The sequence below is a fragment of the Balaenoptera ricei genome, chromosome 11 (genome assembly GCF_028023285.1).
Source record: "Balaenoptera ricei isolate mBalRic1 chromosome 11, mBalRic1.hap2, whole genome shotgun sequence".
Taxonomy (NCBI): Eukaryota; Metazoa; Chordata; class Mammalia; order Artiodactyla; family Balaenopteridae; genus Balaenoptera; species Balaenoptera ricei.
Window position 1 is genome coordinate 102,489,191 of NC_082649.1, and position 271,790 is coordinate 102,760,980.

The 271,790-nt window shown below is 39.8% G+C and overlaps 1 protein-coding gene and 1 pseudogene across 4 annotated transcripts; one reads left to right on the plus strand and one right to left on the minus strand.

Moving 5' to 3' along the window:
* Positions 1-4,773: 4,773 nt before the first annotated feature.
* TMCC1 (transmembrane and coiled-coil domain family 1) lies at positions 4,774-225,649 on the minus strand. 4 transcript variants are annotated; one of them, XM_059940439.1, is made up of 8 exons: positions 225,553-225,649; positions 170,329-170,427; positions 156,929-156,984; positions 152,352-152,623; positions 26,404-27,338; positions 18,712-18,729; positions 11,180-11,315; positions 4,774-8,775 (listed from the first exon to the last, which is right to left on the minus strand). In XM_059940439.1, the coding sequence occupies exons 4-8, from the start codon at positions 152,580-152,582 to the stop codon at positions 8,461-8,463; spliced, it is 1,635 nt and encodes a 544-aa protein (XP_059796422.1). In that variant the 5' UTR covers positions 152,583-152,623; positions 156,929-156,984; positions 170,329-170,427; positions 225,553-225,649; the 3' UTR covers positions 4,774-8,460. The 4 variants fall into 4 exon arrangements, with proteins under 4 accessions (XP_059796422.1, XP_059796421.1, XP_059796419.1 ...); XM_059940438.1 differs by lacking the exon at positions 170,329-170,427; XM_059940436.1 differs by lacking the exons at positions 156,929-156,984; positions 170,329-170,427; positions 225,553-225,649 and having other exon boundaries at positions 152,352-153,046.
* LOC132374208 (protein SET-like) lies at positions 172,740-173,659 on the plus strand (annotated as a pseudogene).
* Positions 225,650-271,790: the final 46,141 nt, after the last annotated feature.

The window sequence follows — 271,790 nt, forward strand, 5'->3', positions numbered from 1 at the left end:
GGGAAATGAAAGGCTTTTAGGTAAGGCAACCACAGTGGCAATAATGAAATGTGACAGCCACAGCCTGGGTTGGGAAGATATGGATAGGAAAGCTTATGAAAAGAGATATTAGCATAAAAACACATAAAATGCAAATCAAGACCATGAGATACCACTCCACACCCATGGGATGGGTATAATCAAGAAGTCAGATGATGACAAGTGCTGGTGAGGATGTGCAGACAGCTGGTAGGAATGTAAGATGCTTCAGCCACTTTGGAAACAGTCTGGTAGTTTCTCAAAAGGTTAAACATAGTTACTGTATGACCCAGCAATTCCACTCCCAGGTATATACCCAAGAGAAATGAGACAAAGGCCCATTCAAAAACCTCTACATGAATGTTCACAGCAACACTATTCATAATAGCTAAAAAAATGGAAACAACCCAAATATCCACCAACTGATGAATGGCTAAAAATGTGTATCCATACAATGCAATATTATTTAGCAGTAAAAAAGAATGAGGTACTGAAACATGCTACCACATAGATGAACCTTGATAACATCCTAAGTGAAAAAAGCCGGTCACAAAGGCCCACATATCATGTGATTCCATTTACATAAAACGTCCAGAATCAGCAAACCTATAGATAGAAAGTAGATTAGCGGTTTCTTAGGGCTGGGAGAATAGGCGGGTGACAGCTAATGGGTGGAGGGTTCCATTTTTAGGTGATGAAAATGGTCTGGAATTAGTGATGCTGGATGCACAACTGTCAAGAAACTAAAAACCACTGAATAGAACACTTTAAACGACCGAATTGAATGGTATCTCATTAAAGCTGGTATTTTCAAAAAAGAGTAAGTACAGTAGTCTGGGTTGTTTTAGTGCAGGGGCAAACAGCATAACATTCCAATTTTCCAAGTCAGTGTCTCTAGGCTGGCAACCTGGTCGTGACGATTAAATGAATTTCAGCAGGAAGTGTTTCATTTATGTTCTGGAAGATACCTAATGAAAACACGTAAGAGAGAAAAAAATGCTTCCAGAGCATAAAGAAGTGTGATTCAGGGTCTCTGAGTCCAAATCCTGACTTTGCCATTTACTAGTGAAACGACTTGCCCATAGGATAAAACCCAAAAACCTATCTGAGTTTGTTTTCATCTGCAACATGGAAATTACACCATCTCCTCTTCAGAGCAACTGTAAGAATTAGCAGTAAAACAAGTGGCACTGTGCCTGGCACAGACTAGGAATTCAATATGTAGCAATTTTAAAATTCCACTTTTCAAAGAGCACCCATCATGCACCAGGCACCATTCCAGGCACTGAGGACACAGCCATGAACACAACAACGTCCTTACCTGTGGTTAAGAAGTCACCAGTAAAATCTATTGTTAGCCCCTCAGCCCAGCGTATATGCATCCGTTAGCCAGCTTTTGTTCTCTATGGCTGGGATGCTCTCTTCTGTTGTTTCTATGGTCAGAGTATTCTTGACACATACTGATTACTTTTTGGTTTTCCAAACCAACTCAAGAGCCAGAGCTGGCTACAGACAGCCCAAACTCTGGCTACTGGGTCCTTCATCAGGTAAGAATGAGAGACATGATATAGTCTGAAGAGATTCAGATGAGCGAGACAGGTCCCTGTCCTCAAGGAATTCTCAGTCTATTAATAACAATAATTGAGACCATTTGTGGAGCTGGGTGAGGCACTGCACAATTATTTCATTTAATCCTCAGAACCGCTCTCTAAGGTATAGTGGTTATTATAATTTATTTTCATCATGGTTTGCTGTACATTTTAATAGAGTCTCAATAACTACTGAAATGAAGTCTTCTAAAAGAATATTCCTTTGGACAGTTTAAGCATTCATTAAGACAGAAGCCTGAATAAATTTGTAAGTACTCTCGTTGTAGAATTTAACAATTCTAATGCCAGAAGTGACATACGTTTATATATATGAAGTGAATTCTGAGCTTCCTATACCCTCACCTCCCAGATCAAACAAAAAGTTTAAGCTCCTTCCATTACAGGATCAAAAGGCAAAAGATCAAATACCTTGGACAGCATTTCTCAACCAGCCAAGTGACTTGGATGACATGAAAAGGAGGCTACTGGTTCCTTCCAAAAGGGCTATAATTTTCTTTAAACACAGGATGGGTCACTACACCACTCGACACCTTCTTGCAGCCACAGGGTAAACCTTCAGCATGGCGTTCAGAATTTTTCGCAACTATTTTTAACTTTGTCCCCGATTCACATGTTCTTCCAGGCACCCTCCCAGCCATCTGAGGCTCTGATCCATTGCTTGAACCACTCACCTCGGCCTTTGTCACCTCCGTGGTTTTGCCAATACTGTTCCTTCAACTTGGAAGGCCCTCCTCACTCATCTTCACTCACCATAAACCCATCATCTCTCAGCCCAGACACCCCCCACCTCCTCCATCCAGCTTTTCCCAACTGCCCGGTCAGAACTGCTCCCTCCTCTTCGCTCCCACACATGGCTTCCAGCTCTATTACAACACAGGTTCCTCTCCCCTTGACTGAGCACGTCTCCACAGCCTGGCTCTCAAATGCTGCAGGATGAATGAAGGGCTGAACTGAACAGGTGGTACCAGCTGCTGCAAGCCCACTGCCCCACGTCCTGTCTGGCACCGGGATGGCCATCTGACCACAACGCCTAGAAATCCAGGGCGGCAAGAAAGCCCACCGGGTGGTCCAAAGTTGGTCCAGAGCTCCTTCTAAGGCAATCCTAAAGCAAAAGATGTTCCATTACAGTCTGGCACGAGTAACACTGTCATCTCTTTTCCACCTCTCAAGGGACCTGTTATTTTCTTTTTAAAAAGTTTTGATTTTTTAAAGATACACAAATACATTTGTATTAAGAGATTCATACTTTATAGGAGTCAAGCATGAAAGTCCTATTTCACCACCATTCCTCCCACTCCCTTTCCCAGAAGTAATTACTAGGGACAGTTTAATGTGGTTTCATTTCTATATACTTACATACATATATTTATGCAAAAAAAACTATTCTGAACACAAATAGACAATATACTATTTCACCACTTTTTTTTTTTCCATTTAACGCACTGATTTACATATGAGGCCGAACATTTTCTACTGAATGCTTATTGGTGATTAATTTCTTTTTCTGTGAATCTTTTGCCTATTTTCTACTTAGTTGACGGTTTTCTCGGTTTGTATTAACTCTTTGTGGACACCCAATCCTTTGTTACGTACATTGCACAGACCTATTTTCCATCACATTCATTTACTACTTCCTAACAGTATAACTTTGGGCAAGCCACTTAAGTTTCATTTCCTCAGCTAGACAATAAGGATGACAAGGCCTGTGTAAGACCCTGGGGAGAATTAAGTGAGAATTGCATTACGAGTACCAAACATTAAGCCCAGCATTCAGTAAGTACTCAATAAATGTTAGCTACTCTTCATTACCTAGATTTGGGGTCACAAGTTGGCTAGTTTAGTTTAGCTCAAGGAGTTTTAAAACACTACAGTTGCACACTTCAGGTGAGGCCGACATTTTCTAGTTGGCCACACACCCATCCCCTGCCTCCCCAGTCTGTTGTCTACACCACAGCTTCTCAGATTTATGTTTCCAGCCTTCCACTCTCCAAAGTTTTTAATGGATGACAATAAATCAGGCTTTCAAATTATCAGCTGCGGTCAGGGCTGTTCTGGGTGCCCACTGTGCACTGTGAAACTCTAGGACGTGTCATTCACAGTGTAGTTTTCTTACGGCCCCTTGGGATTGGCTGGCGTACGACCTGCACATCTGTACGTGGCAGCCTGGTCCATATTTCAAGAAGTTTAGGGCATTCTCACAGCGAGTTTAAAAGTTTTCACAAGCGGCATCTCTTATTTTCACATCACCCACAAGGTAGGATCAAGATGGGTGTGGTATCTCTAGTTTATAGATGGGGTAGGAGGCACAGAACTAGTAAGCCAGAAGTGCGGCCTAAATAAACATCTCGACATTCAGATTGAGGGTGTGAAGGACCAAGCCATGAGGACCCTGTTTGGTACCCTGTCAAAGGCAAGATTAGGGACTTCCCTGGCGGTCCAGTGGTTGAGACTCTGCGCTTCCACTGCAGGGGCCGCGGGTTCAATCCCTGGTCAGGGAACTAAGATCTTGCGTGCCGCAGCGTGGCCAAAAAAAAAAAAAAAATTACAAAAAGGCAAGATTAGAGCTTCTCGATTTCCAGAGACCTCCCAGAGATCATCAAAGAAAAGCCGTAATAGAAACTACTACATCTATACCAAAACCATAGCTGGAGTTAGGCTAGAAGATAACCCCTTTCATGAATGTAGAACTTCAAACCTCAAATGTTTTTATAAAGTAAGTTTTTACTCCCATCATAACACTGGTTTATTAACAAAGCCTTGTAACAATGGACAGGGATTATTATACCCATTGCGGGCATCAGATGCTGAATTTGGGGGGTACTGCCTCTCAAGAACTCCCTCCCAAGAACTCCCTCCAAAGCACTAAAAGGCAGTCCTACCTACCAGCCTAAAGGAACTGTGGCAAAATGCCAGTCTGAAATGAAGTGTATACAATCCGGGGAGACGGTGACAGCTACCCAGCTATCAGCTATCGGTTACAGTTTTAAGATACTGGCTAAACACACACACACACACACACACACACACTCACAAAGTTTCTAATGCACAAGCTAGTGGAAAGTTTTCAGACTGACAAACTTGTCACCGGAACTGAATATGCAAAAATAAAGAGCAAAACAAACCCGAGTCCAACCACCTCGTTAATAGCTGAGGTCTTTATTTCAATTTGTATGTACAGTAAAAGTGCTGCTGAGAATCTGCAGCAACCAGACAAAACAAAAATGTAATTCTCTCTCAACAATTAGCAGCTTAAGATCTATCAACTACAGTGTTAATGTTCACACGTTCACAAGTGTCATTTCTGTACTTTTCAATTCGTGCAAGTGAGTTTTTATTCTTACATACTTTGATAAAACACACTTACAGTCTAGTAGTCAATCCTACTGAGGGCATCACCCAGCATACACGACACACAGACAGAAATGTTAACTCTTAGAGCCACGTTCAAAATCCCCAGCTTCACCTGGGGGTGGGAACCATAATTTTACCTCTGTCAGTTTTTTGATAATATTTGGTTTTGTTTTGGATGCACATTTTCCGAGGCTGAAAGGCAGCTCCTCACTGGAACTCACTTGGAATTCAGCATTTCATCTGACTGTACCTCAAAGGAATATGAAATCAGAAACAAAACCAAATACAGCGAAGACCACATGAAAATTATGCTCATTGTTACGACATGGCTAGCAAGGAAGGCTTGATCTGAGTTTTTCTTCGTATCAGATTTTTACCTCAGTTGGGTGGAGGGGGTACAGGGGAGAGGGAAAACCCCACCCGGTCAGGGAAGTGTAAAATTTAACCTACTTTTGCTTCTTAAGGAGCCAGTGGAATAGAAAGCCTTCCTTGCTAGGATGCACTGAATATCTTTCCAAAGAACTGAAATTGGAGCAGACAGAAGTGCCGTTCAACTATCATAAAAAAGGTAAATGTTAGTCACTCTACAACCTGAACAGAGTCACCCAGGCTACCACAGTCAGCCTCATACACCAGCACTAACCAGTAATCCAGGAATGCTTCATTTCAAATGGAATGCATGTAGTCTTTAAAAGAGAAGAAGCATTAGAGTGATAAGTTTCCATCCACAGAACTGTTAAAACCATTAGAGCGAGGTTATAGAAGAGCTTTGAATAGATAAGAGAACCCAAGAACAGCCACAATGCAAAGAAGCTCAAAGGCAACAGGTATAGGCAGCACAAAGTGGAAGGAAGGCAAGAAAATAGATGCATGGTTACAAACAGCATTAAAATGCAGACAACTGTTGGGCCTGGTGAATAATCAAGGGACAAGAGATCTAGAAAGCCATTACCGTGCCTGACCAAGCCTGGAGGTCCTTCCGGGGACATTTTGAGAATGGAGGATGGACAGTCAGCGCGGGCCTGTTTGGCTGGGAGCTCAGGGGGCTTTCCAGAGGTGAAAATCTTCCTTTGACAGAAACTGTCCCAAGGCAAATGGGAACAATTTCAATCCATCTAGCCAGTGACTTCCAGTGCCCACAATACTTCGTAGCCTCTACACAGTTCAGGGGACTCAGAAGTTCTGTCTTAGAAGAACTGGAGGATTGTGGCTAGAGCATCTTTCCAATAACTTTGTGGGACTGTCTTTCCCTCACTAAAGCAAAAAATTAGGAAAAACTGTGCTAGTTTGACAAGGTCATGGTGTCCTTTGGCACTTCTGCCTAAAGTCACTGCAATATCTTTAGGCAAAGTTAACATTGTAAATACATAGGCTTGCGAACAATTTGTTTTTGGCCTGAACATAAATTGGTTCCAATTATTTTTTTAAAAGAAAAATCACCCCTGTGGTGCCTGCTCTGGGCACTGATTTTGAGAGGTCAACAGAGCTAACAGGTGTACTACAATCATTGGGGGATGGAGTGAAGATTGGGGTACCTGAGTTAAAATATGAAAATGATTATGGAAACAACATGCTGTTTCTGAGAAGGCCAGCCTGCCAAGCCACATGAGGCTGGAGCTGTCATGTAAGCCATCCTCTCAGACAGACAGGCAGTGTTAACCTATTCCAGAAGAATTTCCTGGTATAGGGGAGATAGGCAGAGCATGCTTTGCTACTCTTTTCAGGGCAAAGTATGTGCCCCTTGCTCACCACCTGGTTGCACAGAACAGAGGCCAAGAGGGAACAGCATTTGTGATTCAATACTATGAATACGAAAAGGTTGGCCAAGCTTTCTAGATAGGCTCTAAAAGCCCAAAGTTCCACCAGGATGGTAGAACTGGTTATAGGATGGGGAAGAAGGCTCAGTCCATTTTTCTAAACTGTCTATAAAGGTCCACTAAGCATAGTTATGTTAATAAGTCAGTCTAGATGAAGAGGACGCTGACGACATTTTATACCCCAAACTTGAGTCCTTCTAACCTGACATTTCCTTTTCTGCTCTTTAGAGAGAAATCACCTTCAGTTGATTCTCTCGGGCAGACAGAATAAAGCTTTGAAATTAAAGATGCTGGGGCCAAAATGCAGACAGAAGATTCCACATCACTTTGGTTTCAGTTATTAGGGGGTGTAAAAAAATAAACTAAGAAAACACAAGGAATTATTTATGACTCTCATAGTACAGTCTCAATTTTTCCTACAGATAATCCCAGCCCAAAGTCACTGGGTAAACATACTGTTGGGGCAAAAAAAATCTCTACCCTATCATGCTGGTTTGTGGAAACAGCCTCCCCCTCTCCCTGCGTACCCCTTTCCTCTCCAACCAAGCCAAGCCCATAAAGTGGTGGTGTGGGGTGGCAGGACACCAAAAAGCAGTAGCAGCAGCCAGAGGATGGAGTTTAAGCTGGGTCTCAAAACAAGGGTGTCAGAGGGTGGCATTTACAGCAAGTGTTCCTTTACTCAAATTGTTTCAAGACAAGAGGGAGCAGCACACTTAAATATCCACACATTTCTTCATTTAAAAACATCACTTCTTTATTTCAAAGGAAAAAATAAAAGACCCTCCCAACCCTTTCCAAAAAAACCCAATAATAATAATAACAATAATAAAAAATCCTATTAGAAACCATAAGGAAGCACTGAGAGTTTGAGTATTACATTCTTCAAGTATGCTGTTCAGATTTTTTGTTTTTTAAATTGGTGACTATACACATATTTAAAAAAACCTTAAAAGTGCGGCCACGGGATTCGCTTAAAGTTAAGTATTTAGAGGGCTACTTCAAAATACTGTAGTAGGACTGTGCAGTGATCCTTTGGGGCATGATGCTCTCACTTGTGTATCCTAGCAAAGGTTAAGGGACCAGGTTCAAAAGTGATCATACTTCCAGGGTTACCATGAGTGGCCAACTTGGGTGAGAAAGCCAGGGAGATCCATGTGTTCTTCCACGGAGAAGGAAAATCCACCCTGAATCCAGAAATTCAGACATGGAATGTGGTAGGACTTCACAGTAAAGTTAGTCTGGGAGGGGGAGAGGTGGTGAGCCCAGACAAGGCAGGGTGTTAGGTTTAACTGGTTTCCCTAATCAGGTTTTCGCATCTTTTTAGCGGATTTTAGTGCAGTCCTTCAAGCCACAATTTAAAATGCCCTTCAGTGTGCTCCAGATTGTTGGTTCATGTTAAAGGACTGTTTAAGATCTGCATCCCAAGGAAAATCATGCTACATAAAAATGATCCAAGATTTTTGCCCAAAAAACTTCTTGGATAAAATCTAAAAAATACTATTGCAATTGCGTCTTTTGAAGAAAAAAACATTATTCTAAATGTAAACAGATTCACTCAACTCTTTTGTTGTTGTAGAAAACTTCAGAGTAGGTAAGTTGCTGTCTAATTCTTCGCCGCATGCACTCGCCAGAGGGTAGGGGAGCACTGCCTTCTTGTGCCAGCATCATCTGGAGGAGGAAAAGAACCGTTCCACGTAGCTGAAGAGGGCATCCCAGTGCTTCCAGAGAAAGGCAATGAAAACCACAAGGAATAAAGTGCTGAACGTCCTGTTGCGAGTCTTCATGAGGGGAACCACGCAGTTGGCTACCGTGGAGACAAAGACCAGAAGGACTGCCATGACCGCCAGGAGGATGTTGATGAGTTTGCCCAGAAGGTTCCGGGCGGTGGCATTCTCCAGCCCCTCCAGCTGTACCACCTGCTGCTGCTGCTGCTGCAACTCCATCTTGGAGATGCGGGTCTGGCACGCCTCCAGGGCCTCCTGTGGGCCAGACAGGGAAGAGTTAAGCTTTCTGCTCACAAGCACTGAGTAGCTGACATGCCCCTTGGGCGAGCCAGATGCATCTTGAGCCACGCCCATGATTTAAAATATGCTAGAGTCTTGAATGTGAGAGGCCAAATGCATAACTCACAATTCAAGTGACTATTATTCACCTAAACTGCCTTCCATTGCATTCCTGTGGGACAGCTCACAGGAAGCAGTTGCCACAATTAGATTTGGTCTGGAATATTTTAATAACAAGATCTCAAATATATGATTTTGTTTCTTTTTCCATTTAAAAATTATTAAGTTGCACAGGACACACGTAATTGTTCAACATAAAAACATTTCAAATAGGACACAAAGGCAGTCTCTCTTGGTATTTTCCTCAGTTCCAGTCCCTGCCCTTGACGTAACTCTGTCAATTTGGTGTGTGCTCGTCCTTTCACCCGTGTTTAAGTCTATACACATATGTCCCTAGGGATATGCATGGAATTATTTAAAAATTGTCTGCCTTAATGAAAATAGTATCATACCCTAGGACTGATCCACAGCTTGCTTTTTTCACTTGACAGCGGGTCCTGGAGATCTCTCCGTGTCAACGCGTAGAGGCCCACCTAGTTCTTTTTAACGGCTACCTAGCATTTATAGCTTGGATATGTCACAGTTTATTCAGCCAGTTCCCTACTGGAGAGACATAGGTTATTTCCAACTTTCCCACTACAACAATGGAGAGGTGAACATCCTTTGGACATCCCTGTACACGCTACCTGGTGTTTTTCAAGTTAAGTAACTCCCTGACATCAGGGGAAAGGGCTCCCTGCTCTGTCTTCTTAAGAAGAGCTATCTCTGTGAAGAGGACAGACACTATGCCCAAACACTTGACCAAACATTTCAAGTGATCTGCTCCTCTCAAGGCCATAATCTTCACCCATGAGTTTATACAGAATTTACCATAACACTCAGAGGACAGAACCTAGTTCCTTAGCAATGGTCAGATACCCTCCAAAGCTCAGCAGTGGTGGGAGCCCTGGGTTTTTCTGACCTTGGTTTCAGTGGGCCCTGGTTTCCTGGGATTTGAGGTGAAGGCTAGGCAGCTTCAGACTGAAGCTAAGCTAGAGAATGGACATACAACAGATACATACCAGCCCAGAATGACCTTGGGGAAAAAAACTAAAACGTAAGCAGAATTCCGGGGCATGGAGAAGATGGCATCTGGGCAAATGATCTAGACATTCCCTTGATTCTTTGTAATACAAGTTTCCCGGACCACTTCCCTTCTCTAAGACTAGTTTATTTCAAGATGCTTTCATATGAAACCACCAACTGTTTTCTTAGAAATATCATCCCAAATGGCATGAGAAAAAGTTAAATATTGTTTTTTCCCAGAGATTAAACTAGAGGAGTATTAGCCTTAAACATTATTGCCTCATGTGTTATTCTTGTAAACTGCCTGGCAATGCACCTGTAAAAGGTTTGGATTTGGCAGCTAGCACAAAAGCCCCCTTTACCATAGAAGAAGATAGGTAAGGTGGCCCTGAGACATGTCACAGCAGCTCCTGAAGCAGCAACGAACAGATGTAACACATGTGTTTTTCCATATACTGAGACAATTGTGATCCTAAGAAACATTTCCTAAGAACGCAAGCAAGCATACCACCTCCAAAAGGCATAGACTTTTGAGAAATGCACCTCATCTGAAGAGCAGGTGTATTACAGTTGGTATAAGCTTCTCAATATTCTACCCTCTCCATCCTTTTTTCCCCCTAAACATTTTTTTTTATTGTGGTAAAATACACATAACATAAAATTTACCACTTTAATCATCTTAAAGTGTTTAATTCAGAAGCATTTAGTAAATTCACAATGTTATGCAACCATCACTACTATTAAATTCCAGAACATTTTCATCATCCCCAAAATAAACCCCCTTTTACCTATCACTCCCTTCCCCCTTCCCTTAGTTTCTGGCAACCACTAATCTACTTTCTCTCTCCAGAGATTTGCTTATTCTAGACATTTCCTATAAATGGAATCATACACTATGTGGCCTTTTGTGACTGGCTTCTTTCACTGAGCATAATGTTTCAAGGTGTATCCATACTGTAGTATGTATCAGGACTTCATTCTTTTTTTTTCTTTTTTTATTGTGGTAAAATACATATAACATAAAATTTACCATCTTAACTATTTTTAAGTGTACAGTTCAGTGGTATTAAACATTCATAATGTTGTGCAACCATCACCACCATTTATCTCCATAGCTCTTTCATCTTATAAAATTGAAACTCTGGACCCATTAAACAATAACCCACCCCCCATCCCCCTAATCCCTTAGCCCCTGGAAACCACCATTCTACTTTCTGTTAGCCTTTTGCTTTTACACCTGATCCTTCATGCTAACCTGGATGTCCCGAGCCCGTTCATAGGACTGATATGCAATTTTCTCTTCCATGCTGGCCAATTCCTGCTTCAAGTTCAAGATTTCATTCTGGTGGAGCTCTGTTAGGTCATTTAGTTGTTCTTCTAATCGTTCACATCTAAGAAGGGGGAAAAGTTAAATTTTTTATGCATTCTGTATTTTTCTTGGTATTATTCACATCCAATCCCCAAAATCCATTCTGCAAAGGAAGAAAATAAAAGCACAAAGAAATTAAGTGAGTGGCCTGAGGTAACAGGGCATGCTAGTGGGTACAGCTCTTAGTCCCTGGAATGGACAGCTTGTCACAAGGCCATATCATAGCAGCAACATGGCTCTTCCACATCTCTCAACACACGGTATTTGTAGCGAGGCCAGCAGCCCTGATTAGTTTTGAGCATATCCATTATAAACGAGGCAGTTCTTATTCTGCTCTGAGCAGTATATGGGAGAGGCAAAAACTACAGCAACATTAAGCAGGTCTTATCAGAAGATAAACAGCACATAAATGGAAACTGACCTTCTGGCAATCACCAGTAGCTTATTCCAACACCGGGCAGGTCACTCACCTGGATGTTCATTATTCAGAGCCCATCATCACTACAGCCAAGCACAGTGTCTGTGACAGTGTCAACAGATATTTACTGAGAGCCTGCTGTGTGCCCGGTATGTTCAAAGTGCTGCGAACACTGCGGTAATAAGCAAGACAGAACGCCTGCCCTCAGTTTACGTTCTGCAATGGGGGTGGAAGGCAGGAAAACCAAGACGACCGCAGGCATGGATAAGTAAACCGGGAAAGATCAGTACGGGCATATGGCGCAGTGCCCAGCGGCTGATGAAGCTGGAATGGTCAGGGAAGGCCTCTCCCCCATTCAATGCTCTAAACAATGAGAGCTGAAACCTGAGTGATGACATGAATAAGCCCCGTGAAGTTGTGAGGGGAAGAGTATCTTAAAGCAGAAGGAATTGCAAGTATAAAGTTCTCAAGATGGGAATTAGCTTGGCAGGTTTCAGGGACAGGAAGTAGGGACAGTGTGGCTGCAGCTGAGTAAAAAACTGTGAGAATGCAGGGAGATAAGGTTCCTCAGGAGGAGGGATCATTTTGTTCATCTTGCACCTCTAGCATTTAGGACTACATATGAAAAGGTTTATTCTACATAAAGATGGGACCTGGGCAGGGCATCTCAGGACCAGTAGGACTGGAACAGTTTTAAAGAACGAGATCAGAGATTCCTGGTAGAAAAAGAACACAGGTAAAGGACAGGAGGTGGAAATGTATAGGCTAACTGGAATAGTAGACCTAAGTTGGAGAAAAAAAGGGAAATCTGCCCGTAAAAGGTAGGTAGGGGAGTGGGGATTCTGGAATAGACAGTACAAGGGCCCAAAGCACACTGCTGGCGGGGGTGGGGGGGCGGTGTGGTGACATGGTGAACACGGTGTTTTAAGGAAATGGGTTGTCTGCTAGCAGTGAAGCTTGGGGCAGGTTGTGGGTGGAGTTCAAGGAACCAAAAAAGGAGCTAAGTAGGTAGGAGAAAGGTTGACGACTACACATTAAGAAGCCTAGAAAGGGAAGAATAAACACAGGTCTAGCTTAGGGTGACTAGAATGCAAGAGTCTCAGTCAGACAGAGGGCTCATCCCAACAGGAGAATATATACAGTTGGGGTTCCACATCCTGCAGGTTCCACCAACCTCGGAATGAAAATATTTGGAAAAAAAAAAATTCCACCAAGTTCCAAAATGCAAAACTTGAGTTTGCTGTGTACCAGCAAATATTTACACAGCATTTCCACTGTATTAGGTATTATATGTGCTCTAGAGGTGATTTAAAGTATGTGGGAGGATGTGCATAGGTTATATAAGGGACTTGAGCATCTGCAGATTTTGGTATCCGTGGGGGTGGAGTAGGGGGAATGTGTGTCCGGGAACCAATGCCCCGCAGGTGCTACCGCTGAGCGCTGCTCAGGCAAGCACACACCTAACACTAGCGTGTGAGTCTCAGCAGACTTCGTATTAAAAAAATAAAAATGTCAGAACAAACTCAAACATTTAAAACTACCCTCCCTTTTCCTCTTGTTTTTAGCCACATGTATAGTACACAAACTTTTAAGGAATACATGGAAGTTCTCTGTTCAAGGTAATTTTTATGTGGCGGCATCACCAACATTCTCCCTTCTAATAATTGTATAATGAATAATTATATTCATTTATATCCTAAACTCCATTTCTCCTCTATGAAACAAGGATTAAAAAAAGGTGCAGCTGACCCTTTTTACTATGTTACTGAATCCTATTTAGTTCTCCTGTGTCCTCGATAAGAATCTTTGTGCTGCTTTCTTTCCCACTGAAACTGTCACTAAAGTGACTGAACAATTGATCAGAAAGGTTTCCACTTTTTGTCCGTAACTAGGGCGGATTCTCTGTGACTCTGCCTTTTCACTTTATCTGTGACCCTCGGCATGCTCAGAAACAGATGCCACCTCTGGAGTTGATTTTCCACCAGATTTTAAGTTCAACAAATGCCACAAGATTATGTTAATATATTGTCTTTTTATGATTGTCCTATTAAGCTCACTGTTTGTGGTGTTTTCAGTGTTTGATGATTTCATTATTCTTTCTCCTCACCACAGAGGGGCTAGAGACTTTTTAAAAGTGGTGTTCCATTGTGTCAGTCCCCTGGGATTTAAGGGAAGGGCTGAGCCTGGCAGCAAAGAACTATCCTAAGCTAAGGATTGATGTGGCGTGGCAGGGAGGGGAGCCTGGTGGTAGTGGCAACCAGCCTGCATGCTGAAGAAAGCAGACCCAGATGACATCTTTAGCATGTGTTCCACAGGCTACCACCTCAACCCCTTAGCCCACAAATTGTACAGTCTTTCAGGCCTTTCAGGAATGTTGGAGAATCTTATTTGATATTAAACATGGCTCACAAATACCATTAGAACAGATTAAAAAGTAATAGCAGCAGCTACCATTTATTCAGTGCCTACTATGTAAATTAACTTCCACAACCCCAAGAAGGTAGTAGGTATTATCTTCACTTTACAGATGAGGAAGCTGTAGCTCAGAGAGGTAAAGAGACTTGCTCAAGGGCACACAGAAATTAAGCAGGGGAGCAAAGATTTGAATCCAGGCTGGTTTGACCTTAAAGCTAAAGTTCTTAACCTCTGTGCTATGATGCCACTTTGAAACAATTCAAGAAGCCCAGATAAACTAATTCCCTTCATAAGTAAGAAATGTGAGTCAGGTCTAAAGCTGATCCAAATCACCTGGCCACAAAGGGGCCTGGACAGTACTACGCTGATGTGATGGTTTGAAGCTTTATGTCAAGGTGGAGTCAATGGGAGGAGGAGTGTAATAAAAAGATTATGGACCTAGAATAAGAAAAAAGATAATAACAAGTGTCGGTGAGGACGTGGAGATTTTCGAACCCTGGTATACTGCTGGTGCAACTGTTTTGGAAAACAAACTTGGTAGCTCCTCAAAGAGCTAAACACAGAGTTACCATATGCTTCAGAAATCCCACTCCAGGTATACACCAAAGAGAAACGAAGACTTATTTCCACTCAAAATTTGTACACAAATGTTCATAAGAGCATTATTTATAATGGCCCCAAAGTGGAAACAACTATCAACTGGTGAGTGGATACATAAAGTGTGGTCTATTCATACAATGCAGTATCATTTGGAAAGAAAAAGAAATGAAGTAATGACACATGCTACAATATGGATGAGCCTTGAAAATACTATGTTAAGTGAAGGATGCCAGTAAGAAAGGCCTGAAAATTGTATGATTCCATGTATATGAAAATATTCAAAATAGGCAAATCTACAGAGACAGAAAGATTAATGGTTGCCAGGGGCTGGGGCAGGACTGAGAAGACTGGAGACTGATGAAAATGTCCTAAATAGATTATGGTAATGGTTGCACATATCTATGAATATACTAAAACTACTGATTTGCATATCTCAATAAAGCTGTTAAGAAAGATTATGGATGCCTGTAGTTTACTTTGAAATGCATAAAAAAAATAAAACAGATAAAGGATGGATAGATGGAAAGATATACGATAAGACAATATTGTAAAATGTAGACTCTAAGAGGTGGGTGTATGGATGTTCACTGTACAATCTTTTTCAAGTCTGCAGTGTGTTTGAAAATTTCATAATAAACATTGGGAAAAAATGATTATAGGTGTCATAGCCAGGAGCACTTGGGTTTGATTCCTGGTTCTACCTCTCAAAGTTGCATAGCAAGTTCCTTCATCTATAAACTGAGGGTAATAATCTCTACCTTGTATATTCATTTGAGTATACAGGAGGTGTTAAAAAATGTCTCTCTCCTTTCCATCTTCACAGTCTACTAAGAACACACTGGCCCTTTCGAAAATGTTTCTACTTCATAATGAAGAAGGCATCGCGTGAGTACGTGCTCCCTGAAAGGAATTCATGGGCAATTTGAAAACCTTTTTAACTAACCAAATATTTCCTGTGGTGACTGACTCATGGCCTTAGTCTCATCTTAGGCTCATCGGCAGTCCACATCACTGTGCTAACTACAAAATAAATCCAGTATCTCACACCCTGTTTTACATGTCTCTAAGATGATCACTATTTCACGTACCTCCCTTCCCCTTTAGAGGTGTTAAAATCAGTAGGTTACAAAGAGAAATACACCACAAACAGTTAAAGTATTGTTTGAAAGATAAAAATAAGTTCCCTGACTATAAAGAATCTTAAATTCTAGGGATTAGAAAAAGCCTACTTAAATCTCTTTCCATCAAGGAACTATTTCTACAACATCCCTGACAAGCAATCTCTCTGTGAACACCTCTAGTGGCAGGGTATCGTTTTTCTTAAGGCAGTTGTTTTCACTGCTAGATAGATACAGCTATCCATCTAAAACTGAACTAAAACCTAGCGACTCATAACTCTCACCTCAAGCCCCCTCTCTCATCTACATTACCTGTGATACCTGCATTCAGCAATAGGAGATAGTTCCCTATGGATTTCCACAGAACTAATCCCTAAAGTCCTGACCGCACACGCATCTGTCAGTATCATTTTTGAACTCAGTCTGCTGACTGGTTTCTTTCAACTCTCTCTCTTGCCTCATGTTATTTGTAAAGATAAGCCTGCCTTCTATTCCACTGTCTTCATCCTGGGTGGAAGACACCGAAGGCAGGAGGTAAGGGCAAGGCCACTCAGAGCTTAGAGTCTGCTGCTAGAGAGTATCTCAGCCCCTAAGCCTGGTAACTGTCCTTGCTAGGGTGATATACATTTTATTGTATATCATAAAAGGTCAGGTGAGAAGAAGAAAGAATAAGTCAGCCTATTTTGTAATTTTTGCCTAGGGCTCAGGAGTTTCATACATAAACCTCTAACTGAAAAGCAAAATCGCATTTGCATTTGTGTTTTATTTATCCTAATGCTCTTGTGAGCATCCATCAATTTAAGGGGACAGGAATAAAGTGAACAGAAACTTGCCAGGTGGCAAGTGACAGGCAGATTAGGGTATAAGAAATGTTTTTTCTCCCAAACTTTTAACACTTCAACATTCCTTTGAAATGCAACCCTTGAATCCTATATTCTCTTCCAGAATTTTCCATCCAAATTGATGTAGACATTAAGAATTTTCAATATATATAATTTTAAGTCCCCACTTAATTAGATTTACCAACACGCTTTATTGATTTCTTTCACCAATGGTGTGAGTTCATGTTTTTTCTTCTCGAAATATATCCTGTAGTATTTCTTTCAGCAAGGTTTTATATGAGGTAATTTTTATCTACATAAGTCTGAAAGTGTCTTGATTTTATCCTCTTCCTTGAATAATATATCAGGTGGACAGAGCAGCCTACATGTAGTTATTCTTCCCTAGCATTTGGAAGGTATCATTCTGTTGTCCTCTGGCAGTATAATGTCTCATTTACTTCGTCTGTTTCACACTGGGTTTCTTTTATCAACTAGATTTCCTTGTGACATTTGCAGCTTTTGTTTGAGAGTATTTTATGGAGCTCCCTCCTGCATGTATCTCTTTCAGGTTCCTTTTTGGGCTGTTTCATGGCTTTGGGTTGTGACAAAACATGTTTTGGATACTTACACCTATGAACAGCTAAGATGATTTATTAAATAATACCTGAGGCTGCCCCTCAGATTCTTTAACCCATTTGTGAAAGGAGAAATTCTATAATTATTTAACACTATGCATGAGTATGTAATACTATATATAAATAATAGAGTACTTGCAAAAGTCCTCAGCACTTGTTTCTAACTCTTGAAGCTTATAAACCAATGTTTGTCATATAATGGTCATTAACATGTCACAGGTTCTGGAAACCATTTTAGGATCGAATTTTGTTCACTCCACATGATATCTAAAGGCTCTCCACCTTCACTGCTTCTGCTTTGCACCTTCTTTTGACTTAGAGATGTTTTTATGCTGTGTTATGCAGTTTGTGCCAGCCGATGTATCAGCTCATCCAGGTTTTGGACTCAAATCCTGGCTCTGCGACACACTGGTGTGAGTGACCCTGTTCATCTGTTAAGAAGAAATCTATCTACTCCAAAGGGCAACTGTGTGGATTACATAGGAGGTAGATGTCTGGCAGAAAAGGGTACAACCCCTAGGTGAGGTGGTTCAAAGGCACTGCTTGTCGACTGCCATGTGATCCCAAGTACTACTATATGGCTCCACCGTTCACGGCTTCCTACTTCTGATTTTTTCCTCTAATCCTTCATTTCTTCATCTATCTCTACATTCTCAATTTCATATATTCTGGAATTTTCATTGTTTCCAGTATATTCATGTTGTTTTTTCTATGACATCACACAAATGGGTTTACTGGGCACACATTCTGTCCTTCTCAACTCTGGGCACAAGCCTCTTCTTACTTCCTCACGAGGAGGGCCAGCACAAGCATACAAATGGCTCCTGCCATTATCTGGCTCAAGTCTGCCAGATAATTCAACTAGTTCCATTCACTGGCCTGTTCCAAGCTGTCCTTTAAATTGATAAAAACCTCCTATCTACCTTCCTTTCATGGCACGTGTTTTGTACATGTGTGAGGGAAAAGTCTCTTAAAATAAATTTTATCTGATCTTTGTAAATCTTCAGAAAGAGTTGAGTAGAAAGTGCTAATCCTTACCATGGATTACCATGCCCTTGTAGAAAATGAAGTCTTTCAGAAGCTGAACAATTTACTCACAGTTACATGGGAATTAACAGCAAGATCTCCTCAAGCTGAGTCTTCCTAAATGGGAAAAACATAACTATCGCTCCCCAAAATAGCACTTTATTAGCAAATAGTTAAATAGCAAAGTAGCATTTCGGTAAGTAAAATGAGCTCCATTTTCCCACAGATGAAACACAAACAAGTTAGGAGACTTGCTGAGGTGACACAAAGCTGCAGAACTCAGGGGTGAAGCAAAACCCACAAAGGGTCCAGATGAAACAGCCCCATTAATTCATCCACTAATGACTACCAGCATTTACTTCCCTCTTCAAGTCATAAGAATTACCTGGAGAGTGATGGCTTTCTGAAAGAACAGAAAAGTTGAAGCTGTTATTGTGTAGCTGAAACCCTATTACACTCACACAAACAGTTGTGTTTGGGTTACCATAGTAAGCACCTCCAATCTGCAGGAAACAACAGGGAGGAGACTGAGAAAGCCATAAAATTTGAGGCTTTTGCAAAACACGATGAACAAAGAGGTTGGCAAGATGCCCCTGGTGTCCTGCAATGCAGTCTTCTGGGTTGCCTCAGTACCCTGAAAAAACTGTACTGGCTTGTCATTATTAAAACACTTGCCCTAATTTTTTCACCTGGTTCACGGAAGTTTGTTCCTCAGCTCTTTTCACAACCTCACGACCTGCAAACTGAAAGCACAAACCTGACCATGCTTAGCAATTTCCAATCAAACATTTTTTCAGTGTTATCAGCCTGAGTGGCTTATATAATCCACGTGTGAAATTATGGTCCGCAAACAGGCTAACACAAAGAGCTCAGTGAAAATGACGTGGTGTTATTTGGGGTGGAGGGGTGTGTGTGGTGGACGAATTTAGGGTTCAATCTAACCTATTTAATCATTGTAAGCATCAAAACATCAGCACCAAAAATAACAAGAACAATGACAGCTACCCGGCCCACTACACCTTTTTATGTGAAGCGTCTGCCTCGGAGGAACTCAAGTTCACGAAGACGTTTCTCCATTAATCCTCACCTCCTTCCTCTCTGGGACGTACTTCAAATTATAATTAAGAAATGGGAGACTGAGAAAAATGCTGCAACTTTCCCCTGTTAGTGAGGTGTAGGGAGGGTCTGAACTGCTTGGTTCACACTACCTGTTTTTTAGATTTGTTTTATTGTTGTCTTTTAACACCCACCCCCCATGAGTCAAACGCAAAATCTGAACAACAAAAGGAAGAAAATACTTGCCACCAACTTCCTACTCCTCCCGTTTTTAATGTTATAAACTCCTTTGCTCACTTTACTTTCTAGTGTTTACTTCCTGTCTAAATTCTAAAATGGAGAAGCCAGATACCTAGGGAATTCATAGAAAGAACACCTCCATTCTCTCATTAAATATTAACACCAAACCAGCAAAGGGAAAAAAGGGAAAGTAAATTGTGTAACAGCCTTTCATATGTGATTTTTTAAAATCAAGAACTCCCTGTAAGGGATTTTAACCCCTTCATAAGACACTAATTAAAACTCTCTGGACATGAAGCAGGGGTGTTCTTGATCCTACTAGTATATGATTTTGACTGGCACATGCTTTTCATGTCATTCCATCTGGAACAAAAAGCATGAGATTAATAATCTCATTTTGAGACTTTTTACTTAAAGGTCCTTCCTCAATCATTACAACTCAAAGGGAACGAAGAGGGCTAAATATGATTTGAGCTTAACTATTAGTAAACAGAAAGCTTGAACACTGTGAGATGTTTTTAAAAGAAGTAGGTTATATTATATTTGGGCAGGTGAAATTCTTCCCCCAGAAGCAAAACCTGCTCTATCTACAAAGTATTAAAACACATCTAGATTTTGTTGTAGGTTTACCATTCATAAGTGAATATGGGTCTTGGAAAGTGAAAATTCCAAATGGTCTTAGAAATTGATCCAATTTCATCCACTGGATTAGTCAACACAGTAGTCACCTTCCTAGATCAAAGATAAGCCAGGGCTCTTTTGGGTCAAATTCCTGACAAATGAGAAATTTTGGTGAGTGCACAGGTTGGGAATGCTTCACTTAATGCACCACCTTTTGGGTGTGGCTCAAAAGTTTGCAGCCACCTCTGAGAGCCAGTGGTGCTTCCCTAGTTGGGCAACAGGTCACTAGGACAGGATGGCTGAAGAATCTTGTAGAACAGGTATTGAGAGAAACAGGAAGAACTAGGTCCCAGGGCTGACTGACACCAATAGGCAACTATGAAAGCAGTCCACTGTATTATTTCCCAAGTGCATACCGGAGACGTGAGGTAGTTTCTGCTAGTGTTTGACTAGAATGGACAGACATAACTGGGGCAGGAGATTATGACATGCAATGGGAGCTTGAATACACTCCTGGCTGAATTGGGGAAAGAAAGTGTATTTTCCCTCCTTACCTTTTGTTACCATATTTGTGCTTAAGCCCAAAAAGAGGCTAGGAAACACTGAACTAGCTAGCTTTCAGTTGAAAAGGAAAAAGCACAGAATCAGTCCCCAATTAACAATCAGTCCCCCAAACTTTCAGGAGAGGCAGGGCATTATCTTAAAGTCAAAAAGCAGCAGATGCCTAAAGCATATAGGAAATAAATGAAGGCTATAGGGGCTTTCTGGGCAATTTGGAGACTTGGTAATGACAGCTTTCTAATATTCTGCCACTTCTCAGACCATATCAGGTGCTTCCACAAACATTATCTCATTTAATAATCTCAACAACCCTGTACAATAGATACCGTTACCTTGTTTTTACAGAGGAAACTGAGACTCGGGTGAGTTACATAAGGTCTCACTGCTAATTAGTATCAGAACTGGCAAGAAAATTCAGGCTGTCCAACCTTAATTAATTAACGGAGTAATTAATTTATTTGCTCTCCTTCTCGTCCCCTGTTCCTCCTTCCTCCCTCCCATTCGCCCTCCATTACCTCTTCAGTGGCTAAAGTGGGAAGAGCCTATCTGTATGAAAGATCTCTCTTTTTTTTTTTTAATTTTATTTATTTATTTATTTATTTATTTTTGGCTGTGTTGGGTCTTCGTTTCTGTGCGAGGGCTTTCTCTAGTTGCGGCAAGTGGGGGCCACTCTTCATCGCGGTGCACGGGCCTTTCACTTTCGCGGCCTCTCCTGTTGCAGAGCACAGGCTCCAGACGCGCAGGCTCAGTACTTGTGGCTCACTGGCCCAGTTGCTCCGCGGCATGTGGGATCTTCCCAGACCAGGGCTCGAACCCATGTCCCCTGCATTAGCAGGCAGATTCTCAACCACTGCGCCACCAGGGAAGCCTGAAAGATCTCTTTGATGGAAGGTCTTACCCTTCTTATGAAGCATCTCTTATGAGCACCTCTCAACTGGGCTTTTTTTCCTCTTATAAATGAAGAACTAATTTGATCCAATATTTTCAGTTTCCATTTCAAACTTATGGCCAAACCTAGTCTACATATCCTCTGGAGAGTCTCAGATCAACTTACAGTTGACAAACAGGTCTAACACATGGAATACGGGGCTAACATAGCTATATCTGACCATGTCTCTGTCTTATGCCCAGTGACAGTAAAAGTTCATACTTAAACAACAATTTCTTTAGTTAGAACTCCAATGGCCTGTGCCTAACTGGGTGAGCCTAGTTACTGACTGTTCTACTGCATGTGATGACTGCTCATGGTGACTGCCTCCTTCTGTATTTTTGCTCTTATGACTCAGTGCAATTTAAAATATCCCTGGGCTTAATACAAACAGTCTCAGAAGCCGATTTCCAAAGAACAGTACTCCCCTTAAAACAGAAGCTTTCAAATGGCATTACTGTTCATCAACACTAGGAGTGTTTTCAGCCTGCGTGACATGACACTGCTCTCTATACAGGCAGTAGCTGAGTAAAATTCCGGGCCAGATTCCCTAAGGGAAAAACTACAAAAGGAACCTGTAAAACTATTGATGAATTGTTTTCCTAGTTCTCTCCTACTTTCAATGCATTTTGCCACAGCTGAACTTTTTCCTACTGTAGCTCAATACAGGATACCCATTTTGGGAACAGACTAATCCTCCAGCTCTTAGCAGCAAGTTAAATATATGTTAAACCATTTTACTGTGTGACCTGGCAAAAGTCACTTTATCTTTCTGGGGCTCAGTGTACTCATCTATAGAATGAGATTAAACTAGATATCTATCTCTGAAGTACTAAAGTGAACCCAGTTGCCACTAACAAATCTGTAATCATGCTCTAATGGGATGAATTTAGCTGGACAAGGAGAAACTGAAGTCAGCACAGATCCCATCACTAAAAAAAAATGTCTAATTCTTGTCTCCTACCTTCTCAAATTCGTGATCCCACTCATATCTAAGAGTCTAATACAAAGCTCAAAGACTAAGTACCTAGTTACTGCCCCAAGGTTGAGGTGGAGTTCAGATCCAAGCTCTGCTACAATGACTTCCTGGGCTAAATGCATGTGGGTGCTGAAGAAACACTCTTCCGTCATGGCGCAATCACGTGGGTGCTGAGAGGTTTCTGAATGCTTCTGACTATTCCAAAGTAGATGGTCTTGGGCAAAACTCTTTACCCTGGTGCTACTCACTGGGGTAGAGACCAATGGGAAGCACATTAAGTGAGTGACAGTGTTGAGAAGGGCCTCTGAAAAGGGGGAAATCAGGACAGGGGTGGAGGTTTACTTAAATAGGGGGTCCCCTGTTACTTACCTACACCTGAGAAAACTAGTGCAGATACTAGCTTGAGAAAACTTTCTAGAACTTGTGCATTCACAGAATTTTACAGAATATGTTAAAACAGGGACAACTTTTAGGAAAATATACACTGTGACCTGGAAAAGGCCCAATACCTCTTGCTATCAAAGTCAATGCTTCTTAGAGCTAGACTATAGATTAGTTTTTCAATCATACAGATGTCAGGTTTGAGTTTGGGAAAAAACTTGTCCTGGTATGAAAAGAACACAGGCTTTGGAGTCAGATAAAACTGGGTTTGATTCCTGGCTTTACCACTTACAGAGTAATCTTTGGCAAAACTTAAAAACCTCACTGGGCCTCAATTTCCTCATCTGTAAAATGGGGTAATACAATGCACCTGCAGGGACATTGTGAGGATTAGCAAATATACATGAAGCATCTAGCACTATGCACCATCATAGGAGTTTAATGAGAGAAGCTGCCAGAGGTAGAGTCCTCTATCCTCCTCATTTAATACTGTGCATGGCCTCCCTCCTGTCAACTCAGATATTAGTAAAATAAACTACAGCAGAGAAAATAAGCAGAAATGCATCTAGAGCAGCCATGTACACATTAACTGGTTTCTTGGTCACAGAAAAGTCCCTTAAGTCCATCCCTCCCTACTTCCTTCCTAGACAAAAAGCCAAGCCTGTAACAGAGTAGAAATAGAAATTAGCAAAGAGAGGCTGCTGCAGGCAGCTCACTAAGAGTGTGCAGAATATGTGGAAAGGAGAAAGAACAAACTAAAAAGGCAGACAGCAGAAGTTTAAAAAGCAAGCTGCCTAGGACCATTTATTGCAGAGGCATGTAAGCTGACACCCTCACTGAGCTGAGAGTATAGCTCTAAGCTAGAACACTACTGTTTTAAGCTATTTCCAATCATGTTAGGTTCAATGTAACTACTCTTTTAAAAGAAGGTAGAGAAATTCTGCAAAAATGCTTAAAATGTTAAAAGTTTTGGTGCTTAAAAGAATAAACTACAATCTGTGGGGAAAATCTCACTTATGTAGAACAGTTCAAAGACCAACACAATTAGATAAATATATTTACCGTGTAAAGACATATGGAACGGAGGAGAAATCCCTTACTGCTCTATACATGGAAATACTGGTGCGACGAAATAGTTGAGTAAAACAGTTGTGACTTTCCCACTGCTTTTCTTGGGAAAAAAAAGATTCAAGATTCTGTTTTAAGGAAAGACCATTCTCAAGCTGCAGTGATTTGACAGTCAGATTACACATTATATTATGTATTCCTCTTGCCCCCCTCTGTTTTTGAAAATTCACAAGTTTCCTTTATTCTCTCTTCATTCCATAAAACAAGTCATTCACTTACTACCAAGAGCCCAAAATGCAATGAAAGAAATGCACTTCTCCTTAATGTCATAAGTGGCTTGGACATGATTCTTTTAATGAGGTAATAATGAGGACCTAAAGTTCTGTCCTGTCTGTGAATTATTTTAAATGGATACAAAGGAGGCCTTGGGAGACTCGTTTTTCCTCCCTGATTTTCTCACGCTGGCCTACACCTGACTTGAAGACGTAACAAACTATATGAATTTTAAGCTCTGGAAGAATTTAAAAACTGGAATGTTTTGCTATCCTTTCACAATAAAGGGGTCAAAGCAACTGACCGTGGAACGCCCAGGTCTCCATGTTCAGAGGCGTGTATTTTAATAGCAGCAGTAGCAGCTGCTACCTAACATCAATCAAGCACTTATGGGGCCAGGCACTGAGCTATGTGCTTTACATAAATTATTTCATTTAAATGGCACAATAATCTTATGAAGGACTATTATTATTTCTATGTTAGAGATGAGGAAATCAAGACTTAGAGAAGTTAAGAATCTTGCCCAGTTTTCAAGATTAGTAAGTGGCAGAACTAGAATTTGAACCCGGGGGGTTAGGTTTAATGTGGTACAAAGGACCAGGTGTTTTATTTTTAGAGTCCATCTGAGTATTTGTTAGATTGCTCGCTGCTTTAGAAATTGTCTTCTGAGTATATTAAAGAATATATAAAACAATGAAATAAGAATAGTCATATACTTGCTTTTAGAACTTCATTTCTCTCCCCCACACTTCTCTTTTCTTCTCCCTTAAGTCTTAAGTCAGAATTGAAGGACAGAAGAGTGAAGATAAGAGGTAGGACTGAGTGATTGATTAGCATTTTCTCCACCTGAAAAGAGCCTGCTGCGGTAACTCCTTTCAGAGCTAGTTGATACACACGAACAATTTATTTCAGGCCCTGAAATTATCTCATAGAAGTAAACTTAAAAAAAAAAATCACTTTTATTATATTTTTTTTCACAAGAGGTAAAGGGACCTTAAGAGACTATCTGTTCAATCCTTGACATTATAGTAAAAGTACTGAGGATTCCCTGTAGATCGTGACTGGGACAAAAGCACAATCCAGGCCTTTCAGGGCCTAACCTGTGGCTGTTAACAGGCTGTGTGGCTCTTGTAATATTGGCCCTTAATCTGTATCAGTGAGGTGGCCTGGCTCTGGCTGGCAAAGTTTGGATCTGAATGAGTACTCCACGTGGATATTATTTCTATCTGCACATGATGGAAGCAAGGGGAAGGGACACACATTTGGAGAACAGCTAAGAGTGGTCTAATATGAATACAGTTTGTAATGTGAAACACAAAAAAGAGACCAGTTTCTACCTTTAGCAGATTATGACTCAAAGCACTTAGTCCTTCGCGAATTCTCTAACTATTGTAGAACGATTTCATGTTTAAGTCCACTCTCATTCAAACATTTGCCAATTCATAAAAGTAACAGACGGGCTTATCTGGATTTATTTCCAGTCTAATCTTTCTATACCAGTTGCCCAGATAAGTGTGTTTAAAGTCAAATATCTACAAGGTTCATTACATTTTGGCTGGGCTATATCTTTGATTTCTACAGAGTTCAGAGGGTTATAGATCTTTTAAATTCAATGTATTATAACTATAGGCTGCAATTGTTTGTGGTTCTGTGATTATAAATAAGTAGGTGGAATGCCTTAGAAAGCGTGGGCTTCATTTGAAATTTGAAGACTAGAGGGCTACAGTAATCATCACCTCCTGACTGAAACACTCCACTGGTGTGTGATCTTGGGAGTCATTTAACTCTGCTTGCCTCTCTTTTGCTCTCTATGATAAGAACTCATGCAAACATCACGTAACGTATCTAAAGTGCTGTGAATACTCCAGAGAAAGACACTGTACCAAGACCTTTTAAAGCTACTCCCCAGTATCCAAAGGGAGGGGAACCTAAACATAAATAATTTAGGATTTTAATTCCACGTAACTTACCTATATCGCTCCTCCTGTAAGGCCTGCATTATTAATGAATAGTCCCTCTGATAATGTTCCTTGAGGGTCTCAAAGGATTCCTCTAGTCTGGCCTGGGTTTCCCGGATCTCCTGGATCTCATGTAGTAGTGCATCAAATCCTGAGCTCTGCATGTCCAGGGTGTTTGTTTTGGAGCTGGATGCTCCTACAGCAATGCCTCCAGCGGTGCTGTTGGCTCCCACTGAGCCTGACGTGGCACTAGAACAATCTTCCTCACTACCATATTTGGGGCTGGACTGAAAGTTTGAAATTACTCCCAAAGCCTTTCCCCCATCATCCACTTGCCCTTCCTCTAAAGAGTCCTTCAGGTTAGGGATATTGTCTGCACTGCCAAACTTATTCCGAATTAGTGAAGCGATCTCTCTGGGCTTAGAGACCACGGCCCCTGCTGCTGAATGGGTTGCCTGGGAGAAGCTGGAGAGTCCACCTTTAACACTGTCCACTACACCTTCACTGAAGCCGGTCACCTTTGCTCCCACATCCTTCAGACCCTGGTGCATGTCCCTGAAGACGTCCTTTGGCTGCCGGGGGATCCCATTCTGCTCCACCTCTCGGAGCTTCCTATGGTAGTGCTCAAGCTTCTTTTGTAGTTGGAGGATGGTCTGGGCAGATTTCTGGTTCTTCTTCTCAAAGACCTGCTTGATACGGGCGGCCTGCTGCTTGTCCGCACTGTTGGCAAGCTTCAGGTACTCGGCAACGTTGTCGTCCCGGGCTGTTTGTGCAATCTTGATTTGTTCTGTGAGCTTCAGGATCTTCTGCTGCAAGTGAGCAATAGCAGCCTTTGTGCGCTGAGGGTCTGGTGTTCCATCCACAGCGTCTGTGTGGAGGCTGCCATCAGTGCTGGAGGCCACCGCACTGGAAGTCTGGGCGAGGCTGCTTACTTCCAACCGCTCGATCTAGCATAAAAGCAAGAGGCGGATGTTAGAAGGAGCCCAAAAGGAGTAGCTCTCCAGAATCAATGGGCCCAAATGTATTGAAAATTTACTTACTCAGCACAGATAGCTGACCTAATTCCTTCTGTCCTGTACAAGCCCCATCTCCCTCTTGGATACTGTCCTCGTATAAGTACACTTTGCTTTAAGCAAAACATATATATGAAAAAAGATTTGCACAAGATGTAAACTGGGGGTATTCTTCCTTTGCTAGAGGATTTATTACTGTATTTCTTTAAATAATAAACCTCTCCTAGTGGGTTTAAAGCATGAATTAATTCACAAACATTCTACACACATATTTTTGTTTAGAAGCATATCTATGTACAACAAAGTACATCTGTATTTCAATTTAATTATATGAATATCATCTTAGTATTCAGACATCACTGTATTCCAATTCATGCTTTCAGATTACGGTCATCTGAAAATGCTGGCGAGAAAAGGTAATTTAAGTGGCTAGATATAAAAATCCAATTGTTATCACAGTGTCTTTTTATCAAATCATGTCAAGGTTGATGCAATTATTCTCTCTGTTCTATCAGGGGCACTTAATGGGTAGCTCCAGACAGGTGAAGGAGGGAATGGGAGGGTACTGCTGAAAGGGCAAGGATGAACGTGGTATGCTCTTGAGAGTTAAAAACCCAAACCACAAGTAAATGTGATAAACTTAGGCAAGATAACATGGACAGTCAGGGACACAGACAGTAAGAGGTAAGTAATTAACAAGTCAATGACGAAGTTCAGGCCTTTTGAAGCTCAAATTTTGTGAGTGCTATCTAGCAAAAGGTTTTTATTAGGCAAGGGACTCCAAAACACATATAATGACTAGCCTCTGGTATGCATGAGTGATCATTCAAGGAAGTTGAAGAAAAAGACAAATTGTTCAGATTTGAAAACTTACACTATCATACTTCAAAGCCATTAGCCAAAGCTAAGGGGTGGTCATGTTTCTCTAACTCAGGAGAAAAAAGTCCTTCAAGAAGGCGCCCCTGGGTGTGGCTTGTGGTGGTAAATTAGGGAAGGGCCCATGGAAAAAGGCTTTAGAAACTTACTCTCTATTGAGTAGTAACCGAAATAAATAATAAAATAACAATCGCAGGGAAACAAAACTTCCCAGTAGGAGTGACAGTGTACAAGTTTACCATCCTGGAGACTAAGAGCACACTCTTTTCCTTGGTTCCCACCCCTAATCTGTCACCAGTAAACAATCTGCTAGGAAGGACTATACGTAGGTTACTCTCATATTTTAAAAAGTTGAATTAATTCTATAAGGACAATAATAAAACAAATCTGAAATATTCATGAAATGCTGATAATTAACTTGTCAGTCTAGAGATGCATTCTCTGTTTTTCATCTTGGCTGTATCTCCTCAGTTTTACTGTCTGAGCAGGGACTATGCCGATCTCTAAAACACATTTAGTTCATTACTGGATTCAATATATTACTACTAATGTGAACAGAAACAATATTATTTTCCTTCTAGATGAACAAACGTGAAATACTGTACATTCAAATAAAAGCAAAAAAATAATTTAAAACTGAAATGAATAACAAAAATGACATTATGCTCCACTAATACAAAGAATATGCAGAATAGTTAGGGACTAGCACAGTAACTGTTTTGTGTCACTTCTCCATCTGCCCTGTTCATCTTTAGGTGCGTGCTAATAAGCAGTGAAAGGGCCAGAGGGAAGGCAGCAGAAGAGAGGATGAGCCAGAGATCCAGATAAACCAAGTCGCCAAGACTTGCAAGAGAAGCTCCTGGAAACCCACTCTCTTCAGTTCCTTCGGTTCATTCTCTTAAGCTGTACAGAGTTCCCATTGTGTGATTTTCTTTCTGAACGGAATTTCAGACCCCATAACTACAGTACGTAATATGACCCTGATTGTGTACTTATGTTTAATAGCTCAAAATCTACCACGGTATAAAAGGAAAGCAATACGAAACGTCTCTAGATCTAAGACTACAAGCTTATGCATGGTCTAGTTTTCTTAGGTTCTTTCTTATTACTTGAATATCAACTTATATGCATTCTTGGTGTCTAAAGAATTGTAGACATAGAAATCAAGTTTAACTGTTACTCTGGGAGGACAAAAATTGATCATACTGCTCAAAAGATGGCTTTGGGACTAGAATCAAGGTTTGTTGTTGTTGTTTTTTAAATTATTATTTCTTTATGTGTTTATTGAAAAATAGTTGATTTACAATGTTGTGCTAATTTCTGCTGTATAGCAAAATGACTCAGTTACACATATATAATACATTCTTTTTTTTTATTATATTCTTTTCCATTATGGTTTATCACAGAATACTGAATGTGGTTCCCTGTGCCATACAGTAGGACCCTGTTGTTAGAATCAAGGTTTGATTACATCTCTAAAATTGAAAAAACCTGAATAAAGTTTCAATATAATTATTTACAAGTCATCAGTTTAGATGTGTCTTTATTTCCCTGCACAGTAACTAAAGAAATAAACCAGACTGTCTTTACTCTCACTTCTGTCCTACCTGGCTGTTCGGAGCCCCACTATGTCCTTCCAGTGTGTGACTCCCACTTAGAATCATCAATATGGCTGCAAGAGTACAGCTGACAGAATCCACTGTCCTCGGCCTTGAGAAAGAAAGCTAACCCACAGCTTCAGCAGGAGGGTAGTTTACACTTGAAACCATGAATCACTCCATTACTCAGTAACTCCTCCCAATCTTGGCAGGCACTGTTCTTAAAAAGGAAGGAGAGAGAGCAGGAAATCGGGAGAGGAGGGGAGGGGAGGGGAGAGAAAGAGGAGGAAAGAGAAAGATATACTGAACTACAGAATTATAGGACAGGGGTTGTGCCTATTCTCTCGGTATCTTTTGAACTATGAATCAAGTCCTTGGTGGCCTGAATACTTAGCACTGGAAGGGCCTGACTTAGCCTTGAGTTGTGAACGTACCAAGTGAAAAGTTCTCTTTTCCAATAGTCTTTGCTAGCATACTAGGCTATCCACATAAAACAACATAAATTTAGATTCCTACTTCACTCCAGACAAACAACTATTGCAAATTTGAAATGTGTAATTGCAAATGTGAAAAGCAAATTTAAAACCTTTTAGAAGGCAGTACTGGAAAACAGGAAAGGGTTTTCTTATACAGGAAAAGGCACAGATCAGAAAAACAAGACTATTAAGTCTGGCTACATTTAGTGTAGCAGTGAAGCATGGATTCTGGCATAAACTGCTTGGGTTCGAAACTGGCTTTGCTACTTACTAGCCATGTGACATTGGGCAAGTTATTTAACCTCTGTCTATATCCATTTCATCAACTGTAAAATATGGATAATACTAATGCCCATTTTCAGAAGACTGTTGTGAGGATGAAGTGAGTCAATTAACATAAAAGCTCTCAAAACAGTACCAGGCACAGTGTAAGCTGTTAGTACTAGCTATTATTTTTGTACCATGTAAGTGGTTCTTTTCAAAAAATTCAAATATTAAAAGATTCCAGAATATACTTCCTTCTAAGATCTTTCACATTTCAGGCATAAACTTGGGGATATGAAGAGCCTGAACCAAAGGAATAATGTAATTCAACATTACATAAAGTAACAATAGTCATCTTTCTTGACAGTTGGTCTTGTGGCTAGGCAGCTGGTTGCCTAATCTTCCAGTTCTTACAATAACCCTACAAAGTAGACAGTGTTATCACTAATTTACAAGTGAATTGACAGTGAGGTGCCTCCTACTACCTTATCACTTGGCAATCTGACAACAGCATCAGCAATATCACCTTCACAACAGGGTTTCCTATGACCATACCCTCTGAAGGGCTTTCAAATCTAATCATACCCACCAAATAGCAAGCAGCAGCCCACTTATTGCTGAGGTTAGAATTAATTGGTATAGAAAAAGCTAGGACCAAAAGTCAGTCAGTTAAATATATTTTGACTACTTATTATAAGTTAGGCAATATGCTACAAGGCTAGAGATATGGTCAGAAGCCACAATTAATATCTAACTGTTGCTATAACAAGCAGACTATACTGCTTTGTTTGTACTTTGTCTCTTACTATTAAGAATTCATTGTTGAAATTATCTATTCACTAATCTGAATTAACTGACCAGAAAACAGCCCAAGAGAAAATTTTCAACAGCTATACCTCAAAACACTGATTAATCAAGGACAGACTGGAGCCATCTGCGGCAGAGTTTTGATAAAGCTTTATAATGGCTTTCAATTTTCATTTGTAAATATATTAAAGATCTGTCGACTTTCTCTAAGTGGATTAAAGTGTTAGAACACAGCAGGACCCAGCTCTGAGAACAGTCATATATAAAGGCAACACGGTGGAAAGGGCACTTTCAAGAGTAAAAGGACCTGGGTTCAAACTTGACTCTGTCACCTCACAGCTGTGTGTCTCTGGGCCATCTACTAGTTCTCTTTGAGCCTAAGTTTTCTCTTCCATACAATGGGGCTATCATTTTCTCATGAGATTATTTGAAAAGATGTTAAATGTGTGTTATGCCTGCCAAGCAAGGTAAGCATTCAAGAAGTTACCTTTTTCTATTCCTTACCTGGTTCATTACTCAAAATCCAAGATATGTATATTTGTAGCTAAAAAAGATTCAGAAATCCCTGACTTGACACTGCTATCTTCAATAAAAGCCACAGTCCCATTCTGCTTACTTAGTATGATGAAGTCATCTTATCTATGCTTTATAGAGTATTGTCTCTCTCAGGCAATCTCACACTCCGCACATTAAATAATCCATATCTTTTCTGAGAAAATGAAGAAGGAATTTTACGATAAAAGAAGAAGGGGGTAGAGAGTGAGGAAGTCTTTGTAATTAATCTGAAAACAAATACAAGCTTGACTATTTTGGTTTTTTTGAAAGTGTATCTTTTCCAAAGCCAATTTCACAGAATGGGTTGTGCCATCGCCTGTGCAAGTTGATGCTGGGGCACCTGCAGACCACTGTTCTGCCAAATATTTTCTCAGAGATACAGTGGTCATGTTTCGAATCAAAATTGGAGTGTATGGTTCAATTCAAGTACACTTAGTGGGGGCAATAAGATAGAATATTTGATTTGGGGGAGACCACTCCCCAAATCCAATACAAATGGTAATCCCTAGAGATTCTTAATCTTGGCCCTAAGAACCACATAGGAATCTACCTTCTAATCGATAATAAACATGAAGAGGCTCTGGTTGGTTTTATAAGCTTTCCTTCTTCTGCCAGGCGGATTGTGTTGAGGATATAAAACACAAGAGAGAGTCCTGCCTTAGGTGTTACACAGCTCTGGATCTGAATTTTGCATCATCTCCTTCAGGCTTGCCTTTCCACCTCCCCCATGCCTCATCCCTAACGAAAAGAAAAGAAACCCCACAGTCTATCAGCACTCTGTGAAGAAAGTATATCTTAATCATGACAATGTTTTTTCACCTATCTCCACAGTCTCACTGTAGAAACAAATGCCCTTCCCTCCTCATAGTCAGCACAACTCTGTTGAGCAAATTTCTCCTGTGAGATTCTGACCGACGTTGAGTTTGCCATGCTGTGAAATGGAGAGGAGATCTCAAGTGGGTGTACTAGAAAATAAAAATAGACTAAATTCCACTAGCCCACAGCAAGCAAGCCTTTTCTCTAAGCATTCCATATTCTGCTTTGGACCTAAAACCAAAATTCAGGTCATAGTCTAAAAAACAGGCCTTTTCAGTTGTCATAAAACTTTTTCTTAATTTGATAAATAATTCTTATACAGACCGAAGCATTTCCTACAAGTTCTAGGAATCACCTTGGCACTTTTTTTACACAGAACTTTGGTACATGAAACAATCCTAGGTTCTGTGGAGATGTGTCTGGATCACCACAAAGGGGAATAGTGAAGCCAAGTGAGCAGGGCTCCTGGAACCCTGATTACCTCTTCTTTCATTTATTTTATATGGGTATCCTGGGAAATTTTTGCTTAGAAAAAGAAAAGGAAACAATGTTTTATCGCTTATTTTTAAAAAGTTTGACAGGGATGCAAGGATGGTTCAACATCTGCAAATTAATCAATGTGATAGACCACTCTAACAAAATGAAGGATAAAAATCATGTGATAATCTCAACAGATGCAGAAAAAGCATTTGACAAGATTCAACACTCATTTATGATAAAAACATTCTCAATAAAATGGGTATAAAAGGAGCATATGTCAATGTAATAAAGATCATATATGACAAACCCACAGCTAACAACATACTCGATGATGAAAAATAGAAAGCTATCTCTCTAAGATCAGGAACAACACAAAGATGCCTACTCTCACTATTCTTACTCAACATGACATTGGAAATCCTAGCCAGACAATTAGGTAAGAAAAAGAAATAGAAGGCATCCAAATTGGAAAGGAAAGAGTAAAACCATCACTATTTGCACATGATATGATTTTATACACAGAAAATCCTAAAGATTCCAAAAAACGACTAGAAATAATAAACGAATACAGTAAATTCGCAGGGTACAAAATCAGTATTCAAAGATCTGCTGCATTTCTATGCACTAATAAGGAACTAGCAGAAAGAGAAAATAAGAAAACAATCTTATTTTCAATCACAACAAAAAGAATAAAATACCTAGGAATAAATTTAACCAAGGAGGTTAAAGACCTGTACACTGAAAACTATAAGACGTTGTTTAAAGAAATTGAAGAAAACACAAAGAAATGGAAAGATATTCCACGCTCATGAACTGAAAGAATTAACATTGTTAAAATGTCCATACCACCTAAAGCAATCTACAGATTCAATGCAATCCCTACCAAAATCTCAATGACATTTTTCATAGAAATAGAACAAAAAATCCTAAAATTTGTACAGAACCACAAAACACCCTGGATAGCCAAAGCAATCCTGAGAAAAAAGAATAAAGCTGGACATATCACACTCCCTGATTGCAAATTATACTGCAAAGCTTTAACAATAAAAACAACATGGTACTGGCAGAAAAACAAACACACAGATCAACAGGACAGAATTGAGAGCCCAGAAACTCACCCACAATTAATTTATGACAAAGGAGCAAACAACATACACTGGAGAAAGGACAGTCTCTTCAATAAATGGTGTTGGAAAAACTGGACAGCCACATGCAAAAGAATGAAACTAGACCACTATCTTACACCATACACAAAAAATTAACTCAAAATGGTTTAAAGATTTGAAAGTAAGACCTGAAACCATAAAAATCCTAGAAGAAAACATAGGCCTTATAGTCTAACATGGGTCTTGCAATACCTTTCTGAGTATGTCTCCTCAGGGAAGGGAAACAAAAGCAAACATAAACAAATGGCACGGCATCAAACTAAAAAGCTTCTGCACACCAAAGGAAATCATCAACAAAACAAAAGACAACCTACTGAATGGGAGAAAACATTTGTAAATGATATGACCGATAAGGGGTTAATATCTAAAAGAACTCATACAACTCTACAATAACAACAACAAAATACAAACAACCTGATTAAAAAATGGGCAGAGTGGGATTTCCCAGGTGGCGCAGTGGTTAAGAATCCACCTGCCAATGCAGGTTCCATCCTTGTCTGGTTCGGGAAGATCCCACATGCCGCGGAGCATCTAAGCCCGTGTGCCACAATTACTGAGCCTGCACTCTAGAGCCCGCGAGCCACAACTACTGAGCTGCATGCTGCAACTACTGAAGCCTGCGTGCCTAGAGCCCAGGCTCCACAACAAGAGAAGCCACCGCAATGAGAAGCCTGCGCACCGCAACAAAGAGTAGCCCCCGCTTGATGCAACTAGAGAAAGCCCGCAGGCAGCAGTGAAGACCCAACGCAACCAAAAATAAATAAAAATAAAATAAAATAAAAATTTTAAAAAAAGTTAAAAAAAATGGGCAGAATATCTAAATAGACATTTTTCCAAAGAAGATATACAGATGGCCAATGGGCCCAGAAAAGATGTTCAACATCACTAATTATTAGGGGAATGCAAAACAAAACCACAATGAGATATCACTTCACACCCATTAGAATGGCTATCATCAAAAAGAAGAGAAATAACAAGTGTTGGTGAGTGGAGAAAAGGAAATCCTTGTACACTGTTGATGGGAATGTAGATTGGTGCCGCCACTATGGAAAACAGTGGAGATTCCTCAAAAAATCAAGAACAGAACTACCATATGATCCAACTATTCTACTTCTGGGTATTTACCAGAGTAATAGGAAACACTAATCTGAACACTAATTTGGAAAGATATATGCACCCCTATATTCATCACAGCATTATTTATAAGCCAAGATATGGAAACAACCTAAGTGCCCATTAACTGACGAATGGATAAAGAAGATGTGGGGTGTGTGGGGGGCGTGTGTGTGTGGTGTGTGTATACACACACATATACATACACACAATGGAATACATACACATACATATACATACACATATACACAATGGAATACCACTCAGCTATATAAAAAGATGAAATCTTAACATCTGTGACAACATGGATGGACCTTGAGGGTATTATGCTAAGTGAGTAAGTCAGATGGAGAAAATTTCACTCATATGTGGAATAAAAAACAAAATAAAACAAATAAATGAACAAACAGAACAAAAACAAAACACCTAGATATAGAGATTAGATTGGCGGTTACCAGAGAGGAAGGAGGGTTGGGGGAGGGCAAAATGGGTAAAGGGGGTCAACTGTATGGTGCCGGATGGAAACTAAACCTTTGGTGGTGCACATGAAGTAGTGTATACAGAAGTCGAAATACAATGTTGTACACATGAAACTTATGTCAAGTTACAGACCAATGTTACCGCAATTAAAAATACACACACACAAAATCACACTCAAAAAAAGTTTGAAAAATCATTGATATACAAGTAATACTCATGACAAGAATCCTGGTCACTTGTGAATTTGGCACTACAGTCTAGTTTGTCTCAAACTTCCCTTTTCTATTGAGAACCACTTAAGGCCCCACTCTCTTTTCTACCACCAGCACTTTTCAGGTCCATCTTCATCAAAAACAAAGTTTTAAAATCACTTCATGGGTGACGTGCACTGAAATGTGAATTCTGGTGAGGTTTGCTCTCTAGCTTTGTAGCTGAAGATCCTACCATGTGCCTCAGCAAAATTTTGACCAAAAAACTATATCATGGATCACTTGGGAATAATGGAAACTTTAAATTTAAATCTATATATGCTAAGGGTCACAACTATAATTTGGTTCTTCTGACATGGCACACTGTTTCACACCTCCAGGCTTCTGCCCACACGGCTCCCTCGGCCAGTCCAGGGTATATTCTCCTTTCCTTTTCTGGATGAAGGAAACCCAGTTCAGGCATAACCTCCTTCAGGAAATCTTTCCTGACAACCTCCCTCTCCCAGCTGGATTAATGGCTCCTCCTTTATAGTCTCATTTATCTATGTTTCTGTATCACGTGTCCCTATCACATTATGCCGAAATGACTGCTTGAGTGTGTTGCCTCCACTGACAGTTCCTGAGGGCAGGGGTCACATCACATTCATCTTTGTGCCCGAAGAAGGTACCACAATGCCTTGGACAAAGAAGATATCAAGTAAATGTTCAATATAAATGCTCGCCAGCATCTCCTTAAAATGATCCTTTTAGATCTCATATGCCATGCAGTGACTGAGCCTATGTTACTCTGAATGGAAAAAAGGTCAGAATTTTTGTAAGAAAAATAGCTTCCAACAGATTATATTCATCCCTCCAAGGCTGCTGAGGAAAAACTGCTGACTGAGCTGAATATGAGTTTAGATTATTAACATCCTAAATGGCCAACCTGTTCCAACCCCACTGCAAAATATCCATTATGGAATCTAGGGCTGTTGCTCAGAATTGCTTTGTCACAGGAGGACTGATTTCCTGGCTTACGTGAAATACATCATTGAGGATTTGCACTGCCAGATGTACTTCAGGCCCGATGTTTGGATTTAATAGGTTCATGTGAGCCTGGGAGGAAGGGAGGAAAAGGGAGGAAAAGGAAAGAAGGAAGGGAGGGAGGGAGAGAAGAGAAAGAAAGAGAGAAAGAAAGAAAGAGAGAAAGAAAGAAAGAGAGAAAGAGAGAAAGAAAGAAAGAGAGAAAGAGAGAAAGAAAGAATGAATGAAAGAAAGTTAGTCCATAAGGAGCCTACAAAATCACAGCATCAATGGTGTTAAGTATAAAATTCTGCTTTGTTATGGTTAGGAGTTTTTTTTATAAGCACAGATTCTTTGAGCTAGAAAGGAACCAAACAGGTCATCCAGTTAAGAAAATTTATTTTATAGATGAGTAGCAGATTTTAAGAGAAAAATCTCATCCTGATAACTAAAAGAATAAGTGACACATACTGAAAATAAGAAGAGGTACATTGTTCAACTTAACCAGGGGGTTTCAAATATCAGTTCACGTATGTCACTGGAAATGTCCAAGCAGAGACTTCATGCCTGCATGTTAAAAATGTCATATGAGGATATACTGATTGACAGTTGGAACAGATGATCCAAGTTTCCTTCTAATTTTAAGGTTTTAAATTTTGTTAAAAAGAAATACTGACTTGGGATATGGGTTATTCAAAAATCAATCTCACAAACCTCAGAATGAAGAATGATTAGTATGAAGCACACAGATCTGCTAATACTAAAATTAGTTTCTATTTTTTGAGCAGGTGCTAACTAGTAAAAGGAGAAAGGGACACAGAAAAATGTTTTCACTACTGAGGATTTAAAAATACATATAAAACCCATGTGTGGATAGCCAATTTGTAAAACTGCCACCAATGAGTTCCCCTTTACAAGTTAATTCCCTGCAAATACTTTTATGACACAGTCTAATTAAGACAAAAGATTTCTAAGCCTCAGCTTAATCCTATTTATTTCAAGCAATTCTGATAAAACAAAATTCTAAAAAGCAATGAAAGAATCTGGAAAGCTCCATGGGGTTTGTGATAATCTGGCTGTCTCTGAACTGGCTACTGTTAGGCTTGTTAGCTTGTGAAGAGTAAAGGCTCTAAGTCGGGGCTGTACAAACTGTATATCCCCAATTCCATTTTATGGCTTAATTACTCTTCTTTCTCTTAAAATGGTCTTAAATATCATTTATTTGCTAACGGCTTCCAAATGCATACCGCAGCCCATACTTCCCTTAACTCTAGACTCATATATCCAACTACCTACTCAATATCTCTACTTGGATGTCTAACCATCATTTCAAATTTACTACGTGCAAAACTGAGCTCCTGACATCCCGCAAACCTGCTTCCCCTGCAGTCTTTCCCATCTCAGATAACGGCTACTTCACCGATCCATGGGATCAGATCCAAAGCCTTAGTGTCACCTTCGACTCCTCTTTCTTTCTCATACCGTACCCAGTTAACATTAATAAAGATAGCTGCTAATACATACAGTGTAGTACTTACTGTGTGCCAGGCACTGTTCTAAGTTCTTTTTCAGTTTAGTAAATTGTTCAGTTCTCACAATGACACTACAAGATGAGTATTATTATTATCTCTACTTTACAGCTAAGAAAACCAAAGCGTAGAGAATTTAAGTTGTCCAAGATCACAAAGTAAAGAAGTGGCAAATCCAATGTTTGTACCCAGATAGTCTGGCTACAGAGTCTGCGTTGTTACCCCCTATGCACACTACATTACCCCAGCAAAATGTTTTGGGCTCTACTTGCTAAAGAGATGCAGAATCTGACTACTTCTCACTATATCTCAACTGCTGCCACCCTGGTGTAAAACACTATCAGCTCTTGCCTGGACTACTGCAATGGTCTCCTACACTATTATTGCAATAATATTTTTATAATCAATTATATGAAGAGCAGCCAGAGCGGTCCTTTAAAAACGTTAGTCAGATCACAACAGTCTTTTACATCTAAAACTTTCCAGTGGCTCCATAACTCAGTCAGAGTAAAGCCAAAGTCCTTACAATGGCCTAAATGACTATGATCTGGCACCTGCCCCACATCCATAATCTCTCTGAGTGCACCTCCTACTACTTACTCATCCCTTCACTCCACTGCCACCAGCTACAATGGCTTCCTTGCTACTCCTAGAATGTGCCAGGCATGCACCATTTCAGTGCTTTTTCACTTCGTGTTCCTTCTGCCTGGAACGCCCCTCCCCAGACACCTGCATGGCTTACTCTATCTACCTCTTTTAAGTCTCTGCTCCAATGTCACCTTAGTAGTGAGGTCTTCCCTGACACTGTATTTAAAATTACAGCCTCTGCTTCCATTATGAACTCCCTATTCTAGCTTCCAGACTTCTTTTCTCTGCATAGAACTTTTTACCTCATGACATATATTTTGATATCTATCAACAAAAACGAGAATGTAAAGTCCATGAAGGTAGTGATTTTTGTGTTTTGTCTACTTCTGTTTCTCTAACACCTAAAACTGTGCATAGCACTTAGTAGCTGCTTAAATGTTTCCCGAAAGAATGAAATTATTTCCTATTCACTTATTTATTCAGAAACTATTTTGGGTACTGGCTATTTACAATTCTCTTTCATTACAACCTAAAGTGTTTTTGTTTATTGTAATACCAAGAGGTCTTAACAAGGTTATTTATAACTTTATCTGCATTATAATAGGATCGTATTAAATCAAAGACTGACTTCTAATGCTCCTTGAAATATCTTACCGTCATACATTAAGAATATTTGGCTCACTATGGAAAACTGTGTGGAGGTTCCTCAAAAAACTAAAAATAGAGTTGCCATATGATCCAGCAATCCCACTCCTGGGCATATATCCAGACAAAACTATAATTCAAAAAGACACATGCACCCCAACGTTCATTGCAGCACTATTTACAATAGCCAAGACATGGAAACAACCTAAACGTCCATCAACAGATGAATGGATAAGAAGATGTAGTATATATATATATATATATATATATATATATATATATATATATATATATACACACAATGGAATACTACTCAGCCACAAAAAGAATGAAATAATGCCACTTGCAGCAACATAGATGGACTTAGAGATTATCATACTAAGTGAATTAAGTCAGAAAGAGAAAGATAAATAGTGTATGATATCACTTATATGTGGAATCTAAAATATGACACAATTGAACCTATCTATGAAACAGAAGGTAGGTCTACTCCCAAGGTAGGTCTTTTTAAATGTACTAGAAACAGACTCACGGATACAGAGAATAGACTTGTGGTTGCCAAGGGGCAGGGGGTTGGGGGAGGGATGGAGTGGGAGGTTGGGATTAGCAGATGTAAGTTATTATATATAGAATGGATAAACAACAAGGTCCTACTGTGTAGCACAGGGAACTATATTCAACATCCTATGATAAACCGTAATGGAAAAGAATAATAAAAAAAATGTATATATATGTATAAGTAAATCACTTTGCTGTACAGCAGACATTAACACAACACTATGAGTCAACTATACTTCAATAAAACATTTTTAAAAAAATACTTGGCTCAGACATCAGATATTTTTTAATTCGAAAGGCTTATGAGTTAAATGCCCAACATTATTACTTTCCTATGTGAACTATTTGAACATTTTTAGGATTATCTCACTAGGTTTATTCCTCAGATAGGTATCTTTACAGGCTATGAAAGCTCAAGGTTCAATCTGCTTTATATGTAAATCTGATGATGATGGTGATAGTCTTAAATGTACTAGTAATCGAATGTTTACTATGTACCTGGTGTTGCTGTAAGTGCTTTGCTTATATTTACCTAGTTAACCCTCAAAACAACCTTAGGAAATATATGCTATTGTAATCCCCAATTTTACAGCTGAGGAAACTGAATTAGGAGAAGTTAAGTAGCAAGGTCACACAGTGGTAAGCAGCAGGGCCAGGACTTAAATCCCATAGGATTTGGCTTCAGAGTCCTTGTCCTTAACTACTTCCCTATAATGCTTTTCGTAACAGCCATGATTACCACCAGTTGGATCAACATAAAAAGGAGGCACTGATGATTTCTACAAAGTCAGACTCCGGATGCGAATCCCATATTTAGGATTACAACCCCCTTCCTAAAGTCTATTAAATATATATATTATATATATGGAGCATGAAGTGAGGTACTACTGGAGCTATCCAGATAGTAGTAGTATGGCACTGTCCAAAAGCAGCTAACATAAAGGGAAGTACAGGCAAAAAGTAATTTAACATTTCCATGATCTTTAAAAACTGATGACTCTCAAGATATTAGATAGTTTACAAAGCAGGTATTTAAACAAACTTTATATGTGTATCTGCTTTCTTCTACTGTACAAAAAAGCAGCTATGTTCTCAAAATTAAGTACAAATTCTAAGAAAGGTAATAGCCTAGAGTATCACTTGTCAAAGATTTTATATATTTTTTTAATGAACAGAATTGATCTGAGAAGAGTTTATCAAGAGTGCAATAATGATCTGTCCCTCTGTTTAAATAAATTTATCTTAAAATAATTTTTATTTAGTTGCAAGTAATCAAATCATGTTAGAACTACAGTCATTCTTTTGTGATATAATGTTTAGAGTTGCTTAGATTTTTCTCATTCAAGATCTGTAATGACAATGGATGATATATAAACCAACGTTCTCAAATAGAACATAAGGGATACAATCTACTTCATATTTCCAAGTTATAATGGGACAACTATGACTAAAAGAAAGGTCTAAATTAAAAACACATTTATAAAAAAAAATAGCATAAATATGTGACTGGTATGAATTTCAGAGGGTAGTCCAACTGTCTCTCAGGTTTTTAAACAGAGGTATCTATAACTCCTAAAAGGGGTAAGAAATCACTGAAATTCAGGCTTCCAAAGAATGAAAATCAATACATACAAATATTAACTGAGATAGTAAGAAGGAAATTCAACTATTTAAAGATGTCTGAAGAGACAAATTGAATGCTTAAGCCTCTGTGAAAGAATTACTTAAATGGGAAGGAGCCAACCTTCATAACTTGTTTCTGCATTTCTACACTCTGTTCCCTGGGGGGAGGCTTGCTCAACTGGGGACAGTGCTATCCTATCAGGGAGCACTAGGAAATAATGTGGGTCACGCCTCCTGCAATGCACAGTCTTACCCAGTCTTAAACGCCAATAAGTGACCTCACTGAAAAAAGTACTGCATGGATTCTAGAATTATTCCAGAGAATGGGAAAAGAGGAGACACAGAGAACAAGATCAGCTATGAATTCTGGTCCTTCCTGTCTTGGTCAATTCTTTCACGTGTGATAAGCAACAGCAAGATTTCAGTTTTTCTGATAAATTACAAATAAAGTAAAAGTAAAAAAGTATATGATGAGAATGACTAGCTTAGGGATTTTGCGTATGAAAGGAAGAACTTTTCTACTATGTAGGTAGAAAAGTTGTATGTAGGTATCTATAAGGTACAAATGTAGGACAGCCTAGAGAAAATCAGGAGTAGATAGATGGACATCATGGTGCTATGAGACTAAGGAAGCAGGGTGTAGAAAAGATCAAGGCTTCTACTATTTAATTAATTTTGCAATTATCCTTTGTTCTTCTTATCTAACGAACTGAATAAAGGTGGAATCCCTGCTCTCAGGAAACACATAACCTAGTCGGTGAGACACAGAAATGAAACACAGGTCTGATTAAGTAAATGATATGGTAGATATGAAGGTAAAGTACTTCTTGAATACAGGAACGGAGAGGGAACAGGGAAGGCTTCTTGGAGGAGGTGAAAAACGAAATGAGCCTTGAAGGAAGAAGTTTTTGATAAAAATGAGAAGGGGTAAGGAAAGGCATTTCAGGTTGACCGCCAGTACGAGCAAAGGCCCAGAAGAAGGAAATGTAATAGTCTCTTCAAGACAACTGAATGGTTCATGAGACTGTAAAAGTATGGCACAGGAGAGGGCTATGGTGGGAGATAAGCTCCCAAGGTAGGTCTAAACTGTTTTGGACTTTATTCCAAGGATATCACTAAAGGTTTCCCAATGGTAAAAGTAGTACAATCTCCTTTGGAATCTAGATGTACAGATCCAAAGGGCTACTTGACTATATCAAAATCTACATGACCAAAACCAAACACTGTGATCCTTCTCTAAACCTGGTTCTCTTATAGTATTCTATATCTCAGGGAAAGCATTACTATCCATCAGGTTACACAAGCCAAAACCAAACCATGCCAAAGCCCAGGAATCATCCTTGACATCATCTGCCTTCTACCTATATCCAATCCAATACCAAGTCCTATCTATTTTACTTTCCAAATTTCTGTCAAATTATAATACTTCCCACCTATCTCTACTTATTTCTACTGTCAAACTCTTAGGACAAAATCTTGTCCTCTCAGGACTTCCCTGGCAGTGCAGTGGTTAAGAATCCGCCTGCCAATGCAGGGGACACGTGTTCTAGCCCTGGTCAGGGAAGACCCCATATGCCGCGGAGCAACTAAGCCCGTGCGCCACAACTACTGAATCTGCGCTCTAAAGCCCGCAAGCCACAACTGCTAAGCCCGCGCTCTAGAGCCCACGAGCCACAACTACTGAGCCCACATGCTGCTACTGAAGCCCGTGCGCCTACAGCCTGTGCTCTGCAACAAGAGAAGCCCGCGCACCGCAACGACAAGTAGCCCCTGCTGGCCGCAACTAGAGAAAGCCCGTGAGCAGCAACGAAGACCCAACACAGCCAGAAATAAATAAATAAATACATAAATTTATTTTAAAAAAAAGATTAAATTGAGGAACAGAAGAACTATTAAAAAAAAAAAATCTTGTCCTCTCTCTCCTGAATCACTCACCCTGACTGATCTAGCTGCATTCATTTAGGCCCTCAATTAAACTGAAGAATTAAAAGAAGAAGAAGAAAAAAAAGGAAATCCTAAATCACCCAATGCTTAAATTATTTTAGTAGCTTTCCACACTCTTAAAATATTAACAACAAGAATGTGAACTTGGTCTATAAAGTCCTATGTGATTGACTGGGCTCTGGACCTCTCTCTAGCTTCAGGCTCTGGACCTCTCTCTAGCTTCATCTTATAGAATGCTCCTCCCACTCTAGCCACACTGGCCTTTTTTAGACCCTGCTGCTCATCCTGTTTCTTCTCACTGTGGATGAAGAATTGTTGCTCACCATCTGCCTCTACAAGGATGAAGTCACTAGCCACCGTAATCGCTGACCTTCAACACACCCTGAAAGGAGCCAGGGCAGAGATCAGGAATGAGGCACTCTGTGCTCCGGGAAAAACTGGCAGAACAGGGCTTCAGATCGTTAGATATTTTTCAGATTTTATGATCCCAATTTCTTGCATCCTCTCATATTTAGAAAAGCACTTAAATCATTAATGGAGGCATCTGCTCCTTGTGACTAGTGGCAACTTTCTGCCAACATGTGTGCTTGACTGCATGAATCCCCCTTCACCGAAATCACATATATACTTAAGTCCCCACCTACCTCTTTGGAGTAGTTCCTCACAGCTATCTGAGAGGCTGTCTCCCAGGCTATAGTCCTCATTTTGCCCCAAATAAAACTTACTTCACAACTCTGACGTCGTGCATTTTTTTTTCAGTCGACATCAGCACAGGGTCTTTACACACGTAATGCTGCCTATTGTCGTTTCTTCAACTCTCAGCCAGGCCTTTTGCTAGGTGCTTGGGCATATATTGACAAAAAAATAAAGTCTCTGCCTTCATGACACTTAGGGCTGAGTGGGGAAAAGTGGTGGAAACAGAAAAACCAGTAATCAAATAACATAAATTGTGAAAAGTGCTGCAAAGAAAAAGAACACAGTGCTGTGAGAAAAGGAATAATGTAAGGCAGAGAAACCTACTTTAGATTGGGAGGTCATAGAATAATTCTTTGAACAGGGGCATTTAAACTGAGTTCTCAAAGATAGAAAAGGAAGTTTTTACTTTAACTGGCCCACATATGAAAAGATGTATTATTACTGTAGGTTTCATGTGCCAAGAAAATACAGAATTTGGAATTTTATCATAATCAAGATGAAAATACAGTTAACCCAACAATTCAATAGAAGAAAAAAGATTTGTCTATTCACTGCTTCTTAGAACTCACTTGGTGAAAGGTTGAGACTGTGTTACCAAAAACTTAAGGAAGAAGCAGAAGGATGATGAGAAAGGAAAAGGCCAGTAAACAAGGAGGGGGCCACCTGCCCAGTAACCTAATGGAGTATATGGATAGCTGTATTTACAAGGCTTATATAACCAGTGAGTCAGCAAAAAGCCAGGTGTCAATGGTTCTCTTCTGTGCCCCTCTAAGCAGCTAGAAAACTTGGCTCTCTCCACTGGTGAGAAGGGGGGGCTCAAGGACAAGGTCTGAGGTAGGCTAATAAAACAGTCACCATACCATCCAGCAACACTTGCCTAAGAAAGGATGAGGAAAAGTAAACCTTCATGCTTAGAAAAACACAAGAAACAGGATCCAACTTAAGGCAGATTAGAGCAAGGTAGGATTTCACAGACCTAATGTGACTATTTCTTTAACTTGCAATAAAATGCTTATTAAAGATCCCCAAATCAAGACTCCAGAATCTGCTGAAAGCAAACCCTAGATTTTAAAGAGAAAATATCTTTACCTTTCTTGGGGTCCATAAGTATTTCAGGGCTACTTTCTACAACCATCTTTTCTCTAATAAAGGCTAATATGTATTAATAATAACAGAAAAAGGCCTCATAATGATACAACTGGGCCTGGCAAAGAAAAACTGTACAAAATAGAACATAAAAGGGATTAAATCACAGTACAGGCAAAGAGATAAAGCACTAACAACCACTTGACAATGAACAGCAATGCTAATGAACCTAAGCTAAACACCCACCAATGCACAGCTATGAAAATAGGAGACTCCTCAACCTGCCTTCCTCCACCTCCATACTTATATTCTCAGCCTAGTACTGTTCCAGCGGCAATAATTTAATAAGAGCAAGAAGACTTTATTTTTTCTTCTCCACTTCAGGCCATAGGGAAAGCTGGGGGGGGGGGGAAGGAGCGGGGGTAATTATGACTGTTCAAAGAAGGGAAGGGATATCTTATTGTTAGCGTTCTTTGCTCTGGAAATTCCTAGCTTCTGCCTCTTCATGGATATGGAGAAAACTTGATGATTATTTCTGAAGGTCACAAAACTGAAAGACCAGAAATAATGGTTTCCTTTCTAGCTCCCTTGGCTACCCCTTACCGCTAAATGTGAATCTCTAAAATGTTTTAGTTATTGCTAAGAGGCAATTCTATATAGCTGATACAGAAAAGTAAAAACAAAACAAAACAAAACAAAACAAAAAGGTGGGGGGCAAGGTGGTGGAGACCCAAAACACAAGCAACACATTTATCTTACCAAAACCCCCTGTCAGGCAGTCTGCTGATTTTGCTTGCCACAAAGCTCATCCTTCATTTGTGCACTGCCAGAGCAAGCTTGGATCGTGCAAACAATCACAACCTCTTTTGGCTGTAAGCTCTTTCCATTTGTCCCAGCTTCCAAACTGCAGAGGAGCTGTGGCATAGTCTGTCAAGGCTGCACATACTTGGTTTCCGAGAATAACTCTGTAAATGAGGACAGCTACCACTGGGAATGCATTCCCCCACCAACAGCCGGCCGAAATGAAGCTTCTAGTTGATCCCTGGGCTTCTCACCTTCACAGCCTCAGAGAAGTGCCTTTCACAGAGCAGGCAGGTACAGCCACACCACATCAACATCCCTGCATAGCCAATCCTCCGCAGTGCCTTCCTCAGCCTTCATACAGTTCCGGTTCTATCTCCTGCATCAACTCTTAGAGCTTTCTACATCTGGGAGCCAGGGAGGACAGAAAGCTTCTGCCAAACAAGCATCCGTGTGTGTGTGTGTGTGTGTGTGTGTGTGTGTGTGTGTGTGTGTGTGTGTGTGTGTGTGTGTGTGTGTGTGTGTGTATGCGCGCGCGCCTGGATGCGGGTGCGGTTTGCTAGAGCTGCTAATGCAAATGAATAGTTGAATAGTTTGAGAATGGAGATCACAGACAGTAGCTGCCTCTCTTCTCGAGCTGTGAGCATCTTTTACAAAAGACAAAAGCACCAAACTGGCTGAATTTAAAGCTACAGGACATTAATTCACCATCCACATTTGTATTTTCATTTAAAACCAGATAAGGTTTAGAGAATAGCTTAAAGAAGGTTAAAAACATTCTAAATAGGATAACACTGTTTAGGTAGCTTGGTTCAATAAATACAAAGAGAAAACAATCTACCCATGTTTCAACAAAGGACTAAAAGATCGCCAGGACAAATTTCTGTGCTTTTCTAATGTTTCTTCTCTTATTTTCATTTTAGGTTCACAAAGTCATTTAAATGAAAACTGAGCAAGAGAAAGACTTCAGAAAGACTTCTTGTGCACAGCATGAGACCCTGAAGTCTTTTTCACTATGGACAAAGGGAGAAAAAGCTTCTGAATGAAAAGCATTAAGGTCTCTGAAGTTTAAGCAACAGATTAAAACACCACAATCGTAAACCTGAGCTCAGCTCCTGTACCATCACATACTATTTATTCAATACCCACGATACTGCATGAAAGAACTGAATGTCTTGAAGAAACTGTTTCTGCACTGAAAAAGTCACTTTGGGATTTATCCTAAAACAACCTATCAGATCTGAGCTTTATTTCTTCATTTATAAAAGTAGTTTTGGGAAATGCACACGGGAAGAATTTTAATGATTATAAAATATAGTGTAGCGTGTACAATGTATAATAGCTAGTAACATTTTTTTGAAGTTAACATGCACAAAGGTTAACATGAAGACAATTTGATATAGTACAGTACAGTCCTTTCTATGAGCCTAAAGCTGTGATCATTTCTATACTTCTATTTAAGTATGGGGCTGGAAGCTCAGGCCAGCAGAGTACTGAGAGCTCAAAGAAGGTTCTTCTATCAGCATTCACCAGCTTCATTAGCATTTTTCATTTATAATCAGAGAAAGTACTCTGAATGGAATCCAAAGTATCTTGAATGAATTTGAAGAAAATTCTGGGTTAAAACCATGGCTCCAGAAATTCCTCTTTTATCTCTAGAGGCACAGAACTCAGACCTTGACTCTCCAGAACAAATTAATAGAGAATTTTATGACTTAATACAAGTTGTGTCTTTGCTTAAAAATTAGGTTATAAGGTTTCAACAGAGTAAATATTTGTTTCTACAAAAACAATGACAAAAAAACAAAACCAAAACCAAAACCAATCCTGCACTGCTAGCATCAACATTAGCAGATGTTTGCTTAATTCTGTTTATTAGCATTTTAAATATACCTTCTCTTCAGACAATTATGTTCACTGTAGAAAACTTTGAAAACACGAGTGGGCATAAAAGAAAGCAAAATTACGTGTAATCTCATCACTTAGAAAAAACCAAACCAAACATTTCTGTCATGAGGCTCTTTTATTCTCTTTCCTTCCCACTGAGATCACTGAAGCAAGTGTTGAGACAAGGTGTCATAAGATCAAAACTGCCTTGACTGGATGAGCTGCCATATGTACAGAGCAGCGCTGAAGAGTTTCCTGGGTGTGTAAGACCTTGTGTGTAAGAAATGTTCACTGTGTATTTATATGAGTCATGATCTTACCTTACAAAAAATTATTCTCAAACAGTTTTTGAGGTTCCACCAAGATGCTAATGAATTTACCCAAGTTGTCAGAGAAGTACCCCTCACTGGCTGCCTTAGCCTGGGTACAAGTCTTCTTGGCTCCCAAAGCAAATCTCAACTGGCAATAGAACATTAATTTTGCTACTTTCTGGTTCTTTCGATTTTTTTTCTCTTGCTGATTTTGTTTGTTTCTGCTTTATGATAAATTACTCCTCATTGATGGCAGCACAGAATGAGAATTTGATTTTAATAATTTGACCATTTGGTGGTCTCTTCAGAAAAGTGACACACAATAGATCTATTTTCTGTTGGGTAATAAACCAAAAGTGAATTCAGTTTGTTAGACTTTTCTTTTTGCCCATTTGTCTATATTGAGCTCAACTCAATTAAAAATGCTGTATATATTATAAACGGGAACAGCTCTTTGAGATCTGTACTGGTAAGGTTTTGTGCTTACTTTTGATTCATGGCTGAAGGTGTAGAACTGAAGCCATGGCTCTCTGTGTGTCTGTGTCTGAAATTCAGAAAGATCTTGACTTCTTGTTGTGTAAGTGTAAAATGTTTTCCTATTTTTAGAAGACATTAAAAATTAATTATAATAGCTCTTAAATTAAGGGGTTCTGTTCTCGTTGGTTTTATAGAGCTAAATAAGCACTTACATATCAAATATTCTTAGAAGTCCAAGAAAACAAACTGAACATGTAATACTTCAAATATGTTAGACAAAGAAAAAAAATCCTTCTTACAGAAACTACTAGTTCTGAAACATTAAAAAAATCCAAATTCATATAATTAAGTTAAATATTTTGCAAATCAAGACTAGATTTGTAAACAAACAAACAAAACCAAAGAAAAAAGACTAGTTTTGTCCAAGTATAATACTGCACACATTTTAATTTACTTGGGTTTGTTTTAATTCAGATTAAAATTAATCTGAACTTCCTAAATTTACTTATACAGGTTTACTGAACAAATAAGTTAATATTATTCTTCTTATATAATGCTGATATTTAGAAAAATGAAAATCTGTGTTCATCTAAATTGAATCGTAATACTGAATAACTTTTTATACCAATAGCAATTATGTGTCAGCTTAAATAGCTCCAAGATCTTACGGCAATTTAAAATCTTGAACTAATGTTAAATGTAGCTAATTAACAAATAATTCTTGGATGCTCAGATAAATTTCTAAGTAAACAGAATACTAAATGTTGATTATTAAGCATAGTTTTAAGTTGATATACATTTGCTTCTTATTTGTATATGCTATTAGAGTGGCTATATCTTCAGGTCATGTTACCAATCGGGTTCATTTTGCCACTTTAAGAAGGTGTAAGAGAAATGTGGGGCTGTAGAAAGTCTGTTATGTTTATTCAGGAGCCTTTCTGGTCTGCTAAAATCCTTGTGTGTGACAGATATTTCTTATTATCCACTCCCTCCACCTAATCTTCTCTCTGAAATATGTTATAATTGATATAGGAGGTTCAAACTATGCTAGGAGCAACAGTACAAGGTGTAAAGTCCTTTTGTTTTTGAAGGAAAAAGAGCATTTTTGTCCCAAAGTTAAAATGGCAGTTTGTTCCAGAATTTGAAAGAAAGACAAATCTTAGAAACTGAATTTGATTTGCCTTGGTTTATACTACTGGGATCTGAAAAGAAGATATGAAATATGTCCAAATTTTGCAAAATTCAATCAGTTTTGATGGGCTAGTTTCCTTGGCTTACTGATTAATGCCTTCATCTACAATATGAAAGATTATTCTTTATCTTCTGTGTAATTTGCCTAGATAGCAGAATAACTTTCTGGCTTTATGTTGGATTTACAATGTTCTTAATGATTAAAAAAACAAAACAAACCAACCAGAAAGAACAAAGGTTTTTTACTTGTGAAAGAGCTAAGTTCTTTGAAATTGCATTCCCTTACGTGTTTATTATAATGTTTTATTGTCATTTTGATTAAATAACCAAGTACTGTTTCTCATCCATGCTCCTATCTTAATCAAGGGCCCAAATCTCTTTCAACAATTCTTTTGATTTTGCCTTCCCAAGACTGGCTCCTAAATATAGAAAAATGAAACTTTCAGGTTAACTGTTAAACCTAAAACTATCTTTAAGAGTCTCATGGAAAGGAATGTACAAGGTACTCTACAAACTATTGCTACTCCAAAGAACAGACCCTTAGGTACATGTTTCTGAGCTGACATCACTTAGATAACTTTCAGAATTTACCAGTGGACTAGACCAGGATTTCCACGATGCTTTTCAGTCCAGAAGCAGATGTTTCATGAAAGCAGACTGCTGACCCAAGTTCCATTTGAGCAAGAACTAACTACACAGGATGGAATGAACTGATGAAGGAAATTTTATTGTGGTTTTTTGTTTAGAATACTGTTGATGTTATCTTAATGTTCTATTTTTTGTGGCTACATGAGGAAGCCCTTTTACTTTCTTCTTAAACTATTTCTAACTCACATTTTAGTAGACTCTGCTTTTGTGATCTAAAATAAAACATTAAGTGGTATCTGATTTTCACTGAATCAACAGTATTCAGAAACTTACTGAGTTTTCCTTAACTTTTTATGGCAATACAGTTATTTGTGTAGGATCAATACTAGTATCTTATCTCCTTTTTATTAGGATATAATTGGATTTTGTAACCACACATACCTAGAATGTCATATTTGAAAAAGAGTCTCATTTAAGCATATATGAAAAACCACATTAAGAATAGTTGACTTTATATATGGAGCCAATGTCTAAAAAGAAGCCCTCCCAGGAAAACCGACCTGATGCCTGATTTACAGGGTCCCTGGCTTAGCGGTGGTAAGGAAGGTCACTTACTTCCCGGCAAGCCTCAGCAAATGCTGGGGACCTAAAGATGAGATTAACTCACTCAAATTTATCAGCTCTGTAGATGAAATCTAGTCAGAGAGTTTCTTAGGTGTGGTTTCCTAACCTTGGGATAGTAAATAATAGAGGTGTTTAAAAGTCCAACCTAAAATTCTTTACGAAAACCTCCATACAGAAGTTAATCTTGTAGCCTTAGTAATTGCTCAAAACTGTATCACTGTGGATTTGCAAAGAAAACTCAAGGATGTCTGTATGATTAATTAGCACTCTTAATGCATCTATATAAATAATCAGGTCAAACCTAAAGAGACCAACTATTTTGTGATCAAGAAAAATCTTGGGAAATTATTTATGATCACAAGAGGGATGGGAGATTGTCAGCAGACACTGTGAAAGACTAAAATGGTAAAAAATTTTACGTGCCCTTTCAAGGGAATATCTGGTGTTGTCTATTGGATATTTTGGAGTTATCTGATAGTATAAAGGTCTGCATCTTTGTCTCTGGCTAGGTTATTCTGAAACCCTGTAGAGACGGAAATTACCTTGTGGACAGCACTGGTGATGAAATACAAATCAATTTTGTCTGGTAGAGAATATAAATTTCCGTTAAGTCCAATTCTCATTTTAATATCTTCCTGGCTCCTAATAATTGGTTAATTAGTGAGTTAAATACAATCTTTGACATATGTTCATTTTGTATGAGAGTCATAATTTGACCTTTGAAAATAACGTTTAACATTTGGGTCCTTAGCTTTTATTAATATTTTGTAAAGCATCTAATTAAAAAGCAATTGTTTAATTCTGCCTGTTTTAATAAGGCTCTTACAAAAGAGCTAAGAACTATTTTTACATTTTTAAAGAGTTCTAAGAAAAAAAAAACAAAGAAGAATATGTAATAGAGCACTTTTGTGGCCCTCAAAGCGTAAAATATTTACTATCTGGCCCTTTACAAAGAAAAAAAAAAAAGGTTGCTAACCCTTGCTTTAGATCAAAGTTACAGTATCTCAATTGGCATAGATATTTTAATAAGTGTGATCAACATGACAAACTAGAAGACACCGACGATTTAGCAGTAAAGTTAAGTTAGGACCCAGACTGAGAAAATAGGCTCCTTTACTAAATACCACCTAAAGATGTATCAGGGATATTTTAATGATAACACAAAAAGTTTCCTTTACAAACAACTAAAAACGTTTAAGTGTTACTTTATAAAGAAACTGTTTAATACTATTTTTTCACTGAGTAGTTTTCAGACTTCTCAATACTGATTAAAGTTTACTGAACATGCCTTTAGACGGAAACAAAAGCTGAACACAAGTTTCACTAGAATCTAGTTTTTGAAATAATTTTACACATTGCTGTATAAATACAATAATCTGGACAATAACAAAACAAAAATAATAACAAAAAACCCTACTAAATTCAGAATTATATCTGACAAGAAAATATTTTTTCCCTCAGTAATACAAACCTATAATAGTATCTTTATGGTGTTCAACACTGTTGAGTATTGCGGGGGGGGGGATGCTGAAAATTTCATAAGAAAATAGATTTTATCCTTCCAAAATTCCTGGGGAAAAGATGTCTTTTAAAAACCTCTTTGTTATGCAACATTTCAAATATATATAAAAGTAGAGAGGATAATGAATTTTATGCACTCTTTATCCAGCTTCAATTATTAACTCATGGCTGGTACTTCCTCCCTCCCTTGCAATTATTTGGAAGCTAATCCCAGACAAAAGATACTCCTTATAAAAACCAAGACTAATTCCAGAGGCTTTTCTATATTATTAAAACCTGCCTCAGCTGTCAGACCTCATGGATACTACTTTATTTTTTGGATAAAATGCCTAATGTTCTCCTTCTCTTTCACGCTTTACTATATTTTATTCATGAAGGATCTACTGGGAAAAAATGTCCAAAGACCAAGGAACTTGTTCTGTTTCTACAGACTGTCCTTCTTGATGCTGATGCCTGATGACTGGCTGGAAAAATTTTTCCAAAAGCGGCAAAAGATGGGGAAAAGTAAAGTTGAATCAAGGAAGAAAAATGATAAATCTAATACATCAATTACTATCTGTACTTGTAGAAAGCAGAGAACAGATCTGCAAGGAAGGCACTGAAGTTAAAACCTGTCGCATCAGTTGGCTGTGCATTCCTCAAGGAGTCTCTTCTCTTGCCCTCCTCCAGCTGGCAGCCAGTTCAGCTAAAAAGTCCCTAACTGTATTAACCTCCCACTGGGATTCAATAAGAGGTAGGTTTTGTTTGACTTCAGCGGCTTTCTTTATGTAAAAGTAAACCCCCATAACCAGCCAGTGGGTAGGGGAGCAGAAAAATGACAAAGCGAGGAACTGTAAAGGAGTTTAAAATCTTTTGAGATTAGTATAGTCATATGAACCTCTAAATAAGGCAAGTACTTTATTTTACTGCTTAGAACCAATTAGTTCAGAAAGGAGAGCAACAGAAGCTTTTGCTTAGTGCCAAAGCCAATACCAGAATCATGAGGTTTTAGGAAGGAAGAATAGAGGCACTGACCTTCTTTAGAAATTAGTTAAATTACCTGTCTTCCTGTTCGAGACAATTAACTGAAGAAGTACAATAAGCAGTGAAGGTTGCTTATTTAGGCTCTGCCTACCTCAAAGGAATCATGTACCACCTAAGGGGCTCAAAGGTGTCTGGGGAGCTATTTCACATCTGTAAAGTACCATAAAGCCTTGATGGGAATAGCAGCCTCCAACCAAGGAAGGGCCAGGTAACCCCCAAGCACCACCTGCAAAGCAAGTGCAGAATCATACAGAAATTTGTGTCATAAGATGAAATGGTATAATAAAATAGTATCTGTGATGTCATGAGACAGAGTATAGAATAGTGGTCTCCAACCTGAGGTGTGTAAAAGAGTCAAGCTGTTTTCCAGATTTCCAAGGGCCCGATAGAAAGTGTACATTCACCCATAATGAAGTTGTATATGCAGGTTAAAATGACAAATATTTAATTTTGTCTGGAATTTTAAGTACTCCAGGTGGTATCATTATACTGGTGCTGCTCAAAAATGCTGACTGGCTCTTAGTTCCTCATTACTTTTCTTTTTTTCAGGAAAAATAATATATGCTGTTTGTAAACAAACATTTTCAAAACAGCAGGCTTATGAGGAAGAAAAAATATAGCCTTTAGTGGGGCCAGGTTGATTTCAGTTTTATTTTCTAAGTGAGGTCATACCTTCAGTGTTTTTCAAAAAATTTTTTTCTTTATTGAGGTAATATATACAAAACACAAAACTTACCATTTCAACCATTTTTTAGTGTACAATTCAGTGATATTAAGTACATTCACAATGTTGTAGAACCACTGACGTTATCTATTTCCAGAAATTTTTCATCATCCAAAACTGAAACTCTGTACTCAGTAATCAGTAATTCCCCATTTCCTCTAATCCCAGATCATACCTTCAATGTTAAAAAAAAAAAAAAAAACAACCAGGCATGACATGATACTATACATAGAAAAGCCTAAAGATGCCACCAGAAAACTAGCTAATCAATGAATTTGGTAAAGTTGCAGGATACAAAATTAATACACAGAAATCTCTTGCATTCCTATACACTAACAACGAAAGGGCAGAAAGAGAAATTAAGGAAACAATCCCTTTTACCACTGCAAGAAAAAGAATAAAATACGCAGGAATAAACCTACCTAAGGAGGCAAAAGACCTGTACGTAGAAAACTATAAGATACTTCTGAAAGAAATCAAAGATGACACAAACAGATGGAGAGCTACACCATGTTCTTGGATTGGAAGAATCAATATTGTCAAAATGACTATACTACCCAAAGCAATCTACAGATTCAATGCAATCCCTATCAAATTACCAATGGCATTTTTCACAGAACTAGAACAGAAAATTTTACAATTTGTTTGGAAACACAAAAGACCCTGAATAGCCAAAGCAATCTTGAGAAAGAAAAACAGAGCTGCAGGAATCAGGCTCCCTGACATCACACTATACTACAAAGCTACAGTAATCAAGACAATGTGGTACTGGCACAAAAACAAATACAGATTAATGGAACAGGATAGAAAGTCCAGAGATAAACCCACACACCTATGGTCACCTAATCTACAACAAAGGAGGCAAAAATATACAATGGAGAAAAGACAGCCTCTTCAATAAGTGGTGCTGGGAAAACTGGACAGCTACATGTAAAAGAATGAAATTAGAACACTCCCTAACACCATACCCAAAAATAAACTCAAAATGGATTAAAGACCTAAATGTAAGACCAGACACTAGAAACATAGGCAGAACACTCTATGACATAAATCACAGCAAGATCCTTTTTGACCCACCTCCTAGAGAAAGGGAAATAAAAACAAAAATAAACAAATGGCACCTAATGAAACTTAAAAGCTTTTGCACAGCAAAGGAAACCATAAACAAGACGAAAAGACAACCCTCAGAATGGGAGAAAATATTTGCAAATGAAACAACAGACAAAGGATTAATCTCCAAAATATACAAGCAGCTCATGCAGCTCAAAATCAAAAAAACAAACAAACCAATCCAAAAATGGGCAGAAAACCTAAACAGACATTTCTCCAAAGAAGATATACAGATGGCCAACAAACACATGGAAAGATGCTCAACATCACTAATTATTAGAGAAATGCAAATCAAAACTACAATGAGGTATCACCTCACACTGGTCAGAATGGCCATCTTCAAAAAAATCTACAAACAATAAACTCTGGAGAGGGTGTGGAGAAAAGGGGACCCTCATACACTGTTGGTGGGAATGTAAACTGATACAGCCACTATGGAAAAGAATATGGAGGTTCCTTAAAAAACTAAACATAGAACTACCATTACTGATATACATTACTGATACTATTACTGATACTATGTATAAAATAGACAACTGATGGGAACATAGCACAGAGAACTCTACCTAATGCACTGTGGTAACCTAAATGGGAAGGAAGTCCAAAAGGGAAGGGATATCTGTATGTATATGGCTGATTCATTTTGTTGCGCAGTGGAGACTAACACAACCTTGTAAAGCAACCATACTCCAATAAAAATTAATAATAAAAAAGGCAAAATAAAACAACTCAAATTTCAAAAGTATACGGTAAACCATTAGAATATGGTCAAGCATATTCTATGTCAGAGAAACTACCACTTGGAGGAAATACATAGGTAATGCTATATTGTTTTAGAAAATGCTATTCGCCACAGTAAGGAGCTGTTTTCTTGCTATGCTCCATGAATGTCAGATCTACATAAGCCATCTACTGAAAATCCTTACTTAATATCTATTTTATACCTTCCAATCACAGGTGAAGAACAGACCATACTGGGCTCTCAGGAATAAAAAAACAAACACATTTTTCACATTCTCAGAAAACATAAAAATTGCTGAAAGAGCAAGAAAATGACTTTCAAGGGCTATTTCAAGTCCATGTGAGAAGAACAAGGATTGACTCAATTTATTCTTTCCAAAATCTTACTAGCCATAGATGGCTTCGGCAGGGGAAGATATGAAGCTATTACATTTTTAAATAACCTGGCTTCACTGTTCTTTGTTGTTTAATTTCCCACTAAACTGCATACAGCCCTAGTGGTTCCAAATATTCTTTAAGAATAGCAAAATAAAAATACAACCAAGAAGGAGTAGGAAGCAAGTTGAAGACACGTATGCTATTAACTAGCTACTTATGGGAATATAATGCCTTCCAAACTTCTTAAAGTTTGTTATAAAAAGACAATTAAAGGGCCAATTTCTCATTCCTTTGCCCTTTCTCTTGAGATACCATCACATTATAGTATTCTATTGTTTCATGTCATTAAGCTTAGACAACAGGCCTTATTATATTAGTAAGATGGGGTTGGAAGGCTGCTGGTCTGCAGAAGAGATGGAGTTGAGTCCTTGCTTTGCCATCCATCAGTTTTGGGACGTGTGTGATTTACGGAGCTTAAAACGAATCAAGGCCTGGTACCTAAGAAACAGGACTAGAGCTTGCAAGGTTGAGGTTAAAAAACTAGAGAAAGCATAAATAGGATAATTGAAGACAACAGATCAATTGTCAAAGGAAAATGAAAAGACAATAAATATAATATTTAGCTATTTATACCAGAACATATACTTAATAAATACTATTAAATATTTATTAAATGAAGGAATAAATGAGTAAGTAAAACTCTGGGATTAGTTAAAATTTAGGACAAAAGACAAATTTTACTCTGCTGCAGATTAGATGATCTCAGAGTAAATATTCACCTGTCTCCTGTTTTTTCCTGAGACATTATGTCTTAACGCATTCTGCCATCTACTTTGGTAGTTTTAACCTGAGAAGTCAAAAGCTTGAAGAGAGGTGAGAAACTAGAGGTGTTCTTAGTGAAACATGATAAGGATTGGAGTAAAGTAGTGGCAGAGGAAATGTGAAAGAAAGGCCTAGTGATTCTTCTGAAGAAGGAACCAACAGGATTTGTTGACTACATATTGGAGATGAAAGAGAGAATGAATAAAGATGAGGCCCCTATATGGGAAAAGAATCTAAAAAAGAGCGGATATATGTATATGTATAACTGACTCACTTTGCTGTACACCTGAAACTAACACAACATTGTAAATCAACTATACCCCAATAAAATTTTTTTTTAAAGTTAAATAAAAAAAAAAGATGAGTCCCAAGTTTCCAGTCTAAGAGAGTGATGATGCAATAGGGAAGATGAAAAACAGGGTTAGTTTTAGGAAAGACAATTATGAATTCAAATTCAGATATTTTGAATTGCAATAAGATGATCATTTAGAAATGGTTAGAAAGAAAGTGAAGCTGGAATTCTGATCCAAAGAAAAGGGTCTCCTAGAGATATTTCTATAACTAGTGTCAACATTTAATGTGAGATGACAAATACGAAGCCAAATATTTACATGTTCTTTGGCCCAAGTGTGCTTACATTAAATAGGAACAGCGTATAAGTGAACAAGTCTTGCCGAGGTCAAAGCAACTAACTTTTAAATTCCAAACTCACATCAGGTTTATAGTAGTCAAAGTGGCTGAATGAGAATCTGTACTGTTCCTGAAAATATCACAAGCACAGGTTCACTAAACTGAAGCTAGGAAACAACTCACTCCTAGAGCTTCAATGAACTACATCAATGTATATACAATAGATGTATACACAGCAATAGTATACTTATGATTATAATCACAGAGGGGAAAAGGAAGAAGATAAGGAAGATAACAGCACACCTTCTACTGGGGTCAATAAATATGTTCTAATATAAAAAGTATAGAGAATTAATGTCCCTTCAGACACTAATTTATTTATTATATTAAAAAATTTTTTAATTGATGTAGAGTTGATTTACAATGTTGTGTTAGCTTATGGTGTACAGCAAAGTGATTCAGTTATATATATTCTTTTTCATATTCTTTTCTATTATGGTTTATTTCAGGATACTGAATACAGTTCCCTGTGCTATCCAGTAGGACCTTGCTGTTTATCTATTTTATATATTGTAGTTTTTATCTGCTAATACCACACTCCTAATTTATCCCCACCCCCACCCCCTTTCCCCCCTGGTAACCATAAGTTTCTTTTCTATGTCTGTGAGTCTGTTTCTGTTTTGTAAATAAGTTCATTTGTGTCATAGTTTAGATTCCACATATAAGTGATATCATATGGTATTTGTCTTTCTTTTTGTCTTACTTCACTTAGTATGATCATCTCTAGGCCCCTCTACGTTGTTGCAAATGACATTATTTCATTTTTTATTGCTGAGTAGTATTCACATTGTGTATCTATGCCACATCTTCTTTATCAATTCATCTGTCAATGGACATTTAGGTTGCTTCCATGTCTTGGCTATTGTAAATAGTGCTGGTATGAACACTGGGGTGCATGTATCTTTCCGAATTAGAGTTTTTTCTGGATATGTGCCCAGGAGTGCGATCATATGACAACTCTATTTTTAATTAATTAATTAATTAATTTATGTCTGCATTGGGTCTTTGTTACTGTGTGTGGGCTTTCTCTAGTTGCGGCGAGCGGGGGCTACTCTTCATTGCGGTGCGTGGGCTTCTCATTGCGGTGGCTTCTCTTGTTGCAGAGCACGGGTTCTAGGCATGCGGGCTTCATTAGTTGTGGCATGTGGGCTCAGTAGTTGTGGCTCGAGGGCTCTAGAGCGCAGGCTCAGTAGTTGTGGCGCACGGGCTTAGTTGCTCTGCTGCACGTGGGATCTTCCCCGACCAGGGCTCAAACCCATGTCCCCTGCATTGGCAGGCAGATTCTTAACCACTGTGCCACCAGGGAAGTCCAGCAACTCTATTTTTAACTTTTTAAGGAACCTCCATACTGTTTTCCATAGTGGCTGCACCAATTTACATTCCTGTCAACAGTGTAGGAGAGTTCCCTTTTCTCCACACCCTCTCCAGCATTTGTTATTTGCAGACTTTTAACGATGGCCATTCTGACTGGTGTGAGGTGGTACATCATCGTAGTTTTGATTTGCATTTCTCTAATAACTAATGATGTTGAGCACTTTACATACTAATTTAGACATCAATGTTTCCTCAGAAAAATATCTTAGATGTAAAAGAGGGAATGACACCAAATAAGTGCCGTGACAAGAGCACCAGGGTGCTAACAGCATACTGCTACCCCTAATATCCGTACTGCTGGGGTTTTCCCTTTCTAGTGAGAAAAGAAGAGAAGAGGGAAGGGCAGAGGGAGATGAAATATGCCTGGGGACTCTGCTTCCAACCAGGGTTACTCCTGACATTTTGGCCATTATGTCATCCATGGGCTCTATTCACTAAAGCCAGAATCACTCCCCTCTCCACATCTTTGCGACAACCAAAATACCCTCTCACATTTCCAAAAGCCAGGGTGGGCAGTGGGGTGGAGAGGTGGAGGTGGGGTAGGAGTTGATAAGTTCCTGGACACCTGAACTTTACAATTCAAGAATTTTCATGAAATATGGTTCATTCATTAAGTATCTGTAAGCCTTCAATCTTGATTTTACTTGTCAGAATCCAGTAATAAATGCCATCATGTTCACTGGCCTGATTTCCTTAGGCTCAACCTATTTGAAATACTTCCAAAAAAAAAAATCTAATATAACAATAAAATGACTTATTCACAGAAGAGAGAGGAAACCCTGTCCCGAGGTTTCTGTATTCCGTTAGACTACGTGTAGGCTTGCTATAGTATTTGAATGGGTTAATTAACACAGGCTATCACTAAACTCTGTAATTTCACTATGGTAACAGTGAAATAAGGACTTACAGCCTCAGGTCAACAACCTGGGGTCCCAGTGAAACTACTCATAAAGTCAGGCTCCCTAAAAGTTATAAGAGACCAATTTATTTATAATTACATAAAAGAAGGGGGATACATATGGTGGGGCCTACATTTGCTTCTGGTTCTCCAGGACCAGGCAGACAATGTAGGCTCAGTAAATGTCTGTTGAATTAATCCATAAGAAATAAGAATATAAATCATATCACCTCAAATATATGCTTATGCTATTTAAATCTACAGATAGTTGTGGCTGGTTTCTGAATTGGAATCTTCCATTTTTTTTGCATTCAGTGTTTTACAGAGCCACCTCTGATTGCTAGACAGTGTTTGCTTATGAATTAATTTTAGTCCTCTAAGGATTGAGTTAGTTTCTGATATTCTACAACCACATAAAAGGTAGAGTTACAATTTTTTTTTCTCCACAGAATTCCAAGCCAGAGTTGTAACAGACCGTAAAAGATAGTTTACCCCATGATTAAGTGAAATCACCCACAATTAAAATGAGGAGACAAATTTCTCACATTAAGACTAAGAAGCAATAAATATGGAAGACCTCTGTTTCCAAGCCATTATTTAGAAAATCAATATGGAACTGCCTCTAGTTTGTTCTTGACTTTGGCAGTCACTCAGGAAAAAAACATTTTCTATCTTCCCATGAATATTTTCTGACAAAATTATTTCTATCTCCTAATGATTTGATAAACATTAATTTTCAAAACATTTTAAAGTTAAAATGTTTTTAAAGTTAACTTTAAAGTTTAGATGATCGCTAAGGCTTCATAGGGTATTATAGAATTTGTAGACAATTAATCTAGCGAACTGGAAAGGAAAAGTCCTAATTAAAATTCCTAATAACTTAGTGCTTTCTCTTGCACATTAAGGGGAAAACTTTAGTAAGACAAATTTGCCCATGATCAACTGATAACAAATGTTCTCTGTTCTTAGTGGCTCCTTGTAAACAAAACTGAGATGGGGATATTGTTAAGCATCTCTCTTATTCTTTTAAACTACTAGGAACTCTGTTTTCTCTCAGGGTGTTTTATGTCGTAAGTATATCAACAACAATGTTTCTGTTATAACATCCTAATATTAAGGTAATATTAATAATGCTTCTTTTCTAGAATTTTAATTTCAAAGAATGACTAAGACAACCTTTTTTTTTTTTTTCCCTTTGGCCGCACCGCACAGCTTGTGGGATCTTAGTTCCCTGACCAGGGATTGAACGCAGGCCCTGGCAGTGAAAGCACCAAGTCCTAACCACTGGACCGCCAGGGAATTTCCAAGACAATCTAATAAAAATGTATTGCAATGTAACAAGAGCTTTGTCTGATTTAGGTTAATTAAGATCTTACCCACTAGGTAAGATCCCACAGTATCTAAATTACTTCGAGTTAAGAGATCTGCTAGAGAACCTAGTCACAGCATCTAATTTAGTCCCTGTGTTTGCTTTCTCTTTAATTGCAAATGGTGTTAAGAACAGTTGACCTTTCCATGAATCACATAATGTGGTGACTTATGCTTTATGTCTGAGAATACCACTGGATTCCAACTTTACAGCTCAAAATTTTAATTATTCTTTTCAGCTGCTTGACATCTTCAACTCTGACTAAGCGTGGCAATGTCTTTAGCCAAGGATTAATGAAGAGGTTGAAAAGGACAGGAAGCAAATTGCAACAATTCATCAGAGACTGTGTTCCAGGATGATATTTTAGGACTCTTTTCACTCATTCATTCACTTACTCAGTTATGAACAATCAGTTATAATTTCCCCCTCAAAAGATATCATGAAAAACTCTCTTAAATGTACTGCTGGGGCTTCCCTGGTGGCGCAGTGGTTAAGAATCCGCCTGCCAAGGCAGGGGACACGGGTTCAAGCCCTGGTCTGGGAAGATCCCACGTGCCGCAGAGCACCTAAGCCTGTGCGCCACAACTACTGAGCCCACGCACTACAACTACTGAAGCCCGCATGCCTATAGCCTGTGCTCTACAACAAGAGAAGACACTGCAATGAGAAGTCTGCGCACCGCAACAAAGAGTAGCCCCCGCTCGCAGCAACTAGAGAAAGCCGGTGCAGAGAAGCGAAGACCCAACGCAGCCCAAAATAAATAAATTTAAAAAAAATTTTTTAAATGTACTGCTGAAATCTAGATATCCTATGTCTTCAGAATATCCCTACTACTACAGTAATCCTATTAAAAAAGGAAATGAGTTTAATCTAGGGTAATTAAACTTAGAAAATCTAATGCCCTAGGAACTAGGGCTTCTTTTATAAAGTACTTATTTATGTACTCCTAACCACTGGTCTTTAATAGTAACAATTTAATGCTAAGGAGACTGAAAATTTGTCTATTTTTCGAAGAATTAATAGCAACCAGAAAATACCTTTGTACACCTAATTTTAACATTAATAAGAAAACTGAGTTCGGTTCCCCGCCGGGGAGCCAAAAAAAAGAAAAAAAAACCTGAAGCATTACAGTTTTACCTTAAGACTCTCAGTGTTTTAGAAACTTTGGATCAAGTAAATGTTTAAAGTACATATATACACCATATGGTTACACCCATTTCACCGTACATTTTTTTATTAATTTTAAATTCCAACTTATTAATTGGTAGGCTACAGAGATTAATCTCATGTAAATTAAGGTATGCCATTCTCACTTGAGGCAGATTTTGTTTCAGCAAAATAATGTGCAAATTAAGGATTTACATATAGAATGATATTTATTACATTTAAAAATATTATACTGGACTTAAAAGCGGCTATTTAAAGGAATCTAGAATGACTGCTTTTGAAAGTAAATAATCACCCTACCCGAAGTTATAAGGCTTTGTCTAAATCCAGATTTTCCTATATACTAGTAGTTCTAGTTTCAGTCGAGTAAAATCCCTCATTTAACTTCTATGAGTAGTTTGTAATCAAAGAAAAATAATCAGTTAAGAAATTGCTTTTTAAATCTAATAAACTAGAAACAGAAAATATGCTAAGTTTGAGACCTGTGTCTCTGTCCATTTCTGAGTCATAGGAAAATGTGTTACTTTATTTTTAAAATCAATCTATACATGTCTGTACCTGTAAATTCTGAATCTGCTAAAATCTAAAGATCTTGAGAGGTTATCTTGTTAAATAGTCTTATTTTACAGGTGAGGAATAAAAGCTCTTGCATGTTAATTGAATCCCCAAGTTCCTAACTAGTTGTGAAAGGGCTGGGACTATAAACCAGGTCTCCTGAACCTCAGCCTCTGGCGGATATTATTCTCCTTTTTAGAGACAACTGAGGCTCTAGTGGCACTACAGTCTAGAACCCTTGCCTCCAAGGTGAAAATGTTCACTCTGATCGTCAAAACCACAACCACCTGGTCAGTGAGAACCAGTAAGAGTTCTGCCTTACTCTAATCCTGCTTTCACGCCCCCAAAGAAGTAATTAATTGAGTATAGTCTTTAGATCTTGCTTATTGTTTGAGGTATGAACAGCTGCCATCTGGATGTCCTGCACTTGGCTTTACTATTTCTCCCTGCCCAGCTCCAAAACTCAGAGGTAATTTTTATATAATTAACTCAGTGGAGAGTAACAGTGAGTCAAATGATGCAAGCAATTTACCAGAGCTTGTACTGGGGAAACCTAAGATAAACAGACAAAAATTAGACTGTTTCATATAATAACCTATATTTGATAAATCATGTATGATAAAAGGTATGTATGATAAATGTAAATGTAATGATGAAGAATGTAAAAGCAGCATTAGTTTAGGAAGAAGTATGTAATAAAAGTTTCATCTTCCTCTACTGCTCTTGCAAATTTTGTGACCTAGTTGGCAGTTCTCTTCTTCAAAATAAAAACAGAGCTTTTAGAAATTAAAAGAATTATCTGAATAGAGAGAACAAACTACTGGTTTCCAGTTAAGGAGAGAGGAGAGGGAAGGGGGAAGGGGCACCATGGGGAGAGGGGATTAAGAGGTACAAACTACTATGTATTAAATAAATAAGCTACAAGTATATATTGTACAGCACAGGGAATATGCCAATATTTTATAATAACTATAAATGAAGTATAACTGTTAAAAATTGTGAATCACTATGTTATATACCTGAAACTTGCATAATACTATAAATCAACTATAGTCCAATATATATATAAAAAAGAATTATCTGAAGATGCAGAATTATGGTCAACTTCCTCTAGACTACTCACTCCCCCATTTCATTCACATACGAATCCATGTAGTCTTTACTTCTTAAAGATTTGTTTTCTAATTATCAGCTTCCTACTGTAGCCCATTCTGTTCCTAATAGCTCTTTTGTGAGAATTATCTTGGAGTATTAGATCTTTCTGAACACCTCATCTCCAGTGATGGCCATTAACAGAATAAATGAAAAGCCTTTAAATCTAGGACACTTTAAAAAATTCCTGTGAACCCACCGGACAACTGTAAAATAGGATGATATAGGATCCAATTCTCTAGTAAGGAAGAAGGCTTCACTTTGGCGCAGCAGGGGATGTCAAAGATATTTAATATTGTTGAACTTCAACTGGGTATCAAAACATATTCTTCTCATTTTAAAATTACAAACTCTCCCTCTCCCTCTCTCTCTCTATATATATCTATCGGTGAACTTCTCTGGGTATACTGATAATGTAAATACCTAGCAGTGTATCAGAGAGTGTGTATGTTTTATACTTTGATAGAGATTACCAAGTTGTCCTCCAGAAAGATTACAGCAATTTACAATACTACCCATAGTGTAGGTGAATGACTGTGTCAGCTCTAGGTATCAAACTTTTGTATTTTAATTAATCTGATAAGTGAATATAAGATCTCATTTTAATTATCAATTGCATTCTTTTAATTATGAGTAAACGACCATCATTTGATACGTAATTTGACCATGCATATTCCTTTTTCTGTGAGCTCCTTGGGACCCTCATAAGAATCTCTTCCCTGAACTTGCAATCAGTCCCTAGACTGATTAAATTAAAATGTCCCTAGATCTTTCAAAAAGACAATATGTATGAGGAACCACTAAAAAAAAAAAAAAAAAAGCCAACTTGAATTAGGCTTCTCCACTCCCCAGGAATGATTCTGTATAAACGGCTCCTCACAAGGTTCTACCGAACAAAAAATACTGTCTTCCACCCAAGTACCAATTCTAAACAATTTGAATTCTCTATTTATCTTCAGACTTCAAACAACCACTAAAGTTTTCATTAAGAGCAGATAATAATGTAAGGACATATTCTAATCATATTTCCTGGGCTTATATATCTCAACTTTTCTTATTTTATTTGTCTGGAAAAAGAATTCTGAATTGTTCCCCAAACTATTTAAAAATCAAAGACAGGCTCCTAAATATATCTAACTGGTAGAGGAATCCCTGTACTTTAGGTACTGAAGATGCACATGCAGTTCATACTCATACACACACATACACATGCACACGCACGCTCGTGCTCTTCCCTTGCCATCAACCCCCAACCCGCCCCTTACATATGGAGGTTAGGACTATAAACAAGAAGATGACAATTATGGTAATTTACAAAGGAGCATCTCTGAAGTTGTCTTTTCCGTATTAGACCTCTTTAGACTACTTATTGAAGAGAAAAATGTTTTCCTTCCTACCTCCAACCCTGTCCCCATTCTACCTTATAACACACACACACTCCTGTCCACGCTCAAGGCGAAACGTATATGAATTTAGGTCCAAATGAGCCTACTTCTAGTTTAAAGGCCTGTTGTTATTTAATTAGAATCAAATTAGTGACATTCCTTACTCTCCAGCTGAAAGTAATCTCCCTTCTCTGAAGTTCTAAACTATATCCTTTTTATTATATATTACCTTCCTATTTTCATTTTTTTGCAAGCTTTTATACTTTCTAATAGAGACCACAAGTCCTTAAGTCAGGGCTGTGTCCTACACATCCCTGAACTCCTTATAGCACCCACCACAGTACTTTATACTGAGTGGCCAGTCACTGTTTCCATTCTTTTTTTTTTTTTTTAATTATTATTTATTTATTTATTATTTATTTTTGTCTGCGTTGGGTCTTCGTTGCTGTGCACAGGCTTTCTCTAGTTGCCGTGAGCAGGGGCTACTCTCTGTTGCGGTGTGCGGGCTTCTCATTGCGGTGGCTTCTCTTGTTGTGGAGCACGGGCTCTAGGTATGTGGACTTCAGTAGTTGTGGCACACAGACTCAGTAGTTGTGGCTTGCGGGCTCTAGAGCACAGGCTCAGTAGTTGTGGCACACAGGCTTAGTTGCTCCGCGGCCTGTGGCATCTTCCCGGACCAGGGCTCGAAACTGTGTCCCCTGCGTTGGCAGGCGGATCCTCAACCACTGCACCACCAGGGAAGCCCTGTTTTCATTCTTATATTAAATGAGTTCATATTTGTAAAGCGCTCTGAATAGTGCCCGCACATGCAAGTGCCACTGAAGTTTATTAAATATTATAAATGAAAGAAACATAATTTTTCTCTTCTCTCTACTGAATTCTTCCTATCAGCATGATTTTTTTCCATTTCCCACCTTAAAGAAATTTCTTTTTGACTGCATTTCCTCTACCAGTTACTCCCTACTTCTCTGCTCCTTATTACAGTAAAATTCATAAAAATGGCATAAAACTCACTGTCTTCAAATTCCTCTCTTCCCATTCTCAAAGCCATTCAACTGGATTTTATCTCATTCTATCAAAAAGTTTTTGTCAAGGTGACCAATCATCGTCACATTACTAAATCCAAAGACGAGTTCTTAGTCCTCATCTTACTTGACCTATCAGTGTGGCACGTGACACAGCTGATGTTTCCCCCCTCCTATGAAGACTTTCTATAGTTGGCTTCCAGTACACATACTCTCATTTCCCTCCTCCCTCACAGGCTCCTCTTCCACTTCTCAAACCGTAGTGCTCAGGGCTCATTGCCTTTTCCTCTTCTCTTCTTTACACTCATTCTCTCTCTTGATGACTTCACCTAGTCTCATGACTTTAAATATCATCTAATTGTGATACCTTCTTAAATTATATTTTCAGTCTCGACGTCTCCTAAATTCCAGTCTCATACAGCCAACTGTCTATTCGACATTCCCACTTAGATATCTAATAGACACCTCAAACTGAACTCTTCCTCTTTCCCACAAAACCTGCCCCACCAGCAGACTTTTTACCTCAATGACAAATCCATTCTTCCAGTGTTCAAGCTAAACTCCTTGTAGTCATCAATTTCTCTCTTATAGCCAATCCATCAGAAAATCCTGTTGGTTCTACATTCAAAATACATAAAAAATCTAAATACTTCTCATTATCTTCACTTCTACTACTTTAGTCTGAGCCATGATCATATCTTGTCTGGATTACTACGATGGCCTCCTCACTGGTCCCCCTTGTTGCCATATAATCTATTCTCAATACAACAGCCAGAATGATCCTTTAAAAACCTAAGTCAAATCACGTCACTCCCCTGCTTAAATTTTTCTATGTGTCCTCCTTACACTCAAAGAGAAAGCTAGTCCTTAAAAATGGCCTTCAGGGGCACACCTGATCTGGCCCTCTGTGTGGCAGATTAATAGCACAAATTCATCCAATCTAGTATGCCCTTCCCTTTACAATTTGACTTTGCCATTCCTCCCATCAAGAGATGGAATCTATTTCTCCATCCCGTGATACAAGGTTTGGCCATGGACTTGTTTTGGCCCAGTGAAACATTACCAAATGTCACACAAGCAGAGACTTGAAAAGTGTTTGTGCCTGGGGCTTGCTTTCTCTTGCTATACTGAGACCTTCAGCAGGCTTTACATCTCAGTCAATGACAACTCCATCCTTATAGCTGTTCAGGCTAAAATCCTTGTACCACAAGGAGAGAGGCTCAGCTGTACCGACCGCCAAACACGTCTTGAACCACCTAACGACTACAGTGACTCCCCAGGCAAGACCAGCACAAGAACACCTAACTGAGCCCAGCCCAAATACCTGACTTGCAGAATTATGAGCAAATAAAATAGCTGTTTAAAGTCACTAAGTTTTGGGGTGCTTTGTTATACAGCAATAGATAACTGAGGCACTCGATTACATCTTTGACACCCCAATTACTACCACTCTACACTCCCTTATTCTTACTCTAGTCACACCAACCTCTTTCCTATTCCTTGTATCCATCAGGAACACTCTTGCCTTTGTTCTGTACCCTCTGTTGGGAATGCTCATTGCTCAGACAGCTGTATGGCTAACCTGCTTGCCTCTTTCAAGTCCTTCCTCAAATGTCTTCTTTAATGAGGCTTACACTTACTATCCAATTAAAAATGGCAGCCCAGGGACTTCCCTGGTGGTGCAGTGGTTAAGAATCTGCCTGCCAATGCAAGGGATGCAGGTTCGAGCCCTGGTCTGGGAAGATCCCACATGCCACGAAGCAGCTGAGCTCATGCGCCACAACTCCTGAGCCTGCACTCTAGAGCCCGCAAGCCACAACTACTGAGCCTGTGTGCCACAACTACTGAAGCCCCTGCGCCTTAGAACCCGTGCTCTACAACAAGAGAAGCCACCGCAATGAGAAGCATGTGCACCACAACGTAGAGTAGCCCCCACCTGCCACAACTAGAGAAAGCTCGTGTATAGAAACAAAGACCCAACGCAGCCAAAAATAAATAAATAGATAAATTTATCCAAAAAAAAAAAGGCAGCCTGCCCCCAGCACTTCCAATCTCCCTTTCCCAGCTTTATTATTTTATAGCCCACACCTCTCTAACATACTCCTAGTTAACTTAATAGGCTTATTACTTGTTGTCATCTTCCCCAACTAGAATGTAAGCTGCATGAGGGCAGACAATCCATCTCAACTCCCAAACTCTGATATACAGCAGAATCTCAATAATTGTTTGTTCAGTGAACAAATGATTGGTCTACACCACCCTCTCTTTCAGATAGGATATACTGGAGCTCTGGCATTTAATAATTTCTGGCGTGAATTAAAATAATCAATGACAAATGTTTTCAAGCATTAGGTGAGAGTTCTCGACCTGTTTTCCCTCTAACAGTCTTAAGGGATATAAAACATTCTCATGAGGAGAAGGAAGGCATTTTGAGCACTGGGAGGAAGGAAACACTGCAACATGAAACAGTCTCCTTCTGCTGCCTTATTGTACACTTCTCATCCACCATTCAAAACCACTATTCTAGCTATTTCTTTTGAATGAAACTCAATTAAAAAGAAATCCCACAATTAAAAAATAATGTGGGCAGAACTTTGCATCATTCCTATGGAATCTGACTTTTATGTGGCATTCTGAGCCCTATGGAGTGATGAGATTTAGGTCAAGCAGCAGTTTGAGGGTTTAGATGGGAGGGGAGTTTTGTTTTATCTTTCAAAAGTTCACCATTTAATAAAGTGACAGCCTAATGTAAATAACAAATGTTTAAATGATAGCATCTATACAGAACCAAATGATTACACATGCTATGTTCTAAATTGTCACTGTAATTTCTGTGCATTTGTACAGAAAACCAAGGCAACTTATACAGATGTGTGGTGCTGCAGGGTTATTAAGAAAGGAAAGAGGAAATTATTCATCTTTAAAACTGGTCAACATCTGGGAATATTATCTTATGTATTTAAAATATAAGTTCAATATATACAATGCATTCTATAATATCCCACTTCCTGAAACTCTCCCATTTCTTTCCTAGAGTCTGATATGTTTTCCCCTCTAGGGTTTTCTTCCTTCAAAATGTTTACTCTGTAGTTTTTACAAAGTGTGTGGCAACCTCATGCAAGGAGGTTATATGTAAACCCCTATTTAGAGCAGTTTGATGTATCCAGATAGCCATATTAAGAATTTCAGGAACTGGAGCAAGTACCTCATTTCTGAACATTTTAATCATTGTTTCAATAGGAGTATTTTAGTTCACCAGATTTGACGAATAGTTTGGGTAAGTGAGACAGAGACATGGGTAGTGAAGCAAGGAAACATAATCATTCACTCAGGTACTAAGTATACACTTTTGGCAAGCTTCCTCTACTCATGGATTAATTCAATAAATGGAGAAAATAAAATCAATTATAAATATTTAGATTATGTCTTCTGTTTCCCTCCTCTTTTTGGACTGTCAATAATGGTGAAAAAGGAGTTAACTTCTGTTTTACTATCAGTCTCCACCCCCTATCCTTTTAGGGTTCACCTATGAATTCTTTCCTTTTGACCACCCCATTCAACCTGGGCTCGCATTCTTAATAAAACAAAGATAAGTAAACTGACCTTTTATAACCTCAGAACAAACAGAGATGTGCCAGGGTTTTAAATTCCAAGAGACAGAACAAACAACAGAAAAAAAGGGTACAGAGCAGGGGTACAATCTGTTAATAAAGTTGGCATTTAAATTATCAACCAAAAGGAATAAGAGAGTAATTTAATACCAAACTTCAGGGTGAAAAATCTGTTTGGATCTTAAATCCAGTGGCTCACACCAAACAATATTAATAAACGTTAGCTTTAGAATCAGGTAAAACTACAAAGACTCTGCTTTGCTTTAGCATTTATCTCAGAAAATATCTATGCATCACTTATAAAGCCAACACCAAAAAAACCATGGTAAAATCAAGCTACAGGCAAGGTTTTGTACGCATGACTATGGATGAAATGTGAAAACGGTGGCTGTGTTGCATAAAGCTGGATCACCCTCCCATCTAGCTGTATCTCAGGGACTTGCTCTGGTGACCTGAAGACATGAACTTAGCACCAAGATATGTGCATACTGCTTTACAATTCAGAAAATTGCCAAGTCTTTGGGAAAAATACACTGAAAACAAGTAGCTGAGTAATAAGAACCGTTTTTGTTATTTTTTTAAATGTGAGAAATATTTCAAATGGTTTTAATCCTAATTCTCATTTGTTATGCATGCCTGGCATCTTCAAATTTAACCCAAGCTTTTCCCAAGCTGCCAAAGGCAAACGAAACTCTTTTGTTCATTGAAGAAAACACTTATTTTTGGATAACTATTTAGCCTGAGAGAGTGAGGATGACATTTACTCTGCACTGAAACAGCCCATCATACGGGAGAATGGGGACACACTGGTATGATCTGAGCATGACCACACAGCCAAAGAACACCCTGTGCATTCTGCCTAAACACCTATGGGTAAAATGAACAACTAGGAAACACATAATATGCTTCTCAGTTATTGCAGCCTCACACAAGTCAGACCCAAAATAGCGAATACCCGTGGCTGAGATCTACTGTTGAAAAATGCTAAGTTTCAGCAGCTCACAGCATTTCCTGTGTCTGTCTATTCAACCAGCCCCCACTTAAAGCTGTAGAATTATAAGATTAAGGAAGAGATTTTTAAAAAAGACAGATACACACACATATACAACATACGGTTTCCGAGGAGAGTGAGGGTTCCATGCTTGTGAGGGAGAAGGAGGAGGAATGTGTCGAATAACCCTCGGGTTTCTCCCAGATTTGAACATGCTGTACTGTGGCATGAGGTCAGCAGAGACTGACACCAGCCCTGTGAGGCTGAATTCTACCCTGACAAAGCAGTATCACTGTAATATGAAGCAAGAGGATCCAGGGCATGTTGGCCGGTGTACAGAGTGGCTGTTCTAGAAAGTAATGGCAATTCCAAAACAAGAGATCTATGCTGTCACATGAGATAATCTTCAGCCCAGTTAAGCAATAAGCACCCAAAATACTTTGAATCCCAAACACAGGCAGCTCAAAGCATCAGGAAAATACTTTTTTCCTCAAACCTATTTTGTGTCTGGAGGAAACGAACAGGAAGTGGGAAATTTGAAGAACTATTGGTTACTTTGTTTTGTATCACAAATAATATACTGATTCTATTCTAAGATGAGGCACAGTCTTTTGGCCACTGTGACCTAGCTGAGGAGCCCCAAAACTTCTCTGTGACTTTACAAGGAAGAAGGGAGAATATTCTGAAAAATATTTCTGGTAATAGATATATGCTGGAACTTAAGATATGGTTAAAAAACTTCATTTCTCACATATACCCAAAAAGCAGAAGTTGCTACGAACCTAATGCATATTATTGTTTCTTTTTAGGTCACCAAGAATGTATACAACTGTACTGTTAGAAATTCTTCCCTGAAATAAGGGGAACACACAAAAAAAGGTCCTAAATAGAAAAAGGAACCAGAAGACGGAATTTCTGTCAAGAGAAAACATAGGACAATGTATATAATCCTTTACATTTTGTGGTCTCCCTTACATTATGAAAGTTTTACTCTAGACCAAAAGTGACCCAATCCTTTTATCATTCTCAAAAAGACAAAACTATGGTGAAAAGAATGAATTATGAATTATGGATTAATGGTGGGGTTAGGTGTGACTACCAAGGCAGTCTTTCAGAGTGATGGAACACATGAACACACACATGCACATGCAAAATTAGCACACAGCATCAGCTTTCTCTCAAATGTCTCTCAAGTTTTCTTCTGAATACCAGTTCTGCCATTTCTGAGAAGCACAGCAGTATAAATGAAAACAACTCAGGCCTTCGTAATTTCTGAAACTCTTACTTCCTCTTCAAGGGCTTCAGACTGCCTCACGTAAAGCATGAGCCCAATGTATATTAGCTACCTTTCCTATTCATATTTGCATCACAGATCTATTCTCATAGACACCAATCACCACGGATTTCTATGTAGAAACTAAAAGTTTGCAAAACAGAATTAGAGTTCAAAGTTCTTTGCTTCCCCTGTGCCAGCTGACGACATCTCCAACAGATAAACTGCATCAAAGAGAAGCATGTCTACTGCTTGTTAATTTAGCAGCAGCAGCAGCAGCAGCAGCAGGATGACAACTAAAGCTTGAACTTTGTACTTGTTGTCAAGAAGAAAATGGCACAGGATAAATCAATGAATAAAAACTGTTCTGCTCTTGCATTCTTTTCCGGTCTTTCTGTACTCTTTCTGGTCTATTAGTCTTATATTTCCAAATAATATTTCTCAACTCAACCATGGGAAGGATAAGAAGTGTGAAAAGAGCTGAGAGATCAAAGCTATGAAGCACTCAAGACCTGCTTAGTTCCATATTTGGAAATTAATCATAGACACTTTATTGGTGGGTGAGAAGGGTCTTCAAAGGGTATGAATATGAGAATTAATTCTAAGAAGTGACATCCTCTTGGTTCAAAGCAAAGTCTACCCATCTCCACAAACTATAGTACTATTTTGGCCTCTTGTACTCACCTCCGCTTTGCACTCAGACTTCATTACCTCATCAGTGTTCTGTCTTCCCTCTGTCTCCTGAAGAAAAATGTCCAAGATTCCAGAAGACACATGGATAAACTATTATATGACTGTGCTTCATAACATTTAGCTCTTCTGGGACTTACAAGTTAATCAAATGGGATATACCTATGACCTTTAACACATGGTAGTGTTCCACCTCACCACTGAGATCACCAATCTCAGGACTAATCATCCCTTTGGAATTACATCTTAAGCTTTCATATATAATAAATTAAATCTCACTGGTGCTACCCTATTCCTTCCCCCTCCTCTGCCCACTAGGATCTACTATCTTTCAAGACAAAGTCAAGGTGGTAAAAAGAAATCATGCAAAACTGTATTAGAATCACGACTCTACTGATTACTGACTGTGCAACGTTCATAACCACTGAACATCAGTTTCTTCATCAAAATAAGAATACAGCACACCCTTCAGAATTGTTTTGAGCACTGACACACATACTATCAGATGCTACTACTACTACAGTGAATAAAACCAAATTTCAAGAATAATCTCTTCTATGTACATGGCTCTTTACGGAAGTTTTCAAAGTAATTAATTCAACATAATCTCCATTTTACAAAAAAGGAGGTTGAGGCTTGCACAGGTCTGGAATACGGTAGGGCCTCTGTAAATATCACCTACTATTCTGTTTTTTTTTTAGATTTTTTTTGTTGTTGATGTGGACCATTTTTCAAGTCTTTATTGAATTTGTTCCATTATTCCTTCTGTTTTATGTTTTGGGTTTTCTGGCCCCGAAGCACATGGGAACTTAGCTCCCTGACCAGGGATGGAACCCGAACCCCCTGCATTGGAAGGTGAAGTCTTAACCAATGGACCGCCAGGGAAGTCCCTATCAGCTACTATTCTGAAGGCTGACTTACTCCAGGTTACATAACTAGTGTAGGTTAGGATTAGAATGGAGGAATTCTGACTCTTCACTAACATTCTTTTTGTTTTTGTTTTTTTTAATTGGTTTTTGGCTGTGTTGGGTCTTCGTTGCTGCGCGGTCTTTCTCTAGTTCTGGCGAGCAGGGGCTACTTGTCGTTACGGTGCGCAGGCTCCTCATTGCGGTGGCTTCTCTCGTTGCGGAGCATGGGCTCTAGGCGCGCGGGCTTCAGTAGCAGCATGTGGGCTCACTAGTTGTGGCTCACAGGCTCTAGAGCGCAGGCTCAGCAGTTGTGGTGCACGGGCTTAGCTGCCCCGCGGCATGTCGGATCTTCCCGGACCAGGGCTCGAACCCGTGTCCCCTGCATTGGCAGGCGGATTCTTAACCACTGCGCCACCAGGGAAGCCCTAAAGCCCCTTTTAAAAACTGATTTTCTGTTACTCATGGCACCCATTTCTCTTTCCGTTTTTTCTGTGTGGCCATTGGGACTCTCTTTCCAGTGCCAGTGTCGGGGGTGGGGGTGGGTACGGCTTGCTTTGGCTTTGTGTCTGTGACATGAGTGGGACCAGGAGGATCCGAGCCTGGCAGCGAGGTCTGGGTGATGGGGGTGGTGGTGCAAGTTCAGAGCCCAGTCAAGGTGGGGTTGGGGTTGGTTTGCGCCGCTATCCGTGATGACGAGTTCCTTGGCCAGCAGGACGCGGCGGTTCAGCTCCTCTCAGCCCTGGGAGGCGCCCGCATCCTGCAACCACTAACGCAGGAGCACCGGGGTCCCGGGTCCCGGCTCCCGCCGCCCGTGAGTACAGGCGTCCTCTGCCTTCACTAACATTCTTTTCACTATTTTGCCATTCAGTTATTTCCATCCATTTCTGTGCTTCTGTGTTTACTTGGAGGAAATAAAATTATAAATTATATTTCTCATGCTCTAGCTCTGTCATTTATTTTTTCTACACTGGCTTTCTTTATCTTATAAATTTACAGCAGCTTTTGCATACTTAAAAGTTCCCTCAACGTTCCTCTGTACATTCATCTTAATAACTGAAGATTCCATGACTTATTTCAACAAAAGAAGTTAAGACCATCAGATCATTTATTGATAGACTTCTAACACTACAACTTAACTCTGTAATTCCAATACTGTAATTCCTCCTCAGCAGATGTCTCATCTATTACTTACGGTTTCCAACGGTCTGCCATGGGGAAAGGACTCTCTGATCTAAATATCTTTTTTAAAAAAATATTTATTTTACTTATTTATTATTTTTTTGGCTGCGCCAGGTCTTAGTTGTGGCACACGGGATCTTTGTTGCAGCATGCAGACTTCTTAGTTGTGGCATGCATGTGGGATCTAGTTCCCAGACCAGGGATCGAACCCAGGCCCCCTGCATTGGGAGCGCAGAGTCTTACCCACTGGACCACCAGGGAAGTCCCTGGTCTAAATATCTTGACCTCACACTCTTCACATAATATACCTAGAAGCCAGATCAGAATTCTTTCATTTCTGCCATTTACATCTCTCCTTTTAAAGCAATGCTTAAGAATCATTTCCTTTGCCAAGACAACTCAATAGTCTTTTCAACAAATGATACTGGGACAAGTGGCTATCAACATGCAAAAGAATGAAGTTGGACTCTTCCTCACACAGTATACAAAAATTAACTCAAAATGAATCGAGGATCTAAATGTAAGACCTAAAACTATGAAACTCTTAGAAGAAAACATGGGTGTAAATCTTCATGATCTTGGATATAGTCAATGGTTTCTTAGATATGACACCAAAAGCATAAGCCACAAAAGAAAAAAAAATAGAAAAAACAGACCAAACTTCAAAGGACACCATTAAGAAACTGAAGAGACAACCCACAGAATGGGAAAAAAATTTTGCAACTCATAAGCGTTATAAGGGACTTGTACATAGAATATATAAAGAACCATTACAACTAAATATTAGAGAGAAAACCCAATTTAGAAATGGGCAAAGGACCTGAATAGACATTTCTCAAAAGAAGACTGACAAATGGCCAATATGCACATGAAAAGATGCCCAACATCATTAGCCATTAGCGAAATGCAAATCAAAACCACAATGAGATACCACTTCACACCTAACTAGGATGGCGATAATAAAAAAGACAGACAATAACTAGAATTGGTGAGAATGTAGAGAAAATGGAACCCTCATAGATTGCTGGTAGGAATGTAAAATGGTGCAGTCCCTTTGGTAAACAGTCTGGCAGTTCCTCAACTGATTAAACAGAGTTACCAAATGATCCAACAATTCCACTCCTAGGTACATGCCCAAGAGAAATAAAGACAAATGTCCATACAAAAACTTGTACACAGATATTCACAACAGCATTATTCATTGTATCAAAAAAGTAGAAACAGGGCTTCCCTGGTGGTGCAGTGGTTAAGAATCCACCTGCCAATGCAGGGGACACAGGTTCGAGCCCTGGTCTGGGAAGATCCCACATGCCGCAGAGCAACTAAGCCCGTGCGCCACAACTACTGAGCCTGCACTCTAGAGCCCGCGAGCCACAACTACTGAGCCTGCGTGCCACAACTACTGAAGCCCACGCGCCTAGAGCCCGTGCTCCGCAACAAGAGAAGCCGCCTCAATGAGAAGCTGAGAAGCCTGTGCACTGCAAGGAAAGAGTAGCCCCCACTCTCTCTCAACTAGAGAAAGCCCGTCCACAACAACGAAGACCCAACACAGCCAAAAATAAATAAATAAATAAATATATAATTAAAAAAAAAAAAAAAAGGAGAAACAACTCAATGTCCATCAACTGATGAATGAACATATAAAATGTGATATATCCATATAATTGAATATTATTTGGCAATAATAAGAAAATACTGATAAACAACATACAGTATAATCTTATAAATTTATTTATTTATTATTTTTGGCTGTGTTGGTTCTTTGTTGCTGTGCGCGGGCTTTCTCTAGTTGCAGCAAGCAGGCGCTACTCTTGCGGTGTGCGGGTGTTGCAGTGCGCGAGCTTCTCATTGCGGTGGCTTCTCTTGTTGCGGAGCACAGGCTCTAGGTGCGGGGGCTTCAGTAGTTGTGGCTCGTGGGCTCTAGAGTGCAGGCTCAGTAGTTGCGGCGCATGGGCTTAGTTGCTCCGCAGCATGTGGGATCTTCCCGGACCAGGGCTTGAACCCGTGTCCCCTGCATTGCCAGGTGGACTCCCAACCACCGCGCCACCAGGGAAGCTCCACACAGTATAATCTTGAAAACAGTATGCTAAATTAAAGAAGTTAGTCACAAAGGACCATACATTTTATGATTTGATTTGTATAAAATGTCCAGAACAGGCAAATATATAGAGACAGAAACTAGATTAGTGGTTGCCTAGGGCTGGGGTGAATGGGAAGATTGGGCAGTGATGGCTAAGATGTATGTGGTTTCTTTTTTGGGTAATAAAAATGTTCTAAAATTAATTGTGGTGATGGTTGCAAAACTCTGAATAAGGTAAAAATCATAGAATTGTAGAGCTTCAATGGGTGAATTGTATAGTATGTGATTATTCTTTTAAAAAACTGTTAAAACTTGTTGAAAAGCTGTTAAAACTTAAAAATCATTCCTTGATGAAATACTTCTAACAGGACTTGTGCCCTCCTCGGCCACCCCAACTCTTAAGATCAATACAGGTTTACTGCATAGATGGTACTTAATTACAGACACAATGGTATATACCAAAGAAAGAGTCCTAGCCAGGGAGAGAAGAAAACAGACTCAATCCCAGTTTTAGCACAAATAACCTGTGCAGACAAATCTCAATTAGCCCCAGTTTCCTCATCTCTGAAGTCTCTTATGATAAAATTCTTGGCTGAATCAACTCTCTTAGAAAGATTTTCTTGTAGTTTGCACATATTTGAACTTAATGAGCAGTTGAGAACTCTAGGGAGGCTGGGATAAGGGATAAAAAAAGAATTAAACATTCCTATAAAAGGCTTCTGTAGAAAAGTGCCATTGTACTTCATGGTATCTATTATGGTGAATCTCTGGAATATGCAGCTACTCCTCTACATATATAAAGTATTCAGAGTAAAAAATTTTATCATGGAATAAGAAAAACAAAGTTGTATTTACATTACACAAATGGCACTGTGAAGTATATGTGATTGACACCAGAATTAGAAATACTCATAAAGCTGTTATGCTGTAATGCACCATTGATTCTTTTGGATAACGAAATGTCTTTTCATCCCAAACAACATGTTACTATTTTCATTACAACTACTACTTTCGGGACTTCCCTGGTGGCGCAGTGGTTGAGAATCCGCCTGCTAATGCAGGGAACACAGGTTCGATCCCTGGTCTGGGAAGATCCCACATGCTGGGGAGCAGCTAAGCCCATGCACTACAACTACTGAGCCTGCACTCTACAGCCTGCGAGCTGCAACTACTGAGCCCATGTGCCGCAACTACCGAAGCCCGTGCACTCTAGGGCCCACGTGCTGCAACTACTGAAGCCCGTGCGCCTAGAGCCTGTGCTCCGCAACAAGAGAAGCCAGCGCAATGAGAAGCCTGCGCACCACAACGAAGAGTAGCCCCCGCTCGCTGCAGCTAGAGAAAGCCCGCGTGCAGCAACGAAGACCCAACACAGCCAAAAACAAATAACTAAATAAATAAAATTTTAAAAATATATATGTATGTATATATAAAAATATATACATATATAATATATACAACTACTACTATCAATAACCACCAAAAGAACAGTGACCTTCTAAGTACTAGGCTCTTCATATACATTACTTCACTTAATCCTCAAAATACCCCACACTCTACTTATTCATTGGCCTCATTTTTAAAGATGAGGAAATTAAGGCTCAGAGAAGGTAAGCCACTTGGTTACCTTTGCTATTCAATCTATCTTCGATGTTCTCATAGAGGGGCCTACTTCAAATGACAAACCAAATCCCAAGGGAGAGGCTTCATTTTATTCTACCTATCCTAAAGGAAGGTAGCTACCTTGCTAGCTTCATTTTTGTTCCAATGTCTTTAGATTCACATTGTGACAGCAGCTCAAAAGAACTGGATGGTTTGTAAACAATGTATACATTAGCATGGTATCCATCACCCTTGGGCCTTGGCTCCTGAACCTCTCTCATCCTGGAATGCCCTTCTAACTCTCTCTATATCCCAGATCACCATGATCTTAAAGGCCCAAATGCCAATGCTCCCATGAAGCTTTCTCTGAGTTCCGTTTGAGGAAATCCTTTTCCCAACTCTCATAGCATTTCACGAATGAATAACAAAACACCTACTCTGAGCCAGATATTGTGATAGGCACTGAGTTAGTTATATTTACTTTTTTATTATATGGTGCAGACCAAGGAAATTAATTGTATGTATGTTTCGCTCAGTGTATAAAAACTGGTAAAGAGGCTAAATGGTCTGCAAAATGCACTGCCCTGATAAAGAAAAAAATCTTGATCATAGCTTCAAAAACATGGATAGGGACTTCCCTGGTGGTGCAGTGGTTAAGAATCCGCCTGTCAACGCAGGGGACATGGGTTCGATCCCTGGTCCGGAAAGATCCCACATGCCTTGGAGCAATTAAGCCCATGCGCCACAACTACTGAAGCCCGCATGCCTAGAGCCTGTGCTCCGCAACAAGAGAAGCCACCACAATGAGAAGCCCGCGCACTGCAAACAAGAATAGCCCCCGCTCACCCCAACTAGAGAAAAAAGCCCACGCACAGCAACGAAGACCCAACGCAGGCAATAAATAAATAAATAAATGAATGAATGAATAAATAAATGAATAAATAAAAACATAGACAATGGAGGGTGAGAGAGGCATTTTTGAGTTCAGTTTCTAAACTCTAAGAAAAACTTAAAACTCACAACCTGGTTGCTATTCATTAACTTATTTTCTTAACTTATTTAAAATTCAGGTTTTAAAAAATACTTTCACTGTTTCATAAAACTTAAATCAAAGCTTTTCTTGCACTTTGGTAGGTTTTGAATGCCAAGTTTCATTTGTTTATAAAAAAAAATTACAGTCATAACAGCATCTAATGAAGCTGTTCACAGTGAAAAGCCTCTTTAATTCTAGTAACACCAAAGAGTATGACTTTTAAAAAGTTTCTTTGAAATTATCCAAATCTCTAGAGTAAATATGACTAATGTTGTGTTCCATGTACCAAATTAGGTGCAAAATGGATGCTTACACTGCTGATAAGATATTTAAACCTTAATTTCACCTTGTAAGTTTAACACTGGTACCAAGTAGGTATCTAAAGGTGAGAGAGCTCTTGTAGCAACTTCAGGGAAAGAGGTAGAAGGTGGCAATGAGGCTGGTTTGTTGCAGAAGTTTTTAGAAAATCAAGTATTTTTAAGTTGAGACAACCCATTTATCTTCACCACTTTCTAAAAAAAATAAGAATAGCATATTATGTAATCTTCGTATACTACTATATTGAGAGTTTTACACATATTCAGTATAATCTCATAACAGCCCTAGGAGGAAGTTGTTACCACCACCATCTTCAACTCAAAGATGAAGCTGAGAGGATAAGAAACTTGCTCAAGGTAACAGAACTGATAAGTAAAGAAGAAGGGATTTGAATCTAGGTTTTTCCAGCCTATAAAGCCTATCTGTGCTTTCAACTTGTATGATAATTTTTGGTAATCATTTAGAACACAGCACGAATCTTCAAGACTTCCCCATTATCACACAATATAAAGAGAATAAAATTTCTTAGAAAACACGCACTTCACTGTCATGTGTTAAATCAAATTAAACTAGATTTCAAGGTACCAGCTATTAGCGCTGGAGACACTGATCTCGTAGGAAAATTCTTTTTATTTTTATTTTTATTTTTACTTTTATTTTATTTATGGCTGTGTTGGGTCTTCGTTTCTGTGCGAGGGCTTTCTCTAGTTGCGGCAAGCAGGGGCCACTCTTCATCGTGGTGCGCGGGCCTCTCACTATCGCAGCCTCTCTTGTTGCGGAGCACAGGCTCCAGACGCGCAGGCTCAGTAATTGTGGCTCACGGGCCCAGCTGCTCCGTGGCATGTGGGATCTTCCCAGACCAGGGCTCGAACCCGTGTCCCCTGCATTGGCAGGCAGATTCTCAACCACTGCGCCACCAGGGAAGCCCCGGAAAATTCTTCTATTCAGGAGTACAAAAACAAAAAAAAAAAAACAGAGAAAACAAATTTCCCAACAGTTTTAAACATGCATTCACATTTCTTGAAACTCACTCTTCTCTTTGGCTTGTATGATGAGATTATAAAACATTTTGTTGTCACGTCCTGCACCAACTCCATACCTTCTCTTGTGGGCTCATAATCAGAGTAACATCAACAGCTTCTCAGCCACAGTGCCAAAGCCGAGCGCTTCACTCTGTAGCTCGACCTCTTCCAAGAGCAGCTTCACATTTCTCTAACCCTAGCTGTTGCCAAAAGAATCCTCCCCCTTCAAAGCAAATGCCCTGATGGGAAACCTTGTACATCTACAGTTGTGGTGTGTAGCCTCTAGGGCAGCGTTGCCAGATGTTCTGGATCCTAAGGGTATTGGTCTTTCTTTCTCCACTTCAGGAGCACAAAGCATGTCCTCGCTACTCAAAGAGACAGACATGGCTGAACCCCTCTTCTTTTTGTCTATTTTTTAAATCCCTGAAAGGGAGGAAAAGAAATTAAGTACTCTTAGAGAAGATTTAATGAATATAGATGTAGCTCTAAAAACTGTTTTAATTTTCAATAATATGCAGACTGATGACTACTGTGTAATATCAAGTGTTAGAAAACTTGGTCCTAAAGTGATTCCACTAATAAACTCGATGATAAGGAGACAATCATAATTACACTCAACGCTACTTGTGCATTTGTATAATAAATGTTTTTTCCATAAGGATATTGGAAGGCTAAGGAAATTCAATAAAGCATTCCCAGCATTCTTAAAAGAGAAAATGGACCACTGTAAGGAATATCTGAAATACTTAGATTCTCACTAGTTTTAAAATTAGATGAAGTCACACCAGGTTTATTATTCTATATGCTTAGTCCCCTCACCTTCTTTTTGAGAGAGAGGGGGACAGGGGCAAGTGTCTGCTGTGTTCAACACTGTGGCAACAGCATCTGTGCAACGCCCAGCACGTCACCAGTACTCAGTTGGAGATAATAGTATGGAGGAGCAGAAAGAACACCTACTTACTTTCTTACTGTTTTGTAAACTTGGGCAAGCTTTTTGAATCTCAGTCTCAGTTTCCTCATCAGTAAAACAGGAATAATATTTACTTTGTATAAATGCTGTGAGAATGAAATGAGTTAATGTATGAGAGCTTTTTCTTCTAGGCACATAAAAGGCATTCAATAAAATGTTAATCCCCCATATACTTGAAGCCTAATCTAAAATATAAATTTAACCCTGAACGCATGCTCCATTAATGCAGGCTGCAAAAGGATTCTTAAAAATGAATTTTTACAGGCTGCTCAGTTACCCACCCTCTTTTTGTTTTATTTTATTTTATAAATAGTTTATTTTCCCTACAGTTCAATTGTTTTTTTTAATGGCACAATGATTTTTTTTTAACATCTTTATTGGAGTATAATTGCTTTACAATGGTGTTAGTTTCTGCTGTATAACAAAGTGAATCAGCTATACATATACATATATCCCCATATCTCCTCCCTCTTGTGATTTTTTTTATTATTATTTTATTTTATTAATTTTTGACTGCATTGGGTCTTCATTGCTGCGCACGGCCTTTCTCTAGTTGCGGTGAGCGGGGGCTACTCTTCGTTGCAGTGTGTGGGCTTCTCATTGCGGTGGCTTCTCTTGCTGCAGAGCACAGGCTCTAGGTGCGCGGGCTTCATTAGTTGTGGCACGTGGGCTCTAGAGCACAGGCTCTGTAGTTGTGGCACCCGGGCTTAGTTGCTCTATGGCATGTGGGATCTTCCCAGACCAGGGCTCAAACCTGTGTCCCCTGCATTGGCAGGCGCATTCTTAACCACTGCACCACTGGGGAAGCCCCCAACCCAGTTCTTAAAAAATATTTTTAAAGATGGTTTACAGTAAGAAACAGGGACATCCCTGGTGGTCCAGTCCTCAAGACTCCACGCTCCCAATGCAGGGGGCTCAGGTTTGATCCCCCGTCAGGGAACTAGATCCTGCATGCCGCAACCAAGAGCCTGCGTGCAGCAACCAAAAGATTCCGCACACTGCAACGAAGATCCCGCGTGCCGCAACTAAAGACCCAGAACAGCCAAATAAATAAATATTTTTAAAAAAAGAAGCAAAACAAGAACATTGAAACAAGGATAAGTAAATATGTACTACCATATAAGTAAGTAGAGAAATAATTCATAAACTTAGACTAAATATTACAGCATTTGCTAAAACTAGACCTAAAGTTTAAGTCGAAGTCTTCCTGGTAGACAAAAAAAGTAAAAGCAAAATATGATGAGCAACTTTTCTCTTCTCATACATAAAAACTAACACGGATTCTTTTAAAACTGGAATTTTTTTTTTTTTTTTTTTACTCTGTAATGTTTACCATCTCCGCTGTTTGCCATACCATCATTGCTCAGCCTCCACTGCTGATCAGTTGAAAGCACAAAGACCTGGTGATTTTCTAGGCCTCAATATAAAGATTACAAAACATTCTCTCTTCAGGCTTTAAACATGACCAGCTATCATAGTAAATTAAATGTTGAACCAAAGTTTCCCTTCATCAAGGCTATGACAATTTCCCCGATGCCATTATATGGTTAAGTGCTTCCTTTCAGTTTGGTTGTGACAACAATGGTCAAACTTCTCACTTCCTTATGATAATAATAATTCATGAGATGCTAAAGGGAAAGTAGGCTGATACAGTTCCTGCAGGCAGAACTCTAATCAACAGGTGAGGGTGAAAACTGCAAATGGGGGCTTCCCTGGTGGCGCAGTGGTTGAGAATCTGCCTGCTAATGCAGGGGACACGGGTTCGAGCCCTGGTCCGGGAAGATCCCACATGCCGCGGAGCAACTAGGCCCGTGAGCCACAGCTACTGAGCCTGCGCGTCTGGAGCCTGTGCTCCGCAACAAGAGAGGCCGCGATAGTGAAGAGGCCCGCGCACCGCGATGAAGAGTGGCCCCCGCTTGCCGCAACTGGAGAAAGCCCTCGCACAGAAACGAAGACCCAACACAGCCATAAATAAATTAATTAATAAATTAAAAAAAATAATAATCTAGAAGTTGGAAGTATAATGGTGAACATGGAAGATTTCACCCCTGCCCTCATGAAGCTTACAGTCTAGTGGAAAACAACGGCAATTCAGAATACTGAGATAGTGGCCTGGTGGGAGGTAGTACAGGGTGCTAAGAGAACACAAAAGAGGGGCAACTGGCTTACAACTGGTGGGTCACAAAGTTTCTCTGGAGAAACGACATCTAAGCTGAGACCCAAAGGACATTCAGGAGTTTTTATACATTTGCTTGTTCCTTGAGGATGGAAAGTGGAGAGTGAGTAGCGAGAGAATTAGGAAAAGGGAGGGAAAACAATGCAAAAACAGTCACAGTGTGGCTCACTGAGGAAATATAGTAATTTAGTGTGGCTGGTGGAGAGCAAGGGTGGGAAGTGTGAAAGATGAGGAAAAAGAGGTGAGCAGAGGCCAGGTCATAAAAAGTCTACAGATTATGTTAGGGGAGTTTTAACTTTATCCTGAGGGAGCCAATGAAGAACTTTCAGCAGACAAAAGCTTTAATTAAATCTGTCTGCAGCATCCAGAATAGATTAGAAAGGGGAATGATACAGGACGCAAGGAGACCAGTTAGAGGTCTGCTGTTGAAATTCAGGTGTGACACTGGGCATGGAGACGTGCACTCAAATACTTGCAATGTGAGAGAGATGTAGGAAGCGGAATCAGTGGCTTTTATTGGTTGGGGGTGGGTGTGCCGGGGAAAAGATAAGAAACTGAAGATAATGCCTAGGTTTCTGTCATAAGTAACTGGGTACATAGGGGGTGACATTTAATAAGAAAAACACTGGGAAAGAAGTAACTTTGGGGGAAGGGGAGGGGAAGATGACCTCAGTTCTGACCATGTTAAACACTGAGTGACTATGAAAGATCCCAGAAGAGACATCAAGTAGGCAATGAGCTCTTTTTCTCATTCCCCACATTTAATCCACCACCAAATACTGTCAAGACCACTTTCAAAAATCAAAATATAGTACTAATCTGTCCACCTCTCTTCATCTCCACTGTTAACCACCCTACTGCAAATCATCAGTATTTCTCTCAATGGTCTCCATATATCCACTTCTATTATCTAGTCTCCATACTGTAGCTAATCTTTCTAAAATATAAATCACATCACATTACTCCCTATTTTAACCCTTGAAGGGATTCCTATTGAATTTTAGAATGAAATCAAACTCCTTACCATAGCCAAAAAATTCCTCCATGATATGTACCCTTTTTCATCTTTTATCAAGTGCTCTCACTTATTAGGCCTTACCTACACTGGCCAAGTTCTCTGCTTTTAGAATCCTTGCACTAGGGAACTGCCTCACCTCCCTTTATTCCCCTTTCCTCCCTCAACACACAAGTCTTGTTCTTTGCCTTTAGCTCTCATCTCAAATACTGATATCATCTCCTCAAAAAGTCCTTCTCTAACCACTCTCTACCACTTTGCCATGATTTACTGGACTACAATCTGTAATCCTGTTTGTTTACCTATTCCCTACAACATAAACTCCATGAGAATTGAAACCATTTTTACCTTTTTCACTGCTCTACTTTGTATAGATGGTACAGAGTTGACCTTCAATAAATGTTTGCTGAATTAACAAATGAATAAACAAATAAATGGAACTGAAGCTCAGTTCAGAAGGAAAATCTCAGCTGGAGCTACTAATGTGGGCATCTTCCACATGTGCATGACAAATGATACCAAGGAAATAGGTATTTTCCATGGGAAGAATAGAGAGAAAACAAAAGAGGGCTTAAAACAGAGCCCAGAGGAACATCAACACTTAAGGAATGAGCAGAAGAAGAGGGGCTGTACACAAAAAGGAACAAAAAGGAAGAACCAGAGATGAAGAAGGAAAACCAGAAAATATTCCCAAAGTGCTGAATGCTGTAGGAGAGCATTCTTTATTAGAAAGGCAGCTTGGCATTAAGGAAAAGTATGTATCATTGAAGTCAGACATATGTTCAACAAACATATTAAGTGCTTACCATGTGCCAGGAACTATGCTAGGAGTTGGGACATAAAATTAAACAAGAAAATAGATCAAATGCTATTTGACGACTATTCAAAGACTGGTACATGGTACAATCTTCTCTAAGCGTGCTATGAGAAAGTCCCAATCTGAATCTTAATTATCACAACTGCTTAGAAGATTAAATGAGATCTTGTTGGTAAAGTGCTGAGTACAATTTCTGCTACACAATAGGCACCCATTCAATCACAGCTGGCACCCATTCAATCACAGCTACTACTATAAAACTATCTTCCCTTCACTGATTAAAAAAAAAAAGTACAAAAAATTACAGCACACTACAGCAAGTTACAGTAATCTTCCTAGGGGAATAATTTGATTTAAAAATTCCTATCTATTCTGAGAACACTAAAATAAGCAAAGGGACAGGATTCTTTGTAGGGAAACAACTGATAAGTACCAACTCAAGGTTTTTTCCAAGATTCCAGTTTGGTTTTAGCACAGGTACAGAAGTATTTAAGTGACTTAAAAGTAGGTCAACTGATTCACTTCAATACACAGCTATGTTAAGTTCCCCACCCTTCATACAGAACTCAGAGAACGACCATATACCTGCCTTTCCCCTCAAAACGCAAGCTCCTTGGGCTTATCTTATTCCAAAACAAGACTTCTTGACTTTTCTAAAACTAGACAGATTAGAAGGAAAAGTATCATAGTTCAGTTATATCTCATTTTTTTTTTGCTTTTATTTTGTTAGATTATATTGTTTAGTTATCCCCTTTAGAGTCAAGAGGTTTGTTTGTTTTTAGATAAACAACAAAAGTCAACTGAACTGAAAGAACATAGATTCCTCAAAAACACTAAACAAGATAAAAATGCCAGAATATTTCTCACTTAAATTCCAACTGGGAACATGAGGCTGAAATACCATTGACCAATAGGAACCTTTATTCTGCATGCCATGCAATCCAACCCCCAACCAGAATGCCTCCTTCCTACCAGCACACACTATTTTCCATTGATTTCCCTCTACTTCAGTTGTTGTCTAAACTCTAGAGATCAAGGCTTCAGTGATATCTTCCAGCCAAAGGAAAATTATTTTCCTTGCTTCTCTTTTGTTCTTCTCTAACAGACTGCTACTTCTTTTGTCCAGACCATGTGGGCAGCAGGGCTAAAGAACTTCTGCCAGTCATACATGCTTAGCAAGCAAAAGGCAAACAAGACACATTCTTCTAAGCTGAAATGTTTTAAAAGCAAACTACAGCATTTAAGTTTCTGAATATTCCCAGGTAAACAGTCTATTTACTAGGGTATATTAATAGACTAAGGTCTGGAATAAAAAAAAAATTCAAAATTTAAACACAGAGCAAAATTTTCATTTAATATTAAGGCCAAAAGAGCATGAAATTGGAAAGTAACACAGAGAAATCCTAATCATGATTGTATCACTATGCAACTGTGCTTTTGCCTTTATTTGCTCATTGATGAAATAGGCTAAAGTTACTTTCCCCTTTTCTGCCTTCAAAACAGGTTGAATTTCACAATATCTGATCTCCCTGTAATACAGCATAATTGCCAGAAGTGTACTATTTTCTCAAGATAATACGCTCCCTTTTAAAAAAGTTAATGAAACAGCCTAACTCCATTCTAACAGGGCTTTGTTTTGAGGGTGTGTGTGTGTGTGTGTGTTTTCTTCCGAGAATCTAGGGTCAAACAACTGTATCTTGATTTGGCAATTCGTTCGGAATTCAATGACTTTGAGGAGAAGCACAGCATTCTCCATCATAATATACAGAGACTATGTAGCAGCAGTAAATCAACTAAGAGTGGTCATGTGCTCTCAGAAATAAATTGGTAGCAGAAATTAAACACCAAGATGTAATTTCTAGCTTCAAACTCCCTTGTCAGTTATTTCTAAGACATCATTGCAATATTAAAAGAATTCCTATATTTTACCTTTTAATTTTCTACATAAGGCTAAAGCCTAGGAAGTCTAAGATCATTTTTTTCTAATAACAACCATAATATAAATCGATATTCTGGGTCCTTAACAATCTTCAATTGTTTCTCTTTCTCCAACTTATATTCTCAGTGTCTGTAATCACCATTTCAGTAAGAGTTCTCCTTCTAATATGACATCATACTTTAAAGCTGTAAAAAAGTATCACTTGAGGTACCTTTTTGGAGTGGAGGGAATCAGGGAAACTTCTTCTCCCACACCCTACCTTTACTGAGATATAACTGACATGCTGAGGCACATTTAACTTACATAGCGGTTGGTTCTTTAATATCATGGGAAATATCCTCAAAGAGTGGTGGTTAGGTAATTAAAAGTTATAAAAAAAAAGTCCTTAAAGTATTCACGCTAAAAATTTGTCTCTCTGAATTCCTTTTAGATCTTAGTGGATCAAGTGGCCTGAAGAACAGGAAATATTATGAAGTCATATCTTTCCAAGTAAAATGCCAATCACACCAACAATCAACATCTTAAACCAAAACAGAATAATGAATAACATGCAGTAAGGCATGACTCTTTTTCTGTATACACACAATCAGAAGGTTTGGTCATCAAATAGTTTCAGTAGATCTAAGGACTATTTATTTCCGGCTCCACTGATGATAATCTTGAGTCAATTACTTCATATTCCTAGGCAGCAGTAAGAGGAAGGTAAGACTACTTTGTCACTTTTATCCCCTGCCTCTCATGCCAGAATATTCAGTGATATTTCCGTAACCAAAAAAACTTTGGTTTGATTTTACTGCCTCTTCCAATTGCATCCCGTTTCAATCTCTTTTTTCTTCACTGCCAGGCTTCTTAAAGAAGCTGCCCACACTTACTAATTCCATTTCTCTATCCCATATTCCACTTTCTTACCACTGTGTTAGCTTCCAACCTGCTCTACTGAAATTATATTCCTCAATAAGATTTTCCTGTTTTGCCAACACAATGGGAAAAGGAGTAAATTGAAGGGGTCAGCAGAGAATTTAGGTTCAATACTTCCCTTTGACATTTACAAGCTGTGTATATTTAAACATTTCATTTCACATCACTGAGCATCACGTTCCTCATCTGTAAATTGAATGGACTGATTAGATGACAATCTCTAGGGTCTCTTCCTCTACGAAACCTATAGTTTTATGACTAAATTTAATCAGTCTTCATCTTTTTCTCTTTGCCATATGACTCTAATCACCTTCACTCCTCTTTTATTTGCTCAAAGCTCTTCCACTCATGACTTCAGGTATTAACTCTAAGCTAATATCACCACCATTGCTAACCCCAAATTCTGTTTCCAAATACACGGTCTCTCCACTTAGTCACTCTACCTTCACCAAAGACATAATATACCCAAACTTGTATTTACATCCAAACCAACAAACTACCCTTCAGCTCGCTCCAAATGTCCTATTTCCTTAATAATTCAATTCCTCATTACCCAAAGTCTTGGCTTAAAAGGCAAGTCTGAGTCTTCCTTCTTTCATCTCATTTTCATTAAATCCTGTTGTTCCTTCTTTCTAGATAGCAGATATTCTCCCTTTTAAAATTTATCATTCATGCCTGGATTACTCTAAAAGCTTACTATTTGTTTTCTCAGTCCTACTCTGTTCACTCTCCAAACCATCCAATATTCTCTTGTACTGTCCAATATGGTAGCCACTAACCGTGGGTGGCTTTTTAAATTAAAATTAAATAAAATTTAAAATTCAGTTTCTCATTCACACTAGCTACAGTTCAAGGGCTCAACAGCCACATGTGGCTAGTGACTATTACATTGGACAGCACAGATACAGATACATTCCCATCCTCACAGAAAGTTCTACTGGAAGGAGATGTAATCTTAGACAACACTTCTTAGCACCCTATTTACATCATGGGTTTTCTTCCATTTAAGAACACGGGCTGGATTGCTAACACAATCAAACCAGTCCGAAATCTTTATCTGGGCATCTAAACCTGCCAGGCTTGGCTTCATCAAACGTCTTTGTATATCTTCTTTGCCAACACATACTCTGTTGGCCAAACTGTTCTCACTGATCATGTAGGGGATAATGCTCTCATTATCACATTCATTCATTCTTTTATTCAATAAATAAACAAACTACCTGTGAGACACTTCCAGGTTCCAGGAATAATGCAGAAAAGAAAACAGACAATAATCTTCCGGCTGGCTCTTTGCTTCCTCTCCTCTCACTGGCTTTCTGCCCATCTATCTTTTAAAGCCCATCTCCTTCAAGCTCTCCTAGCTTACCTTCCCCTCTGTAAGTTCTCAGAGCACTAGTATATAGCCCACGTTTGGACACAATTAAATAGAACTTAGTTTTGTCTTCTTTCATGCTTTATCTTCCCAACTAGAATTTAATCTACTTAAGGAATTTGGCATTTACTACCAAAACAGGAGATATTTCTGTGTTAATATGAATTTAACTAAAATCAAAGAGTTATAAGAAACACTGAAATCTTATTTTATATATCTACTAAGTAGGACAATAACATTTGTTCTATCTATTTCATAGGATCAAACTAAATAAGACTGAATAACTTTGATTTTTCTTGTTGGCAAGAAGAAATCTCTAGGGATTTATTATTTATAAAAAAGCTAAAAAATAAAGACTAGGCAAAAGATTAGTTTTGCTGTTGTAACATTCAAGGGAAATGATGAAATCACTTTTAATAAGTTAAACACTAAGATTCCTGTTCGATAATAAAATACAATGATCCATGGAATATTATATTCTTAATTCAGGATGGCTCTTTTCTTTCCTTCCATTTCGTCAAATAAATGATTCATTCATGTATTCAATAAATAGAAACTAGACATCTACTATATTCTAGGTGCTGAAGATACATTAATAAAACAGACAAAAACTCTCCAAAGAATTACATTCTTGAGGTGGGCGAGGGGAGGCGGAAAGAGAACAGACAAAATAAATTAATAAATTATATAGTATATTAGAGTTATTATATACTAGAAGGTAATAAATGCTAGGAATAAAAAATAAAACAAGGAGATGTTGTAATTTTATATTTTAGAGTGCTCAGAGAAGGTCTCACTGAGAAGATCTGAGAAGATGACATTTAAGGTAAGATTTGAAAGCCATGACCAAATGAATGATGTAGCTACCTGGAGGAAGAAGAACGCAGGCAGATAGTAAAGTATACTGCAAAGGTACTGAAGAAGGAGAATGTTTGGTATGTTCCAGGAATAGCTAGAGGGCCAGTATGGTCAGAGAGTTTAATGAAGAAACTGATTGTGTAGGGCCCTAAAGGCCATGTAAAAGTGAGTGAGAGAGGAAAACATTGGAGGATTTTAATCATATGAATAATATCATCTGGCTTAAGTTTTATTAGTATCACTGTGTTTCTTGTGATAAGGATAAATTCTAGTGGGGCAAAAGTTGATGCTAGGACACTGGTTAGGAGGTTAATACAGTAATACAAGTGAAAGAGGGTGGCAGCAGAGAACAGATATTGGCAAATTTTAGATACATTTAAAAGTGGAGTCAAGAGGATTTGATGATATATTGGGAGTGAGAAAGAGGCACCAAAGATGACTCAAAGATTTCAGGCCTGAAGGGTGGAGGTGCCGTTAACTGAGAAGGGGAAGTTCAAGAGAACCAGGGAGGGGAAAAGATACCAGAAGCTTAGTTTTGGACATATTAAGTCTAAAATGTCCAATAGACATCCTAATGGAGATGTCAAATAGGGAGCTGAATATACAGGTCTGGAATTCAAGGGGAAGATCAGGACTGGGAATATACATTTGAGAACTGTCAACATATAGATGGTATTTAACACTGTAAGACAGGATGAAATCACCAAGAAAGTAGTGAATTGGACTAAGTCTAGGCCATAGCTACATTAATTAAAAGATCAGCAAAGGAGATTGACTAGTGAGGACTAGTGAGGTGGGGGAAAAACCATAAGTGTGGTATCCTGAAAGCCAAGTGAAGAAAGTGCTTCACTGAGGACAGACTGACCAACACGCCAAATGTTAAAATCAAGATGAGAACTAAGAACTGATGACTGAATTTAGCAACACAGAGGATGCACTGGAGATCTTGGCAAAGCACATGCGGGGAAGTGACACGGGTGAAATTAACAACAATGCCAGAGTGAAGGTCTCTATTTCTAAGTTTTCAAAGCTATACAATTAGAGTGGTACTGACAGACATAGTCTCCCTCACTTACTCCTCCTTTGACTCTCACGGGGAACAACTTTTACTTGAGTAGAAGGACTTGGGAGAAAAGGGAGAGGGGCATCTATTGGGAATGTGTGCCATCTTTTCTATGACTTTCAGGTGGTTGCTGAGTACAATTTGATTACCATATGAGTTGTAATATCTTATTGTAATATGTTATTACAATATAATATTGTATAATAGTTGTAATATGTTATTTCCTTCTTTTTTTTCTTTTATTTGAGGATAGACACAGGAAATACGGAGGGTAGTGGTAGAAAGAGCTTCCACTTATCAGCTAAAGCACAAGTATTCCTGACAACTTTAGAAGCTGGTAGAAGATGAAAAGTTGTTTAAAAACTCAGCTAATTTAGAGACCAGAATGGGGAATTCCATTTAGCTTGTCCTATAAGATAAGCTATTTTATAACAGCCTTTTGCCCTTTCCCTTAAATTGAAAAACAGGCAAGGTGACTCTTGAAGCCACTATATATATTCAAACACAAATGTGTTTTGTGGTTAATACAACAGCTGGGTTAGGTTTGTCAAACCTAGTGACAGCTCAAGTGTTGGGTCACTATTCTCTTCAGCAGAATGAAGTATGAGTCCTTTTTCTCAGTTTAGCCAGACTGAAAGATGTCAGGTCCCTAAAAGTCTCTACATTATGATGTCTAAATACCTAAATGTATTTGTTCATTGAATAACAGAGAAAGGAAATTTCATTAGGATTCTAGTTTCTAAGTAGTGATGCTTTTATGCAGGAGTCTATATGACAAAATCTATAGAGGAACAATTTCCTAAATCTCAAAGTCTAGGAAAAATGCAGATATAACACATAATACTTCCCAATAGTCAGTACAGCTCTAGCATTTCTTTTGTGATCATTTTTTCATACGATGTAGCACTTAGTAAAGGTGGCTATCACCGCTTGACACAGAGCTTTATTTATAAAGGTGGGGAGGGAAAACCTCTATTTTCCAACATGCAACCAAAGAGAGAGCGAGAAAAAACAAAAGACTGAAAGCCACATTAGTGGTCTTGACTATTTAGAAGTATTTGATAGTTGTAAAATGTGATTTGGAATATTACCTTATACTTAAGAGTTTTAAATGCCATTTCAAACATATTCAATGTTTACTTGTTTCTATGAGGTAGTAAGAGTATCATTATGCTACTTTAAGATTTAGGAACTGAAATACAGAAAAATCAAGTGATTTGTCAAAAATCACACAGAACAGGAAACCTGTGGGTTTCTACTTCTGGGCTCTTTTCATCATATCAAAAAGATGAATTTTAAAATGTGGATACCTATAATTCAAGAACTAGAGTGAGGTTGCCAATTTATTGCCATTTCTGATTTTTAGACTTGTCTGATATCTGGGAGGGAAGATAATATTAGCAGAGATTCATCAAATATTTAGTTGGTGTCTACTAAGTGTCAAGTCTTATCAGACATGAGATTACTCTGCAGCAGAAGGGAGGCTGGATTAGAAGCAGCCTGAGGTGGTGATGGTGGTAGTAGTATGGGAAGAGATGGAAGAAAGTAGACTAGCCACTTTTTAATTATTCTTTATACTCAAATTCATTCATGAAACAAATATATATTTAGCACTTACCATGTACCAGACACTATTCTATGTTCCTGTATATAGACACGAACAAAATAGATAAATAGCATCATAAAGTTTACATGATTGGGGGGCAGAGTAAGAAAAATATATAGCACATATATCAGATGACAATAAATAAATTGGAGGGGTAAAAGAAAAGAAATGAGAAGGGAAATAAGGAGAGCTGGGGAACAAGTGTGTGTGTAGGGAGTAATTTTGCTATTTTAAAGAAAACAGTCAGCCAAAGCCTTGCTAAAAAGGTGACCTCGGAGCTGAGACTTCAAGGATATACAAGCCAATATTTGGAGAAAAAGGATTACAGGCAGAAGGAAGGACAAGTGCAAAGGACCTGAGGCTGTGGTGCATTTGAAAAAACAGCAAGGAGGGGGTACAGCTCGAGCACCTTGAGTAAAGGAAAAGAGTAGTAAGATGTGAGGGAGACGCTCATCTACATGCACGACCTCCATTTACTGTGTTCCAAGTTCTCTCCAAGTTAGAATATACATAGAATTTCTACTATATGCTCTAAAATTTCTTGAAGTCCCAAAGGTTGGGTGTTATCTCAATACAGTGGTCAATAACATCATTTCCTAAGACTCAAAACTAAAATAAACACTCATCACTAGATACTGAATAGCCTGGGTCAGATTTTCAATTTTGTCCAAAGAGAATTTGTTAATTGAGACCAACCTTTGTGGCTAGTTTCCTAAGTCTCAACACACAGACACACACAAGAACACTCTGCAACAAAAAGAGGATGGGCAATTATACTCAGGTGTTGTTTGTATCATTTCAATGTACATTTCATCAAATGATTAGAAGACGGAAAGAATGTTAGAGAAGTATGCTAAGACTTTGCTGTTAAAATTCCATACACTAAGTGGTAATATTAAACAACCCACATACATTATCTAGAAGACAGCTTCCTAGTTTTACCCCTCTGTTCATTTAGGTTGGCAACCCCACTCATTACCTTGGTTAAATTTCCCCATGGAAAATATAAACTAACTCTTGGATTAGATTTTTAAAGGATGTTCACATTAGAACTCCCTAAAAATAACAGATATTGAATATGACATACCTCTCCCTCTCAACAAAACCATATCTGGTGATCTTGCCCCCTTCCTGGAATATTTTCCTCTTGTCCTTCATCGACATCAATGATTTGCAAAGGAAGGGGTTCTCCAGGAGTATGCATCAGAAGGGTGAAGGATTTTGCAAGTCACCTTCCAAATGACTACTACCTTAAGCCTAAGTCACATTTTTTTTTCAAAACCAAATGATAATTTTATTAGAGATGCAACTAAAATACCTGGAATATATAATTCATATCAAACTATAAAGTTCAATATAACTTCCAGGCACGTAAAAAAGACTAAGGAATCTTTCAAGTTTAGGTGATTAAAATTAATGAGAGGAAACGTTCATTTCTTTGTTCACTACAAACAGTCATTGGACTAAGTCGCATTTTTGAGGTATGTTGGGGCTAACGGGAAGGGAAAGTCGAGAACCACTAATCCAAATCCTTTAGGTTCAGCTAAAATCCCACTTCCTCTACAGGGCTTTTCAAGCCCACCTCAGGTTCAAAGGACGAGTTAATTTGTAAAAATAAAAAGCTTATATTAGTTTTTTACCTTTCTCCCCCCTCCCCCCCAGTTATGATTAACTTTTCCTTAAGAGTAAGAAAAGTGTGTTTTGTTCAAGAAAAAGGACTTGGATTCCAATATACCATCGTAAGAAGAAAATTCTGTTGTGTATAAGGTAAATTTCCATTATAAGGAATATCTGTTTCCACAGAGAAATTTTAAATTTTCTCCTGACAAAGAAGAGGTAGAAGAAATGTACATCATCTCAGCGCTCGGTCTCTAATAAGTGTATAACTAATCTCTTGCTATTCTCAAATCTGAATTATCCAGAGCCGGCTAGAATCTAAACTCTAAGCCTATCCATTAAAGTCATGAATTTATTTACTTTAGCTAAGAACAACTGTATAACATTAGATCCCTCCTGGTATAAAACTACATATTTTCCCTGGTGTTTGCTATATAAAGTCATTTTTCTTAGGACTATAATCTGGCTCACAAACAGATCACATAATTTTACAACTCTCAAGGATCCATCTCTTTACATCTCTCAAGGATCCTCGATGACACTTTTCAGATGAGGAGAAAGCTTCAGACAGGTCAAATTACTTGTCTAAAGTCATACAGCCAGCCACAGTTTACTTAATTTCAGTGATGAACACCTTTGGGATAAATTTTATTGAATGAAAAGGAAAGCTATGAAATGTTTATTATACGTGTTACCTTTGGATTTTAGACACTGCTGGCTTTAACATGGATTCTTCTCAAACACTAAATTTCTAATAAAGGCACACAAAGTAATCTGCTTCTTACAAAACTTTTGATGGAAACAGGTTGAAATTTAATGGCAATTTCCTGTGCTACCACAAGGCACATTCAATTTGCATTGTTTTCTTTTAAAAAAAAAAAAAATTATTTATTTAATTTTCGCTGCGTTGGGTCTTCATTGCTGCGCGCGGGCTTTCTGTAGTTGCAGCAAGCGGGGGCTATTCTTCGTTGCGGTGCACGGGCTTCTCATTATGGTGGCTTCTCTTTGTTGTGGAGCACGGGCTCTAGGCACGCGGGCTTCGGTAGTTGTGGCTCACTGGCTCTAGAGCACAGGCCCAGTAGCTGTGGTGCACAGGCTTAGCTGCTCCGTGGCATGTGGGATCTTCCCGGACCAGGGATTGAACTCGTGTCCCCTGCATTGGCAGGCGGATTCTTAACCACTGCACTACCAGGGAAGTCCCTGCATTGTTTTCTTATTCAACATGTTTTGCAGTAGGACTGTTACAGGTCCATGTATATAGCAGAGGTTAGTCGTAATTAACCCCAGGGTATCCAAAAGAGCAAATTCTTCTAATTTTCTCAGGTAAGCCAAAATGATTAAGAACAAATCAGAATATTTTATTAAGTATTACATGCCACTTCTACATACAGATATAACAAGTAAAATGTCTTCCTGCCTTTATACACCATTCCCAAAATGTGCTTTCAGAATAGTATGGTTAACTCACTCCAAACAGGTCCATCTAAAAATTTCTTAAAGGGTTGTTAACTTTATACTACAAACTTACGTGTTACATGCAAAAGTTATCTTCAATCTGTGAATAACATCTATGGTTGGGAGAAAGTATCAAGCCCAGAAGAATATCATCTTCCAACCATTAACGTTTAAGTAAACTATCAGCGATGGTTTTCACTGAAGAATAATGAGGCTGAAATTCTACATTTGATCTTTTAACACATTTGACTTAGACTATTATTTAACAAAGTGTATGTACATGGTAAATAATTTTTAAAAAGCAAGTCTCCCAGGCTTACCTGGTGGCGCAGTGGTTAAGAATTTGCCTGCCAATGCAGGGGACACGGGTTTGAGCCCTGGTCCGGGAAGATCCCACATGCCGCGGAGCAACTAAGCCTGTGCGCCACAACTACTGAGCCCGTGCTCTAGAGCCCGCGAGCCGCAACTACTGAAGCCCGCGTGCTTAGAGCCCGTGCTCCACCACAAAGAGAAGCCACCGCAATGAGAAGCCTGCGCACTGCAATGAAGAGTAGTCCCCCACTCGCTGCAGCTAGAGAAAGGCCGGGCGCAGCAACGAAGACCCAATGCAGCCAAAAATAAATAAATAAAGTAAATAAATTTATTAAAAAAGATCTATAACACTAAAAATGGGGATATCAATTTATTTAAAAAAAAAAAAAAAAGCTAGTCTCCCTCCCACCCTCAACCCAAGTCTCCCAGGTCCAATCTTCTCAGAGGCAATCAACCGCTACCTATCCAAAGACAGCCTATGTGTATGAAAAAAAAGGTGTGTGTGTATATGTGCATATTTCAAAGTGTAGTTTTAAAGTACAGTCACTTCTTTGCAACAATGCTTACAGAATGACAGAATAATAAAAACACCATAATCTTAAATTCTTAAATTAATATAGTGCTTCATAGTTTTCAAAGTGCTTTCAAGTATATCACAGCTCATTGATCTTCAAAACTAACAGCCCTTGGTAAACATATTCCAACTTCAAAGAATCTAATTGAGTCATTTAATATAGCCATCTCTTTCAGGAAAATGATACTCAAGTCAACACCAAATGAAAGTTGTGTACTTAAAAAACAAAAAAGCAACACCCTCCAAGGAGATTTTACTGTCTTCTCTTGGTAGCATATTCCAGGGTCTCAAATCTACAGTCAATAACTTACTGTTATTGACTATTATTTTTAAATAATAAACTGGCATCAACATCATGAAAACATTTCAGAATTACAATACACATATTTTTAAATTAGTTTCTTTATTTCAGCCTATTATTGCCAATATAATTGAATAGGAAAGCCATTCTCTATTCCTTATCTATTCCCACCGCATCCACAATATATGGAACTGATTTTACTAGGGTCTCATTTCATATAACAGAAGAGCAGCATCCATCAGTCTTCCTATTTTGGTTATGTAATGTATCAGAATGACCTTATAACGTTGATGACATTACTACCTGACTTAAGCCTCCTAAAAGTGGGTTAATGATTAACATGAAGATGTAACATTTAACTGATAGCAAAACATACATATAAAACATTATATTTACAAGTATGAAACTAGTTGATGTGTGAAGAACTTATAGAAAATTAAATTTTAAAAGCATGAAAAAGAAAAAAAAAAGCCTGAAAGAGATGTTGTATACATTTCCATTATTTAAAAGCACCCATCTGGTACTGACTCCCTTGCCTATGTATTTGAGTTGTTTAATTACATAAAATACTACTTCATTGTACCCATATGGTATTTATCATTAAAAGGGTTTGAAATATTTTCTTTTTAATTGTGGTAAAAATACATAAGATTTACCATTTTAGCCATCAAAATACTTTTAAAAGACCCTAATTAATTTACTTAAAATGGAAATGAGAGATCCCTATTCCTTTTACTAATAAGAGTACATTCATTGAAAGATTAAGTCAATCATGTATATTATCACAGGTCATAAACCCAAAACAAATCAGGTGGAAATTCAAAGGAAACTACGTTTGAAAATGTAATAGTTTTTATTAAGAATTCAGATTATGATCAACACTTCTCTAAATCTTAAGTCTCTTAAGCTGGTACCAAACTGACACCAAATAATAGGACACTATCAAATGTAGGAAGGGCAAGAGTAACATTTTTAGACAAAAATATTTTCAAGTGCTCTACAAGTCTGAATGAAATTATTTCAATAGGTCAATAGGTGAATTGGGGGGCAAAAGTCCCACAACTCCTATTTCTCGGCCATTAATCTCTTCACAGGCCAACCCAGAATACACTGGTATGGTTTTTATATTCTATGTTTTTCACCACATGAAAAATTTTAATATAGCCAACGAAAGCTCTCCAACTGAGTAGGAAAGAAACGTGATATGAATGAAAAAAGAATCAAGTCATCATTGATTTGCTGTTATTTTAATTATCTTTGATATAGAAAGTAGATTCTGTGTGGCTATATCTGTCCTAAAGAAAGTAAGCCTCCTGTGAAAATGTGAAAATAAATGTGAACCCCAAACCGAGATAACTATTGAGCATCCATTCCTGGAAAATTAAAGTTCAAGCTATTATCTTAGAACAAACTGTATAGCCTTTATCTTTCATTTTAGAAAGGTCAGAAAATACATGTTCACATTTTCTTACATGTGAGTAAAGAAACAATGGAAGGCTAAACAAGACACTGGTTACCTATGGAGGCAGGGATACGAAACCGTTGAAAAGACATGGAAGCAAGAGTTCACAGTTATGTAATTTTTTTATTTTTGAACTACAGAAATGATTACTATTAAAAAATAAAAGAGTATAATATTCTTACTGAAACAATCGATCTATTTTTCTCAAAGCCTCCTCAGCTTTTATCATACCTTCTAAAAAACTGAAATTCCAGAAAAGAAGAAAAAAACTATTTTCTATTACCCATTTAAAAGATTTGAGGGGGTTGGTGGGGAGGGATAACAGAGCCAGAGTGAGTTAAAACAAGACTTTCTGAATTTTTAATTCATTGTATTTCATCCCTTAAACATTATTATAGAAACTCAAGAGTAAATTCTTCTCCTTAATAAAGACATTTTCTAAAAGGCAATACAGTTTATAAACTTTCATGTAAGTACATGCAGTTAAGCTTCAACTACATTTAATATGGCTTTATTAAATCAACTATCTTACTCAAATTGATGGTTCTCTGGCCAAAGAAAACAACTTTGTGGAAAACACTTAGCAAGTTTGACTGACATATTCAAACCCTATCAGACATTAATTTCAGCCCGGGCTTCTCCAAAGAAGTTACCTAAGTTATTTACTACACTGTTTTCTATAAGCATGGAGAAATATCATAGTCCATGAGAGTAAACTGATTAATACAACAGAAATTTAGGGAGGCAGTTGGTGTGGGGAAGCAGAATGGGTTTGGAGTTAGACCTAAGTTTGAACCTGAGTCTGCCTCTGGCTGATCTTGGGAAAATTAACTTCTCTGAACCTGTTTCTTTCTTTCTTTCTTTCTTTTTTTTTTTTTAAGTAATTTATTTATTTATTTTATTTTTGGCTGCGTTGGGTCTTCGTTGCAGCGAGCAGGGGCTACTCTTTGCTGCGGTGCATGGGCTTCTCACTGGGGTGGCTTCTCTTGTTGTGGAGCACAGGCTCTAGGTGTGCGGGCTTCAGCAGTTGTGGCATGTGGGCTCAGTAGTTGTGGCTCGCACGCTCTAGAGCGCAGGCTCAGTAGTTGTGGCGCACGGGCTTAGCTGCTCCGCGGCACATGGGATCTTCCCCGACCAGAGCTCGAACCCGTGTCCCCTGCATTGGCAAGCAGATTCTTAACCATTGTGCCACCAGAGAAGCCCCTGAACCTGTTTCTTTAATGACAAAATGAAGCTGATACCACCTAACTTTAAGGATCATTAGGAGAATTAAATGTAACATCCAAACTGGCAGGTTTCAGACTATTTCGGCTGGCTCATGAAGAGGACTTAGGGAAGAAAGAAAAAGCTTTCCTTAGTGAATATTTTGAAGTCACATGTGAGAAAACTATAAAGGAAGAAAATAATCTAAAATGGCAAGGAAAAGGAACTTTTCTGGGAGTCAGGTAACTGGGATCTGGTCATAGAGAATAACTGAGCATCTCGCTTTTAAAATGAAGATTTTTACTTCATCTATTTAATTTACTTCCTCCTTTTTACTTAGTTCAGATGTCAATATCCATTAGCCTGAAGGAATCATTTGAATATTCTAGGGGAAATATCCAGTGTAAGTAAACATGACTATCAAACTTAAAGATAAAAAGCAGCTAAGGAATAAATAGAAGTTTGTTGGTGGGAAAAAAAAAATCTAAATTAGATACTGGGTTTTAAATCACTGCAAACATTTATAAATATTTTCTTTCAGAAAATTTCCAAAAAAATTTAAAGATGATCACATGAGTATTTCTTCTCATCAAAATAGGAAATTGCTTTATAAATATGAGATCATCTTAAGACAAGGCTACATTTGTGGGAGATTATCTCTTATTGGCAAAAACACTTGTTCGAAAAGCTGGAATCATATGAAATTGCCATTGTTCAACTGTTTTTGACCTGCAAAAAACCAATTTCACTTTAAGTGTTCCACGTGTGCCAGAAATACCATGCACTGGGGTACAACAGGGCCTCTGTTTTCAGGTAACATTGATTTAGCCAAAAAGACAGAATAGAGGCACAGTGCATTCACTGTAGTTTAAAAAAATTTTTTTGACATAACTATTCAGTTTCTCCTCCATATTTCAGTGCCATACAGACTGAAACAATTAAGAATATTATTTTTTCAATTCATTACTGAATTTTTTTTCAATTCATTACTATGCTAAGGACTCTTGATAGAAAACAAATTTCCTTCGATTTGGTCCTGACCATCCAGTTTAGGACCCAGAAACCATGTTAAAATGGAGAGGGATGTTAGAAAAAGGAATTAAAAGAGGTTACCTCTTGGAGTCTTTTTACATAATTTGTACCTTTTATTTCTTCATGTTATAGAGAAGATGTGCTCCTAATCCCCCTAAAAGTGTTTTTTTCCCCCCTATAAAGCATGGTCATGCATACAGTACAGAGTGAAAAGAGTATTAAAAGTTCACAAAATAATTAGGAGAGAAATACCTAGAAAGCAGTTATTTTCTACTTAGAAACTTATCACCTAGCTCTCAGTTGTTTCAAACATCCTTATGCAGAAAGGTCACTGCCCTGACAATCTACACAACTTCTGCCATTTAATTGTACTATATATTTGAAAATACGTGATCAGAGGTTCATGTGAAGGAGAAACAAAAATGACTCTATTGTTTAGGAGAAATGTGGAGGCTTCCCAGCCCCCTCACCCCCACCCACACACCTGGAATGAGGAGAAGGGAAGCAAGGAAAATTTATTCTAATACTCCTAAAAAGTCCCTGTTAGGCTTGGAGATCCAAGAAAAAAGATGAAATTTGACATGGGGATGAAGGCAAGAGCTTTGCTCATTTTTGCTTGAATGCACACATCCTACACTGAGGTCACCTGTGAGCAACTAAAGGTTTCCCCTTAAGACAATAACGCATTTCAGGATTTAACAATTCTGACTAACAACCAAGGAAGTGTAGAATGTCTACTGCTTTACTATTTGTTTAAGCTTCTGTCTGCAGAGAATGAACTGTGACACAATTTAGCCACCAACTGCTACATTTTAAAAAATAGAGCTTTTAAAAAACAGAATGGGTTTTTGAAATAAGCTCAACTCTCAGCACATCTCTTTCCAAAGTAGTTTCTGCACTCACTTAAAAAGAGAGCTCAATGACTGCCTCAACAGAGGTCCACTGCCAAGGCTGATTCATAAAATCAGCAGCCCCTCTTCTAAGAGGGCTTTGCTTTCTTTCTTTCTTTTTTTTAAATTTAAGTTTGATTTTCTTAGTTTAAAAGAAGTTTTCCCCCAAAGCTGCACACATGAAACCTGTTTTTGAAGCACAACTCTGTAAAAATTGATTCCTGAGCCTTCAGGTTACTGCTTTTCACACACTCCTTAATGAAAGAATATGCGAGTTTCTTAATACAACCACTCATGTTAACATTTTCAAGCCGGTCATGCTTATTGAACTATTTTATGGTAGTTTTCCCCAGTTTAATATTAAACTCTGTATGAAAGCACTGATTCCAAAGACCAATAAAGCTTTCTCATTTTGGTCAAAAGCTGCTACATGAATTGCTAATTAAACATGCACTTTTTACCCACTATTCTCTCCTTCACTCACACCCTCTGGAAACTGTAACTGAGAAGCAGACTACAACTTCCTGCAAATTTACAGATGATAGCTCTAGTTTTAGGGGAACAAAATCTGGGGTTTCCAGTGCAGTCAGCCTTAAACCTTTGTGTCTGTCTGAGGAAAGAACAAAAGGCGGCGCTTACTCCCTCTGTCCCTCCTTAGCACCAGAGGAGGCAGGCTTGACAGAACAGTTCTAGAGAAAAAGGAGACCACGCCAAAGCTGCTGAGTTTCCCCTAAACACACACACAAAGCTACCCAAGGTACCCACCTTGGATAGCTGCCTCCTGAGGCTAAAGCGCTGAACCATGGTCACCCTGAGTAATCTTCAGACAAAGCAATCCACGAAGGGAAGGGCTTTTTAAAAAACAGCTTCTTGTAAAAGTCGGTGGCAAAACATTTTGAAGACTATCACAGAAGTCCAAACAATGTGCCTGGGAGTCTTAGCAAACTTGGAAGCCCTTCATTGTTCTACGGGAGATACGGCAAAGCCCACGGAGGAGGGAGAGGGCGGCAGCCGCGGCGGGGAGGGCGGAATCCTGGAGCTGCTGCGCCCAGTGCCCGGCTCTGCTAGCACTTCCTGTGAGTCAGCCGAGAGGGGTCCAGGCAGAAGGACCACCCCTTCCCTTTCCACCAAATCATTAGCCTAGGATGCCGCCGTGGTGCCACCTGAGACTCCGGGGACTGACCTGATTGTCTGTGTGGGAGGAGGACCGGAGCGCTGGGGTCAGAAGGCATCTGCCTCCAGGAGAAACTGGCAACCGCGACGATTCCTCCCACCCGACCCCTCCCAGTGGAGGGGGTCCGCGGCAAAGACAACAACCCCTACTCAACCTCCGCCGCAGGTAATCTTGCTGGGCGAAACCGTGTGAACGAAGCCCTACTCCGAGAAGGAAACTCCTCCCCGCCGGCTCGGCAGCCGTCCGGCTTTGTCTAAGTAATTGGCCAAGCCTTTCCTCTTACTCACAGGGAGGGGTCCCGGCCGGCCTGGGGCAGGAATGTCAGGTGCAGAGACGCCTATTCCGAGGGTGACTTCAACTTCTTTAGAAAGTTAAACAAATTGAAACTGCCTCCTGAGATGCTTTCCCTCTCTCATTAGAACAATGTAACTTTAAAAAATCTACACACAAAAGGAACCGCTCAGACTGAATTAATGCAGGTAAAAAAGGTATGAAAAAATATCAATTTTGAGGGCAGTTCCAAAGATAAAAAAATATTTTGTTATCATTTACTAGTCTCTTCCTATCTATTTGATTCTGCTTCCAGACAGCAAATTTAAGGATAAAGCTTCATTTTAATGAAACTGTCCACTCTATATGCTCCTCTCCAAATTTTTCATTACTTCTGAATGAATTTAATAACTGACCAAGGCAGAACTTTTTGGCATATATTAATTTTTTCCTGCTCCAGTGACTCTCAATTCTCTGTGAGCATGACGACGTGTTAGGCTACATACAGCCTTTTTGAAGTGAACCTACTATATGCAGTTGTTGTGTTGAGTACTTAACATCTTTCATCCCACTGATTTCTCAAACAACCCTGTGAAATATGTATTAATATCCAACTCAGATAAGTAAAGCAGGGATCTTCTCTCTAAAATCTCAATATTATGAGTAAACCATATAGTGTTAATAAATTTTTTCTTCAGGTGAGAAAAATGAAAAATGAATTTGAAAAGATAGGTCTTGGGGCTTCCCTAGTGGCGCAGTGGTTAAGAATCTGCCTGCCAATGCAGGGGACATGGGTTCGAGCCCTGGTCCGTGAAGATCCCGCATGCCATGGAGCAATTAAGCCTGTGCACCACAACTACTGAGCCTGCACTCGAGAGCCCATGAGCCAAAACTACTGAAGCCCGCACGGCTAGAGCCAGTGCTCTGCAACAAAGAGAAGCCACCACAATGAGAAGCCTACGCACCACTATGCAGAGTAACCCCTGCTCACCGCAACTGGAGAAAGCCTGCGTGCAGCAACGAAGACCCAATGCAGCCAAAATTAAATAAATCAATAAATAAAATTAAAAAAAAAGATCTTTGAGCAATGGTTATTCTCAACTATGCCCATATCACACACTACTGTTTCCAATTATCACCAAATATGATGCACAAGTTTAAAAAATTCACCTAAAATATGACACACACATTTCACAGTACCTTAGGAAAAGAGGTACCAAATTCAAACAAATAGCAGGATGCCAAGTCTCCAAAAAATTACTCTAACCAAAACGCATATATGAAATTTTTATTCCAAAAAACTTTAAATGGAAAAGAATTGCACATATTTAACTAAACTTTGTGAAATTCCAAAGCTTACAAAAACTATTAGATGAACAGGTCTGAATGAATGTGAAGACTCCTTCATATCTGGGTTCAGAGTATGCAATGTAACCTAACAGTTAAACTGATTGAAATTTAATTCGAAGTGGAAAGTAGGTTGATAGAGAACTTGAATTCTGTGTGTTTTCTTTTTAATGGTAAGAGTACCAGTACCTCTGTTTTTCTCCTACAAAGAAAGAAACCAAGTATTCAGAACACTTCTCCTGGGAATGCAGAAGAATTAATGAGATGCTTTCGGCTTGCATGATCTTAGTTCCCCAACCAGGGACTGAACCCACACCCTTGGCAGTGAAAGCGTGGAGTCCTAACCACTGGACTGCCAGGGAATTCCCAAGACATAGTGTCTTTAAACATAAACATGAGGTGTTTCTAATACAAGCAACCAGAATCCCAGATCATTGCTGTAAGATTCTTTCTAACCCTACCCCCACCAAAAAAAAAAAAAAAAAAAAAAAGGAAAGAGGAAAAGGAATTAGAAAGAAATGTCAAAAGTCTACAGACTCAAGTACTCATTAAATATCAATCATAACTGAACAGGGTATAAATCCTCAAAGTGCCAGATACACATAAGAAGACTTAAAAGGATGGTGTCTTCATTCTAGGAGGAACCTACTCAGTTTTTGCCTATTAAAATAAAGATAAAACTCGAATTGTTTAAATGCAATAAAGCCTGTTACAAGTAATTCAAACACATGAATCCAATTCATTCCTTGATAAAACAAAAAACTGAAAAGATACTCAATAAATTGAGCTGTTAGGGGAAAGATTAGAATCTCTAAATTTTATCTATTTTGAGGAGTCTGGCATCTTTTTGGATGAGAATAGCAGACCAAGATCAAAGGTTACAAAATAATAACAGGAAACATAAAAATGCATAACCGAGAGAAAAATCAACAGCCCTGTAACATTCCCTATTACTCCAGGACCCAAATATACAATGCCATTTTCAGTAGTCTGTGACTAAAAATCCACATCTTCTTTTTTTTCTTTTCTTTTTTTTTAAATAAATTTATTTATTTAATTTATTTATTTTTGGCTGCGTTGGGTCTTTGTTGGCTGCGTGCGGGCTTTCTCTAGTTGCGGCGAGCAGGGGCTACTCTTCGTTGTGGTGCACAGGCCTCATCGCGCTGGCTTCTCTTGTTATGGAGCACGGGCTCTGGGCACATGGGCTCCAGTAGTTGTGGCACACGGGCTTAGCTGTTCCGCAGCATGTGGGATCTTCCCGGACCAGGGCTCGAACCTGTGTCCCCTGCACTGGCAGGCAGATTCCCAATCACTGCGCCACCAGGGAAGCCCCACATCTTCTTACACTCTATGCAGAAGCAGATAAGAACTGTCCATAGTGTTCTTCATACTTTTTGCATCATGTACTCTTTGTGAATCTGTTAAAACCTATGGACTCAGTCACTGGAGTGACATACAGGAAATGCATGAATGGACATACTCATGGACATACTCAGTGTTTTTGATACCATTCCAAATGGTTCATGGATTCCACTAAAGCTTGTTGATAGACGCTGTATTAAGAACTCTTGGAAAAGGGAACCCTCATACACTGTCTGTGGGAATGTAAATTGGTGCAGCCACTGTGGAAAACAGTATGGAAGTTTCTCAAAAGACTAAAGTAAGTAATAATAATAAATAATAGCTACCATGTAAAAAAAAACTAAAAAAAGAACTACCATATGACCCAGCAATTCCACTCCTGGGTATATACCCAAAAAAACCCAAAAAACACTAATTGGAAAAGATATATGCACCCCAATGTTCATAGCAGCATTATCTACAATTCCCAAGATACAGAAGCAACCAAAGTGTCCATCAACAGAAGAATGGATAAAGAAGATGAGGCAAATATATATATCTCATTCTTTTTTACGGCTGAGTAGTATTATATATAATGGAAAACTACTCAGCCGTAAAAAAGAATGAAATCTTGCCATTTACAGCAACATGGATGGACCCAGCGGCTATTAATGCTAAGTGAAATAATTCAGAGAAAGACAAATACTGTATGATATCACTTATATTTAGAATCTAAAAAAATACAACAAACTAGTGAATATAACAAAAAAGAAGCAGACTCACAGATATAGAGAACAAACTAGTGGTTACCAGTGGGGAGAGGGAAGGGGTGAAGGGCAATATAGGGGTAGATATTTTATAATAACTATAAATGGAGTATAACCTTTAAAAATTGTGAATCACTACATTATACACCTGTGACTTGTGTAATATACATCAAGTATACTTCAATAGAAAAAAAAAAAAAGAACCCTTGTTACTATCATGACTGAAAAAGAGGTGATCATCATCAATCACTAAGCCATCTTGTTTTCTGCTTTCCCCCATAGGTAACAGTTCTTAGTAAAACTGGGAAACAGAAAGAAAAAAAAAAGCCTGTTCCTTACATTTTCCTTACTGCATGTCATAAGATAATCTACTTCCAAAGCCACAAATGGTCTTTATAAAATGGTCTTTTATTTTCTTTTAACTTTTCTTCATTACCATTATAGAAAAAAAAAAAAAAGAAAATTATTTTATTCTCCTTGTTTTATCCATCATATACAACTCCACACTGAGCATAATATTAAAACTTATTGAACTGTATGTTTTCCTGCACATGTATAAACATATTCATGTCTGTTTGTTTGACAAAACTAGGACTGTACTGTTACTACTGAAAAAAAAATTCAGAAACACCTTGGATGAAAACTTATGAAATTTAAGTAATTATCCCAATTTAGCTGGTTTCTATATTCAAAACACGTGTCCCTCCCTTTACACCAGCTTAATTCTTAAAATTCCCTGTAAACACATTTTAAAAATAAACTGATATTAAAGTTTTGTATTTACTATTGAACATCATGTATTATAAGTTACACTTTTACAGAGAAGGAAACTAAAGTTCAAAGAGATTTTCAAACTTGCCCCAAATCACAAAATTGGTATTAGAATTGGGACTAGAACCCCAAATACCCAGATTTCACTACACTGCTTTTCCCATTATTACATCATGCTTCCTCCTATTGGGTTAGCCCAAAAAGTTCATTCGGTTTTTTCCGTAAGATGGCTCTAGTAGCACTTAGTTGGCTCTAACTTCATTCGAAACAATTTTGTTAGATTGTATTGTGACAGCTGTCACATCAGCATGCATTAAAAAAAAAAACAACTCATCAAAATTGGTGAATTTTTGTGTAGCCATTTTAATACTGAAGATGGAAGAAAAAAAAGCAACATTTTCGGCATATTATGCTTTATTATTTCAAGAAAGGTAAAACCTCAACTGAAACACACAAAAAAAGATTTGTGCAGTGTATGGAGAAGGTGCTGTGACTGACTGAATGTGTCAAGAGTGGTTTCTGAAGTTTCATGCTGGAGATTTTCTCGCTGGACAATACTCCATGGTCAGGTAGACCAGTTGAAGTTGACAGCAATCAAATCGAGACATTAATTGAGATCAACATCATACCACAGGGGAGATAGCCGACATACTCAAAATATCCAAATCAAGTGCTGAAAATCATTTGCACCAGCTTGATTATGTAAATCGATTTGACGTTTGGGTTCCATATAAGTGAAAAAAACCTCCTTGATGGTTATTTCCGCATGTGATTCTCTACTGAAACGTAACGAAAACGTTTCATTTTTAAAACAAATTGTGACAGGCAATGAAAAGTGGATATTGTACAATAATGTGGGACGGAAGAGATCGTGGGGCAAGTGAAATGAACCACCACAAACCACACCAAAGGCCGGTCTTCATCCAAAGAAGGTGATGTTGTATATATGGTGGGATTGGAAGGGAGTCCTCTATTATGAGCTCCTTCCGGAAAACCAAATGATTAATTCCAGCAAGTACTGCTCCCAATTAGACCAACTGAAAGCAGCACTCCACAAAACGCATCCGGAATTAGTCAACAGAAAACTCATAATCTTCCATCAGGGTAACGCAAGACCGCATGTTTCTTTGATGACCAGGCAAAAACTGTTATAGCTTGGCTGGGAAGTTCTGATTCATCCGTCACATTCACCAGACATTGCACCTTTGGATTTCCATTTATTTTGTTTTTTACAAAATTCTCTTAATGGAAAAAATTTCAATTCCCTGAAAGACTGTAAAAGGCACCTGGAACAGTTCTTTGCTCAAAACGATAAAAAGTTTTGGTAAGACGGAATTATGAAGTTCCCTGAGAAATGGCAGAAGGTAGTGGAACAAAATGGTAAATACGTTGTGTGATAAAGTTCTTGTGCTATAATACAGGGACAGTGGTGGCACAAAGGAGGGAAAGATGAACTTTCTGTGGGACAAGAAAAAATCTTGAAGTTGGAGTCTTTAAGGCTGGATAGAAATTCTGCAAATGGACAAAAAAGGGGAAGGGCACTCCAGGGGGTACAAAAAACACAAGTTAAAGACACAGAGGCGCAAATCAAGTGATAAGTAAAATTTAGTTTTTCCACACTAACAAGGCAACATGTTGTAAGCCTGAATATTTTTCAGAATATTTTTTCTTTGTGGAATGGGAATGTAGGTTATAAAAAAATTCATTTATTCTTTCTTTCTAAATTGCACATGTTTGTTAACTATTTTGCTATAAACTGCCCAAACGGGTATAGCCCATCATTAACGAATAATAATGTGATAGGTTCTTTCTTTACAGAAGTTACGATTGTTTCAGTTATTGTCTGTCTTTAAAGCAAAGAGAGAGAAAAATCTACTTTCAAAAAGTTTAGTAAATAACATCTCCAGTTTCAGGATTCCCTATGGCAATTCAGGCCCCTTGAATGATATGAGCATTCTGTCTTGCAGAAATAAATTTTCTTTTGGGAATCCCACAATAGATAACAATAAGATACCATATTTTATCTACCCAAGAACAGATTAAGTAACTTGTGAAGTTATTTACAAAAGTCCAAGCCACTGTCAATATAAATAACCCTGAAAGTAGTATAATTTATTAAGTAGTAAGATGTTAAAAGATATTGATGATTAAAAAAATTTGAACACCTGGGCTTCCCTGGTGGTACAGTGGTTAAGAATCCGCCTGCCAATGCAGGGGACACGGGTTTGAGCCCTGGTCCGGTAAGATCCCACATGCCGCGGAGCAACTAAGCCTGTGCGCCACAACTACTGACCCTGCGCTCTAGAGCCCGCGAGCCACAACTGCTGAAGCCCACACGCCTAGAGCCTGTGCTCCGCAACAAGAGAAGCCACCGCAGTAAGTCCGTGCACCGCAACGAAGAGTAGCCCCCGCTCTCCGCACCTAGAGAAAAGCCAGCGTGAAGCAATGAAGACCTACCACAGCCAAAAATAAAATAAATTAAAAAAAATTTTTTTGAACACCTAATTGTATTCAATTCCATAACTCATTGTAATGGCTGATTTAAACAGCAGCCAACCATATCAAATTAACATTTTTATTTTGATGAACTGGACACGGCTCTTTTAAATATGCTAAATTAAGGCTGCCTCCTTTTATTACATCAGCAATGTTTTAGAATTTGCGTTTATTTCTTCCCCCAGAAACCCATGCTGTGCATCACCTGCACTGAATGCATACAAGGGGGAGAAAAGTAAAGGGAGAAGAGAGGGAGGGAGGAAGAGTTTATAATGTGCCTACTAAGTACCAAACAACCAACATGATTATTGTTTGCTACGATGCAAAGAACACCCAGCAAGATTATGTATTTGAAATACTTAAACACTATAAAATCAAGTTCTTAAAACGGTTTACAAGGTGTTTCCTGTGCTGGTCCCTGCTTTCCCTCTCCAGACATCTCACATTACTTTCAACTTAACTCCAAATCTCAGCTTAGACTTCTGCTCCTTCAGGAAAACCTTCTCTATCAACCCTCAACGACCTCTTTCTCCACCTTACTAACTGATTCTTCCTTAATACACTGTAATTTCCTTGTCTGCATCCCCTTCATCAAAACATAAGCTCCTTAGGGCAGGGATCCTGGCACCTACTAGGCCAAATATTTATTAAATATTTACTGAATGAATGGCTTAAAAATATAATGACTCTATAAAACTTTAAAAGTTTCTAAGACATTCTGGATTTCCCTCTCTCTCCCTCAACCATCTCCCTTACCCATAAACTCCCTGATTTTTCCACCTAATTCTACTCGTTCTTCTATTCCACTTTGTGAAAATTAATTTTATTAACTATTTGTCAATTACTTATCTCCCACTTATGATTCTTTATAATTTAACATTTTCCAATAAAATGTTTCCTGTAAAAATTCAGAAAATACAGTAAAATATAAAGAAAATGTGTTAATAATCTCACCATACAGAAGTAACCACTAATTGTGTTTAGATAAATTTTCATCTGGGCCTTTTCTTTATTTTTAATTATACAAGTAATTTATAAATGCTTAATTGTTGTAACCACTGTTATCAGTTTAACCTTCCTTTAGTATGAATTTATATATTATTTACTTATAAAAGTACACAGTATTATTTGTAGGTTTGTTTTTAGCTTGGTTTGTTTTTTAACCCAACTAATATCATACCACACATATTATTTGAAACCTCCTTTGCTGTGGTCTGAATGTTTGTGTCCACCCAAAATTCTTATGTTGAAATCCTAAAACCCAGTGTGATACTATTAGGAGGTAGGGCCTTTGAGAGGTGCTACAGTCGCCATGTGGGACTAGTGCTCTTATAAAAGACACCCCAGAGCTCCCTAGTCCCTTCCAACATGTGAGGATACAAAAAGAAGTCTGAGACCCAGAAAAGGGCCCTCACCCAACCACACTGGCACCCAGATCTCGAATGTCTAGCCTCTGGAACTGTGAGAAATAAATTATTGTGTTTATAAACGTCTCAGTCTGTGGTACTTGGTTACAGCAACGCAAATAAGCTAAGATATCTGTTTTTAAAAACTCAATTAACTTAGAAAATTTTGTCAGTACATATGGATCTCCACTATCTAATTGCTACACAGCATTCCACAGTATAGACAGAACAGTTTATTTATCCATCCTCTTTTTAAATTAATTAATTAATGGCTGCGTTGGGTCTTTGTTGCTGCGGGTAGGCTTTCTCTAGTTGTGGCGAGCAGGGGCTACTCTTCGTTGCGGTGCGAGGGCTTCTCATTGCAGTGGCTTCTCTTGTTGCAGAGCATGGGCTCTAGGCGCGCGGGCTCAGTAGTTGTGGCACACGGACTTAGTTGCTCTGCGGCATGTGAGATCTTCCCGGACCAGGGCTCAAACCCATGTCCCCTGTATTGGCAGGTGGATTCTTAACCACTGCGCCACCAGAGAAGCCCTATCCATTTTCTTATGACCATTTAGATTATTTCTACATTTCTGCTAGTACAAACATACTGCCTATACATGCCTGCTTTGGGATGTGTGATTTTTTTTTTTTCCCTCCAGGATGGACACTAAGATAAGATCCTACCTACTGAAGGTCCATTTTTTTGGAAGCCATTCCTGTTCACTTCAGTTCACTGTCACTTCTGCTTCTGCATAGCTCACAGTGATAGTTCTTGTACTTTTATATTTGGTATGCAGATCTTGTACTGTTAGTTTTTTCTGCATTAAGGTTGTCTTTCATCAAATTAAAAATGAGCACCTTGAAGGATTACATCTCATACTTTCTGTATCCCAGTTGCATAGTACCTTACACATAGTAGACATTCAATTAAATATTTGTCAAATGCCCTGAAAACCATAAAAGAAAACATGGTCTTATCTGATAGGATTACCTTATTTCTTTATTCCAAAATAAAACATTTCATAGGATATCACTGCTTTAGATTTCATCTTCTCCATTTACAGACATGAACCTCACAAAGAACAAATCACCTTACTCAAGTCCAAAATATTACATCTTTGATTCCCTTTTACCTACATGTCTTATAAAGAGACACATTATCTGGCAGAATTTATACTTCAAAAAATGATACTAGGGAGGGTGACGTCAGCAAAATGGCAGACTAGGAAAATACAGGCCCTCCTTCCCCTACGGAGACACTGAGTTAACAACAAAAGACAGACCAGAATATCACTGCAAAAACTCTAGAGAACAGTTAAGAAGCTATAGCAGCTGGGCTACTGTAAACCCAACACAAGATTCCAATGAAAGGGGTAGGAAAATTTGTGATGTTTGGCATCCCATTCATGCCGCTTCCCCTGCAGAGCACAGTGTGGAGCAACCAGGAAGAAACCCCTCATGCCAGGCTCTTCCCTTGGGAACACAAACAAAACAGACAATACATCCAATTCTGGCTTGTCTGGGAACTGCCTGAGGGACTGGCTTCTGTCTTAGGCAACTCAGAGCCCTAAGAGAATAGGAACCAGAGTTGCAAGACACTGTAAACAAGATGCAAAAAGCACCTTACAACTGCAGTTCTGTAGGCAAATCCCAGGGGGAGCTAAGATCAGAAAAGGCTTGAGAGGTCCTAGAAGGAATCCAGTATGCAAAGGCAGGGGGTAGGTGATTGTTTTTTTCAAATGCCCAAGCAAAAAACCACAAAGCATATAAAGAAACAGGGAGGTAGGGCCTAATTAAAGGAACAAAATTAAACTCCAGAAACCGACTCTAAAGAAAAAGATCTATGACTTGCCAGACAAAGAATTTTAAATAACTGTCGTAACAGTCACTTCAATACATGGTATTGGAAAAACTGGACAGTCACATGCAAAAGAATAAAACGGGACCACTAACACAAAAATTAACCCAAAATGGATTAAAGACTTGAATGTAAGACCTGAAACCATAAAACACCTAGAAGAAAACATAAGCAGTAAGCTCCATGACATCAGTCTTGGCAATGATTTTTTGGATTTGACACCAAAAGCAAAGGCAACAAAAGTAAAAATAAGCAAGTGGGAATACATCAAACTAATAAGCTTCTGCAAAGCAAAGGAGACCATCAACAAAATGAAAAGACAACCTACTGAATGGGAGAAAATATTTGTAAGTCATATATCTGAAAACGGCTTAATATCCAAAATATATAAAGAACTCATACAACTCAACAACAGAAAATCAAACTGATGAAAAAAATGGGCAAAGGATGTGAACTGACATTTCTCCAAAGATGACAAAAGACAGCCAACAAGCATATGAAAAGATGCTCAACATCACTAATCATCAGGGAAATGCAAATCAAAACCACAATGAGATATTGCTTCATACCTGTTAGGATGGCAACTAACAACAACAACAAAAAAAACAGAAAACAAGCGTTCGCAAGGACGCGGAGAAATTGGAACCCTTGCATACTGATGTAAAATACAAAACAGTGCAACTGCTGTGGAAAAGTGGTATGGCAGTTCCTCAAAAAATTAAAAATAGAATTAACATATGATCCAGCAATCCCACTTCTGGGTATATATGCAAACGAATTGAAAGCAGGGTCTCAAAACGGTATTTGTACACCCATGTTTATAGCAGCACTATTCACAATAGCCAAGAGGTGGAAGCAAACCAAATATCCAACAGATAAATGGATAAACAAAATGTGGTCTATACACACAAGGGAATAATATTCAGTTTTTAAAAGGAAGAAAATCCTGTAACATGCTACAAGATGGATGAACCTTGAGGACATTATATTAAGTGAAATAAGCCAGTCAGAAAAAGACAAATACTGTATGATTCCACTTATATGAGGTACCTAGAGTAGTCAAATTCAAACACAAAGTAGAATTGTGGATACCAGTGGCTGAGGGGAGGGAAGAAAGGAAGAGTTTTTAAATGGGTATAGATTTTCAGATTTGCAAGATGAAATGGTTTGGAGATCTATTTCACAACAAAGTGAATATATTTAACACTACTAAATTGTACAGTTAAATAGTAAATTTTGTTATGTGCTTTTACCACAAATTTTTTAAAGTTACACTAATTGTATTTCTATTTCCAAGTATGCTCTTTGATTCAGCACTTTTGTTTCCTTAAACGTCTCTCCTTTTCTTACATTTAGGCATGAAGATCAACCAACAGATGTCTTTTTCCAGAAAAATGGAATATTCTCTAAATAACAGGACATTCTCTCCAGATAGAAATGAAGACTTTTGACAATAACACATCACTGCAGGGCTTTAAAGACCTAATACCAAAAAAAAAAAAAAAAAAAAAAGGCTTACTAACAAGAATCCAGCTTCTCCTTTCTGATTTGTTCCTTATAGTACCTTATTACTCATAATCGCACAATGTTAAAAAAGAATTCTTTGAAACATAACTTCTTTAGTCCTCATCTAAATTCTATTTCTCATGCATGGCATGTTTTAAAGGACAATAATTACATTAAAAGTAACTACAACACTAAATGAAATAATTATAATTGTGAGGCTTTGTTCTCTCAGGTGGTACCCCACACAATCGTTTACAATGCCCAGAGCATGTGCTAAAATGAACATAACCACAGTCGGAGAGACAAAGCAACAACAACTCTTCCCTCACAGACTAAAGAAACATCTCTAGCAGTGAAAAATGACAACACTCGTGAAAAGAAAAGACCCAAACACCACACATGTATGGTCAGCAAACCAAGCAACAACAGAAGGTTGTTTAGGATTGTTATGTCTTTCTACTGAGAGGACCATTTTAGCATTATGAAATGTCATTCTTTATCTTTAGCAATACTTCCTGCCTTAATGTCTAACCCATCTGATATTAACAAAGCTTTAACAACAGCTTTCTTTTGGTTAGTGTTTGCATGGTCTTTTTTCTGTCTTTTTACTTCCATCTTGCTATTTGTTTTAAATTTGTCCCATGTGTTCTTTATTCCTTTATTCTTCTTTTCTATTCATCAAGTATTTATAATATTCCGTTTAATCTCTTCTATTAGTTTTTTATGCATTTTTGTGTTACCCTTTTAGTGGTAACCCTGTAAATTATAGGGTTACAGTCTACCTCAACCACCTTCCAAACAAACCAATCCTCCCCCCAGTCCTTTTTGCTATTGTTGTTGTATATTTTATCTCTACAATGTTTTAAACCTCACTGACAGTCGTATTATCATTTTAAAGTTCAACTTTTAACTAACTTAAGGAAATAACACATAAAGGCTGTATACAGAATAAACAAAATTAAGTGATACTATTCCAGCTAAATTGATATTTGCTGAAATCCTCTACAGATTTGTAGCCTGGCAGCCAAGTACTCAGGGAGTGTGTGTTAGTGTCCAAATTCACAGGCATTGTGTATCTAATTGGCACTCCATGGAATTTATAGCCTCCAGCCTCAGGAGTGTGGAGCTTTTAGAACACCATAGGAACCCTGATGCGACTCTTGGACGTACAGTTATACTGAATAGGGACCTCAACTCTTCCTCTTACTTAGCCTGACATTATCATTTTATCTCATCCTTTCTTCCTACTGGAATATTTCCAAAAATGCTATAGAACAAATTCCTACATTGGACAAAAAGGACTGTTAACTAAACTATTAAGATCTTTTAACTTTATTATGTTGAATCACATAAAATTACCATTTTTATAGGCTACAACTGCTCAACTATTGGCAATTTCATATGGCTCAAAGTACTATTTAAGTATAAAACATAATAAAAACCACAGTTTGGTTAAACTTAATCTAGATTTCCTTCACCCAAATCAGGATTTGGAAAACCAAGCTTTAATATCCAAATTCAAATTTTAAAAAGATTATTCTGTCTATGACACTCTAGGTCAATGACACTCTAGGTCAATGAAGTTCATGTTTAGCTGTCCGGTAAAAAGAATCCGAGACAGACGATAACTACAAAATCGCTATAGGAATGCTATTTTTTTAGTAGCTACAGGAAGAAACAAATGGATCCTAGTCTTTTCTACTTTACAAGAGTGGCCCCCTATATTTCAAAAGGCTCTGTATGGGCTGAAAAATAGACTAACCTGGATCACAACCAGTAGAAATGAAATTTTTGCTGATTTCTACTTTGAGGACAAAGAAGACTTTAGAAGGCAAGTCTATATCAAAGTCCCTCACATTTCTGTTGTAATAAAAGCTTCCTTAGAGAGGAATCATGGATTAAACATGAAGAACTGAACATATTTATCTTGGCTTTCTACTAAAATTGAATAACAAAAGGCATATACCCAGAAAGGCACAGCAAACTTGAAAGGAGACAACAGTAGATAAGAGATGTCAATAAAACTCTCTGGGAGGTGAAAAAACGATGGTCTGGTAATAAATGACAGCTTTTGGGTTTTCTCCATTCAGATAAGTACTTGGCAGGGTAGTGGGTGGTGTGAGGAAACCAACAAGAAGCAAGCCTATTTATGCCAAAAGTATAGAAAGGTCAAGACTTAGAAGTATCAGGGGCTACTCAAAAACAAGGGCATTGGGTTGGGCCTGAAAACAGAAGGACTGGTTATAAGTATTTATAATGAACACTTAGATCAGCAGCTCATTCTGCTAACTCACAGGAAGGTGATCGGTCCAGAGGTTTATTTTCTGGGGAAGACTGAAACAAGGGACGAGAAGGATTCTAAACTGAGAGACTCTAGACACAGCTGAGGGCTGGAATGAGGTACCATTCTAAGGACATAAGGATTAAACTGATAAATGAGAATTTTAGTCCTCTTCCTCCCAGTGGAAGGCACTAAGCCACAAGGCAGCCAGGCTATTACCACCACCATCATTCATCCACCAGCAAATGCAAAAGTTTGAATAATCTCTCTTGAAAAGGTGACTGTAGAACTGAAGACAAGACCTACAGATACTGACAAGTGGAGGGGTCTGCAATAAAATGTGTCTCTGCCTAGTTACTCTATAGTAAAAAACCATCAACCTACAAGCCTTTCACAAAGGAGAGCTTCCCACAGCATTTTAATGCCTCCCTCAAATATGAAGACAAAGCCATGGCAAGAAAGATACTTGAGAAAAGCCTGTAACAAAAAAGACAGAGACTAAAACACCCAGGAAAAAAGAAAAAGGGAAAGAAACTCTGAAGAGACAGAGACTATATAGGAAGCAAAAACAAAAAACAAAAAATCCTTCGACACAAAAAAAAACATAACCTATAAGAATAGGTTATTAGGGGCTTCCCTGGTGGCGCAGTGGTTGAGAGTCTGCCTGCCAATGCAGGGGACATGGGTTCGCGCCCTGGTCTGGGAGGATCCCACATGCCGCAGAGCGACTGGGCCCGTGAGCCACAATTACTGAGCCTGCGCGTCTGGAGCCTGTGCTCCGCAACGAGAGAGGCCGCGACGGTGAGGCCCGCGCGCCGCGATGAAGAGTGGCCCCCACTTGCCGCAACTGGAGAAAGCCCTCGCACAGAAGCGAAGACCCAACACAGCCATAAATAAATAAATAAATAAAATCCTCTACCCATAAATTGTTTGTGGATTTAAAAAAAAAAAAAAAAAGAATAGGTTATTATAAAAAAGTTTTCATAGAAGAGAAAAATCACTTCAAAAATTTAAAACATGATAGAAATAAAATATTTTAATGGAAGTACTGGAAAATAAGTTTTAAGGAAATTTCCCAGAAGTCAGGATAAAAAAGAGTCAGAAAGTGAGAGGATTAACCAAGATGGCGGAGTAGAAGGACGTGCTTTCACTCCCTCTTGTGAGAGCACCAGAATCACAACTGGCTGCTGGACAATCATTGACAGGAAGACCCTGGACTTCACCAAGGAGGATACCCCACGTCCAAGGACAGAGGAGAAGCCACAGTGAGACGGTAGGAGGGGCGCAATCAGAGTAAAATCAAATCCCATAACTGCTGGGTGGGTGACTCACAGACTGGCAAACACTTATACCAGAGAAGTCCACCCACTGGAGTGAAGGTTCTGAGCCCCATGTCAGGCTTCCCAACCTGGGGGTCCGGCAACGGGAGGAGGAATTCATAGAGAATCAGACTTTGAAGCCTAGTGGGAATTGATTGCAGGACTTCGACAGGACTGGGGGAAACAGAGACCCCACTCTTGGAGGGCACACACAAAGTAATCTGTGCATGGGGACCCAGGGGAAGGAGCAGTGACCCCAGCGGAGACTGAACCAGACCTACTTGCTGGTGTTGGGGGGTCTCCTGCAGAGGCGGGTGGTGGCTCTGTTTCACCGTGGGGACAAGGACACTGGCAGCGGAGGTTCTGGGAAGTGCTCCTTGGCGTGAGCCCTCCCATAGTCTGCCATTAACCCCACCAAAGAGCCCAGGTAGGCTCCAGTGTTGGGTTGCCTCAGGCAAAACAACCAACAGGGAGGGAACCCAGCCCCACCCATCAACAGTCAAGTGGATTAAAGTTTTACTGAGCTCTGACCGCCACAGCAACAGTCAGATCTACCCACCACCAGAGCCTCCCATCAAGCCTCTTAGATAGCCTCAACCACCAGAGGGCAGACAGCAGAAGCAAGAAAAACTACAATCCTGCAGCCTGTGGACCAAAAACCACAGTTACAGAAAGACAGACAAGATGAAAAGGCAGAGGGCTATGTACCAGATGAAGGAACAAGAAAAAACCCCAGAAAAACAACTAAATGAAGTGGAGATAGGCAACCTTCCAGAAAAAGAATTCAGAATAATGATAGTGAAGATGATCCAGGACCTCGGAATAAGAATGGAGGCAAAGACTGAGAAGATGCAAGAAATGATTAACAAAGACCTAGAAGAATTAAAGAACAAACAAACAGAGATGACCAATACAATAACTGAAATGAAAACTACACTAGAAGGAATCAATAGCAGAATAACTGAGGCAGAAGAATGGATAAGTGACCTGGAAGACAGAATGGTGGAATTCACTGCTGCAGAACAGACTAAAGAAAAAAGAATGAAAAGAAATGAAGACAGCCTAAGAGACCTCTGGGACAACATTAAACGCAACAACATTCGCATTATAGGGGTCCCAGAAGGAGAAGAGAGAGAGAAAGGACCAGAGAAAATATTTGAAGAGATTATAGTCGAAAACTTTCCTAACATGGGAAAGGAAATAGCCACCCAAGGCCAGGAAGCGCAGAGAGTCCCATACAGGATAAACCCAAGGAGAAACACGCCGAGACACATAGTAATCAAATTGGCAAAAATTAAAGACAAAGAAAAATTATTGAAAGCAGCAAGGGAAAAACGACAAATAACATACAAGGGAACTCCCATAAGGTTAACAGCTGATTTCTCAGCAGAAACTCTGCAAGCCAGAAGGGAGTGGCATGATATACTTAAAGTGATGAAAGGGAAGAACCTACAACCAAGATTACTCTACCCGGCAAGGATCTCATTCAGATTCCATGGAGAAATCAAAAGCTTTACAGACAAGCAAAAGCTAAGAGAATTCAGCACCACCAAACCAGCTCTACAACAAATGCTAAAGGAACTTCTCTAAGTGGGAAACACAAGAGAAGAAAAGGACCTACAAAAACAAACCCAAAACAATTAAGAAAATGGTCATAGGAACATACATATCGATAATTACCTTAAACGTGAATGGATTAAATGCCCCAACCAAAAGACATAGACTGGCTGAATGGATACAAAAACAAGACCCATCTATATGCTGTCTACAAGAGACCCACTTTAGACCTAGGGACACATACAGACTGAAAGTGAGGGGATGGAAAAAGATATTCCATGCAAATGGAAATCAAAAGAAAGCTGGAGTAGCTATACTCATATCAGATAAAATAGACTTTAAAATAAAGAATGTTACAAGAGACAAGGAAGGACACTACATAATGATCCAGGGATCAATCCAAGAAGATATAACAATTATAAATATATATGCACCCAACATAGGAGCACCTCAATACATAAGGCAACTGCTAACAGCTATAAAAGAGGAAATCGACAGTAACACAATAATAGTGGGGGACTTTAACACCTCACTTACACCAATGGACAGATCATCCAAAATGAAAATAAATAAGGAAACAGAAGCTTTAAATGACACAATAGACCAGATAGATTTAATTGATATATATAGGACATTCCATCCAAAAACAGCAGATTACACGTTCTTCTCAAGTGCGCACAGAACATTCTCCAGGATAGATCACATCTTGGGTCACAAATCAAGCCTCAGTAAATTTAAGAAAATTGAAATCATATCAAGCATCTTTTCTGACCACAATGCTATGAGATTAGAAATGAATTACAGGGGAAAAAAACGTAAAAAAGACAAACACATGGAGGCTAAACAATACGTTACTAAATAACCAAGAGATCACTGAAGAAATCAAAGAGGAAATCAAAAAATACCTAGAGACAAATGACAATGAACACACGACGACCCAAAACCTATGGGATGCAGCAAAAGCAGCTCTAAGAGGGAAGTTTATAGCTATACAAGCCTACCTAAAGAAACAAGAAAAATCTCAAGTAAACCATCTAACCTTACACCTAAAGAAACTAGAGAAAGAAGAACAAACAAAACCCAAAGTTAGCAGAAGGAAAGAAATCATAAAGATCAGAGCAGAAATAAATGAAATAGAAACAAAGAAAACAATAGCAAAGATCAATAAAACTAACAGCTGGTTCTTTGAGAAGATAAACAAAATTGATAAGCCATTAGCCAGACTCATCAAGAAAAAGAGGGAGAGGACTCAAATCAATAAAATCAGAAATGAAAAAGGAGAAGTTACAACAGACACCGCAGAAATACAAAGCATCCTAAGAGACTACTACAAGCAACTCTATGCCAATAAAATGGACAACCTGGAAGAAATAGACAAATTTTTAGAAAGGTATAAACTTCCAAGACTGAAGCAGGAAGAAACAGAAAATATGAACAGACCAATCACAAGTAATGAAATTGAAACTGTGATTAAAAGTCTTCCAACAAACAAAAGTCCAGGACCAGATGGCTTCACAGGTGAATTCTATCAAACATTTAGAGAAGAGCTAACACCTATCCTTCTCAAACTCTTCCAAAAAACTGCAGAGGAAGGAACACTCCCAAACTCATTCTATGAGGCCACCATCACCCTGATACCAAAACCAGACAAAGACACTACAAAAAAAGAAAATTACAGACCAATATCACTGATGAATATAGATGCAGAAATCCTCAACAAAATACTAGCAAACAGAATCCAACAACACATTAAAAGGATCATACACCACGATCAAGTGGGATTTATCCCAGGGATGCAAGGATTCTTCGATATACACAAATCAATCAATGTGATACACCATATTAACTAATTGAAGAATAAAAACCATATGATCATCTCAATAGATGCAGAAAAAGCTTTTGACACAATTCAACACCCATTTATGATAAAAACTCTCCAGAAAGTGGGCACAGAGGGAACCTACCTCAACATAATAAAGGCCATATATGACAAACCCACAGCAAACATCATTCTCAATGGTGAAAAACTGAAAGCATTTCCTCTAAGATCAGGAACGAGACAAGGATGTCCACTGTCACCACTATTATTCAACACAGTTCTGGAAGTCCTAGCCGCGGCAATCAGAGAAGAAAAAGAAATAAAAGGAATACAAATTGGAAAAGAAGAAGTAAAACTGTCACTGTTTGCGGATGACACGATACTATACATAGAGAATCCTAAAACTGCCACCAGAAAACTGCTAGAGCTAATTAATGAATATGGTAAAGTTTCAGGATACAAAATTAATGCACAGAAATCTCTTGCATTCCTATACACTAATGATGAAAAATCTGAAAGAGAAATTATGGAAACACTCCCATTTACCATTGCAACAAAAAGAATAAAATATCTAGGAATAAACCTACCTAGGGAGACAAAAGACCTGTATGCAGAAAACTATAAGACACTGATGAAAGAAATTAAAGATGATACCAACAGATGGAGAGATATACCATGTTCTTGGATTGGAAGAATCAACATTGTGAAAATGAGTATACTACCCAAAGCAATCTACAGATTCAATGCAATCCCTATCAAATTACCAATGGCATTTTTTACGGAGCTAGAACAAATCATCTTAAAATCTGTATGGAGACACAAAAGACCCCGAATAGCCAAAGCAGTCTTGAGGCAAAAAAATGGAGCTGGAGGAATCAGACTCCCTGACTTCAGACTATACTACAAAGCTACAGTAATCAAGACAATATGGTACTGGCACAAAAACAGAAACATAGATCAATGGAACAAGATAGAAAGCCCAGAGATTAACCCACGCACCTATGGTCAACTAATCTATGACAAAGGAGGCAAAGATATACAATGGAGAAAAGACAGTCTCTTCAATAAGTGGTGCTGGGAAAACTGGACAGCTACATGTAAAAGAATGAAATTAGAATACTCCCTAACACCATACACAAAAATAAACTCAAAATGGATTAGAGACCTAAATATAAGACTGGACACTATAAAACTCTTAGAGGAAAACATAGGAAGAACACTCTTTGACATAAATCACAGCAAGATCTTTTTTGATCCACCTCCTAGAGTAATGGAAATAAAAACAAAAATAAACAAGTGGGACCTAATGAAACTTCAAAGCTTTTGCACAGCAAAGGAAACCATAAACAAGACGAAAAGACAACCCTCAGAATGGGAGAAAATATTTGCAAACGAATCAACGGACAAAGGATTAATCTCCAAAATATATAAACAGCTCATTCAGCTCAATATTAAAGAAACAAACACCCCAATCCAAAAATGGGCAGAAGACCTAAACAGACATTTCTCCAAAGAAGACATACAGACGGCCACGAAGCACATGAAAAGATGCTCAACATTACTAATTATTAGAGAAATGCAAATCAAAACTACAATGAGGTATCACCTCACTCCTGTTAGAATGGGCATCATCAGAAAATCTACAAACAACAAATGCTGGAGAGGGTGTGGAGAAAAGGGAACCCTCTTGCACTGTTGGTGGGAATGTAAATTGATACAGCCACTATGGAGAACAATATGGAGGTTCCTTAAAAAACTAAAAATAGAATTACCATATGACCCAGCAATCCCACTACTGGGCATATACCCAGAGAAAACCGTAATTCAAAAAGACACATGCACCCGAATGTTCATTGCAGCACTATTTACAATAGCCAGGTCATGGAAGCAACCTAAATGCCCATCAACAGACGAATGGATTAAGAAGTTGTGATACATATATACAATGGAATATTACTCAGCCATAAAAGGGAACGAAATTGAGTCATTTGTTGAGACGTGGATGGATCTAGAGACTGTCATACAGAGTGAAGTAAGTCAGAAAGAGAAAAACAAATATCGTATATTAATGCATGTATGTGGAACCTAGAAAAATGGTACAGATGAGCCGGTTTGCAGGGCAGAAGTTGAGACACAGATGTAGAGAATGGACATATGGACACCAAGGGGGGAAAACTGCGGTGGGGTGGGGATGGTGGTTTGCTGAATTGGGCGATTGGGATTGACATGTATACACTGATGTGTATAAAATTGATGCCTAATAAGAACCTGCAGTATAAAACAACAAACAAACAAAACAACTAATACTAAACTTTCATTGGGTTATTTGTATGGAAATATGTTAATATAAATGTTTCAGACATTACATGAAATTTCTAAAAATCTTATATTTGTATTTGTATGGAAATATGTATGGAAATATGTTAATATAAATGTTTCAGACATTACATGAAATTTCTACAAATCTTGTTCTGGTATAATGTTATAAATAATAATCCTAGTTATTACTTTAAAATGTATATCTCAGAAATAGCTAATTTTCTTGTCAACTGCATTATTATGAACTTTCATCAAATCTTTAACCGTGGTCATTTTTAAGTCTTTTGTCATTTACAGACAGTTCTGGGTGTACTCTGATGCTTTTGCAAATATGTTCCTATAAAAGGGTTTCATCTTCAAGAAACTCATGGAAAAGACTGACAAGTACAGGTTTCTGGTAACTGACTGTACTGCTGAACTGAATGAATAAGCATTTTCAGAACGCTAATGAAAAACCGATAAACTCATAAAAGTGCTAACAAAAGATCAAGATGAAAAAAAAATTAATTACATGGGACTGAGTGAACTGATGAGGATGAGTATAATTTTTGTGACTTTCTGTCTGAATTAAAAAAAAAAAAAATCCCTCAAGGACTCAGAGGCAAAGAATATACAAATCAATTTTCACTGCAAAGTAAAGGAGCTGTTACAGTGGAGGATTACTGGACTGAATGTCAATATTATGACATAGTATGAGTGTGTTTCATGTTTGGTAATTGCAATCACTGTTGCTTTTGTTGTGGTCATCCATGTACAATGCTTGGTGTCAGTCTATTTATCTCTTGTAAAAATAAAATACAGTGTGTGTGTGTGTGTGTGTGTGTGTGAAAAAAAAAAAAAGAGTCAGAAAGTAAGGAAACAAAACAAAATAGGAGATCCAACCTCTGACTAAGAAAAAGAGAAATGGGGGAGAAAATTAAATAAACAGTACAAATGAACTACAACCGTATGCAATAACATGGACCAACCTTAGAAAAATATTTCTGTGTAAAACGCAAGTCACAGAAGACTACATAAGCTATAATATCATTTTATAAAGCCCCCAAACAAGTACAACTAAACAGTGCCACATACAATATGTAATTAAGTATTTTTTTTTAAAGTAAAGTGAGTGAAATAAAAAATTTTCAACAGTGGGAGAATCCCATACAGTTCCAAGAACATGGTGATGGTAATGTTCTAATGTTCCCATCTTTACGTTACGTGGTAGGTTCACAGGTCTTGTGTGTCATAGTACATAAGTTTATTTTTATATGAATAAAATATTACATAATAAAAATTTAAAACAAAATCAGCTTTTCTCCCATCAGGTAAATGCTTGGCAGGTTAGTGGGAGGTGTGGTGAAAACAAATTTGGGAGGTTTGATGGAACAGAAATTAATATTGTAAGATAGTTTTCTAAAACTACTGTTTCTAGATCCAGTCTTTGAGCTGTCCAGATGGAAAGGACCCACAGTACCCAGACCAAAAAATGCCAGGACTCACACCAAGGCACATCATTGTAAAACTTCAGGAAAACAGAGATAAAGAGAAGACTTTTAAAAACTGCTACCCAGAGGACTGCGAATCAGTAAGGCACCAGAAGCTATTAATACTAGCAGCTAGAAGATAAAGACACAATGCTTTATAAAATTCTAAGGGGAAATTATTTCCAATCTAAAATTCCACACGCAGTCAATGAAGTATTAAATTAAGTATTAGAGTAAAATAAAGAAAATCTGAAATGAGCATAATTTCTGAAAAATGATCTCCTATGCATCCTTCTTCATAAGGCTCCATGGAGAATGTGCTTCATAAAAAGGAAGGACTAAGTCAGTAAAGACAACAACATGAAACCAAGGAAACAGGGATCTTTTATTAACAGAGGAAGGAATTCTGACAAAAGGTGTGTGGTCTTGGACAGCAATCAATTCAGACTATAGGAGAAGTGAGGGCTCCAGGAGGTATAACACCAAGAAAAAGATAAAGCAGAAGAACAGGGCTTCCCTGGTGGCGCAGTGGTTGAGAGTATGCCTGCCAATGCAGGGGACACGGGTTCGAGCCCTGGTCTGGGAAGATCCCACATGCCGCGGAGCAACTAGGCCCGTGAGCCACAATTACTGAGCCTGCGCGTCTGGAGCTTGTGCTCTGCAACAAGAGAGGCCGCGATAATGAGAGGCCCGCGCACCGCGATGAAGAGTGGCCCCCACTTGCCGCAACTAGAGAAAGCCCTCGCACAGAAACTAAGACCCAACACAGCCATAAATAAATAAATAAATAAATAAATAAAATTTTTTAAAAAAAATGTAATTGTCAGTTCTTAATAAATATCTGACTTGATCTTGGGCTGAAGATATGAATATTTTTATAATATATAAACCAATAAATCCTTGCTAATCCTTTTTACAAAGGGATTTGTCATAATATTAATTTTTGAAATCAAACATGTTTTATATATTTTAAATGATTCTATTTAGGAAAAAAAGATGTTTTCAAAGTCTAACTATACATAAAATGAGAGACACAAATTAATGCATAATAAATATATGCTGACCCTGAAGTATGAAAGCTCAAAAGTGAAATCCGGTCTGCTCCCACTGACTGACAAGATCACAGGACATAATGAGGTAACATCAAAATAAGTCAATTTTTAACAAACACTTACTAAAGCCCAATATTATGCTAACTTGCCAAAGTTGCCTATCTTTCTTTAGATAAAATGTTGTACTATGATCGCTGAAGAAAAACCAATCTGTACTAGTGATTATCTTCTATAATACATGATCCTGCTCTGTCCTTCTGCCTATTTATTTACCTATAAGTCTTTGGAAGCTAACAGTCACAAGACAAATCCTTGTAACAGTGTTCTGGATAAACAGAAGAGTAGTGGACTTTGAGTGCTAAAATTCTCCCCCACTCCTAAGATTCAAGGCTATTGATAAAGTACTCAAATCGCTAGTGAATAAAAGGGAAAGCAGAAGTTAAGTCACATACTACAATACATTCCTTTACAGGTCTAATTACTCTAAAGACTCTATATATTTTGCAATATAAAGGAAAAGGAGGTTAAATTTAACTTAAAGAGTGAACTTGACTTTGCATTATGTTGAGCGTTCTCACAAAAGCTGCTGCTTGGAACAGAAGGAATACAACTCAGATTTAAAAAACAAAACCAAACCAAACTTGAGGAGGCATCCCTATGATGATAACTGTGCATGATAAACTTAGCAAGGTCAAGGACATCCTATCTATACCTTCAACTGCACTCTTAGGACAACCATATTAAAAGTCAACATAGGGGGCTTCCCTGGTGGCGCAGTGGTTGAGAATCTGCCTGCTAGTGCAGGGGACACGGGTTCGAGCCCTGGTCTGGGAAGATCCCACATGCCGCGGAGCAGCTGGGCCCGTGAGCCACAACTACTGAGCCTGCGCGTCTGGAGCCTGTGCTCCGCAACAAGAGAGGCCGCGATAGTGAGAGGCCCCCGCACCGCGATGAAGAGTGGCCCCCGCTTGCCGCAACTAGAGAAAGCCCTCGCACGAACCGAAGACCCAACACAGCCAAAAATAAATAATAAATAAATAAATAAAGTAGCTATAAAATTAAAAAAAAAAAAAAAGTCAACATAGGATCATTAAGGATAATAAAGATATCTTTTCGGTCACTACATAAATATACTATATTAAAAGAAACATACACATTCTGGACGTCTAAGCTAGGGTCAATAAACCTAAAAGTTACTTCCTTTGGCATGCAAGTTTTGTTCTATAAAGTACCTTTACTGGAGAACAACTAAAAAGCCAAAATACATCTTCATCTCTAACTTATTCCTACTTTTGCATTCCCATATGATTCCCTTGATAGGGAATAAAATATTCCCTTAACAGCGTCAGCTACCTGACACTAAATACACAAAAAAGAGAGCTCTGTATTGGTTTTCATTTAAAAACTACAATTTTCAACTGTTTTTTAGGAAAACAGACATTATTTTACTAGTTCTCCCAAGCATATCTTTGGGTTTTAAATTTTGTTTGTCTTTAATTATTTTAAATTCTAACATTGTCATTAAATTCTACCTACTCTACTACTGTCTATTCCATTTCCATAGTTATCAATTCAGTTCAGTATTTTAAAAGAGCACCTACCACTACATGATAATCACTACTCAATCCAGCCCATATCCTAACGATTCCCTGTACTAGTTACTTCTCAAGGTATAATCCCCTCATTATTACTGGCCTGTCAGTAGGAGTCATCCCCTCACTTCCACCTACTTCTCCTGGTCTACGGGCACCACCCTGTGGTCAGCAACAGGAATTACCCTTCCCATCATCTCATTTCTTCCCCCGAAGGAGAACATTACACCTGTGCTTTCTGGTTTTGCTCGCAGCTCAATTAATTCAATCTTACAAATCTCCCTTTCATTTGAACAGAGCAGAATGTCATCCTGGTGCAATTTACCACAGAGCACAGAGTTCCTTATTTATAAACGCTGGGTAATTCACAAACTCTAAGTCTACAAATTATTTGTTACTGAGTAAGAATGAGAAGGAATGGGTTTTTGCGAGGTAATTCAGATGAACTCGAGACAGCAGCGGGTGCTGAGCTCTGCATGCCTTCTCCAGTGCTGGCCTCAGCTGGAAGCCCTTCCGGGCCTGCGTGGGCCCGACTCCACCTTGTGGAGATACGGGCCGAGGGGAAAGGAGTCTGAAGCTCCTGCTGCTCCTGCTGCTCCTGAGGTGCCAGGCCGGAGGCAGTGTGAGCAGCTGGGGCGCTGCTGCATGGGACCTCCAGTACAGGAGAAAGGTGACAGGTGGTGCCTTTCCCTTGAGCCCTGCCCACAGCTATGTAGTCCCACTGCATGGAAAATCCACATGTAGGCCTGGAAACCATGATTCTATCAAAGGTGGTTCAGACTATTCAGTGTGAAATCATCCCAACATTTTGGGCTCTTAGCTACCAAAAAGTGGGAATTACAACAGGAAGAGTAATCCTACCTCTCTCCTTCTACCTCACCTGCCTGCCTCAACCCTTTCCTCTTTTCTCTGATTTCCAGATTCAGCCAGGCATTACAAGAAAATTCCCTTTCTTGAGAGAAATGTGCTCTCATGCACCTCAGGAGATTTGTCTGTGGCCTATGGTTTTAAATAGCCCATTTATTTCCCAGTGGGTAGAAAATCAATTTTATGGATCTTCAAACAGATGTAATAGCCATCATGAACAATAAAATTAAATATTAAAGTGGCAAAAAAAACTCCCTTTCTCTCTGTCCAAACTGAAATCAGCCCACAAAACTTCCCTAACTGCAGCCTAATAAAGGTATATTACTTTTTCTAAATTCATCTATAAACAGGAAAGTGATACAGTGAGCTCTGAAGTGATACTAACCTTTAAATAGAGAACCAGGATCACTAACCTCAAAGTTTCCCTTCACACTTGAATGTTGTCTTAGAAGTTGGTGGATGCTTATAATACAAGGCAGTAACTTCTTAGCTGAGCTCCCTGATACCTCAGCTTTTTTTTTTTCTTACTTCATTCCACCTTGAACATAACTATTTAAAAAAATCGTATATGATATTTTCAACACACAACCCCCCTTTCAGAAATATATAATGAGGGGTCCCTATATCCAATAACATCATCAAAATTATTGTTTCACATTCATTATGCTAAATCAAAGACCTCTACCCTAAATTGAAATTTTAGAAATCAGCTATATATAATCATATGCTCTTCCAATCTTATCTCTCATTACTTCCTCTAATTTCTTACTGGTCCTCATACTGGTTAGGCCCTAGAGTTCTATGTGGGGTATAAATAAAGATAACTAGCACATGGTCCTAGCTCTTGAGAGGCTCACAATTGGGGTTTCTTCTTTTCTTTTTTTTTTTTTTGAAAGGTCTCACATATTTATTACTGAGCCAAACACTAGTGCAGAAACACTGACACAAAGAGAAAAATCATTTTCCCAATAAAATACATCCAGCTGTTCTGATGGTGGTGATGTTTTCAGAGTGATATGGTAAGATGCAAGTGACCCTGACACAGCATAAATATGTGTGCCATCTCATGTGCGGGGCTCCTTACAGACCCAGCTTGGTTCTTCTCCTATGTCTTCTCTTGGAGACATACCTGATTTTATTACCAGCTTTCATTCGAATCCTTTGGGGAATGGGACGATTCTGCTTTTGTTTCTTGGCCAGGAATTGCATGACCCTGAAAGTCTGTGAGAAGACATGGCAAGGAGCAAATTCAACCGCACACAGGATGGCGGAGAAGAAAGAGGAATTGATTCTTCTTCTTTTTTAAAGCACATCTCAACTATTTTGAAACGTGAAATCTGCATGTATTGTGTTGTCTTACAATGGAGAAGATCTATACTGAGTGTGCTTCATACTCCTAAAACATCTCCAAGGAGCACATTCTCTATAAAGCCCCTGTCAACAACTTGACCCCATACTTATCTCTCCCTTCTAGGAACTTCTACTGTCCTTAATTTCAGTAACAGCTGATTATACAGTGTTCTCTAACAAAGCTTTTAACTGCTAAGAAAGGGTTATAATATGCTATAGATATTAGTAGCCTCAGCCCTCTAGGTGGCCAAGTAGAGCCTACAGTGATTGGATCAACCACCTCACATGTCATCACTTTATCCTGCTTCTAATTTTCAAATTAGAAGTAAATTTAAATATTATTTAGTACAATGACCTCATCTTGAAAATGAAGGAAATGAAACCTAGAGAATTTAATTTGTTTAAGGTCACGCTGATATAAAAAAAACAGAAATAAGGCATTCTTAGAACCCAAAACTGTAGGCTCCTGACTCCTGGGCTTGATTATACCACATCACACTGCTTCTTTAATTGCCACTTACATAAATCTTGCCGTCCCAACAAGACTGTGAGGTCTCTGAAAATAAGGTTGTTAACATGATTTATATGTAGCTCTCATCTCTCTCAAAGTGCCAATCTCCAACTGAGGAATACTTAAGGGATATTATTGGTGGGATAAAAGTATCTGTTGTAAAGAAAGGTCCCATTTAATAAAAAAGATAATCTTAATTTACATATTTAGAAATGTGTTTGAATAGTATAAACACTTGTGTGTATTCATATATGTACATAAAGAGAAAATAAGAAAGAGGACAAATACACTTTAGAAGAGTGCCCTGAAACTACACCTTAGACTAGGCAACTTGACATGACTATTCTAAAAGCTACATCTAAGCACAGTATGCTTGTTAAAAACAAGACAACAGGCCCCAAATGGAGTCACTTATGCTAATCCTCACATCGTCAAACTGAGAACTAAATTACAGTTTTGTCTCTCCCAGAAATGGACTCAAACCAGCCAATCAGGAATTGCTTGATCAGCATTAGTTAGGTAACCCCTGCCATCCTCTACAGGGAAAGTAACCTAGCAATAACCAATATACTTTTTTGCCTAGTATAACTTCCTTGTTCCTGCTCCCTTCGGCCTATAAAAGTCTTTCATATTGTACAGCTCTTCAGAGTTCCTTCTATTTGCTTAGACTGAATGCTCTCCAATTCATGAATCGTTGAATAAAGTCAGTAAGATCCTTAAATTTGCTCAGTTGAACTTTGTTTTTTAACAAGATGAAAAGTACTAACACTTAAACCATACAACATAAGTTTAAATAATGCATACAGACCAAATTCTCATTAGTAAGAACTATTCTAAGTATTGCTCCTCACCCATCTGGCACATGTAGACAGGAGGCTATGACTTACGGCCTTGATGTGCATTATCATTTTCTCCCCTTAACAATGCCCCCAAAAATCCAATTTCAGTAAAATTTCTTTATAGTACAGGCCTTTGGGACCTTCCCCTTTGCTCTTCCCTCTGCCTGGTCTGCTCTTTCCCTAGTTATCTCCTCACATCCTTCAGGTCTTTGCTCATGTATCAGTGAGGTCTTCCCCGATCAACTCTGCTTAAAATTTCCTGCCCTAGAATTCTTTATCTTCTTTTGCAACTGTCATATTGTGCATTTTACTTATATGTTTTGTTTACCTCCTCTTAAACTCCACCAGGGCGAGTATTTTTGTCTGTTTTATTCACTCATATATTCTTAGCACCTAAAACTGTGGTGGGCAAAGTATGGGCCAAGGCCCAGATACTGTTCACCACAGTCAAACCCAGGCATGCCCATTCATTTACATATTATGGGTGACTGCTTTCATGCTACGACATGGTTGAGTAGTTGCAAGACAGACCATATGGTCAAAAATATTTAAATGACTGTTTACAGAAAAATTCTGCAGATCCCTAACCTAAAACAATGCTAGGTCAAACACTCTATAAACAATATTGAACAAATGTATGAACAAACATACATAGGGGGAAAACATTTCTGATCCCATGGTATTTTATAAAAGATATAACAGAAGAGCATCTAAACTGAGATATCACCATAAAAGCCTTTAGTATGCTTAACTAGGTTTGCACTTTCATCTATACAATTTTTCATATTCCACATCATAAACAAAGAAAAAAATGGGCAGGAGCGCTGAAGATGAGATAGTTAAGTGACTTGCCTAAAATCACTTGCTAGTAAATGGCAAATCAAGGACAGAAGCTTTTTTTTTTTTAACACTATTTTCCATTATAATCAAGCACATTTTAATCAATTATTTTACACTCTTCTATTTGAGAATGAGGTATAAAATCTGGCTTTATAATGTTACAAGTAACCTGAGTGTTTAGAAGTTTGACTCATCATAAAACAACAATTACAATATACAAAAACTTGAGGGAACTGAACCAAATTAAACTACTCTGAATTAGCAGGCCTCCTTTCTCCTCTAACTCTACTGTCCATTTCTCCCCTGATGTCACCACGTTATCTTTAAACAACACTAGCCTAATACTGTGGCACATTTATATACAATTGACCCTTGAACAACATGGGTTTGAATTGCACAGGTCCACTTACATGTGGATTTTTTTCAATAAATATAGCACCTGTATTTTCATCTTACAGATCTTTAACTAAGTATGGGGGGAAAGTTTGTATTTGATTAGAGATCACAATAGTGAATTCAAAAGAATTAGGGTTTGAGTCCAGATTCTATCCAAACCAAACTGTTTCAGCTTCCTGTTCTTGGGTGAGTAATTTATCAACTTCTTTGGGGGTTTTTTGGGGTTTTTTGTTTTGGTTTGGTTTTTTAGGCAGTTCTACACTTTATAAATCATTTTCCCTCCCTCAAATTCTTTTCCCAATCAGGTGGCCACACAAAACTGAGCAGAATTCCCCGTGCTACACAGTAGGTCCCCGTCGGTCATCCATTCCAAACATAGCACTGTGAACATGTCAATCCCAAACTCCCCAACTATCCCTCCGCCCCACCCTTCCCTCCCTCCCAACCATAAGTTCGTTCTATATCAATTCTTTTGTTTTTGATGCAGAGATGGCAATATGTGGATTTTCAACTGGGTGGGGGATTGGCACCCTGAACTCCCACTTTGTTCAAGGGTCAACTGTACTATTCTGAAATTTCAAAGCATTTACTTAAATAATCTCAATTTACACCATGAAATGTATACTTGACTTCTGAACCACTATGAATCTTACCATTGCTTCAAAACATGGCTTATCTCTAACCTACTGTCATGAAAACATGTATTCAATTGCCAACTCCTTAAATTTTGATTCTTTCATTGGGCCTCTGCTGCAATAATTTAGTAGTTTTTCTAAAATGTTTTATGATGTTGCATAAAATCTACATCAAAGCTCATTATTCTTTTCTTCATAGAGAATCCCTTTCTTGACATACTGCTAATTAACCCCACTTGCCTTCCAGGGACATACTATTGGGACTTTCAAAATCTTTCAAACCGACCACAGTTATTCTCTTGCTTTGATCTCTCTGACTGCTCTATTTAAGGCAGCTAAGACACTGCTTTCAGTATCATCCTTTCTTGCCTAGATTCTACAACAGACTCCTAACAGGTCCTCTGAGTATCCACCCTCGACCCCTGCAGTCTATTCACACAGCAGCCAGTGATCCTTTTTAAAAAGTAAGTCTTTTTTTTTTTTTTTAGATTCCATATATATGCGTTAGCATATGGTATTTGTTTTTCTCTTTCTGACTTACTTCACTCTGTAGGACAGACTCTAGGTCCATCCACCTCACTACAAATAACTCAATTTCATTTCTTTTTATGGCTGAGTAATATTCCATTATATATATGTGCCACATCTTCTTTATCCATTCATCTGTCGATGGACACTTAGGTTGCTTCCATGTCCTGGCTATTGTAAACAGTGCTGCAATGAACATTGTGGTACATGACTCTTTTTGAGTTATGGTTTTCTCAGGGTATATGCCCAGTAGTGGGATTGCTGGGTCCTATGGTATTTCTATTTTTAGTTTTTTAAGGAACCTCCATACTGTTCTCCATAGTGGCTGTATCAATTTACATTCCCACCAACAGTGCAAGAGGGTTCCCTTTTCTCCACACCCTCACCAGCATTTATTGTTTGTCGATTTTTTGATGATGGCCATTCTGACTGGTGTGAAGTGATACCTCATTGTAGTTTTGATTTGCATTTCTCTAATGATTAGTGATGTTGAGCATTCTTTCATGTGTTTGTTGGCAATCTGTTATGAAGAACCTAGGGGCAGGACAGGAATAAAGACGCAGACGTAGAGAATGGACTTGAGGACACCGGGAGGGGGGAGGGTAAGCTGGGACGAAGTGAGAGAGTGGCATGGACTTATATATACTACCAAAGGTAAAACAGATAGCTAGTGGGAAGCAGCTGCATAGCACAGGGAGATCAGCTCAGTGCTTTGTGACCACCTAGAGGGGTGGGATAGGGAGGGTGGGAGGGAGATGCAAGAGGGAGGAGATATGGGGATATATGTATATGTATAGCTGATTCACTGTTATAAAGCAGAAACTAACACACCATTGTAAAGCAATTATACTCCAATAAAGATGTTTAAAAAAAAAAAAAAGGTAAGTCAGATCATATCACCCTTATGCTCAAAACCCTCCAATGGCTCCCTGTCTCATTCAGAGTACAGCCAAAGGCTTTACGATATCTGAGGCCCTACCCGATCTGGCTACCTGTGACCTCTCTAACCCCATCTCTTACTACTGTCCCCTGCTCACTCAGCTTTTCCTCACTGGCCTCCTTGCTATTCCTTGGACATGTCAGGCAGGCTGGAGTAACTCCCACCCTGGAGTTACTTCATCTGCCTAAGTACTTATCCCCCAGAGGGCCAGCCTCGTGACTTAACTCCTTCATCTCAAGTCTTCACTCAAATGTTACCTTCTCAGAGAGGCTTACCCTTATCATCCTACTTTATACTGCAACTCAACTCCCCTCTATACACACTCCTGATCTCTTATCTTGGTCTAATTTTGTTCTTTTTTTCCATAATACTTATCATCTTCCAATATAACATACCATTCATTTATTATATCTATTGTATGCTATCTCCTTCAATACAAAGTAAGCTCCATAAGGACAGAAATTTTCGCCTGTTTCATTTTTTGGTGTATTCTAACTACCTAGAACATTGCCTAGTGCATAGTATGTATTTAATAAGTATTGATGAATAATTGAATGAAAGCTTACTCCATTTCAGAAACTTATCCATGTACATTCTCAAACTCACTAATTAGACATCCTGTCTTGCTCCCTATCTCTATTTACTACTAATTCATCAAACAAATAATCCAAGGGCCAAAGTATTAGGCATGGGGAATTCAAATATGAATAAGGCACACTCCTGCCCTTAGGTAATTCTTCTCTCCACTCCCATCACTTCTTTGATCCAAACTACTGTCATCTCTCACCTGGACACGACAGCCTTCTGGCTCATCTACCTGCATTCCACCTGAACCCAGTCAATCCATTCTCCATGCTATAAGCATAGTGATATTTTCTAATCACAAAGTTGAAACTGCCCCCCTCGCTTAACACATTTTTGACCGGAGATGTATTACGGCCCCAGGTGTTAGTTTCTGCAAAAATCGCCCAGTCAATAACGTGTTAAAATGCTTTGATGCTACTCATTCCTCTTAGGTAGAGAAAAACCCCTTAACACTCTCTGCAAACCTCTGTATGAACTGCTTCCTATCTCTTTCTCCAGACTTAACCACTGAGTGCATCCATGTGCACACACACAGACATACACACCTGCCATCCTATCCCTCATACTCAGTAAACTTCCTTCTATCTTAGCACCTTTGCACCTGCAGTTCTCACTCCATCACCTAATTACCCCAGATTATCCTATAGATCTCTGTCACTTCCTCATGGAAGTATACCCTGACTTCCTTAAGGTCAAATGTTCCAATAACAGGCTCTAGTAGCACTTGTCACAGCTGAAAATTTAGATTTGTTTGAATGATTTTTTTTTAGTTTAGTTTTGTTTGTTTTGGCCACACTGTACAGCATGCAGGATCTTACTTCCCCGGCCAGGGATCGAACCCGCCCCCCCTGCATTGGAAGCATGGAGTCTTAACCACTGGACCGCCAGGGAATTCGCCAAATGATTATTTAATATGTGTACCCATCTGATAATAAACTCCATGAGAGTAAGGCTCACATCTGTTTTTTGTGTTTTTTTGTTTTTATTATTTTTATTTTTGGCTGTGTTGGGTCTTCGTTTCTGTGTGAGGGCTTTCTCCAGTTGCGGCGAGTGGGGGCCACTCTTCATCGCGGTGCGCGGGCCTCTCACTATCGCGGCCTCTCTTGTTGCGGAGCAGAGGCTCCAGACGCTCAGGCTCAGTAGTTGTGGCTCACGGGCCCAGTTGCTCCGCGGCATGTGGGATCCCCCCAGACCAGGGCTCGAACCCGTGTCCCCTGCATTGGCAGGCAGACTCTCAACCACTGCGCCACCAGGGAAGCCCTCACATCTGTTTTTGTTCATCACAGTATCCACAGTGCCTAGAACATATCAATATATGTTTGCTGAATGAATGACTGAATGAAAGCATAAGCCAAAATATGGAAATAGGAAAAACTTTAGAGGAAGAATAAAAAGTATGGGAAAGGAGTGCTACTTGCTGTATGAGCTGGGAGTGGTATGAGGTAAAGAAGTGCACATGGGCTAAATCATGGAAGGTCTTGCATGTCATTTCAAGGAACATATGCCTCAGGAAATGATGGAGCCAGTGAAGGGTTTTTAAGCAGCGGAAATGGCAATGATTTGTTTTGATTTTAGACAGCTCTCACAAGCTGTGCGCAGCATGGAGAAAGGTTTTGAAAGGGCAATGAGATGAATGAAGGCCTAAACTAGGACACTGATTTAGGAATGGAGAATGGGGGCAACCTTGGGGATCATGTGATTAAAGAGTAGGAGGGGTCCAGATAACTCAAAGCTTGCCAACCCGCGTGACTGGTGGCTCCAGAAATTCAGATCCAGTAATTCTCAAACTCATGGGCTGACTTCACTAGAATCATCTGAGGCCTTGATTAAAAATATACGTTTCTATACTGAGCCTGTGCTCTAGAGCCCGCAAGCCACAACTACTGAGCCTGCATGCCACAACTGAGGCCCACAAGCCTAGAACCCATGCTCCGCAACAAGAGAAGCCACCGCAATGAGAAGCCCACGCACTGCAACGAAGAATAGCACTCCCTCGCCGCAACTAGAGAAAGCCTGCACGCAGCAATGAAGACCCAACACAGCCAAAAATAAATACATAAATAAATTTATTTATTTTTTTAAAAAATACACATTTCTAGGCTCCATACCAGATCTTCTAAATCAGAAATTCTGGGAATGGGGCACAGAAATCTTATTTTCAACTAGTGTCCAAAGGGATTTTTACTGTATTCACTCAAGTTTTGAAACAACTGAGACAAAAAACACCCTAAAAGGCAAAAAAGTTTATGAGAGATGATGATGATGAATTTAAATTTGTAAATGATGAGTTTGAACTGTCTATGCAGACAACCAACAGATAAATAACCAATTCTGAAGATCATATAGGATTGGTCAGGTTGGAGACCAAAATTTTGTGGAAGCATTTAAGTTCACAAAGGAGTAAAAAGACTGGTACAGGCTATGGTTAAAACTTAGAAGGACACAACACTTAAGATGTAGACAGAGAAGAGGATTTGCTCATTAGTTAGTAAATACCCTAAAATGCTATTTCTGCATGAGGTACTTGTGTGTAAAATGTTGTCCTTTTAGGTGCTCGGAGGGATACAAAGCTAAGACCTGGCACCTGTCTTGCAAGCCCTGTGGACACAAGGCATTCTCTCAACATATCATCCAAAATGTCACAGGCCTTATTGTTCAAGTCCATAATATACCTTGAAAGACTGTAAGTTTACTAAGAAAACACTAGTTTTATTCCAAAACGTCTTTAACGTAGAGGATATCCTTACTCCCTATTATCTACAACAAAATCCTGTTGCCCTTCCTTCAAAGCTTTCCCAGATTCCTCTGACCAATGCCCAATACATAAAAATGGAGAGAGAGTTTGGTATGATAAAAGAGTTTTCGAATCAGATAGTGTCTAGCACACAGCAGTTACTAAAACATATCTAATCAAAATATAAATGGCCTAGACTTATTATTTTAGTTCTGAAACACTCTAGTTGGAAATATGCTAGCTGTGAAATCATGGCATACTTAACTGTTCTATGCCTCTGTTATTTCATCAACAGAAAAGGGAAAATACAAAAGAGAGGGCTGTTTTAGAATTAATGAGAAAATTACATAACTTGTGTAAACACAATGTCCGCCACATAATAAGCACAAGACGAATGGTAGCCTATCATTATCATCACTACCACTAGGTACTCCTAAATATCTCTTGATTAATATTCCATATAGTTTTACGTAAAGGAAATTATATTGAAAATCTAAATATATTCATTTCCCCATCTCCAACTGAATATCTAAAAATGGTTAACACAAATTATGGCATTACAACAAAATATGTTATAATATTATGCAGTCAGTAAGAATCTATAAAGAATATTTATAAGTATCTAAAAATGCTCATGATAGAACTTTAATCAAAAATAATAGAAAAACAAAAAACAAAAAAAACTGTGCATTTAATAAGATTCTGGTTTTATCTTAAAATGTTAATCTTAATAAAACTAAATAAATTTAAATTTTCTTCGATATGTTTTTCATATGTAAGTAATATATTGAGAAAAAACACCAAAATATTGGCAATAGTTTTTTTCTTCTTTTATTTTTCTGTATTTTCAAAGGTTTCTACACTGGGCATATTTCTTTCAAATTCAAAAAAATTAACTTTTTAACTTTCAAATCACAAAGCACTTATAGATAAAACTGCTTATGACTATATCAATCTGCCTTTGTGAATTTAAAGATGATCCTTTAAATAATGTAATTTGACCAAGTATATACAAGTACTGTAGCGGACTGAATCTGTCAATAAGACTTTTCTGTGAGAAAAAGATTGACGTTAGTAAACCTGAAAAGAAAGGGAATACAGAACCTTTGTATTCAACATGTCATGACTGTTCCAACCAGGTCTCATTTCCAATATTAGGTCAAAGCCATGGTCTGCACATATTAGCCACAAATAAATACTTGCCAAATCTGATTTTTTTTTTTTTTTAAAAAAGGAATCGAGCTTAAAGGCCAAGAATCTAATTTTAAAACTAGACTGGTTATGTGGCAGATGGCTAAGGCAAAAGCAGGTAGCTTTCAAGCACAATGGATACACTTGAAAATCAACTCAACATTTGTCTTCGGGTTGTGTGTGCACATGGTTACATGCACGTGCAAGTCTATAAGAATGATATTAACTCCATGGGACAGAAATATCAGTGTACTTAAATGTTTATAACCAGTACTGAAACATTTTCATACTCAGAACTTTGAGTCAAGAGAGAAAAAAAAAGATATAAAAATAGAGGAGCCAATATTTAGAATTCAAAATGATCAATCTCACATACTATGATACAGCAGAGTAGAAGTTCTCCAGACTAATCTCTACTTAACCAACTTGTCATATTATTCTTAAACTCTCTGTTTTCTTCAAAAGACATGTGGACTTTATGCCTTCATGAGAATCAATGTTCATGGCTAGTACTTCCATACACATCTTGCTCCCATATCAGTTTCTTATACTCATTATAATAGTTTAACTAAATACTAAATAAACCAATCAGATATGAGTAGAAAAAGGGCTGCTGTTTCTATGAAAACTAAGTAAAGCACTTTAAGACTCAATACAGGTAAGCTGCTTTTAAAAAAATGAATTTAAGGTGGGCAAGATATTTCAAGAGATTATTAAAACCTAAGATTCAAACCCCAACTGCTTCACAAGTGTCATTAAGTTATCACTCCACTTTATAAAAATTAAAACTAGAAATTACAGTCTATACAATGAGTACAAGAAAGGAACAGAAGTCCAATAGTAGATTTATGTTTTTTAAAACGTTATGCTCTTTGACATCAGTCTTAGCAGTATTTTTTTTGGATCTGTCTCCTCTGGCAAGGGCAATGAAAGCAAAAATAAACAAATGGTACTACATCAAACTCAAAAGCTTTTGCACAGTGAAGGAAACCATCAACAAAACGAAAAGACAATCTACTGAATGGAAAAATATATTTGCAAATGATATATCAAATAAGGGGTTAATATCCAAAATATATAAAGAACTCACGCAACTCAATATCAAAGAACCAAACAATCCAATTTAAAAAATGGGCAGAGGACCTGAAAAGACATTTTTCCAAGGAAGACATACAGATGGGTCAATAGATACATGAAAAGATGCTCAACATCACTAATCATCAGGGAAATGCAAATCAAAACCACAATGAGATATCACCTCACACTTCTCAGAATGGCTATCATCAAAAAGACAACAAATAACAAGTGTTGGCGAGGATGTGGAGAAAGGGGAACCTTCATGCACTATTGGTGGGAATGGAAATTGGTGCAACCACTATGGAAAACAGTATGGGGGTTCCTCAAAAAAATTAAAAATTGAACTACCATACAATCCAGCAATTCCACTTCTAGGTATTTATTCAAAGAAAATGAAAACACTAATTTGAAAAGATATATGCACCCCTATGCTCACTGTAGCATTATTTACAATAGGCAAGATATGGAAGCAATCTAAGTGTCCACTGATAGACAAATGGATAAAGAAGATATATACACAATGGTATGTTACTCAGCCATAAAAAAGAATGAAACCCTGCCATTTGCAACAACATGGATGGACCTAGAGGCTATTATGCTAAGTGAAATAAGTCAGAGAAAGACAAATACCATGTGAGTTCACTTATATGTTGAACCTAAAAAACAAGACGGAGAGTCCCATAGATAAAGAGAACAAACTGGTGGCTGCCAGAGGAAAGAAGGGTGGGGAGGCGGGCAAAATGGGTGAAGAGGATGTAATGCACAGCATAGGAAATACAGTTAATAACATTATAATAACTTTGTATGGTGCCAGATGGTTACTTAACTTATTGTGGTGATCAATTCATAATGTATGTGAATGTCAAATCACAGTGTTGTACATCTGAAACGAATATAATATTGTATGTCAACTATAGTTCAATTTAAAAAGGAAAATAAAATGTAAGACAACCTTAGTTTTACGTTAAAATAAAATATTCAAATATACTTCAATAAAATTTTTTAAATAAGGGAATTCCCTGGTAGTCCAGTGGTTAGGACTTGGTGCTTTCATTGCCGGGGCCCAGGTTCGATCCCTCGTCAGGGAACTAAGATCCCACAAGCCACGCAGTGCAGCCAAAAAAAATTTAAATTAAATTAAAAAATAAAAATAAAATAAAATATTCAAAGTACGTATCTTTTTAAATAATTTTTTTGATAATAAAAACTTTTACTGACTGTCTGTAAGACCTATATCCAAAAGTTCATAGCAGTTCATTTCATTACAGCCAGAAAATGGAAATGATCCAAATGTCCATCAGCTGGTGAATGGATAAACAAACAGATACACAATGGAATACTATTCAGCAATAAAAACGATGCAAGAACATAGCTGAAACTCCAAAGCATTATGCCAAGTGAAAGAAGCCAAACACAAAAGACTATGTACTGTATGATCCCATTTACATTAAATTCTAGAAAAGGCAAAACAATAGTGATAGAAAGCAAATCAGTGGTTGCCAGGGGCCAACGGTTGGTTAGAGAACAGAGGACTTACAGCAAAGGAGCATAAGAAATCATCCTGGGGTGATGGAGATGTTCTATACCATGATTGCTGTTACATGGCTATTAATTTCTCAAAACTAATCAAACTGCACACTTAAAATTACTGGGTTTTATTGAAGTATATGTCAGTAAAGTTGACAAAGAACATTAAAAAAAACAATTTTATGAAAAAAGATTCTCCCTTGGCTTTGTTTCTATGAAGTTTTCAAAACAATATAAATGCATACAATAAGCTTTACTTATGCTCTTTCATTATAACATAAAAGTCTGTAATCCTAGAATCACTACCAATAAATTTCTTAATGTTCTATGGTACAGATTAAGACAAATTATACAATTATATTGTTAGTTTGTATTGCCAAGTAGATTGCATAATTAATGATCAAATGTCCTTTTTACTTGAATTATAGCATAAATATATGCTATTTTTCCTCATTTATACTTTTAATTTTAATGAAGTGAATCATTATTCTGATGATTCTGTTATTCTGGTGGATCTGCTTTTCTGACACGTTTAACTTCTTAAAGAGATTTACTGTCCACTATCTGCTTGTTTCCATTTAGTGTCTTTTTTACTTTATTTATTTATTTATTAAATTTATTTTACTTATTTATTTTTGGCTTGTTGGGTCTTCATTGCTACGTGCAGGCTTTCTCTAGCTGCGGAGAGTGGGGGCTGCTCTTCGTTGTGGTGCGCGGGCTTCTCATTGCGGTGGCTTCTCTTGCTGCAGAGCATGGCTCTAGGCATGTGGGCTTCAGTAGTTGCGCCACACGAGCTCAGTTGTTGTGGCTCACAGGCTTCTCACTGTCGTGGCTTCTCTTGTTGCGGAGCATGGGCTCTAGGCGTGTGGGCTTCAGTAGTTGCGGCACACGGGCTCAGCAGTTGTGGCTCGCGGGTTCTAGAGCAAAGGCTCAGTAGTTATGGCGCACAAGCTTAGTTGCTCTGCAGCATGTGGGATCTTCCTGGACCAGGGCTCGAACCTGTGTGCCCTGCATTGGCAGGCGGATTCTTAACCACTGTGTCACCAGGGAAGCCCACAGTGTCTTCTTTAGATAGGAGAGGTTTAAAGGTCCTAGACTCAATATTTAGATTTCTAGGCTATAAAATAAACTGACTGGTGCCAGAAGCAGACACAGAATGAAAAGTGATTTACTATGATAAAAGCCCTAAGGAATACATAAAAGTAAAGCCAAAAGATAGCAAGATGGTGACACTAAGGGACAGACCTCACCCACAAATGTGTTCTGTTTTGGCTTGCACAGTACGTTAAAAATCAAGAGATTATTCATTTAACTTTCTAGCTCTCTTGAAAATTCAGAAGCCCTGGCAAGACTGGGCTCACAGTCCTAAATTAAAACAATCAGCTAAAGCTAAGAAGACACTGTCCCTTTAGACAGGGCACACACTCTTTTTTTTTTTTTTTTTTTTGGCTGCGTTGGGTCTTCGTTGCTGCATGTGGGCTTTCTCTAGTTCTGGCGAGCGGGGGCTTCTCTTTGTTCCGGAGCGTGGGCTTCTCATTGCAGTGGCTTCTCTTGTTGGGGAGCACAGGCTCTAGGTGCACGGGCTTCAGTAGTTGTAGCACATGGGCTCAGTAGTTGTGACTCGGCTCTAGAGCACAGGCTCAGTAGCTGTGGCACACGGGCTTAGCTGCTCCGCGGCATGTGGGATCTTTCCGGACCAGGGCTCGAACCTGTGTCCCCTGCATTGGCAGGCAGATTCTCAACCACTGAGCCACCAGGGAAGTCCCATAGACAGAGCACATATTCTTTCTTCAGTCCATCCAAGCCTCTAACACTTGAGTTCACTCATTGTCACTACGTACCTAGCTACATGTATCTGAGTTTTCAAAACCTAGTTTGAAACAGTTTGAGGTTAGTGCCTCAATTAACCATAACTGAGAGATGAAGTTAGAGTTATATGAATGGAGTTCCCCCTAAATTTGTTATGCTTAGCTCTCCTTCCAGGCAGACCAAAAAAAACTATTCATTAAGAATAAATGATAAGAGTCCCTCCCATCAAGAAACTTACACAAGCCTCTTAGATAGCCTCATCCATCAGAGGGCAGAGAGCAGAAGCAAGAAGAACTACAATCCCGCAGCCTGTGGAACAAAAACCACATTCACAGAAAGATAGACAAGATGAAAAGGCAGAGGGCTATGTACCAAATGAAGGAACAAGATAAAACCCCAGTAAAACAACTAAATGAAGTGGAGATAGGCAACCTTCCAGAAAAAGAATTCAGAATAATGATAGTGAAGATGATCCAGGACCTAAGAAAAAGAATGGAGGCAAAGATCGAGAAGATGCAAGAAATGTTTAACAAAGACCTAGAAGAATTAAAGCACAAACAAACAGAGATGAACAATATAATACTGAAATGAAAACTATACTAGAAGGAATCAATAGCAGAATAACTGAGGCAGAAGAACGGATAAGTGACCTGCAAGACAGAATGGCGGAATTCATTGCTGTGGAACAGAATAAAGAAAAAAGAATGAAAAGAAATGAAGACAGCCTAAGAGACCTCTGGGACAACATTAAACACAACAACATTCGCATTATAGGGGTCCCAGAAGGAGAAGAGAGAGAGAAAGGACCAGAGAAAGTATTTGAAGAGATTATAGTCGAAAACTTCCCTAACATGGGAAAGGAAATAGCCACCCAAGGCCAGGAAGCACAGCAAGTCCCATACAGGATAAACCCAAGGAGAAACATGCCGAGACACATAGTAATCAAAGTGGCAAACATTAAAGACAAAGAAAAATTACTGAAAGCAGCAAGGGAAAAACGACAAATAACATACAAGGGAACTCCCATAAGGTTAACAGCTGATTTCTCAGCAGAAACTCTACATGCCAGAAGGGAGTGGCATGATATACTTAAAGTGATGAAAGGGAAGAACCTACAACCAAGATTACTCTACCCGGCAAGGATCTCATTCAGATTCCATGGAGAAATCAAAAGCTTTACAGACAAGCAAAAGCTAAGAGAATTCAGCACCACCAAACCAGCTCTACAACAAATGCTAAAGGAACTTCTCTAAGTGGGAAACACAAGAGAAGAAAAGGACCTACAAAAACAAACCCAAAACAATTAAGAAAATGGTCATACGAACATACGTATCAATAATTACCTTAGGGCCTCCCTGGTGGCGCAGTGGTTGAGAATCCGCCTGCCAATGCAGGGGACACGGGTTCGAGCCCTGGTCTGGGAAGATCCCACATGCCGCGGAGCAACTAGGCCCGTGAGCCACAATTGCTGAGCCTGTGCGTCTGGAGCCTGTGCTCCGCAACAAGAGAGGCTGCGACAGTGAGAGGCCCACGCACCGCGATGAAGAGTGGCCCCCGCTTGCCGCAACTGGAGAAAGCCCTCGCACAGAAACAAAGACCCAACACAGCCATAAATAAATAAATAAATTTAATTAAAAAAATAAAAAATAAATAATTACCTTAAACGTGAATGAATTAAATGCTCCAACCAAAAGATACAGGCTTGCTGAATGGATACAAAAACAAGACCCATCTATATGCAGTCTACAAGAGACCCACTTCACCTAGGGACACATACAGACTGAAAGTGAGGGGATGGAAAAAGATATTCCATGCAAATGGAAGTCAAAACAAAGCTGGAGTAGCAATACTCATATCAGATAAAATAGACTTTAAAATAAAGAATGTTACAAGAGACAAGGATGGACACTACATAATGATCAGGGGATCAATCCAAGAAGAAGATATAACAATTATAAATATATATACACCCAACACAGGAGCACCTCAATACACAGGGCAGCTGCTAACAGCTATAAAGAGGAAATCGACAGTAACACAGTAACAGTGGGGGACTTTAACACCTCACTTACACCAATGGACAGATCATCCAAAATGAAAATAAATAAGGAGACAGAAGCTTTAAATGACACAACAGACCAGATAGATTTAATTGATATTTATAGGACATTCCATCCAAAAACAGCAGATTACACTTTCCTCTCAAGTGCGCACGGAACATTCTCCAGGATCGAACACATCTTGGGTCACAAATCAAGCCTCAGTAAATTTAAGAAAACTGAAATCATATCAAGCATCTTTTCTGATGATAACACTATGAGATTAGAAATGAATTACAGGGAAAAAAACATAAAAAACACAAACACATGCAGGCTAAACAGTACATTACTAAATAACCAAGAGATCACTGAAGAAATCAAAGAGGAAATCAAAAAATATCTAGAGACAAATGACAATGAAAACACGATGATCCAAAACCTATGGGATGCAGCAAAAGCACTTCTAAGAGGGAAGTTTACAGCTATACAAGCCTACCTCAAGAAACAAGAAAAATCTCAAATAAACAATCTAACCTTACACCTAAAGGAACTAGAGAAAGAAGAACAAACAAAACCCACAGTTAGCAGAAGGAAAGAAATCATAAAAATCAGAGTAAAAATAAATGAAATAGAAACAAAGAAAACAATAGCAAAGATCAATAAAACTAAAAGCTGGTTCTTTGAGAAGATAAACAAAATTGATAAACCATTAGCCAGACTCAAGAAAAAGAGGGAGAGGACTCAAATCAATAAAATTAGAAATGAAAAAGGAGAAGTTACAACACACAGCAGAAATACAAAGCATCCTAAGAGACTACTACAAGCAACTCTATGCCAATAAAATGGACAACCTGGAAGAAATGGACAAATTCTTAGAAAGGTATAACATTCCAAGACTGAACCAGGAAGAAACAGAAAATATGAACAGAGCAATCACAAGTAATGAAATTGAAACTGTGATTAAACATCTTCCAACAAACAAAAGTCCAGGACCAGATGGCTTCACAGGTGAATTCTATCAAACATTTAGAGAAGAGCTACCACCCAATCTTCTCAAACTCTTCCAAAAATTGCAGAGGAAGGAACACTCCCAAACTCATTCTATGAGGCCACCATCACCCTGATACCAAAACCAGACAAAGATATCACAAAAAAAGAAAATTACAGACCAATATCACTGATGAATACAGATGCAAAAATCCTCAACAAAATACTAGCAAACAGAATCCAACAACACATTAAAAGGATCATACACCATGATCAAGTGGGATTTATCCCAGGGATGCAAGGATTCTTCAATATATGCAAATCAATCAATGTGATACACCATAATAACAAATTGAAGAATAAAAACCATATGATCATCTCAATAGATGCAGAAAAAGCTTTTGATAATATTCAACACCCACTTATGATAAAAACTCTCCAGAAAGTGGGCATAGAGGGAACCTACCTCAACATAATAAAGGCCATATATGACAAACCCACAGTAAATGTCTTTCTCAACAGTGAAAAAGTGAAAGCATTTCCTCTAAGATCAGGAACAAGACAAGGATGTCCACTCTCACCACTATTATTCAACATAGTTTTGGAAGTCCTAGCCACGGCAATCAGAGAAGAAAAAATAAAAGGAATGCAAATTGGAAAAGAAGAAGTAAAACTGTCACTGTTTGCAGATGACACGATACTATACATAGAGAATCTGAAAAATGCCACCAGAAAACTACTAGAGCTAATCAATGAATTTGGTAAAGTTGCAGGATACAAAATTAATGCACAGAAATCTCTTGCATTCCTATACACTAATGATGAAAAATCTGAAAGAGAAATTAACGAAACACTCCCATTTACCACTGCAACAAAAAGAATAAAATACCTAGGAATAAACCTACCTAGGGAGACAGAAGACCTCTCTGCAGAAAACTATAAGACACTGATGAAAGAAATTAAAGATGATACCAACAGATGGAGAGATATACCATGTTCTTGGATTGGAAGAATCAACATTGTGAAAATGAGTATACTACCCAAAGCAATCTACAGATTCAATGCAATCCCTATCAAATTACCATTGGCATTTTTTACAGAACTAGAACAAAAAATCTTAAAATTTGTATGGAGACACAAAAGACCCTGAATAGCCAAAGAAGTCTTGAGGGAAAAAAACGGAGCTGGAAGAATCAGACTCCCTGACTTCAGACTATAGTATAAAGCTACAGTAATCAATACAATATGGTACTGGCACAAAAACAGATATATAGATCAATGGAACAGGATAGAAAGCCCAGAGATAAACCCACACACACCTATGGTCAACAAATCTATGACAAAGGAGGCAAGGAGATACAATGGAGAAAAGACAGTCTCTTCAATAAGTGGTGCTGGGAAAACTGGACAGCTACATGTAAAAGAATGAAATTAGAACATGCCCTAACACCATACACAAAAATAAACTCAAAATGGATTAGAGACCTAAATGTAAGACCGGACACTATAAAACTCTTAGAGGAAAACATAGGAAGAACACTCTTTGACATAAATCACAGCAAGATCTTTTTTGATCCAACTCCTAGAGTAATGGAAATAAAAACAAAAATAAACAAATGGGACCTAATGAAACTTCAAAGCTTTTGCACAGCAAAGGAAAACATAAACAAGACAAAAAGACAACCCTCAGAATGGGAGAAAATATTTGGAAACAAATCAACAGACAAAGGACTAATCTCCAAAATATATAAACAGCTCATGAAGCTCAATATTAAAAAAACAAACAACCCAATCCAAAAATGGGCAGAAGACCTTAATAGACATTTCTCCAAAGAAGACATACAGATGGCCAAGAAGCACATGAAAAGCTGCTCAACATCACTAATTATTAGAGAAATGCAAATCAAAACTACAATGAGATATCACCTCACACCAGTTAGAATGGGCATCATCAGAAAATCTACAAACAACAAATGCTGGAGAGCATGTGGATAAAAGGGAACCCTCTTGCACTGTTGGTGGGAATGTAACTTAATACAGCCACTATGCAGAACAGTATGGAGGTTCTTTAAAAAACTAAAAATAGAACTACCATATGACCCAGCAATCCCACTACTGGGCATGTACCCAGAGAAAACCATAATTCAAAAAGACACATGCACCCCAATGTTCACTGCAGCACTATTTACAATAGCCAGGTCATGGAAGCAACCTAAATGCCCATCGACAGATGAATGGATAAAGCTGTGGTACATATATACAATGGAATATTACTCAGCCATAAAAAGGAATGAAATTGGGTCATTTGTTGAGACGTGGATGGATCTAGAGACTGTCATACAGAGTGAAGTAAGTCAGAAAGAGAAAAACAAATATCGTATATTAACGCATGTAGGTGGAACCTAGAAAAATGGTACAGATGAACCGGTTTGCAGGGCAGAAGCTGAGACACAGATGTAGAGACAAACGTATGGACACCAAGCGGGGAAAGCTGCAGGGGGGGTGGGGATGGTCGTGTGATGAATTGGGTGATTGGGATTGACATGTATACACTGATGTGTATAAAATTGATGACTAATAAGAACCTGCTGTATAAAAAAAAAAATTAAAAAATTTTAAAAAAAAGTGTAAATGATAAGAATGCATACGTTCTACTGTAGAAAGCAAAATGTATACTGAATGCTGATAATGTGGTACAGTGTGTAATGAAATTATAAGCAATTTAGTATATTCCCATGCTAAGCACAAACCCAGATACCAGAACTTTATTCATTATCTTCACTAATATTAAGAAAGCCAGTTCATGTGTAAAACTAAAGCAACAAGAACAAACAAAGCATCTTTATTGCTCTGCCATAAAACTGAGCCTTTTAATATAATACATGAAGAGCACATGAAGTATACTGAAGGTTTTAGCAAAAGGATAAAATAAATAAAATACAGCAATATGTTAGGAAGCAAATAGGAATATAATTATAAGCATTCATTATTAGCTATAATGATTATTATTCAACTCACTTATTTAATGAAAATGGAAACTATCTTTTGCCACAACTTCGAGGTACTTGATGAGATACCTGTTTTTAGTCACCAAAGCAAAGTTTGCAGAGTCCTAGATACAAAGAACAATAAGTTAACAGATAATCTAACAGACTTACCCGTTCTGCGGATGCCTCATCCCCTGGCAGACACGCAGCAGCAGCAGCAGCAGCACAAGCTATTTCCATCACAGTGGAGCTGGTAGGAGCATCAGTAGTGGATGAAGATCTGGGTCGGCCGGACTGCATAACAGTTGCCATCTCCTGGCCAGACTTCCTGTTGATTTGGGGACTTCCCTTTGGGGCCTCTGGCTTGCCCCGCCTACTATGCAAGCTCGTCCCTCTCTTCATCTTGGGTGGCACTCGGATCTGCTGCAGGACACGATTCAGAGCTGTGGGGTGGGTGGGGACACCATCAATCTCAGCACACGCGTTCTGGCCTTCCAGATCCATTTCGGGTTCTGGATCTGCCTGAATTTGTTGCACATCATGTGGAGACACTGATGACCTCCTGCGCTGGTGCTGGAAGAGATGCTTCAAGCCTTGGCCAATCACATTAATGTTCTCCAAAGCATTGTGGGTCATTTTAGACAACTTTTGTTCTGATTCTGTCTGCTTTCTGGCCTCTGCATCTTGGGATTTGCCTCCAGGATCAGGGTCCTCAAATAACTGTTCACTGCCCGAAGGCTCCATCAGTAGACTTAATACGATTATTTGCAAACTCAAAAATTTTTAAACACACCAAGACTGTCAAATTAGGTAGGCATTGCTTCAACAGTAACTACACATGCAGCTTTGAGACGAAGGCTTCATGCCTATCTAATGTTAAAAAAAAAAAAAAAAAAAAAAAAGAACCTCATATTATAAATCCATGCAGAAACTCCAGGGTTAAAACAAAGAAAAACATGCCACTAGCCAAACAACTAGGCATTATCATTAAACAATCTTTAATCAGAAGATTAAAAGATAGTTTTCCAGATAGTGGGTAATGATTATTTTCTAGAATAGGAGAAAAAGCTCAGAAACAAGTACACGGGAAATGAAAAGAGCAACGTTTTAAAAAATCCCTACAAGTTTCAATATGAAGAAGAACTGAATACTAGAGGAGTCATCTTGGAATGGAAACCATAATATTTGAGAGAACAGCCATTACTTGGGGAATAAGAGAGAACAGAGCACAGAGCATTCAATATATACAGCCTTGCTGAGGCAATTTAAATTATTCCTCTCATTCATAACCACAGTTAATTATCTGTATGCTGAAGCTCAGTAGAGTAAATTCAAAGAATAATAGTGAGAAGTGAATATTCCAACCTAACTGTACGTGGATTTTAATGGAAAAGAGGAATTTCTGGTTAACTTTCATACTCATCAAGGTCACTGGCAACTAGAAGTTACAGGTTTGCACTTTTGAGAAGAAAATGGAAATTAAAATCTTATAAGTTGAATTCTCTGCTGAAGCCCAAATGATCTTTTGGCACCATATGAGTGAATGATCCAGAGAGAATCTGTCTTCAGAGAGACTAAAGCTTTGCTCAGTACCAGCTATCAAGAAAAGAGACTCAAAGAAATCCCTTTCTTTGAACAGTGTCAACCCTGACAGAGGCTTCTCATACACAGTCAGTCCTCCATATCCACAGGTTCCACATCTGCAGATTTAACCAACCTCAGATGGAAAATATTGGGGGTGGGGGAGTTCCAGAATGTTCCAAAAAGCAGAACCTGAATTTGCCATGTGCCCAGCAACTATTTACATAGCATTTACATTGTATCTATAACTATTTTCATAGCATTTACATAGTATTAGGTATTATAAATACTCTAAAGATGATTTAAAGTATATGGGAGGATGTGCATAGTTATATGCAAATACTATGTCATTTTATATAAAGGACTTGAGCATCTGAGGATATCTGTATTTGCAGGGGTCCGGGAACCAATCCTCCAAGGATACCAAGGGACAACTGTATTCACAAAAACTCAAAAGCAAAGAAGTGACACAGTAACTGGGTATGACTGAAAGTAGAGAAAAAGAAAGGTCAAATAGCAACCACATACCAATATTAAATGCAGGAAATTAAAAGGAAGTTGAAACTAAGAGATGCAAGGTCAGCACAACTGCCATGGTTACAGAGATCACATGCCAAAAAAAAGGAGGGGATGGTAATAAGGATGAGATTTTTCATAATAGAAAGTGTGTTTTTTTTTAATTGAGTTTCTGCAAATATATAAAACAAAATTGTATTAATGTACAGAACCTGCTAGGGAGGGCAAAATATGGTGTAGGAAGGTCTTTATTTCCATATTTTACCTCAGACTTTCGTTCAAACAGCTTTAAAACTCCATACACTACACCAAGTACTTTGAACAGTCTAAGTCACTACTAGTGAAGCTCCTAAGGCGGTCATGTTCTGGGGATATGCAGACCCCTGGCCACCAAGTAGCAATCTAAAAGACATAAATTAGCTGGATTTAAGAGTTCACTGTGACCTCCAGGCTACTAGAGTTCAAAGGGACAGGAATGCAAACCCACTAGACCTTTCTTCCTGGTAACTACTCTCAGAAGACCTTCTCACCATGTATATGGACATTGTCATTGTGGCTCTGCTGACCATATTCTTTCATGCTTATTTTCCCATCTCCTAACCTCTTCATGACTCAGGAGAGTAAACTGTGTTGACAGGGTTAAAGACCTTTGTCTCTCACCAGTACCTTCCTACTGTCTAAATACCACAAAATTCTTTGCTCCCAAACTAAGCAAATGAGTAGGAGCCATGAGAATGGGAAATTTCACTGCTTTTCACTCAAATTCTTTGTGGCCACACCGAAATCTTGCCACACCACTGGGGCCTCCTACCCTTTTCCTGGCTGTGTATTGCTTTATTTTTCCTTTTCCCTTTTCAAGAGCCAAGAAAGAAGCCCTTAATCCTTACTAGATTAACAACTGTCTTGGTTTGTACTGGAGTTTTCTGGGGCTCCTTGTGGGCAAAAATGTTGCCAATAGTGTATGTATTTAATTATCCTCATCCTCTCTCAGGAGTTTGTAGCACAGACTAATAGTTATTGAATTATTTTCACTCTGCAAAGCATTAAGCTTCTCAGAGAAAAAGGGCTATGTAACCAAGATAATCCAGTAACAGTGTATATCAAGTAATCTCTTCTTGCACTGTGAAAGCAGCAGGCTGATAATGAGGAAGTAATTTACTTTTTTTCTTATTTGTATTGCATTAGCTAAATAATACAACTGATTTTTTTTTTTGGTTGATTTTGAAAGTAAATATGTAAAATAAGTTTCTCCCATGAGAATAAGAGATACCATAAAGAGAGGAATGGTGCGAAGGTAAGCTGGAAAACCAAATGACCCACTTGTCTCACATATAAACATATCAGGAATTTATTACTCAGCAAATCAGTTTCATTAGGCAGTGTTATAAACTAATCAGGTGGTCACCTGCTTCGTATTTATAAAAAAATGGAGAATCTGGTACATTTTAAATGTCAGTAACTTCATTTGAGATTTCACTAGCATGTCTACATTATTTATTTTCAAACAATTCAAAATGATCAATTACAAGGAAATGCCAGCATTCCTAGGAAAACCTAGAAATAAAGTGTTAATTTCCAAGCCAAAGTTTGCACAGGATATCGACACAGCTGCAAAGATTACCTAGTAGAAGAGTAATAAATTCTGGGATTTCTAAAGGTAAAACATATGTTAATGATACTAACAGAAGCTTACCTAACATGGAACACTAAAGAAACCTAAATTGAGCTTTAAACATCAAGTTGTTAGATAAGAATTTTGAAAAACAACCTGTTGCACTGACTATAAAATGTAATCTGGTACTTGTACCTATCATCTGCATTATTGCTGTGATATCAACACAAACAAGAAATATCTCTTGTCCGAAAAAGAAAAAGAAAGAAAGAAATATTTCTTGTCAAATACTGTGAAACTTGGTAAAACTTTCTGTAGGCCAAGAAAAAATCTTTAAGGCCACCTTTCAATTTGTGACAAATATTAAGGAAGGTCAAATGCTATGCCAAAAATACCAAAGACAGTAATGCTATAATAATTAATTACATAAAACTTGTGACAGTAAGAAAAGCAAGCACTAAAGGAATTCAATAATGTGGAAGTTTTTTAGGACTCCCCTATTTTCTTCTGTAAGACAGCAGTAAAATTCAAATCAATAATAACTGTTGCTCAGTTTATAAAATTTCCCAAATAACCATATTGAGGTCTCTGGTTTAACACAAACAAGTACAACAGTAAAGCTAAGTGTGCTTCCGTAAGAAGGAAATGTTAGCTTCTCTTTTATTCATTCAGCTTCTCTGAAAAGTAAAGTTCTTTTAAGTAAGCCAGAGGAAATGGGTAAAGAGCAAAGGGAACAAAAGGACATGGGAGAAAGGGGGCAGGGGAAGGGGTGAAAAGTGGGGAAAAAAGAGGAGGAAAACTGGTAGCCACCAACAAACCAGGTATTTCAGATAACTCTGTTAAATTCTCAGAATTTTTAACAATTTTTCTACAACAGTTTTGCAAAAAAATTCCAAATTATATATGAATTATCTTTCTTTTTTTCCTTTAAGTTTTTCTTCCCAACGTTTTAGTTTTTGTGATAGGTACGGTGACCAAAGCTTTCTGGTTTGGCTATGAACCAAGTTATTTCACTGATGATAAAGAGTTGGATACTTGCCTTTATCACTCTTCCTCAAGCACTGCTAAGGTGTTCTGGAATCCTTTTAGGAAAAGCTGAAAAGCAAACATTAAGAATTACAAAGTGAGAAACTTACAAGAGGGAAACATCTACACAAACAAAGAAAAAAACTAAGTATACACATAACAAAATGTTAACATTTATCTCTCACTGGTGGGAGTAGGGTAATTTTTTCTAGTGTTTTTTAGTATTTTCTAATTTTGCAAAGGTATAATAAAAAACTGTAAACAAGGAAAAATACCTTGGAAAAAAAGAAACTTGTCAATACTTAAAAAAGAAAGTGGCATGTTTTATAAATAGCAATGAATATTTTTACACTATGGTACTGAATTAGGAATGGATATTCCATTAATACTGATCTTAAAGTAACATGAAATGCAAAACAAGTACATACATGAAAAACAGCACAATTTTATAAGCAAATATTTTTCAAGTAGCTTCCAATTGTCTATCTGCAATTTTATATTTAAAAGCAACTCTTAAAAACTATATCTACCGTGAACAATTGAGGCTCAAGATGCACCAAAATTGAAAATTTCGTGGAAAACAAGTTTCTGACAGCCATTACCAGAGAAGCAATTTACTTAGGCACATATTTGGGGGGCATCTGCTTTGTGCTCAGCATTATACAGACCAAATAACATATCCTATCTTACCCTCAAGGAACTCACAATCTAGGATGGAAAGTTAGGATTTACATACTTGCAACTTGAGGAAAACAGCACAAAACAACATAATTAAGTGCTAAATTGTGGGAGGAAAACTGTGATTACCATCAGAAGCAGAAGATCAATTAGATTAGATTTGTTCAGAAAAGCTTCAAGAAGGAGAAAGAAGCTTTAATGAAGGATGAGAAGATGGATGAATAAGCAGGAAGATATAGGCCAAGATTCCCAGCTAGAGAGCAGTAAACACAGCACAGATCAGTAAATACAGTATACGTTTGGGGGCTAGTGAAGAGGCCAGATGCCTGTACTGGTGGATACTTATTTCTGAGTCATCTGGAGAACTAAGCGGCTGGTGGGCAGATGTGAATGGAGGACTTTCCATCTTTAAACTTTTTCTACCTTTTGAATTTTGTACTTTATGACTATTATTATGTTGAGAAAAAATAAACTTACATATTTGAAAAAAGAAAGTAAATACATGTTTACATGTTTTAATCTCTAGGGTAAACATTTAAAAATAGTAGAAGAGTATATAACTGCTAGGCTAATAGAAAGGAATAGCAGAATTAAAATACCCAAATAAGTGCAAAAAGGAGGGAAAGCAAGATCACAGATAAGTAGAACATATAAAACGCAAAATATAAGATGTCAAACGTAAACCCAAATAGTCCAGTAATTACATTAAATGTTAAGTGGACCAAAAGAAAAAAATCATCATACTAAATAAAAAACAGGGAATTCCCAGGTGGTCCAATGGTTAGGACTCGGTGCTTTCACTGCAGTGGTCCAGGTTCAATCCCTGGTCTAGGAACTAAGATCCCACAAGCTGCGCAGCATGGCCGAAAAAAAAAAATTTTTCAGTCTTATGATGTCTAAAAGAATCACACCAAAAATATAGAGAATAGAAAAAACCACAGTTACAGAAAGATAGACAAGATGAAAAGGCAGAGGGCTATGTACCAGATGAAGGAACAAGAAAAAACCCCAGAAAAACAACTAAATGGAGATAGGCAACCTTCCAGAAAAAGAATTCAGAATAATGATAGTGAAGATGATCCAGGACCTCGGAATAAGAATGGAGGCAAAGATTGAGAAAATGCAAGAAATGATTAACAAAGACCTAAAAGAATTAAAGAACAAACAAACAGAGATGACCAATACAATAACTGAAATGAAAACTACACTAGAGGGAATCAATAGCAGAATAACTGAGGCAGAAGAATGGATAAGTGACCTGGAAGACAGAATGGTGGAATTCACTGCTGCAGAACAGACTAAAGAAAAAAGAATGAAAAGAAATGAAGACAGCCTAAGAGACCTCTGGGACAACATTAAACACAACAACATTCGCATTATAGGGGTCCCAGAAGGTGAAGAGAGACAGAAAGGACCAGAGAAAATATTTGAAAAGATTATAGTCGAAAACTTTCCTAACATGGGAAAGGAAATAGCCACCCAAGGCCAGGAAGCGCAGAGAGTCCCATACAGGATAAACCCAAGGAGAAACACGCCGAGACACATAGTAATCAAAGTGGCAAAAATTAAAGACAAAGAAAAATTATTGAAAGCATCAAGGGAAAAACGACAAATAACATACAAGGGAACTCCCATAAGGTTAACAGCTGATTTCTCAGCAGAAACTCTGCAAGCCAGAAGGGAGTGGCATGATATACTTAAAGTGATGAAAGGGAAGAACCTACAACCAAGATTACTCTACCCGGCAAGGATCTCATTCAGATTCCATGGAGAAATCAAAAGCTTTACAGACAGGCAAAAGCTAAGAGAATTCAGCACCACCAAACCAGCTCTACAACAAATGCTAAAGGAACTTCTCTAAGTGGGAAACACAAGAGAAGAAAAGGACCTACAAAAACAAACCCAAAACAATTAAGAAAATGGTCATAGGAACATACATATCGATAATTACCTTAAACGTGAATGGATTAAATGCCCCAACCAAAAGACATAGACTGGCTGAATGGATACAAAAACAAGACCCATCTATATGCTGTCTACAAGAGACCCACTTTAGACCTAGGGACACATACAGACTGAAAGTGAGGGGATGGAAAAAGATATTCCATGCAAATGGAAATCAAAAGAAAGCTGGAGTAGCTATACTCATATCAGATAAGATAGACTTTAAAATAAAGAATGTTACAAGAGACAAGGAAGGACACTACATAATGATCAAGGGATCAATCCAAGAAGAAGATATAACAATTATAAATATATATGCACCCAACATAGGAGCACCTCAATACATAAGGCAACTGCTAACGGCTATAAAAGAGGAAATTGACAGTAACACAATCATAGTGGGGGACTTTAACACCTCACTTACACCAATGGACAGATCATCCAAAATGAAAATAAATAAGGAAACAGAAGCTTTAAATGACACAATAGACCAGATAGATTTATTTGATGTATATAGGACATTCCATCCAAAAACAGCAGATTACACGTTCTTCTCAAGTGCGCACGGAACATTCTCCAGGATAGATCACATCTTGGGTCACAAATCAAGCCTCAGTAAATTTAAGAAAATTGAAATCATATCAAGCATCTTTTCTGACCACAATGCTATGAGATTAGAAATGAATTACAGGGAAAAAAACGTAAAAAAGACAAATACATGGAGGCTAAACAATACGTTACTAAATAACCAAGAGATCACTGAAGAAATCAAAGAGGAAATCGAAAAATACCTAGAGACAAATGACAATGAAAACACGACGACCCAAAACCTATGGGATGCAGCAAAAGCAGCTCTAAGAGGGAAGTTTATAGCTATACAAGCCTACCTAAAGAAACAAGAAAAATCTCAAGTAAACCATCTAACCTTACACCTAAAGAAACTAGAGAAAGAAGAACAAACAAAACCCAAAGTTAGCAGAAGGAAAGAAATCATAAAGATCAGAGCAGAAATAAATGAAATAGAAACAAAGAAAACAATAGCAAAGATCAATAAAACTAACAGCTGGTTCTTTGAGAAGATAAACAAAACTGATAAGCCATTAGCCAGACTCATCAAGAAAAAGAGGGAGAGGACTCAAATCAATAAAATCAGAAATGAAAAAGGAGAAGTTACAACAGACACCGCAGAAATACAAAGCATCCTAAGAGACTACTACAGGCAACTCTATGCCAATAAAATGGACAACCTGGAAGAAATGGACAAATTCTTAGAAAGGTATAACCTTCCAAGACTGAACCAGGAAGAAATAGAAAATATGAACAGACCAATCACAAGTAATGAAATTGAAACTGTGATTAAACATCTTCCAACAAACAAAAGTCCAGGACCAGATGGCTTCACAGGTGAATTCTATCAAACATTTAGAGAAGAGCTAAAACCTATCCTTCTCAAACTCTTCCAAAAAACTGCAGAGGAAGGAACACTCCCAAACTCATTCTATGAGGCCACCATCACCCTGATACCAAAACCAGACAAAGACACTACAAAGAAAGAAAATTACAGACCAATATCACTGATGAATACAGATGCAAAAATCCTCAACAAAATACTAGCAAACAGAATCCAACAACACATTAAAAGGATCATACACCACGATCAAGTGGGATTTACCCCAGGGATGCAAGGATCCTTCGATATATGCAAATCAATCAATGTGATACACCATATTAACAAATAGAAAAATAAAAACCATATGATCATCTCAATAGATGCAGAAAAAGCTTTTGATAATATTCAACACCCACTTATGATAAAAACTCTCCAGAAAGTGGGCATAGAGGGAACCTACCTCAACATAATAAAGGCCATATATGACAAACCCACAGCAAACATCATTCTCAATGGTGAAAAACTGAAAACATTTCCTCTAAGATCAGGAACGAGACAAGGATGTCCACTGTCACCACTATTATTCAACATAGTTCTGGAAGTCCTAGCCGTGGCAATCAGAGAAGAAAAAGAAGTAAAAGGAATACAAATTGGAAAAGAAGAAGTAAAACTGTCACTGTTTGCGGATGACATGATACTATACATAGAGAATCCTAAAACTGCCACCAGAAAACTGCTAGAGCTAATTAATGAATATGGTAAAGTTGCAGGATACAAGATTAATGCACAGAAATCCCTTGCATTCCTATACACTAATGATGAAAAATCTGAAAGAGAAATTATGGAAACACTCCCATTTACCATTGCAACAAAAAGAATAAAATACCTAGGAATAAACCTACCTAGGGAGACAAAAGACCTGTATGCAGAAAACTATAAGACACTGATGAAAGAAATTAAAGATGATACCAACAGATGGAGAGATATACCATGTTCTTGGATTGGAAGAATCAACATTGTGAAAATGAGTATACTACCCAAAGCAATCTACAGATTCAATGCAATCCCTATCAAATTACCAATGGCATTTTTTACGGAGCTAGAACAAATCATCTTAAAATCTGTATGGAGACACAAAAGACCCCGAATAGCCAAAGCAGTCTTGAGGCAAAAAAATGGAGCTGGAGGAATCAGACTCCCTGACTTCAGACTATACTACAAAGCTACAGTAATCAAGACAATATGGTACTGGCACAAAAACAGAAACATAGATCAATGGAACAAGATAGAAAGCCCAGAGATTAACCCACGCACCTATGGTCAACTAATCTATGACAAAGGAGGCAAAGATATACAATGGAGGAAAGACAGTCTCTTCAATAAGTGGTGCTGGGAAAACTGGACAGCTACATGTAAAAGAATGAAATTAGAATACTCCCTAACACCATACACAAAAATAAACTCAAAATTTAGAGACCTAAATATAAATAAGACTGGACACTATAAAACTCTTAGAGGAAAACATAGGAAGAACACTCTTTGACATAAATCACAGCAAGATCTTTTTTGATCCACCTCCTAGAGTAATGGAAATAAAAACAAAAATAAACAAATGGGACCTAATGAAACTTCAAGACTTTTGCACAGCAAAGGAAACCATAAACAAGACGAAAAGACAACCCTCAGAATGGGAGAAAATATTTGCAAACGAATCAACGGACAAAGGATTAATCTCCAAAATATATAAACAGCTCATTCAGCTCAATATTAAAGAAACAAACACCCCAATCCAAAAATGGGCAGAAGACCTAAATAGACATTTCTCCAAAGACATACAGATGGCCACGAAGCACATGAAAAGATGCTCAACATCACTAATTATTAGAGAAATGCAAATCAAAAACTACAATGAGGTATCACCTCACTCCTGTTAGAATGGGCATCATCAGAAAATCTACAAACAACAAATGCTGGAGAGGGTGTGGAGAAAAGGGAACCCTCTTGCACTGTTGGTGGGAATGTAAATTGATACAGCCACTATGGAGAACAATATGGAGGTTCCTTAAAAAACTAAAAATAGAATTACCATATGACCCAGCAATCCCACTACTGGGCATATACCCAGAGAAAACCGTAATTCAAAAAGACACATGCACCCGAATGTTCATTGCAGCACTATTTACAATAGCCAGGTCATGGAAGCAACCTAAATGCCCATCAACAGACGAATGGATAAAGAAGATGTGGTACATATATACAATGGAATATTACTCAGCCATAAAAAGGAACGAAATTGAGTCATTTGTTGAGACGTGGATGGATCTAGAGACTGTCATACAGAGTGAAGTAAGTCAGAAAGAGAAAAACAAATATCGTATATTAATGCATGTATGTGGAACCTAGAAAAATGGTACAGATGAGCCGGTTTGCAGGGCAGAAGTTGAGACACAGATGTAGAGAATGGACATATGGACACCAAGGGGGGAAAACTGCGGTGGGGTGGGGATGGTGGTGTGCTGAATTGGGCGATTGGGATTGACATGCATACACTGATGTGTATAAAATTGATGCCTAATAAGAACCTGCAGTATAAAAAAACAAACAAACAAAACAACTAATAAAAAAAAATATAGAGAGAACAATTAAAATAAAATGTATGGAAAAGGTCACATAAACATAAACTAAACAAAAGCTGCTCTAGCTTTATTAATAGTACTCAAAGTAGGGCTTCCCTGGTGGCGCAGTGGTTGAGAATCTGCCTGCCAATGCAGGGCACATGGGTTCGAGCCCTGGTCTGGGAAGATCCCACATGCCACGGAGCAACTGGGCCCGTGAGCCACAATACTGAGCCTGCGCGTCTGGAGCCTGTGCTCCGCAACAAGAGAGGCCGCGATGGTGAGAGGCCCGCGCACCGCGATGAAGAGTGGTCCCCACTTGCCACAACTAGAGAAAGCCCTCGCACAGAAACGAAGACTCAACACAGTGCTAAATAAATAAATAAATAAATAAAAGAACGTGAATTTCTAAAAAAAAAAATAGTACTCAAAGTAGATTATAATGCAAAAGCATTAACAGAGGAGTAATTCATAGGATTAAATGTAGAATTCATCAGGAAGACATAATTTTAAATTTGTATGCATGCAATAACATAGCCTCCAAATACATAAAGCACAACTTAGCAGAACTATAAGGAGAAGTGAAATATATCCATAATCATAATGGGGAAATTTTTAACATCTCTCTCAGTAATTGATAGAATAAATGACCTAAATAGGAGGAAATAAAGAGATAAATGTAGATTTGAATAGCATGGTTAACAAACTAGAACTAAACAGACATTTATATAACACAGCACCCAGTAACTGCAGAATAAATATTCTATCAAGCACAAAGAGATCACTTACAAAAATTGATCCATATGCTGAGCACTAAGGCAAGTTTCACAAGTTATTCTCTGACCACAGTGTGGATTCCTAAGGTTTAGAAAGAGTAGATGAAACCACATTCTCCCCACCACCCACACTGTCTCCTGACCCAACCTGTCGGCGATACAGATGGGATGGAGCAATACAGCGGCTGGACAAGCACCTAAAACCTTAAAAGAGAGAAAGCTTTCTCTCTAACTAAAGGAAATATAGCTCCAAGAGCATGAAAGAATCCCATTGCTGTCAGGAAGATTAAACCACAAATTATGACAAATTGCTGAAGACTGAATGTGGGCTAGCATGAGAGTGTAAAGTCTCTGGGGGCTGCAATCATAGGAGAGTTTCCACCCTATTACAGGCTTTTCCTCCAGAAACCCCAAAACGCTCTCTAATGCAGGGGCGGGGGGGGGGGGAATCTGAGAGAATGCAAAGAAAGTTCCTCATCCCTGCCCCCACCCCTGTGGAGCTTGGCAGCCAATGCCAATCAGCCCAGATCTATTTCCCCTATCTCCCTATGGAATTAAAGGTTTAATCTGCAAGAAAAAAAAAAAATCACCAAGGCCTGTACCCTGAGAACACTGGTAGAATCTCACTATAGCTGGAAGAAAGAAAAGGAGACTACACCCAATCTTCACTATTTCTCTAAAGTGACAATCTTAATACAGGGGGAAAGGGCTTTAAAAACTTTAACTTCAGGGCTTCCCTGGTGGTCCAGTGGTTAAGACTCCATGCTTCCACTGCAGGGGGCATGGGATGGATCCCTGGTTGGGGAACTAAGATCCTGTGGTATGGCCAAAAAAATAAAATAAAATACAGGGGCAGAGAAGGCTGCTTTAAATAGAAAATTCAAATAAAGAATAAACCACTATTGGTTAAAATCTATTTAAAAAAAAAAACTTTGCCTTAAAAAAAGGGGGTGGTGGTGTTAGAAAACCTAACCCAGACACAGCAGTTGGGGAAAAACAAAGAAGGGAAACAACCCCACTCCTAGAAGTAGAAAGTTTTATGAAGGACACAGCTCCGAGACCCAGGTTCTAGTGCCTGCCAAAATCTGAGGTTTAACAAACCACCACAGAACTTCCCCCACCCTCCACCACCAGGCTAATAAGCTTTGAGTAAAAATAACAATGGAATATAGCTGCAAAAGACGAACTCACTGTGTGAAACAGCACAAAGGGAAAACCCAAAGCCAAGCAGGGAGATAAGAGACACTAGGGAAATCCGAAGTCTCTGGTTTCCATGGCAACAACAAATGTCAACTCTGGTAACCATAGCAATAATAATGTTTAAACATAGCTCAACCCCTAACAGATTAATTCAAATTCCACCCTAAAGGACTAGCAGAAGGAAACTTGCAGTGTTCTCCAAGCACATGAGATATTTACCTCAGTATTTCCTGTTCTATACAAAATGGTCACATTTCAACAAGAAATTATGAAGCATGCCAAAGGCAGTAATAAAAACACAGTTTGAGGAAACAAAGCAATTATCAGAACTAGATTCAGACATGATATAGATTTTAGAATTATCAGGGAATTTAAAACATGATTAATATGGTGAAGACCCTAATGGAAAAGGTAGACAACATGCAAGATCAGATAGGTAATTTCACAGAGACGTGGAAATCATAAGAAAAAATCAAGTGGAAAAAACATGGTAATAAATAACAAATGCTTCTGACAAGCTTATTACTAGATTTGAAACAGCTAAAAAAAGAATCAGTGAACTTGAAGATCGGATAATAGAAATTGCTCAAACTGAAATGTAAAGAAGAAAAAGAATAGGAAAATAAAACAGAAAAAAAACATCCAAGAACTGTGGGAAAATATCAAACAGTGTAACACTCAGAATGCCTGGAGAAGAAAGAACAGAGCAGAAGAAATATCTGAATGGCTAAAAACTTACCAAAATTAGTAACAAGACACCAAACTACAGACTTAAAAAGGTCCAAAGACATCAAACAGGATAAATAACAAAAAAACAAAAACAAAAAGAACGAAACATATCAAATTCAAATCGCTGAAAGGCAAAGAGAAAAGCTTGAAGGCAGCCAGAGAGGGGAAAACATATTATATACAGAGGAACAGGATAAGGATTATAATAAGCTTCTTGTCAGAAACTGTGCAAGCAAGATGATAGTGGAGTAGCAACTTTAAAATGTAGGAAAAAACTGCCGAACCAGTATTCTATATCCAGTGAAAATATCCTTCATAAATGAAGAGGAAATAAGGACTTTCCCAATGTAAGCTGGTGCAGCCACTATGGAAAACAGTATGGAGGTTCCCTAAAAAACTAAAAATAGAGTTGCCATACGATACAGCAATCCCACTCTTGGGCATATATCTGGAAAAAACTCTAATTAAAAAAGATACATGTGGGCTTCCCTGGTGGTGCAGTGGTTGAGAATCTGCCTGCCAATGTAGGGGACACGGGTTCGAGCCCTGGTCTGGGAGGATCCCACGTGCTACGGAGCAACTAGGCCCGTGAGCCACAATTACTGAGCCTGCGCGTCTGGAGCCTGTGCTCCGCAACAAGAGAGGCCGCGATAGTGAGAGGCCCGCGCACCACGATGAAGAGTGGCCCCCACTTGCCACAACTAGAGAAAGCCCTCGCAGAGAAACGAAGACCCAACACAGCCATAAATAAAATTAAAAAAAAAAAAAAGATACATGCACCCCAATATTCATAGCAGCACTAGTTACAACAGCCAAAACATGGAAGCAACCTAAATGTCCATCAACAGATGAATGGATAAAGAAGATGTGGTATTATGTATAAAATGGACTATTACTCAGCCATAAAAAAGAATGAAATAAACTTATTTACAAAACAGAAACAGACTCACAGACAGAGAAAACAAATTTACGCTTGCCAAAGCGGAAAGGGGGTAGGGATAAACTGGGACTTTGGGCTTAACAGATACACACTACTATATATAAAACAGATAAACAAGGCCTACTGTATAGCACAGGGAGCTATGTTCAATATCTTGTAATAACCTAAAATGGAAAAGAATCTGAAAAAGAACAGATATGTGTGTATGTGTGTGTGTGTGTGTGTGTGTGTGTGTATAATTGAATCACTTTGCTGTACACCTGAAACTAACACAACACTGTAAATCAACTATACTTCAATTTTTTAAAAATCCTGATTTCAAATTTCTTACATCATCAAGCAGTCACAATATGTCATTCAAAAGAAAAAGGAAAAAACACTCATAATAAACATATAACATATGTTACATTTCAATACGCCTTCAGAATGTCAAATTTTGCTCAACTGCCACAGAGCCAGTCGTAAATCTCTCTAGAGTAAATGGATGAACACAAAGTTTAGAAATGAAACTTAGTCATGTTTTTCAGATTTTAAAAAAGTCTCTAACTTATGCTCTTTCTCCTTCACTGTAGGTCATTTGAGATGGTTTCAATGGTAACACATACTTTATGCTTTGCTACACTGCAAATTTATTCAACAGTTCTATTCTTGAAGTCATTATTTCTTCTCATGCTTCTATTTTATAAGGGACAACATTTTTCCAGCTACCTCCTAAGGGGATTTGTGATTTAGCAACATCTTTTCCCAGCCCAGTCATTCACACTCAAAACAAATCTTTCTCTTGAGACAGAAATGAGAAAGATATAATCAAGGAAGTTCAATAGACATCTACTACTTTGAAAAATGTAATCTCTTCAGTCACAAATATAGTTTTATCACACTTCCTTGAGTTTATTCAGTAAATACGGCCAAAGCAAGAGGACCTTACAGTGACTACAAAGAACAGGTAGTTATAGTGCCTTAGCTTAAACTGTTCTATGAATGAATGAACACGCAAACATGAGAATACAAAATACTAAGATACAGTGTTTCATTAAAGTGAGAAATATGGTCAAAGTGAGACTGTCCAGTAAGTAGTTGATAACTGCTAGACAGCAAATGCACTGGCAGACTCTATCTGATGTATTTTGGAACTATGGAGTCTATTTAAGGCTTGGATCTTCCAGGGGGGAAGGCTTGGACAATAAGTTGCATTTAATTTCAATTTCAACTCTTAGCACTGTAGCAGCTACACAGCTTCCTCCAGCAACATGGACGTGAGCTGAGCAAGGTTCCTACAACAGCTTGGACACAGCTTGTGGGAGCTAGGGTGGGCAAAAAAAAAGACCCTGTCTTCCAAATATCACAGATCTATGTATGCCCTGATCACTGATTATTGCTTCTGATCACAAAGATGCAAAGAGACAGGTGCCCATTTTTGTTGCACCTTACCTCCCCACCCCCCCCAACCCCCTGCAGTTGCAAGGCCCTCCCTCTCCAGCTAAGTGACTTCCAAGGGATTTATTTAAAGGACTGGTATCCTGTTCTCCCAATCCTTCTCCCCACTACCGGGAGCAACACACTAAAGACTAGGACATCCAAAAGCAACTGCATACACATTCTTCTCAAGTTCACATGGGACATTTTCCAGGACAGACCATATATTAGCTCACAAATTCCTAGAAACACAAAATCTACCAAGACTAAATCAAGAAGAAATAGAAGGGGACTTCCCTGGTGGCGCAGTGGCTAAGAATCCGCCTGCCAATGCAGGGGACACAGGTTCGAGCCCTGGTCCGGGAAAATCCCACATGATGCAGAGCAACTAAGCCCATGCGCCACAACTACTGAGCCTGTGCTCTAGAGCCCACGAGCCACAGCTACTGAAGCCCGCGTGCCTAGAGCCCGTGCTCCGCAACAAGAGAAGCCACCGCAATGAGAAGCCCACGCACCACAACAAAGAGTAGCCCCCGCTCGCCACAACTACAGAGAGCCTGCGCACAGCAACAAAACACCCAACACAGCCATAAATAAATAAATAAATTTATATTAAAAAAAAAAAAAAGAGGAACTAGAAAAATAGACCTATAAAGAGTAAGGAGATTGAATCAGTAATCAAAAATCTCCTGACAAATAAAAGTCCTGACTTGATTTGCTTCACTGGTCAATTCTACCAAACATTTAAAGAACTAATACCAATCTTTCTTAAACTTTTCCAAAAAATTGAAGAGGAGGGAATACTTCCTAATCATCCTATGAAGCCAGCATTACTGATACCAAAACCAGACAAAACCACCTCAAGAAAACAACAGACTAATAACCCTTATGATAATATTGAGACATTTTTTGCCTTTTTCACTTTCACCCTCTCATGAAGATAACATGACGTTCTCATGGCTCTTGGGGCTAATGGGATATAAGAATCTAGCTGTCTTGTATGAAGTCAGACATTAAAGAGATTGGCAAAAATGTAAAATAATCCTACTCTTATTAAATATTATTTTAGAAAATGACGTGTTATTTATATTAACATGTAATGGGTTTATTATTTCTAAAATTAATTATTCTTTAAAATCTGTTTTGATTGCTAATACAGTAAATATCAATAAACATAACCCAAATAAACAAAAGCTTTTTGGGGTCCTCAATAATCTAAGTATAAAGGAGGCCTAATACCAGTTTAATACTGGTCTAACTCACGAAAGTTAAAGAAAGACTGAGGAACCGTCCCAAATTAAAGGAGACTATATGGACTCTGCCCTGGATCTGGGACCAGGAAACAAAAGAAAAGATAACTGGCAAAATTTGAACAGGATTTATAGGTTAGATAACAGTATTGTACTGATGTTCACTTCCTGATTTTGGTAATTGTACTGTGATCAATAAAATGTGAACTTTGGGGACTCTGGGTGAAGAATTCGGGGTATTCTTTGTACTAGTTTTGCAACTCTTTATAGATTTGAAATTATTTCAAAATGAAAATTAAAATTCTTTTAATTAAATTGATTTAAAAGATCACTCAACTAAGTATCAGAGAGGATGTGGAGCAACTGCAGCTAGTGCTAATACTAAATGGTATAACCTCTTTGGAAAATGTATGGCAGTATGGTAGGCAGAAGGGCCCCCCAAAGATGTTTCTATCCTGTGAATATGTTGCCTTACCTGACAAGAGAGACTGTGCAGACGTGATGGAGTCAAAGATTTTGACACTGGGAGGTTATCCTGCATTATCCAGGTGGGCTCAATGTAATCACATAGGTCCTTATAAGTGAAAGAGGGAGGCAAGAGAGTCAGAGTCAGAGGCGATGGGACACAGAAAGAGAGGTCGGTATGATTATATTTTGAAGATGAAAGGGGGTCATGAACCAAGGAGTATAAACAGCCTCTAGACGTCGGAAAGAGGCAAGAAAATAGGATTCTCCCCTAGAATCTCCAGAAAAAATACAGCCTTGCCAACATCTTGATTTTAGCCTAGTGAGATCCATTTCAGACTTCTGGCCCCCAGAAATGTAGGACAGTAAACATGTGTTGTTTTAAGCCATTAAGTTTGTGGTCATTTGTTACAGTAATAGGAAGCTAACAGCACTTTCTTAAAAAATTTAACAAACACCCTCCATATGACCCATCCATTCCATTCCAGATTTTTACCCAAGAGAAATGAAAACATACATCCAAAGACTTGTACATAGACGTTTACAGCAGCTTTATTTAAAATAGCCCCCAAACTAGATGGATAACAATCCATACGACAGAACAGTGCTCAGCAATAAAAACTAAAAAAAAAAAAAGATCAACACATGCAATAACATCAATGAACTTCAAAAGCATTATGCTGAGTAAAAGAAGCCAAGCAAAAATACAAGCTTTATGATTCCAGTTATATAAAAAATTATATATAATATATATACATATGTATGCATATAAAATTAACCTACAGTGGTTGCCTGTGGATGGAATTGGAGGGAAAGATGGATTACAAGGGACAAGGGGAAACTTTGGGGGGGTGATGAAAATATTTATCTTGATTATGGTGATGGTTTCAAAAGTGTATACTTATGTCAAAACTCACTAAATTAAAAACTTTATGTGCAACTTACTGCATGTTAATTATACTTCATTAAAATTAAAAAATTTTTAATAAAGTGATAAAGAAACAAACATTAGTTTTGAACACGTACATACTCAACACTGAGCCAAGAACTGTGAAACAATCAGGAAACAAATGCAAGGAGTATGAAATAGTAGATAAGAATCTACTTTAGAAACAATCAGTCCTAAATTTGATTGTCAGTTTCAATAACTGGTAGCAAAGGGAGTCTTGGCTTTCTAAGCCTCAGTCTCATTTTCTATAATAACATCTAATTCATATGGTTGTTGTAAGAATTAAAAGAAATAATACATGAAAATCATCTCTGCCAAATTTGGAAGTACGCAATTAATGGTAGCTATAAGAATACTATCTTCTTTTTTTCCCCCCAGAATCTGGTGAACTGAATGCTTCTTTACAGGTGAGGCCAATCTAATTCTTGATTTACATATTAATTGTTACATTTATTTAAATAAAAGAATTATAAGAAGCAGTGTGCACAAACAATAAGAGAACTTAGAGCAAGGGAAAAGAAAAAAAGTAGTGCATTACAGTGAAATAAATTAACTGATGGTCCTAACAAAAGCCCTGAGTTATCAAGAACAGATTCATTAGGGACTTCCCTAGCAGTCCAGTGGTTAAGATTCTGCGCCACCAATGCAGGGGGCCCAGGTTCGATCCCTGGTTGGGGAACTAAGATCCCACATGCCACGGGGTGCAGCCAAAAAATTTAAAAAAAAAAAAAGAACAGATTCATCGTACACAGAAAACTGTCTTTAAGAGGGTGAAAAATTTTTTCTTACAAGGTCAAAAAGGAACACACCTTTCAGAAAAATTACTATTCTAAAATGGTTAATTTCTTTGAAAGCTATGTTTCTTCAACAAGAGGTAAACTTTACCAATCTGGAAACATTTACAACTCTTTATCCCCTTTCAATATTAAACAAATGAAATATTACCATATACTACAAAACATTTTCTGTAGCTCTGAATAATTTACTTTGTATGATTCTCAACAATCCTAAAGATATAAATTCCTCAAAGCTGAAACAAAATGGTCTACTGAAATCAGACTTTCATACAAAACCTTTCAGTATTTCTTAAATGAAGTAAAATTTTAAGACGTGCAGTACATGCTATTATGGCTCACTTGCCTACTAACTGTGAGTCCTTGAGCAAATTACTTAATTTGATTTCTGAAGTATGGATAAAAATATTTCCCATCTCATGGGGTTACCGTAAAGAATAAATGAGACAACGCATGCATGGAAAGTACTTTATATAGTGCCTGGCAAGAAGTAAGCAAATACTCAGTAAGTGTTAGCTGCTTTTTTTTTTTTAAACTACTATTAAACATGTACCTCCAACCTCGCCTTACACCTAAAGCAACTAGAGAAAGAAGAACAAACAAAACCCAAAGTTAAAGTTCTCAGAGCTCCTGGTACGAGCCTCTTTCCTTGGGTGGATTCTTGGCTTTTCTCCCAGCATGGCCCCCAAACCCCAGTTTTCACTTCCACCCCAAGCAAAGAAACCAAAGAAACCGAGACTGACTCCTGCCTCCAGGCCAGAGGAAACATCTGCTTCTCCGAACTTGCCGAAGGAAGAAAAGGAATAGCAAGAAGCAATTGAACATACTGATGAAGTACAAAATGAAAATAGACAGACTTAACCAACAAGCCCGTGAGGAGATTTTGAAAGCCGAACAGAAATATAACAAACTCCGCCAACCATTTCTTCAGAAGAGGTCAGAATTGATCGCCAAAACCCCACATTTTTGGGTAACAACATCTGTTAACCATCCACAAGTGTCTGTACTGCTTGGGGAGGAGGATGAAGAGGCGCTGCATTATTTGACAGGAGTTGAAGTGACAGAATTTGGAGATATTAAATCAGGTTACAGAATAGATTATTTTGATGAAAACCCTTACTTCGAAAATAAAGTTCTAGCCAAAGAACTTCATCGGAATGAGACTGGTGATCCATCTTCAAAGTCCACTGAAATCAAATGGAAATCCGGAAAGGATGCGACAAAACGTTCAAGTCAAACGCAGAATAAAGCCAGCAGGATGAGACAGCATAAGGAACCAGAAAGCTTCTTCACCTGGTTTACTGATCATTCTGATGCAGGAGCAGATGAGTTAGGAGAGGTCATCAAAGATGATATTTGGCCAAATCCATTACAGTACTACTTGGTTCCGGACATGGATGATGAGGAAAGGGAAGGAGAAGAAGGTGACGATGATGATGAAGAGGAAGAAGGATTGGAAGATATTGATGAAGAAGGGGATAAGGATGAAGGAAGATGAAGGAGAAGATGACTAATGGAACACTGATGGATTCCAACCTTCCTTTTTTAATTTTCTCCAGTCCCTGGGAGCAAGTTGCAGTCTTTTTTTTTTTTTTTCTCCTCCTCTTGTGCTCAGTCGCCCTGTTTTTGAGGTTTCTTTTCTCCTTTATACCATGGCTCACAACTTATTTTGGGGGGAAATACCTTGAACAGAATTCAGTGGGAAAAGAATCTCTACGCCTTTCTGTTCCAAATTCATTTTTATCCCTTCTTGTCTCAACAAAAACTTTATGGAATCAACACCACCATGCTCTGTGGGAAAAAAGAAAAGCCTTCTGCTCCCTTAGCTCTGCTGGAAGCTGGAGGGTGCTAGGCCCCTGTGTAGTAGTGCATAGAATTCTAGCTTTTTTCCTCCTTTCTCTGTATATTGGGCTCAGAGATTGCACTGTGGCTCTATGTGAATATGGACAGTTAGCATTTACCAACATGTATCTGCCTACTTTCTCTTGTTTAAAAAAAGAAAAAAAAAAACTTTAAAAAATGGGGTTATAGAAGGTCAGCAAAGGATGGGTTTGAGATGTCTGGGTGGGTTAAGTGGGCATTTTGACAACATGGCTTCTCCTCTGGCATGTTTAATTGTGATGTTTAACGGACATCCCTGCAGTTTAAGATGACACTTTTAAAATAAAATTCTCTCCTAATGATGACTTGAGCCCTGCCACTCAATGGGAGAATCAGCAGAACCTGTAGGATCTTATTTGCAATTGACATTCTCTATTGTAGTTTTGTTCCTGTTTATTTTTAAATTTTTCTTTTTGTTTCACTGGGAAGGAAAGATGATGCTCAGTTTTAAACGTTAGAAGTGTACAAGTTGCTTTGTTACAATAAAACTAAATGTGTACACACACACACAAAAAAACCCTAAGTTAGTAGAAGGAAAGAAATCATAAAGATCAGAGCAGAAATAAATGAAATAGGGACGAAGAAAACAACAGCAAAGATCAATGAAACTAAAAGCTGGTTCTTTGAGAGGATGAAGAACATTGATAAACCTTTAGCCAGACTCATCAAGAAAAAAAGGAAGAGGACTCAAATCAATAAAATTAGAAATGAAAAAGGAGAAGTTACAATGGACACCGCAGAAATACAAAGGATCATAAGAGACTACTACAGGCAAGTATACACCAATAAAATGGACTGAGAAGAAATGGACAAATTCTTAGAAAGGCACAACCTTCCAAGACTGAACCAGGAAGAAGCAGAAAATATGAACAGACCAATTACAAGTACTGAAATTGAAACTGTGATTAAACTCTTCCAACAAGCAAAAGTCCGGGACCAGATGGCTTCATAGGCATATGCTATCAAACATTTAGAGAAGAGTTAACACCTACCCTTCTGAAACTCTTTCAAAAAATCGCAGAGGAAGGAACACTCCCAAGCTCATTCTACGAGGCCACCATCACCCTGATACCAAAACCAGACAAAGATATCACAAAAAAAGGAAATTACAGGCCAATATCACTGATGAACATAGACACAAAAATCCTCAACAGAATACTAGCAAACCGAATCCAACAACACATTAAAAGGATCATACACCATGATCAAGTGGGATTTATCCCAGGGATGCAAGGATTTTTCAATATCAGCAAATCAATCAGTGTGATACACCACCTCAACAAATTGAAGAATAAAAACCATATGATCATCTCAATAGATGCAGAAAAAGCTTTTGACAAAACTCAACACCCATTTATGATAAAAACTCTCCAGAAAGTGGGCACAGAGTAAACCTACCTCAACATAATAAAGGCCATATATGACAAACCCACAGCAAATGTCTTTCTCAACAGTGAAAGACTGAAAGCATTTCCTCTAAGATCAGGAACAAGACAAGGATGTCCGCTCTCGCCACTTTTACTCAACATAGTTTTGGAAGTCCTAACCACAGTAATCAGAGAAGAAAAAAGTAATAATAAAAGGAATCCAAATTGGAAAAGAAGTAAAACTGTCACTATTTGCAGATGACATGACACTGTATATAGAAAATTCTAAAGATGCTACCAGAAAACTACTAGAGCACAACAATGAATTTGGTAAAGCTGCAGGATACAAAATTAATACACAGAAGTCTCTTGCATTCCTATATACTAACAACGAAAGATGAGTAAGAGAAATCAAGGAAACAATCCCATTTACCATGGCATCAAAAAGAATAAAATACCCAGGAATAAACCTACCTAAGGAGACAAAAGACCTGTACTCAGAAAACTATAAGATACTGATGAAAGAAATCAAAGATGACACAAACAGATGGAGAGATATACCATGTTCTTAGATTGGAATAATCAATACTGTCAAAGTGACTAAACTACTCAAAGCAATCTACAGATTCAATGCAATCCCTATCAAATTACCAATGGCATTTTTCACAGAATTAGAACAAAAAATTTTACAATTTGTATGGAAACACAAAAGACCACAAATAGCCAAAGCAATCTTTTTTTTTTTATTTTAACATGTTTATTGGAGTATAATTGCTTTACACTGTTGTGTTAGTTTCTGCTGTATAACAAAGTGAACCAGCTATATGTATACATGTATCTCCATATCCCCTCCCTCTTACATCTCCCTCCCACCCTCCCTATCCCACCCCTCTAGGTGGTCACAAAGCACCAAGCTGATCTCCCTGTGCTATGTGGCTGCTTCCCACTAGCTATCTATTTTACATATGGTAGTGTATATATGTCAGTGTCACTCTCTCACTTCGTCCCAGCTTACCCTTCCTCCTCTCCATGTCCTCAAGTCCATTCTCTATGTCTGCGTCCCCAAGCAATCTTGAGAAAGAAAAATGAAGCTGGAGGAATCAGGCTCCCTGACTTCAGACTATACCACAAAGCTACAGAAATCAAAACAGTGTAGTACTGGCACAAAAACAGAAATATAGATCAATGAAACATGATAGAAAGTCCAGAGATAAACCCATGCACCTATGGTCACCTAATCTATGACAAAGGAGGCAAAAAGATACAACGGAGAAAAGACAGTCTCTTCAATAAGTGGCACTGGGAAAACTGGACAGCTACATGTAAACAAATGTAATTAGAACACTCCCTAACACCATACACAAAAATAAACTCAAAATGGATTAAAGACCTAGATGTAAGACTGGATACTATAAAACTCTTAGAGGAAAACACTCTTTGACATAAATCACAGCAATATCTTTTTGGATCCACCTCCTAGAGTAATGAAAATAAAAACAAAAGTAAACAAATGGGACCTGATTAAACTTAAAAGCTTTTGCACAGCAAAGGAAACCATAAACAAAACGAAAAGACAACCCACAGAATGGGAGAAAATATTTGCAAACGAAGCGAGCAACAAGGGATCAATCTCCAAAATATACAAACAGCTCATGCAGCTCAATATCAACCAAAAAACCCAATCAAAAAATGGGCAAAACATCTAAATAAATATTTCTCCAGGGCTTCCCTGGTGGCGCAGTGGTTAAGAATCCACCTGCCAACGTAGGGGACATGGGTTCAAGCCCTGGTCTGGGAAGATCCCACATGCCGCGGAGCAGCTAAGCCCGTGCGCCACAACTACTGAGCCTGCACTCTAGACCCTGCGAGCCACAACGACTGAAGCCCGTGTGCCTAGAGCCTATGCTCCGCAACAAGAGAAGCCACCTCAGTGAGAAGCCCACGCACCACAACAAAGAGTAGCCCCCGCTCACCACAAGTAGAGGAAGCCCACGCACAGCAACAAAGACCCAACGCAGCCAAAAATAAACAAATTAAAAAAAAAAAATTCTCCAAAGAAGACGTTCAGATGGCTAAAAAGTACATGAAAAGATGCTCAACATAACTAATTATTAGGGAAACACAAATCAAAACTACAATGAGGTATCACCTCACACTGGTCAGAATGGCCATCATCAAAAAATCTACAAACAGTAAATGCTGGAGAGGGTGTGGAGACAAAGGAACCCTCCTACACTGCTGTGGGAAACTGGTACAGCCACCATGGAGAACAGTATGGAGGTTCCTTAAAAAACTAAAAATAGAGCTACCATATGATCCAGCAATCCCACTCCTGGGCATATATCCGGAGAAAACCGTAATTCGAAAAGATACATGCACCCCAATGTTCACTGCAGTACTATTTACAATAGCCAAGACATGGAAGTAACCTAAATGTCCATCAACAGAGGAATGGATAAAGAAAACATGGTATATATACACAATGGAATATTACTCAGGCATAAAAAAAGAATGAAATAATGCCATTTGCAGCAACATGGATGGACCTAGAGATTGTCATACTGAGTGAAGTCAGAGAAAGATAAATATCATATGATATCATTTATATGTGGAATCTAAAAAAAGGGTACGAATGAACTTATCTGCAAAACAGAAATAGAGTTACAGATGTAGAAAACAAACTTATAGTTACCAAGGGGTAAGGGGGAGAGGGATAAATTGGGAGACTGGAATTGAGATATACATACTACTATATGTAAAACAGATAACTAATAAGGACCTACTGTATAGCACATGGAACTCTACTCAGTACTCTGTAATAACCTATATGGCAAAAGAATCTGAAAAAGAAAAAAAAAAATATATATATATATATATGTGTACATATATAACTGAATCACCTTGCTGTACACTTGAAACTAACACAACATTGTAAACCAACTATAAAAAATGCAATAAAAATTATTTTTAAAAAAATGTACCTCATCGTGATCATAAAGTAAATTTAATAGTAAGATTTAAGAAGGATTACATTTAATGCAAAATTGTAAATTCTTTTCTAATTAACACTCAGATTAGGTCTCATCTGAAAACTGTTAGTACTTTACTGAAATGTCTGCATTTCTTTTGTAAATATAATTGCATAATCTGTAACAAAATCTAAATCCTGATAGTCAAAAATGTAGAAGGATACAACTACCTCACCAATTCATGTTCTTCTACTTAACAATGTTCAAACATAGAATGTCCTGTTCTTCTGTCTATCCTTTTCCCACAATTCAACTGAACAAATGTTTGAATGCCTTAAAAACGCAAGACGTAATATCCTAGCTGGATCAACAGAAATTAGAAAAGAATCCTACATTTTTTTCCACTATGCTTTCCTGAAACCAGAAGAGAAAGCTTATTTTATATCCAACTCACTCATGTTTAACAATATCTACTTAGGCCAGAGCTAAGATATATTTAATTTCACATTTTGTCTTCCTATCACACAAAGTCTCTTCCATGAACTAACTTGCATCCAGAAAACTGGCAGTTGCTGCTGAGATGAGGCAAAGGTTTACTCACTGGACGGCACTCAGAGAAAATTAAATCAGTGAACCCAAGACCTGTTCAACAGTGGGGTTTCTCGGGTGGGTTTTTTTTTTTCCTCCCTAAGCAATCGATACAACAACTTTCCAAACTGTACTCATAATGCATTCATTCCCAAGATCACTACTCAGAAGCATATAAATAAACCATGGCACAGCCAGAACCAACCAAACCTGTTTTGACAGATCCAGGCCAACCAACTGCAAAGCTTCTGAATATGCACCCCCACAGGCCTATGCAACACCAGCCTTTGGCTCTGGCTTACGTTCCTTTCCTTCCTGTAGGCCTAGTTCTGGCTTTTGAGGAAAGAAAAATAAAGCTGTCAGCTGAGTGGATCAAAAACAGAAAAAGCTTGTCATTTAAATCCCTTCGAACAAGCATCTGCTCAACAGAAATGAAGGCAACTTAGTTATAAAAGACAACAACGAGGGGACTTCCTTAGTGGTGCAGTAGCTAAGAATCCGCCTGCCAATGCAGGGTACACAGGTTCGAGCCCTTGTCTGGGAAGATCCCACATGCCGCGGAGCAAATAAGCTCGTGCGCCACAACTACTGAGCCCGTGCACCTAGAGCCCATGCTCCACAACAAGAGAAGCCACCGCAATGAGAAGCCCACGCAATGCAATGAAGAGTAGCCCCCGCTCACCCAACTAGAGAAAGCCTGTGCTCAGCAACAAAGACCCAACGAAGCCAAAAATAAATAAAATAAAATCAATAAATAAATTTTAAAAAGACAACAATGAAAATTCAATATATTTTAGTTTTTTTAATGATCAAAAGAATAAGAAAATACTCAAATATGCTACTTTCATCAAATTATAAACCAGCTAGCGTAAGTAGAGAACAAAATAACTCAAAGCTAAATAATACCATGCAGATAGCTATTTTTAATTTTCTACGTTGATTCCATTGGGTAACATGCTTCTGAGCAATCAAGTCATGGCTTATAGAAGGGGAAGGGGTTGTTGGGTAGGGAGAGTACACTGTTATTAATTAAGTGCAAATATCAATTAATAACGCAGCCTTAATTATTTGCCAACATGAGAAACATGAGCAGGAGAACACTATTTCTGGAAAGCGTTAAAATTACTGATCTAGTCATTCATTCAGGAAATATTATCTAATGCCTACTCTTTGGTTAAAACTGCAGTACACATCAACACATGTAAAAACCTACAGGATGGGGAAAGTACTGATAAGCATACCAGTATGGAAAAGCAATTCTCACATATGTATTTATTTGCATCTTAAGAACAAAACTATCGAACTAAACACAATAAGAGGGTATATCTAAATTTAACCAATGAGTTCTCTCCTGCACTAAGACATCTCCTTCTGTTTGTACTTTTTCACCACCTTCATCCAATTCCCCCTCCCCCCACCTCTGGTAACCACAAATCTGATCTTTTTTTCTATAAGTTTGTTTGCTGAAGTATAGTTGACCTACACTATGTAAGTTCCTGATGTACAACATAGTGATTCGATGTTTCTATACATTACAAAATGATCACCACGTCTCCTAAACATTCCTGAATTAATTCCTTTTTATCCTCTCCACCAACACCACTCTTGTCTAAGTAAGTCACCATTATCTCTCACCTGAACTAGACTAAGTTCCTAACCAGTATCTCTGCCTCCACTCTGGTGCACCTCAATCTATTCTCTGCCTTGAGGTAAAAAATGTTCACATCAAAAAGCAAGTCTGGGGAGTTCCCTGGTTGCCTAGTCATTAGGATTCCAGGCTTTCACTGCAGTGGCCCCAGGTTCAATCCCTGGTTGGGGAACTGAGATCCCGGAAGCCATGTGGCACAGCCAAAAAGAAAAAACAAAACAAGTCTGACCTTGTCCTTTCTTGCTTAAAACCCTCTAACGGTTCCTTGTTCCTCTTAGAATAAAGGCAAAAACTTAACATAACCTTTAATAAAAACCTGCAAGAGCAGGCCTATCTCTCCACCTCAAACCATTTCATTCTCCCTCTAGCTGTCACTTCTCAGGCCACACTAGCCTCATTTCACCATTTTCCCTTCTACCACAGGGCCTTTGCACCTGCTGTTCCTTCTGCCTGGACAACCATCCTTCCTCTCTTTGCCAAGTCAATACCTACTCTTCCATCAAATCATAGCAGAAGTATCATTTCTTGAGGATGCATTTTCTAACCTGGTCAAATTTCACTAATATCACTTATACCACTGCTGCAGTTATAATTTTACATTTAATTTAATATTAATATGTATTTCCTCCACTAGCCCATAGGTTCCATGGGGGATAGTATCACATCAGGTTTTCCTCCACATTATATCCCCAATGCCTGGTTAGTTCAATAAAAATATGTTGCATGAATGATCAAATGCATGAACCACGCTCAAGAACCATCAAACATGGTCCACATTGCCTAGGTCAAAGTTCAGGTGCCTGGAATCACAGAACATTCAATACTAGGTCAAGCTCCCATCGTCAGGATCCTTACTACATCTAATTTCCTTTAACAAGGTCCCTTTAGCAGAGATAATGAAGTTTATTCATCACAGGCCTCCTTCTGCTGGCTTCCTATTTACATGAGGAAACCATCAAAAAATCAAACTCCACTGAATACTCTAAAATAAAGCAATCTAAATCTAAGTTTGATTACAATTTTCAAAACAAAATTATTATTTTTTTAACATCTCGCTGTCAAGTCCCAAAGCAAAGATAAACCCCCGGTTTGTCTTGGAATCTGAACCTCTTACTCAACTTATCTCAAAACAAATTACTGAAAATAAAAGTCTACCAAAAAATAACATTTAAACAAGTTTACCCATACATCTATGGTCAATTAATCTATGACAAAGGAGGCAAGAATATACAAGGGAGAAGAGACAGTTTCTTCAATAAGTGGTGGGAAAACTGGCCACATGTAAAAGAAAGAAATTAGAACACTAACACCATACACAAAAATAAACTCAAAATGGACTAAAGACCTAAATGTAAGACTGGATACTATAAAACTCTTAGAGGAAAACATAGGCAGAACACTCTTTGGCATAAATCTCAGCAATATCTTTTTGGATTCACCTCCTAGAGTAATGAAAATAAAAACAAAAATAAACAAGTGGGACCTAATTAAACTTAAAAGCTTTTGCACAGCAAAGGAAACCATACCCAAAACAAAAAGACAACCCTCGGAATGGGAGAAAATATTTGCAAAAGATGAGACCGACAACAGATTAATCTCCAAAATATACAACAGCTCATGCAGCTCAATATCAAAAAAACAGCCCAATCAAAAAATGGCCAGAAGATCTAAATAGACATTTCTTCACAGAAGACATACAGATGGCTAGAAAAGCACATGGAAAGATGCTCAATATCACTAATTATTGGGGAAACACAAATCAAAACTACAATGAGGTATCACCTCACACTGGTCAGAATGGCCATCATCAAAAAATCTACAAACAGTAAATATAGCTCGAGAGGGTGTGGAGAAAAGGGAACCCTCCTACACTGTTGTGGGAAACTGGTACAGCCACCATGGAGAACAGTATGGAGGTTCCTTAAAAAACTAAAAATAGAGCTACCATATGATCCAGCAATTCCACTCCTGGGCATATAACTGGAGAAAACCATAATTCGAAAAGATACATGCACCCCAATGTTCACTGCAGCGCTAATTACAATAGCCAAGACATGGAAGCAACCTAAATGTCCATCAACAGAGGAATGGATAAAGAGGATGTGGTACAGGGACTTCCCTAGTGGTGCAGTGGTTAAGAATCCACCTGCCAATGCAGGGGACACGGGTCCCATCCCTGGTCCGGGAAGATCCCACATGCTGCGTAGCAACTAGGCCCGTGCGCCACAATAACTGAGCCTGTGCTCTAGAGCCCGCGAGACACAACTACTGAAGCCCGCGCGCCTAGAGCCCGCGAGACACAACTACTGAAGCCCGCGCGCCTAGAGCCCGTGCTCTGCAACAAGAGAAGCCACGGCAAGGAGAAGCCTGTGCACCGCAACTAGAGAAAGCCCACGCGCAGCAACGAAGACCCAACGCAGCCAAAAATAAATAATAAATTTTATTTTTAAAAAGTTGTATATATATACAATGGACTATTACTCAGCCATAAAAAAGAATGAAATTATGCCATGTGCAGCAACGTGGATGGACCTAGAGAAGATCATTACTAAGTGAAGTCAGACAGAGAAAGACGAATATCATATGATATCATTTATATGTGGAATCTAAAAAAAAATGATACAAATGAACTTATTTACAAAACAGAAACAGATTCACGGACTTAGAAAACAAACTTATGGTTACCAAAGGGGAAAGGAAGGGGGGAGGGATAAATTAGGAGGTTGGGATTAACATATACATGTTATCATACACAAAACAATCAACGAGGACCTACTGTATAGCACAGGGAACTCTACTCAATACTCTGTAATAACCTATATAGGAAAAGAATCTGGAAAAGAATAGATGTGTGCGTGTGTATGTGTATAACTGAATCACCCTGCTGTACACCTGAAACAGAACATTGTAAATCAACTATACTCTGATATAAAATTAAAATTTAAAAAAAATAAATTTTTAAAAAAGAAGTTTAAATCTCTAGACATAAAAAAAAAAAAAAAACCCTCAGTAGGAAAAGGAAAAAACATTGGGGCAATGTTTGGATGAAAAACCCTCTTCCACCATACAAAACAAGAAGAAAGATAACTTCCCCGTGAATTCTGGCAAAGTCAATACTCAGCCTTATTCACAAAATTCTTGGATAGCTTCCTTGGCCTAAAAACCCCATGCTATTTCAGTGACTGAGTAAAGCCTGTGCATAGATATGGTTGCGTAGGGGAATTGCCTGTTTTGATGGTAAGCAAACAGTTCTCAATGGTGTTTCAACAATTCAAAGTCATTAAAAACAGTGGATAAAATAATTCATGACAAAATAAAAAGGCAAATGAATGAAAAAAATGTAAGGTAGCCTGTAATAAACAAGGGCTGTAGTATCAGAAATTATTAACAATTTAGAAAAAGATAAACATTTCTAGAGAAATTAAGAGAGTTAAAAAGAAAGAAGCACTGGTTCTTTAGATTCCAAAACAGCCAAATGACTTAGCATGAAACTTCAGTAAAAAACCTGTCTCATTCTTCAAAGTTATTAATCTCTTCAACAGGATCAACAAAAGACTGCCAAAGCAAACAATCTAGAACTATTAATTTTAATCTCCTGAATAAAACTGTATATTCTGCTAAAATAACTATGTCAATGCATAGACCTTATTTTTTATGACTTTTCCCACATAAAATTTTCTTAAATTTTCGGCATCTACCACCACTAATATGACAGCAAATGAATGAACAAGCAATAAGAAAATATTAGTGGACTCATTACACTGCTGGTAGGAATGTAAAATGGTACAGCTCTTACGGAAAACTTTGGTAGTTTCTTAGGAAATTAAACATTTAGTTACCATACACCCCAGCAATCATACTCCTTGGCATTTCTCCCAAAGAAAGTAAAACATATGTTCCCGCAGAAACTTGTACTTGAGTGTTCATAGCAGCATTACTGACAATACCCCAAACTGGAAACAAGGTAAATGCCCCTCAATAGGCAAATGTTTAACTCCAGTACATCCATACAATGGAATACTACTCAGCAATAAAATGGAAAGAACTATTGATATTGGTACACATAACAACTTGAATAGATTTTAAGGGGCATTATGCTTAGTGAATGAAAAAAAGCCAATCTCAAAAGGTTATATACTATATGATTCCATTTTATATAGCATCCTCAAAATGACCAAACTACAGAGACGGAGACCTCATTAATGGTTGCCAGGGAACAGGGACAAGGACACAGGTAGCAGTGGGTTCCCAAAATAAAACAATGTTTTGAATTTACCCAGTAAACATTAACTGCCCTTGGACTTGCAAGTTTTAATTCTGGCCCTGTCCCCAGTGAAATTATTTGCTAACTTACCTCTTCAACTAGCTGATTCACTAAATTAGCAGTAGCTAGTAAGGCAAAACACGTAATGAGGTACTTCTGTCTCTGAGTGATCAAGATATCCTTACAAGAAGTCTAAAAAGAAGAGTGAGGATACAAAGTCAAGTCTCAGAACCCATAGCAACTGCAATCTTAGCCGGCTAAAAGAAAATCTAGCTCTTAGTACCTAATATGCAAAGACTATGTATGGGGCTAAGAATGGCGCACTGATAGTGCTTGTTAGCTAAAAAATAAAGTCAAATGGTCTAAACACTACTGTATTTTCTTGATTCTAGATGTCATCAATTGATTAAAAGGCACACCTATACCTAAATAACCACTTTTTGAAGGGAAATGCTACCATACTAAATGCACACAATGTCAACACATTAAGATGAGAAAAAAAAAAAAAGCATTCCTCTTAGAAATAGGGGATTTATAAAATACCACCAGTGTGCCTAACCAACACCTACCTTTGTTCCAAATTTTTCTAATGAAGAGTTAGACTGGGGCTTCCCTGGTGGCGCAGTGGTTGAGAATCTGCCTGCCAATGCAGGGGACACGGGTTCGAGCCCTGGTCTGGGAAGATCCCACATGCCGCGGAGCAACTGGGCCCGTGAGCCACAACTGCTGAGCCTGCGCGTCTGCAGCCTGTGCTCCGCAACAAGAGAGGCCGCGATAGTGAGAGGCCCGTGCACCGCGATGAAGAGTGGCCCCCGCTTGCCGCAACTAGAGAAAGCCCTCGCACAGAAACGAAGACCCAACACAGCCTTAAATAAATAAATACATAAATAAAATTTTAAAAATAAATAAATAAAATAAGTACTTAAAAAAAAAAAAAAGAGACTGAAACACTACTCCTGGGACCTTTACTTATCCCAAAATCTATCATTGCCTTGTAGAGGTAATCAAAGCTAAAATTTACAATAACCTATTGCTGAAACCTGACAGAAGTAGTCTTTTGCAAATATGTGGTAAGCCTGCAAATGTATGAAGTGCAAACATAACGACACTAAAAAGAAAAGGTTTCAAAGTATTGCAGCACCAATCACAAGTTATTTGTTAACCTTCAATTTCCTCATGGGTTACAATAGTACCTACTCCCATAGAGTTGTTGTGAAGATTAAATGTAAAACACTTAGAGTGGAGCTTGCTATGCAATAAGCACAACATAACTATTAGGTTAAAAAAAAAAAGCTACAAGGATATACTGTACAGCACAGGGAATATATTCGATATTTTATAGTAACTATAAATGGAGTACAACCTCTAAAAATTTTGTATCACTGTTTTATGCCTAATATAACACTGTAAATCAGCTATACCTCACTTTCTTTTAATGCTAAAAAAAACCCCAAAAAAAACCCAACTCCTTATTTTAGGAAATGCCAGGCACCTACATATGTAGTGGTTCCCACTGGGAATGCTGCAGCAGGTGTTTCTCATCACCCTGGGTACAATAACCTTACTTTCTATGTGGGAGGTTCTTGCCACTCACACAGTTTTTTGCTGAATCTGGTAAGAAAAAGAAATCACCAATCGAGTCTAATTAAAAACAAATCTATAGGAAGCAGGAAGAAACAGTAAATTGAAGACAAAAGCTAATGATGTGAAACTACTGCTCTTTATATATTAAGATGTGGAGACTTCTTTTCTTGCCTCACATTCGCACATCACATTGCAGTTTCAGAGTACTTAACACATTATCTCATTTGATCCTCACAACAATCCTGTGAGGTTCTTGCTGTTACATCACATTTTACAGATAAGTAAAATGAGGCCTGAGTGTCATGCTGAAGGTCACAGAGCCAGCAAGTGGAAGAGCTGGAACCTTAATCTCCAGACTACCACAGCTGCCTCTAAACCAGACACATTGTACAATGCAAATACAATTTCTGCACACCATCCTCCAGGGTATCTCGGTAAACCATTAACAGTATTAAAGATACTGAAAAAGTAGAATAAATCAAAGAATTACAAGACCTTAAGCATCTGTAGTGTAATCTCTCATTTTACATAATGCTCTTATAAGAGAAAATAAGAAAATGTTTTCAAGTGTGTGTGTGTGTGTGTGTGTGTGAAAAAAAAAAGGAAAAAAAAAAAAAAAAGAAAATGCTTTCAGTAGTCAGAATCAAAACAAAAATTTTTTTCTTGTTCTCACATTTAAACATCCGCAAGCATGTGTGGAGATTAAGTGGCTGAGAAAAAGAATAAAAGGGTTAAAACATACAAACCCCAAACTGTCCCGTTTTGCCTGACTGCATCTTGGTTTCCAACATATCTATTGGAAAAAACAGACTTTCTTATTCAGAGGTACAGGTGAAATTTAAGATTTTTTTCTGATAGCTTTAATGACTTTTTACTTTTAGTAACTAATTATAAAGAATCTTGCACGATTTAAATATATATCTGCAAAAAATTATTTCATCATTTCTTCTCACACAGTCAAAGCAGTTATTTAATGTCAATATAGTACACGATAAAGTGACAGAAAAATAATCTGATAGCAGTAATTTAAAGGAACAAAAATAATCTTGTAGACCCTATTTTAAAATTTTTATTGAGGTTCTGACTTGCTCATAGTATAATTTCCTTCACTTTGCCATAGACATTGCAAAATTTTCATAGACAATCTATTATTATAACCATATTAATGCCATAAACACTCAAGGAGAAAAAAGTGATGTTTCAAAGTCACATTTCCTTGTTATTATAGAATCATTTTTTTAAATATGCAGATACATTTTTATCGTTTAAATGTATTGCAAATAAGTCATTATGAAACAAACATGGAAATGCAAGTAATTTGAGTATAAAATAAACCACAAAAATAAATTAGCATTTTAGGAAATTTACCTTTTGACTTTGCTCTAATGCAGTTTGGCACTGCCTCCCTCCCCATCCCTGCCTGAAAAACAAACATATCTAGGACTTCGATCATTTTTTCCCCCTTTACAGTGCCTGACACACAGTTGGTGCTCAATAAATATATGTTAAACTTTCCAAGAGATTTCAAACTTTCCATTAATAACTATCAATACCATAATCCATACTCCAGAATTATGAAGGTACATGGCAGTTTATCTCCCTACATTAGGACAGTTGTACAATTTTTCATCGATCCGTCACCAATGACAACTGAAAAAAACTATTTTTTGGACACCAAAAGCAGGTACTTCTTGACATAAAGCAAAGTAGGAAATAATTACCCCTAGTTAATTTAATCTACAAAAAATCCAACAACTTGAAAAATACATAGGTTAAACATTTAAACATTTTCCACCCTCCTATCTTCAGAAATCGACTGATCCTCATTAAGAAACAACCACAGAAATAGATGTTTCATAACCTGATGTCAAAATTTAACTCCACAAAGTATTATGTGGATAGAAATCTGTTCATAATATATTGTTAAGTGCAGTAGGGGAAAAAACTTGTAACAAAACAGTATATATACTCTTATCCAGATACACATATGTATTTATAGGTATGTTTGCATCAGCCTACAGTGCACATATATTAAAATTATAACATTGGTTATCGCTGTAAATTATCATAGAAATTATAACTTTCTGGTTTATATTTATCTGGGCCTTTTTTCTATTTGCTATACAAATCTGTTAATTTTCTCATCAAGAAAGCAATAAAAGCATTTTTAAAAAACTTTACTCCACTAACCAAGGAATGTGTAGACTATCTAGGATTTGAACAAACATGCTTTCCCAACCATCTTTGTTTTTCTGTGTGGTCAAATAAGGGAAAAAATAAACCAAATGTGCTTACTATGGGACTTCAACTTGCATGACATTCTCTTACTGTTTTGAGAAAAGTGGGAGGAGTAAAGGCAAGCAGAAACACCAAATAATTATTATTTTTAAAATTATTGTTTAACGCTAGAGGTCTCTGGGCTCGGACCGAGGTTGCAGCGACACGGCTAAACGCACCAAGAATGTCGGAACTGTGGGTAAATGACCCATTATGGGGCCTCCCTCAGGAAAATGGTGAAGAAAATTAAAATCAGCCAGCACGCCAAGTACACTTGCTCCTTCTGGGGCAAAACCAAGATGAACAGATGAGCTGTGGGCATCTGGCACTGTGGTTCCTGCATGAAAACGGTAGCTGGTGGTGCTTGGACCTACAACACCACTTCTGCCGCCACAGTAAAGTCTGCCATCAGAAGACTGAAGGAATTGAAGGACCAGTAGCAGCACCACCATTTGAAACGTTGCTAGCCTATAATAAATAGGTTAATTTTTGTAACAAAAAAAAAATTACTGTTTAAGGCTAGAACCTTTCAAGTGATTTATAATCTTTCAAGTGACTTATAACCTCATTGGTGAAACAAAACTTAAAATATAATTAGGATAACCCAATTAAAAAATAGAGAAAGAATCTGAAAAACATTTCTCCAAATATACAACTAGCTGATAAACACATGAAAAGATGCTCAACATCACTAATCAATAGGGAAATGCAAATCAAAACCACAGTGAGATACAACTTCATGCACAGTAGGATGGCTAAAATCAAAAGACAGACAATATAACAAGTGTTGAAGAGAAGGCAGAGAAATTGGAACCCTCATACATTGCTGGTGGGAATGTAAAATGGCCCAGGCAGGCAATTACTCAAAAATCCTTACGTTAAAAGAGTTACCACAGGACTCAGTAATTCCATTTCTAGGCAGGTACATGTAGTCTACACAAAAACTTATATACAGATTTCACACCGGCACTGTTCATAATGGCCAAAAAGTGGAATCAATCAAGGTCCATCAACTAAAAAATGAATAAACAAAATGTGGCACATCCATACAATGGAATGTTCTTTTTTTTTTTTTTTTAAATTTTATTTATTTATTTATTTTTGGATGCATTGGGTCTTCATTGCTGCTTGCAGGCTTTCTCTAGTTTCGGCTAGCAGGGGATGCTCTTCATTGCGATGTGCAGGCTTCTCACTGCGGTGGCTTCTCTTGTTGCAGAGCACGGGCTCTAGGCACGCAGGCTTCAGTAACTGTGGCACACGGGCTCAGCAGTTGTGGCTCGCAGGCTCCAGAGAGCAGGCTCAGTAGTTGTGGCGCACGGACTTAGTTGCTCCACGGCATGTGGGATCTTCCCGGACCAGGGATCAAACCCGTGTCCCCTGCATTGGCAGGCGGATTCTTAACCACTGCACCACCAGGGAAGTCCCTACAATGGAATGCTATTTGGCAATAAGAAAAAGAATGGATACAGGCTGCATAATGGATAAACTTTGAAAACATGCTATGTGAAAGTAACCAGTCACAAAAAACCACATATTATATAAGTTCATTTATATGAAATGTCCAGAAGAGGCAAATCCATAGGGACAGAAAGTAGGTTAGTGGTTACCTAGGACAAGGGCGGGGTGGGGGGCAAAAACGGGGAATAACTGATAACTTGGTACAGAGTTTCTTTTGGGGGTGATGAAAATATTCTGGAATTAGAGTGCAGTGATGATTGTACAACTCTGTGAACACACTAAAAACTGAAATGTACACTTTAAATGGGTGAATTTTAAAATATGTTAAATACACCTCCATAAAACTAACAAAACAAGATGTTACCAACAGGGAAAACGGGTACATGATATACTCTATGTATTATCTTTGCTTAACTTTTCCATAAATCTAAAACTTCTAAAATAAAAGACATAGATATACAAATTAGTAAACAAAATCACATAATATATAGCTAAACTATGAGGTAGGCTAAAGCACAACCACAGCACTTTACTTATATATTTATTTTTTTAAATAAATTTATTTTTTATTTTATTTATTTAATTATTTGGCTGTGTTGGGTCATCGTTGCCGTGCACAGGCTTTCTCTAGCTGTGGTGAGCGGGGGCTACTCTTCGTTGCGGTGCACAGGCTTCTCATTGTCGTGGCTTCCCTTGTTGCAGAGCATGGGCCCTAGGCATGTGGGCTTCAGTAGTTGTGGCACGTGGGCTCAGTAGTTATGGCTCACGGGCTCTAGAGCACAAGCTCAGTAGTTGTGGCGCACAGGCTTAGTTGCTCCACGGCATGTGGGACCGAACCCGTGTCCCTTGCATTGGCAGGCAGCTTCTTAACCACTGCGCCACCAAGGAAGCCCAGCACCACAGCACTTTAGAAAGACTCACACACAGTGCCTCAGACAAAAAAGCGCTGCATAAATATTAGATGTAAAAAATAAGGTTAGGCCTTGTTCACAGGGTTACACAATGGCACAGGTAGAAGGAAGGCTGGAACTCACAGACCTGGAACAACTTCTTCATTCATCTGGCCAAACAGCTTTCCTTTTCCCACTTACTTACAACTTTCCAAATAAACTGACTTTCAGACAACCCAAAAATTTTCAGGAAAATGTCTACACAGAAAAGAAAATGCTGGTAAATAACACTGCCCCTTTATCAGTGTAAAACTACTCCCTCTGGGAACTTCCCTGGCAGTTCAGTGGTTTGCGACTCCCCCTTCCAATGCAGGGGCTGTGGGTTCAATCCCTGGTCAGGGAACTAAGATCCCACATGCCTCACAGCCAAAACCCCAAAACATAAACCAGAAGCAATATTGTAACAAAATGGTCCACGTCCAAAAAAAAAAAAAAATCTTAAAAAAAAAACTACTCCCTCTGTAGCCTGGATTAAAATTTTATTAGAAAAGCATTTTTACACAATTATGCCTTATCTATTTCTAAAAGGCTAAAGACCTTACGATCTACAGATCAGACATTATTACAGGTTTCAAGATTCAAATTACTGATGAAACATAAAAGATTTGTCTTCACTGGCTTCTTAATATGAATAATAAAGAACTCAAAGTGTTCAAAAAGAGGGTACTGACTGGAAAGGGGCATAAAGGAATTCTAGGGGGAGGAAAATGTTCTACGTCTTGATCTGACTGGTAGTTATAATTATACACATACAGCAGCATACATATGTAAAAATTCATTAAACTACATATACATCTTAGATTTATGCATTTACTAGAAATTGTACATCAAGTTTTTTAAATGAAATTTTTAAAAAGATTCCAAAGAATTACCTCATTATCCCAAAGCACATGATGTAAGAAGAGCCAGATTTTGTCTTCTATTAGTAAAAAGAATCAAGCATAGAGAAGTAAAGCAATTTGCTTTAACTCAAAATGAAGAAGGAAAACAAGTCTCCCAACTCTTTTCTATCACTGATCTAACCTATGTGTGTCACAGACAATGAGAATGAATCTCGAGATCCTTCTACTGAGAGTAAAAAAAAAGTCAGAGAAAGAAAGAGGACATAATCAATCCTAGTTCACCAAGTTACCCAGAATAAGGCTAGAAAACTGAGGAACCAAATCGACATCCTCTCCATCCCCAAATGACATATTATTATTCACAAACAAGATAATTATTTTTATCTAGAACTGGCTGTGAAATAATGCAAAGAATGCAAAAGAAGTTCTCAGCTTCGTACTTCCTCTAAAAACTATCACAGTGCTACCTCTTGCTTTATTCTGTAGTATTTCTAAGGGTCTGAGGCACTATACTCCCTGGCCTTTACTTTTGGCCATTTACATGTCTTGAGTGAGATAGTAAGAAGAGTATACAGGTTAGGCTTCAATGGACCAAGGTAAAGTATGGCTCTTATTTCATAGTCACAGAGTTTTAGCGTTGGGCTAGATCTGAGCAGCCAGTTATTCACTTAACGAATAAAGAAACTAAATCTTAAAATGGTTAAGGGACTTGCCTAATATCTCAGAGCTAATAAGTGGCAGAGTCAAAGTTGAATCCAGCCTTCTATTCACCAGACCACACCTATATCTCCGCTCAAACAGAACCTGGATACCACCTTATCTAAAGGAATAATTATACTCTGGGGAAAAAATGGTTCATATTATGCAAAGTCTCATACTCATCTGTCCCACAGCACTATTATTTTAATTTATAATCAGAATTATAACTGTCAACCAGGTTACAGTCGGTACCTTCTTTTCTCAGCAGTAAAATCCCTGGTAATTAATTGGTAAACTGAATTAATACCAAAACGTTACTTGGTAAATGAATAATCAAAGCAAACAGAGATAAATGGCTTTAAAGAATACATGCAGCAAGTTCTTTTCATGGCAAACCACCTTACTTCACCTAAGACATTCATACGGTCATTCATTCATTCAGCAAATACTGAAATGTCCACTAGGTGTCAGGCACTGTTCTGGGCTCAAGGAATACAAAGACACAGATATGGGGGACTTTGGTTTAAGTAGACAGACAAACAACGGAATGCAGTAAGCGCCATAATGGGACAACCAGGGTGCTGTGGAAGCTCAGAGGAGCAACATCTACTCTAATCTAGAAGGTCAGGGAAGTCAGACCAGCTTCTTACTCTCTCAAGCAAGCAGGCTTCTCATCATTCTTGAAATATACCATTTTGGGAATTGCCTGGCCGTCCAGTGGTTAGGATTCCGCCCTTTCACTGCCAAGGGCCTGGGGTTCAATCCCTGGTCAGGGAACTAAGATCCCCCAAGCTGTGCAGTGCGGCCAAAACAGAAATATACCATCTTGAACACTGGTCTCTTATTGACACAAAAATCTCCAAAACCTATATCTGAGGCAAAAGAAAAACAGCATTATAATATTATCCTATTTATATACAATTACTTCATATTCATACATCTATATGTGTATATATACTTTCAAAGACACATGTATGGAAGAATATTTACAAAAATTTTAATGGTAATCATCCATGTGAGATGGAATTTCAGATTGTTTCAACTTCTTTACACTTTTCTGCTTTAATTTTTAAGAATACTCCTGTAATTTTTTCTATTTTCCTGTAAACAAGGTGAGTGGGAGAGGGCAAGCACACAAAAGAAAACTGAATAAATTATTACTGTACTTATATCAACCTGTCTCCCCTATTCGGAGTATTATTTGTCACATGAGGGACACTAATGCAGCACACTTGAGATCTTTTATTTACACTTGTAAGAAGGGCTACTTCTGGGAAAGTTTCTGGAGAAACAAGAAAGTTAGATGGTAGAAACCTAATGGGTGGTAATCACTACGTTAAGGTGTTCAGACTTCATTCTGTGGATGAGAGAAAAACACTGAGGGGTTTTTGAACAAAGGACTAACAATCAACTCTGTTTTTTAACAAGATATCTTTGGTAGCATTTATAATACAGACAGACAAGAGAGGGAGTAAAGGCAAAGAGATGTGTTACAAAGTTTTGGCTACATTTTTTTTTCTAATCTGGAGAAATGATACCAAATTTTTATTAGTGGTATCGCTGGTAGATGAAAATATAGGGAGTCTCCCTCTTTTGGTGTTTATACATTTCAATAACTCTTGCACTTCTTAGAAGAGAATGTATTATACTTATAATCAGAAAAAAATAAGAATGGCTAACACAGGAACTCAAAGAGGGTGAAGGGGAAATGATGAAAGCTTGGACTATAAGCTCTATAAGGGCAGGAAACTGATCTGTCTTATTTATCACTATATTCCTAGTACCTTGCACACTGCCTAGCACATATGAGGTGCTCAATAAATGTGTCAGAATAAACAAAAGAGTGAATGAGTGAACAAATGAATATCCTGAAGGTTCAATGAAGAAGACACATTTCAGAAGTAAAATATACGTTTGTTGATCAACATAAAGGCCAGGAACAGGAAGAAATCAAAGATAACCCTAAGTTTTTTGGACTACTTGACTAAGAGAATGATGAGCCATTAATCAAGATAAGTAAATCTACAGGAGGTAGAGGTATAGAGAAAAGCAAAGAGATCATGGCAAAATGTCAATGAATTTGGAAGACATTAAGTTTCAGGAACCAGTGGGGAATCTACCCTGAAGATACAAATTTGGAAGTCACTCCTAGAAGTTTATATCAGAGATCAGAGCTACCACACACCATAGTTTATGGACCCTCATGCTCTTTGCCAATGGCAGAGTAGGACATGCAGATCAAAACGGAATACACCACTCTTCTGGGTGCCCTGATGCCCTAACCTGATCTTTTTGCCTCACCGATTTTTAAGCACAGATTATGAATAAATATACTTTATAGAGTCTTCATCTCTCATTTGCTTCCTAATAGGATACAAAGGCCCACAGCTATATTTCATATCTTCACTATTTGCTACAGACAGAATTCTGGGTTCACAGATACAGGGAACATAAGAAATTCAATACACACAGCAATATTTACCATAAACACACAAAATTTATATACTTATTTTATTCAACATTATTCACTGGCAAACTGTCATAATATAATAATTTTCCACATACTACTGACTTTTTAAAGTTTCAGTTTGAAACCTGAAATACTTTTGAAAAAAGTGTTTTGAGAGAGCATCCTTTATCAATAGACAATGTTTTTACAGATGTTTATTCACATGATAGGGCAGGAAAAGTTGTTTTTTGATACTTTTTTCCACCTTATTCCAGGATTACAACATGATTCTTCCAACTGTCCTCACCTATGCAAGTCTCTTCCCCCTCCAATTCATTCTACCTATGAATTGAAAACAAAATCAAAAGCTTCTCATTTCCTTTGTTTCAACTCTACCTCTCAAAATCCATCCTTCATATCTTAAACTGAGCTTACTCTAAGCTCAAAAGGTCAACAGGTAGGTTAGGCTATACTCTAAATGCAGAAACACACAACATAAGGCTAACCTGAATTGGAAAGGAAGAAGTAAAACTATCATTGTTTGCAGAAGACATGTTATTATACAAAGAAAGTCCTAAAGACACTACTAAAAAACTACTAGAGCTCATCAATTAATTCAGTAAAGTTGAAGGGTACAAAATTAACATAAAGAAATCTGCTGCACTTCTATACACTAACAACAAACTATCAGAAAAGAATTTAAGGAAATAATCCTATTTACAATCGCATCAAAATGAATAAAATACCTAGGAATAAGGAGGTAAAGACCTGTGCTCAGAAAACTTAAGACACTGATTAAAGAAAATGAGGACAACACAAACAGATGTAAATATATACAGTGTTCATGGATTTGAAAAATAATGCATAATATGCATAATAATTTGATTTACATACATCATGAAGTGATTATTACAATACGTTTAATAAAAATCCATCATCTCATATAGGTACAAAAGTAAAGAACTAGAAGAAAAAAAATTTTTTTTCTTGTGATGAGAACCCTTAAGATTTACTTTCTTCACAACTTTCATATATAACACAGAGCAGTGTTAATTATATTTATCATGCTGTACATTACATCCCTGGTATTTCGTAACTGGAAGTTTGTATCTTTCCACTGCCTTTATCCAATCCCCCCCTCGCCCCATCCCATCCTCCCACCTCTAGTAACAACAAATCTGATCTCTTTTTCTATGAGCTTGTTTGACTCTTTTGATTTTTCCTTTTAATTAATTTTTGGTCTGCACAAGGTCTTAGTTGTGGCCTGTGGAATCTTTTAGTTGCGGCATGAGGACTTCTTAGTTACAGCATGCATGCGGGATCTACTTCCCCGAACAGGGATTGAACCCAGGCCCACTGCATTGGGAGCGTGGAGTGTTACCCAGGGGACCACCAGGGAAGTCCCTGTTTCTCTGTTTTTGAAGTATAATTGACCCTTAATACTATGTTACTTCCTGTTACACAACAAAGTGATTCAATATTCTATACATTTCAAACTGATCACCATAATAAATCTAGTTACAATATATCACCATAAAAAGATATTACACAGTTATTAACTATACTCCCCATGCTGTACATTTCACACCCATGACTCATTTGTTCTGCAACTGGAACTTTGTACCTCTTAACCTCCCTCACCTATTTCTTTCTTCCCTCTCCCTTCTAGTTTACTTTTCAAATGGCCAAGTCTGTCATCTCATTTTAGGACCACAAAAAAGAAAAGCCTAATTAACAAAACACAGTAAAAGAAACAGTTGTTTCTGCAAAGTAAAAGAGAAAAAGGCAATTCTTATTTCAGAATACATGAAAGAGCAATGCAAATTCTCTAGGTACAGAAAGAAATTAAGCAGCAGAGGGCAGACAGCAGAAGCAAGAAGAACGACAATCCTGCAGCCTGTGGAACAAAAACCACATTCACAGAAAGATAGACAAGATGAAAAGGCAGAGGGTTATGTACCAGATGAAGGAACAAGATAAAACCCCAGAAAAACAACTAAATGAAGTGGAGATAGGCAACCTTCCAGAAAAAGAATTCAGAATAATGATAGTGAAGATGATCCAAGACCTCGGAAAAAGAATGGAGGCAAAGATCGAGAAGATGCAAGAAATGTTTAACAAAGACCTAGAAGAACTAAAGAACAAACAAACAGAGATGAACAATATAATACTGAAATGAAAACTACACTAGAAGGAATCAACAGCAGAATAACTGAGGCAGAAGAATGGATAGGTGACCTGGAAGACAGAATGGTGGAATTCACTGCTACGGAACAGACTACAGAAAAAAGAATGAAAAGAAATGCAGATAGCCTAAGAGACCTCTGGGACAATATTAAACGCAACAACATTCACATTATAGGGGTCCCAGAAGGAGAAGAGAGAGAGAAAGGACCAGAGAAAATATTTGAAGAGATTATAGTCGAAAACTTCCCTAACATGGGAAAGGAAATAGCCACCCAAGGCCAGGAAGTGCAGCGAGTCCCATACAGGATAAACCCAAGGAGAAACACACTGAGACACACAGTAATCAAATTGGCAAAAATTAAAGACAAAGAAAAATTATTAAAAGCAGCAAGGGAAAAATGACAAATAACATAGAAGGGAACTCTCATATGCTTAACAGTTGATTTCTCAGCAGAAACTCTACACGCCAGAAGGCAGTGGCATGATATACTTAAAGCGATGAAAGGGAAGAACCTACAACCAAGATTACTCTACCCGGCAAGGATCTCATTCAGATTCCATGGAGAAATCAAAAGCTTTACAGACAAGCAAAAGCTAAGAGAATTCAGCACCACCAAACCAGCTCTACAACAAACGCTAAAGGAACTTCTCTAAGTGGGAAACACAAGAGAAGAAAAGGACCTACAAAAACAAACCCAAAACAATTAAGAAAAGGGTCATAGGAACATACATATCGATAATTACCCTAAACGTGAATGGATTAAATGCTCCAACTAAAAGACACAGGCTTGCTGAATGGATACAAAAACAAGACCCATCTATATGCTGTCTACAAGAGACCCACTTCAGACCTAGGGACACATACAGACTGAAAGTGAGGGGATGGAAAAAGATATTCCATGCAAGTGGAAATCAAAAGAAAGCTGGAGTAGCTATACTCATATCAGATAAAATAGACTTTAAAATAAAGAACGTTACAAGAGACAAGGAAGGACACTACATAATGATCAGGGGATCAATCCAAGAAGAAGATACAACAATTATAAATATATATGCACCCAACATAGGAGCACCTCAATACATAAGGCAACTGCTAACAGCTATAAAAGAGGAAATCGACAGTAACACAATAATAGTGGGGGACTTTAACACCTCACTTACACCAATGGACAGATCATCGAAAATGAAAATAAATAAGAAAACAGAAGCTTTAAATGACACAATAGACCAGATAGATTTAATTGATATTTATAGGACATTCCATCCAAAAACAGCAGATTACACTTTCTTCTCAAGTGCACACGGAACCTTCTTCAGGATTGATCACATCTTGGGTCACAAATCAAGCCTCAGTAAATTTAAGAAAACTGAAATCATATCAAGCATCTTTTCTGACCACAATGCTATGAGATTAGAAATCAATTACAGGGAAAAAAACGTAAAAACCACAAACACATGGTGGCTAAACAATATGCTACTAAATAACCAAGAGATAACTGAAGAAATCAAAGAGGAAATCGAAAAATACCTAGAGACAAGGGACAATGAAAACACGATGATCCAAAATCTATGGGATGCAGCAAAAGTACTTCTAAGAGGGAAGTTTACAGCTATACAAGCCTACCTCAAGAAACAAGAAAAATCTCAATTAAACAATCTAACCTTACACCTAAAGGAACTAGAGAAGAAGAACAAACAAAACCCACAGTTAGCAGAAGGAAAGAAATCATAAAGATCAGAGCAGAAACAAATGAAATAGAAACAAAGAAAACAATAGCAAAGATCAATAAAACTAAAAGCTGGTTCTTTGAGAAGATAAACAAAATTGATAAACCATTAGCCAGACGCATCAAGAAAAAGAGGGAGAGGACTCAAATCAATAAAATTAGAAATGAAAAAGGAGAAGTTACAACAGACACCGCAGAAATACAAAGCATCCTAAGAGACTACTACAGGCGACTCTATGCCAATAAAATGGACAACCTGGAAGAAATGGACAAATTCTTAGAAAGGTATAACCTTCCAAGACTGAACCAGGAAGAAACAGAAAATAAGAAGAGACCAATCACAAGTAATGAAATTGAAACTGTGATTAAAAATCTTCCAACAAACAGAAGTCCAGGACCAGATGGCTTCACAGTATCAAACATTTAGAGAAGAGCTAACACCCATCCTTCTCAAACTCTTCCAAAAAATTGCAGAGGAACACTCCCAAACTCATTCTATGAGGCCACCATCACCCTGATACCAAAACCAGACAAAGATACTACAAAAAAAGAAAATTATAGACCAATATCACTGATGAACACAGATGTAAAAATCCTCAACAAAATACTAGCAAACAGAATCCAACAACACATTAAAAGGATCATACACCATGACCAAGTGGGATTTATCCCAGGGATGCAAGGATTCTTCAATATATGCAAATCAATCAATGTGACACACCATATTAACACACTGAAAAAGAAAAAGCATATGATCATCTCAATAGATGCAGAAAAAGCTTTTGACAAAATTCAACAGCCACTTATGATAAAAACTCTCCAGAAAGTGGGCATAGAGGGAAACTACCTCAACATAATAAAAGCCATATACGACAAACCCACAGCAAACATCATTCTCAATGGTGAAAAACTGAAAGCAGTTCCTCTAAGATCAGGAACAAGACAAGGATGTCCACTCTCGCCACTATTATTCAACATAGTTTTGGAAGTCCTAGCCAAGGCAGTTGGAGAAGAAAAAGAAATACAAATTGGAAAAGAAGAAGTAAAACTGTCACTGTTTGCAGATGACATGATACTATAATAGAGAATCCTAAAGATGCCCCTGAAAACTACTAGAGCTAATCAATGAATTAGGTAAAGTGCAGGATACAAAATTAATGCACAGAAATCTCTTGCATTTCTATACACTAATGATGAAAAATCTAAAAGAGAAATTAAGGAAACACTCCCATTTACCACTGCAACAAAAAGAATAAAATACCTAGGAATAAACCTACCTAGGGAGACAAAAGACCTCTATGCAGAAAACTATAAGACACTGATGAAAGAAATTAAAGATGATACCAACAGATGGAGAGATATACCATGTTCTTGGATTGGAAGAATCAATATTGTGAAAATGACTATACTACCCAAAGCAATCTACAGATTCAATGCAATCCCTATCAAATCACCAATGGCATTTTTTATGGAACTAGAACAAAAAAATCTTAAAATTTGTATGGAGACACAAAAGACCCTGAATAGCCAAAGAAGTCTTGAGGGAAAAAAACGGAGCTGGAAGAATCAGACTCCCTGACTTCAGACTATAGTATAAAGCTACAGTAATCAAGACAACATGGTACTGGCACAAAAACAGAAACATAGATCAATGGAACAGGACAGAAAGCCCAGAGATAAACCCACACACACCTATGGTCAACTAATCTATGACAAAGGAGGCAAGGAGATACAATGGAGAAAAGACAGTCTCTTCAATAAGTGGTGCTGGGAAAAATGGACAGCTACATGTAAAAGAATGAAATTAGAACACTCCCTAACACCATACACAAAAATAAACTCAAAATGGATTAGAGACCTAAATGTAAGACCGGACACTATAAAACTCTTAGAGGAAAACACAGGAAGAACACTCTGATATAAATCACAGCAAGATCTTTTTTGATCCACCTCCTAGAGTAATGGAAATAAAAACAAAAATAAACAAATGGGACCTAATGAAACTTCAAAGCTTTTGCACAGCAAAGGAAAACATAAACAAGACGAAAAGACAACCCTCAGAATGGGAGAAAATATTTGGAAACAAATCAACAGACAAAGGACTAATCTCCAAAATATATAAACAGCTCACGCAGCTCAATATTAAAAAAACAAACAACCCAATCCAAAAATGGGCAGAAGACCTAAATAGACATTTCTCCAAAGAAGACATACAGATGGCCAAGAAGCACATGAAAAGCTGCTCAACATCACTAATTATTAGAGAAATGCAAATCAAAACTACAATGAGGTATCACCTCACACCAGTTAGAATGGGCATCATCAGAAAATCTACAAACAACAAATGCTGGAGAGGGTGTGGAGAAAAGGGAACCCTCTTGCACTGTTGGTGGGAATGTAAATTGATACAGCCACTATGGAGAACAATATGGAGCTTCCTTAAAAAATTAAAAATAGAATTACCATATGACCCAGCAATTCCACTACTGGGCATATACCCAGAGAAAACCATAATTCAAAAAGACACATGCACCCGAATGTTCATTGCAGCACTATTTACAATAGCCAGGTCATGGAAGCAACCTAAATGCCCATCAACAGACGAACGGATTAAGAAGTTGTGGTACATATATACAATGAAATATTACTCAGCCATAAAAAGGAACGAAATTGAGTCATTTGTTGAGACGTGGATGGATCTAGAGACTGTCATACAGAGTGAAGTAAGTCAGAAAGAGAAAAATATCGTATATTAACGCATGTATGTGGAACCTAGAAAAATGGTACAGATGAGCCAGTTTGCAGGGCAGAAGTTGAGACACAGATGTAGAGAACAGACATATTGACACCAAGGGGGGAAAACTGCAGTGGGGTGGGGATGGTGGTGTGCTGAATTGGGCGATTGGGATTGACATGTATACACTGATGTGTATAAAACTGATGACTAATAAGAACCTTCAGTATAAAAAAACAAACAAAACAACTAATACTAAACTTTCATTGGGTTATTTGTATGGAAATATGTTAATATTAATGTTTCAGACATTACATGAAATTTCTACAAATCTTATATGTTGTAGTATAATGTTATAAGTCATAATCCTAGTTATTACTTTAAAATGTATATCTCAGAAATAGCTAATTTTCTTGTCAACTGCATTATTATGAACTTTCATCAAATCTTTAACCGTGGTCATTTTTAAGTCTTTTGTCATTTACAGACAGTTCTGGGTGTACTCTGATGCTTTTGCAAATATGTTCCTATAAAAGGGTTTCATCTTCAAGAAATTCATGGAAAAGACTCTGACAAGTACAGGTTTCTGGTAACTGACTGTACTGCTGAACTGAATGAATAAGCATTTTCAGAACTCTAATGAAAAACTGATGAACTCATAAAAGTGCTAACAAAAGATCAAGATGAAAAAAAAATTAATTACATGGGACTGAGTGAACTAATGAGGATGAGTATAATTTTTGTGACTCTCTCTTTGAATTAAAAAAAAATAGAGGGGCTTCCCTGGTGGCGCAGTGGTTGAGAATCTGCCTGCCAATGCAGGGGACACGGGTTCGAGCCCTGGTCTGGGAAGATCCCACATGCTGCGGAGCAGCTGGGCCCGTGAGCCACAACTACTGAGCCTGCGCGTCTGGAGCCTGTGCTCCACAACAAGAGAGGCCACGATAGCAAGAGGCCCGTGCACCGCGATGAGGAGTGGCCCCCACTTGCCGCAACTAGAGAAAGCCCTCGCACAGAAACGAAGACCCAACACAGCCAAAAATAAATAAATTAATTAATTAAATTAAAAAAAAAAAAAAGAAAGAAATCCCACAAGGACTCAGAGGCAAAGAATATACAAATCAATTTTCACTGCAAAGTAAAGGAGCTGTTACAGTGGAGGATTACTGGACTGAATGTCAATATTATGACATAGTATGAGTGTGTTTCGTGTTTGGTAATTGCAATCATTGTTGCTTTTGTTGTGGTCATCCATGTACAATGTTTGGTGTCAGTCTATTTATCTCTTGTAAAAATAAAATACAGTGTGTGTGTGTGAAAAAAAAAAGACACATGCACCCCAATGTTCATCACAGCACTATTTACAATAGCCAGGTCATGGAAGCAACCTAAATGCCCATCGACAGACGAATGGATAAAGAAGATGTGGTACATATATACAATGGAATATTACTCAGCCATAAAAAGGAACGAAATTGGGTCATTTGTTGAGACATGGATGGATCTAGAGACTGTCATACGGAGTGAAGTAAGTCAGAAAGAGAAAAATAAATATCGTATATCAATGCATATATGTGGAACCTAGAAAAATGGTACAGATGAACTGGTTTGCAGGGCAGAAATTGAGACACAGGTGTAGAGAACAAACGTATGGACACCAAGCGGGGAAAGCAGCGGGGGGGTGGGGGGGGTGTGATGAATTGGGCGATTGGGATTGACATGTATACACTGATGTGTATAAAACTGATGAGTAATAAGAACCTGCTGTATAAAAAAAAAAAGAAAGAAATTAAGCAAACTCTCAATAAAATCAGATTAGAAATCTGACAATCATAATACTACACTTCTTCAGTACACTTATATTCATTGTCCAAAACATGACATATTTAAACATGGGAAAAATTTATGGAATTCTTTAAAAAGTTTGGTCAACTGGCCAGATTTTTCTAAACCTATCTTAAGAAAACAATTTAAAAAATAAAAAAATAATAAAAAAGCTTAAATAGTATTCCTCTGAACCTGAACTATACTGCACATGGTACCATTTAGGGTTCTATATGACTGGAAAAATGATCAGTCATTTTATGAAGCTTCCATCCTCTTTGGATAGGTGCTAAAAAAAATCTAGTTATTGATAAATACCTAGTCCCAACTGAGTATGAGTAGAAAATCTAAGGTAACTCTACTAAAGAAAGAACATGTGGCCAAGCAAATATGTGAAGCCACAGAGGGTGTGTTATTTCACAACACTTCCCAGTTCAGCCTATCTGGTAATTCTGTGTTTGCTTGTTTTCAAGAAACTGACTTCAAGGCCATACTGAAACTAAATTTTTAAAAATAAGGTTAAGAATAAACTGAGTCGCAGAATCAGAGCCAGAAGGGGTTCTAATGATTTTAAAGATAAAAAATGATATTCTACTTAGTTTACACAGGTAGTTGGTAGTAAAGGTAGAACTGAAGCTTCTAACTCCTGGAAGAGCAACAGGTGTATACTGAGTGCCTAAAACGTGTGGCGAACTCTGCTAGGCACTGTGTTAGACCAGTGCCCACTACTGTATACCAAGATACCTCCTGGAGACGTTCAAAAACATTTAAGGGTTACATTCTCTCTAAGTAAATTTCTGTATGAGGACAAGGCCAAGCATATTAAAATAAGCAGACAGAGGGAAAAAAACCTTTAAAGTAGGAACGAATTTGGAACTCAAACAATTTACCCTTCCTTCCTGGCTACGAAAATTCACATGCTGTTTACCACTAAAAAGATTAAAACCATCAAAAGACATCTCTACCCAAATTTCATGACCCAATAGTCTAAGAAAAATGAGCCTTATTCCTGTCAGAAAAATGATCTGTTTTTATCACACTAAAGAATTAGCTCTGTCACAGGATTAGAGTACAGCCATCTGAGGACAAAAGTCTAGGCAGAAAAAGAACTGATACTGGAATTTGATAAAGACCCCTCCGGAAAATGACATTTAGCTGTTTCAATGGCACCTTTCATCTAAGGATCTCAAAACAAATGTTATTTATATTACCAAGAATCAAAACGGTGGCTCCATGGCCCAATAAAGAAACATATCAATGACCTAGAGGTAATTCAATGCTGATGTTCTGAAACTCAGCCTTCTACTCTAAAAACAAAATCTAGTTTTATGTAATCGTACTATGGTATTATAAGAAATACATATTTGGTCTTTGTCTCCAGTTCCTGACACAGAGCTCCTAAAACTCTTGGAATTTCCTGAGTTACAGCAGTGTCTTTTGTTATTCAAAACAAGTCTCTTTCAACCATACCTGAGTTTATGCTAACAAGACGACTCTTGGTGGGACCCCTAGACAGCTTCCAGATGGAAGCTGGTTGCCAGAGGAACTATCCCTGTGATTACAGGTTTGGAACTTTCAGGCCCTGCCCCCAATCTGGGGAAGGGAGAGAGACTGGACACTGAGTTAGGCACCAATGCCAATGATTTAATCAATCATTCCCAGGTGATGGAAACTCCACAAGACCCCCTAAACAATGGGGTTCAGGGAGCTTGTGGATGGGTGAACACATCAAGGAACTGGGAGGGTGATGCACCTTCAGAGGGCATGGAAGCTCCCCATACTGGCCCTATACATCTCTTATTTTTGGCTGTTTCTGAGTTGTATCCTTTATAATAAACCTGTAAATGTAAGTGAAGTGGTTTTTCTGAGTTTTGTGAGTCATCCCAGCAAATTATTGAACCTGAGGAGGGGGTCATGGGAATCCTAGAATTTGCAGCAAAGTCAGAAAGAAGTACAGGTGGCCCAGGGCTTACAACTAGTGTCTACATTGGGGGCAGTCTTATGGAACTGAGCCTTTTAACTTATGGATCTGAGCCTTTTAACTTATGGATCTGACACTAACTCCAGGTAGATAGTGTCAGAACTGAATTGAATAGTTGGACACTCAGTTGGTGTCACAGAATTGGACAAATGGTTGTGGTATGGAAAAACCCAGACAAAAGTAGTTAATTCCTAGTCTATATTTGTAAAGCTTGAAGATACAACTGGATTTGCTGATATAATCTCCCAGCTTACCTTGCTGCACACACATGAACAGAAAACCCAAAAATTTAAGCAATGTTGTCAGAATAGTTGCTACTAATAATAATTAGCAGTAATTTTATGCCATCTATGTGCTTTGTACCAGGCATTAAACTTAGGATAAATTATTTCCAGTGTATGCAATTCTGAAAGGTAGACATGGCCCCCAATAGCAGATGAGAAAATTAAATCTCATCGTTAAATTTCACACTGTACACAGCAAGTGGCAGAGATGGGGACGAAATCTAGTTTTAACACACACATCCCTGCCTTCTTCTACACTACAGCAGCCTTTACTTTTTATTATGCAGAGTAAAATTATAAACTCTCTAACAATCCTTGAGGATAACATGTCCCAAATTATGCCCTTGAAAGACTAGTCTTAAGAGATGCTCTGTTGAAAAAATAATTATAAAGTAAAAATGAAATTCCATGTACAGATCTAGTATTCTACTTTACATACTTTTTAAAAAACTGCCTTTTTAAACTGTACTCTCTTGCTGGTTGGCAAACATTTCTTTTTTTTTTTTTTTCTTGCCCTTATTAGGGAACTAAGTCAGTGAGACTTTTTATAACTTTCTCATCATTACCAATATTAGCACTAAGGAGAGAGACCATTTGAAATTAGAAAATCTTAAGAGCTCTGAGGGATGAGAAAAACCATGCAGTCCAAACTCTTGCAGGAACTCCTCTCATATTATCTCCAGAAGACAAGGATCCAGCCTACATTTGAATATGTCTAATGACAGAGACCTCATAATTTAGCTATTCCATTGTTGGACAGATCTTATGTTTGAAAGGTCTTCCCCACAGCGGGATGAAATTCACCTCCACTGATGTAGCTTCTACCTGATGTCTGTCCTCTGGAGCAATACAGATGAGAAGTCCGCTCTCTCTTGCTTAAAACTCTTCAAATATATCTAGATAGTAAAGTTTCCAAGTGTTATCTTCTATAGCAAAATAGCTCCTGACTCTTCCACTGTTCTTCACTAGATAAAGGTAGCTGGAGCTCTCAGTAGTATTCTGGTCACTTTAATCTGGACAATTTAGATTATCATTGTCCCACTGAAGTGTAAAATCCATAAGTGGACAGCATACTCAAGACATAATCTGACAGTACAAGAACAAAGGGACTATAACTTCTTTTAATCTAACACTACATCTATAAATGTTCATCAATGTTAGCCTCTTTTCACAGCTACATCATATAACTACTTTACAGATTACGGTGGCTTTCAAATGAAAAACAAACAACTATTTGGGGCCAGATCATTTCTGTTAAAGAGTAGGACCTTCCATTTCTATCACACCTACCTTGCCACTTTCATACTTCATCCTTAGACCACCTTGATTTTCTCTGATGCAACATATTAGATAACGCTCAAGAGTTTTAGCATCATTTACAAAATTTTTGGTAAGCATGCATGTTATACCACTATATTCAAATCCAAATCCATACAGGTTGGCAAAAGCAGAATTTACAATCCCGTGTAATCACTGTGCTTTGTAACAAAATAAATAAGCAAATTAAGTTTAAGAGACAAACCAGGAAAAGATATTTGCAATACATAGTAACAGGCTGATTTCATTACAAAAAATGGCTCCTACAAATTCATAAGGGAAAAAAAATCAATTAATCAATGAAAAAAGAACCAGGACTTCCCTGGTGGTCCAGGACATAAGACTCCGCGCTCCCAATGCAGGGGGCCCGGGTTCGATCCCTGGTTGGGGAAGTAGATCCCACATGTATGCCGCAACTAAAGAGTTCGCATGCCGCAACGAAGATCCTGCTAGCCGCAACTAAGACCCAGCACAGCCAAAATAAATAAATAAATATTTTTTTAAAAAGAAAAAAGAACCAAAGTCTAACATGAACAGCCAGTTCACAGAAAAAGAAATACAAATGATTATTATATAGATGAAAAGATCTTCAACCTCTCCCCTCATAAAGAGCAATGTAAATTAAATCTATCAATACAATGTGATACTATTTTTTACCTGAGTGGTAAGATCAAAATGTCTGATATTGATAACACATCTAATTTGTAAGGAGTGTGGGGAAACAAGCACTCTTACAGATTGCTGATGGGAATGTAAACTGATTCCAGCTCTTTAGAGTACAATGTGGAAATATCTATTAAAAATTTAATTACACCTATCTTTTCTTTGGAACATGGATATTCAGCACAGCATTATTTGTAATAGCAAAAGTGCTAGACACTGTTAGTGGTCCACCCAACATCCATTTTTCCCTTCTACCTCCTTAATCAGAACTCAAATTTTGTTCAGGGTGGTTATTTGCCCAACCCCAAAAGATGACTCCTAATTGGCTGAAGCGAACTATGGCTATCATATTCTCTTTGCCAGATAATCACTTTCCCAGACACGCTGGGGGTCAGGGGCAGCAACATGACCCTCACTGAAATGTAAGAAGATGTCGTACACAGCAGTGTTACTCAAACTATGGTCTGCTGACAAACAGCATCAGCATCACATGAGACCTCATTAGAAATACAAATTCTCAGGCCCCACTCTAAACCTACAGATTTCAGAATCTCTGTCAGTGGATCCCAGGAATTCATATTTAAGAATCTCCCTAGGTAAGTCTTACACACACTAAAATTCATGAAACATTGTTTAAGAGACTGATGGGAATTATTTCCTTCCCATTTAAAATGACAGTCTTGGACTTCCCTGGTGGTGCAGCGGTTAAGAATCTGCCTGCCAATGCTGGGGACACGGGTTCGATCACTGGTCGGGGAAGATCCCACAAGCCGCAGAGCAACTAAGCCCGTGCACCACAACTACTGAGCCTGCGCTCTAGAGCCCGCGACCCACAACTACTGAGGCTGCGTGCTGCAACTACTGAAGCCCACATACCTAGAGCCCGTGCTCCGCAACAAGAGATGCCACCGCAATGAGAAGCCCGCACACCACAACAAAGAGTAGCCCCTTCTTGCTGCACCTAGAGAAAGCCCGAGCGCAGCAACAAAGACCCAACCCAGCCAAAAATAAATAAATAAGTATAAAAAATTAATAAAATGACAGTCTTCCCAGCAGAAAAATATTTTGCCCTCCATTTCCTTTCTTTAAATGCAGCTAGTTGTACTGCTTAGAGCTGAGGTGGCCATCTTACAACCATGAGGCTACACGAGAAAATGGAAAAGCCAACACACTGAGGATTAACTGAGTTAAGGACTGGAAAAATGTGGGTCCTAAGTATTACCAAGCTATTGAACTAGCCCTGAGCCACGTATCTCCTTACTTCTGTTTATATCAGACAATTTAAACTTTTTACTATTTAAGTCAGTGTTAGATATTCTGTTACTTTTACAACTGAATGTATCCTAAATGATACACTTCATGTCTATCCATGGAAACTAATGGAGCTTAAATACTTGTGGAAATAAAGCAGCAGATTTGGGGCCAAGACTTGCTAGTGGTCTCAGACTAGCCCTGGTTGTCTTAATGTTGGGCATATGGGAAACCGAAAGAAATAAAATTATAGTAAATACATGACATGGATCACTATGCAGCTGTTAAAAAAAAATGACAAGGTTTTAAGTAGTGATATATTTTATGAGAAAAAAGCTCTGCACACAAAAATGGAACTGTTGTAATAGTAGGGCTCCATTTGAGTTTTTAAAAGGTGAGATATAAATAAATACATATACATACATGCATGTAAACTATCTCTGAAAGGATATACAAAAAACTAGTAAAAAAATAAATGGTCATTTCTAAGGAAAAGAACTGGGGGTTGGCCATCAGAGATTAAAGGGACATTTTTTTTTTCATTCCTAAATTGTTGCAACATTTGAGTATTCCTATTCAAAAAAATGTTTGAAATAAAAAAATTAAAATTGCTTTTAGATTTACATTATGCAAGAAAAAAAAAAGAATTTAAAAAGTGGGTCGGGGCTTCCCTGGTGGCACAGTGTTTGAGAACCTGCTTGCTAATGCAGGGAACACGGGTTCAATCCCTGGTCCGGGAAGATGCCACATGCCGCGGAGCAACTACGCCTGTGCACCACAACTACTGAGCCCGCGCGCCTAGAGCCCGTGCTCCACAACGAAAGAAGCCACTGCAATGAGAAGCCCGCGCACTGCAACGAAGAGTAGTCCCCGCTCGCCGCAACTAGAGAAAGCCCGCGCGCGGCAATGAGGACCCAACAAAGCCAAAAATGAATAAATAAAATTTAAAAAAAAATACACTTTACTTTAAAAAAAAAAGGGACTTCCATGGTGGTCCAGTGGGTAAGACTCCGCACTCCCAATGCAGGGGGCCTGGGTCCGATCCCTGGTCCAGGGAACTAGATCCCACATGCTGCAACTAAGACCCAGCACAGCCAACATAAATAAATAAATATTAAAAAAAAAAAAAGTGGGTCAAAGCTTATATTTATACAAAATCCCTAAAAATTACTGTTTGACTACTGGTCCCTGGCACAGGGCTTTCCTTGCCTATAATCCATGTTCAAATGTCTGTGACTTGAATTGTTACGGGATCAATCTCATATACCACTTACGGATCTAACAATCTAAAAAGAAAAAAATAAGTAGACAAACAAAAAACTATTTGAACCTCTCTCTTCACCATCAAGGTTGGTCAGATAATGGCTTAACTGTTTTCTATTGATATATTCTCCACAAAATTTGTGCACTGTGTTGTCAGAAAGGAAAGCTCAGCTCACAATAGCCCTCTCTGGGTTTTACATGAACCCACACAGCATTAAGACAAGCAGCAGTCTGAGTCCACTAACAAGTCTTGGCCCCAATCTGCTACTTCATTTCTACTGGAACATACATTTCATTCAGGCAGAAACTTTTATCCAGTATATCTCCAGCACATACAACAGAGCCAAACATATATGAAAGTACTCAATAAATACTTTTTAAATAAACAAATGAAGAAAAAGAGGTCTTCCATAAATGCCAAGACCAGAGTATATTATATTATACCTAATTTTGGTTATCTGCATTTGCACAAGCTCATCTAGCTGAGGATGCTACAAAGACTGGATACTTCTACTGAAAAACAGATAGGAGTGTGAGGAGATTCTCACAAGTCCCTTTGACAGCCCAAATATTAATGTTTAAAGTGTCTTTCAGCCCTACACCCTAGGAAAGAGTAGCTGATAGCCAGTTGGTTCCTAACCAATCCTCACATTTCTTCTTTTTCATAGTAACTGCTAAGGATTATTTATAAACCCTGAAAGCATGAAACAAAAATTTAGGAACTAATAATCAACGGTTTAGGATACTCTGAAGATCTCAAAGTACATTTTCCAAAATTATTTAAATGAACAATTAATCGAGCCAATTGTACTTAAACATTTTAAATCCCCTCCTATCACAGTCATTTATCTAGAGTTATAGATTTTTACCTAAGTGTCCAATCTTTACAAGGTTTAGGACAGTTTTGCTGTTGGAAAGGCAACATCTCCAGCCAGACTTCTACCCCCACTGCCTCAATGAAACTATTCTTTTCAATGTTACCAGTAACTTTCACTTTGCTAAATCAAATGGTTAATTCTCAACCCTCATCTTTTTTTTTTTGAATTTCTGAATTTTATTATTTTTTTTATACAGCAGGTTCTTATTAGTTACCCATTTTATACATATTAGTGTATATATGTCAATCCCAATCTCCCAATTCATCCCACCACCACCCCCTCCCACCACTTTCCGCCCTTGGTGTCCATACATTTGTTCTCTACATCTGTGTCTCTATTTCTGCCCTGCAAACTGGTTCATCTGTACCATTTTTCTAGGTTCCACATAAATTCATTAATATACGATATTTGTTTTTCTCTTTCTGACTTACTTCACTCCATATGACAGTCTCTAGATCCATCCATATCTCTACAAATGACCCAATATCATTCCTTTTTATGGCTGAGTAATATTGCATTGTATATATGTACGACATCTTCTTTATCCATTCGTCTGTCGATGGGCATTTAGGTTGCTTCCATGACCTGTCTCAGCCCTCATCTTAATTGTAGTATTTGACACAGTTGATCACCCCCTACTCCTTGAAACATTTTCCTCCTTTGGCTTCAGGATACCTCTTACGTAGTTTTCTTCCTACCGCTCTGGCTGGTGCTACTAAGTCTCTTCTGATTGTTCCTACTCGTCTCTCTGACCTCTAAAGACCTCTAAACTCTGGTCTACTCCAGAGTTAATTAAGTTCTTCAACCTCTTCTTACTTCTATCTCTACTCACTCCCTTGGTGATCCCATCCAGCCTCCTGGCTTTAAATACAGTCTATTTGTCAACAACACCCTGAGGTATACCCAGCAGATCTTCTCCCCTGAAGTTCAGATTCATAAACCCAACTATCTATTCAACATCTCCACTAAGTCTAATAGGCAACTATAATGTATGTCCAGAACTGAGCTTCTGTTCTTCCCCTCCAAATGTGTTCCGCTTTCAGTCTTCCCCATCAATAGGTGGCAAGAGCATCCTTCCAGGAACTCAGAGCAAAAACCCTGGAGTTGTCCTTAACTCCTTCCCTTCTTTCACAGCACACATCCAATCTATAAGCAAAATCAGTTGACTCTACTTGAAAAATACATTCAAAATCAGACCGTGTGTCACCATATTCACTGCTACCGCTAGGGCAAACTGTAGACTTCTCTCACTTGGATTACACCAACAGCCTCCTAACTTGCATTCCTGCCTTTGCCCTTGCCCAACCCACCATCCGTCTATCACCAACAGCAGCCAGAGTAGTGATAATGTCAAAATGGAAGTCAGATTATGTCACACCACTGCCCCAAATCCTCCAAACACTTACTTCACTCAATATAAAAGCTAAAGTCTTGGGCTCCCCTTGTGGCGCAGTGGTTAAGAATCCACCTGCCAATGCAGGGGACACGGGTTTGACCCCTGGTCCGGGAAGATCCCACATGCTGTGGAGCAGCTAAGCCCGTGTGCCACAACTACTGAGCCTGCAAGCCACAACTACTGAAGCCCGTGCGCCTAGAGCCTGTGCTCCGCAAAGAGAAGCCACCGCAATGAGAAGCCCATGCACCGCAAAAAGCAGCCCCCACTCGCCACAACTAGAGAAAGCCCACACGCAGCAATGAAGACCCAACGCAGCCAAAAATAAATAAATAAATAAATAAATAAAGTTATTTAAAAAAAAAAAAAAAAGCTAAAGTCTCAGAAGGACCAACAGGACCAGTAGCAACTGGAAGCTTAGAAATGGGCCCCACCTCAGACCTAAAAAATCAGTATCTGAAGTTTAACAAGAACACCCTAGGTAATTTATGCGCACATTAAAGTTTGAAAAGCACTTCCATAAGGCACCATAAGATAAGAACCTACCCTCCCCAACCCTTGCCATTCCTCATGCAAGCTTGTGTCTCAGGACCTTTACACTTGCCACTTGCTATGCCTGGAATGCTCTTCTCATATTTCTGTATTTCTCTCTCACCTCTTTCAAGACTTTACTCAAATGTGACCTTCTCTGTAAGGTTGTCTGTGACCACTAAATCCCTCCCCTCAATAAGCCCTATTCCTCTTTCCCACTTTTACTTTTCTCATCAGAACTTGTCATCATAGGTTAAAAAACTATTTTTACTTATTTATTTTGTTTATTCTATCTCCCCATATAACATATAAAATAAGCTCTATAAAGGCAGAGATTTTTGTCAGTTTTCTTCCCCAGTGCCTAGAACACAGTAAGCACTCAATAAATATTTTTAAGGCATAAAATAAACAAATGAGGTCTCTCTTCAAAAAAAACTACCCAAAAGATCTTGTAAAATGGTTCCTTACCACACAAACCAACATTTTCTCAGCATTACATTACACAGATCCAATTTTTATAATATAATGAGCATCTACTATATAATTAGGCACTATGAACACTAATGTCCAATCATGATTAAATATGGAGATTTAAAAATCTGATTCATGACTGGGCTGTACCATCAAAGTTTGCAGAAATAAAAACTGAGTCTTTGAGGGAAAATAAAACAGATATGCCTAAAGCTCTCTCAATGCAGTAACAATGCAATAACAATCCTTTATATTGATAAAACAGTCTTCCACACAAATTTTTTCATCTGATCCTCAACAATCCCATAAGGTTTGTGTAAAGCAAGCACCGATAACACATTTTAGAGATGAGAAAACAAACACTCTTTAACTCTCAAAGTATGGCCATAATAATGTCAAAACTGGGACTGAAGTTTCTCAATATTTAGTTCAAAACTCTACAATATCACACCTCCTCCTGCAAATGATACTGAACCAGACTATAAAATCATACAGCCATATATTATGCTGAAGACAGTGAGCTTTCCCAAACCACCCAGTGCTGATGCAGAATGGGAGCAAACAAACTCATCAAAGTCACAACCTCGGGCTTCCCTGGTGGCGCAGTGGTTGAGAATCTGCCTGCTAATGCAGGGGACACGGGTTCGAGCCCTGGTCTGGGAGGATCCCACATGCCACGGAGCAGCTGGGCCCGTGAGCCACAACTACTGAGCCTGCGCGTCTGGAGTCTGTGCCCCGCGACGGGAGGGGCCGCGATAGTGAAAGGCCCGCGCACCGCGATGAAGAGCGGTCCCTGCACCGCAATGAAGAGTGGCCCCCACTTGCCTCAACTAGAGAAAGCCCTCGCATGAACCGAAGACCCAACACAGCCAAAAATAAAATAAAATAAATAAAAAAAAAAAAAAGTCACAACCTCAACTTGAGGAATAAGGATTCGGACTGCTTCTTCCTGTTACTTATAAGGTTAACCCAGAGTCCAATGACATTCACCAAGAATATAAGAAATGAGCTTGTTATATTGCACATCAAGAAAGTTATTCCTGGGACTTCCCTGGTAGTCCAGTGTTTAAGACTCTGTACTTCCACTGCAGGGGGCACAGGTTCAATCCCAGGGAAATAAGATCCCGTATGCCTCGCGGCGCAGCCGAACAAAAATAAAGTTATTACTGAGCTATGACGACTGCTAGATAAAAGGAAGAATAGGAGAAAGTAAGATGGAATAAATGAATGAATGAGAACTGAGTTCTACTGAGGAGAGTCAGTGTTATAATATGATGTCATACTGCTCTGAGTGCCTAAGTGATGCAATTTTGCAACAGAAGAAAAAAGACATACCTCCTCAAAATCCCAGCACAATGGCTTTCTTTTCTTTGCATAGATGAGGATCAACAGTTGTAATCCAAAATGTTTCCCAAAAATTTATTTTTAAAAAAGACAAAGAAGTAGAAGATCCATATAAAAAGAAATTTAATCTGGGAAGATCGAGACTGTCTTCTAAGTCTTATGCTCAAGAGCAGCTGTTCACCAACTGTCAGCATCTTAATAAAGTGCTAACTGTCGGTGTGTCTTCTCAAGAGAGTAATACCTGCTGGAACAGAGGAGCTAGAAGAGAAAAAAATACTACTGAACGCAAACATCTGGCTAGCAAACAATTACCAGTTGTTAGTCTGCAAAATTTTTCAGATTGATATAGTGAACATCAGAAGATCACATGGAGGTAACACAGTGACCTAGCCCAGTCAGACTGGGGTTATCAATGACAGCAGCAATCCAGCTCTCTGATTAATAATAAATAAGCAATAAAGAAAACATAAGAATCTATTTCATGTTTTTTATTGCAAGATGATGGTCATATCATACAACCAAACATAGGCAAATAATATTGCCAAAAACACCAAAGCACTCTAGTGCCTTATAAAACAAATACTGTAGAACTACCAATGCAGATGTCTATGTCAGCAGAAAATACAGAATAATCATGCAAAAAATACATATTTAGGTCTCACAGAAAAGCAAAGTTCATGTGGAAACTGAGGGACATCAAAGTTAATTTGACACATAGGGTGATTTTGTGTACCCCTGTTAGGTATCTTACAGAATTTGTTATATTTTGGAGGCAAATTAAGGTAGTGTTTCCTAATACCTGCCATATCACCACATTTCTATCAAACTACAAATTATAGAATATATAGAAGGCGAAAATGAAATACAACTCACCCTTGAACAACACGGATTTCAACTGCACAGGTCCACTTATACATGGATATTTTTTGATAGTAAATATTACACTATTACACAGTTCATGGCTGGTCAAATCCGAGGATGCACAGGAACCTTAGATACAGAGGGCCAACTATAAATTATATGTGGATTAACTCCTGCATTGCTCAAGGGTCAACTGTACATTGAATGGGATTAACAGCAGATAGGGACAATGCATTAGAAAAGATTAGTGAATGTAAAGACATAACAACAGCAACTATCCAAAATGAAACCTGGAATACAAGAAGACAGAAAAAGAGCACAGCATCAGTGAGCTATGGGACAAACTCAAGGAACCTAACAATATACATATAATTAGAATCTTGGGTGTGTATGGGAGTGGAGGAAGTTTGAAAAAATAATATACAAAAATTTGCCAAATTTGATGAAGACCATATACCCACAGAGCCAAGAAGCTCAATAAACACCAAGCACAAGAAACATGAAGAAAATGAAAATTCCAACAAGGAATAACCATAGTCAAAATGCTTAAAATCAGAGATACAGGGGAAAAAATCTTAAAAGCAGCTAGAGGAATACAGAATGGGAGAAAACATTTGAAAATCATATATCTGATAAGTAATTAATATCCAGAAGAGAGAAAGAACGCCTACAAATCAACAATCATAAAAAAAAAAAAATCCAATTCAAAATGGGCAAAGGACTTGAAAAGACATTTATCCAAAACTATATGCATGGCCAATTAGCACATGAATGATGCTCAACATAACTTATCAAGAAAACACAAATCAAAACCACAATGAGATACCACCTCATACTCATAAGGATGGCTACTATCCCAAAACAAACCAAACAAACAAACAAAAACAGAAAATAATAATGTTGGCAAGGATGTGGAGAAACTGGAACCCTTATGCACTGTTGGTGGGAATGTAAAACATTCCACCTTTCCACAGCCACTATGGAAAACAGTATGGCAATTCTTCAAAATTTAAACACAGCATTATCATATGATCCAGCAATTCCACTTCTGGGTATAAACTCAAGAGAATTAAAAGCAAGATCTGAAATAGATATTTGTACATCTATGTTCACAGCAGCACGAAGCACAATAGCTAAAACATAAAAACAAGCCAAGTGAAAACAAAACAAAAAAACAAGCCAAGGGAAAACAAAACAAACAAACAAAAAAACAACCCAAGTGAAAACGACAGATGAATGGATAAGCTAAATGTGGCGTACACCTACAATGGAATATTATTTGGCCTTAAAAAAGGAAGGAAATTCCAACATATGCTACAACATGCATGAACTGTGACAACATTATGCTAAGTGAAACAAGTCAGTCACAAAAAGTCAAATACTATATGATTCCACTTATATGAAGTACTTAGAGTACTCAAAATCATAAAGACAGAAAGTAGACTGGCAGTTGCCAGGGGCTGGAGGGAGGGGGAATGGGGAGTTATTGTTTAATAGGTATAGCATTTCAGTTCTGCAAGATGAAAAGGGTTCTGGAGATAGATGGCTGTAATGTTCACAAAATGATATAAATGTACTTAATACCACTGAACAGTACTTAAGATGATTAAGATGGTAAATTTTATGTTATGGTAATTTTATGTCATACCAGAATTTTTAAAAATTGAAAGAAGAATGAAAGGTAGCCAGAAGAAAACAATCACACATTATGTACACAGGGATAAAGACAAGAATGACAGCCAACTTCTTATTGGAAAGAATGCAGGCCAGAAGACAGTGAAGCAACATCTCTAAAGTACTGAAACTAAAAACAAACCAAAAAAAAAGACTGCCAGCCTAGAATTCTATATCCAGCGAAAACAGCCTCTATAAATCAAGGCAAATTAAAGACTTCTTCAGACATACAAAAATCCATGAAAAGGATTCATTGCCAGCAAATCTGCACCACAAGAAATGTTAAAAGAAGTCCTTCTTTCAGAAGGAAAATGTACCAGGTAGAAATCTATAACTACAAAGAAAAATTGAAGAGCACTGTAAATGGTAAATAGAATACACATACAGTACTTGACAAAGGCTTTAATTACAATGAGACAGCAGATTCACCTACATTATTAAAATAAAGGGTTAAGGTTAACACTAACAAGATACACATATCATAATACACATATCTTCCAAAATGCCTGTCTTCCAAAATAAAGTACCTTGATTAACCAAACTCATTTCCCATCACACATTCCTGTAAATTACAGAGTCAATATTATCTTTTTTATAAAAAGAAGCCCCAAGATACAAGTTATTTGTCCAGTAATAATGAGTCTTTTAGAGAAGTGAAATTAAAATATTCTTGGCTCCAGTCCAGTGTTCTATTACACAAACCCTTTTAAAGGGGCTGCCTACAGAGTTCCCTGGAATAAAGTATGATGGCAGTTAATATATAATTTATCTATTTTCCATCATCTCCAGGGAACCCCAAGTCACTTAGAAGCTACAAAGACAGCAAAGAACGTTCCTTGCTTTCAAGAAGTCTGAAAAATATTAGCTTTCAATAAATTGGTCAGCTTACCCCAAACTGGCAAAAGAAGAAAACATTTGCCAAGTCTTCTTGAGAAAATGAATTTATCAAAGCAAAGGTGTCAAAGCAATAACAGCAAAACAAAGCTTCAGGGTTGGGTGCTGAAATAGGAAAAAGAAAACACTAATATTTAATGCCACTCTATTATAGTCCAAACCTCAGAGGGAATGTGGTTAGTAAGAATAAAACCTCTGTAAAATCACTGATGCCAAACAGACTACAGAATGGGGATCTTGCCTACTATCCCTCTGAATACAAAATGTTAAACACAATTCATACACTCAGATTCCTTGAGACCACAGGCAGATCTTATAATCCAACTTCACAGTGAGTGAATCTCACTCTCAGAAAGACTAAATGGTACACAACATAATTCAGGATATTCCTCTAACAGAATTCTAGGGGAAAGCTACTACTGTTACCCTATCTGGACCAACATTCTTTACTCTGTAAAGACAAAAGGAAAATTATGTGATTTCATAATGAATATCATGCCAAGAGAAAGTAGCATTCTTTCAGCACTTTATTCCAAGTAAGCCGTCAGGTAACTTCCCTCTTAATATAAAAATAAAATTTATCAAAAGAAATATTATTAGTTATAAACCCAAGAGAATTTAAAACATATGTTCAAACAAAAACTTATACACGAATGTTCATAACAGCATTATTCATAATAGCCAAAAAGTGAAAACAACGCAAATGTCCATCACTGATGAATGATTCAACAAAATGTGATCTATCCATACAATGAATTATTATTCAGCTATAAGAAAGACCTTAAGTACTGAAACATGCTACAACATAGATGAACCTTAAAAACAGTAGTAAAAGAGGGCTTCCCTGTTGGCGCAGTGGTTAAGAATCCGCCTGCCAATGCAAAGGACACGGGTTTGATCCCTGGTCCGGGAAGATGCCACATGCCACGGAGCAACTAAGCCCATGCGCCACAACTACTGAGCCTGCGCTCTAGAGCCCGCACGCCTAGAGCCCGCGCTCTGCAGCAAGAGAAGCCACCGCAATGAGAAGCCCGCGCACAGCAACGAAGACCCAATGCAGCCAACAAAAAATAAATAATAAAAATAAATTTTTAAAAAATTAAGTAAAAGAAGCCAGAAACAAAAGGCCATGTTATATGATTTCACTTAAATGAAATGTACAGAACAGGCAAATCCACAGGGACAAAAATCAGACTAGTGATTGCCAGAGGATGAGGAAAGGAACTGCTTAACGGATACGAGGTTTCATTTTGGGATGATGAAAATATTCTGGAACTAGACAGTGGTGGTGGTGGTGGCTGCACAACATTGTGAATGTACTAAAAGCCTCTGAACCACACATTTTAAATGGTGAAAATGATGAATTTTATGTTATGTGAATTTTACCTCAATAGAAAAAAAGAAGTATGTTTCTAAGTGTTAGTTATCTAGTACCTGTACCTCTCACTACTTAACAAAATGCTGTGTTCATAAAAATCTTTCAAAAACACTTTTTTAAAATTTAATATACTGACATTCTAGAAAAGAATAGAGACAGTACACAGATCAGTGGTTGTCAGGGGCTGGTGAGGGGGGAGTTAAATAGGTGAGGCAAAAGTTTTTTAGAGCACTGAAACTACTCTATATGACACTGTAATGGTGAATATAAGATATTAAAAGTTTGTCAAAACCCATAGAACTTTAAAGCATAAAGAATAAACCTTAATGTATGCAAATTCTGAAACAATCATTTGAGAGATAAAGAGATCTCACCATGGAATACAGAATGCAATAAAACAATCTAAATCTATTACACATATGAAACAACCTCATTTGGGGGTGGAGGAATAAGGTGCTGACCCCTAAGTAATGCTGGAAATAAGTGGAGTCTATCAGTCTAAAGGCAAAAGGAACTATCCATAAGCACTGTACTCTAGTTGATAAAGTGTTTTCCCACAGGGGGACAGATTAACAATTCTCAAACCAGTTCACATGAATACTGGAACTGAAGAATTAAGTAAATGGATGCCAGAAGGTGGGAGCCAGGTTTCTCATTGGTGGAGTGGAAGAGGTTAGAATGATCCATGTGGTAAGGAATTAGCGCTGGAAATATCAGTATGAATTCATGTTTAGCTTAATAGACAAATGGCTACATACAGAAATATTTATAGATATGTGTATATACACAGCTTAATATAGACACCCATCTCCTTGCTCTGTCACTCAGAGTGCCTAGAAGCAACAACACTCTGGTAGCAACCAGCACATCTAGCACCCAAATCTTGGTTTCAAATACCATTTTCCAACACAAGGAACTAGAGCTCCTTAGAAAAATGACTGTACGACTGAGGCATGACATATAAAAGATGAGCCTGAAGCATTTTATGTTGCCAAAAAGAAAGTACTCACACACAAAGGGGAGGGATACAGGAGCCAACTGAAAGGGCTCCCAGTGGCCAAAGCTGGACAATTTGAGCAATGATATTTATGTAGATACTCTACCTTTTAGGAGGTAGAGCATAACTCATCACTCACCAAGTGTGGGCTATGCACAGTGACTTTCTTCCAGAGTATAGTATAGAAAGGGAGGCACAAAAGGGTAGCTTTATAGTGGAGAAAACAAACACTAGCACAAGTTAAGTGAGCAAGGTTAACAGTAACACTGATAAGTCATATGTACTCTTGATATGTGATGAGAATGGAACTTTACCTCTGTGGTCTTCCTTCCAAAATCATATTACGTCAGTCTAACCATTAGAAAAACATCAGACAAATGTCCAATTGAAAGACATTCCACAAAAATACCTGATCAGTTATCTTCAAAATTGCCAAGGTCATTAAAAACAAGGGAAGTCTGATATATTGCCTCAACCAAGAGAAGCTAAGGAGACATGACTATTAAATGTAATGTGGCATCCTGAATGGGATCCTGGAACACAAAAAAGGACATTAAAGAAAAAACTGGAACTCTGAATAAAGTATAGACTTAGTAATAACGCAACCATACTGATTAATTGTGACATATGTAACACACTAATGTAAGATGTTAATAATTGGGCGTGGGAAACTGGGTGTGCGATAGGCAGGAACTCTCTGTACTATCTTTACAATAATTCACTAAATCTAACACTGCTCTAAATAAAACATTTATTTTTAAAGTTTATTTTTATAAAGTTGTAAACATTTATACATGGTCTTGGCCCTCAAGAAGCTTGTCGTCTCATTGTGAGGTAAGATACATGCTCATGAAAGAAGTATAAAACACAAAAATAAGAAAATATTAAATTGAGAAATACAGATAAAAGTATTTAGGAATATAGAGAAGGTCTAGAAGTATAAGGGAAAACTTCATCAAGGAGGTAAAACTTAAGTTTGTACCTTAAAATGTACTTCAGGGTACCAAAGTAAAAAAGAATGATGATAAATTGGTACACTTACAAGAAACAGAAGGGTGAAAAAACAAGGAAAAACTAAAAGAAATGAAAGTATTTAGCCCTGAAAAGTGAAGACTTAAATAAGAGGCATAAGAGCGGTGTTCAAATACTTTAAGGGTCATGTAGCAGAACTAACAGAGTTACATCATATGCCCATTTAACTTACTAGCTGACCTCTGGTAAAATGTGACCAACACTCAAGGACACAGAGAGTGACAGCTGCTCTACAGAGCCACAACAGGAAATGCCAATTTGGAAAGACAGGAAGCAGGTGGCCAAGTTCTTCTCTACAACTTTTCAAAGGACAGTGTGCATGTGAGCCCAACGAAGCAGAAACTTAGATTCAAATCCTGCAAACATTTATTGACCACTTACCATATGCCAGGTGCTTCCATGTATATTATCTAATTTAATATTCATAACATATCGATAAACATTTATTAATGTTTTGTATTTATACATTGAGCCTTAATGTACAAATACAATAAAATTAATCCTTCAAGAAAGCAGGAACACATTAAAATTCTCCACCATCTCCCACTCTCTGATAAGGATTTGATAGCTCTTAAAAGGCAAAATTTTTTTGAAGGCCTACATATCTACATCATTTTCTCCCTCTTGCTCCTTCCTTCAGTCAAGCTTAGTGGCTCTCGGTCTGTAAAATGCTTAAGAACTAAATAATTATATATGCAAAAACATGCACACTACGCTTTTTAAACAATTTAAGGGATTTTCAAGTACAGTTTTCATCTTATGTAATTTTTGTCTGAAGCACTGACTTTAGAGCCAAATCCTGTGCATGAGGTGCAGCCCCACCTCAGGCTTATTCCACGGGCACTGTAAGGCAGCATCAGGGGAAGGAGGTAGAGAGGTTGACTCCTATTGCAACATGAAGAAGAACATTCTAACAACAATCAGAGCTATCTAAAAATGGCACGGGCTACCTCAAAGTAATGAATTTTCTGTCATCAAAGGTGTTCAAACAGAGGTTGAAAAATCACTGAGAACATCTGAGAAGAGAGCAGCTGGGTAAGAAGCTAAGCTCTCTTCCAAATCTTAGATTCTATAATGGGTAGACTTTTAAAACCTGACAGGCGGGCAATCTAGTTGAGAACAACAAAATGAAGAAAGACACCAAGGCAAGAATGACATGGTATGTGGAAAAGCCCAATGCTGGGGAAACACAGAAGCTCATTTCCATCGGCAGATGTCTGTATTTGCTATTTCATGTGCCAGGAAAGCTCTTCCATCTCTTAGGCCACAGCTCAAACATCTTCTCCTCATTGAGGCCTCCCCACCACCCCCACCAGTCACTCACTTGTCACATCAGCTTGTTTTATTTTCTTCATGGTTCACATTAGGAGTCAGCTAACTTTTTCTTTAAAGGGCCAGACCACAGGCCAAATCCAGCTTGCCCCATGTTTCTGTATGGCCTATGAGCTAAGAATGGTTTTTACATTTTTAAATGGTTGAAAAAAAATCAAAAAGCAGAATTCAAACATTTTGTGACACAGGAAAATTGTATGAAATTAAAATTTCAACGTCCAAAGTTTAATGAGAACACAGACACACTCGTTTATGTACTGTACTGCCTGTGGCTGCTTTTGCACTAAAACAAGACAGTTGAGTAGCTGCAACAGAGACTGTATGGCCCATAAAGCCTAAAATATTTAGTTTCTGGTCTTTTACAGAAAAAGTTTGCTAATCACTGATTTGTAGCATTACCTGAAATTATCTCTATTTGCTTATTTGCTATCCTCATTCTCACACACACAGAATAAAGCTCCATGAGGGCAGGGACTCTGCCCCCCACTGTTGCTCAGTACTTACCTAGAAAAAATCCTGGAACAAAATAAGGGCTCAACAAATACTTGACTGATAAATTAATGAGTGATCCATAAATGCCACTCTGAGGAGTTCAAACTTAAGCCTTCGGCCATTATAGGTTTTGTATATATATGACAGGCAAAAGAAAAGGGGAAATATTCTAGTAGAGAGGAGCAAAGAGTTTAAAGTAATGGTGGTCATCAATTAGTCCAGGTCACTGGGTTTCTTCATCAAATTGTACAGGTTTTTTGTGCGCATAAAAGATTCTCTCAACTACTGTAAGGTGTCACAACACTGCCAGCTGATTGTGCTTCTGTTTATCGTAAGATGCAAATACTCTGAGAAATCTCATTTCCTATACCTAGTACACAGCAGCCACACCATGCCAAATCTTAATAAGTACTCATAATTTTAATAGATCTAGATCATGTGCTAATGAATTTTTAATATCTGAATCCTTCCTATGCTGCTGATCAGCAATCTATTCTGTAAGCAGCTGAAAACTCTTCAGAAATTAAAAGGTTACCGCCCACAGACCAGAAGCAGCTTTATAATCTTTCTATACTAGCCAGAGAGTGGGTGTGTGATTTCAAAAAAAAATACAAGCCAACTCTGTCGGTAGAGGACAAGGTATTGTTGCATTAAAATCCCACCCATAAGCATCATTTGTTACACGACACTAGTAGAACTACCACCTACTCATAATCCGAGTCTCACTCTTCTAATACAAGTGAAGAAAAAAATGTATCTACCTCCTGGAGGAATCTTGTCATGAACACATTAACATTTTCATAAGGTTCTCTCCTTCCAGGCTTTGCAACAATTTCCATACACAGGTACTTCAAAGACAAGGATTTGGTTTAGCCAATAACTTCCAAATGTAAGATACTGGTCAGACGGCATAAACAAGTCAAAGTTCTGCTTTATTCTAAAGCAGCTACCTGCTTTTTAATTTAGGAATTCAGACCTTTCATAGAGATGCTTATGGTACAGGTACCTCTGATAAGTATGTCAGACTTAATAGCAACCATTTTGGATTAAGACAAGTGTGTGTTCATCCCTCCTTTCCTCTATGACAAGTCAGGATGAAAAGGCAGCCTGCAAAAGCACTGGCTAAGATCTACCAAGACTAATGTGTAAGGTGTCACCAAAGAAGAGGGGGGAAATCAGCCAACAGCTTAAGTGGGCTGCTTCAAGAAACTACTGCAGATTCACCTGGGGGATGTTCACCATCAATGTTAGGGATGAACCAAACCAACCCCTGGACAAACACTACACACACGTTTGCTTAAGCTGAAAAAGCTGGGGTCTGCAAGCTATAAATGGATCTCTGGCCCTTTAGAGAAGGTGCAACTCACTGAGCCCCTCTTCCCTTCCTAAAAGGGTTAATAAAAGGCACCTGGGACCAAGCCCAGCCAGCCCAGACTCGCATCCCACCGCGCACCACCAATTCTCCCCGTTCCCAGAACTGCCGGCTCCCTCCTCCCCTCAAACAACAAGTTCAAAATCAAAACAAAAGGTGCAAAACTGCTTTCAGGTGGCAATGGCTAAGCCCCAGTGGCCAACTTCTGGGGACGCCAGGGCGAGCGAGGGCTCGTAGGATCCCCGACCCCCCTAGAGCCAGCTCCCAAACAGTCCTTCGGGCCTCGGCCCACCCCCTCACACGCCCCTCCCTCCCCGCGGCCCTGGAGGGGGTGCTGGGAAGGGGGCGAGGCGAAGGGGAGGGGAGAGAAACCCCAGGGTCAAAATGACAGCGGAACGGGCCGGGAGAGGAAAGAGGCCCGGAGGGATGCTGGGGGTCGAGCCCTAGGCCCAGGGCTTCAGCCCCGAACGGTGGCGACCGAGGGTCCGACCCGCGCCAGGCCGCGAGCGGGAGGCCCGGGCCGCGTCGGCGGCGCCGCCCGGCCACGCTCCCCTCACGACTCTCCCCTCCCGGGCCACAGGGGCCGAGAGGGACCGCGGCCGCCGCCAGCGTCGGGGGCGGGGGCACTCACTCACCGGCGGGGAGGGGAGGAGCAGCCGGCGTCTCCGCCAGCGCCGTCGCTCGCGCTCAAGCACCGGCTCCTGCCGCTGCGGCCGCCGAGCCCGGTCCATCCCCCCCCCCAACCACCCCCCTCCCGGCCCTCCCCCCGCGCCGCCTCAGCCGCCTCAGCCGCCGCCTCCGCAGCCGCCACAGCCGCCACAGCCGCCTCAGTCCCAGCACGGGAGCGCGAACCGGCGCGAGGAGGGGAGAGCGCGCGCGCGCCCGCCGCCGCCACCCACAACCTCCGCCCCCGGCAGGCGGCGCACGCGCGAGGCGGCGGCGGGCGCGCGCACGCTGCAGGGGGGGACGGCCCCGAAAGGCGTGGCCCCGCCCACCCACGCGGTCGCCGGGTCCCGGGCTGTTCCGCTGCAGGTTCGCTCTTCACCGCGAAAGGTCCGGGAACCGAGTTCCTCTGGCCAGGCCCCGTTTTCTGAGAGCGAAGGCCCAGGGCAGCTGAGGTGTGAGCGGATTTCTGACCGCCGCTCCGGGTTCCTCACCTGTTCTGCTTACCTTCAGTCGTAAGGCCTTCTTTCCTCCTCCGATCCAGCAGGTTTTCGGCCGCTGCTGGCAGGGGCTTATTATTACTATTTCACGTCCGCTTTTACCACTCAAGGGAACACAAGCAGCCATCAGCCTATCCCTTTATTACTGCATTTTCCTAATTCATTTATTCGTTCATCGCTTATGTATTGAGGCTCCTTCCGTGTGCTAGGCCCTGTATGAGTTACTGGAAGTACAACGTGGGGTTAAAGAGTCATGAAGTTAGAACCGATGGAGAAGGAAAACGTTACAGGGAGAATCACAAAAAATTAAAATTTGCAAATAGCAAAATCTCTTCTGAGAGGGGCATGGTGCTAAGAGAGCCTGTATTAGGGGGAGGAGGGAAGGAGATTGATTCAGGCAAGGATTTTCAGGCTGGAATCTGAAGGCTGACTTGGAAGGACTTAATTATGTCCAAGGGATGAGAGCTTGGCGTGGCCGGAATGCGGCACTGAATGTGGAGTGGAATGTGAGTTGGGGCAGGGGACCAGTTAGGAGGCTGCCTTAACAGTCAAAGCAAGGTAGACTGGTGGTAGAGAAGAGTCCTTTTTAGGGAGTATAATGGACAGGACTTGATAGACTGATGAAGATTGAGGCCAAGGAGGTGGTAAGGTTGACTGTTAGATTTGAGGTTGGTGGGGATGCATCTGTAGATCTCAGGAGCTCTTGAAGGAGGCCGTTGAGGAAAGTAACTCAGAATGGATGATAAACGTAAAAGCTAAAACTATTAAGTAAATTTCTAGAAAAAAACAGAGAGAAAAAAGTCTTTGTGATTTTGAGATAGGCAAAGATTTCTTAGGACACAAAAACGTGAACCATAAAAGAAATGATTCATAAGTTGAACTTAATCAAAATTTTAAACTTTTGTTCTTTGAAAGACACCATAAAGAAAATGAAAAGGCAAGCCATAGATGGCAGGGGGGATTTGGAATACAATATATTTGACAAAAAACTTGAATCCAGAATATATAAAGAACTCTTATAAATGAATAATAAGACAACCCAAAAAACAATGGGCAAAAGATTTTAATAGACACTTCACTGAAGAAGATATAAAAATGGCCAATAAGGGACTTCCCTGGTGGTCCAGTGGGTAAGACTACCAGCTCCCAATGCAGGGGACCTGGGTTTGATCCCTGGTCGGGGAACTAGATCCCACATGCATGCCGCAAGTAAGAGTCCACATGCCGCAACTAAGAAGCCCATGTGCCACAGTGAAGATCCCGCATGTTGCAACTAAGACCCGGCGCAACCTAAATAAATAAATATTTTCTTTAAGTGGCCAATAAGCAACAAAAAGATGTTCAGTATCTTTCATCATCCAGGGATTTGCAAACTAAAACCACAAGGAGATGCCTCTACACCCTCATTACAGTAGCTAGAATTTAAAAGACTGATGACCCAGCAACCACATTCCTACACATATCCTTAACTATACTTAAGCTCGAAATAAAGATGATAACAAAGTCATACTTCCACCTAACATGACACAACTAACCTGCATACAACCAAAACACATATAATACTTTCCGCAAAAGAGGATGCAGTGCTTCCCTGGTGGTGCAGTGGTTAAAACTCCGCCTGCCAATGCAGGGGACACAGGTTCGAGCCCTGGTCCGGGAAGATCCCACATGCCACGGAGCAACTAAGCCCGTGTGCCACAACTACTGAGTCTGTGCTCTAGAGCCCACGAGCCACAACTACTGGGCTCTCGTGCCACAACTAAAGCCTGCGCAGCTAGAGCCCGTTCTCTGCAGCAAGAGATGCCACCGCAATGAGAAGCCCTCACAACGCAATGAAGAGTAGCACCTGCTCTTGCTGCAACTAGAGAAAGCCCGCACGCAGCAACGAAGACCCAACACAGCCAAAAGTAAATAAATAAAATAAATTTAAAAAAAAAAGAGGATGCAAACTTCTTGAGTGATATTCCCTTTCTGCTTTTGACATCCTGTAAGTTAATACTGTGCTATAAAGTTAACTATATTATTAATACATCTCCGTTGTGCAGCAGCAATCAAATCTTGGTAATCAGGATCAGCCAGGACAGAAACTCCCCTCTTTGCCTGTTGATTGAGAAGCATGAGATTCCCAAAAAGACCAGATGACAGCCTCAACTTCCAATTTAGCAGAAACATTTTTGTGTCTCCTGATGGAAACATTTTCCCTTTGGAACTAAGACCTCTAGACTAGCAGAGCTTCTGGCCATTTCTCCTTCCAGGCAAAATGAGCAACCAGGTGCACTGCTTGAGGTTTTGCCAAAAGGTAGGCTTTTCCTTCACTGTTATTCTTCAAGGGTATCCCAGAAAGGGGCTGCAGCCCTGCAGCAGTCTGTTTTCACCGAGCCTGCATATTGTACGGGACCTGTGTAAACCAGGCTGTAAACCACGACTGAGTTTTCTCTTCCCCAGTCAGCTGGTCATAGAGGATGCCCCATGAGACTGTAGGTGTGGGCTGAGAGAGAGAAGACAGTGCAGCAGGAGCAGCGGCCGTGGGCGTGTGGGCCACTTCTTCACACAACCTACTTGTGCCTTATGTGTGCTCATTCAGGCCCAGTCTCATACATGCCGCTTCACTGAAAATGGAGCGCTGCTGGGCATGCACAACTTTATAGCTTGCGGATCAGACAACACCCAGCTCATTCGTGATGGGCAGCTCCAGTCACATGGTAACTTGATGGCTCATGGTTAAGAGTTCAGTCTCTATTAAGGCTCTGTAGCAAGCCAAAAGTTGTTTCTCAAAAAGAGAGTAGTGGGACCTCCCTGGTGGCACAGTGGTTATTGCGTATATAGTATACCCTAATGAAGTTGTTGTTAAAAAAGAATTCATTTGATGGGATTTATAGCAGATTAGAAACAGAAGAACAGAGGATTAGTGAACTAAAAGACATGCAGCAGAAAGTATTCACATTAAAGCACAGAAAGGGACCTCCCTGGTGGCGTAGTGGTTAAGAATCCTCCTGCCAATGCAGGGGACACGGGTTCAATCCCTGGTCCAGGAAGATCCCACATGCCATGGAGCAACTAAGCCCGTGCGCCACAACTACTGAGCCTGCGCTCTAGAGCCCGCGAGTCACAACTACTGAGCCTGTGTGCCACAGCTACTGAAGCCTGCGTGCCTAGAGCCCAGGCTCCGCAACAAGAGAAGCCACAGCAATGAGAGGCCCGCACACTGCAACGAAGAGTAGCCCCTGCTCGATGCAACTAGAGAAAGCCCATGTGCAGCAACGAAGACCCAATGCCACCAAAAATAAACAAATAAATAATTTTTTTAAAAAAGGTTATACGGAGAGACAAAGACCCAGAATAGTCAACACAATATTGAAGAAGAGCTTAGAAAACTGACACTATCTGACTTTAAGCCTCACTATAAAGCTACAGTAATTAAGACAGAGTGGTATTGGTGAAAGAGTGGACAAATAGATGAATGGAACAGAATACAGCACCCAGAAATAGATCCATATAAATATAATCAACTTTTCTTTGACAAAGGAGCAAATTCAATGCAATGGAGAAAAGCAATCTTTTCAACAAATGGTTCTGGGACAACTGGACATTCATATGCAAAAAATGAATCTAAATACAGACTTTATACCCTTCACAGAAATGAACTCAAAATGAATCATAGACCTAAGTATAAAACACAAAACTTGAAACTCCTAGAAGATAACATAGGAGAAAATCTAGACAACCCTGGGTATGGTGATAACTTTTTAGATACAACACAAAAGCATGACCTATATGTCTTAGTCCATTCAGCCTGCTATAACAATGTACCACAGACTGGTTAGCTTGTAAACAGCAGAAATTTATTTCTCCCAGATCTGGAAGCTGGAAGTCCAAGGTTGTAGTGTTGGCATTGTTAGGTGAGAACCCTCTTCTGGGTTTCAGACATCTTGTATCCTCACATGGTAGAAGGGGCTGAGAAATCTCCCTGGAGCCTCTTTTATGAGGTACTAATCCCATTCGTGAGGGATTTAAAAACCTCTTACAGGCCCCACCTCCTAATATCATCATCTTTAGGGGTTAGGATTTCAACATATAAATTTTGAGGGGACACAAACCTTCAGACCATAGCACCATGAAAGAAATAATTGATAAATAGAACTTCATTAAAATTAAAAACTTCTGATCTGTGAAAGACACAGTCAGGAAAGTGAGAAAACAAGCCACAGACTGGGAGAAAATATTTGCAAAAGACATATCCAAAATATACAAAGAACTCTTACAACTCAACAATAAGAAAATGAACAACTGATTAAAAAATGAGCAAAAGATCCAAACAGACACCTCATCAAAGAAAATATACAGATGGCAAATAAGCATATGAAAAGATGTTCCACATCATCTGTCATTAGGGAAATGCAAATTAAAACAATGAGATACCACTACACACCTATTAGAATGGCCAGAATCTGGAACACTGACAGCACTAAATACTCTTGAGGATGTAGAGCTGCAAGAGCTCCCTTTTTATCGCTGGTGGGCATGCAAAATGATACAGCCACTTTGGAAGAAGTTCGGTGGTTTCTTACAAAGCTAAACATACTCTTACCATACAATCCAATAATTGTGCTCCTTGGTATTTACCCAAAGGAGTTGAAAATTTATGTTCATGAAACAAACCGCATACAGATATTTATAGCAGCTTTACTGTTAACTGCCAAACCTTGGAAGCAACTAAGAAGTCCTTCGGTAAGTGAATGGGTAAATAAACTGTAGTACATCAAGACAATGGAATATTTTTCAGTGTTAGAAAGGAATGAACTGTCAAGCCGTGAAAAGACATGGAGGAACCTTAAATGCTTATTACTAAGTGAAAGAAGCCAACCTGAAAAGGCTATACACTGTGTGATTCCAACCATATGACGTTCTGTAAAAGGCAAAACCATGGAGACAGTAAAAGGATCAGTGGTTGCTGGGGGTGAGGGGGAGGAGGAGCTGAATCCGCAGGGCACAGAGAATCTTTAGGGTAGTGATAATACTTTATATTACACTATAATGGTGGATACACGTCATTATACATTTGTCAAGAGGCATAGGTTGTACAACCCCAAGAGTGAACCCTAACATGAACCATGGACTTTGGGTGATAATGATGTGTCAATACAGGTTTATCAGTTGTAACAAATGTACCACTCTGGTGGGGTATGTTGATATGGTGGAGGTTGGAGGTGAGCAGGGAATATGTGGGAAATCTCTGTAACTTCTGCTTAATTTTGCTGTGAACCTAAAACTGTGCCAAAAAATAAAATCTATTTTAAAAAATACATTAGCACAGTGACACATAGTAAGTATTCAAAAAGTGCTAGCTATTATGATTATTCCCATTATTTCATATGTCCTATCCAGCACTGACATGTAATGATTCTATGACAGTAAATGGGTGAGCACAGTAAGAAAAAAAACTGTAAAAATATGCCCGGTTCCTATTTTAAATCCCCAAGTTTAAATCCCCAAGTGTAAACTGACAGAGAAGGGGACACTGGAAAACATAGATAGTGAGCACTTATTGAGTACCTACTAGGTGCCAAACAGCTTTATTTATTTACTCATATCACCCTCACAACATCTGCTGATGTAGCTTATGAGAGGCAGTAGAATCCCCCTGCAGTTGGGCTGCATGATTTTGAATACTGACCCTGCCACTTACAAGCTGTGAGACCTTGGGCCTCAGTTTTCTCTCTTTCTCTTTTTTTTTGACCATGTCGCATGGCTTGCAGGATCTTAGTTCCCTGACCAGGGATAGAGCCCTGCCGGGGCCCCGGCAGTGAAAGTGCCAAGTCCTAACCACTGGACCACCAGGGAATTCCCAGTTTTTTCATTTGTTTAAAATACAAATAAATGGGCTTCCCTGGTGGCGCAGTGGTTAAGAATCTGCCTGCTAATGCAGGGGACACGCGTTCGAGCCCTGGTCTGGGAAGATACCACATGCCGCGGAGCGACTAAGCCCGTGAGCCACAACTACTGAGCCTGCGCGTCTGCAGCCTGTGCTCCGCTACAGGAGAGGCCGCGACGGTGAGAGGCCCGTGCATCGCGATGAAGAGTGGCCCCTGCTCGCCGCAACTGGAGAAAGCCCTTGCAGAGAAACGAAGACCCAACACAGCCAAAAATAAAATATAAATAAATACATAAATTTAAAAAAAAAAAACAAATAAATGGTTTTCATACCAATCTTATAGGGATGTTGCATGGATTAAATAAAGCACATAAGACAGGGACTGGCACATAGCAAGCATTTTGTGTTGCTGATACTATTTTAGAAATGTGGAAACTGAAGCACAGAGAGGTTAGGTCACTTGCTCAGGGTCACACAGCCGGGAAGCGGCAGAACTGGAATTTAAACTCAGGTATTCTCTGATAATACACAAACAAGTGTAGAGGCAATTACAAAGGTACTATAAGTGCTGTGATAGGAGTTACTTTGTAATTTGTGGCAGCCCCAAGGAGGCCTTTAGGCAGGTCTGGGACAGGTCTGGAAGGCTTCCAGGAGGAGATGGTGCCTGAGTTGTGACTTAAAGGATGGGCTGAGGTTTGCCAAGTGACCAGGTGAGGAGGTGGAGGATAGCAGGGATTATGTGAAAAAGCCTGGGATGAGACAGGCTGGGGGAGCTGCAAGGTGTTTAGGGCAGATGGATTGAGGGGTGTAACTTGGGTATGACAGCAGCTGAAGCTAACCACAGACCACGGGAGCCAGAAAGAACCTTCACATCCTTGAAACCTCTCTATTTTAGTAGCAGAACCCTTTTTCAGATGAAACCTTATGATTCCTAGGATAGAAAATAGGTGAAAGAAGAAGAGCTTCAGGTGAAGTGGGGATGGTTCCCAGGGACCCCCCCACCCCAGCTTTCCTGCCAACTTCCCTCACATCTTTGCAGAATCCCACAGGGCCTCACCCCTCACTCCTACACCTGAAGGAACTGAGGCCCAGAAGCAGGTGACAAGTGAGGGCCCACCTCTCCTGGGAGACTGGAGCCAGGACTTTGAACTCGCAGTGCAGCCCAGCCTGGGACGTTTCTTCTCAGGATCCTTAGAAGCTTTTGTGGGAGATAACAGCTTTGAATAAAGTTGGGAAAAGGCAGGGGGGGTGGGGGGAAAAGGCAGTGCAGGCAGCTCAGAAAGCCACAAAGCCTCCCCTTTTGGGGACTCATTGTTTCCAACTCTACAAAGGGGAGGGCTGGCCAAGATGACCTTGAAGACACTGTCCATCCCTGGATCCTGAGGCCATCGGCTGGGCCTCAGCCCCTCTTAAGGAGACCCCCACCCCTGAGCCCCAGATCTCAGGCTCTGTCCCTCCAAATCGCACTCCCCAGTCTCAGAGTGGGGAGTGGGTGCCCCAGAGATGCCAGTGAGTGAAGCCCACACGGAGCGCCGAGCAGAGGCCGGGCAGCCTGGCAGCCAGAGGCTGATGTGATCCAACTTGGCGGCTCACAGTATTTTTAGGCCTCTGTGCCCCTGTCACTGGGCTGGAAGCATATTAGAGAAAAACAAAAATGGAATGACCTCTGCCTGACCTGACAGTGCCACCAAAGGGAAGGAAAGGGTTTGAGAAAAAGGTAAACAGCCTTTTTTTTTTTCTCCCTCTACTCTCAGCAGTACGGGCAAGGCTGGGACACAAGAGGGGTTTCAGGGGCATGGGGAGAGCCCCTCACTCCTGCAGATACCTCACTGGAGACCAGCAATGTCCTCCCGTCTGCCCTCAAAAGCCATGCACCTGCCTTCACTCCCCTTTACTTAGGGCCTTGGGTGGGTCTCCAGTGTGACTTACAGGAGCCTCTGTAACCTGCCCACGCTCCCCAATCTCGCCCTCACTCAACACCATTTATTTACTTCACAAACACATACATCCCAGGCTTTACACTCTGCGCCTCCCACTACCCACTCATTTAATCCTCACACAACCTCACTTTGACAGACAAGCAAACTGAGATCAGAGGGAGATGGACTGACCTGCGGAGTCGGAACTCACAGCCGGGCGGTCTGGCTGCAGAGGACCCCGTGAACATCCACGCTGCACCACTTCTCCAAAGTCTGATTCGCGCCAGGCTGCAGGGCACCAGGCGCCCCACCTCTCAAGTAGCCCCGAGAACCCTCCAGCCCCCCACCATGACCCCTAGGGTCACCCACTCGCAGTGGGAGCCTGTGGTCCCAGAGTCATCATTAACAGATGAATTGCCTGTTCACCCCGTCCATCAGCTGCCTCTGACCTGCTGCTCTGGGCTGCCCGGCAGGTTGTTCTGGGACCTTCCCACACTGCTCCTCTCCAAATTCCTCTGAGGAGTCCAGCCTGGAGTCCTTACCCAATCTTGCTGAAAGCCCGAGGGAGTGAAAGGAAAGCTGAAACCCAGTCCGTAGATATCCGCCCTGGCCGGCTCCTGCCCTGGAGAGCCCTGCCCTGGGGGCCCCTGCTGGCTGCTTCTCTCCTCAGCCCTTTGCGTCTGATTTTAGTGAGCAGAATCCCTTGTTCTCTTCCCAGAGTCTAGGAATCCTCACTTCCCAGGCCAGGCCCCAGCCAGAGCAGTAAACCAAGAAAAAAACCCCACAGTCTCTTCAAAGTTGCCGCCTCCTTGCTCTGGCAGAACTCTGGGGCCAAGGTTCCTTCCTTCTAGAAGAGGGCTCTCACTTTATCTTAGATAATAGAAGGGCCCTGGGAAGTGCTTTTCCAACTAAAAGAGCCATCTTTGCCCAAAGGGTAACTCTAGTGCCACCAAAGAAATGGGCCCCTATTAAGAACAGCTTTTCCCCTCCACTCCCTGACAAAGTACAGCTAACAGCTGTAACGACTGAGCAATCTACTCATGCGGTAGAATCACAAACATTTATTTTGCCTCCCATTATCTTTTTAAAAGGCATTCAGTGGAGGAAGCTCCACCCCTGTCCCTGAGTGAAAATTTGGACACTCCCGGAGTTTTTCTGATCATTCCCAGGTGTGATGGTTCATTTTATGTGTCAATTTGGCTGAGCCACTGGGTGCTCAGATATTTGGTCAAACGCTATTCTGGGTGCTTCTGTGAGACACCCAGATGAGATTAACATTTGGATGAGATTAGCATTCAAATCAGTGGACTCTGAGGAAACAGATTGCTCTCCAGAATGTGAGTGGGCCTCACCCAATCAGTTGAAGACCTGAATAGAACAAAAAGACAAGCCTTCCCTGAGCAAAAGAGAATCCCCCCCAAAAAAGAGAGAGAATTCTCCAGCAGACAGCCTTGGACTCTAATTCCTTATAATAAATTTCTCTCTCTCTCTCTCCACAGATAGATAGATAGATAGATTGATTGATTGATTGATTGATTGATAGGCAGAGAGAGAGAGAGAGAGAGAGAGGGATTTAGTTTCCCTGGAGAGCCCCAACAAATACACCAGATTAAGCAAGCAAACAAACAAAACTCCATATTCATTTTAGGTTTGTAAACACAGTCTAAGTCCAGAAGTTAGAATGTCCAGTCTGGGAAATAGCCAAAGCTTCCAACTTTTTGAAAAGTTACAGATGGCCCCTCCCCCTACTAGAGTGTGGATGGATCCTTCTTTCTCTTTTGCCACCTTAAAGCCTCCTCTATCTTGCTCAGGTGGTTTCTAACCCCTGCCATGGGGCAGGGGTGGAGAGGCAAGGAAGAAGGAAGGGAGGAGATGTTGGGGAGCGGGAAAGTCCTTACCTGCCTGATGCTGCTACAGGATGGTTTTGTCCTGACCTGTGTGTAAAGCTGATCCCTCTCAGGGGGTGCTTTCGTAGATGCTAGAGACCCTTGAGAACATTTCATTTTACCTTTTTGATTTGGGCAACACATTTACCTCCTGCTGGTGACTCTCAGCTCCTGTTTTTATTCTTCCCTCCCCACAACCTGGACATAAACAACATGGAATCTCTGTTAACATGACATCATTCCTTAGATGTCCTCTGGGGCATGATCAGGTCAGCTTTCCTGAGGGGCCCACATCTCATCTAGGGGAAATCCTCACGTTTGCTCATTCTTCTGACAACCTGCAAGGCAAGGCTTCCCTCTCAGCCTCTTCTCTGAAGCTCTTTTTCTCCAGCCCTTTAGATTGCTCTCCCCCTGGGTGGGGCTGGACTAAGGGAGAGGAAAGTCAAAGTCCTATTCTCTCCAAAGAAGTTCTCCTCACAAATTTATTTAATCTCCAATAACTAGATCATTAGATCCTCAATGCTGGGAAGACCTTTTAAGGTTTTATAGCGGGTTTTTGCTAATTTCCTCTGAACATTTACATCTTGGTGTGGAATGTCTTATCTATTTTATCTTGGTGACTGAGTAGGAAGTTGCAATTTAACATCCTGTTACACACACAATTACATGTGCAAAGAGATAGAGAACAGTTTATACTACTTTATTTTTGCAGGGAGACCTCCATGTGTGTCTGGACAGGGGCAGAAAGGAGTGTTGGCTTGGGGGTAGAAGTTGAGGGCTCTGCATTCTCTGATTCTGGTGCCCCCCCCCTTCCCATCCTACCCTTTTACAACTTCCCTGCCCTACCAGCCCACCCCCACCCCTAGCTCCCAGGTCAAGAAGGTGAGAGAAAATGCTTTGCATGATGAAGAAAGAATTTGAAGAGCAAAAGTAGGGGAGGGGAAACAGAGACAAGGGGGAAAGTGCAGTGCAGAAAATGTGAAAGATGGCCTGATACCTAGAACTCTCTCCCTAATGCCAAAGCCTGACAAAATTCTTCTAAAACTCACAAGCAGAATGAACAGATGCCGAACCATTCCTTCTCATCCCTTCTGCGGGGCCTGCAAAGGCAGGGACGACTGGGTCTGCCTTGGCTACCACTAGATCCCCCAGAGGAGATCAATAAAGGTCAGATGATTGACTAGGGAGCCAGGGCCGAAACCGAGCTTTGGGATGGGCTGAGATTGCCGACCTGTGTGCCCAGAACGCCTATATATTTCTGTTCCCTCCCCTTCTTTGTTCTCCTATGGTCATACAAATTATATCTTCATGTATTATAAACTCATCAACACAGTCTTATAATTATTGCTTTATGCAACTGTTCCTTAAATTAGACAAAAGAAAAAAAGAGCTTACAAACCAAAAAATACATTTATGCTGTCTTCTATATTTACCAATGTAGTTGCCTTTACTGGTGCTCTTTATTTCTTCAGGTGGATTTGAGTTACTCTCGAGTGCCCTTTGATTTCAGCCTGAAGGACTGCTTTATGTAAGCATTAAGCAATAACTTTCTATTAGCCCCTCCTCCCTGCATCTAGGAACCTCTAATCTACTTTCCACTCTGTGAATATGACCACTCTGGGTACCTCATATAATTGGAATCCTATAATATTGGTCCTTTTGTAGCTGGCTCATTTCACTTAGTATGATTTCAAGGTTGATCTGTGTAGTAGCATGTGTCAGTACTTCAGACTTTTTTATGGCTAAGTAATATTTCATGGTATGTATATATCACATTTTGCTTATTGATGGACATTTGGGTTGTTTCCATCTTTTGGCTATTGTGAATAATGCTGCAATGAACATTGGCATACAAGTATCTGCCTCATTTTTTTTTAAATTACTTAATTAATTAATTTATTTTTGGCTACGTTGGGTCTTCATTGCTGCACGTGGGCTTTCTCTAGTTGCAGTGAGCGGGGGTACTCTTCGTTGCAGTATGTGGGCTTCTCATTGTTGTGGCTTTTCTTGTTGCAGAGCACGGGCTCTAGGCACACAGGCTTCAGTAGTTGTGGCACGTGGGCTCAGTAGTTGTGGTCTGCAGGCTCTAGAGCTCAGGCTCAGTAGTTGTGGCACACGGGCTTAGTTGCTCCACAGCATGTGGGATCTTCCCGGGCCAGGGCTCGAACCCCTGTCCCCTGCATTGGCAGGCGGGTTCTTAACCACTGTGCCACCAGGGAAGCCCTATCTGCTTCATTTTTGAAGGATAGTTTTGATAGGGATAGAGTAGTGTAATCAAAAAGTTAGTCCAGAAATCCCACTGGGGGATTGTAGATAGAGAGGGAACTTTAGGGGGCTTTGGGAGACCACAGTAAGTTAATGATCACTCAAGAAAGCAATGGGAGGGGACTTCCCTGGTGGCCTAGTGTTTAAGACTCTGCACTGCCAATGCAGGGGATGTGGGTTCGATCCCTGGTCAGGGAACTAAGATCATGCATGTCGTGCAGCCAATAGATTAAAAAAAAAAAAAAAGCAATAGGAAAATCCTGAAACAATGTGGGCTTGCTTGACTCATGAAGCAGAGCAAGTTGCTTAGCATCAAAGCCAGACAGGCTTGCCTAACAATAAAACCAAGCTAACTTGCTTAGCAACAAAGCCATGCAATGAAGGCACGAGTCATGCCTCAAGATAATAAAACAATGGTGGAAAAATAAGGCCTACATCCTGCCCAGTGATATCAACAAGTTAATGACCCCTAGGAAATTCTCTCTGCACACACACAAAACAATAATTTAGGGAAATGTGACACTTGAAAGTGAAAGACCCTCATTACACTGAGACCTGAAATAATTTTTCCATAGCACCATGATAGTCCCAGATGAGCCATATAGGGTCAAAAACTCCCCTGCCTGACATGTAGGAGGAGTTAATGATGGAAGACTTGAAGAACAAGGAAGAAGATGGTCTTCTCCCACTCCCCTCTTTTCCTTTGATTTTAAAAATGTAACCCACTAAGTACTCGGGGCCGTGCAAAGCTTGTTTGCCTGCCTGCTTGTAAGCCTCAAAAGCATCCTATTCTAATAAATCACTTCTTATCTGTCACTTTGCCTCTTACTGAATTCTTTCTGCCCTGAGACATAAAGAACCGGAGCTCCTCAGAGCCCTGTGAAATGCCACCTAGTGGTTTCAGCTTTGCTAGGTATAGAATTCTTTGTTGACAGTCTTTTTCTTTCAGCACTTTGAGCATGTCATCCCATTGCCTTCTGTCCTATATAGTTTCTGAATGAAAAATTATCTGTTAAGCTTATTAAGGACCACTTGTATGTGATGAGTCGCTCTTCTCTCTCACTGCTTTCAAGATTTTCTTTTTGTCTTTGTCTTTCACCATTTTGATTATTATGTATCTACGTGTGGATCTCTCTGAGTTTATCCTACTTTGGGTTTATCTCTTTGAGTCTGTTGAGTTTCTGTGTTGTGTAGATTACTGTTTTTTCATCAAATTCGGGCATTTGACATTATGTTTTCAAATATTCTTTCTTCCCCTTTCTCACTCCCCTTTCCTCTCCTTCTGGGATTCCCATTAAATGTATTTTTGTGTCCTTGATGGGGTGTGTCCTTGATGGTCTCTAAGGCTCTGCTGCTTTTTCCTCATTCTTTTTTCTTCTCTTCCTCATTCTAGATAATTGCAGTTGATCTACCTTCACATTAACTGATTCTTTCTTCTGCCAAGCTCAAATCTACTGTTGAGCCTCTCTAGTGATTTTCCATTTCAGTAATTATAGGTCTCAATTTCAGAATCGCTACTTGGTTCTTTTTACCTGTCTTACTTTATCATTTCTAACTCTTTATTTATATTCTCTGTTTGGTGAAACATTATTCTCACGCTTTCCTTCACTTCTTTTGACATGGTTTCCTTTATTTCTTTGAATATATTTAAAATAGCTGATTTAAAGTCTTTGTCCACACTACCATATATAAAATAGATAACTAATAAGGACCTACTGTACAGCACAGGGAAATCTACTGAATATTCTGGAATGGCCTATATGGGAAAAGAATCTAAAAAAAGAATGGATCTATGTATATGTATAACTGATTCACTTTGGTGTACACCTGAAACTAACACAACATTGTAAAACAACTATACTCCAATAAAAATTAACAAAAAAATAATAGTCTTTGTCTAGTAAGTCCACAGTCCAGCCTTCCTCAAAGACAGTTTCAATTGGCTTCTTTTTTCCCTGTGTATGGGTCATACTTTCCTGTTTCTTTGTGTGTGTTGTAATTTTGCTGGAATGTTTACATTTTAAATAAGTGTGGCAGTTCTAGAAATCAGATTTTGCCCCCTCCCCAGGGTTTGTTGTTGTTGCTATCCATTGTTGCTGTTGCTGTTGCTGTTTGTTTGTTTGGTGACTTTCCTGAACATATTCTGTAAAATCTGTATTCTTCGCCATGTGTGGCCACTAAAATCTCTGCCCGGTTAGCTTAGTGGTCAGCTAATGATTTAACAGAGATTTCTTTAAGTTCTTTGAGCCAATAAGTCTCCCAGCTTTGGATGAGAGGCTCTGTGTGTGTTGAGACATGCTTTTAATGTTCCATCAGACAGTTTTGCAACCTTCACTTTCTGCTTCAGCAGAGCCTCAAGGTCAGCCAGAGGTGAGGGATTAGGGCCATCTCAGGTATTTCCTGGGCAGGTGCCCAGCCCAGCCCATGTGCGTGGCCTTCTAGATCCCCAACAATATATTGGAGCTTTTCAAAGCCCTCTATGGATAGCCCATTCCCCAGCTTTTCTTTTAAATTTTTTTGTTCAGCTTCTTGTTTGTTCCATCTGTTATCAGTGCCTCAGGCAGCTTCAATGTTAAATTATTGCTGCTGATCTTTTTTTTCTATTGTGAAAAAAGTCCCCCAGGGAAAAAGCTGTTCACACTGACAGAGATAAGTCAGGTCAAATAAAAACAAACTCTGGGAGTGGGGATTACCAATTAACTTCCAGAAGGTCAAATAATGACAATGCTCTGGAGATAGGGCATTTTAGGGAGCACCAAGGCCTTCTTCCTCCTCCAGATGATGCTAAGTTGCTGGTTTTCCTGGCTATTATGATCGTAAAACTATTGGTTTTCAAGGCTACTGCAGAGCTGGGAGAGGAGAATGGAATAGGATAATAGCCACAAAGCTCACTGTTCTTACTGAGATTCAGTTTGTTTTTCTTAAAGTAAATGTTCCTGCGATTGTTGTAAGCCTTTGGTTAATTTCCAGAGTACTGAAAAAGTTAATTTTGACTATTTTTGCCAGCATTCTCATTGTTCTTATGGAGGACTGGATTTTCAGAGGTCCTTACTCCACTATTCTGGAAGGGCTCTCCCCTCCCACAAAGACTTTTAAATATAAAAATGTTAAATGTGCAGCCCAAATTAAAGAGCCTGCAGACTGAGACAGTCTGTGTGCCATCAGATTTGTGGTATCTGGCCCCTAAAACAAACCCTCTAATGTTTATTTATTTGTACAAAGTTGTAACACTTGGGGTGGGGGGGAGCAGTAAATGATTTCATAGCATGTGGTCCCAAGACTCCCTATGTCCCTTCCCACCTATCACACCACACGCCTGGCTGTTGGCTGGGATCCATGACAACTGTGGCTATTCCCAGTGGGTCTGGCCCCTGCTCCATCACTTTTCAACCCAGGACTTTTCTCAGGCCCCCCGAGGTGGGCAGTGAGGGGGCTGGTCCTTGAGGGGAACACTGTCCAGGGGAGATGCAGTGGGTACAGAGTCTGGCAGAGTCCAGGACCTGTTCTTGGGCAGTTTCTCATCATTTGATCAGCACACTAACTCCATGACACAGGTGGCAGAGAAAGGACCACAAAGGAGATGTCTTTTGGATGCTACTGACTGGTTAGACAATTGGGCACATCTCCCTTATTTGAGCGAGTGTGTGACCTTGTAAATGTTTGTCTATATGTAGCTATGTGAATGTGTGAGTGTGTGTGAGTGTGTATAAATATGTGAGTCTGAGTATGAACATGTGTGAATGCTCGAGTGTGTATAAGTGCATGACTCTGCGTGTAAGTAAACATGTCAGCAAGTGTGTGTGAATGTGCATATGAGTGTGTGCAGGGATGACTGTGTGGAGTATATGTATATTAGGGAATGCAGTGTGGGTGCGTGAAAGTGTAAGTGTTGTGAATACGAATGTGTGCAAGGTATAGAACATTTGAGTATATGCGTAAGTGTAGGAGTGTGTGTTAATTAAATGTGTGAATCAATGTGTAGATATATCAGCATGTTTGAGTGTGTATGTGTGTAAGTGTATGTGTGTGAATGAGTATGAGTATATGTGAGTGGAAATGTGTGTAAATGCTTGAGTGTGTATGTGTGGGAGCAGATTTAAGTATGTTTGAGTATAAAATTGTGTGACTATATTCTTGAGTGTGCATTTAAAGGTATGAATGTATAAGTGTGAGTGTATATGTTTGAGGGTATGTAAATATGTGGGTGAGTGAATGGACATGTGGATATAAAAGTTTGAGTGTGTAAGGTATGAGCACATGTGTAAGTATATGTGTCTGAGCACATGAGTCTGAGCAGGTGAATCGTATGGGGGTGTGAACATGTGGATGTAAATGTTTGGGTGAACAAGTGTGTGCATGTATGAGTGTGTGTGTGTGTGTGTGTGTGTGTGATGAGTGTATGTGCAGAGGGTACCTGCAGGTCTGGAGAAGCAAGCGAGTGGTCAACCACAGCTTGGGGATAAAGCCAAGCTTCTCCCCTGGGATGTGCAGGGCAGCTGTCCCCAGGCAGTGTCTTAGGTCACACTGGGCGGAAGTTCACCTGCCCAGTGCCAGCCCCTGTATTGGACCCTAAGGCCCCTGGTCTCCTGCTCCCTCCTCACTCACACTCCTGAGGGGCAGGCAGGGCTCCCAGGCACTGGTCTCCTGGCTGTGGCCTCATCTGCCCCCTCCGAGTTGAAGAAGTCTGGAGTTTACAGGTCACTTTTGCCTCCAGGTTTGCTATCTGGGTAATGTAGGTAAAGCACGTCTTATTGGCACTGTTATACTTTTCCCATCAGCCTCATTGCAAAGGCTCTGAGGCAGGAAAGGCAGATGTGATCTGGAGGTTGCTTTTAAATTTATTTATTTATTTATTTTATTTTTGGCTGTGTTGGGTCTTTGTTGCAGTGCACGGGCTTTCTCTAGTTGCGGTGAGCGGGGGCTACTCTCCGTTGTGGTGCACAGGCTTCTCATCGCGGTGGCTTCTCTTGCTGTGGAGCACGGGCTCTAGGTGCGCCGGCTTCAGTAGTTGTGGCACGCAGGCTCAGTAGTTGTGGCTCGCAGGCTCTAGACCGCAGGCTCAGTAGTCGTGGCACACGGGCTTAGTTGCTCTGCAGCATGTGGGATCTTCCCCGACCAGGGCTTCAAACCCATGTCCCCTGCATTGGCAGGCGGATTCTTAACCACTGCGCCACCAGGGAAGCCCTGGATGTTGCTTTTAAAAGCCTGCTCCTATTTGAGGAATAATAGGGTAGCTCCATTTTTTAGAGCCAGACACTACACTGAAGGCTTTGCGTATATTACCTTATCCAATCTTCCCAAATACCCATTAGGAAGCCCCATTCAGATTCAGACAGACTTGTGATCCTGGTAGTAGTCAGCTGTGTGACCTTGACAACCAAGAGTCCCTTCTCAATCTGGAAAAAGTTGCTGGGGTCCGTCTGGAGGGGGGCAGCCTGTTCTCATCTGCCAGGCCTCCCCCCGAAACTTCACCTCCTCACCTAGTTCCCTCCCTCCATTTTCTCCATCACACAATCCTGTTTGTTTCCTTGATCACACAATCTACAATTACCTTAGTCTTTTATTTGTCTGTTGACGTTTCCACCTCCAAACTCCTCTGAGGCAGGTACCAAATCTGTCCTGGTCACAGCTGAATCCACAGCACTTAACACAGCTTGTGGCACATAGTAGGTGCTCAATGAATAACCTCACTGACTGGCAAGGAATTAACTCATGTATATGCCATGGAGGTAAACACCTCTTGAAACCAGTTACCCACTGGAACCTCCCATTCACAGAGCTCAGGTGTGGCATTTCCTTAGTTTTCGAATTGGCTGATCCTAAGATTCTAGAATTGTACTTTTACACATTTCAATTATTTGAAAACTCCAGTTCTTGGTCCTGGGTCCACAGGCCACTGTCTGGCTATTTCTGGCACTGCAGTACCACCTACTGGCTACAGATGGATCTGCAGTCTCTGGAACAGTCCCTATCCTGCAGGCTTCAAACTAGGAATGGAATTGCGGGGGAACTCAAACTGATGAGAAACATAAAGTGAAGCAATGACCATGGAGGATTCTGAAAAGCAACTTGGTGGTAAAATATAGGAAACTTCTCTTCTCCCTCTGCCCACTTTCTTGAAGCATTAAATTCCTCTTAAGACCAATTCTCAGGTTCCAGGGACCTCAGAATCCAGCAAAACTCCTCCCCCTCCTTTCAAGTCGGCATCCCCGAAGCCTTCCCCATCTCAGTAATTGCTCTGGCCAAACCACTGGAGAGATCCTGGGAGAGTCCTTGACTCCTCCCTTTCTCCCATGCCCACGTGTAGTCCATCAGGAAACCCTGTCAGCTCCATCTTCAAAAAGTATCTAGAAGCTGACCACTTCACACTACCTTCCCTGATCTTACTCCGGTCTGAGCTGACATCATCTCTCTACTGGAAATGACTCCTCCACAGACATTTCTCCAAAGAAGATACACAAATGACCACCAAGCACGTACAAAGATGCTCAACAACGTAAGTCGTTAGGGAAATGCAAATCAAAACCACAAGGAGATACCACTTCACACCCACTAGGATGGCCATTATAAAAACCATAAACACAAGTGTTGGCGAGGATGTAGAGAAATTGGAACCCTCATACACTGCTGGTGGGAATGTAAAATGGTACAGGCACTGTGGAAAACAGTCTGGCAGTTCCTCAAAAAATTAAATATAAAAGGTTAGTTCTTCCTCTCACCACAGTTGGTTGGAGTTTGGATTTTTCTCACTCTTTCTGGGCTCTATAGTTCTTTCCAGGCTACTTCGTAGCAATTTGAGGGTCTTGAGCATCACCTTCTGGGGAACCCAAAGATCCAGGAGGAGTCAAGCTGTGACTAGACTTCCAATAGACTCATCACAGAAGCTGAACCCAACCTGGATCCTGGCATCTTCTCAGATGCCCAGTGAAGAAGATTCCTGGGAAGATTCCTCACAACATATCTCAGGAGTATTAATAAAGAAGCTTAGTAACTTTACTCTCAACCCTAGTACCAAATTCCCTTCTTTTCTACTGGAATGTCCACCCCAGCAGGGCGGACAGGACAGAAAAAAGAACTTACGAGGGTTTGGTGGAGACACAGTCTACAGGAGGAGGAGTGGGGTAAAGACAATGATAACTGCTTGGAGAGAAAGTGTGGAAAGGGTGATACAAGTCCAATCATTAAATACCACTACCTCAGCCAACTTCCTCCACTTCAGAGAACTGTGGGAGAAGGAAGTGGATGTAAGTAGAAATTTTATGTGGGTGGGTATCTGGTTTGCTTTTTTGGAGACGAGGAAAGGGGAATTGGCTTGGACTTCCTGAATCTCCAGGAACTCTGGAGAAATCACTTCATGTTTGCAATTTAAAAAAAAATAGTCTATTTTTTTTAAAGAGAAGTTTTAAGTTCACAGCAAAATTGAGCAGAAAGTAAGTAGAGTTCCCATGTACCCCCTGACCCGACACATTCACAGCCTCCTCACTATCAACATCCCCCACCAGAGTGGTTCATGGTTACAGCTGATGAACCCACATCGGCGCATCATCACCTAAAGCCTATAGTTTACATTAGGGTTCACTCCTGGTGTTATGTTTGTACTTTGTCATGTGCTGTCACAAACATGATGCTCGTGACAATGCCATGTAGTAAGGGAGCAAATACCTGAGCACAGAATGTCCCGTAGCTGAATGAGTCACATTTAAGGCATTCAGAGAACTGACACTAGGAACATTTCTATGGACTGACAATCAGCAGCCGTTACCATTACAAAATGACCCACAATTTGGCATTCTTTGGTACCCATACATTTCAATCCTGCCTTTTCTTTTTCACCAAAACGTTTTTGGTTTTGACCTTTTTTTTTTTTTTTTTTTTTTTGGTGTTCTGTGTTCCAAAGGTTATTCTTTTCTTTTTTTAAATTTATTTATTTTTGGCTGTGTTGGGTCTTCATTGCTGCGTGTGGGCTTTCTCTAGTTGCAGCGAGCGGGGGGCTACTCTTCGTTGCAGTGTGCCGGCTTCTCATTGCGGTGGCTTCTCTTGTTGCAGAGCACAGGCTGTAGGTGCACAGGCTTCAGTAGTTGTGGCACGTGGGCTCAGTAGTTGTGGCTCATGGGTTCTAGACCGCAGGCTCAGTAGTTGTGGCAGACAGGCTTAGTTGCTCCGTGGCATGTGGGATCTTCCTGGACCAGGGCTCGAACCCGTGTCCCCTGCATTGGCAGGTGGATTCTTAACCACTGCGCCACCAGGGAAACCCCCGAAGGCTATTCTAATAACCAACATTGGATTTGAGGATTATTATATCTCTTTGGGGTAAAATTAATCCATTTCATTATTTTAATTATTAACCCAATTTTTTCCTGACAATCAAGAATGGAAAGATTCAGATGTAGCTGTCATTAGTGCCTTTATCATAGAGATATCTCTGAGAATTCTGGTATGGAGAATAATGATGACACGGACTCTATTTAGCCAAAATCCTTATTCTTGTACTGTTTTTTCTTGCTAGCAATTTTAGGATCATTATGGAGCAGGCTGGGCAAGCTACTCTATGCTAGAACAGACTGTATACCAATATTTTGATAACCTACAGTGTAAGTTCTGTGATATTTTTTTCCTGCATCTTTTTTCTACCTTGATACCAGTAACTATAAGGAATCTATGTAGTTTGCATTTGAATGACTTCAAAATACTATACTTCCACTTTTTTATTTGACCCAAAGAAGCACAATAGAACTCAATTATTGCCTGTTTTAGAAGACTGAAGTCAGTAAGATGAAACCAAAAACCAAGAATTCGAAGCAAATTCTTAATTTGTGTGGAGGGAATGTAAAGAAAACATTGGGTGGTTTGGCTAGAACATAATTAGGGCAGAGTGTATTAACTAGATTCTCTGCTTTCAAAAATTTGAATTGTAATAAAAAATTTTGATGTGTTATTTCACTTTTCAGTAGCAAATAAATGTGTGTACAGAGGATCTTATTAAAATTTGAGGTATATTTGAGTACTTTTAAAAATTCTTGTTCTTATTATTTTAAATTTGTTTTTGATAGCCATGTGTTCAGTGAATGGTAATTCTTATCTTCATAACATTTCTAGTATATAATTATCTGGCACTCTAATATTTTGTGATATTGTCCTACTGGTAAGGAACTTTATGTATTTGGGTTAGGAAACAAGGGCACAGATATTTGCATGTGTCAACTTCCTGGAAGAGATGTCAAAAATGGAGGGAGGTATGGTATATATACACGATGGAATGTTATTCAGCCATACAAAAGAAAGAATGCCATTTGCAGCAACATGGATGGACCTAGAGATTATCATACTAAGTGAAGTAGGTCAGACAGACAAAAGACAAATACCATATGATATCACTTACAGGTAGAATCTAAAAATTGATACAAATGAAATCATTTACAAAACAGAAACAGACTCACAGACTTAGAAAACAAACTTATGGTTACAAAAGTGGAAAAGTGGGGTACATAATAAAGGAAGATGCAATCCAATGGTGTTTTACTTCAGTTATTTTCTCTCATAACCCATCATGTACACAGACCTGAATTTCTTTGTGGAATACAAAAGATATATGAACTTTATCTTCTATCCTCCAAAATAATTAAATATAGAATTACCATATGATCCAGCAATTTCACTTCTGGGTATACACATAAAAGAATTGAAAGCAGAGAATCAAAAACAGATACTCAGATCAGTATTCATAGCAGCATTATTCACAATAGTCAAAGATAGAAACAATCCAAATGTCCATCAGCAGATGACTGGATAAACAAATGTGATATATACACATATATAATAATATGAAATATTATTCGGCCTTAAAAAGGCATGAAGTACCGACACATGCTACAACATGGATGGACCTTGAAAATACTATACTAAGTGAAATAAGCCAGGTACAAAAAGACAAAGATTGTACGATTCCACTAATACGAAATATCTAGGATAGGCAAATTCATAGAGACAGAAAGCAGATTAGAGGTTACCAGGGACTTGGGGTGGTGGAGAGAGGTATGGGGAGCTGTTGGTTAATGAGTACAGAGTTTTTGTTTGGAATGGTGAAAAGTTCTGGAAATACATCGTGGTGATGACTCCACAACATTGTGAATGTACGTAATGCCACTGACCATACATTTAAAAATGGTTAAAATGGATCATCAAAAAGACAAGAGATAACAAAAGCTGATGAGGAAGTGGAAAAATGGAAACCTTGGTGCACTGTTGGTGAGAATGGAAATTGGTGCAGCCACTGTAGAAAACAGTATGGAGGTTCCTCAAAAAATTAAAAATAGTACAACCAAATGATCTAGCAATCCCACTTCTGGGTATATATCCAAAGCAAATGAAATCACTATCTGGAAGAGATATCTGCACCCCATGTTCATTGCAGCATTATTCACAACAGCCAAGACATGGAAACAACCTAAGTGTCCATTGATGAATGTAAAGAAGTTGTGATATAGGGAATTCCCAGGTGGTCTAGTGGTTAAGACTCGATGCTTCCACTGCCGGGGGCCTGGGTTCAATCCCTGGTTGGGGAATTAAGATCCCACAAGCTGTGCAGTGTGGCCAAAAAAAAAGGTGTGATATATGTGTATCCATGAATATTATTCAGCCATAAAAAAAGGAGGAAATCCTGCCATTTGCAACAGCATGGATGGACCTTGAGGGCATTATGCTAAGGGAAATAACTCAGAGAAAGACAAATACCATAGGATCTCGATTGTATGTGAAATCTAAAAACAAAACCCCAAACTCATAGAAACAAAGAACAGATGGGTAGTTGCCAAAGGCAGGGATTGGGGGGTGGGTGAAATGGGTGAAGGTGGTCAGAAGGTATAAACTTCCAGTAATAAGAGAAATAAGTCCTGAGGATGTGATGCACAGCATGGTGACCATATAGTTAACACTTCTGTATCATGTACTTGAAAGTGGCTAAGAGAGCAAATCCTAAAAGTTCTCTGTACAGGGAAAAATAATTTTTTGTAACTATGTGAGGTGATAAATGTTAACTAAACTTGTTGTAGTGAGCATTTTGCTATGTACACCTATGTCAAGTCATTATACTGTACACCTTAAACTTTCACAGTGTCAATTATATCTCAGTAAAACCAGAAAAAAAATGGTTAAAATGGTCAATTTTATATTATGTATATTTTACTATGATTTTAAAAAGTGGGGGACAAGGGGAAAAGAGACTCCCCTCTGGTCTCCCTCCTCCCCCTCCCTTCAGCCTCTCCCCAAATAGGAGTTGGAAGGCTCCTGTTGGGTCACCTCCAGCCTCCACTCAGAACCTCCCATGTCCCCCCCTTCCTCAGAGTAAAAGCCAAAGTCCCCACTGCGGCCTGAAGGTCCCATGTGATCTGGCCCAAGGTCACCTCCTTACCCCCTCCCCACACTGGCCTCCTCACCACTCCCCTATCTAGCGAGGCGCACTCTCTCCCAGGGCCTTTGCACTGTTCTGACCTTTACCGCTGTAAATGAGTCAGGCCACTTCTGGAATTTCACACAAATGGGGTCCTGCGATAGGTAGTCCTTTATGTCTGGCTCCTTTGCTCAGTGTAATGGTTCTGAGATTCAGCTGTTGTATGAATCAGCGGTTTGCTCCTCTGATTGGATGGACGGTCACTTGTAGATGGATGGTGGGCTGTTTCCAGGTTTGGTAACTATGAAGAGTGCACCACAAACCTTGCTGTCCAAGCCCCCGGTGGCCCTGAGTCCTCGTGTCTGGGGACATCTACCTGGAGCAGAATGCCTGGTCAAGTGCAGGCTTACCTTCCAAGTCAAATGGCAGAGGAAAAGCGGCTGGACTTTGCATTTTCCCTCCCTCTAGTAGCCCAGGAGGGTTCCAGGTGCTTCCCATTCTCACCAACAAGTGGCACAGTCAGCCTTTTTGACTTTACATTGTCTGCACAATCAAGGCTTGTTGTGGCTGGAGATTCTGCTCACCTGCCCAGTGTTGGCCCCCGTCCTGCTCTTAGACCTGTCCCTGTGCTCTAGAGGCTCCACACTGGAATCTTCTCCAGGTGCTCCTCCCTCCACGGGGCAGGGAGGTCTACCCTGCCCCCTTCTAGGGCACACCACAGGGATTCAGGGCCTGGGAATCTCTGTCCCAAGGTCCTGGAGCCCATTTCCAGGGCCTGCGCTTCCCCAGGAGGAGCGAGTGGGTGGTGCAGCTGCAGCGGGATCTGCTCTGGAGAAAATGGAAGCTGAAGAAGCTCAAGAGGGCCAAGCAGATGTTACAGAACCAAACTTGGGTCTGCTCGCCCTCACGCAGTAAAGCCAATCTACTGACACTGTGTTGTGGCACAGAAATGCTCGTATTTATGGCAGGGTGACAAGCAAAGAGTCCAGGCAGCTAATGCTCAAAAGACCCAAACTCCCTGAAGGCCTTCAGGGAAAGGTTTTTAAAGACAGGGTGAGGGAGGGGTGTGTGTGATTAGCTCATTGACATTCTTCTGATTGGTTAATGATGAGGTAATTGGAAGTCAACATCATCAACCTTCTGGTTCCAGCTGGTCTGGGGTCTACGTGCTTGTGGGCAGCATACAGTTAAATTCTTCCACCTGGTGGGGGTCTCAGTATCTGCAAAACAGCTCAAACGACATGGCTCAGCCTGTTATCTATAGCTCTTGAGGAGGAGCTAAAGGTCCTCAACTTTGTTTTATGGCTAAACTATTATTATTTTTTCTTGCTTGACTGTTTTCCTTTCTTTCTTCATTCTCTCACTTCTCTCATTGAATCTGCTCTTTGGAACTCGGGGAAGGCCTAGGAAGCGAAAGTTTTTCCACAGACAAGAGGCAGTCAGAGGACATGGGGTGGGAGGATGTGTTCCAAGAAGATCCCATAGGGTCCTGCTTGGTTATACAGAGGGCAAGCACTGGGCTGGGCCCTAAGATGACACTTATTGGCCTTGTGACCAAGCAGCACCATTCCCCTCTCTGGGCCTCAGTAGCTTTGTCTGTAAAATGTGAGAGTTAGCTCCGGAGGTCAAAACCTGGCTGTTGTTTTCCTGACAAATCTGCCCCCCAGACACGCTTTGCTTGACCCGCATAGTAATTTATGAACTTTGAATTAGTTGTCAACCTGTAGAAATTGGGACATTTCATCTAAAAGCACGAGGTGGGCCTCTTTTGAGAAATGAGTCCTTCCCTCATGGCTGTGGTGGGCTGGGTGAAGTGGAGGCTACCCCCTTTAGAGGTCTCCTGTCAGCCTCAGGGGCTCAGCCTATGTAAGTCCAAAGGCCTGTCTGAAAAATCTAAGCCTCTATGAAGAGGATCTTGAGATGGGGTGGGGATGAGGTGTTAGGGTTGCCAGATTTAGCAAATAAACATATAGGACATCCAGTGTGGCAGCCCCGGGCTACATGGGCTTTTGCCCCTCCTGGGAGCCTGACTGCAAGAAATGCTGCAAGGTTAAAGTGCAATTCTGATTCTTACCACCAGGGGGAAGCAGAGCTGCAAAGTTGACCTGAGTCTTCCAGGCTCAGGAGTTTTCCTCTGCTGGGGGGTTAGGGGCGGGGATGGGGGAGCCGGAAGCTGAAAGGAAAAGGAGGAGGGAGGAGCCGGGGACTGTGCCTGACCCAGTGTCCAGCAACAAGGGGAGGCCAGAGGGGGAGAAGTAGTAGCGGGTGTGATCAGTGGAAAAGGAGACTGGATCCAGGCCTGAAAGATAGTCAAGGTTTGGATAGTAAAGAAGTGCTCTCTAGCAGGGAGGCATGGCTTGAGCAAAGGCATGGAGGGAGGAATAAGTTTGCACAGGGGGTGTAACCTGGCTGGAGACAGTATGACAGTGTCAGAAATTCTGAAGTACTTCAAGCATTGTTTTAGTCGTGATTTATGGATACAAGTGATAGAAACCCACCTTAAATTGACTTAAGAAAAAAAGGAGAGATTATGCTCTCATGTAACTAAAAAGTCCAGGAGAAGGAAGACTTCAGGCATGGCTGCCTCCAGGAACTGAATCTAATGATGTCATTGTGCATTTGCCCCTATCTCTTGGCTCTGCCTCTCCCTGTGGTGGTTCCATTCTCAGGCAACCTGCCTTCTCCGAGTGGCAGGATGGCTACCAGCAGCTCCAGGCAGGCCCCCTAGAACATTCTAGCAACCACAAAGCAAGGAGAAAACTTTATTCACAATTCCACCAGATGTCCTGGGGCTTACTCTGGTTGGCCTGGACTCTGTCATATGCCCACCCAGAAACTAGTTGCTACAACTCTGATTGACATGGTCTGAGTCAGAGGCCACCTCTGGTATGAGGGGTGGATCCTTCTACCTCTAGGAATTATACCGAGGAAGGGGATAGTCTCCAGAGGAAAAGCAAGAGGGTTTTCTCAGAAGATGGGACAATGGGTCCTGGGTACCAGGTTCTCATCTGAGAGATGGTAAATCAGAAATTGTGGGGCAAGGTAGGGTGGGGCATGAGATTCATTTTTGTTGTCTGTTTATTTGTTTTTTTTTCTTATTAAAAGCATGGTTGTTTCAAAGCCATGTCTACAGCTTCCTTATTGGCCCAGACTTCCAGTGTGCCTTACCTAGAGAGCTGCAGTCTGAACTCACTCATGTCATAACTAGTTAGTGGAATCCACCATGTGCCAGGCACTGGGCCAGAAGCTGAGGGCAGAGCAATGAACAAAAGAGATAAAGTCCGTGCCTTGCTTTCCTGGAGTTTATAATGTGGTGGGAGAAATGGATAAAAACAGAGAGACAACTAAATACATAATATGTCCACTACTAATTAAATGCTGTGAAGAAAAATAAAGCAGAGTAACGGAAGGTCGATTGGGGTGTGTGTGTGTGTGTGCATGTGTGTGCATGTGCATGTGTGTGTGATATTTCATACAGGATGGTCAGGGGAGGAATATTTAAACAGAAACCTGAAGGCAATGAGGAGTGAGCCAAGCAGAGATCTGGGGATGAGCATTCCAGGCAGAGAGATAAGCAAGTGCAAAGCCCCTAAGGCAGGAATGAGTTTGGTGTTTTCAAGAAACAACAGAGGCTTCCCTGGCGGTCCAGTGGTTAAGACTCCATGCTTCCACTGCAGGGGGCACGGGTTCTATCACTGGTCAGGGAACTAAGATCCCGCGTACCGCCCAGTGTGGCCCCCCCAAAGTGAAACAACAAAAGTCCTCAGGGCTCTAAGTGACGGGGAGAGCGGTAGGAGGGGAGGTCAGAGGAGTGGAGGAGACAGAGGCAGGAGGTGCAGGGCCTTGTGGGCCACGATAAGAACTTGGGTTTTTACTCTCCCTAAAGCAAGGAGCCATGGAAGGGTTCTGAGAAGCAGAGGGATATGAGCTGACTTTAATTTTTAAAAGAACCACCTGGGGACTTCCCTGGTGGCACAGTGGTTGAGAATCTGCCTACCAATGCAGGGGACACGGGTTTGAGCCCTGGTCCGGGAAGATCCCACGTGCCGCAGAACAACTAAGCCCGTGCGCCACAACTACTGAGCCTGCGCTCTAGAGCCTGCGAGCCACAACTATGGAAGCCCGTGCACCTAGAGCCCGTGCTCCGCAACAAGAGAAGCCACCGCAGTGAGAAGCCTGCGCAACGCAACGAAGAGTAGCCCCCGTTCACCGCACCTAGAGAAAGCCCTCACGCAACAATGAAGACCCAATGCAGCCAAATAAATAAATAAATTTATTTATTTATTTATTTTTTTATAAAAAGAACCACCTGGTAGAAGATAGCTCACAGGGGACCAGGGTGGAAGCAGGGAAACCGGTGGGGAGGCTGTAGCAGTTGCTGGGGTGAGAGGAGATGATGGCTGGACCAGGGTGAGGAGGGGGGATAGGGTGGGATTCTGAGTACATTTTGAAGGATGAGCCAATAGGATCTGCTGCTAGATTGGTTGTGGGATGAGAGAGAAAGAGAAGAGTCAAGACTGACCCCGAAATTTTTGCCCGAGCAACTGTTAGGAGAGGGTTGCCTTTTCAGAGACAGAAAGCCCGCAGGAGAGCAGTCAGCACGTGTTAGAGAACCCACTGTTTGCGGCCGAGCCAGCCTTGTCCTGGAGCCTGGCGAGAGAGACAGACAGTAACCTCTCACAAGCAAATAAAGGAAGATGCCAGCTGGTAGGAAGGGCCACGCAGATCAGAACAGGGTCATGGAGTCTGCCTGCTATTCGGAGAGCAACCAGAGAGCACTGGACGTCTTTCAGCGAGAGTGACAGGGTCTGCTTGACGCTTTAGGAGACCACTCTGGCCGCCTTGGAGAGAACAGAGGGCCTCACCTTTGTTCACTTAGAAAATAGGGGTTGTAGACTGTGTACGTTAGGGAAAGGTGAGGATTAAAATAATTTATATTCTTAGAACAGTGCCTGACACATGGTAAGTGCTTTGGAAATGTTAGCTTATTATTAATTACCTCTGGGGCCACGGTGGGTGTAGCAGAGTCTCTGAGAAGCAGCAGGGCTCAGTCTCAGCCAAGACTGGCCCCTGCTCATGCTCCTGGCTGATTCAAAGAAAACCTCAGAAGACTTAATTCACCACAAACAAAATCGCAGAATGAGCCTTTTAAGGCCATCCAATTCAGTCCTCTATGACCATTTTGCAGGTGGGGAAACTGAGGAGCAGCAAGATCCTTACCCAAGTAATAAATGGGAGGCAACGTTAAGAGAAATATTTGGGAACAGACAGATTTGGGCTTGAAGCCCAGCTGAGTGACCTTGGGTCAGTACATCTGCCTCTCTGGGCCTTGGGTTTCTTTCTTTTTTTTTGGCCATGCTGCTCGGCATGCAGGATCTTAGTTCCGCAACCAGAGATCAAACCCATGCCCCCCGCAGTGGAAGTGCAGAGTCTTAACCACTGGGCCTCAGGTTTCTTGTCTATAAAATGAGTCATCGCTGCACCTATGGTTGAACATTAAATGAGGCTCTCTAAATGCTTATTAAATGTCAGCTCCTGTGTCACATCGACATTATCATGAAACATGGGCACTTACGTGGTCATTCAGGAGGGAGGGGGCCTTCCTAGCCCAGGCCTCCAGGACCCTGGCCCGGGGGTGGTTTCAGCCCCAGCCCTTCCTCCTAGTTCTGGCCCCGCACGCTATCTCCCATCTCAGCAGAGGCCCCTGCTGGCCTGGGCTGTGGTCCCACCAGGAAATCGATCCTGGTTGTCTGTCACTCACCTCCTCAGCGCCATGGAGCTGCTTAATTGCATAGATGGTGGTGCTGTCGCCAAGGCCTCATTCGTCAGAGCCACGTGGTCACAGCCGTGCTTGGCTGAGAGGTACATTCATTATGCAGACAGCTTTTATCGGGACTTCCAGACGGACGGGCCGAGGAGTGCGGCGAGCAGGCAAGCTCCATCCCCGGGCGCAGCAGGCCTCTCATCTAGGCTGCTGATTGACACTCACATGGGCCCACTCTGTGCCAGGCACCATCCTAAATGCTTCACGAATATCAAGTCACAACAGCCCTACGAGGTAGGTATGATGGTTATCATGCTCGTCCCCATTTTATAGATGGGGCAACCGAGGCCCAGAGAAGTGCAGTGATATGTCCAAGTTCACTCAGATAATAAGTGGGGCCAGTGGCTCCAGGGTGGCCTCACAGTGACACGGGTGTTGATAAGTATGACATCACTGGCAGCTTCCAGGTCCTGGGAGTTAGCAGGAGCCAGGGGTGGTGCTAAGCACCTTTGCGGACCTGCTTTATTTCACTCGGACTCTCTGAGATAAGGATGAACAGCCCTTTTTATAAATGGCGGCGGAGGGTGGAGGAACGTGCCCATGGCCACACAGCTGGTATAGGAAACAGCTGCTTTGTCTTGTTAAATGAGGCAGTTCTGGCTCCAAGCCTCAACTTTAACCACCCCGTCTCGTGTGTGGCTCTGGGGAGGTCGCTGGCCCTCTCTGGGCCTCAGTGCACTTTTAATCCGTCAACGAGTCTTTACCAAGCTCCCTAGACTGGGGTTGGGGCAGATACAGAAGAGAGAGGGGATGCAAGTCTCTGCCCTGAGGGTGTCAGGTACCTGCTTCCAGCCCCAAGGAGCGTGTCACCAGCGTTTCTCTGGGTGGGTACAGACCACCTGCAACGCCATGATGGGGGGAGCTTATTAGTAAGGTGGTGCCAGCCCCAGAAATTCTGATTCAGGAGGCCTAGGGTGGGACCTGGGAACCTGCACTTAAAGAAACTCCCACAGGCTGCATGGAAGCAGATTCTGCACTCTCCGCTCTTAATCAAACAGGCTTATGAAGAGAAGGCGTTCTCTATCCAAAGCCTCAAGAAGGTTGAGTCATTTAACCAATTAGTATAAAATTAAACAAGTTTTAAAAATCGGAAAAGTCATAAGTATACATATTAAAACATTCAAACAGCACCGGAGGGTGAAGTAAGAGCTTCAGCTCCTCTCCCTCCACTCTGCACCCCCGGGGCTGCCCGAAGAAAACCGCTCTCCAGACACTATTGATCACTTTTTCAGAGCCAAACAGTGAGCTGGGCATTGGGGACAGCAGGGGACCGGACAGACACAGTCCCTGCAGAACCAATGACAATGACCTTGGCAGTTGAAGTTTATTGAATGCTTGCTTACAGGGGCCAGGCCCGATCCTGATTCTTATAACGGTGCTATGATTATTCCCCTTTTATAAAAGACGAGAATGGAGCATTTTGTCCAAATCATGATATCCCAGACTTTGTCTGAGTTCAGCCTGTATCATAAGTACCTGGATCGCCATGCTGAAATGCAGATTCCTGGGCTTGCACTCACCTGCTTCCTGGAGCGGGGCCAGGAGCCTGCATTTTATGCACACACCCTGGGAGTCTCTGACCCCTGTTTGATTTTGAGAACCACTGCCCCAGCTGTCCTGGGAGGCGGCAGGATGAAGAGACCACGGAGGTGGTGGGACTCTGAAGAGGAGGGAAGCAGCCCCTGAGAGGGTGCACCCAGGGCGACGGTGCAGAGCGGGGTGGGTTCACCTGCTGCGTATCTCTCAAGCTGAGCCTCTTCCACGTCTAACACCCCCCCCCCACCAAGGCCGCCAGCCCCCAGAATTCTCTCCCCCTCCTTCCCAAGATGTGCAATTATCCCAGCCTCCAAGCCCCAGGCAATCCCAGCTACTTTTTTTATATCTTATTAGTCAAGTGGAACATTAGTTAAATGTGAGAATAATAGACCCAGAGATAAAAAAAAAAAAAAATTGTAAAGCCGAAGAAAGAAAAGAAATCCATTCACAGGGCTCTGTGGCAGCTGGAACCCTTAACTTTGTGACAATGAGGAAAGCTGTCACCCTGATGTTCGCACTCTGCAAGGTGACTCAATGCAGCACCTTTAGGTGTGCGTGGGGAGGTGGCAGGCATGGAGACGGTGAGTCCAGGGAGCCTGCAGAAACCAGGGCCACCCAGGCCACCATGAGGCTCTGTGAGGGAGGAGCACAAGGCGGGCCACCACACTGGGAGAAAGCAGACCCCATGGGAAAAGAGGTCCAACTGCCTCCCTTGACCCCATCCTCACCCTCCTGCTGGCTTCCCCTGGTGAGCTCCTATTCATTCTTCAAGGTCCAGCCCAAAAGTCCCTGCCTCTGGGAAGCAGAGTTAATCCTTGCATTTCCGGGGCTGTGGCAGCACTAGGAGCAGCTCTGTCACAGTTCAGGTTCCTATTCCCATGTCTGTCTCCCTTGGGGTCCTCAGAACAAGGCCTGGTCCTTAGCAGGTGTTGATGACCATGTATTTTGGTAAGACAGGGGCTGGAGCTGGTCAGTTCTGGTTCCAGACTCCTCCTTTCAAATTAAGTGTTGTCCCACCGTCCAGCCAGTACAGAACAAGTAGACTAGAGTTGTGTGGACTTCTTTAAGTGACATTCAAGGTCCTCTGTGACCTCAGCCTCACCTCCCTCTTCAGCAGGTCTTCCCAAGCATGTTCCTGGGCCGCCTGCGTCCGAATCACCTGGGGCCCCGCCCTGGACTTATCGAGTCAGAATCTCATGGAGTTTGAGGAGCCCCAGTCTACAGAAAGCACTGGGCAGTGGGACGAGATGGTGATGGGCAAGGTCGCTGGAAGCCAAGTAGACTCGCCTCTTGCCAGCCCTCACCCCCACCCCTTTGGCAGTTCTCCTTTGCCAAGCAGTACAGTTATCTAAATTAAACACATTGCTCCTAATGAAACAATGAGAGTTATTACACACTCCGCTACCTCCTGGCAAAGCCTCTAATTGACTCAGCCACCCCAAGAAGGCACCGAGAATGGGAGTGTGGTCCACCGGCACCCTGCCAGAGGGAAGGGGCTTGGAAGCTGGAAGGCAGCTCAGCAGAGCCTGCCTACCTGCTTCATTCACCGAGGTCCTGGAGCTGGAGCACCCCTGGGGGGACTGGGGTGTGGGGAGTTCAAAGTGGACCCATGGAAAGAGTGGACTCTTCTCCAGCCTGCCTTCCTTCCTGGCTTTGTGCACAAACATCGCCATGGCTGGGCAGCTGGGGGCTTCCCAAGCAGCCCCAGTCTGAGGCTCGGGCCCCCCCGGGCTGAGTGACAAGATGCCCCGCGTGCTCTGCTACGTGCAGCCTCACACTCTCGCACCTTTGCCTGTCTTCTGCCCCTTGACAGCCCCTCCTCTCATTCCCCCAGCTGATAAAATCCAGCCTCCTCTCTAAGACTTGCCTTAACCATTCCCACACCCCCAGCAGGAGGAGCTTGTCCTCCCCATGCTCCCATGGTAACTTACAGGGATCCTATGAGCAGAAGCTAACACTTACTGAGCACTTACTGTATGCCGGGCCTCTGATTCTTGTCTGCAACAGGCCTTCAGGCCCCACTCTTTCCAGCCTGGGGAGGGAGTGGAAGAAACGGGGAGAGGGGTTTGGGTTCCGAGGTGACCTCGTGAGGTCCCTGGGTGCTCCTGTTTGGTGTGAGAAGCAGCAAAGTGATGCCCATATTCCAAGAGACATGGTGTGGCCCAAGAGGCCCAGGCAAGCGGATCTTGCAGTGAGGACCCAGGGGTCTCGGACCATGTAGACCATGACTACAGAGCACATGGGGACAAGGCTGGCACAAGGGAGAGAGTGTGTGGAGGATTCTTCAAGACGGCCACAGGCTGGCCCATCCCCAAGGCTCATGTTGTAAGATGTCGACACCCTTCATGGAGAGGGGGACCTGGCTTCCCTCCCCTTGAGTGTGGTGTGTGAGTATAGCACAAGCATGCTTTGTGACTTCCAAGGCCATCATAAAAGGTGGCACAACTTCGGTCTGGTTCTTTTGGGTCACTTGCTCTTGGCACCCGACCACCCTGCCGTGAGGGAGCCCAAGGGGCTTGGAAAGGCCACGTGTAGGTTTTCTGGGCCACAGACCCAGCTGAGGTCCCAACCAACAGCCAGCATCAGCTGCTAACTGAGGGAAATTTCAAGATACCTCCAGCCTCAGCCACTGTCTGACTGTAAGAGCACAAGAGACCCTGAGCAGGAACCACCCAGCTGAGCCCAGTCTGTCCCCAGAACTGTCCAGAGAATAACAGACTATTCTGTTATTCTGTCAGTTATTGTTTTAAGCCACTAAGTTTTGGGATGATTCCTTGTGCAACGATAGAAAACCAGTGCAGGGACTTCCCTGGTGGTCCAGCGGTTAAGACTCCGCGTTCCCAACGCAAGAGGCCCGGGTTTGATACCTGGTCAGGGAACTAGATTCCGCATGCAGCAACTAAAAAGATCCCGCATGCCGCAACAGAGATGTGGCACAGCCAAATAAATAAATAAATATTTTTAAAAAAAAGAGAGAGAGAGAATACCAGCACAGATGGGGACTCCTGGGATTGAGTAGTAGGGGTGGGAGATTCTAAAACGACTAAGATTAAGTTTCCACTTCTTAACAGAAAGAGAGCTTGCGATGGAAATGAAGTGCCAATCTGGAGAGTCAAAATTTTTGCATGTTTAGCTTTTAGGCTTTTAGACTCAGAAGTCATATCCTTCATGCCAACTGTGTGACCTTGGGGATGTCACTTTCCCTCTCTGAGCTTCAATTTTATGAAGGACATGATGTGCTTGGCACTCAGCTGGCTCTCCATGTGTGCTCATCCCTGCTCTCACCTCCACGGGGGATTGGGTGTCCTGTACATCTCCCTTGCCACCCTCCATCTCCACTCTCGGGTCATGCCGCTCCTGGGGACACACACACTCCCCCTCCTGCTTCCCTCGGTGCTGGAGTGAGCTGTGAGCCAGGCGATCGATAGCCAGACCTGCCTGGATGAGTTCTCTGCTCATTAGAAGGGCCTGCCACCTCTGCCTCCCTCCTTTCCATCTCAGCAGGTACCTGATTCAGGGCAGGAATAAAACAACTAGAAATCTGCTTCTCACCCCACCCCCCCGACCCCATCTGCCCAGAGCCAGAGACCTGGCTGCTTATCCTGGCCCCCTGTGCCAGGGCAGGGCTTGGATGGAGACATAGACCTTCTAGGGGATTTTGAGGCTTCTGGCCAGTTACCTCTCCCACTGGTCATTTAGCCTAAACATTTACCATTAGTCCAGATAGCAAGACCTGTTTATTGAGCATCAGCTGTGCATATATATATATATATATATATATATATATATATACATATATCTCGATCAATCCCAACTGAATCTCTGTGGTAGGCACTATGATGAGGTCAATTTGATGGAGGAGAAACCGAGGAGTAGATTAGTCAATTTTCCTGTGGTGCAGTTGGCTAGAATCAGGCCAGTTTGACTCCCAAGGCTCCCTACACTCAAGGGCTATCAAAATAGCCTCCAAATTCAAGCACCATCTTGTCCAGAGATCAAAGGAAGAAATCATCCTGTGGTTATGATGAAGAGATAGGCAGACAGACCTATTTGTTTATTTGAGGACCTATTAAGTACCAGGCTCTGTTTCAGGGAAAGGGATAGAGCAATAAACAAAAGGAAATCCCTGCCCTCACAGGATTTGCAGTCTAGTAGCCCAGGGAGGTGACATCACTTGTGTGAGGTCACACAGCCTGCAAGTAGCCATATCTGTGGGCTAACCAGAAGCAGCGGGGAGGAGGTCATGGGGTGAAGTCCCATCTGATGACCCAGGGTCAGGCCAGCCAAAGCACAGAGAGCAGGAACTACTTTGGCAACAGACCAGCGAGAGTTCCAATCCCACTACTGCCACATCCTCACCTTGCAACCTGGGCAAGTCACTTCACCTCTCTGAGCCTCTGTTTCCGCCTGGCTGAATGGGGATGGTGAGGCCCATGGTGAGATATTTGGGAAGGTAAAATGAGAGCTGGCAAGTGCTTGGGACTGGCTCATCCTCTTCCCCTTCCAGTGAGGATTCAGGCCTCTTCTAATTCCTCTGTATGGGCCACCTTGGCCTTGGTCGACCCTCATGAACTTGGAAGAGATCTGAGCATACTATGACCTGATCAGCCACCACTGCTTCCTGTACTTTCAGCGGTTCATTCATGGGGTCCTGGGGCAGAAAGTGGCAAGGCCTTGGTGTGGATAGGCAGATTAATGGTAAAAAGTTACAGCACACAAAGCACAAATTATAAAAGAAAATATTAAAAAGATAACTCCATCAGTGTGTGGAGAATAGATTAGAGGAGGGTGTATCTGTCAGCTATTGCCACAATAATGCTGCATAACAAACCACCTCCAAACTCAATGGCTTAAAACAATGATCATGTATTCTCACAGGCCTGCAGTTGGGCAGCTCTGCTACACATGCCTCTCATCCCCCAGGAGCAGTGGAGTTGAGGGATGTTCTCATGTTGATGGCAGAGGCACAAGAGGGCAGGTCCCAGGCTTGGAACTGACCCACTTCTGCTCTATTCCATTGGTCAAACCAAGTCAATGGTCAAGACCAAAGTTAAGGGGCAGGGAAATCCATTCCATCCATGATGAAGCCTTGGCAAAGGTGTGGCTGGAGGAAGGGGAGAAGAATTGGGACCAATTCTCAGTATACTGCAGGAGGAAGTGGGGAGTAGTGTATCCAGTTGAGAAGCCTCTGCAGACATCCAGCTGAGCAATAATGATGACACAGACCAGAGTGGTAGCAGTGGAGGTGATGAGAAATATCTCTTGGGTGAATGAATGCTCGTATACCTTCCTATGGTCTGAATGTTTGTGTCCCCACTAAACTCATATGGTGAAATCTAATGCTCAGTGTGATGGTATTAGAACGTGGGGCCTTTGGTAGGTGATTAGGTCATGAGAGTGAAATCCTCATGAATGGGATTAGTGCTTTCATAAAAGAGACCACACAGAGCTTCCGTGCCCCCTTGCACCATGTGAGGACACAATGAGAAGTCTGCAATCTGGAAGAGGGCCCTCACCCGACCATGCTGCCACCATGATCTCAGACTTCCAGCCTCCAGAACCGTGTGAAATAAATTTCTGTTGTTTATAAGCCACCCAGTCTGTGGTGTTTTACTATAGCAGCCCGAACAGACTGAGACACGCCTTGAGCATTAATTTCACTCCTGAGAATTAAGCTAAAGACATAATCTAAAACATGAAGATATTTGTGGCAGCATTGCTTAGAATAATGAAGTGCTGGAAACTATTTAAATGTGCATGAAATGTGACCCCTGATCTCTAGGGCCTTAGGGAGTATAGCAGAAAGAGACTGGGCTTTGGATTCAGATAGACCTGGGTTCAAATCCCAGCTCTATCACTGTTGAGATATGTGACCCTGGGCAAGTCACTTCACCTGTCTGAGCCTCAGGTGTGAAGGAAGGAAAGGAAAACGTAACTTTGTAGAACAGGAAAGAGAGAGGTCACTGGTGTCAGGAAAGGCCTCCTGGACGAGGAGGGCTCAAGTGGGGGGAGCGGGTATGGTTTGCAGAGGCGGAGGGAGAAGGCAGGCACTCTCAGTGGAAAGGATGACACGGCTAAAGGCTTGGTGGCAGGAACGACGTGGCACATCTGGGGAAGCGGCAACACTGCAGGATTGGAGCTGAGGCACTGGGAAGAGAAGTGGTGGAGATGGGCTGGGGTGCGGTTGAGGGGCACGACCGCAAGAGACTCTGAATTCTGGGCCTGGAGACAGAGGATTGGGGGGTGGGGTTGATTGAGTTGTAAGTATGACCCCACTTTGGGCTTGACCCTTGCTTAATGGGCTGTAATCCAACAAGTGCCTCTCCTGGGATAGTCCCTGTTGGACCACTAGACACCCTTTTGTTTAAAATACGGTTTGCTATTGATCTTACGGAAAAAACCAGGACAAACTCTTTGGCCAACCCAATACATAGTCCATTATGTTGTTAATGGACCACCCTTCCTTTTAGTTTTAGGGAACCAGCAGACATTGGGTGCCTGGACCTCTTGGTGTCTGTGACTCTGCGTGTCTATGTGTGTCCCTATTGAGTGTTCTTGTGTGTCTGTCTTCATGTCCTGTGTCCTTGTGTGTGTCTGAGTCTCTGTATTAGTCTGCACATGTGTACATCTGTGCGTTCTGAACGTGTAACATTTTCTCCACCACCTTCCCCACGCCCCATCTCCTTATCCACTCTATCCCATCTTAGGAGCTGGCAACCCTGACCTCTGTCCACCATGGACCTCTGTCCACCTGGTGGCTGTGACCTGGCCAGTCTCAGCACTCAGTCTTCCATCCCAACCCCAGTGGAAGTGTCAGACTTTGCAAAGGGTGCTTGAAACCCAAGCCCCCTTCATCCTAACAGCTGATTTGTGACTCTGGTTACAGACTGAAAAATGACTGGTGATAATTGCAAGAGGAGGGTGTCTCTTTCTTCTAGACTCCAGCTAGAATTTATTAAATGTTCTTCTTACAACTTCTTTTCATTTCCCTACCTGTTGGACTCAAGTGGCTCATCAATCACGGGACGTCTTCGGTGTGAAGTGCATCCTCAGTGTTCCCACTCGACATCCGGCCCTGCCCATTCCTGCAGAGCAGGGAGCGCCGTGTCCCGTCCCCATTCTCAGGCTGCGTCCCTGAAAAGACCAAGCTTATCCTTCATCAGAATGTTGTCATCATTGCATTCCTCTCTTCACATTGAGGAACATTGGCTGAGATTGCAACTGGAAGGGGGGGCTTGAGAGCATGTTTCTGGGGAGGCGTCTCCAAGTTTCTTATCAGCAGGGCATTCCAAAACCCCTTGACTGGATCTCTCTATTTGACCATCTGTATCCACTCTCCCAACTCCCCTCCCTGCTCCGTGCTTGGGAAGCCAGCCTTCATCAATGGCTTCCTTGGCCCCTGGTTTACTTTTGGGTTCAGCCAATGGTGAGTCCCAGAGAAGATCAGAGGGTGGGAAAAGAAAGAGGCCGTGGTGTCTAATCCCCTGGCTTCTCTCTGTGGGGTCCCTGAACTGAAGGCTACAACTCCTGCCAAGACCCTCTCCATCCAGCCCCTTCCTTCTCTGGACTCTGGTGACTGCTGCCTACTTTCCCCTTTTAGGCTCAGAGGTGCTATCAGGTGTCCTCTACCTTCCCCAGGTGCAACACTATCCCTTGTACACTTTGCCCATATTTTTATAAATATTCCTTTTTTTGAATTATCCTCAAACTATCCAACTAGAAGATGCCATCTATTTCTTGGCTTAACTCTGACCAATACACTTTTTCTACCCAGACCATAAGCAGATACACTTTAGTTGTTTTAAATTTTTTAAAAATTAACTATATTTTTTTCTGATAATAGAAGTGCCCATTGGGGAAAAGTCAGAAAATAAAAAACTATCATTTTCCAAATACCTGCTCTGTTTCAGGCAAACATGGTGCCAGGAACATTCCACATTTCCTCACATCACCTCCGTGAGGTATGTTTTACTACCCTTGTTGTACAGATGAGGAACCTGAGGCTTGGAGAGGTGATGCTACTTGCCCCAGTCACATAGCAAGGTAGTGGTGGTCTGAGGAATGGAAACCAGGTCTATGATATTCCAGAGCGCTTTCTGCAGCCCTGCTCCCCTCCTCAGAAGCCCTTGTTTATCTGAGCATCATTCAAAGTGTCCTGAATAGCTCTCTGGGCCCAAAATCAATAAAGGAACATCTATTTGCTGCAGCCAGCTGAGTCCTCAGAATAGCCCTGGCGACGAGGGCAGTCTCGGCCTTTGGCATGGCCAGACCCAGGATGTTTGTTATGGATGGCTCTGGCTCACCTCTCCACCCCAGCTGTGGGCTAGTGTTAAGAGAAGCCCTTCCTTGTGATTTCTCCCCCCAGAATCCATGTCCTAGATCTGCACCCACAAATTACTCCTGGATAAGTGTTGATAGAGGCATCAGAAGTGCTGAGGGCTCGGTGGGTCTGCAGGGAGGGAGCAAGTCTCCTGCACTTGGCCAGCTCCACTTCTCCATCTGCACAAGGTGACCTCTCCTGGTGCCTTACCCTCTTTTCTCAAGCTTTTCTAATATTACCCATTCTTCAGCACCCCAATCAGCCGCATCTCACACTTCAAATTTGACTGAACATCTCCAGTCCACAGGGACATCTTCCCATGAGACACGTCATTGGTGCTACGTGTCTTGGCACATAATTGTTCTCTAGTTGTTTATACTGTTTTTGTCTTATCTCCCAGTTGCCCTAGGAGCTCCATAAGGCAGGAAACCAGTTTACTTCTATCTCACTCACTTACTCATTCACAGATTTACTCACTTATTTATTCACTCCTTGACTCACCCATTCAGTCATTCACTCAATCACCTAAAACTTTATTATCCTTAAAATTTTCTGGTCTCCCTTTGGCTACATACAAATGAGACCACTGGAAATGACCCATCTTTTGAAAGTCCTGGTCAGATGTTGTCCACAGGGCCAAGCTGAGTCCCATGACCCTGACCTTGGGAGCACAGAGTCTTTTTTTTTTTTTTTTTTAGTATTTATTTACTTATTTATTTTGGCTGCACCGGGTCTTAGTTGCGGCATGCAGACTCAGTTGCAGCATGCAGGCGGGATCTAGTTCCCCAACCAGGGATTGAACCTGGGCCCCCCGCACTGGCAGCACGGAGTCTTATACACTGGAACACCAGGGAAGTCCCACATCATTCAGTTTTTATGAGGATTTAACGTAATAATGCATAGGAAAAATAATTTGCATAAGGACTAGCATGTAGTAACAAATTCGTTGGCTGAAAACTTTTTATTATTATGAGTGCTCAAGCATTATTTTCATCTTCATTTTACAGAAGGAAAACTGAGCCCTAGAGATGTTAAGTAGTGTACCTAAACCCCCCTCCCCTCCAGTGAATCAGTGGCTGAGCTGGTACTTGAATGCAGGCCTCCAGAGTCTGAGGCAGAGGCTAAGACAGGGAATTTGCTCCGGTGCAACATGGTCCCTCTTCCCTGTCCTGGGATCCCTTTACTTTTTGAGTTTCATCTGTTGTCATTAGGTTGCAAGTGACAGAAAGGACAGCACAGACTGACCAAAACAGAAAAAGAACTTATCAGCTCTTCCAGTGATATGTTCAAACAATGTCATGAGACACCAATTTACTTCCCAGTTCTTGGTTCAACTACCTTTGTGGTGGCAACATTCACAAGCAGAATCTTTCCATCAGGTGGTAAGCATGGCCCCCAGCCATGTGGGCTTACATCCCACAACCCCAGCCTGAAAAGAACACCTCTTACTTTTAGTTTCAGTAAAAGTCTCAAGTTTGAGTCTCATTGGCCCAGCTTGGCCATACCTCTGTCCCTGAACCTGGGGCGATTCACACCTTGATTGGCCAGGCCTTGGTCACGTGTGTCTCAAGGTGGTGCTAGCCCTACCCAAACCAACAGGCCCGAGGGCAGAGGAGGGTGGTTCTCCTCTGCAAACCTGGGGTCCTGTCATAAGAAAAAAGGGGACCGGAGCTGACCAGATGAATATAATAGCCGCCTATACAAATGAAATAAGAAGACTTTCTTTCAAGTTTGTGAGAATTATTTATGATCATGCTGAGAACATTTTTGGTACACCTTTGGGCCCCTGCATGGGATTTTTTTTTTTTCTTGCTGTCCTCGACATCCATTTGACCCAGCTGTATCCCCTTACCCTTCCCAATCCTCAGCATTCCTCTTCCAAACCTTCCCTCCTTCTAGCTCTCTTTCCTGAAATCACAGCAGAATCTCGAGAGATGCTGGTACAGAGGAGGAGGCCTTATCAGTCAGGATTGCAAACAGCAGACCCCAACTCTAGCTACAGGGGGATTTATTTCTCAGCAGGAAGACCAAAGGCTTGAAGCAAAAAGAAGGGCCTTGGAGGGTCCAGGCAGCAGAGACTTTCCAAACATCTTATCCCAGCACTGTCGCTGCTACTGACATGAATGCCTCCCACCCCCCAACAACTCTGCCATCTCTCCACCCAAGAGTCTAAGTCCCAGGAGAGAGTGGGTTCCACAGGCCAAGCTTGGGCCACATGCCTACCCCTTGCACTGAGACGCGGTGGTTTGGCTTGTATCCCATCAAGGCCACACTGGATGGGGATAAGGCAACTCCCCAGGAGGAAAGATGGCTCCTTCTGCTTACTGGAAGTCAAAGGATGGATACAGGAGGCCAAAGCGCGATGGTGTCCACTCCAGACTCACAAGTGAGTTCTCATGGGGCAATGAAAAGGAACACTTGACTCTTAGAAGGGACAATGGGCATCTCCTTGGGCCAGAGTAACTGGAAGTCTCCGTCAGCACCTGCTGGGGCCCTCTCCCTCCGTCTGTTGTCACCCTGACTCATGCCCTAGTGTTAGTAGCAGATTAATACCTGCTCCCCCACTTGCAGTATTCAGGGTTCAGACTCCATGTATTTTGAGGACAAGCTCTAATTAGCCAGGAACATTGGGATAGAGCCTGCTTGTGGCTGACAGCAAGATAAACATACCTAAACGGCCAAGGTGATTTGCAGTTGGTTTTCATTTTTCTCCTGTGATAAGAGAAGTGATGGCAGGGGTGGGGGCTTGTTATCTCTGGCAGGTCTGATGGATGATAGGTGTCTCATCCGCCAGTGATTGTGGCTCACAGACAGCATGTGGTTTATCACCCATCCCCACCCCAAGCCGCCCAAAGCGCTTCCGTCCTCATCAGAATCAGCAGCCTGAGAGGATCCAAAGATAAGCTTCACGATATTTCAAAAGTCAGAGTCTCACTCTTTATTATGGGCCTTGAGACATCAAATAATACTCCCTTTAATGTGGTGAGGAGAAGAGGTAAACAAAACATCAAAGAAAATTTTGTAAAAGGAAGAAAAAGTCTCCATATTCGTCAGCATCCTAACTCTAGCTATTTTCATCTGGGTAGATACCCTTCCAGTGGGATAAAGTGGAAAATCTTTGGAATAACGCAAACCTGAGTTCAAATCCATGTTCCTCTATTTCCTGGCTGTGTAACTTTGAACAAGTCACTTCACCTCTCCGAGCCTTGGTTTCTTTAAAGAGGCAGAATAATTTTGACCTCATAGGACTGCGTGCATTAAATGAGAAAAAATGTGTGCAGGGCACCCAGGAGTTGGTTCCTACACACAATCTTTTTCTGCTGTCCCTCTCCATACCCATCTCCTCCTCAGCACCCACTGTGTGCTAAGCTCTCTGGGAGATGAACACACTCTGTCCTCAAGGAAATTCCTTCTGTTACATTAACACATGTTAACTTACCAGACTAGCTAGCAAAGAACAGAGAATGAAAGAGTAAACAGGTCAGTGCTGAAGGAGGCAACGAGGGTGGTTTATTCACAGGAAAAACGTTGGATCTAGAGCCTTGTGCCTTCACTGGATGGACTCACCAGGGACCAGCTGGACCCTAGGATGATCACTAGACCCTGTCCCAGACTAAGCCACAGATAGGTGTGCAACGCATGTGCACACTGACCGGTACACCTGGGCACAAACACACATGCATACATGCACACCATACAGACAAGGATTGCACATATATACATATACACACTCAAGGTGAATGTGTGATTCAGAGACGTGCATAAACACATATGTGTATGTGCTCCATGTCACCTAAATGCATCGGATAACACTCTCCAGAACCGCCCACGTGCATCCAGCTCCATGCCAGCTCTGTCATTGGCGGCATCTCAGCAACCACCGGGCCCTCCCTGAGCACAAGCTCCATTCAGCAAGCTCCAGCTGGGCAGAAAATTGCTCTTTGGAAACAATCTGGACCACACAGATCTGCAATTGGCCTCTCGGCATGACTGTAAGACCTCATGGCGGCACAGGGCCTGGGTTGGTGGGGCTCAAGCCTCCAGCTTGTCGGTCTAGACTGTGAGTGCAGACTCCTGGACTGGCCCTGAGCCCAGACAGGGACAGACTCTGCCTGGCATCTCACAGTGAGTGGGAAACCTCAACAGTCCCTGGACATTATCCATCTCTGGACCATGCTGCTCTGGTGAGGGGAGATTGGGGATAAGATGTCTCTGCTCAGGAAGGGAAGAAAAGCAGGTCCTCGAACAGCATGGGCTCACCTGTTTCCAGTTCTGCTTGTCCTGACTACCCTCATCCTCCTGCCCATCCACCTCCAGGAAGCTTTCCCTGATTGCTCTTGCCTTCGGGTCACCTCCAAAACTGCTCCCCACCATGTTTGTTCCTCCTTCTGCTAAATGTCTTGACCCTCTCGTGCATGTCCCGAGATGATGGAGGGAGGTTGCCTTTGTGCCATCTCAGCTCAAAAGACAGGGCCAGGCAGCTTGTGCTTACTCTCTCTGGGCTGAACGCATTCATTCATGCAGTCAGTCACTCAATAACTCTTTACCAAGTGCCAGCTCTGTGCCAGAAACTGAAAACAGCAGGGAACAAGAAGCTGTCCTCATGAAGCAAGGTTCTGGTATGGGAGGCAGACAATAGACAAGGGGCAAGGAAATAAATACCTGGTGGCACTTAAAGATAAAGGCTGGCAAGGAAGAGAAAGTGAGGCGGGCACCTGTTTCAGCCAGGGTGGCCAGAGAAAGCCTTGTGGCAGGTCCTTTCATCCAAAGTAACTCCAAGTCTTGTCCAACACGCCATCCCTGACCCTATGGGCTGGATCTATGGCCCCACGCCAGGGCTTTTGAGCACTTGGTACCCTGCAGTGCAATGTATGTGGACACATCCTCCTCCCCTCCCAGACTGCTAATATCTTCAGAACAGTGTTCCTTTCTGGATCCTCCCAGTGACCCTAACACTCAACACATGACTTGCTCAGGAAATGTTTATTAAATGAGCAAATAAATGGATGAATGGATGAATTGATGAATAGGCATTTGCAGCAGGCGCTCAAGATTAAGTAAGTAGCCCACAGGTGGCAAGGGGTAACATGGAGGTGTGAAACTGCACAGCGTATCTGTAAAATGCGTTCCATTGCTTGATGTGGTGGGCGGTGTCTGGATGTGGACTAAAGGGAGAGCTGGCAGGGGAGGAGCTTAGATTGTGCCCAAATTATGAAGGGTCTTGAATGCCAGGCTAAGAATTTAACCCTACAAAGAGAGAAAACCATGCAAAGTTTACCCTTCTCTGAATTGTCTACGTGGAGGTGGCACTCAATAAACGTGTATGGAATTGAAGGGTTCTGGACAGAATGGACTGAGGTAGCTCTTCTTTGCCGGCAGCTGGGCAGTGACCAAGGGTGGCTTAAGTGGAATAAAAATAGCAGCTGTCAGGAATCCTCTTGGCACTGAAATACAACTCTTTTCCCATCATGGTGTCTGAAATCCCTCCATTAGAGAGTCATTTATTAGGGGCTTAACGTTTTGGGGGAGGCGGGATCCCCAAAGTTTCCAGAAAAGATGATACTCCTATTTTATTTTTTTTATTCAATAAAGTGTTTATTGAACATCTACTATATATCAGGTACTCTTCTCAGTGCTAGGGATAGAGCAGTGAACAAAATAGACAAATATTTTTAAAAAGTCATTTATGGGCTTCCCTGGTGGCGCAGTGGTTGAGAATCTGCCTGCCAATGCAGGGGACACGGGTTCGAGCCCTGGTCTGGGAAGATCCCACATGCCACGGAGCAACTGGGCCCGTGAACCACAACTGCTGAGCCTGCGCGTCTGGAGCCTGTGCTCCGCAACAAGAGAGGCCATGATAGTGAGAGGCCCGCGCACCGCGGTGAAGAGCGGCTCCCGCTTGCCACAACTAGAGAAAGCCCTCGCACAGAAACGAAGACCCATCACAGCCATAAATAAATAAATTAATTAATTTTAAAAAAAGTCATTTATGGATTTTATGATGCATTCCTTGGAAGAGTCTGCTGTATGGTTCTCATTGTAGAATGCTGGCCTGGTCTTTCTCAACATTGCTTCTGTTGAGTTCAGAGTAGACGATACTCTTTTAATGGCAATTTGCTGCCAACAAAACCAGAACAAGATCCTGGAGGTGGGGTAGGACGTGGGGTGGAAGGCTGAACCCACTCTGCCAGCCAGAGTTTGGTCATTTCCAGCTCCTTTAGAGAAAACCCTGACCCAGGCAGCGTGAAGGAAAGACACTGGGTAGAACACTGGTCTTGAGGTTGTTGCTAATTCACTGAGGGACTCGGGCATGCCTTTCCCCTCTCTAAGTATTGGTTTTGTCATCTGTGCAATGGGGACACAGAAGACCTGTGTTGTCTTATAATGTGTTTTTTTGTTTTTTGGGGTTTTTTTTGGCCTCGCTGCATGGCTTGTGGGATATTAGTTCCCCGACCAGGGAATGAACCCAGGCCCTCAGCAATGAAAACGCCAAGTCCTAACACTGGACCGCCAGGGAATTCCCTACCTGAGTTTTAAGAAATAATACAAAGAGGTCATAGGTACCCTTTCCCCAGCTTCCCCTAATGGTTAAAATTGTAAAATTATAGTACTATATTCCAGCCACTGATACAATCCACTGAAATTTTTCAGATTTCCCATTTTACTTGTACTCATGTGTGTGCACGTGTACAGACAGTTCTA

Bases quoted from the DNA above. Each gene is read 5' to 3' on its own strand.
- TMCC1 (XM_059940436.1), bottom strand. From the start codon at position 152,924: ATGGAGCCTTCGGGCAGTGAACAGTTATTTGAGGACCCTGATCCTGGA. The intron at 27,339-152,351 runs GTAAGTCTGTTA...CTTTTATGCTAG, and splicing joins ATGAGGCATCCGCAGAACGG to ATCGAGCGGTTGGAAGTAAG. The intron at 8,776-11,179 runs GTTAGCATGAAG...TCTGGCCCACAG, and splicing joins AACGGGCTCGGGACATCCAG to GAGGCCCTGGAGGCGTGCCA.